General features: G+C 48.2%; 11 protein-coding genes and 2 long non-coding RNA genes across 42 annotated transcripts; 6 read left to right on the top strand and 7 right to left on the bottom strand.

Moving 5' to 3' along the window:
* Positions 1 to 1,031: 1,031 nt before the first annotated feature.
* On the bottom strand, positions 1,032 to 17,257 carry VEGFA (vascular endothelial growth factor A; the record flags this gene model as incomplete). Its single annotated transcript, XM_042987598.1, has 8 exons — positions 1,032 to 2,988; positions 5,432 to 5,563; positions 6,688 to 6,759; positions 8,660 to 8,686; positions 9,013 to 9,089; positions 9,840 to 10,036; positions 13,231 to 13,279; positions 16,361 to 17,257. Coding segments are annotated over 8 exons (1,473 nt in total), but the record flags the coding sequence as incomplete, so codon positions are not given.
* Positions 17,258 to 102,155: 84,898 nt separating this feature from the next.
* MRPS18A (mitochondrial ribosomal protein S18A) lies at positions 102,156 to 118,743 on the top strand. 2 transcript variants are annotated; one of them, XM_007085137.3, is made up of 6 exons: positions 102,156 to 102,303; positions 109,871 to 109,902; positions 112,288 to 112,395; positions 115,060 to 115,183; positions 115,362 to 115,492; positions 118,379 to 118,467. In XM_007085137.3, the coding sequence occupies exons 1-5, from the start codon at positions 102,192 to 102,194 to the stop codon at positions 115,454 to 115,456; spliced, it is 471 nt and encodes a 156-aa protein (XP_007085199.1). In that variant the 5' UTR covers positions 102,156 to 102,191; the 3' UTR covers positions 115,457 to 115,492; positions 118,379 to 118,467. The 2 variants fall into 2 exon arrangements, with proteins under 2 accessions (XP_007085199.1, XP_007085198.1); XM_007085136.3 differs by having other exon boundaries at positions 102,159 to 102,303; positions 115,423 to 115,492; positions 118,379 to 118,743.
* Positions 118,735 to 133,815, bottom strand: RSPH9 (radial spoke head component 9). Of its 9 annotated transcripts, none has more exons than XM_042986441.1 (7): positions 131,456 to 131,511; positions 130,597 to 130,972; positions 128,023 to 128,188; positions 125,610 to 125,739; positions 125,005 to 125,151; positions 119,278 to 119,403; positions 118,735 to 118,896 (listed from the first exon to the last, which is right to left on the bottom strand). In XM_042986441.1, exons 2-7 carry the CDS (start codon positions 130,695 to 130,697, stop codon positions 118,751 to 118,753), a joined length of 816 nt encoding a protein of 271 aa, XP_042842375.1. In that variant the 5' UTR covers positions 130,698 to 130,972; positions 131,456 to 131,511; the 3' UTR covers positions 118,735 to 118,750. The 9 variants fall into 9 exon arrangements, with proteins under 9 accessions (XP_042842375.1, XP_042842377.1, XP_015394406.2 ...); XM_042986443.1 differs by having other exon boundaries at positions 130,597 to 130,896; positions 131,456 to 131,501; XM_015538920.2 differs by having other exon boundaries at positions 130,597 to 131,044; positions 131,456 to 131,488.
* LOC122238642 lies at positions 131,601 to 133,063 on the top strand. Of its 2 annotated transcripts, none has more exons than XR_006217664.1 (2): positions 131,601 to 131,649; positions 132,557 to 133,063. It is a non-coding gene; the product is annotated as an uncharacterized LOC122238642 (long non-coding RNA). The 2 variants fall into 2 exon arrangements; XR_006217663.1 differs by lacking the exon at positions 131,601 to 131,649 and adding an exon at positions 131,906 to 132,001.
* A 545-nt stretch (positions 133,816 to 134,360) lies between the features above and the next one.
* On the bottom strand, positions 134,361 to 140,121 carry LOC102957314 (MAD2L1 binding protein). Of its 2 annotated transcripts, none has more exons than XM_007085146.3 (3): positions 139,528 to 140,121; positions 138,759 to 139,211; positions 134,361 to 135,283 (listed from the first exon to the last, which is right to left on the bottom strand). In XM_007085146.3, exons 2-3 carry the CDS (start codon positions 139,089 to 139,091, stop codon positions 134,771 to 134,773), a joined length of 846 nt encoding a protein of 281 aa, XP_007085208.1. In that variant the 5' UTR covers positions 139,092 to 139,211; positions 139,528 to 140,121; the 3' UTR covers positions 134,361 to 134,770. The 2 variants fall into 2 exon arrangements, with proteins under 2 accessions (XP_007085208.1, XP_007085209.1); XM_007085147.2 differs by having other exon boundaries at positions 138,759 to 139,024.
* A 1,950-nt stretch (positions 140,122 to 142,071) lies between these two features.
* Positions 142,072 to 150,469, top strand: GTPBP2 (GTP binding protein 2). 4 transcript variants are annotated; one of them, XM_007085145.3, is made up of 12 exons: positions 142,072 to 142,120; positions 145,448 to 145,474; positions 145,761 to 145,945; positions 146,299 to 146,407; positions 146,599 to 146,796; positions 147,095 to 147,269; positions 147,430 to 147,649; positions 148,073 to 148,208; positions 148,573 to 148,631; positions 149,235 to 149,406; positions 149,834 to 149,998; positions 150,234 to 150,469. In XM_007085145.3, exons 3-12 carry the CDS (start codon positions 145,812 to 145,814, stop codon positions 150,408 to 150,410), a joined length of 1,545 nt encoding a protein of 514 aa, XP_007085207.2. In that variant the 5' UTR covers positions 142,072 to 142,120; positions 145,448 to 145,474; positions 145,761 to 145,811; the 3' UTR covers positions 150,411 to 150,469. The 4 variants fall into 4 exon arrangements, with proteins under 4 accessions (XP_007085207.2, XP_042842373.1, XP_042842371.1 ...); XM_042986439.1 differs by lacking the exon at positions 142,072 to 142,120 and adding an exon at positions 142,875 to 143,038; XM_042986437.1 differs by lacking the exon at positions 142,072 to 142,120 and adding an exon at positions 143,494 to 143,697.
* On the bottom strand, positions 142,197 to 145,850 carry LOC122238641. The gene is made up of 4 exons (XR_006217662.1): positions 145,751 to 145,850; positions 145,244 to 145,448; positions 144,718 to 144,774; positions 142,197 to 142,402 (listed from the first exon to the last, which is right to left on the bottom strand). It is a non-coding gene; the product is annotated as an uncharacterized LOC122238641 (long non-coding RNA).
* Positions 150,470 to 154,190: 3,721 nt separating the features above from the next.
* POLH (DNA polymerase eta) lies at positions 154,191 to 193,245 on the bottom strand. 3 transcript variants are annotated; one of them, XM_042986436.1, is made up of 12 exons: positions 192,959 to 193,245; positions 187,993 to 188,109; positions 185,832 to 185,972; positions 185,466 to 185,600; positions 179,562 to 179,779; positions 165,803 to 165,972; positions 163,733 to 163,836; positions 162,446 to 162,565; positions 161,564 to 161,687; positions 160,963 to 161,028; positions 157,447 to 157,616; positions 154,191 to 155,735 (listed from the first exon to the last, which is right to left on the bottom strand). In XM_042986436.1, exons 2-12 carry the CDS (start codon positions 188,100 to 188,102, stop codon positions 154,772 to 154,774), a joined length of 2,322 nt encoding a protein of 773 aa, XP_042842370.1. In that variant the 5' UTR covers positions 188,103 to 188,109; positions 192,959 to 193,245; the 3' UTR covers positions 154,191 to 154,771. The 3 variants fall into 3 exon arrangements, with proteins under 3 accessions (XP_042842370.1, XP_015394401.2, XP_015394403.2); XM_015538915.2 differs by lacking the exon at positions 187,993 to 188,109; XM_015538917.2 differs by lacking the exons at positions 179,562 to 179,779; positions 185,832 to 185,972; positions 187,993 to 188,109; positions 192,959 to 193,245 and having other exon boundaries at positions 185,466 to 185,583.
* Positions 193,246 to 193,380: 135 nt separating this feature from the next.
* Positions 193,381 to 241,473, top strand: XPO5 (exportin 5). Of its 2 annotated transcripts, none has more exons than XM_042986435.1 (32): positions 193,381 to 193,633; positions 195,414 to 195,535; positions 196,419 to 196,491; positions 198,186 to 198,323; positions 198,468 to 198,650; positions 202,171 to 202,194; positions 202,586 to 202,771; positions 203,763 to 203,839; positions 207,402 to 207,501; positions 208,689 to 208,772; positions 209,509 to 209,634; positions 210,613 to 210,703; positions 212,101 to 212,229; positions 213,487 to 213,605; positions 217,054 to 217,209; positions 218,376 to 218,417; positions 218,741 to 218,830; positions 219,571 to 219,770; positions 220,645 to 220,744; positions 221,604 to 221,785; positions 231,111 to 231,211; positions 232,990 to 233,086; positions 234,538 to 234,674; positions 235,324 to 235,421; positions 235,978 to 236,024; positions 236,475 to 236,572; positions 237,138 to 237,200; positions 238,340 to 238,422; positions 238,882 to 238,989; positions 239,124 to 239,261; positions 239,443 to 239,607; positions 239,771 to 241,473. In XM_042986435.1, the coding sequence occupies exons 1-32, from the start codon at positions 193,529 to 193,531 to the stop codon at positions 239,906 to 239,908; spliced, it is 3,600 nt and encodes a 1,199-aa protein (XP_042842369.1). In that variant the 5' UTR covers positions 193,381 to 193,528; the 3' UTR covers positions 239,909 to 241,473. The 2 variants fall into 2 exon arrangements, with proteins under 2 accessions (XP_042842369.1, XP_007085371.2); XM_007085309.2 differs by having other exon boundaries at positions 202,168 to 202,194.
* Positions 241,474 to 242,456: 983 nt separating this feature from the next.
* Positions 242,457 to 246,497, bottom strand: POLR1C (RNA polymerase I and III subunit C). 2 transcript variants are annotated; one of them, XM_007085148.3, is made up of 9 exons: positions 246,378 to 246,497; positions 246,192 to 246,263; positions 244,622 to 244,729; positions 244,253 to 244,385; positions 243,845 to 243,964; positions 243,602 to 243,754; positions 243,278 to 243,427; positions 243,048 to 243,164; positions 242,457 to 242,899 (listed from the first exon to the last, which is right to left on the bottom strand). In XM_007085148.3, exons 1-9 carry the CDS (start codon positions 246,444 to 246,446, stop codon positions 242,781 to 242,783), a joined length of 1,041 nt encoding a protein of 346 aa, XP_007085210.1. In that variant the 5' UTR covers positions 246,447 to 246,497; the 3' UTR covers positions 242,457 to 242,780. The 2 variants fall into 2 exon arrangements, with proteins under 2 accessions (XP_007085210.1, XP_015394407.1); XM_015538921.2 differs by having other exon boundaries at positions 242,460 to 242,899; positions 246,192 to 246,284; positions 246,378 to 246,456.
* An 83-nt stretch (positions 246,498 to 246,580) lies between these two features.
* Positions 246,581 to 250,766, top strand: YIPF3 (Yip1 domain family member 3). Of its 3 annotated transcripts, XM_007085150.3 has the most exons (9): positions 246,583 to 246,818; positions 247,430 to 247,627; positions 247,824 to 247,930; positions 249,255 to 249,300; positions 249,440 to 249,532; positions 249,684 to 249,815; positions 250,013 to 250,126; positions 250,325 to 250,448; positions 250,541 to 250,766. In XM_007085150.3, the coding sequence occupies exons 1-9, from the start codon at positions 246,738 to 246,740 to the stop codon at positions 250,687 to 250,689; spliced, it is 1,044 nt and encodes a 347-aa protein (XP_007085212.1). In that variant the 5' UTR covers positions 246,583 to 246,737; the 3' UTR covers positions 250,690 to 250,766.
* Positions 250,767 to 252,585: 1,819 nt separating this feature from the next.
* On the top strand, positions 252,586 to 256,041 carry LRRC73 (leucine rich repeat containing 73). The gene is made up of 6 exons (XM_007085310.3): positions 252,586 to 253,447; positions 254,076 to 254,236; positions 254,579 to 254,701; positions 255,092 to 255,192; positions 255,340 to 255,562; positions 255,711 to 256,041. Exons 1-6 carry the CDS (start codon positions 253,176 to 253,178, stop codon positions 255,779 to 255,781), a joined length of 951 nt encoding a protein of 316 aa, XP_007085372.2. The 5' UTR covers positions 252,586 to 253,175; the 3' UTR covers positions 255,782 to 256,041.
* A 451-nt stretch (positions 256,042 to 256,492) lies between these two features.
* TJAP1 (tight junction associated protein 1) lies at positions 256,493 to 280,467 on the bottom strand. Of its 10 annotated transcripts, none has more exons than XM_042986429.1 (13): positions 280,407 to 280,467; positions 279,799 to 279,894; positions 273,806 to 273,861; positions 270,664 to 270,792; positions 263,928 to 264,025; positions 263,066 to 263,191; positions 261,434 to 261,462; positions 260,532 to 260,693; positions 260,251 to 260,317; positions 259,987 to 260,016; positions 259,159 to 259,266; positions 258,974 to 259,057; positions 256,493 to 258,216 (listed from the first exon to the last, which is right to left on the bottom strand). In XM_042986429.1, exons 6-13 carry the CDS (start codon positions 263,162 to 263,164, stop codon positions 257,119 to 257,121), a joined length of 1,677 nt encoding a protein of 558 aa, XP_042842363.1. In that variant the 5' UTR covers positions 263,165 to 263,191; positions 263,928 to 264,025; positions 270,664 to 270,792; positions 273,806 to 273,861; positions 279,799 to 279,894; positions 280,407 to 280,467; the 3' UTR covers positions 256,493 to 257,118. The 10 variants fall into 10 exon arrangements, with proteins under 10 accessions (XP_042842363.1, XP_007085216.2, XP_007085215.2 ...); XM_007085154.3 differs by lacking the exon at positions 273,806 to 273,861 and adding an exon at positions 270,885 to 270,995; XM_007085153.3 differs by lacking the exon at positions 273,806 to 273,861.
* Positions 280,468 to 280,820: the final 353 nt, after the last annotated feature.

Raw genomic sequence — 280,820 nt, 5'->3', positions numbered from 1 at the left:
ATATCCCTCACCCCTATGCACCTGAGTCCCCCCTAACACCTTTGCTCATACCATCCCTTCCGCCTGGACCATCTACTTCAACCTCCCCCCCCTCCCTGTTCTGTCTTCTCCTGCCCATTCTTTATGGGGCTACCAAGAGGTCAGGTCAAGAGAAGACCCCAGATTCAGCTAAGCTGGATCAGATGCCCCCTCACGTTTTATGTATCTTTCCACTGACAGATTTATAGACTGTTTCTGTGACTCCTCGCCCACCCACCCTCACCAGATCGTCGAGGAGCGGAATCATCTTATTTATAACAGCATCCGTGCCCCTAGCGTGGTAGCTGGCCCAGTAAATACGATTTGAAGGAATAAAAGAGAGGCAGGAGGAAATGGATTTGGTAGCATTGCTCATAAACGCCAAAGACCCAGACAGCTTCTGCCCTGGCCAGGACCGCAGGAGAGAAGGGCCTATGCAGCAAGACGGGGTGGGGAGTCCTCTCAGGAACAACCAGGGCTGTGAGTCCATTTTCCAAGGGCTCAAGGAACTCCCAGACCCTCTATGTAAAACTTAACAACACCGTGGGGTCACAGGCCCCCGTGAGCACCCCCTTACCACTCCCTAGCCTACTGCAGCCAAGGCCACATAGCCAAACTCAGCCCTCTCCTGTCCCCTGGGGCAGTAAGCTCAGACACATGGCCGGTTCCTTCCTCAATCAAAGGACCGGGCCTGGATCATGTGATTCCTGAAGGCAGCACTGCTCCCGGTAGGCCCTTGCTCCTGTCTAAGGTGCTGTCTCTCCGTCCCCCCATTTCAGAGCCCATCCCCCACATCATGGCAGAGGGTGAACGGGGTCCCCCAGGACCAGCTCAGCCAGAATGGAAGCACCCTGGCCCCCAGCACAACAAGATGGGCCACGCCATCGCCTAACTACCTGGGACCCTTTTCCCAGACCTAAGACAAAATGGCACTTTCCCCAAGGGAGGAGGGAAAGGGGGCAGGAGGGAGTCCAGAACAAGGACCCAATGGAGAAGGAGAAACCAGGAGGAGCTTTGAGATCAGAATTAAATTCTTTAATACAAAATGCTTTTTTTAAGATATATCTGTATTTCTTTGTTGTTGTTTAAAAATAAATATGTACTACGGAATATCTCGAAAAACTGTACTAGAGACAAAGATGTGATGTTAATATCTTTTTCCCACAATTATTACGGATAAACAGTAGCACCAATAAATAAATGATAACAAATATTAAAATTAAAAAAGGAGAGAGATTTAGTATGTAGAATTCTCTATTTTTTCTTGTTTTGTTTTTACATATAAAAAACAGAATAGCCATGTCTATTTTATCAGAATCACATATATACATAAACATATATATATATATATATATATATACACAAAAACGCAAGTTGCCAAATATATATATAGTATGTAGATGTATATTGAAACCTTATTTCAAAGGAATGTGTGGTGGGGAACCAGGGAAAAGGGGAGGGCAGAGCTGAGTGTTAGCAAAATTAAATATCTGTTCAGGACAAGCTAGTGACTGTCACCGATCAGGGAACGAGAGATTGGAAACATGAATTTTATACACAAAGACCAGTACAAATAAGAGTGCAAGAGAGAGCAAGAAGAGATACATCTCATAAATAGTCGAAATTAAATATTAACCAAGAATACTGAAAAAAACCCTACTCTTTAATTAAATTAACTGTTTTAATTTCTAATTAAAAAGGGGTATTAAATAAGTATCATATATAAAACACTTTCTCTTTTCTCTGCCTCCACGGTGGGCACGTGGATCCTGCCCTGTCTCTCTGTGCCGCGGGAAGGGTCGGGTCTGGGGACAGAGGAAGGTTAACCACTCACACACACACAGCCAGGTCTCCTGGGGGGGGACAGAACTAGTGGTTTCAATGGTCTGAGGACATCAGGCCCTCCTGGGCTGCACCCGGGAAGGGGAGCTGGGAGAAGGCCAAGGCAGGAGGCCCTTCCCTTGGAGGACAAGCTGTCACCAGGCGGCCCTTCCTCCATCAATGTCTCTCTTCTCTTCGCCAAGACATCTGTCAGCAGCCTCCTGGGCATCTCAGGAGCAAGTGAAGACGAGGTGAAGGCTGCCCAGTCTCCTGAATCTTGCAGGCAGTGCCCCTGGGGGCAAGATGCCCGTGCAGCATGTGGAGAGGACCCCCAAAGTACAGCAGTGTCCTGAGGCTCCCCAAACTCCTGGTCAGAGCCAGCGTCCTCGTCCCTGTACCTGTCGTCTGTCCATGTGACTCGGGGTAGAGGCTTAGGGCCAGGGCTGGGTTTGTCGGCGTTCCCAAAAGCAGGCCAAATTTGCCCCCATGCCCTGGCCATGCACGCTTCTGGGCAGGGGAGGGGACCCTGGCCTTCCCGAAAGGGACCAAAAGATCATGCCAGAGTCTCTCCTCCCATCCTCTTCCCTGTTGGGATCTGGGTGGGGACATTCTCCTCCCAACTCAAGTCCACAGCAGTCAAATACATCCAGTGAAGACACCAATAACATTAGCAATGTTAATTTAAAAAAAGAATATATATATTTTATATATATATAAAATATATATATTTATTTTTATATATATAATATATATATATATAAATGTATGTATGTGGGTGGGTGTGTCTACAGGAATCCCAGAAATAAAACTCTCTAATCTTCCGGGCTTGGTGATTTAGCAGCAAGAAAAATAAAATGGCGATCCAATTCCAAGAGGGACCGTGCTTGGTCACCTGCCCGGGAATGCTTCTGCCGGAGTCTTGCCCTCCGGACCCAAAGTGCTCTGCGCAGAGTCTCCTCTTCCTTCATTTCAGGTTTCTGGATTAAGGATTGTTCTGTTGACGATGATGGCGGTGTGGTGGTGGTCGTGGCGGCGGCGTGGTCTGTGTCAGTCGTTCTGTATCAGTCTTTCCTGGTGAGAGGTCTGGTTCCCGAAACCCTGAGGGAGGCTCCTTCTTCCAGCCCGGCTCACCGCCTGGGCTTGTCACATCTGCGGGAGATGGGAAACAGAGGCCGGGGGTTAGGGCCAGGCGAGGGGATGCGGCGGTGAGGCAGGCAGCCTCCCCTTCCTGGGAGCCCGAGTCCCTGCAGCAGAGAGGAAGGTGAAAGCATCGTTCTGCCCGGAGGAGCCCAGCGTGAGGGGAGAGCCAGCCCCTGCCCACGGAGGCCCCGCTGGAGCAGTAGCTATGTCCAGACTCCCATCTGCCCTCCAGAGCTTACAGTCTAGTCGAGACAAGACAAGGACGAGGGGACATTTCATCACAGGCAACAAATGAGCACGAACTAAAGAACAGTCCCTACTTGACATTTCAGAGCTAGTGGTGACCAAAGTTGGACCGAGTTAGTCAACAAAGAGTCCCCACAGAAAGAGGGGTTTCAGCTCTGCCTCTATGGGGCTGGTTTGGACAACAGAGTGGGGAGAGGACCCCAAGCAAGGGGTGGGGCTGCCCCCAGGAAAGTGAGGCTCCCACGGGAGCGGGAGCCAGAGAGGCAGGGAGGGACACATCTCCCATCACCACGCCCTCCCCTCCAGGCTCCGGCTACAGGCCCCATCTCTCTTGAGCATGTTGGCAGCAGCAGGCCTCAGGTACCGGGGTGCCCCTCCTTTCCCATATGCTGTGTAATTGATGGTGGGGGAGAGACAATCATCAACTGTGAAAGCTCCTGTCTAAGCAGAGGGGACGCCAAGAACTTTCTCGTCATGCCCCTGGCTCCTGGGCTGATTATCTTTTACCTTCTCTACTATGAGAGATCACAACTTGCCCTGCCCTTCTGAGAGCCTGGGAATGAGGATCCTAAGCCTCCAATTTGGGGTACTGAAGCTCCCCCTTACAGGGGAGGGCTCTAGAGGTTGGGGTGACTTCTGTCAGCCCCCAGGTCACTTCAGACACCCCATCCCAGACATCTCTCTGCAGAATCATCACCACAGAAATCCTAAAATGACAAGTCCCTTATCTACCCTGAGGCCCCTGGGGCATGTGAAGACCCCTCATCAGACCCTGGAGGTGGGCAGAGCCCAAGCCCAGCACTCATATACACTTCCTGTCTTCACATGCTACCAAGACAGACAGAAGTCTGCACAAACACCCCAGGGCCTCATCTCCAGCGCCCCCAGAACATCCACAAGCCACACGAACATGGGGGTGGGGGAGGCCAGCACATTCTAAGAACTTTGATAATGGAACATCTAGACTAGCTGGGGGTACCCTGACCCTGCCCAGGAGTCCCCATAAGCCCCCCACTAGGTGAAGTTTACACTGCCCAGAGGGCTCCCAGCCTTTGTGCCCAGGCCGGACTGGTATAAGCTCCATTCAAGGCATCAAGATTGCCAGCCAAACTGTCAGGGCTCTTTGCTCCTGACCTTCCCGCCTGAACTCAGTCATACATTCACTTGCACACTTGCCACTTTCTAGGTCCTCACTGTGGTCAAAGGACAGTGGTACAGAGGCCTGGAGGGTTACACAGGTGAATAAAAGCCAGGCCCTGCTGTGAGGAGTTCACAATCTAATGTCAGGAAAGTGGGCACGCCAGGGCGCCTGGGTGGCTCAGTCGGTTAAAGCGTCCAACTTTGGCTCAGGTCATGATCTCATGGCTCACGAGTTCGAGCCCTGCCTCGGGCTCTGTGCTGACAGCTCGGAGCCTGGAGCCTGCTTCCGTTTCTGCGTCTCCCTCTCTCTCTCTGCCCCTCCCCCGCTTGCACTCTCTCTTTCTCAGAAATAAATAAAAAAACATAAAAAAAAAAAAAAAAAGGAAAGTGGGCACGTCCCACCCCCACCCCATCCTGGGGGCATCTGGAAATATGTGGGTTGTTTGAGGCTGTCACCATGACTACTGGAGTATTAAAGGTATCTAGTGTCCCCAAATGTTAAATATCTTAACCACCCTAAACCAACAGCCAGAGCCTGTGCCCTCTGGGACCCCAGTCTAGGAGGGACTCAGACCTGCCCCTATGAGAGACACCGAGGGGATGAGATGCCCAGCGGTGCGGACTCCAGAGGGTGGTGGCAAGGCCCCCGAGAGTGTTTGCGCTTGGTAGACGGCAGCGTCCCCCACACCAGGAAGGGCCCTCGATACTAGCGGCAAAGGTAGTACTAACGACATCAGGACCAACAGCCACCACAGGACACCTCAGGACCACAGGACACAACACTCAGCCTGCGTCCACACCATCACATTAAGCCACAGCAGCCTGCCCCCTCAGGCAACCAGGGCCACCTCTGAACAGGCCCTTCCAGGCCAGGCCAGCACCTGCTGCCCACCACAGGGGCCTTGCGAGCAGAGAAGGCAGAGGTCAGTCACCAGGCAGGCAGCTAGAAGCCGAGCAAGCAGCTGGCCCCTCTCAGATGCGCCCGTGCGCACTCTCTCTCTCTTCCTCTCTCTCCCGGTCTCTGTGTGAAGCCCCTCTCTGACTCGCTCCCCCTCTGGGAACCAACCTGCAAGTACGTTCGTTTAACTCAAGCTGCCTCGCCTTGCAACGCGAGTCTGTGTTTTTGCAGGAACATTTACACGTCTGCGGATCTTGTACAAACAAATGCTTTCTCCGCTCTGAGCAAGGCCCACAGGGACTGCAAAAAGGCAAAAGGAAAGACATCTAAGCTAGAGCATCAGCAGAGAGAGAGAGAGAAAAAAAAAAAAAAAACCATGCAACACCCCCTAACAGTCTGCAGCTACGCCCCCACCCAGCTTGTTGGCCCCCATACCCTTCCATGCCCTGGAAGGATCCAAGTGCTGCAGCAGAAGACAGAGAGAGCGGCGGAAAGAGGCAGCACTGGCTAGGAAGCCTGCCTGCAGGAAGAGGCAGACATAGATGGGCAGAGAGTGCAAGGAGAGGGCCACCATAAGGGGACTGCTGTCCCCTGGGGACAAGTACAAGTCTTGAGCCACAGGGCCCCCAACAGCCACCACCCCAGAAGGAGCACACATTGACTCTCCACCTGCTGGCGACAGCAATCTGAGCCGCCTTCTCCCCGTGCAAGGATTCACACCCAGGCCCCTCCACCAAAGGTGGGCCAAAGTGGGATATGTCGGCAGGCCAAGCCCGGAGGCAGTGCCCACGGCCAGGCCACTGGTGACCAAAGGGCCCACCACAGCCTCCGACCCAGAGGAAGAGCCTCCAAACCGACGGGGAGGTTTCTGTGGGTGCCGTGGGTTCGACCAGAATAGGGGGCTCCCCTCCAGAGGCCCCGAATCCACGAGAAGGGGCTGCCATATGGTGCCTGATCCCACCCTCAGATGACAATACACTGCCTCACGTCATTCGCGCCCCTTCCTCGTGCCACGTCTGCCCTCCCCACCACCCTCAGCTTCCAGACAAGTGCAGAAGCCTGGAGCAGTGGAAACCAGTTGGGTGAGCAGGCACCAGTGCCTGGCACCCATGCCAACGTGGGCCCGCCACCAGTGCCCAGTGGGTGAGAGAAAGGTGGTGCCCAGCCAAGCCGGTGTCCCCTCCTTGAATCCTCCAGGCCCGCTCTGCCCACCTGCCCACCCCGACCCCGGACCAGCAACACCACCACCAGGTCTAGCCACTGGTGCCAATTAGTGGAGCGAGAGTGAGAGAGAGACACTGGGGGGAGAGGAGGAGGAAAGCCGGGAGAGGAAGGCAGGGGCAGGGTTAGGGGGTCCTGCAGGCGGGACTTTGATTGGGGGCCAGGGAGGCTCCAGGCAATGAGACAGCGGAGGCACCACGTACACGCTCCAGGATTTATACCGGGATTTCTTGCGCTTTCTTTTTTGCCCCTTTCCCTTTCCTCGAACTGATTTTCTGGAAAATAAAAAAACAGAGACAGACAAAGAGAGAGCGAGGGGGAAGGGGAGAGGAAAAGAAGCAGTGAGGAGGGCACACTTCCCGGAACGAGGCATCAGGAGGCTAGGGGACTCCAGGAAAGAGCTTGCGCACAAACACACATGCACAGGCTGGGGTAGCAGACACTCAATGGCTCCTTCTTCTCATTTTGGCCACCCTAGGGTGGCCAACCCAGCCTCCGTCAATGCTTGGATGGGAAGCAGAGGCTGGGTGGAGGGCACAGGACCCAAAGGCCTGCATGCTCCTGGCACCTCCTGGCAGGGGACAAAGCCCCCTGGGCAGGATCTTTGTCCAGAACCCTGTGCAAGTGTGACCCTGAAGGTCGGGGACTGTAAAAGGTAGGCCAGAATTTGGGGAGGGCAGAGACTTGATGTGATGGGAGCAGGGGTGGGGGGTGGCAGGCTGTGCTTCAGGCACCTGCCTTCATTTCCCAGTGCAACAGTAAAGGGGTCCCTCCAGGGGCCCCGCCTCTGCAAATCCCAGCGTGGGGCCGGGGCGGGGGGGGGAGCTACATTGGGAGCTGGCACAAGACCAAGGGCGGCACATGAAAGGCGCCAGCCTGCCCAGCCATACCCTGGGCCGAGAGGCGGGGACGGGTGCCCTCAGAGCCCCAGGCAGGCGGTAGGGTGGGGTGGGAGTTAGGGAGGCATGGGAGGAGGAGCCTGGGCGTTACTTGGCAGGGAGTTCTCTCCCCAGCCTGTCAAAGCCTGCTACACCATCTCACCAGACTCTCTTCCGAGCCCAGGCGAGCCCCCCACTCTCCCTGTGGGCAAAGCAGGCATTTGGGAAACCGGCAAGGGGGGCAGGCTGAAGCCTGTCCCCCTCAAGGGAACCAGCACTCTCCACACCTGCCAGGCCAGAGGATGCCCAGAATGTCTGCCACATGGGGAAGAAATGAGGGGAAGGCACTGAGAAGAAGGGCCAGACTATTCCCTCTAGGAGAAAGCACTGGGAAAGGGGAAGGTCTACACACACACACAAACTCACTCTCTCTCGCTCTCTCTCTCTGAGCCTGCTCTCCCAAACCACTGCTCTGGTAGCCACAGCAATTCTGGAAGTTGGGGACTTAGGGAAGAGGTAAGGGGCTGGGGCCTAGGAGTTTCTATGTCCCTAGAGCTTTGGGGGCAGACGGGATGGTGAGGTGGGGGAGGGAAGGGCACAGGTGCTCTCTCTCATTCTCTTTCCCTGCAGGCCTGCCCCCTTGCCAGTTGCTCACCCAGTTTTGAAGCCTCACTGCCCCCAGACTATGCCCCCTGCTCCATCCTGACCCAACCCTCCACACTGAGCAACTGGAAGCCTCAGAAAATGACCAACATTCAACTCACTTCTCCCTGGCCAGGAGGGCTGAGTGTCTCTGGCCTGCCTCACTGCTACAGGAGGGCATCACCAAGGAAACATCTCAGCCGGACCCAAGTCCAACTGCGCCACCACAGCAGCCGCCGTAAGAGGCCGTTTCCCCTGGCACACAAAATGTCTCTCTGTCACCTACTCCCTCTCCCTGCGGTGGGTGATGGGAGACTAGAGCAAGCCAGGGAGCCAGTGTCCACACTGCCCCCTGACACACCAAAACTTCAAGTCCCGGCCAGGAATGACCCGGAGACCTGGAATGCATTGTCTCTTCCAAAGGAAGCTCCAGGCTCCAGGCTGGGTTTTGTCCCTAATTCTAGAGACATAATCTTCGAGTCTGCTCAATCCCACTACTACCACCACAAGTCCTCATGAGACCAACTCCCTGACCCAGTGAAGCCATCAGAACCACCCCCCCCCACCGCCCCCCGCCCGACAGAGGAAGCCAAGAACCCCAAACCAAGATAACGGGCCAAGGAGAGGGAGAGAAGCTAAAGTCATGGCTACTTACTTTTCTTTCGCTCTATCTTTCTTTGGTCTGCAGCGGGCAGAGAAAAAGAGAAGAACAAAACAGAGAAGGGTTGAGATGGTGATGAGACCAACAAGAAGAGTCACATACTACTGTGACATATCAACGCAGTTTTAATCTCTTGACGCAAACTAACGCATTTAATCCTTCTAACGATGCTATGGGGTACCTAGCGTTATTATGCCCGTTTCCAGATGTAGACACTGAGGCACAGTGAGGTAAAATTAAAGTCGCCCAAGATGCCACAGTGGGAAGGTGGACATGGGCCAACACGTGGCATGTGCTCAACCCTGCCGCCACATGCTGAACGAATGAGCCCGTGACCCCATCCTCACCTGCATTCACATTTGCTATGCTGTAGGAAGCTCATCTCCCCTATGTGCTGGCCTTGATGAGGTTTGATCCGCATAATCTAGAGGGAAAGGAAGCAGATCACAGAGGTTAGTGACCCAGCCAGCCATACCCAGATGGGACACCCCATGGCTCTTGCCACTCAGCACCCAGGGGTTCTACAGAGCAGGGGTGGGGGGCAGAGGTAGGAGGGACCAGGGGCTCCGCCAGAAAGAGCCCCAGGCCCACCCCAACGTCCCCAACCCTGCTGATCTCAAGGAGCCCCTGTTCTTCTTGAGGGCAGACATGGCTGCACGGGTTGGCCAGGCTGGGAATTCAGGTCCTGGGTTCTCACCGGTCCCAATCCCTCCCCTCCTTTTATTTCCTCTAGGCTTTACCCTCATCCCTGGTAGCTACCCAAGAGCCACCCTCCCTGGGGTCTCAGAGCTCCCTCCCACCCTGTTCAAGCTGAGATGTGCCCTGTCGCTGCGAAGCACCACACAGCTGGCTTTTAAAACTCTCCATGGACCAGGCTCATCCAGCTTCCCAGATAGAGCCCCCAAAGAGGAAGGGCCCTCTTCCTCCAAGAGAGGAAGAGAAGGCCTCCTGTCACAGGCGTCAGCCCCTGTGGGACTGGGGAATGTAGGCATCTTTTTCTCCAAAGAAAGCAAGACTCCCCCACACATCCCTGCGACGGACTCAGGGGCAGGAGCGGAGCAAGTCAAGTCTGGCTCCTCCTCTCAAGAGCTGCCCAGCAAAGGGCCTGGGACCACCTGTTCCCCAAGTCTAACCGCCCCCCTCCCACCCCCACTCCCTGCCGATGCCCACCTACCTGCATGGTGATGTTGAACTCCTCCGTGGGCACACACTCCAAGCCCTCGTCATTGCAACAGCCCCCGCATCGCATCAGGGGCACGCAGGATGGCTTGAAGATATACTCGATCTCATCAGGGTACTCCTGGAAGATGTCCACCAGGGTCTCAATGGGACGGCAGTAGCTGCGCTGGTAGACATCCATGAACTTCACCACTGCGTGGGATGGGGTGACACGTGAGCCCAGCAGGTCACACGAGAGATGGCCGGCTCCTAACTCCGCCCAGCTTGGGAAGGCCGCCCCTCAGAGTTCCTGTGAGAGGTACCCACTTTCGGGCCGGTCCTTCCAAAACTCTAACCTAAGTCCCTCCGGCTGTGGTTGGCATCCTTCCCTAAGCTTTCCACCATCAGCACTGATGAAGGCCTGGTTTTATTCCAAAGATCACACCAGGCTGTCAGGTTCTGCCAGAGATAACCTGCCACATGTGATCCCGCTGCCTCGCCATGACAGCCGAGCGCATTCTTGGGTCAGCCTCGATGCCAGGACATAGTTCGAGCACGAGTTTACTTGCTGAGGGGTGATCTAAGTTGCCCGTGAAAGGAGCAACAGCCAGCTTGGCAAACCTACTCCCCGTTTTCCTACAACCTCTGCCACACCACCCTCCACCCCAACAGCCAATTAATGAGCACTTATTATATGCTGAGCAAGGTGTGCAGTAGCCCATAGTTTTCATGGCCAACAATTCTCCCCGCACGACACCATCAGGTTCCAGTAGGAGGCCCATTTTACCAAGAGGGAACTGGAGGTTCAGAGAGGCTGAGTAACTCGCCCCAAGGCCACATTTCACTAAGTGTTAGAGTTCAAATCAGTTCTGCCATGGAAGCCTTCCCAAGGCAAGCGACATCGTGTGAAAACAGACGGGAAGCACCGCAGGGGGCGCTGTGCCACCTGCCAGACCCCTCCCCAGACGCAGGGTGGGAAAGCGGTAAGCATCAGCACAGGGCCTGGGCCGGCCGGGAATCAGCAGGTGGCAGTGGGTGGGCACACTATGCAGGCCCTGCCAGCCACCGATAACCCCGCCCAAGAGGGCAAACTGCTTGCATCATGGAAAAAACGGTGCTGCCATTGCAGCCACGGAGCGTTTCTAGAAGCTGATCTGGAGGGAGAGCAGGGTAAAGACAGCTTCCCAGGCCGGCCGTGGAGCCTGGGGTGCACTGGAGCATGAAGGGGTAATTCTAGGCCACAGGGGCGGGGTCCTTGAGAATAGATGCAATCAGGACCTGGACTGAGGACTCCAAATTGTGGCCCAGACTGCCACTCTCCCTCTCTCCCTTTCTCTCTGACACACACACACACACACACACACACAACCCCCACACAGTAATCCTGTCCCTGAAATGTATTTCCCCTGCACAGGAAGAAGGAGCAGCACCCAGGCCATGAAGTAGTCCAAGCTCAGGCCATGACTTGGTGTAACCTTGGGCCAGTTCCTTCCTCCCTCTCTGGGCCTCAGACTGCACATCTGTGTAAATGGGTTGGGAGGGGGCATGTTTAAAGACACTGAGAGCGAGGCTGAAATGTGGGGTTTTGTTTTCCCTTTCCAGCCCTGTGAATAAGCATTCTTTCTCAGCCCAGGTAACAGTCTGGAACCTCACCAAGGCATGTGAAGGGCCACCCCCTAGCCTGCCTCTCCCAGAAACAAGCTGAGCCTCCTCCTCCCTCCAGAGGGTAAAGGAAGATGAGCCCCGGGGAGCAGGGTTGGGGGGCATATACACAATAGGTGGGTTGAAATTTGGGAGCTGAGGGGAAAGCCACAGTTGTGACAACAGCAGGATAGTCCCTGGCCTTGCCTGAGATCTACTTCCCCTATGCAGACAACAGGCATAGAATTCTCTCCTCCACCCTCAGAGGGGTTAAGGCAAAGCACCTTCAAAAAGAATGAAGCCCAGGGATCTGAAGAAGCCCTTTTCTAATCCAAGTCTATATCGAAGATGACTGAAGAATTCTTGACCTGACACTGTGTTATGGCTGGGGACACAGGTGGCCAGGTTTGGGGCCCCACCCAAGACAGGAAAGCAGAAAGGTCTGGCCTGGGCCGTGGCCGTGGGTTGCTGAAGCTAAAAAGACACAGGCGAGGAATTCCTTGGAAAAGCTCCCTGGAATCCCTAAGGGCCGTGCGGCGGAGGAAGGTAGAGGGGAGAACCTCACCCAAACCCTTCACACCCCAGCCACTGCCTCTAAGGAAAACCGTCCCACTTCTGCACAGGCCATAGACATACGTCTACTCCAACATCAAGCTGTCTTGCTTTTCCTTATTTCTTGAAGACAATCTTTTCCCCAAGCAAACAAAGACCATTTGCTTGCCTCTCCCAGACCACAGAGACCACCGAGAGACCGATGGCGGGTAGGCACACACTGGGAGCCAGGAGCTGTGAGTGGCACAAGCTGTGGAGTGGCTGGGAAGCCAGGCCCCGGGCCAAGGAAAGAGCTCCTGAGGGAAGGAGGCAGAACCGGCTGGGCATCACCACCGGCCCAGGGAGTGCAAACACCGCCCCTGGCCACTACCCTGGGCCACGCTGGATTTGGGTCAGAAAACGAGCCCCAAGGAAGACCCCAGGGCCTTCTCTCCTCAGGGGTGGGGAGCTGGGGGAGTGGTATCAGGCATTCCTCCCCCAGGCTGAAGCAGAGGCCGCATTCAGTGTTGGGGGAGAGCCAGGGCTTCCCTGGAGAAATGGGAGGGTCCCTGCTCCAAACCACAGAGGAACAAAAGGCAGGCGGACTCTAGTTGGGCAGGGGGCGGGGCACCTGGGAGCTACAGCCAGCCCTCTGCTGGCCCAGGAGGGAAGTTCACAGCACCTAAACCTATCCCACCCAGAGGGCAGAGGAGATTGTAGGGCCTTCTCTCCACCCGCTAAGGAATGCAGACTGTGGGGAGAGGTCCCACGAGGTGGGGCCCCCCTGCACCTCCAGCTCACGCACAGCTAGTTCACTGGACAGCAAGGGTCACAGCCCCCTCCACAGAGGCCCCACAGGTGTGATGCAGCTGGGTTGGATGTGACAGAGAATACCCATCCTCCCCTGAGGGCAGGTAGGACAAGGGACACCTCCCTTGACACCGGGGATCTTTGAACACTGCCTTCCTGGTCTGTGTTCACAGCTGCCTCTCCAAGTAAAATTTTACTGGAAAGAGCAGAAGGAAAAGGCAACACATCCTATTTGTAGCAGAGGCCTGACTAGGAAAGAGAGTCCTCCAGAACAAAGGGTTACTCTCATGGTACTCCCCTCTTCCTTTCTTGATCCCCATCCCTGCACCCCTTCCTGCCCCCATAGCCCTGAAAGAAAGGAATTGGTCCTCCCCACCCATCCCCTGGGGAGACAGGTACCCCACCCAAGAGCCAGGGGGACTCACCTTCGTGGGGTTTGTGCTCTCCATCTGCCATGGGTGCAGCCTGGGACCACTGAGGACAAAACAAAGAGCAAGACATGGGCATGAGCAGGATGCAAAGGCCCAGCCACCTGCCCAGGCAGCAGCCTCTGGCTTCTCCAAGGCTGCTGAGTGGAACAAGGCACCTGCAGGACTCCCCACAGCACAGAGCATGCCCTCCACCCCTGCACTGCTCTAATTCTGAAGGAAGAAAGAAACTAAGCAGATATTGGGGGGTAGGAAACTAAAAATACAGGAGAAAAACACCAGAATGCTGTGCTGTCCAGGTCCCCGCCCCTTCCCCACATTACCTCCCTCCCAACTCCCCCCCCACTCCCCATCCCCCGCCCACACGCACCCCTGGCCACAACGGTCCATTGCTGAGTTAAGTTAATTTTCTCAGACCCCTGACTCCCTGGTCCAAAGCCATGGTAAGTATTAAGGTCAAATAGGAGGACAAATTTGGACTGAGGCAGGAAGGAAAGACTGGGGGCGAGAAAAACAACATGGTGACCTTCTCTTGCTGACATGACAAATACCAGGGTGAGCTGGTGCTGGGGAGGGAGGGGGGGTGCAGAGGAACGAAGGGCGCCAACCACCCTCCCCCATCCAAACTCCTCCTTCCTCGGGAACATTCAGCAGATATCCTCAGGTATATTCAGCAAACCCACAGGTTGTCTAGATGGTAAAACCAGGGAGGAAACCCTGGAGGAGGGGAGAGCCCATTTCTCCCAGCACACAAATCTCCCCAGAGCCTGAATGTATCTCCAGAGCCCCAAGCCTCACACTCCCACCTCACTCTCTGGTTTCTTCTCCCTCCCAGACTGAGGGGGTCCCAAGCCCCTCTCACCTGGCTGTGCACTCTCCTCAAAGGCAAGCAGGAAAGCCTTCTATGCCTTAGCACTGCCCAGCCCCTAGGGGGCCCCCTACACCTCCTAGGCCTGAGGCTTCCCCTATCCTCCCCATCCCTCCCCACCCCCACAAGATCATTCCTCCCCTCCCCACAAGCTGTGAAGGTCAACAAGCCCAACCATGTGGACCTGACAGCTAGGAGCAGGCAAAGGCTTCTCCCAGCCCTTCAAGGAGGCCTTTGGTTCTCACCAGCTGGCCACCTCACTTGCCCTTCTTTGGGGGCAGATCCCCAGCAGCAGAACTGTACTCCAGCCCACAGAACTGCAGACCCCCCTGACAGAGTCTCACTGTCTGTCTGACTGTCTGTCTCCTTCCCACACATCCCCAGGGCACCCCAGATCCCCCAGCCTTGTCCCTAGGGCCAAGGTCAGGTAACAGTTTCCAGGATCCCAGCTGGATAGACTTCCATTGCAGCTCTCCCTCAGGGACCCCCTGGAGTCTCCACTTTGCTTCTCACCCATCCCAACGATACCCTCTGGTTTCCTTCTGCCAATGTTCTATGTCCTCCGCTCCTCTTGGGCCCCAATGAGGAAAGGGGACAGAAACTTCTTAACCCCTTCCAAGGCCAGGGGGCACTGGGAGGGGTGGCTCTAGGCAGGGAGAGGCCAGGTGCCCTTCTCTGGGGGCCTCTGAAGGTCACAGTGTGGCCAGGCTGCCATTCCTCCCCCTCCCCCCCCCCCTTGGAGGCCTGGAGCCAAGGCCTTTGTGCCAGGGTCTGAGGAACTCAGAGTGGCAGCAAGGACCCCAGCCCATTTCCTTCCTTCTGCCTCTCTCCAAGGGGACTCTGGCTGAGAGAAGGTACAAGAGAAGAGCATAAAAGGACCCCTTAGGTGACTCTGAGAAGCAAGTTGGGTGGGCAAGTTTGGAGTTCCAAAAAACCACCTGCTCCTGCTCCAACACCCCCCATTTCACCAGGACAAAGTGTGTTTGCAAGGCTGGCAGGAGCTCCTTCCAAAGGTGCGGGGAAAGCTGGTCCCACACTATCCATATCACAGCAAAATTTAAGCCATTTTTCCAAAAAGTGTAAAGTAAACTGGAATAATGACACTATTTAATTCCTCTCTTAGCCCATCCCCATAAAAGCTAAAGGCACAGCTCGGAAGTGTGGGGGAGGGGAGCAAAGCAGACTGTCACCGAGTCCGGACTTTAGGTAGTCTGACAAAGCACCAGGGTGGGCCCTTGCACCCCGACCTCTGACAGTGATCGTCTTTTCCCTGGCCTCTGGGGTCAGAGGCGGGTTACACGGGTCTTCTCATCAGAGGGTAGTGAAAAGTAGAAAGGTGGCAGGGGCTTCTCTCCACTTTAGGGAAGAAATGGGGAAGGGGTGTCAAGAAATTTCCTCCTAGCACAGGAGAGGGCTAGGGGCTGGGGACGGTGGGGGGGGGGGGGTTCTCCAGATCCTCTGGCTAGGGATACCTCGAGAGGTCACCTTCCCGTGGAGGGCCGGCGGGGGAGGGGCGCCGCTCGCCGCCCGGGGCTCCCCGCTCGGGCCGCCGAGGCTCCGGGAACACGCGGCCGGCCAGGCCCGGGCTGATGTAATCGGCTCCGCGCCGCGCGCGCCCGGCCGGGCGGGGGAGGGCGGGCACCGAGCGGGACGCGAGCGGGGACGGGCGGGGGTGCCTTGGCGCAGGTGGCCCGGCGGAGACCGGGGGTCCCCTCGGCAATCCACCCCGAAACTTTTCTCAAACTCGTGGCGAGGGCCGAAGAGATCGAGCTGCAGTGACAGCAAGCCCCCTCTCTCGCCCGCGCCCTGCCCCCTCCACGCTCTCAGCCCTCCCTCGGTCCAAGGTCTGGGCACCCCCCTGCCCGTTGGGATCCAGCTCCCGCCCCCGCTGCCCGGACTTCCAGTTCGTCGGGGACCAGCGGCCAGGAGCAAACTTCAGCCGCCGGCGGCAGCGCAAGCCCAGCCCCCTCGGCCTCCTCCTCCGGCTCCCGCCCTCCGCTGGTCGGCCCAGATCGTACGTGCTGTGACTCTGGTGGGTGGGCAGGGCCCGCGTGGGCGGTGAGATTCTATCCTGGTGCCCTCCCACCTAGCGCGCGCCCCCTCCCCCTACACGTACGAGGATTGAAGGGGTAGCCGCGCGCCCGGTGCCCAAGGACCCTCGTGGGGTACGGAGCCCCCACGCGCGCGCTCGCACGCACGTCCCCAGCGGGGAGAGGCGCTCGAAGCGGCCCGCGACGCCTGGTGGGCACGGCCGCTTACCTTGGCATGGTGGAGGTAGAGCAGCAAGGCAAGGCTCCAATGCACCCAAGAGAGCAGAAAGTTCATGGTTTCGGAGGCCCGGCCGGGGCCGGCGCGGCTAGCGCTCCCTCTCCGGCTCGGGCTGCGGGGCGGCCCGCTCTCCTCGGCGCCTAGGCGGGCTCCTCTTCCTCCCGGAGCCGAGGCCCGGGCCAGGGCCTGGGTCGCGCGCGCGGCTGGGGCACTGTCTGCGCACACAGCCGCCTCACCCGTCCATGAGCCCGGCTTCCGAGCTCCGAGTCGCCACCGCGGCCCCCTCTCCTCTTCCTTCTCTTCTTCCTCCTCCCCCTCCTCCGACTGCGGCTCCTCCCGGCCCGGGCTAGCACTTCTCCCGGTTCCGCTCGGCTCGGCTGCCCCGGCGCGGACCACGGCTCCTCCGGAGCGAGAACAACCCAGAAGTTGGACGAAAAGTTTCACTGCAATGCCGCGAGCCCCGACCCCCTCCACCCCGCCTCCAGGCGCGGGCTCCGGCTCTTGCCCGCGGCTCGCCGCCGCGTCCACCCTCGGCCGCCGGCCGGGGAGGAGGTGGGCGCTGGGGCGGGGGGCGGTGTCTGTCTGTCTGTCCGTCAGCGCTGCTGGTCCGATGCAGGATCCCAAGGGGGAGGGCTCACGCCGCGCTCTGGCGGTCACCCCCAAAAGCAGGTCACTCACTTTGCCCCTGTCCCTGTCGTTGCTCGCTCGCTCGCCTGCGCGCGCTCTCTGACCCCGTCTCTCTCTCTTCCTCGACTTCTCTCTGGAGCTCTTGCTACCTCTTTCTTCTCTCTGCTGGTTTCCAAAATCCGAAGTGATTTGGAGAAGTAAAGGAGCAATCTCCCCAAACGGTCGGCCCGATTTAAGCGGGGAATGGAAAGCAAAAATAAATTAAAACGGGAAAAAATGTGGATATTTAAAATTGCTTAAGAAAAAAAAGAGGAGGGTAAACCCTGGATAAATGAATATCAAATTCCAGTGCGGAGACCTCTGGCTAGTGACCCCGCCGGTTCGTCCGCCTCGCCGCTGCGCCTCCCGACCCAGCGCCGCTGCCGCCGGCTCCACTCGCCCCCCGCGCCGCGGCCTCCTCGCAGCCCGGCTGCCCCAAGCCTCTGCGCTCCTCACCACTAGCGGCCGCTTAAAAATCAGACCCGGCTTGTCCCCGCCTGGACCCCGCCCTTGGAACGCCCTGGGGGCGGGGACAGGCCCAGTCTCGGCGCCTCTCCCGCTGCCCCGCGTGCCCCTCGGGCCTTCCCCTGGGACGTGTAGCAAAGCCTGCCCCCCCTACCCGTAAAGGGGAAGCTCGACCCCCACCTAGGTTCACAGCCCGAAAATCACCCATCCGCCCCCCTTTGCCCAGACACACACACGCCCGCGTGGTATTGGGGGGAAGGGAACAGGAAAGTGAGGTTATGTGCGGACAGGGCTCGAGAGCTATTCCTTCTTTGCTGGGAATATTGGAGGGAGGGGCGTCGGGGCGGGCAGGGCGTCGGATAGGGACGGGTGGGGAGAAGGACATACAGATCTATTGGAATCCTGGGGTGACCCCTGGCCTTCTTCCCACTCCAGCACTCTCAGCCCGCCCCCCCCCCCCACACACACACACACTCACACTGACACACGCGTCCTCACTCACACGCAGACGCTGCTCTCCCAAGTTCACCAGCTTCCCTGTGGTGGCCGAGCGCCCCCTAGTGACTACTGCCTGCACACCCCAGCTCTGGCTTAAGAGGGAATGGGCTTCAGAAAGAGGGTGGAGGGATACTACCCCTGACCCCCTTGTTTCTGACCTCCCTAACAGAGGCATGTTTGGGACTCGAATGGACCCGTGTGCAGCGAGCCCAATGCTGGGCACAGGAGACGTGATGTACCCATGTGGACAATGTGCCCATCTGGAGACCTCATCTGGCCTGCTGACATCAGAGTGAGCTACAGCCAACAGACTGGGGTGACTGGGGTCCTTTGGGAAGTGTCCAGGGAGACTTTCCTGGGGAAAATTATTTGGCACTAAGTTTGTGGGGCTGAAAATGGGAAGCCGTGTGGTTCTGGGGTTAGTCAGTGGCCCAGAGGAAAGAGGACCTGTTGGAGCCCACGTATGCACTGTGGAGTCTGGCAGAGCCCAAAGGGAGAGGCAGCCGGGCAGACAGAAGCCCTTGTTCCTGCTCTCCCCCCCAACCCCAGATGTTGCCAGGGAACTGAGGCCAGGGGGCTGGTGGGGGCGGATGGAGGCCAGGGCCTAAGTGATGATTCAAACCTACTCACCAATGCTAAGGAACGTCTGTAGGCCAGCTGCCCGGAGCTCCCACCAGGCTGGGGGCCAAGCCTTCTATCTGCCCCAGCCCAGGCTCTTAGCTCATCTTCTGAACAGAATTGGGGTTTCTCCTTGGTACCCTTAGACCCCCAGGGTCCCTTGCCTACTTCTCCCAGCTGGCGGCCTCTCTCCTCTTTCCCCCAGTCCCCCCCTTCCTTCAAAGCTCCCTTCTCCCCCAACTCCCCTGGTCTTCCCTGAGTGCTCCCGAGGCCCCCCACCCCACCCTTGCATATAGGAACCAGCCTGGAAAAATTCCTGGTTGGGCTTTGACCCAATAGCTCCCAGGTTCCCCCCAGGGAACAAAGAGGGGGTTCTGATACCTGAGGGAAGAGAGGGACCAACCAGTCTCATTATGAATCCAGATCAGTGCCAGGTCCAGGGCTGATGTAGCCTCTGTGAGTGCCAGGGCTGAGAACTGGACTGTGACGGCATCCCCCAAATTGACCAAACGATCCAGGGAGGTTACTCAGCCAACCCCCTGCCTCAGCACATGGTGCTAGGTTACCTTTTTAGTAGCCCAATTCCACACGAGTGGTGTCCTGATGCCCCTATGAGCAGAAGGGCTGCCCACCCCCATCCCATCCTACCCTTTCCATCATTCATGCCTCCAGTCCTGCCTGAACCACCTGGCAGGCTCCCCAGCACAGGGACGAGGTCTCCTTCCAGTTAGGAAATGTTTATTTGCTGGCTCAGGGCCCCCCTCCTTACCTAGGCTCCATGCTCCAAGCTGCTGTATGGAAGATAGAAGCGAAGCCCTTAAACATCCTCCTTCCAACCTGGTCCACCTCTAGTGCAGCCAGAGCACAAGATGTGTGGGGGCTTTGGCAGAGATCCCCTCCCTCACCCCTGCAGAACAAAGGAGCAGGCAGAGCCCAGGACGGAGTCTCCCAGCAGCACGAGCAGGGGCTCACCCTGGTCCCCTCCACGGCATCCTTCTCACCTCAGCCTTCCCTGGCCCCTAAGGGGCCAGAAGAAGGGGTCATACTAAAAGACCCTGAATTTGAGAGGAGAATGGAGGGGTTCCAAGGTGGAGGTGGGTATCATTGTCATAATAATCCCAGGGCTCTCCCCAAACTGACCCAAACATCCCCCTTGGTGGTATTCAGCAAGGTGTGTTTCAGCTACCTATGTGAGATTCCCTCTGTGGGCTTGGCCCAGGGAACCAAGGGAATGAGGGGGCCGAACTGCACCCTGACCTGAGGAGCTTTTGAGCAGGCTTCATTGGGGTGGGGAGGGGTCTCCCAGCCCCGCCCTTCATTTCAGAGACACAGCCTGGTGGTGACTCAGAGGAGGGTCAACTCTGGATGCTATCCCCCAGGGCGGTGTCACCAGCTTTCCCGACAATACACTGTAATGATGTACGATACCCGGCCAGTGCCCACGTGAGCATCGAATTGAGAGCCCGACACACCTGGGTCGTCAAAAAAGGGGACGAAGCACACAGAATCAGGAATGCAAATCAACAATCGGTAGACCACATCGTGTCTCTCCAGCACCATCTCCTCTGACAGACTTAATCCCCCCAACATGCTCCCTCCACAGGTCGCTGAAGGGCTGGAGTCCCAGGACACACTGAACCCCCAGAGAATCCCAAGCACACAGAAGGACCCAAGGTCACCTAACAACATGGGGGGGTGAGGCACGGAGCAGAGAGCAGCCCAGACAGAGGTCGTGCTGGGTCCCCTCCAAGGGCATCCTCTGCCCCACTCAGAGGGCCCCACCTCAGGACCAGGGCAGTCTCAGCTTATGGCTCTGAAACAGTTCAAAAGGAGCCAAAGAGGAAGGGGAAGGTGTTCCAGGTGAGGGGGAAGTGAGGAGAGGGGTGGGGGTGGGGGTAGAGAAGAGCGTAAAAGGTGGCCAGGAGCCAACAGTGGCCCCAGACAAAAGAAGTAGTGATGAGGCCCAAGGCACAATAGTTGTACTTTGTCCTAACGTCCTGTTACTCTGATGTTCAGGGAAGCTCTTGCCTGTGTGGGTGTGGGCGATTAACCTCCAAACCCTCGGATGAAGGGACAGAGCCCCTCCGAAGTGAGGAAAGAAGGAGAGGAGAGAGTTGCTAATTCTTGCTGTTGCCTAAACATTTCTCCAGGTGGTTCCGCTGGGATGGAAGAAAGGTCTCCTCCCTCACACCATCCCCTGACTCCCAGACACCTAACCGGACACCGATCGGATCCACTGGAAGGGCAGGAATACCAACGTGTTGGATTGAAGGAGAGAGAATTGGAGTGGTTCCCTTCAATTCCCTCTCTCCGTCGGTAAGTCAATCTCTCTGTCTCTGTCTCTTTCTCCCCCCACCCCTCTCCTCTCTCTATCACTAGGTCTTTCTCTACCACTATGTCTTTGCAACAAAGCAATGGAAAGACAAAGCAAAAGCAAGGAAGAAGGGCCCCTTTCTCTCCCAACTTCGCGCCCCAATCTGGAGCTGGAGGTTTGACGTGGGGTCATGATAGGCAAGGATGCTGACTGGTAACGAGATTGGAGCAGAGAAAGCCCAAGAGGGTAACTCCCCCAGAGAAGTCAGTCTGAAAAGGGGGAGGGAAGAGGGATGGCGAGCAAGCAGGAGAAGGGGCAGAGTCGCGGGGCAGGGTCACCGGCCGGGGGGAGCACGCCGGCCCACGCCAGTCCTCGTCCCTATCAGCCAAGTCTATGCCTGTCCTTTACAGGCCTCAGTTTCACAGCCCCTGGATTGCTTCTCCCTGCCAGCCCCAGACATGTTCACTTCCTGACACCCAGTCTTTGCTACCCCTCAAAATCTGGCCCCCATCCTGCCCATTGCAGCTCCTGTTCATACACCCCCGCTCAGTCTTGGAGGGGGTCCCTCTGCTGGGAAGAGTGGTGGCAAGAGTTGGGCACTAAGGTCATAAAGCTGTACTCTCCCTTGAGACCTGGGCCCTGCCTGGGAGCGGAGCCTTGTCTCACCGTGGCTCTTTCCCAAGGCCGACCAGGCATCAGACACCGTGCTGACTATAGGAGATACAGGGACACCGGAGTAGGCAGTGGAAAGTGCAGGGCCTTTGGATCCAAATGGACACAAGTGGCACTCCTGGCTGCCATTCTTTAGCTGAGTGACCTTAGGCAAGTTACTCAGCCTCTCTGACCCACGGTTCCCCTCGCCTGTAAGACAGGAGTGCAAATGCCTGCCTTGGAGAGTCGCTGTATGCAGACAGGTATCCACACAGCTATACTGGCAAGTGGATTAGGAAAGAGGCCCTAAGAGAGAGGCACAAGGTGCTATGAAGGCAGAGTTGGCTGGGCCCTGGGGCTACAACAATGTGGAAGGGGCTTTCTGTCTGGAAGAACCACAGGGTAAACTGAAAATAAAAACTCTCTGAGGGGGCCACTGTAACTGCTGGGAGTAGGAGAAGGCTTCCTGGAGGAGGGGACACTTGAGTGTAGATAGAAGAGCAGAGTTTGGCCCGCTGAGTGGACAGGGATAAAGAGCAGGCAGGGGAAGTGAGGTCTGGAGGATTCTGATGGCTCACAAGGCTCTCCCAGTACTCCTCTGGGGGTGATAGAGACTTTGAGGCTAGGTAGGGCAGGGGATTAGGGCTTCTTCAGAAACATTCCCAGCCAAAGCCCACAGGGACAATGCAGCTCCCTCAGGGGGTGAGCCCCACACTGATTTCCCCGCCCTCTGGGACAGGATGTCTCTGCCAGAGAATTTAAACAAACAAGGAGACACTAGAGGTAGGTCCAGCTTGCACATTTAGCACTGCTGTCGTTTGCCCAGGAGTGAGAGGAAGAGGGCAGAGGACACCAGCCCATGACAAGCACAGGGCCACTCAGCTGGGGCAGGGCACAAAGCAGAAAGAGGTTTTCTCCAGCTTTGTCCCCTCCCTACCCCCCAACAGGTGCCCAGAGGTCTCCTGTCTGCCTGTCACAGACATGCAGAGACCTGGAAACAGCACCAGGAGAAGTCAAGTCTGCTGCATGCCATGTGACCTTGGCCAAGTCAGTCCCTTTTTGGACCTCAAGATCCTCCTAGGTAAAAGCATGAGGTTATACTCCCTAAGCTTTAAGGCTCTGTTACAGCTCCATCAAAGACTCCAACTGAGATCACTTATATAAAATGTCACATCTTCCAGGGGGCTGTGTATTTTGAAAGGCTCCCCTTGGAGAGGACAATGCTTAATTCAAAGATGGGTGAAATCTGGGGCACAGTACCAAGTGGTGGAGAGGAGATGTGGTTCCAGGGAACGTCTCCAATCCCAGCAGGTAGGGAACTGCTTCCTCTCCTACCTGGGACGCTAGAACCTCTGTCCTTTTTGAAAAGACACTGGCTTGGTGAATCCTCACTGTGAAAAGCCCCCACCAGCTACCCTGCCCCACCCCTACACCCCCATGGCATGTAATGGAAAAAGCCACACAGGCTGGACTCAATCTTGGTTCACCCATCCAAGCCTGGAGACTTTGAACAAGTCACATCATCTGCCTGAGCCTTGGTTTCCTCATCTGTGAAATGGGAGTTGTGGTGCTGTACCTCCCAGGGTAGTAAGAACATAAATGGAGACTGTGAATATAAGCAAAGCTCCTGGTCTAAAGTAAGTATCACATACATGTTACTTCCCTTCCCTTTCTCTGTCCCTACCCCCATGAGTGAGCAAACTCAGAGAACACAAACTCACTATCATCTGACTAAAGTCAAACAGAAAAAATTAGGGAAATGGGTTTATCCCATCTCCCTGTAAAGAAGAAGAAAGGGCGCCTGGGTGGCTCAGTCAGTTAAGCATCTGACTCTTGATTTCAGCTCCGATCATGATCTCACAGTTCATGGGTTCAAGTCCTGCATCGGGCTCTGTGCTGACAGTGTGGAGCCTGCTTGGGATTCTTTCTACCACTCCTCTTGTGCTCTCTTTCTCTGTCTCAAAAAAATAAATAAATAAACTTAAAAAAAAAAAGAAGGAGGAGGAGAAGGAGAAGAAGGAGGCAGAGAGAGAAGGAAGGAAGGAAGGAAGGAAGGAAGGAAGGAAGGAAGAGAGAGGAAGGAAGGAAAAGGAAGGAAGGAAGGAAGGAAGGAAGCAAGGAAGGAAGGAAGGAAGGAAAGGAAGGAAGGAAAAGGAAGAAAGAAGGAAAAGAACAAAGAGAAAGGAAGGAAGGAAGGAAGGAAGGAAGGAAGGAAGATCCCAGAGATGACTAGGGGTGAGGGATATGTCGGCTTCGTTCCTTCTTTAGCCTTTCTTCAGAGCAACTGTGTCACAACCTCTTCAGAGCAACTGTGTCACCAGGTTGTCACTGAATTGGCTACACTGTGGGTTCCTCAGGAAAATCCTAGGGGGGGGGGGGTGGGGAAAGAGGCAGGTATCCCGCCTCTTAACAGGAAGGGTCCCTTCCCTCCTCTCCCAGTGATCCCTTCGGCCTGGGCCAGAAGCTTGGCCCATGACCCAGGCCACCCCCAGGATGGTTCACAAAGATAAAGTCAGTTAATGATTGGCCCCATGACAGAAGGCACTCCCACCATCCTGCCTGCCTTCCCAGACCCAGAAGTGCAGGGCAGGCCACAGAGAGTGGGGGAGACCTCCTCTCAGCTTCCAGTAGCAGCCTGGCCTAATATCCTCAAGATAACCGGTGAAGCAGACAATTGATCAAGAGGTATCCATGTCAGGAGAACATCAGACCAGGTTCCTGGGAGCCTCGGGAGGTCCTAAGAGACGGGGCGGTGGGGGGGGGGGGAAGGCTGCGGGAATGGGCAGACACAGCACACCCAGTTTTATATGCCTTATTTATTGGAGTTTCACTTGAGATTTCATTGGAAGAAAAGGCTCCACTACTGAAGAAGTTTGAAAATCCCTTCGCCAACCAGATGAACAAAGTGAGGTCCAGAGTGGTCCAAAGCCATACAGCTACAGAGAGGCAAGACCTGAGCTCGGATTTCTTGACTCACAGCTTGGTGCCCTTTTTATTTCTCCAAGGACTACTTACTCACTTCATCAGGGCAAAGCCCTGAGCCAGGCACCTCTAGGGGAAGTGGGGCTTCAGCCCCCAAGAGCTGACCGGCTAAATGGGGAGCCAGGCAGTGCCAGGGAGGGGTCCTATGCATGTGGTCAGCTGCTCGGCCCAGGGTTTGGTTGTTTGCTTCTCTTTCCCACATGAAGGGGCTCCCTCATTCCAGGCAGCGCCCTGCAGAGGGCACAGCTGGTGTGAACCATGCTCCCCTGGGGGCCCCTGGAGAGATGGTCCTGCCTACATCGCCCTGGATGTCAACCCACTCAGACCCACATCCTTCTGAAACACAGCTGGAAGTGTCAGGAGAGGTGAGGTAGGGCACACTCCAGGCTGCTGTCTGCTGCTAGCTTCCCCAAGTCCCAGGACCTGGCCCTGCTCAACTCCACGAGGACCAGTCCCCACACCCCAGCTGAGAGTGGTGGCCAAAATATTTAACCACCCTTTATGGCTCAGGCACCAGTTCACATAGAGCTGGGGGCAGAGGCCGGGCCACATGTAACACCCCAGGGTTCTAGACTGTGGGGAGGTCCAGGGGACCCAGGAAGGGACTGGGGTAACCAGAGAGGCACCCAGAAGGGTGGGGAGTAGGGGGGACCAGCTGCTGGAACATCAGCTATTGAGACCAGACGGCCTTACTGGGGCACACCAGCCGAATGTCCTGCCCCAGTCCACTCTCCGCTCCAGGCTGGAATGTACCGTTCCCAGCCGAGCACGAGGCCTGTCTGGGGCCCTGGTCTACCTGCCTCCATGTCTCCTCCACTCCTGGGAAGACCAGGCCAGGGCTCCCCACCTTTCTGTACATAAATATAGTCCACACCCAACATAGCAGGGATGTCACCGCTCGTGGGTTCCAGCCACTGTTGAAAAAATGGCAGGGGCGCCTGGGTGGTGCAGTCGGTTGAGCGTCCGACTTCAGCTCAGGTCACGATCTCACGGTCCGTGAGTTCGAGCCCCGCGTCGGGCTCTGGGCTGACGGCTCAGAGCCTGGAGCCTGCTTCCGATTCTGTGTCTCCTTCTCTCTCTGCCCCTCCCCCCTTCATGCTCTGTCTCTCTCTGTCTCAAAAATAAATAAACGTCAAAAAAAAAAATTAAAAAAAAAAAAAAATGGCAGACACAGCCAGCCCTAGCCTTCGGCTGGAATCCCAACCCCAAGTGCCCAGATCACCGACAGCTATAATTACTCAGAACATTTTCCTTTTCTTCCTCTCTCTCTCTTTCTTTGGATATCTCCATTCCTCTCCTGTCCTCCCTCCATCCTTTCTGCCTGTCCCCACTGTCCCACGGAACATCTCGGACCGTCCTGTTGGCTGAGTGTTCCTGTATGCCTGTCTAAAGCCTCAGCTTCTCAGAGGCCCCTGCGAGGTTACTGCTCCCTAGCCCCCATCCACTGCTGGGGGATGGGGGGCAGGTTGGGCAATGGGGGACAAGGTAGGAAGATAGGCAGTCTTCACATCTCCCCAATTCCCACTGGGCCTCCAGGGACTAAGGGAGAGCCTGCAAAAGGGAGATTTCTGAGGAGATGGGACACCCATCTGGGTGGCACGGGTGCCAGCAGAGCTGGTGCGGCAACTTGAGAGAGCCACAAGTACAGTGAGGGGCGCCAAACCCCTTCCCCTAAGCCCCCCCCCCACCCCCGGCATGACCTGCGGCTTGAAAGAGGACAGAGGTAAGTACAGTGAATCTTACATTGGGGGGAGGGGGAAACTGCTCCTCCCCCACTGTGTGACCCTCGTCCCCACCACTTACCCACCAAAACCTCTTCCTTTCTGTAGCTCCTCAGTTCTCCAAGCTGAAGGCCACAAGAACTAATAAGCCACACACATATGCGCGCGCACACACACGCGCGCACACACACACACACACACACCACCTCCACCCCCAACTCCGCCCCCACCACTGCTACTACCACCCGAGACAGGGCCCCACAGAGAAGAGAGGAGAGTTCCCAGAAACCCAGCTGTTCCAGGCAAGCTGACCTGGGTCATGGCGCCCTCCCCACCCAGAGCTACAGAGGCTGGGTCCCCCCTGAAAACTCTCTCCCAAAACCACCACAAGAGTCACCTTGAGAGCCCCTCGTAACAAATCACGTCTCTGAAGCCCTGCCATTAAACACCGCTGCTCCTTGAGCGGCTCCTTGGATATGTATCCATGCTCGGGGCTGTGGCCAGGGGTCGCAGCACCTGAGTTCAAAACCAGGAAGTGTCACTGCCGTGCGGTGTGACCTGAAGTAAGGCACTGCCCATCTCTGGCCTCAGAGTCCTCTCTTTAGAGTGAAGGGGTGACTGATTTCTGAAGCCCTTGTCGGGCTCCCAGCCCATGGCCATAGGGGATGGGGAGGAAGCAGTAAGGCTGAGTGAGAGCTGTGGACTCGGCCTGTGGCCTCTGGGACTGAAAGGTACAGAGAGAGGACTAGGGAGGACCAGAGAGCACCGTTTGGGACCACCTTTTAGGGATGTTTATAAAGATTACTGGAACAGAGGTGAACAGGGAGACAGAGAACAAACTCTTCGGTCCGTTGTCTGACCAACAGCCCAGGTTTGCCGATCGCCATCAACCACAACAGCTGGGATTGCAACAAGAAGGATTTCAGTTACATAAGCAGAGGCCCACCAAACTCATCTTCTCTGGGGGATGTATGGCATGATAGCCGTGGTATGTTTATCTAGAGACTTCTAGACCCATTCCTGGCCTGGATGAACTGTCAGGGAGTGGGAGAGGAAGCAGGAGAGGGCGAGACAGGGTGTCAGCTCCCAGGCACCCCCCTTTGCGAGATGGGTGGGGTACCCATGCCTCCAATCTGAGAGCTGAAGTGGGGGAAGGAATTTGTCAGGGGTGTGGTGGGGCCGAGAGCAGGGCAGCAAGGGAATGGAATGAGAAGGCTGTCGAGTGGCAAAGCAAGTGTTTGTGGGAAATGGAGGGAAAGACCCTTCCTGGTGGGAGGGGATGAGAGGGAGCCTCAGCCCAGGACTCCGTGCCGTGGGCACCCCCAGCCCCGCTCCGGGCACAACACAACCTCATTGGGGCAGGTCCTGCACTGCCACTGTGACATCAGCTTAGGTAGAGGAGCAAAGAGCCACAGTTTGAGAAGTAGAGATGACACCCACTGAGCCTGGACCAGGCATTAGGGAGATAAGGCTGGGGGCATGTCCACAGGACAGACTGTGAGGACAAGGGCCCTTCCTTCCCCCGAGAGTGCTGGGGTGCTCAGGCCAGACCTGCTTTTTCTCTGGGTGTCATCCCACCTCTCACCTGGGGGCAGCTGGTAGACCATGAAAGTGTCTTCCCTTGCTCTTTACTTGGGCAGATCGGACAATTCTGTGACTCATGCCTCCTCCTCTGTCCTCACCGAGGAATCTCAGGGAACGGATGCTGAAAAACCACCCAGGAAGGAAAGCCCTCCCTCTTTACTGCAGTGAGGACCGGGGAAGGGGAAGGATGAGCAAGAGGGTAGGGCCAAGCCCCCCCGGATACCTCAACCAAATAATGGACAATTTGAGGTGAGGCCGGGGTACCTTGATGTGAGGAGATGTGCTGTGCTGCCGATGATTTATGCCTGTGTATTACAAGGAAGCTGGGTTGGCCCTGCCCAGTCCCCTCTGGAGGCCCGGGTCCCCAGCACCCAGTCTTCCAGGCTGGAAAGGCCCCCATCCTCCCTGGCTCTCCCCACATCACCACTCTCCTCCTTCTCTGTCCGTCCTACCAGACCAGGAGTTGAAGACTTCTCCCCCCCATCTTCCCACACTCTGTCCTCACCAAGCCACCTTGGACACACTCCTCACCCCTCTGCCCCTCCTGGCCTAATGCTCCTCAGGGGACGCCTGGCTATCTGAGGAGTTGTCTCCACGCCTCCCCAGGGATGGCAGGGGGAAGCCTCCCGCCTTTTTAAGGCTGCGCAAGGGGAAGGTGAAAATGGAGAGGGGTCATCCTGCTGGGCTGGCTGGGTACAGGCTAGGGAGCTCCTTCTCTGGCGTATAGGAGGAAGGACCCTCCACACACAGACAGAGGTGGGAGGCCTTGAACCTCTTTCTCCTGAGCTGAGAGCACAGACTTGCTGGGCGTCTTCCAGCAGTGGGCTTCAAATAAAGCTGCGTCTGATTGTGGACACCTTCCAGACATTCTTAGAGGCCCAGGGCCCCCTCCTCAACCAGGACCCCTCCTAGGTACCTCACCCAGTGCCACCCCAAGCCTCTAGAGGGCGCGGGAGAGCAGTGCTGGACTCCCGGCCCCTGGGGCATACCCATGGTGGCTCTCTGAACAGACCCCTGGGACCAACCATCTGCCCTCTCACCCACTGCCCCAAGGGAAGGCAATGCCCCGCTGGAGACTGCAACCTGGCACTAGAGAGTATGGGCCAGGCCTGAGAGGACTGATGCTTAGAGGATGCAGAAACCAGCTGGGCCTGGGGCACGCTGAACAAGGATGGGTTTGAACAGTGGAAAGATTATCTGAGACCAATCTGAGATTATCCTGCTGCTCATTTGGGGACAGAAAGGAGAGCAGTGGCCTGGGCCCTGGGAATTCCCACCTGCCCTTGGAATAAGGAGGGGCTTCTTGGCCCACACAGCAAAGCTGCAAAGCCCGCCACCCCCTTGCAGTGTCAAAACTAGGGTAAGGCTAGTGAGGCAACTAGGACACAAAGTTCAATGTTGGCCCTGACAGCGGGCACCTTCTTAAATACTTCATCCTGTCACCTCGCTCCCTCATCTCAGTCCCAGCCCTGCCCTTTGAACGGCCTGTCCTGGGGACTAAAACCACAGGAATATTTGAGGCAGAGGTAGCATAGTTGAGCAGAGGGGTTACTTTGTCACACAGGACCCCTCAAAGGGAAGAACTAGCCCTTAACTCAGCTAGAGGGGAGGGGAGCAAAGAATGAAAAGAGAGACAACTGTCTGTTGCCTGAGCCTGGGCCCCTGTGTGGGTCTGTCTGTGTCAGTGTCTGTGTGTATTTGTGCATTCAGATCCCATGTGGGTCTGCCAATTTCCAGCTATGTGTCTTTGGGCAAGTTAGCCAACCTCTCTGAGCCTCAGTTTTCTTGAAAACTTGTGATAATAGTACCTACACCTATCATAATACCTAACGAGGTCGGAGTGAGCATCAAATGAGGGCATATATGCAAAGGGTGTAGCATAAGCATCTGGTCTGCACTAAATAAATGTTGCTAGCTATTCCCAGTGTTATTAGTAATATAATACGGTGTAGCCCCAGTTTACTTTACAACCTTCTCCCCATTGCCTACACACACACACACACACACACACACACTTCCCACTCTAGTCAGACAGGTCTTCTGACAGCCCCAAACGCACATTGCTTATTTCTTCATCCCGGTCTCGCCAGCCATGAAATCTCACCTCTTAAAATAAGACTTTCTGGAACATTTCCACCTTATATTTTTTCTCGTGAATCCCCACGTTAACCTTGTAAAATTACAGCTTAGAATTTAAGTAACTCGCCTAAAATCATCCAGCAAATAAACAAGAAAGCTGGGATTTAAACTCAAGTCTATCTGGTTCCAGAGCCTACACTCTTAACCACTGTGGTTTAAAGAGAAGAATGAACCAAAAGCCAGAATTTCCTTTTTGTGATCAAAGATGGAAATAACAATAAAACAAGGCGGTACTAGAACTTCAGTCGAATGCTTTCAGGATTTCAAATCAGAGTCCCCTGGGGTCAGGTCCCATCACACATTGTTCAGAGTGAGGCCAGAGAGCCTCAGTCATCAAAGAAAGAGGTACCAATAGGGTTAAAACAATATTCATCCCGGAGTGAGTCAGAAAAATCACTTACCTTGATTGATTGATCAATCACCAGAATGTTCCGGTTGATCCTAGCTCTATTTCAACTGTCTATAGGAGAAACTTTTATTTTTTTTCTCTTTGTTGGTCAACAATTAAGCATATTTTTGATAATTAAATGGACAACATTTAATTATCAATATTTGCTGGTCAGTCGGCAAAGATAACATGGAGTAACCACCGGAAGACCACCCACCGGCTGATTTTCACATATGCTTCATCAATCCCCAGTTTTTTGTGATTTTTTTTTTAATTTTAATGTTTATTTATTTTAGAGAAAGACAGAGTGAGAGCAGGGGAGGGGCAGAGAGAGAGAGAGACAGAATCCAAAGCAGGCTCCAGGCTCTGAGCTGTCAGCACAGAGCCTGATGTTGGGCTCAAACTCACGAACCATGAGTTCATGACCTGAGCTGAAGTCCGACGCTTAACCGACTGAGCCACCCAGGTGCCCCATTCCCCAGTTGTTATAATAAAATCTGGCCATGGGGAATATATTCCCTTCAGGTATCCATCCTCCTTTGCCATCTCCCTCTAGTCATTCTGGGCCTCAGTTGACTTGGAATGTCTACACCATATTCTTCTCCCTGTGACTTAACTTCCTTACCTGGAAAATGGGGATTTATTTTAAAAAATTTTTTAAACATTTATTTATTTTTGAGACAGAGAGAGACAGAGTATGAACGGAGGAGGGTCCGAGAGAGAGAGGGAAACACAGAATCTGAAACAGGCTCCAGGCTCTGAGCTGTCAGCACAGAGCCCGAAGCGGGGCTCAAACTTACGGACAGCAAGATCATCACCTGAGCCGAAGTCAGACGCTTAACCGACTGTGCCACCCAGGAGCCCTGAAAATGGGGATTTAATAAGACCACCAACCCCGTAGGACTATGCCAAGGACCTAATGAGGCAACATGTGTAGGGCTCAATGGCTGGCATGGAGTGAGTGAATGATACACATTTGGAGCTGTTAGTGTTGTCATTTCAAGCTGGGTAGAGGTGGCCAGATTCTGAACCCCACTTTGGCTTCAGAGAAGCAGCATCTCCCAACAACCCTTCCCTCTTGCCTACCAGGATGCACGTCCCAGAGAATCAGAATTCAGCCCTCTTTTGCCCCTCCAATCACACCTCAGCCCCCAGAGACGTAGAATCATCAAACCCCATGGCCAAGAAGGTAGTAATAGCTCATCTGGTTCAACTTTATTTCTTCTGAAAGGGAAGGCAGAATCTTTGGCAGCTCAAATGGCTTGCCCTAAAATCATGTAACATTTACTTCCTTTAGTGAATTGACCTCAGATTTCATTGTACACCAAACAAGGAAATCAATCTCGTAACTTGGTGCCACACCCTGTTTTGGACCCAAAAAAAGGTGTTGCTATTACCTGCTTACTTTGCTCACTCCCCTAGTTCACGCATCTTGGCACTAAACAACTTTTGGTTATTTCCACATACTATTCCGTTCCCCAAGATGAAGTCTTGACATCATTGAGGAAATTTTTCAGTGCAATAAAGGTTCTGAAGGCAGCTCATTTGTTTATTTGTTGATTCATAAATTTGGTAAATATTTATTGATATCTTCTTACATACCAGGCCCTGCTCAAGGGAACGAAACGCCACAGTAAAGCAAACTCACACGGTTCCTGCCCTCTTGGAAAGTATAGGTTAGCACCTGAGCAGAGCACACCTGGTCTGTTCTTTTAGTATGATTACATGGAATTGGCAATAATTAAAGCCTCTAATAATGGATTAAGGGACTTCCAGGAAAAGATAGCCTCCTGAACACTTGTGTCCACTTCGCTCTCTCCTGAAATGCCACTAAAGCAAAGTTAAAGGCTCTCTACATTTTTCTTTTCACTTGATTTTGCTTTTTAAGGCATACACCCACAGGGATGGGAAGAATGGGAGAGAAGATAACAGCAACAAAATTTTGGAAGCTAGAAAGCAGGTGGTGGGGAATACCATAACCACCTAGTCTACACCCTAGAATTTCTAGAAGGCTCAGGAAATAGTGATGGCAGTTACCTCTGGAAGTGGGAGTTGAATTGAGTAAATAAAGAGGACTGTTCAAAAGTGGTTTTAAAAAGCAGTCAGATCTTCAGATTCTTTCCCTACCTCACACAGCCAGGCAAAGGGCTATAGGTTTATTCCCTGGTGAGGGGAAAATGGAAGGTCTTTGGACAAGGAACCCCAGGACACTGAGAGCAGATATATCTTACTGAAAATGTTCACATGGTGGATGCTGAGACCCAGGCCCCCTGGAATACCAGAAAACTGGCCTTTGTCTTCCAGGCAGGAAACTGGAGGGTGCATTTCTGTGGAATCTGACTAACCTGAAAGGAAGAAAAGACCCAAGATACTAACATAAGAGGCTTCAAAATGAAATATGCAGTCAGATCACCCTAGTGTGAGGCTCACAGATGACAAACTAAACACACACACACACACACACACACACACACTTAGAGCTCCCAACCAGCTTTTCAGACCTCAATACAGCATATTGGTGTACTATATGCTAACTAATTTGGATGCAAATTTTTTAAAAATTAAATTTAAAGAAGTCAAAAAAAATAAAAATAAAAAATAAAAATATGAATGAATATACAATAAAATGAGAGGACCAGTTCAGGCAATAATATCCAAATAGTAGAAGAAACAGAAAAACTAAGGGAAAGATATCATTAATGACATAATATAAGAAAATTTCCCAGAACTGAAGAACTGAGATCCAAGGGCAATAGGTAATCACTTTTAAAAGTATTATTTTTAGGGACACCTGGATGACTCAGTCAGTTGAGCATCCAACTCTTGATTTTGGCTCAGGTCATGACTGTGTTGTGGTGGGATTGAGTCCTGCATCAGGCTCTGCACTGGGCATGGAGCCTGCTTAAGATTCTCTCTCTCTCCCTCTGCACCTCTCTCTCTTTCTCTCAAAAAAATAAAATAATAATAATAAAGTATTTTTTAATTTTAGTGTCAAATTGTTCATTACTAATATGAACACAATTGATTTTTGTATATCTATCTTGTATCTTGTAACCTTACTAAATCCATTTCTTAGTTTTAGTAGCTTCATTGTATATTCCATCAGATTTTCTACACAGTTGGTCATGTCATCAGCAAATAATGACAGTATTACTTCTTCCTTTCCTATATGAATACCTTGTATTTCTTTTTCTTGCCTTACTGTACTGGTTAGAATTTCTGGTACACTGTTAAAAAGACACAGTAAGAGTGGACAACCCTGTCTTATTACTGATCTTAGAGGGGAAACATTCAGTCTCTCGCCATTATAGGTTTTCTTTTGCAGAGGTTCATTATCAGGTGTGGAAGATCCTTTCTATTCCTGACTTGCTGAAATTCTTTTATGAGGGAATGCATATTGAATTTTGTCAAATGTTTTTCCTCCATCTATTAAGATGATCATTTGTTTTCTTTTTAAATATGATGAATTACATTGCTTGATTTTTTTAATGGTACTAACCTTGCATTCCTAAGATAAATCCCAGTTAGTCATGATGTATTATCATAGAAGGCGGGAAAGAGTGAGATTCAATTTCCAAATATTTTGTTGAGAGTTTTTGCATCAATCCTCATGAGAGATATTGATCTATGGCTTTCTTTTCTTGTAGTATCTTTGTCTAGTTTGGGTATCAGAGTAATGTTGGCCTCATAGGATGAATTGGAAGTATTCCCTCCTCTATAATTTTCTAAAAAAGTTTGTGTAGAATTGGTATTATTTCCTCATTAGACGTTTGGCAATGCTCATCAGTTAAGCCATCTGGGCCTGGAGTTTTCTTGGTGGGAAAGCTTTAACTACAAATCCAGTTTTTAGGAAATAGATATAGGTCTATTCTGGTTATCTATTTCTTCTTGAGTATTTTTAAGGAATTTGTTTATTTTATGTAAGTTATGGAAATAATTGGAGTAAAACAGCTCACAATATTCTTATCTTTTTGGTACCTGTATAATCTATAGTGAAAACACCATTTTCATTCTTGATATTTGTAATTTGTGTGTTCTCTTTTTTTTTCTGATCAATCTGGTTAAAGGTTGATCAATTTTATTGATTATCTTGAAAAAAACAGCTTTTAGTTTCAGAATATTTCTAATGTTTTTCTGCTTCCTACTTAATTTTTCTTTATCTTTCTTCTGCTTACTTTGTGCTTAATTTGCTGTAGTTAAAGTTTTTAAAATTTATTAAAAATTTTAAACGATGAAACAAAAGTAGTGCAAGAAAAATTTTTCATCTATTTTGTGCTGTGGAAGAACCTTTGCATTTCAAAAGCTCCCAGTAGGTATAAAAACACATCCAATTATTCATTCATCAGATATTTATTGAGAACCTACTATGTGTTAGGCACTATTCCAGGCATTAGGTATAGAGTAGTGAAGAAAACAAAATTAATGCCCTCACTGAGCTTACTTCCAGTTGGAGAACACAGGCAATAAATAAGTGGACAGATACATATATAATACATCAGGTGGTGATAAGTGCTGTGCAGAAAAATAAAGCAAGGTGAAAGAACAGAGATTGAGATGGCATCAGCAAAAGGCTGTCTCTGTACAGAAACCTGAAGGAAATAAGGCAGAAGGCCATGGAAATGTCTGAGGAACAGCACCCTAGACTGAGAGAATAAGTGCAAAGTCCCTAGAGTTAGAACATGCTTGTCTTTTGAGGGAAAGTAAGAACATCTAAATGGCCAGGGAGAGAGGTAGCTAGGGGTCACAACATGTGAAGTCTTGTTAGCTGCTGTAGAAACTTCATATTTAATTCTGAGTGTGGAAGGAAGGATTCTAAGATGGCCTCCCAGCAGTCCCCAACCCTGGTGAACCCTATAATCCCTGGATGATGAATCTGATCTCTTGCACTCCTGTGATTAGCTTCTGTTATATGGCACAGTTGACTCCAGAAATGGGAGTTTATCCCAATGGGCCTGACCTAATCACAAGAGCCCTAGAGAGTTTTCTCAACAACAAAAAACAAATAACCCAATTCAAAAATGGACCAAAGACTTGAAGAGACAGCTCTCCAAAGAAAACATACACACGGCCAATAAGCACATGAAAAGACGCTTTACAACACTAATCATTGGGGCCGTGCAAATTAAAGCAACGATGAGATACCACTTCACTTCCATTAGGGTGGCTATTACCAAAAAGAAATTTTTTTGCAACAGAAAATAAATGTTGGCAAGGATGTAGAGAAATTGGAGCCCTTGTGCACTGCTGGAGGGAATGCAAACTGGTGCTGCCACTGTGGAAAACAGTATGGAGGTTCCTCAAAACGTTAAACACAATTAATCGTATGATCCAGCAATCCCACTTCTTGGTATATACCTGAAAGAATTGAAAGCAGCATCTCAAGAAGATATTTGTACACTCGTGTTCATGGCAGCATTATTCATAATAGCTAAAACAAGGAAACAACCCAAGTATCAGTCAATAGATGAATGGGGGCACCAGGGTGGCTCAGTTGGTTCTGCGTCTGACTTCAGCGTAAGTCATGATCTCACAGTTTGTGAGTTCGAGCCCTGTGTCAGGCTCTGTGCTGACAGCTCAGAGCCTGGAGCCTGCTTCAGATTCTGTGTCTCCCTCTCTCTCTCTGCCCCTCCCCCATGCTCTCCCTCTCTTTCTCTCTCTCTCAAAAATAAATAAATATTTAAAAAATTTAAATAACAAAAATGAACTACTGGGACCTCATCAAAATAAAAAGCTTCTGCACAGCAAAGGAAACAATCAGCAAAACTAAAAGGCAACCGACAGAATGGGAGAAGATATTTGCAAATGACATATCAGATAAAGGGTTAGTATACAAAATCTGTAAAGAACTTATCAAACTCAACACCCAAAAAACAAATAATCCAGTGAAGAAATGGGCAAAAGACATGAATAGACACTTCTCCAAAGAAGACGTCTAGAAGGCCAACCGACACATGAAAAAATGCTCCACATCACTCATCATCAGGGAAATACAAATCAAACCACAATGAGATACCACCTCACACCTGTCAGAATGGCAAACGTTAACAATTCAGGAAACAACAGATGTTGGCGAGGATGCAGAGAAAGAGGATCTCTTTTGCATTGCTGGTGGGAATGCAAGCTGGTGCAGCCACTCTGGAAAACAGTATGGAGGTTCCTCCAAAAACTAAAAATAGAACTACCCTACAACCCAGCAATTGCATTACTAGGCATTTATCCAAGGGATACAGGTGTGCTGTTTCAAAGGGACACACGCACCCCATGTTTCTAGCAGCACTATCAACAATAGCCAAAGTATGGAAAGAGCCCAAATGTCCACCGATGGATGAATGGATTAAGAAGATGTGGTATATACATACAATGGAGTATTACTCGGCAATCAAAAAGAATGAAATTTTGCCATTTGCAACTACGCAGATGGAACTGGAGGGTATTATGCTAAGTGAAATTAGTCAGAGAAAGACAAATATCATATGACTTCACTCATATGAGGACTTGAAGAGACAAAACAGATGAACATAAGGGAAGGGAAACAAAAAGAATATAAAAACAGGGAGGGGGACAAAACATAAGAGACTCTTAAGTATGGAGAACAAACAGAGGGTTACTGGAGGTGTTGTGGGAGGGGCGATGGGCTAAATGGGTAAGGGACACTAAGGAATCTACTCCTGAAATCATTGTTGCACTATATGCTAATTTGGATATAAATTTTAAAAAATAAAAAATTAAATTAAAAAAATTTTAAATAAAAAAATAGATGAATGGACAAGCAAATGTCTCTACACAATGGAATACTATTCAGCCTTAAAAAGGGGAAATTCGGGGGCGCCTGGGTGGCTCAGTCGATTAAGCGCCTGACTTTGGCTCAGGTCATGATCTCACGGCACTTGAGTTCAAGCCCCAGGCTTGAACAGGCTCTATGCTGACAACTTGGAGCCTGGAGCCTGCTTCAGATTCTGTGTCTTTCTCTCTGCCCCTTCCCTGCTTGTTCTCTGTCTCTGTCTCTGTCTCTCTCTCTCAAAAATAAATAAACATTAAAAATTTTTTAAATAAATTAAAAAAACATTATAAAAAAGACTTTTTTAAGTTTTCAAAGAGGTGAAATTCTGTAATATGCTACAATATGGATGAAACTTGAAGACATCGTACTAAACAAAATAAGCCAGGGGGCACCTGGGTGGCTCAGTCGGTTAAGCGTCTGACTTCAGCTCGGGTCACGATCTCACAGTTCATGAGTTTGAGCCCCTGTCGGGCTCTGTGCTGACAGCTCAGAGCCTGGAGCCTGCTTCGGATTCTGTGTCTCCCTCTCTCTCTGCCCCTCCCCCTGCTCATGCTCTGTCTCTCTCTCTCTCTCTCCGTCAAAAATAAATAAACATTAAAAAAAATTTTTTTAAACATAAGCCAGGCACAAAAAGATAAATACTGTCTGATTCCACTTATACAAAGTATTTAGAGTAGTCAAAATCATAGAGACAGGAAGTACTATGGTGGTTACCAGGGGTCAGGGAAGGGGAGAATGGAGTGTTAGTGTTTAATGGGGACAGGGTTTCGGCTTTAAAGAATGAAAAGAGTTCTGGGGATGGATGGCGATGATGGTTGCACAATGTTCTGAATGTATTTAATACGGTTGAGCTGTACACGTAAAATGGTTAAGACGGTAAATTTTATGTTATGTATATTTTACCGCAATTAAAAAAAAACTTTAAAAAGACAAAAAAGCAAAGGGTTTTCTTTGGTCAAAGAGCAAGTCAGAGACCTACAGCATGAGAAGTGGTTGACGTGCCATGACTGCTGTAAGACGGAGGGGGCCGTGTGGCAAGGAATTCAGGCAGCCTTCAGGAGCTTCAAGCAGCCCTGGCTGAGAGCCAGCAAGGAAATAAAGTCTCAATTCTCAGTCACAACAAACAGGAATCTGCCAACAATAAGAAGGAGCTTAGAAGTGGATTTTCCCTCTGGAACCTCCAGATAAAAACTCTGTCGAGCCAGCAGCTTGGTTTCAGCCTTCTGATACCGTAAGAAACAGAGAACCCAGCTACGCCATGCCAGACTTGGGACCTTCAGAACTGTGGTCTAATAAATGGATGTTGTTTTGAGGAGAGCTAAGTTTGTGGCCATTTCTTATACAGCAGACAACTAATATACTCAGTATGATGGGAAGCCACAGGTATATGCAGGCCCTTTCATGAGTTTTACTTTCATGTCACCCCGATTAGATGGTAAACTCCCTGAAGGCATAAACCCAACAGTCTACATGTCCTTAACATAAGACTGGGCCAAGTGCCTAGTGGACCCCAGGGAACTAGGCCACAAATGGGTAAAACATTTTGACCAAAGGCGTGCTATTTGGGAAAATTGTCTAGACCCTTGTACTGGCCACTTTGAAGAACCCCTGGTATTTGTAGGAGCTAGTGAAGAAAAAAATTATACTCTGTATATGCATGGTTTGCCTTCAGTCTTGCCCTCTTCTGGGGCGGGGGGTGGGAGAGGGAATGACATCTTCAAATGCACTAGGCTGAAATAGAACACACCTTCTACCCAAACACAGCTCCAACAGACTTTCCCTTTCACTGCCAGTAACACCACCATCACCCAGGTGCTCAAGCTCTGGACCCTGGACTCACACCCAATTCCTTCCTCTCCCATCTTCCCCATAGCTGGAGTCCCGGAGATTCACTTTCCAAAATGCCTCTCCCAATGGCATTTTACGCCCAAGCCATTGGTCCCACCACTATCAGCCTAACTAGGCCTCTTCAGCTCTCCCTTGAACCATCTCCTCTTCCCTGCCTCAAATCCTCCTTGTTACCTGTCTAATCTCCCTAAGAGAATCCTCGGCACATGTAAGCCCTTTCTCTGAAACCTCCACAGGCTCCTCACTGGTCACTCAGGTGAGCTGAGTGTGCCACACCAGGCTGTGAGCATCTTGAGAGCAAGGGTCACGTGTCAGGCATCTTTGTAGCATCACTGGTGTTCCGTGCGTGTGGAGGGCTATCAGTGATAAGGGTCATGACCATGAGAATGTGGAGGCTTCCTTTTTTTTTCAGGTCAGAGAGGAGTTGTCATTCTCCGCCACTCTAAAGACTTACTCAGAAGCAAGGGGAAGCTGTGAAGCACATCTATCCTTTTCTCTAAACCTACTGTCCCAACCCCTCGTCACCAGAGAATCCTGAAGAACCGGGGCCGCCCATCCCAGTTACCCATTTATCAATATCAGCTATCAGACCTTTTAAAGGGGTTCCTTTCCCAAGAGAATTTGCAATTTAACAAGGAGACAGTCTTAAAGAAAGCAAATGTTAATTGGTGGAGTTTCAAGTATCAGCTGGTGGGTGGAGGGAGATGTTTTTATAGGGAATATAGAGCTTTGTTCCTGCATCCAAAAACACACCCCCGCCCATGCGGTAGGACTGATGTTAATAAAAGAATGGCATCGGACACGTGTACCTCCCCCTACAGCTAGGAACAGAGCAAGAATCCACAAAACGGACAGGATCCAGAGTGGGGGGCCGGAAGGAATCCCCAGTGAGATGACAGGAAATGTGTGGGACGCCCCATGCCCTGGACAACTTGACAGAATAAAAGAAAAGCTTCTCTCCCTGTCTTCCCCACCTGAGGCCCCTTCTCCTGCACCCCTACGTGTCAGGCTGGCTTGGGGTGGGAGGGTGTCACTCAGTCTGGAAGCACAGGGAAGGCTACTATGGCTTGGTCGTTTTTTAGGCCCGCAACCTCAATACCAGCCCCAAAGAGGGTGGGCCCCTTTCCGCAAGTCCAGCCCACCCCCTACTGAATGATGGAGAGGGTATCTTCCAGATCTAGCAGCCTCTCCCTACTTTGCCCGATTCCTACTACTGAAGCCCAGAGGAGGGGCCCCCTTCGCAATGCTTTCCTCCCCACAATTGTAGCCCACAGTTTCCCCAGCCCAGAGAAGGGAAGCCTGTGTGCGTGCGTGCGTGCGTGCATGCGTGCGCGCGCGCGCGCGCACGTGTGTGGGCAAGTGGGGAAGGGCGGGGGTAATGGAAAAGGAGGAAGGGAGGAAGATGTGCGCAGCTGGGGGGCTGGCCTTCTGGCATCCTGGGGGAGTCTTCCTCCTTAATTGCTTGAGTTCTACAGCTGTCATCGCTAACGAGAAATTAAAATGCACCCTGACCCCTGCCTCCACCCCCGCCCCCACACCCCACAAGTGCTCTCTCAGCACGTTGCTCTCAGAGGGTTGCTCTCAGAGAAGCACCCAGTGGAGGATGCTGTAGAAATGTGGGACGCCTAGGGTGACCACCTCCAGCCCCCTGATCCTGTGCAGCCGGCATCTGGCCATCTGAGCTGGGACACACAGAGGCAAAAAAGAAGCCCAGACCATAGGAGGGTTCTGTTTGCAGGGTACAGACTAGGTCCTAAGGGAGGCAGGAGGCCACAGCAGGGAAGGAAGGTGGGAGGGGGTCCCAGCTTCTCTACTGTGTTCTACTTTGGGCTCTGGTTTTCTGGATGGCCCTGACTATCTTATATATCCCGCTTCAGAATCCCCGCAGCTCTTGTGGGACTTGTCAGACCTCAGGCCCAGATCTGGGGTTTGGAACTGCAGATTGAAGATCTACACTCAGCTGCCCTGGGCACGGTGAGCAATTATATATAATGGAGAGAAACGAAAACGGGATGGTCAGAAACTACAGCAAAAGGGATCTCAGTTAGCACAGGGAAGAATTTCCCAGCTGTCTCTCACATGGGCACCCAGGAAGGCACTCTCCTCTCTAAGGATAAGGAGCCTGGGCTCAGCATCAGCACAGGAGTCTGCAGGATCTAGCCCCTGCCTGCCTCTCTCTCTCCACACCTACCCCCCCCCCCCGCCCCGGGTCTTGAGACCAGACACTAACACACTTGGACTTCCCAACACCTACACACTCGAGACCTCAGCACAGCTCCGCCACCCACCCTCCCCTCCTCCCCCAAGGACCACTGAATTTTCATGAGCAAAATGCTGTGTTCTAGTGTCTTGCCTTCCCACTTCTCACCTGCCCCCCATGGTTCTGCACAGGACAGCTAAATGCGACATCATGGACCCAGCTTATGGACGATTTCCCCCAATGGATCCTAGTCCTTCCACTTTAAATAACAACAGGAACATCTTTGTTCACAAAGTGGAATGAATACTATCCCTCAATGCCTTTGCTATTGTTGTTCAAACTTGTGTCGATTCTATGGAGACCAATGGCACGCCAATTCACTCAGATTATTCCTCTGACCCCACCATAGCTTGCTGCCTTCACAGACTTTCTCAGATGATGGACACCTGTCATCTGAGTTCGGCGATATTTTGGAGTTCGGTGACATTTTGACGCTTTTTATTCATTTATTTATTTTAATTTTTTAATGTTTATTTTTGAGGGGCGCCTGGGTGGCTCAGTCGGTTAAGCGTCCGACTTCAGCTCAGGTCACGATCTCGCGGTCCGCGGGTTTGAGCCCCGCGTCGGGCTCTGGGCTGATGGCTCAGAGCCTGGAGCTTGCTTCCGATTCTGTGTCTCCCTCTCTCTGCCCCTCCCCCGTTCATGCTGTGTCTCTCTCTGTCTCAAAAATAAATAAACGTTTAAAAAAAATTTTTTTTAAAACGTTTATTTTTGAGACAGAGAGAGACAGAGCACAAGAGACAGAAGGGCAGAGAGAGCGAGAGACACAGAATCCGAAGCAGGCTCCAGGCTCCGAGCTGTCAGCGCAGAGCCAGAAGCAGGGCTCGAACTCATGAACCGTGAGATCATGACTTGAGCTGAAGTCGGACGCTTAACCGACTGAGCCACCCAGGCGCTCCATAAAGCTTTTTAGTGTTAACATAGGGTTTTCCAGCTACAGATACAGCAGGGATCTGGACATGAAAACCGACCCCTGCTGTACCCGTGCAGTGCCCAAATCAGGTCAGTGTTCCATTCTGGCAGATCTTATGTAAGTCTGTTTTTATATCAGTCAGAATCCTTTCAAATCAGGAGATAAATGAAGCAGGTATCTGCTTGGCAGCAATGTAAACATGGTGGGGTGGGGGACAGAAACCCGTCTAGTGAGGGTGCCCGTGAACAAGGGTTGCTAGGGAGTGAAGGAGCAAGGAGCGTGATACGCGAGTCTACACCCTGTCAGCCAGTGCTCTCGGTCACCAAGGCCGCTGGAAAAGCTTGACTCAGGCTGAGTTTACATAAGTCAGCCTTGCATAAGCGTATAACCTACGAAGACATTGGAAGGTACCAGAAGAAATGTAAATAGCTGGGATTATGGGCGTGAGTTTAATTTGGGGTACCTGCTATTGCAAGACCGCTTTAAAAATAATGTAAGCGTACTCAAAACCTGCCTTGGGCAGAACGCCCACTATGCACCCAGCCCTGTGGAGGGGTGTCAGATAATTAAGAGAAGTTATGAGACAGCCCCGGGCCTTAACCAAGCTTATGTTCACGTTGGGGAAGGGAGCGCCTGATTTGCTAAAGCAAGCTTCCATTTACCTCCCTTTCAGCTGGGCCCAGGGTCCAGGCCACCATCTTTCATGTTTAATGCCCCTCCCCCTCTCCCACACCACTCCTTAGCCAAACCCTTCCCTCATACTGTCCCCTGCCTTGTCCCCACAGAGGAGTAATCCTCTCCATTTGGGAAGAGGGCTATTCATTCCTTGGCTGATAGTCACAGCTATGACAACATCTATGACAAGGTCAAAAGACACACACACACACACACACACACACACCCAGAGCCCCCTCCCTCAACTTCCTTCTTTGCCTCTCCAGTATCTTTGGGGGCACACCAGTGTTTCTGACCTCTGTCCCCAGCCTCCTCCCCAAACGCAGCCGGGCAGATTCAGATCAGGGATTGGGGGAGGGAGGGACAGACAGGCCTCCACCGTCTGCATGTTCTCAGCAATCAGTCCTCCCCAACGCCCATCCCTGGGGTGGGGGGGGGGGGCGACTGCTGAGTCAGGATATTCCTCACATTCCCTCCCTTCTCCCCTGCTGGCCCAAATGCCACAAACCCTGCCTCTGAGTGACGGGCCTCAGCTGAGTGGCTGCTCTCCCTCCCCCTGACCCCAGCCCAAGAGCAGCCGTCCTCCCTCACACCCCTGAGGGGGAGGCCCACTCTCCTTTGGGGCCCTGTTAGCAGGAGGAATATGCAGCCACACTGCCTCCTGCTGCCCCTGTTTCCTTCCCTCACCCCTGACTCCATTTCCCCCAACCAACCTCATTCACAGGATCTGCTGCCCCTGATCAGGAAAGGACAGAGAAGGTGGCAGACAGCCAGGAGCAGCACCCCCCAACACACACAGCCACCTGGGTATCAACAGAAGGGCACAGTCACCCCCTTAGTGCAACATCAGAAGGATCTCGGCTTGGCAAGCAGAGGAGAGCCTAGAGGGAGGCCCAGAACTGCCAACCCCAGGGAGCCCCCAGTTCAAACGAAGGGCCTGCCTTGTCCTCAGAGAGCTCCTAGTCTGAGGAGGGAGACCTGGAGAGGCTGGTGGGCACGGGAGGAAGGAGGCTGTTCTCTCTCATTAACATAGACTAACATATAAAGAGAGAAGTTCAAGCGTAGAGCTGTGTGTATGAGCCTGGAAGGGGTAAGAAGCATGGGAATAATCAGCAGGTAAAACTGCTCTAAACAGGAAAGAAAGGCTCCTTGAAGAAGGAGATTGTGAGGGACAGAGAGCATTTCAGGAGGCTCAGAAGCAAGCAAGGAGGGCAGGAGGAAGAAGGTCTTCCGAGGGCAGTGGGGCCCAGGGACGAGCACTGGACAGGGAGCAGGAGTCCCAGGCTCCATTCCGGGGTGCCAGTGGCCAAGACCCTGCCTCTCTCAGGCCACAGACCCCTCCTTGGGACAATGTGGGGCTTGGCCACAGGAGTCCTAGGGTGTCTCCAGCAGGACGTGTGTGATCGGCCCCCATGCTCAGCGTAATGTTCTGCTGTTGAACGAGAGACCTGCATTTTCATTTTGCACCGGGCCCACTGGGGCCAGTTTCACCCCACAGCTAGGAAGGTCTATTTTTCTTCCTGTCTTCTCCTCTGGAGAAGCCCTAGTGGGGAGGAAAGTAGGAGGGAGGCCTGAGGGACTTGGCTCCCCACTCCCCAAAGCTCCCTGCTCCTAGAGGCTGATGCAGGGAGGAGATGGGCCCTCCCTAAGGCTGAGGCCTGAGCCCTGGCTCCCACAGGACCCCAGCCTGACCCTTGGCAGCCTGTAATGGCCCACTCAGCCCACAAATGGCCTCATCTCTTGGAGAGCCCAGCAGGATCATTTCACAACTATATGCACTCAATGGAGCCTGTTCTTGGAAAGCTAAGGACAGGACAGCTCAGTCCTGGGTGTGAGAAAGGCTTTGGCCCCTAGGGTCTGCACTTGAACAACAAACAACGGAGGGCCTGCTTGCGTAGAAGAGAGGGGACAGAGTTTAGGAAGCGCTCTGTGGCTGGCTGGGGGGAGTCAAGGGTCTCTTGAAGAGCTTAGCATATACAGCCTCTCTCCCTCAACAAGAATACCCCAATCTGATGGGGGACATAGGATGGGTCCCCACTGGAGGAGGTGGGGATCCGAGGAGTGTGTTGTGACAGAGGAGAATATCACAGCCCCGTAGGCTGAGAAGGCTCTGAGGGCAGGGCCACCCCTGCCTGTCACAGTGTCTGGTTCCCAGGAGTCCACCCGAGGGGTTTGGGAGATAAAAACTCAGAATAAAGTCAGGAGGGAAGTATCCCAATGCCAGGTCACCTATCCTGTGTGGCCATCTGAACCATCTGATGGTTCATCTGAACCACCCGGCCATCTGAACTGGGACACAGAGGCAAAAAAGCCCAGACCACAGGAGGGTTCAGTTTGCAGGGTACAGACTAGGTCCCGAGGGCACTAAGAAATAGCTGACTGGGGGCCAGGCATTCTCAGAGAAGCTTCCTGGAGAAAAGGCTTAAAGCCCTCTTTGTAACAAAGGGGACTGAGGCTTTACACAGAACGGGGCTGAGGGTGTCCTGGCAGAGAGGAGGACAGCATCTGCAAAGGCCTAGGAGTGTCTGGGAAATGAAGATGCCCTCCCCTGTTGTGGGTGAGATTAGGGATGGCGAGAGGGGAGGAGCTGCCCTTCTTGGCTGATCCATGGAAAAAAAAGCCCCTAATGAGGAGTCAGGGCCATTCTGCCTTTGATGTGCCAGTTCAAATAGCTGAGGCCTGGATTGTCCTAACAGGCAGAGGCCAGGCTGGGGCCACATGGGAGGTGCTGGAGGAGGGGATTTAGCAGTGCCTGTGAAGGCACAGGTGCTCAATAAATGTCTTAATGAATGAGTTGACCCAATGACTGATTGATTGATAGGGGTAATGAGTCGGGATGGCGCTTCTCTGAGAGGCTGGCAAAAGGGGTCTTTGGGCTCAGCCCCCTTCCGATGCCTCCTTGGGGATTACACCGTAACCCCCTAGGTACACTGTATATTTCACCCATGGAATAGTGCCCCCTCCAAGCTGCCTCCTTGGCTCTCCTGACGCCTCTGCCTTTAGCCACTTGTGTTCTCAGAGACCTTGGCCTCTGAACAGTACAAAATTAGCAAAAAGGACTTCCATGTCCATGTAATAGCCGTAGCAATGATGGAGAGCGTTTCGTGACCGTTGACTATGTGCCAGGCACCGTGCTGATTTACATGCTTAATCTCATAAACCTCAGAACAACCCTTCTAAGTAAATGCTGGGAGAAGCGGGGGAAAATGTGTGTCCAAGAGAAATGTTTTTAGCTTTTATTTTTGTTCTCTGACACACATTTTTGACATTTTAACATCACTGAAATCAGGATGCGCCTTGCAATCAATAACAAGAAGGCACTGGGTCATAGTTTAATTAGCAGTGTTCTTCCTTTTTGGCGGTACGTTACTTAACCATGTGTCTTGCTGCTGATGAGATACAGTTGATTATGTCCATGGTCTAATGACTAACCACCTGCCCCTTTGAGTCAATAGTGGATGACACACGGGGCACGTTTCTGTTTGCAGGCCTGTGTCTCAGCCCATCAGTCTGGAAGCTGCCTAAGGATGGGTTGTCTTCTCTCCCCGGGGACCCCAGCAATCCCTGGCCCAGCACCCCCAGCCAGCACCCAGTAGACCTGGGGGATGGGTCGGCCCCGAGAACCTTGGGCCTCCCGAAGAAGCCCACTTTAGGCATTATTCAAAGAAGAGCCCTAGGAAGCTGCTGTCGGCAATCCAGGGGGAAAGGAGGTAAAAGGGAAGGAGCAGGATTACTCCACATCCACAAGGAAGCTCTAGGCCAATGGGAACGTTGCCGGCCTGGCCCAGGAGCCAGTTGTGAATGCTGGCCCCAGCCTCCTCCAGCACTTGCTATGCTTACCTGCTAGAGTGTGTGTTCCCCTTGGCCTTTGGAGGCCCCAGGAGGGGAGGCAAGAGCAAGGGAGGAAGTGATCAGCCCTATTGGAGAAACCCAAGGAAAATGAGGGTGCCCTGGGTGCCCACGCTTGCCCTATAGGCATCCCTCAGTGGGGGATCTCCAGGGTGGCAAGGGGCGAGGGAAAGGGAGAAGTGTCGCTTGCCAGGGACTCTCCCACTTGGTCAGAACATTGCCATCACCTCCTCCTCTTTTCCCTCTTTGCTTAGGATTCCTCCCCTCAGAGGCCTGTCTTCTCCCTCCTCTACTTCCCAGAAGCTCTACCCTGGGTTCTGGGGGCCCTCAGATGCCCGTTGACGAGTCAGTCAGGTGCCCAAGCCCAGTCTTATGGGTGGGGGTGGGGGAAGGGCCAGTGAAACCATGGTTGTTTGTCCCCTTCCCGCTAGACCTGGGGGTAGAGGCCTCTGAATCTGCAGCCGGCAGACGGAGGATTAGGGTCTTTAATGAGGACCAGGGACTTAGAGGGTTAGTAAAAAGAGCTTGCATTCTGGCCTGGGTGGGGGAGGGGAGCCCACTGTCAGCACAGCCACCCCTCTCGCCTGTCTTTGGAAGCCTGCTGAGGTACAAGTGGGAGGCCACCTATACATAATGGCGGCCCCTCCTGTCCATGGCCCACCAGGACTCAGGCAGGGTCTCCCAGAGCCACACACTCAGATCCCCACTTACAGCTGTGGCCCTTAAAGACAAAGCTGTCCCTCCTGCCCATCTCATGCTTCATACCCCTGCAGGTGAGTTCAGAAGTACCTTCCCTTCTCTCCTTGCCCCCTGGCTGTGGGCCTGGCAAAGGGGTAGGAGGGTGAGGTGTGCAGGCACAGGGACCCAACTGCTTCCCCGGGTGACATTGAGCTTTGTCCCATGTGCAAATGGAGGCAGAGAAAGAGGAGTTCGGGGTTCAGGCCACGGACTGGGAACTCAAGTCCCAAGACTGAAGCTGGAACTGGAGAATTGGGGCTGGGACCCCTCAGACATGAGTGAAACGACCCCCCTTTGTCAGGGAGAAGTTGGTCCCTATGAATAGGGAGGGCAGACCCCACTTACAGAGGCTGGACCCCAGGGAGAGAATCTTAAGATCAGAGGCTCTCAGAGGCCTCTGAGAGCATACCACTCCTGATCTTACAGCCTGGGAGACTCAGGCCCACACAGCGAAAAGGGCTTGTCTGAGGTCCCAACGGGCATTGGGAGTGGGCCAGGGATCAACCTGGGGCTCCTAACTCCCAACCTAGTGCAGCTAACCCATAATAATGCAAAGAACTATAGAGGTATTAACTCGCATAATTCCTCCTGTGATGAAATGGAGGCCCAGGGAGGCCAAGGATCTCGCTAAAGTCACACTCAGGAGCCTGCTCTAGAGCTTGTACACATCTGATTCACAATTGTCTGTCCAGCTTGTATCATGGGTATACGTAGTGAATCCTAACGTAAAAGCTGGGGATGCGGGAGTGCAGGAAGTGGGGGCTGACCCAGAAGTTGGGGGGTTTCCACCCAGCTCAGTCACTGGACCTGTCAGCACCATCTCAGTCCTCACCCAGAGGATCTGAGGCACCCCATGTCCAACCTGTTCACTGCTCCCTGACTGCCAGCTCGACCTTGCTCTCCTAGCACAGAAGGCCACGCTGGGGTAGAGCAGCCCCTCGGCGGTCAGCTGAGCCTAGGCTTTGCTGGGCCCTGACCTTCCAGCCCATTCCAGCCCACTTCCAGTGATGCAAGGAGACACTAGGTAGCAGAAGGAGGTGTCTGCAAACAATAACCTAGACACAGAGCCAAGTGCTATGAGGGACGTATCTTTCACCGGCTTATCTCCAGCCCCCTGGCACGGTGCCTGGCTTTTGAAGGCACTCAGTAACTGCCGCATGAATGACTGAGAAAACCAAAGATCAGTGAGGCATAGCCCCACCCTCCAAGAGGTGACAGTCTGATGGAAGAGTTAGTAATACAGACTGTTAATTATAACACAAGGCAAAGTACAGTAGGAACCCGAAGGAGGAAGGGATTAATTCCGACTGCAGGACTGGGGAAGGCTTCGTGGAGGAGGGCAGCATGGGAGCTTTGTAATAACAAGAGTGATGACCAGATGTGTCTGGTACACTTCTCAGTGCTTCTCATGCATTAGCACGTTTATTCTTCAGACGATCATCAGATGTACATACTATTAACATACCCATCTTACAAATGAGGAAATTAAGCCTCCAAGTGACTTGCCCTAAGTCACCCAGCTATAGTAAATAGGCAGAGCCATGACTTGAGCCCAATTCTGGCTTAAAGGGGTTGCAGGGCATTGGGGGAGGGGGACGCGGTTACATTTGCCCGGTTGACGTTCATTCAACAATTCTTTATTGAACGCTGCCCTGGGCCAGGCAGTCAGAGGTTACCTGACCACAGAACCAACCCCGACAGGTGATTCAACAGGAATATAAACAACCTTAACGTAAGGCAGGAAGTGCGAGGCAAGGGTGATAGAGGCTTCATGGGGAAGGTGGCCTGTGAGCTGAACTCTGAAGGATGGATGGGATTCGGATGCCCAGAGATGGCAGAGGGCATTCCAGGCCAAGGGAACAGCTTAAGCAAAGGCACAGAGGCAGGAGTGGGAGGGGCATATACACGAAACAGGAAAGGTGCAATTTGGCCAGATGGGAGGTTGCAAACTGGCACCCGTGGACCACATCCGGGCCCTCAGACGTGTTCTGTCTGGCCCACCCGCACTGGCCTGCAGGGCGTCCTTGAAAAAGGCGCAGTCCATCTCCAGAGCCAGAAGGTAAACAATGAGGCTGGGGGTGGGGGAGGACGGGCTTTGGAATCTTAAATTCCAGAAATGCAACAACCATTGAGAAGCTGAGTAGCACACCTCCCCCTTCAGTCCAGTCCACTTCCCTTGTCCCCAGTTACCTGTCTGGCCCCTGGAAGGCATCTGAGTTTGAGGACCTGGACAGGAGCCCAGGGCACCGAAAGGAGCAGCAGGGGATAACCATGGGAAGGTGCCTTGAGGTCTGAACACAAAGGGCCTTGAACATCAGGCTAGAGAATATGGGCTTTATGTTGGCAACAGCTCTGTAATTACACCCCCTCCACCACCAGCAATTGGGTGAGAAGGGCATGCACGCACGCACGCACACACACACGGGGTTTGGGGACAGTCTAAATTGGTGTCAGCTGAACCAGAGTGGCCTCAATGTGCCTTTATACACATTGTGTTGGCCTCAGCCTCAGATTTCACGTCTCTGCTGCCCCCATACCGAGCCCCACCGCTCCCCAGCTGTGCCCACACCAGCCCTCCTTAAGCGAGCCACTCTTTTCTTGATGCAGAAGGGAGTCCCATAGGTGTGCCCTGGCCCCAGTAGTTCCCCAACCCCCAGTGCAGAGCTGGCTGGCCAGGGTGAGAATTCCGGACAGGATTTAGGACTGGAATTTCCCTCTATGGGCGGGGCAATCAGGTGAGCCATGTTACAGGGCTGGGGGCTGAGTGGAAAAGTTTGGTCTGTCCCATCCCCTTGCCCCAGTGACTCAGGGCCCCAGTGGTGGTGAGGCTGGGGAGGGGACAAGACAGAACCCACAGAAAAATTTTCCCTTGTCTCTCTGGCTCGGCCACTGCCCAGTTCCCCTCCCCCATTCCACACACACCCTGCCTTGCCACTCACACAGCCACTGTCTGTACCTGCAGTAACAGCCACGGAGCCAGCACAGGGCCTTCTCAGGCTGGCTGGGAGCAGGACGGCCAGCCCACTGGAAGCTGGGCCTTCCCCATTTGCAGGCAGCCTTGGGGAGACAGGTGTCCCTGACAAAGGCCATGGTGGGTGTGGGGATAGGATTGCCAGGTTTAGCAAATAAAAAACACGGGACACCTATTGTCCCATGCAATATTTGAGATGTGCTAAAACTTATTTGTTATTGGGGCGCCTGGGTGGCTCAGTCAGTTGAGCGTCTGACTTCCGGCTCAGGTCATGATCTCGCGGTGTGTGGGTTCGAGCCCCGCTTCAGGCTCTGTGCTGATAGCTCGGAGCCTGGAACCTGCTTCAGATTCTGTGTCTCCCTCTCTCTGCTCTTCCCCTGCTCTCTCTCTCTCTCTCTCTCTCTCAAAAATAAATAAACATTTCAAAAAAGTTTTTAAATTATTTATTTATTCTCTCCTCCTTTATGCAGAAAGGGGTCCCAGAGCCAAGGACTCTGAAATTCAGATTTAACTGGGAACCCTGAATTTTGTCTGGCAACTTTTTGTGAGGGGCAGGAGTGAGAATAGGGAATACCCAAGTCACCCCCCATCACTCAGGCCCACCCATGTCCAAGATCTCCGGACCCCCGCCCCCTCATATGCACCCCTGCCAGACCTAACTATGCTTCTTTGACCTCAAGATCTCTCTTAGAGGTCTTACTTAGAAGTAAGTCCCCAGGCACCAGGCTCTTTCTCCCAAAGACAGAGTCCTGGGACCACAACCCCCATGCCAGACAGGGAGCCAGCAAGGATGTGGGTCGTAGTTTCCTGGGAGTAACCGTTTACATCTGAGGAGTCGCCACCCTCACAGAATTCAGCTTCCAGCTAGAAGAATTGCGGGAAGGAGGAGAAGGGTCCACAGCTCCAGTGGATCTCTTAGGGGATCCAACACCCCACCTTCAACCTTCTTCTGAGTTTCTACCCCATCTCCTCCTCTGGATGAAACAATGTTTCTCTTACCCTCTCTTCCTCTGGATCCTACATGGCTCCCAAAACACACTTGCCCGTGACCTCGTAATATTCCCCTTTACTGAAATATCGGAGCCCCAGCCAGAGGCTGTGTCCAGGGTACAGGAAAGCAGGCAGGGGTCAGGTTCCACCAGCCATCCCTGCCTGCACCAAATGAGCATGTCTCATGGCAGACGTTGTGCTCGACCCCAGGACAGCAGCGGCCGGTGCTCACAGCCTGCTGGGAGACAGAGGACGTTCCCCTGCCCGTGAGGGAGAGGCAGAGAGAGATGAGAGAAGGACAAAGGACACGGCTGCCTTTGGGGCTGGTCCGGGAAGGCCTTCTGTGGTTTTACAAGGCAGGTGTATCTGGCCAGCCATGTGTCCAGACTGTAGCCATGGGGGCTCCTCTTTCCCCTCCTCCTCAGGTCTAAATTGGGCCTCTGTCTGCCCCAGCCTGTACCTGCTGGCTGGGTATGACAGTAAACTCTCCGAGGGCAGGGCCACAGCCTGCCCGCTGCTGTGTCAGATGTTCTCTGGAGATGGAGGTGTTCTGACTCAGGACTGGTTGACAATTGTCTCTTTGGAGGCAGCTGCCTCAGGCTTTGGGGTGAGGGGTGGGTAAGTGCCGAAGGACCATCTTGTCCCAGAGACCCACCCTCTCCTTCCTAGAGATTTCCACACCCACCTGTGGTCGAGAGAGGGCAGGGCAGAGACCCATTGTCCAGATGGAGAGAACAAGTCCCAGTGACTCACCTAAAGTCATACAGCCTGGGGTGGGGGAGAAGGGGGGTATGGAGCCCAAAGAAGAGCCCCAGGAACCCAGAGCACACCCCAAGACTCCCACAGCTTCCCTCCCCCAGCTCGCTGATAGCTGTGTTTGGTGATGCTGGCCAGAAGGGAAGACATTGGCTATTACTGTAGTGAGGCCCTTGCACTCCTTCAAGCAGGAAACAGAAGTCAGAGGGGGAAGAGAGGCATTTCCCTGAGGACTAAGGGACCCCTCTGCACTCCAGCCTAGGTCCTGATCCTCAGAGGGGGCTGGGCCAGGGCAACACCGCAGTCTGGACCGCCAGATACCTGATTCTGAGTTTGATTCAGCCAGCCCTCCCCTACCTGGAATCCTGACTTCTGACCCTCATGGGTCCTTCCCAGGTCATTGCCTCCATAGCTGTACACACCCTCCCCACACCTTGGGGTTGCCTTAAACAATCGTATTCTGGCAGAAGTCAAATATATCAGGCATCTGTCAGACTCCAGGCTGGATTATCCAATGGGCAGACCACTGAGCTGTGAACCCAGCAAAACCAATCTGGCCACTGCCCAAACCGGGCACTCCCCACAAAACTGCCTCTGGACTCTTAGTCCACAGGGGGCTCTTGTTGAAAACAGAGGCTAAACCTGGTGGAAGTTTCCTTTTCCTTCACCCGACCCCCAGCCACCTCCACCAGCAAGCCTAGGCACCTCCGCAGGGGAAAATAAACTGGGAGGGAGGAGAGATTCTGAGCAGGCCCCCAATATCAGAGCTAGAGGGGAAGCAGGAGACTCCTTGGCAATCCTTCAATACACAGGGAAATGAAGGCTGCAGGGTAAGGAAAGGAGAGTAGTATCTGAAGTTCTGGGTTCTAGCATTAGCTTAGCTACTGTGTGACCCTGAACAAATGCCTTCTGCACCCGTGCTCTGGGGTCTCCCCACCACCTTGCTGTGCCAGGGTTCTAGTTAAAGCATGTAAGGAGCTCAGGCCTGACTGCTGCAGTCAGTCGCTTGTGGACTCCTCTCCTGACCACCCCTCCAGCTCCTACCCCCACCCCAGGTCCTGGGGACTTAGGGCAGGTGGGGTGGGGGGAGGGAGGATGTGGTGTCACCCCAGGGAGGGGCAGCAGGGAAGGGAAACTGAGTGTGTCCCTAGCTTGCCCCAGCCTGTCCCCTGCATCCGGGGAAGGGTAAGAGTGACTGTCAGCTGGGGAAGGGGGGCAAGAGGGGCAGGCTGGGAGGGGCAGGGAACCCCCGTCTGGACTTGCCGGGACAGCCGGGTGCAGCTGTTTCCGGCTGATGAAAGGGCCCTGATTGATATGGCAGCAGTGACTGACGCTAACCCCCAAATCTGAGCCCTTCCCATCCTCCCCAACCTGGGCATGCCCAGGGGCCCCCTTTAAGCCAGGGAGAAAAGAAGAATGGGGCTCCTGCTGCCACTAGGTACCATCCTCCAAAGACGGGGGGGGGGGGGGGGGGGGGGGGGGGGGGGGCTTGTCTCATCTTCCCTGCCCTAGCCCCTAGCCCAGCAGGGGCAGGGAGGCTGGGGCTGGGCCAGGGTCTGGGAGGACAGGGCCAGGGAAGAGGGGCAAAGGGCTTGCTCCCTCCTCTCCCCACCCTGCAGTGCATCCACACACGTTTGAACATTCACATGCATATCCGTCTAGCCTCTGGGGATGGCTGAGAGGAGAACAAAGCTTGTTACCGAGCATTCGTTTTACAATCTAGCCATCTGTGTTTTGCTAAACAATAGCTAACGTATATATTGAACAGGTCGTGCGTGCCTGGTATCCTGCTAAGACCTTTAGGTACACAGCCTTATGAGGTAAGTGCTCTTCTCACCATTTTATAGATGAAGATGTAGAGGCCCAGAGTGGTTAAGGAATTTGCCAGTGGTCACACAGCAGTCAGAGGCAGAGTGAAGATGTGCACTCAGTCTCCAGGGCCTGAGGCCCTAACCACTGTGCTATACTGCCTTCAGAGGCAACTTGTAACCAGCTTATAAACAAATAATGACCTTATAATTGGGATTTCTTTTTTTAGAATTTGTTTAAGTTTATTTTGAGAGAGAGCAAGAGAGGGAGGGGCAGAGAGAGGCAGGGACAGAGGATCTAAAGTGGGCTCCGTGCCGACAGCAGAGAACCTGATGTGGGGCTTGAACCCCACATGGAGAGATCATGACCTGAGCTGAAGTCAGATGCTTAACTTAACTTTCCCAGGCACCCCCGGGAAAGGTTTTAAATAGAGATGTACAAGGTACAATGAGTCCTCAGAGGAGAGGCACTGTGGATGGGGATGGGGGGAAAGGGAGAGGAGAGGTTTCTAGGACAGTAAACATTTGAAATGGAATTGAAGGGTTTCCCTAGTTTAGTTATTTTTTTAACTTTTTTTATAGTAAAATATACAAAACATAAAATTTAGCATTTTAAGCATATAATTCAGTGGTGGTTTTTAATTTTGATGGAGTCCAATTAATCTTTTTTCTTTTGTTGCCTGTGTTTTGGGCATCATACTAAAGAAATCATTGCCAAATCCAAGGTCTTAAATTTTTTCCGTAGGTTTTCTTCTAAGAGTTTCAAAGTTTTAGCACTTAAATTTGGGTGACTAATCCATTTTGAGGTAATTTTTAATGTTTATTTACTTTTGAGAGACACAGACAGAGTGTGAGTGGGGGAGGGGCGGAGAGAGAGGGACACAGAATCCAAAGCAGGCTCCAGGCTCTGAGCAGTCAGCACAGAGCCCAAAGTAGGACTTGAACTCAAGAGCCATGAGATCATGACCTAAGCCGCAGTCGGAGGTTTAACCAACTGACCCAGCCAGGAACCCTTTGAGGTAATTTTTATATATAGTAAGGTAGAGTCATCTGCAAACAGATAATTTTATTTCTTCCATTCCAATTAAATGTCTTTTCTTTCTTTTTCTTGCCTAATTACTCTAGCTGGAATTTCCATTACTGTGTAGAAGCAACAAAAAGCAGGCATCTTCATTTTGTTTTGGATTGCAGGGGAAAAGCTTTCTGTCTTTCACCATTGAACGACATTAGGTGGGTGGTTTTCATATATGGCTTCTGTTGTGTTGAGAAATTTTCCTTCTATTCCTAGTTTATTGAGTGTTTTTTACATTTATTTTAGGTATGTATGTATGTATGTATATTCAGAGAAAGTGATCAAGCAGGGGAGAAGGGCAGAGAGAGAGAGAGAGAGAGAGAGAGAGAGAATCTTAAGCATGCTCCACACCCAGTACAGAGCCTGATGAGGGGCTTGATCTCACTACTGTGAGATCATGACCTGAGCCAAAATAAAGAGTTGGATGTTGGACGCTTAACTGACTGAGCCACCCAGATAGCCCATTGAGTGTTTTTAATCATGAATTTGTTTGTATCTTTGTCAAATGCATTTTTATGCACTAATTGAGATGATCATGTGTCTTTTTTCCTTTTGTTCTATTAATGTGGTGTATTGCATTGACCGATTTTTTTTTTTTTTTTATTGAGCCATCCTTGCATTTTAGGGGTAAGTCCCAGTTAATTAAGATGTATAATTCTTTGAATATGCTGCTGAATTTGGTTTGCTAGTATTTTGTTTAGGATTTTTACATCTATATGCATAAGTAATATTGGCCTGTAATTTTCTTTTTTTGTATTGTTTTTGTCTGGTTTTGGTATCAGGGTAATGCTGACCTCATAGAACAAGTTGGAAATGTTCCCTCCTCTTTAATATTTTAGAAGAGTTTGAGAAGGATTGGTGTTAATCCTTTACATGGTTAGTAGATTTCACCAGTAAAGCCATCAGGTCCTGGACTTTTCTTTGTTGGGTTGTTTGGTTATTGATTCACCCTTTTTAATTGTTATACTGTCTATTTCTGTTTAAGTCAATTTTGGATGTTTACTTGTTTCTAGGAATTTGTCCATTTCATCTAGGTTATCCAATTTGTGGCATAAAACTGTTCATAGTATTCTCTCTTTTTTTAACTCTTAAAAAGTTGTTATTTATTTAAATAATTTCTACACCCAACATGGAGCTTGAATTCATGACCCCAAGATCAAGAGCCGCATGTTCCTCAAACTGAGCCAGCCAGGCACCCCCATCATACTCTCTCATAATCCTTTATGTTTCTGTAAGGTCAGTAGTAATGTCCCCACTTTCATTTCTGATTTTAGTAATTTGAGTGTTCTCTCTTCTATCTTAGTCAATCTAGTTAAACATGTGTCAATTTTGTTGATGTTTAGTTTTTGGTTTTATTTTCCATATCGCTTTTCTATTCTCTATTTCACTTATCTCTACTCTAATATTCATTAGTTCCTTCCTCTATTAGCTTTAAGTTTACTTTGCTCTTCTTTTTCTAATTCCTTAAGGTGTACACTTACATTATTGATTTGAGATCTTTCTTTTTTTTTTAATGTAGGCATTTACAACTATAAATTTCTCTCTGAGCACTGCTTTCTCTGAATCCCATAAGTTTGGATATGTTGTCTTTTCATTTTTGTTCATTTCAATGTTTTTCTTTTTTTTACTGTTTTATTTCTTTACTTTTGAGAGAGAGAACACAAACAGGGGAGGGGCAAAGAGAAAGGGAGACACAGAATCTGAAACAGGCACAGAGCCTGACACAGAGCTCAAATTCATGCACTATGAGTCATGACCTGAGCCCAAGTCAGATGCTTAACTGATGAGCCACCCAGGTGCCCCTCAATGTATTTTCTAGTTTTCGTTGATATTTCTTCTTTGACCCATTGGTTGTTCAAAAGTGTATTGTTTGATTTCCACATATTTGTGGATTTTTCAATTTTCTTTCTGTTACTAGTTTCTAGTTTCATCTCATTGTGATCAGAAGAGATACTTTGCATGATTTCAATCTTTTAAAATTTGTTAAGGTTTGTTTTGTGGCTAACATATGATCCATCCTACAGATAGTTCCATGTGCACTTGAGACGAATGTGTATTCTGCTATTATCAGATGGAGTGTTCTATATATGTCTGTTGGGCCTAATTGGTTCATAGTGTTGTTCAAGACCACTACTATTTCTTTACTGACTTTCTGTCCAATTGTTCTACTTGCTATTGAAGGTGGGGTATTGAAGTCTTCACCTATTGTTGTAGAATTGTCCATTTCTCCCTTCAATCGTGTCAATTTTTGCTTCATATATTTTGGGGGTCTGTTTTTAGGTGTATAGAGGTTTAGAAATGTTATATCCCCTTGCTGATAAGAAACTTTTATTAATATATAATGTCCTTCTCTCTCTCTTATAATGTTTTTTGACTGACAGTCTATTTTGTATGACAATATTTATAGCCACTCCAACTCTCTTTTGGCTACTATTTGCATGGGATATCTTTTTCCATCCTTTTACTTCCTATCTCTTCATGCCCTTGTATCTAAAATGAACTTCTTATAGACAATGTATGGTTTTTCAAATCTAATCTCTACCTTTTCATAAGAAAGTTTAATTCGGGGCACCTGATGGTTCAATTGGTTGAGCATTTGACTTCAGCTCAGGTCATGAACTCATGGGTTCCTGAGTTTGAGCCCTGCATTGGGCTCATTGCTGGCAATGCAGAGCCCACTCAGGATCCTCTGTCTCCCTCTCTCTCTGCCCCTCCCACATTCAAGCTCTCTGTCTGTCCCTCCCCACTTGTGCTCTCCCTCTCTCTCAAAAATAAAACATTTTTTTAAAAAGGAGAGTCTAATTCATCTGTATTTACTGTGAATACTGATAAAGAGTGATTTAATTTTGCCATTTAGCTGTTTTCTGTATGTTTTTTTCCCCAAGTCCTTTATTACTGCCTTTTTTTCCCACTTGGTTGATTTTTTTGTAGTATACTATTTTGATACCCTTCTTTTTCCTTTTTTGTGTATTTTTTATTATTTACATAGTGGTTACATTAGAATTACAATTAACATCTTAAATTTATAACAACTTGGTTTTAATAATATCAGCTTAGGGGGCACTGGATGGTTCAGTCAATTAAGCATCCGACTTCGGCTCAGGTCATGATCTCATGCTTCGTGGGTTCGAACCCCACATTGGGCTCTATGCTGACAGCTCAGAGCCTGGAGTCTGCTTCAGATTCTGTGTCTCCCTCTCTGTCTGCACCTCCCCCACTCACTCACTTGTCTCTCTCTTTCTCTCTCTCTCTCAAAAATAAACATTAAAAAAATTTTAAAAATACCAGTTTAGTTTCAATATACAAATACTCTGCTCCTTTACACCTCCATCTCTCCCCCTTTATATTATTGTCACAGATGATATCTTTATATGTCGTGTGCCCATTAACACAGATTTATAAATATTGTTTCACGCATTTTCCTTTTATATCAAATGATGACCTACAAGTGGGAAAGGTTTCAAAGAAAGAGATACAAGGTGCGATGAGTCCTTGCAGGAGGGACCCTGTGGGTGGGGGCTGGAGGAGAAGGAGAGAGCCAAGAGATCCTTCCAAGACAGTAAACATCTGAACTGAAATCGAGTTATGAAAAAAAAAATTACTATGTAAAAATGCTTATTCACAGGAAAAGATATCCAAAATATTTCATTTTGGTAGCTTACCAAATAGCACAAATGATCTCATTTTTGTAAGTATGTGTGTATATACATGTATTTAAAGACATATCTATCTACAGAAAAAACTCATGATTATACTCATAGTACTTGAATAGTGATTATCTCCAATTGTTGGAACTGTGGAAAGAGGAAACACTTCCTTTTTTTTCCCAAATGTATTCCATATTGTTTATTTCCAATAAACATGCATCACTTTTATAATCAGAAAAGGCAATGATGCTTTTTTTGTTCTGAAGGGTAAAATGAATGAGTGGGCATTCACTGTAGAGATAAAGTCAGAAAAGACCTGCCAGGCAGAGGGAACAGCATAAGCAAAGGCAAATAGGGATGAAAATCCTGCTTTATTACGGGAACGGTCAACATATGGCATGGCTGGAGGGCACCGGGTGGCCTGGAAATGAAGTGTTTCCAGGGCCCACATAACCAAAGGCTTAATGTTTCATAAAAAAAAAAAAGTTTAGTCAGTTCTTGGCATGAGGGCAGGAGAGTGACAAGTTTTGATTTACATATTAAGCAAATTAGTTAATAGAGGTGAGAAAGAGTCCAGAGGTTGAGAGGCCCGTTGGGGAGACTGTTGTAATAATTGAGGAAAGAGAAGATGGGGTGGGAACTGAGTCAAGGCTTAGAGAGTAGAGAATAAAAATGAAAATGGGAGAGAAGTGGAGGCCAAATCAGACAGTAATTATCTATGAATGGGAAGTGGATTTATCTGTCTCCAGGGTTGCTGGCATATGAATGGCAGGAGACCAGTTGTAAAGATGATCCTGATCATGATCATGATCAAGATAATGGTGACTCAGGAGGAGGAAGTGGAAAATCCCATTAGAAGAGCCCCGTAGCCCTTTACAGTTTGCAAAGTCCTCTGACTTCGGTCTCCAAACACATCACGATGTGTGTTCCCATTCTACAGATGAAGAAACTGAGGCCTGGAAAGGTGACACAGCCAAAGCAAGACGCAGAGAACATCATTTACTGGCCACACGGATGGGCAGCCACTGCTTTTCCCAGCAGAGCCTGAGCAATGACCATGTGACACTTTTTAGTCAGATGACCTTGTGCAATTTACATAACCTCTCTTGTGCCTCAGTTTCCTCTTCTATAAAATGGAGAAAATAATGCAACTTACTTCATGTGTTGCTGAAAGGATTAAGCTACTTAACGCATGTAAAGAGCTTAGAGCCTGGCACATAGTTAGTGCTCAGTAAACATTCAGTCATTTTTTTGTATTAGTATCTACACACTACCCCAGATAGATCACCTGGAAAGAACGAATAAGCGGAAGCCATGCTCCTGGCATTGCACCTTCCTTACTTCTCAGACCCTAACTCCTGTGGAAAAGACACAGAGGCTAGAATTTGCATCCTTGGTCTAGTTCGTTAGGGCTTTAAGGCTCTTTGCAAGACCCATCTTTTCTAATCATTTCCATACATCTTGGTACCAACTTGTTCATTCATTCATTCATTCATTCATTCAGCAAACACATATCAAGCCCTGATGTGGGTCTATGCTTGGGGGCTAAGGTCACCAAGAAAATGAGCCTGTCTTCGAGGAGTTCACTATGTAGTTGGCTCAACTCACTCCCTTACTCACTCACTCGTGTGTTCATCACTTACGACGACGAGCCTCCTCTGGGCCACACACATACGCTCTGTTTATATCTCCTGCCTTTGGACACGAAGCAATTAGATCTTTTCCCAGCGGTTGTTATGTTTCCAATCTCCTACTCATACTTTGCCCCCCTGTACCCACTCTGTGCCCACACACAAAATCACACAGGGAAACCAAAACAGAGACCCAAGAAGGATAAATTCTTCCCCCATATTTCCTGTGGCTGAACATCTCTCACTAGTTCCTAGAGTCTGAAGGGGACACCAGCAACAACTGAATTCTCTGGACCCTTTTACATTCTTTGACTCATTTAGCAAACTGCTTCCCGGGCACCATGCTAGACCAGGGCCTGTGCTGGGCAGCACGGGAGTAACAGAGTGAACCACGGAACATACCCTCAAGGAGTCTCCACTGAGTGGCTCAGCACCTCGTTCTCCCCGCAAATATTTACTGAGTATCTACCATCCACCAGGCACCAGGACAGACTCTGGAATGTGAATAAGAAAGACAAAGTCCCTGGCCTCATGGAGCTTGCTGTGTAGACAGAGAGACGAACAACGAGTAAGCAAACACATGAACACAAGACAACTATCTATGATCAAGGTTCTGAAGAAAATAAAACAGGGTGATACGATAGTGATTGAAATTAGACAGCACAGGTTATTTGAATCTGAGCAGGACACGCTTCTCTGAGCATCAGCTTCCTCACAGATAGTGTTTGTACATACCTCTGCTGGGAGGAGGAAATGAGTTAATATATGCGGAGCCTAGCACCCAGCAAACACTGTATGCTATTATTACTTTTATTTTAAATGTCTATTTATTTTTGAGACAGTGCAAGCAGGGGAGGAGCAGAGAGAGGGGGACAGAGGATCCGAAGCAAGCTCCTCGCTGACAGCAGCGAGCTCCACGTGGGGCTTGGACTCACAAACCGCGAGATCACGACCTGTGCCGAAATCAGACGCTCAACCGACTGAGCCACAGACAGGCGCCCCTATCATTACTTTTATTTTTTTTTTTTTAATTTTTTTTTCAACGTTTTTTATTTATTTTTGGGACCGAGAGAGACAGAGCATGAACGGGGGAGGGGCAGAGAGAGAGGGAGACACAGAATCGGAAGCAGGCTCCAGGCTCGGAGCCATCAGCCCAGAGCCTGACGCGGGGCTCGAACTCACAAAGTGCGAGATCGTGACCTGGCTGAAGTCGGACGCTTAACCGACTGCGCCACCCAGGCGCCCCCCTATCATTACTTTTAAATAGATGCATAAACAGATTATCAACCACGAGGGAGTTGGTGCAGGATAAAGTGATACAGACACAAGGCATTCTGGGGGCGCTGAGGAGGAGCCCCACAGGGGGCCTGTGCAGCCTGGCCAGGGAGAGAGGTGAGGACACTGGACACAGATGCCCTTCTTCCCCTTCCCTGGCCCTGCAACCCACCGGCTACCCTAAAGAATGCTGCCTCTCTGAGAGACTGGAGCGGGTGGAACGGGACAGAAAAAACAAACATACCTCACCTCCCTCAAGGACAAGAGTGGAGGGAGGGCTCCCAGGTGGCCGCTGAGATCCTCGCCAGGCACAGGGCAGGCAGGACAGTGCCTGCTTTTCCTGTTCATCCCCTTCTAGGCCCCCTGGCCCTTTTAAAGTGCCCGTTGCCCCATCTGATGCTGAAGATGCTGTAAGTGAGGGTGCCCAGATGCTCAATCCATGTGGGATTGAATGAAAGGGCAACGCTCATTCGTAAGACCCCTTCCTAGATATCCTAGCGTCCCTTCCAACAGCTCTGTGGCAGAAGCCTCATGGCCCCATCTCTCAGACGAGCACATGGAGGCTGAGGAAGAACAAGGATCCTTCTCACTCATTCTGTTCGGAAACAGCAGTGGGCAGTTGGAATCTAGCCTGGCTGCAATACGGCTGCTTTTTCTCCTCCCCCATTCTGCTTCTCCTCAACGGGGGAATATGCAGGAAAGACCACGGTTCGGGGGTTTGGGGGTTCAGGAAGGTAGAAGGAGTGAAAGACAGATATTGCTGTCCAGAATGAACTGGAACTGAGGTGAGGGCTCCAGGAAAGGGGGGGGGGGGAGGGGTCAGTTTTCCAACCGGGAAAAGATGAAACAGACGGAACCACAGAGAGGAGGCCACTTGCCCCCACCCCCATCACAATAGGCATCTAGGCAAACAGGATGAGGATGGGACGAGCCCCCCTCTCTGCACCAACACCCTCCTCCAGCATCAGCCGGCCAGGCAGCCCCATTTCAAGCCCTGTGCCCACGGGGACCAGGATGTGGGCACCCAGGAATGGACAAGCCCTGACGTAGACAACTCTGCGACCCCCGTGCCTGGCCTCCACAGCTACAAGCCAAATACTCCTTGTGGTTTGGGCCCCAGCCAAGCGCCCACACCCCAGCTCACGGGACCGCAACTTCCCTGTTGCATCAGGTTTCTAAGCGCGTGCACACACCCCAGAGCTTGTTACACAACCGTAGTGCGCGTACCCAGCACCCACACAGCCCGGGTGGCCTGACGGTCCCACAGAGGAAACTGCAGCCTTGCTCGGAGGGCACAGGCCCCTCTCTACAGCCTGCTGGCTTCAAGAGCTGGAGGAGAGGTGCGGAGGGCACCTGGCCAGGACCCAGGATTCTGCCGGCTCTACTGCTGGCTCGTTGTGAAACCCCAGTAAGCCACGTCCCCTCTCAGGGCCTGTTCCCCCACCTAGAAAGGAAGATCTCCTTCTACCCTGATGATCTGGGTACCCACTTCTCCTCCATGCCACTCAACACCCGCTAAACCACCACCAACATCCTCTGTCCCCCTAGGGATGTCCGCAAGAAAGGGAGGCAAGAATTGCACAGCATGGAGACAGAGGATTGGATAAGACAACCCCTAAACAGGGCTCTCTTCTGCTGGGGAGAAGCCCAGAAGTACACCACCAGTGGGTGTACCTCGAGGGGAAACCCCACGGTCACCTCCTGCTCCCTAGAAAGAGGGAGGACAGTGGCCAGAGCTTTCTGAGGTAGCTCTAAGGAGCAACAGCTGGGGTAAGCAATTTTCCTCTTTGCACTTTTGGTTTTTTCCTTTTCTCCACAACAAGCATGTGTTACACATTACTTTACAACAAAAGGTGGGGGAGGGGAGGGGCTGGACACACTCACCTCCTAGGGCATGCTCCCTCTGCCCAGGACGATCCCTTAAATCAGTATTTCCCTAAGCATGTTGTGAAAGCATTCCCATAAGCCCAGGAAACCAGGGCCAAACAAAACCTGACAGGTTTTTTTGCCTGCAGGACTCCTCTGAGCCTCCAACACGCTAATCTGGGCAACGGCCCTCTGAGGGGAGGAATGAGACAAGGAAACTCGTTTGGTCTCAGAGCTCTTTATAGGGAAGCATCTCAAGAGACACTTGCAAGGTACGGCCAGAACTCAGGGTCCAACGAGGGGGAAATTCAGGCACACACCCAACATAAGGGCCTCCATCAAAGAGAGACAGCTCAAGCCCTAGAGGGCACTGAAGGCAGCCATCCTCGGCAACCACCTCCAACTGCATGAGCCAAACCCCAAACCCACTGCCCAAAACTGGCCTGAGCCCCACATCCCGGCGATGACAGTTACTGAGGCAGGTAGTAGTGTGAGAGGGCCCTTGGGTGGCCTGCAGCCTCCCTGAAGTTATTTAGATCTGCAGTGACCCCTGCTGGCTCTGCCCAAAATCACCCCTCCCCTTAGTCCTCACCCTCCTGGCCTCTCTCACCCTCCTCTCCAGTCCCTGGCCTTCCAGCATCTTCTCACTAGCCTCGACCCAGCCCTACTGTGATCCACCCTGACCACACCCTCCCACCAGGCCCCCACTCTTTTCCCCATCCCTGGGTTTGGAATATGGCTGGACTTTGATAGAGCCCACTAGTGAGTTCTGAGGTCTGAACTGGGGAACTCAGATGGGGTGAGGAATGGGGGGCTCTGAAGACTGCCTGCTCCCCTACCGAGGGCGTGAAAAAAAAACCCAGGGCCACTGTAATAACAGCAAATATTCTGGGGCACCCATCTGGCCCAGTCAGTGGAGGAGGTGGCTCTCGATCTTGGGGTTGTGGGTTTGAGACTCACAGTGGGTGTAGAGATTACTTAAAAAATTTTTTTTAATAGCAAACATTCACTGAACACTTACTATCTTCTAAGAACACGGCTAAACCCTTGAGGTAGATTATTCCCTTTAATTCTCATAAGAATTTTAAGAAGTAGGCACTATTCCTGTATGAACCCAATTTTCAGATCAGAAACTGAGACTCAGAAGTAAAAGGGTAAATGGCAAATCCAGGTGGACTCAAGTGGAGTTTCTGACGTTGGAGTCCATCCGCTTAACAACTACACTCTTTTACTGTCCTTACATTTGCCCCCCACCGAAACTACCTGCTCATGCAAGTCTCTGCCTAGTACTCACTGCCTTGAGGAAGTATGCCTCAGTAGCCTTGCCCCATGCCCTCAGGTATGACTCTGTGACCCAAACCTGGCCATCTGTAACCTTCCCCCTGGTAAATTAGACTGCCAATTTGGTTGCCAAGCCCAGGACCCATCCCTTCTTCCGATGATTGTGTCTAGATTTATTTTTGGGCAACACCGAGGACCTCAGTAAAAGGGGCTTAGATGAAGATCCCTCCCCCCGCCCAACCATCTCCAGGGGGAGCCGTGTGATTCAGGCCTGGCCACTCAAGCACCAAAATATCTTGGCTTCAGTGATTGGCTCAAGAAGGACAGATGACCCAAACGAGGCCAACAGGGCTAATCCCCGGAGTTCACTGGAGTCACCAGTTTTCTGCTCTGGAATTACTAGTGGGTGCCTGTCTGGCAGGATCTGCCAGGAGTGCTGCCTAAGGAGGTGATGCCTGAGGAGGGAGCTGACACAGGAGAGCAGACCTGATGACATTGTTCGAACTGTGCCAAAGACAGGTCCACCCCTGGACTTTTCAGTGATCATGAGCCAATAAATTACTTTTGTGTTGTTCTTGTCTTAAGCAAGTATGAGTTGGGTTCCTTCCTTTGAAACGGAGATCTAGCAAAGCCTCCCCACCATTCTTAATCATTATTAACAACTGTGTCTCCTTCTTGCCTTTTCCTGCTATGCTTATTTAGACATACTGGACATTTTTTAAATAAAAATTGACACCGCTGGCTACTCCTTCCTTTGAGATATACTGTTTTGCTTATTTTTGTGAAACCTCACTCTCTTAGTTTCTCTCGGGCCCCTCTGAAGTCCTGTTCGGTTCATTTTCCTTTTGCTGGCTTCTCTTCATTTGCAAGTAACAGAAACCAACCCTGGCATTTATAAGCCAAAAATTAGGGGAAAAAAAAAGAATTAATCGGAAAAATATTGAGGAACTAGCTAGGGAATGAACTAGAAGGCTAGAATACCTCGCTTGGAAATGGAACAGAAATTACTTGGCTGAACTCCAAAGGCCTCTTCCATGCTAGCGTCAGGTGCTCACGATGCCCAGTCCCGAGAGAGAATCTGTCCAGCTGAGCTTAGGTCACATGGCCGCCTAGACTCTGGACCATCCCATGGAGGTGAGAGGGAGGGCCTGGTGGTACATGTCTCTAGGGATCCTTCCAAACTATGGAATGGGAAAGCAAATCATCTGATATATCATACCACAAAATGGTGGAAAGATAATGCTTCCAAAGGGAACCAGAGACCAGGAGGCCACAAAATGAGGGTGAACATCTTCCTTGGGTTCTTGGGGCCGTGCCCTAGGTGTTTTCTCTACACTGCTCCCTGGGCCTTCTCATTCCCTCCCATAATGGATGAAGTTGCCACTGACAATGCCACTACAATTCCCAATATAGACCTGTCTCCTGAGCCCAGACCCTGTATCCATGAGCTTCCCTACATGGATGGCTCACAGGCCCTTCAACTCAATGGGTCCAATACTGAACTTGTCCCGATCACCAAACCTGCTCCTTCTGCAAGGTCCCTTAGCTCAATAGATGCAGTCACCAATCACTCAGCTGATCACACTAGAAACAGGGAGTCAAGGAGTCATTCTCAAGGCCCTACCTGCTTAAGGGGCTTCAAACATGGCAATCCCTCTATCTTGACACTCTCGTCTTTATCAACCCCAGCTTTCACCCAGCTAATTCCTTGTGGCATAGACTTCTATCCATCACCTCCTCTTCTTCTTTAGAAATAAAACTGCTGATCTGTAGCTAGATCCATGCTGCCCAGAATAAAGACAAATTCCCAAGGCTCCTTTGTAGCTAAGTATACAGCAACCTCTACACAGTGGTATATAAGTAGAAATGATGTGTGCTACCGACAAAGATGTGTCCTTAAAGGAAGGGCATGCCCTTCTCCCTCTTCTTTTCTCCTTCCCACTGACTGGACTGTGGGCATAATTGTTGGAGTTCAGCAGCCATTTAGGACCATGAGATGGAAGCTGTGTATTTGACAATGGTAGCATGACATCATTAGATAGAAGGCTGGATCCTCGATGGTTATGGGGATGCCCTACCAGCCCTGAATGACCTAGCTCTGAGTTTCATTTATGTCAGAGAAAACTAAACTTGTATCTTGTTTACACCACCATTATTTGTGGAATTTTTCTGTCACTCATGGCTGAACCTGACCCTAACACACTATTCTCATCCTATAAGTCTCAGCTGAAATGTCATTTCAATATAATTTCCTCAGAGAAGTCTTCCCCAATCACACAGACCCAGAGAGGCTCTTTCCCTTAAAGTTCTGGGATCATCTACTCACCACAGCCAAGTTGGCCCTAACAGGTCTCAGGATTCCAGCTCAGCAAACAGGCTACTGTCTTGCTAGAAGTCTCTAGCAAGGAGGAAGATGGCACCCACCATCCTCCTCCCACTCAAACACTGGCCCAGGCAGATGTCAAAAGGGTTCCAGGGCCAGGTGCATCTGTTGTGGGGCCTACTGTCTCCAGATCCCACTCTTGCTTCTTGCTCTGGTGCCCCCAGATCTACTCTGATCTCCAGACCCCAGAGAATCCCTCTCTCCACCTCTGTCCCCTACCTTTAGGGATCCTCCAAAGGCATGAGGGTGTGGCTAAGTGATAACGTATGGAGAGTAAGGAATGAGGGACTGGTTTGGGCTCCTCAGGGCAGGAATCAAGCTTTATCCCCAAGCTTTACCTTCTTGTGCCTGGTGTGGCACCTGGCACATAGTGGGCACTTAGCAAATCTACTGGATAAATAGAAAGGCTCTCCAGGGTGTGGTTTGGAGGGGAAGAAAGGGCTTAGTGCGCAAGGAGGATAATTTGAGATGCTGCCCACTGGGTGTTCTGAGGAACACCAAGGGTCTGACCCTATCCCTACCACTGCCTTTGTGGAGGTGAGCACAGTCAGAGGAGGCTGGTGGGAATCAGATGCCAGCAGACCCTCTTCCTGCCCCCACCGCACACCCAGATGGGGGTCTGGGTAAGTGAGCAAATTTGGCCAATGTCTCTGATCTGTGACACTGCTGCTCCTCTTGATAGAAAAGAATTAAAGAGGCAGCCACCACAGGGACACACAAGAGCTGTCCAGACACATAGGTCTTTCAGGCCATTGTCTTCTCCTCAACTCCCAGCTGTTCCCAGGGGGCCAGGATGATCCCAGGGAGGCCCGACAAACAGGAGTTCCAAGCTAGGGGGGCACAATTCTAGGTGGCACCTGCAAGGTCCTTCAGGAAGCAGCAGGTTCAGTGCAAGGCCCGCACAGGGCAGATAAGGAAACTGAGGCCAGAGAACAAGGACTGGCCCACAGCCACATAGCATGCTAGAGGTACAAGACCCCAAGGCTCCTGGCTCCCAATTCTGTGCTGTTTGCCACACCAGGTGGGACACTGGGGAAGAGGCAGGGGTCTGCAGGTTTAGAGTAGGGACTCAGGACTTCACAGGACATCTACCCCCACCCCAACATGGAGCAGAGAAGAGCATGAGCTCTGGAGTTCAGATGGAATGAGCCAAATCCTAGGCTCACTTCTCATCAACACTATAACCTTCAGCAAACATCAGAACATATCTGTGCCTCAGTTTCCTCAACTGTAAAATATAGATAACACTAATGGTATTAATCTTACAGAGATACCGGGGCGGGGGGTGGGTGGGGATTAAATGAGTTGCTATGCCCTTGGAATGGCACTGCTATATAGTAAGTGCCCAATAAACACCTGCTGTCGCTATTGTGTGGTCATCAAAAGGTCCTCGTGACCTGCCAAAGTCTTTCCTGACTTAGCAAAAGGCCTTCCCCTGAGGAGTGATTTGCAGTGGCGAGTGGGAGGTGGCTCGGCCACACCCATTTCTCAGGGTCCGGGGCAAGCCGAGGCCCCTCCCCAGTGCTTACTGACCGAGACCTCCAGTCTCTGGGACTCAGTGGCCCCTCAGCCCCCCTCCAGTCGCCAGCCTGTCTGCCGGGCTTTCACGCCTGATGCAGAGATAAACACATCCCACGATAGCATTGTTCCTCACTTCCCGAAGTTCTCAAGTACGATCCTAGAGGGTGGGATTAGCTTGGCATTTGGGTAGCTCAAGGGTTTGGAAGGATTGAGAGAGGCTGTTCCCAGAGCCATCCAGTCCCATCCTTAAAGGTGGTGGAGGTGGCTGGGCATACAGGGAAGGGGCAAGGGAAGCAGCTGTGGCTTGAGCTTCTGGAAATTCTGCCACACCCTCATCACACACGTGAGCATTCACGCACACGCACGTGCGCCCGCGCGTACCCACACTTGGCTTAAGGTAGAAGGAGGGGTTGCGCACCTGAGTAGAGAAATGAGACACCTGTCTCCCATAGTCAATTCTCTCTCTGCCCCCATATCAGAGCTGTCTGGTCCCTGCACTCCCTCAGGTGGCTGAACTGAATAGCCAGGTATCTCTGGGAGAGAGTAACTCAGAGCCCACAACACTGCAGAGCTTATGAGGAGCCAGGCAGGCAGAGGGGAGGGGAGTCGGGGGGGGGGGGGGGGGATGGAGCATCAAAATGTGCTTACTTCATCATTTTGGGTAGAGTCAGCCTGGGGAGAGAGGCCTCCTTCCTCTCCCAGCCAGGGCGGGCCCCTTCCTCCTGTCCCCACTCCCCAGTGCTCCCAGTACAACCACTCGCATGACCTCACTGCCACGGCCAGGCCAGGCTGATGGCCAGGAGCCAGGGCCCCGCCAAAATCCACATCCCCAGAGACCAGCACGAGCCAGGCAGGGCCTGAATATGTCACTCAAGCAACCTCCACCCGCTGAACCCACGCCTGTGAAGACAGCCTGTCCCACTAAGTGTTTACTCCGGCCAGGCAGGCTCACCTCCTCTCTCAACAAGGCTGAACTCAGAGCAGTCTTCTACCCCTGATGGCGTCTGTCAGCCAGACCCATCCTGACTCTGACTTCTCCCCTGCTAAATCCCGCTCAGCTGCCCCATCACAGGACAGCCCCCCTGAGTCCCCTGGCCCACCTCTGGCCTCTCCGTTGTCTCCCGAAGCCAAGGCAGCGGTGGCAGGGGTCGAGCAGAAGGGATGGGGGTGGCTCCCGGGACGTGGCAGTGCGGCTCTGACAGTGGCTCCAGCAGTTTCAGTGGCACTGATGGTGGTCATGGTACCAGCGATTACGGTGGGGGAGGATTGTTGGTGACAGTGGGGCTGGTGATGGTGATGGCAGTGGAGGCAGTGCGGCTGGTTGGAGCGGTGAGAATTCGGCAAGTAGGGGTGTGTCCCTCCCCTCCCTGAGGCTTAGGGACGTGAACAGACCATCACAAGGGTCCCTGAGGGCTACAGGAACAGGGGTGAGTAAGACGATCCGGTCACAGAAGGCCCCCGGAACAATGGGGTAATGACCCCTGGCCCCGTTCTGCAGTGAGGCCTAATATGTTCCCCCTCCTGGACCTCTAGAGACCCTCCCCGCCACCCCAACCTGAAGCACATATCATCTGACCTAGAAGCCCCCAGAGCTCCCCTGGAGAGAAAGTGGGAAGAGGCCAGGCTTGGGAGACAGAGGATGCAATACTGGAATCCCAACTATTAGAAAACAAACTTGGGCCTGAACTTCACCAAAGAATGGGAATCATAATTCTTACTGGCAGGATCATTGTAAGAACTGAGATAAGTATCTCTAAAAGTGCCTGGCACAGAATAGTAGCACAATAAATAATAAATCTTTTTCATTCTATTTTCCAGGCCCTGTTCCCACATGCCTCCTTATACCAGTTTTCTGGAGGCGCTGTAGCAAACTGCCACAAACCCGGTGGCAACAGAAAAGTATTCTCTTGTAGTTCTGGAAGCCAGAAGTCTGCAACCAAGGTTTCAGCAGGGTCGTGCTCCCTCCAGGCGCCCGAGGGGAGAATCCTCCCTCGTCTTGTCCAGCTTCCGAGCAAGGCGTACCCTGGCTTGGAGCTCCAGCCTCGGCTTCTGTCTTCATGCGGATCTTCTTCACATGGCCTTCTCCCTTGGGTTTCTGTATGTTCTTTCCTGTTTCTTACAAGGATTCTTTCACGAGATTTAGGGCCCACCCTGATCCAGCACGATCTCGTCTCAATCCTTACCTTAATTACACCTGCAAAGACCCTAGTTCCAACTAAGATCACACTCAGGGGTTTCAGGTGGATATAAATTTGGGGGGGGGGACTATTCAACCCGCTACACCCCCTCCTCAACCTCTGAGTGAGCCGAACCTAATTCCCCAACCACCCCCCCCCCGCCACATGGCACAGTCACGGCCCCCGGCCCTCTATCCCTCCCCAAGCCTGATCCTGGACACCCCTATGCCACCCCGACCCCCATAGCATCCCAGGTCCTCAGACCCTGTGCCCCGGGCTCCCTGGTGCCATGCGTGCATGTCTGTATGCATGTGTACAGATTCTCTTTTTCACTTGGCCATGATAAAGGGGGATTCTAGGCTTGAGTCGGAGTCCACAGGGGCCTCTCTGCTCGGAAATGCTTCTTCCTCTCCCCCTGGCAGCTGTTTGGCTTGGCGGGGGCCCAGCTGGCAGGCTCTGCAGCCAAGGAGCCCTGGGGGGCAGGGGGAGGGAATGGTGGGGGGCAGGCAGCTCCCTCCTCAGGCCCAGGCCCTGGAAGCTGGGCCAATCGCAGGCCTCCGTGCTGGCCAGCTCCAGCCCCCCTCACTCTTGGTTTTCCTCCTCCCTGCTCTCCTGTACTCCCCATATGACAAAGGGGAATTCTGGAGACCCTCCACTACCCCGCCCCAGCCAAGGGGAAGACGTGCAGAAAAGGAGCAGCCACTGGCAATGCTAGAAACACACACTGAGAGGAAGATCAGTCAGCGGACCCTGGCACTTTGCTCAGGGGGGCTCTGGGTACTCTTTGAGGCCACCCCGGGACAGTCTGGACTCCTTCCAGCCTCTGGATACCCTGTCCTCTGCCCCTTCCACGGTTCTGAAATCTCCTGTTCTTAGTACCCTGTTCTAGGGCACCTGCCTTTTCCTTCCGGGGCCCCCTCTGTACCCCCAAACTGTTGCCAGTTTTTCTGAATCAGTCTTCTCTTCAGATAAGCGGAGATTATGTCCTCCGCTTATCTGAATTGCCTCCCAGTCCTCAGCAGGTCCTACAGCTTTTTACCACTGATGGAAAAATAGTAAAGAGGGGCGCCTGGGTGGCTCAGTCGGTTAAGCCCCCGACTCTTGATTTCGGCTCAGGTGATGATCTCACGGTTTGTGTTTGTGCGTTCAAGCCCCGCGTCAGGCTCTGCACTGACAGCTCAGAGCCTGCTTGGGATTCTCACTTCCTCCCTCTCTCTGTGCCCCTCCTCTGCTCACGTGCTCTCTCTCTTTCTCTTTTTAATAGTAGAGAAACACAGGGAGGGACACAGGATCCTGAGCCCAGGTTTTAAGGTCTAACTGGCCTGGCTTTATGTCAAAGCCCTGCCACTTAACACGTGTGTGACCCCGGACAGATAATTTACCTCTCTGAGCCTTGATTTCCTCTCATAAAAATGGGGGTACTCATAGGTAACTTCCAGGTTGCAAGGATAAAATGACAAAGCTTCTGAAACAAGGAAGGTGTCCTCTAAACGGTACTAACTTACCACATGCCAGGCACTGCGTTTAAGTGCTTTGCGTAGATTATCACATTTAGCCCTAAGAATAACTTCAAGAAGTAGAAACCGTTTCATGGCTAAGGGAGCTGGGCACTTTACCTTGAGTGTCGGAGCTGGAGAGCGGCTGAGCGGGGGGCCCTGAGCTCTAAGCCACCGTGCTCTGTGCCTCCACCCCTGGCGGGATGGCCAAGGTGGACAGTGTTACTATTAATATTGTTGGGGAAAACGTGTGTTTTATGTACGTTTTGGAAGGAATCTGTGAGAAGAGCATGATTTTACCCTTATTTTGGCTTCATTTTAAAACTTCTGGGGCACCTGGGTGACTCCGTCGGTTACACGGCTGACTCTTGACTTCGGCTCAGGTCATGATCTCACAGTGAGTTCGAGCCCCTCATCAGGCTCTGTGCCGTCAGCACCAAGGCCTGCTTCAGGTCCTGTCTCCCTCTCTCTGCCCCTCCCCCCACCTCTCAACAATAAATGTTTGAAGACAATTAAAACTTTTTTTTAACCCGGTTACGTCACTTGGTTTGCTAGCCTCGGAGAAGAGGTCTGAATTTTTGACGGGGGGCTAAAGGTTCGGTGTTGCCATGGCTTGTGCCGGCCCACGGTGCCACAGTCCCGTCGGAGATGAACCGTGGCCCCAGCGCGCATTCTTCCTTGTCAGTCCTGAACCCAAGATGTCACCAATCCTAGTTATTCGTCCCCGCGTAATTGGTGTTGATTGGCAACTTTCCCTGAAATGGGGCAGAACTGCTTGGTTGTCTCTTCCAGGCAGCTTAAGTGTAGTAATATAAATAAAACAATAGTTGAATGTTAAAAACAGAAAACAAAAAAACAAAAGCAGACCACGGAAAGCAGCTGGGCTACAGGGGTTTTCCCACAGGCCCCTGCAGGTGCAACACGAAGGTCTCCTTCACTCTGCACACATGGATTTGCATGCAGTTTTCGAGTAGGGGATCTGCCCAGCTGCCTTGGCAATTCTGAAGTCCTGGTCGCGGGGCCCAGCCCATCCCAGCCTCCCAGCCACGGCAGGAGACCATGGGGCTGGAGGCTCCCTTGGCTCTCATGCCCTGGCACATCTGGAAGCTGTTAGCTTCCATCCCTTCTCTCACTTCCCCCTCCCTTCTCCAGCTGTTCCTGGTGGCTAATTCTGGGAAGTACCCCTCAGTTGTGGACGCTTGCAGAGGACGGGGTGGGGGAGGGGGGTCCTCACCGCTGTGTTGGTGGGTGGGAGGGAGGTGGGCAGGCTGTAGAGGGTTCATGTGAGTCACTCAGAAGAGTTGGTCTCCTCCTCCCCTGGCCCTGCGGACAGCTGGTAGGGTTACTAGGGGTTGAGTAACGAGGAGGGGAAGACAGGGAGGAGGCAGGGGTGCGTGTGGAGAGAGACCAGGGAGCAGAGACCGAGAGAATGTTTCTGCCGGAAGAGATGGCCAAAGGGTCATCTGATAGTGTCCATTCCCCTGCTGCCTGGGGGTCACGACGACCGCGTAGTGGACAGAAGGCAGCCTTTGTGGTTGAACAGAGCTGGGTCACGATCCTGGCCGCATCGCTGTCGGTCTACGTGATCTTGAGCAAAGCCCTTATGCTCTCCAGGCCTGAGCAGCCTCCTCGGCGCAATGGATGGACGGCACCTCCCTGGCAGGCGGGTTCCGTGGCCCGGCCCACACTCAGTGCTTACTCAGTCCCTCCTAAGAACTGCCGGAAGTTGCACCAGCCACCTTCCCCACTCTCTAGTGCCTCCAGCCCACACCTGGACCCGCTCTGAAAGCCGCACCCTCCCCAGATGGAGTCTCACTCCCCCTCCGCTCGGCTCAGCTCTGCCCTCCTCACTTCCCAAACTTGTGGAAGATGCCTTCCCGAGGGAGACTGCCCCCGAATCTCCCTCATGGCCTTGGGGAAGCTACTGAACACCTCTCTGAGACCCGATTATCCCAGAGGTTAAACGTCATCACTGCTGCAAAGATGTCTCCCTATGTGCTTTCGCGTGCCATCTTCCCAGCCATTCTGGGACACGGATTTCTCAGCCGCCCTCTTGGACATGTGGAGGGAAGGACGGATGCTAGCATTCACTGAAGGCTTGCTATATACCAGGCCATGTGCCGGGCCTGAATGAAATCCTAGATTGTCCCCTTAGACCACATGTGCTTTCAAAAGCCAAGGACTGGTTAACAGCTCCTACGGGTATTACTGCAAAGGGGCAGTGCCCCCAGGTGACCAGACAGCCTGCCGTTCATCATCCTGGCTGGGACACTCAGAGAACGGTCACTCGGTCCCAACCCAAGGAGCTGGTCTCTATACTCCGTTAGGTGTTAGGTGCCCTCTATACTCCGTTCCAGAGCGGCTCCCCTTGCTGCTGTCCCACAAGCTCCAGTCCCCTGGAACGATGAAGTCACACCACCCTGCTCCAGCCTCATTCTTGGCCCTTTCTCTCCTAGCCCTTCCTGGTCCACACCCCTTCCACCCATCCGAAGATTGACCTGCAGGAGTCAATCCACGTTGGTTCCTTGTTATATCGTCACGACCGTTCAAGTGCTTCTTTTGTGCCAGGCACTGTGCTAAATGCTTCACGGCTACTGTGTCATTCAATTCCCCACAACAACCCCCAAAATGAGTATTATTGAACAAATCTTGCCAAAAATGAAACCGAGCCTTAGAAATAGGGCCACCCAGGGCACCTGCATGGCTCAGTCAGTTGAGTGTCCGACTCTCGATTTCAGCTCAGGTCATGATCTCATGGTTCGTGACTTTGAGCCCCGTGTTGGGCTCTGTGCTGATAGTGTGGAGCCTGCTTGGGATTCTCTCTCTCCCTCTCTTTCTCTCTGTCTCTGTCTCTGTCTCTCTCTCTGCCTCTCTCTCTCTCATAACAAACAAATAAACTCTTAAAAATGTGAAAAAGAAAAGAAAAGAAAAGAAAACAGGGCCACCCCATATGCCGTGCAGTCTCAGTCTATGGGAACAGCACCCTCTGTGCCCAACAGCAGCCCTGCACAGGTGTTCAAGAGCAAACTCAAGTCCACGCATAGCAAAGGATTCTAGGCCTGAATAATTAACTGCCTATGCATCAGTGTCACCAGGTCCCCACTAGACTGCTCAAGTTCAACATGTCCAAAACCAAACCCCTGATCTTTCCCTCTAGATGTACTTCACTCACAGCTTCCCCATTGCTGCTAATAGCAACTCCATCCTTCCAACTCCCAGGGCCAGAAATCTTGGAGCCTCCATTGACACACGTCCCCAAGATCTCACCTCCAAACATCTGAAAGCCTTGTTGGCTCTACCTTCAAAATATGTTCAGAACCCACTACTCCCAATCACTGCTTGCACCACCTGCCCCCTGCTCTCACCGGACGACTTCAATGCCCTCTTATAGCTCTCACTTCTTCTGCCATTGGGCCCTACTGTCTACACAGTAACCAGAGTTAGAGTTGACCTTTTAAGCCAACCCATCCCTCTGCTCAACACCTTCCAGTGTTACTTCCCACTCAGAGTAAAAGCCAGGGTCTCACAATGGCCTCCAGGACCCAGACCATCTGACCTCTGCCCTCTCCCCGCCCAACTCTGCCCTCTGTTCCAGCCTTGCTGGCCTCAAACACTCCAGGATACACTCCTGCCTCAGGACGTTTTCTTCAGCTGTTTTCCTTGCCTTGAATGCCCTTCTCCCAAATATCTACGTGACTCACTCCTTCACCTCCCTCAGTTTTCAATCCTAACTCTCATCTCTCAATTAGGTCTACTCTGACCAAGCCATTTTTTTCTGTAACTATCTCTCCCTCAATACTCTCAATCTTCTTCCCTTATCCTGTTCAACTTGATTTCCAAAGCCCTTATGGGTTTCAAATATACCTATGATTTACCTATTTTTCTTTTTAAAATTTTTCTAACATTTATTTATTTTGAGAGAAAGAGAGAGAGAAAGAGACAGAGAGAGAGAGAAAGCACACATACACACAAGCAGAGGAGAGGCAGAGAGCGGGAGAGAGAGAATCCCAAGCAGGCTCTGTGCTGTCAGCGCAGAGCTCTACGTGGGGCTGAGATCATGACCCGAGCTGAAATCAAGAGCTGGATGCTTAACTGACTGAGCCACCCAGGTGCCCCTATGATTTACTTATTTTTGTTTTCTTCTTTATGATGTCTCTTGCCCACTGGAATTTCAGCTCCACGTGGGCAGGCAAATCTGTTTTGTTCACTGCTGCATCCCAAGTACCTAGAATTATGACTGGTGCATAGTAGGTGCTTAATATTTCTTGAATGAATGAGGCCACTGAGCTGCTATATATCCTCAAGTCACCTTTGGGACAGCACATCTTGGGGGATTCAGGTAAATCCATTCTTTTGGTCAACACTTTTGGAGGGCAGCCATGTGTCAGGTCCTGTGCTAAGTCCAGGAAAGTGATCAGGGACAGATGTAGTCCCTGCTTTGGAGACTCTTTATCCAGAAGAGGATACAAATACCACTTCCATTATCTCTAACAATGGGGTGTTGCAGGGGGAGGGCGGCCATTCAACTTAATGCAAACAGTAATCGTTGAGCACACAGCATACATAAGGCTTCTTGCTTAGACATCAGTTTTACTTTGCCCTTAAAATGCATTTCACAATTGAAAACACCTTCGTATCCATATCTCTTGGGATCCTCACTATCACTACCACTGTATCACCCCCCACATTCTTCCTTCCATCCTGTCTTCCTTCCTTCCTTCCTTCTTTCTTTCCTTTCTTCCAGAACACTTCCCGAGCACCTGCTCCTTCCACAACACAGCAAGGTGCGGGTTGTAGGCTACCAATGTGGTTCCAGAGCCTAGGAGATTTAGAACTTCGCCCACAACAATTTCAGTAACAAGACTAAGCTGTTAGATGAGGAACAAGAGAAGCTGTAGCCCTCAAGAGAAAGTAGGCTTGATCAAAGATACAGGAAGTTCTGGTGGAGAAAATCCATCTGAGGCAGATCTTTTAAAAAAGGATTTTCAGATATTCCAGTGTTGAAAGGAGGAAGGAAAAGGATGTCAGGTGAAAGGCAGAGCTTGAACAAAGGTTTGGAGAAAAGAATAAGCCTAGCATGGAGGGCAATAGTCTGGTTGCCACAGCAAAGTCATCTGAGGGGTGGTGGGATTCAAGGAGCACTTTGCCCAAATGATGAATGGGAAGGCCAGCAGGTTAGCTGGATTTGCAGCAGGGATGGTATGCAGACCTGGGTTCAAATCCTGACCATGTCAAGTGGCTTTCTCTCTGTCTTGGATTTCTTGCCTCTAAAATAGAGATGATAATTCCCTGCTCACACAGTATTTATGAGGATTAAATGAGATGATATATATGAAAACCTCTGGCATGGCGCTTTGTAGATGCTTTTTTTTTTAATGTTTACTTAATTTTGGAGAGAGAGAGTGCAATTAGGGGAGGGGCGGAGGGTACAGAGGATCCAAAGTGGGCTCCACGCTGACAGCAGCAAGCCCAACGAGGGGCTCGAACTCACAAACGGTGAGATCATGACCTGAGCTGAAGTCAGACGCTCAACCAACTGAGCCACCCAGGCGCCCCTGTAGATGCTTTTTTTTTTTTTAATGTTTTTGAATCTGAGAAAATTAAGGCAGTGGGTGTGAACCCTCATTCAAGAAGTTTAGTCACGAAAAGAGGGAAACATATTGCACAATGGCCACAGAGTGCAGAGCACGGTCAAGTGAAGCTTTTTTTTTTTCTTTTCTTTTTTTTTTTAAGTTGAGGAAGACCTGCGGGTGTTGGGAAGCTGAGGAGGGTGGGTGCTGCCAAAAGACGGGCTGGTGATGAAAATGCTCTAAAACTGATTGTGGTGACGGTTGCACAATTCTGCCACTAGACTAAAAACCACTGGATTGTCACTTTCGGTGGGTGAATTGTATGGCATGTGATTTACATCTCAATAGACCTTTAAAGAAAAGGCGGGCTGGATAGAACCACAAGCTCCTTTGGGACTCAGGAAGGGGGGGGTGGGGGGGGTACTCAGCAGGGGCCAGACTTAGAGAACAGAGGGGGGGATGCAGCATTCCTCGGAGACGCAGTGGCAGGCTGGTGGACTCACTAGTCACTTCCGTGGGCTTTAATGAGTGCCTACGAAGTGCCAGGCACCGTGGCAGGGGCTGGGAGGACTCAGATGCCCTCAAGTTGCTCACAGTGCTTGGGCGAATCCGACATAAGCAGAGCTGTGAAAGGGCACTTGGAGTGTGCTGGGAGCAGGAGGATCAGGTGGGAGCAGAGCGAGGATGGCTTTCCTACCCCAGGTCACAGTCTTCACCCATCGGAATGGGCTTGATCTCTCAATCACAGATAGACTTGCAGGTGGGCTCAGAGCTGCAGCAGACAGACGGATGCTTGGGCCGTGACTGGGGAGCAGGGACCAGTAAGGCGGGGAGCTCCATAGCCTAACTGGGAGAGTTGTTGGAAGTGCCCCAATCTGAAGAGGTCAGACAGTTCTGAAGCCATCATCTCCAATTCCCAAGTCACTTCCATTAGCCCTTTTAAGGAGGAGGGCGGGGGGGCCTGAGAACATTTAGGAGTGCTCATGATGTATACAGTTCTAACCTGCATGTGTTTTCTTCGTTTCCTTGAATAAAGGCTGCCCCCCCACCAAAATCGCCTTGGGGTCTGCTTATGTGGTAAAGCGATTCCACTGATGATAGGTGGGTAGAGAGGGACCTGGTGGGTTTGGGAACAGGGCAAGGAGCCCGTTTGGGCCACAGAGAATCCACCAAGTGGACAAACTACGGTTGGGAGAGCACCGAGAGTCAGATATATCTCTTGAACCAACAGCAAGGGTCTTTGGGACACACCCCAGACCAACCTGTAATGTTCAGCATGACCCCAAGCACCAGGATGTCCCCATGATCACCACCCAGAACTAATCACAGCCTTTCTCTTCATCCTCACAGACCCGCACCCTTGTTGGCCCTTTCCCTACAGTTCATCAGGCAAACTGAGGCAGTGTGCTGGAGAGAGGTGGTTCCCAAAAGGGATCCTGGATTCTAGACCCCCTGGCTCTGCCCTCAGCTTGCTGTGTGGCGTCCCCCCTGGGCGCCGTCTCCTCACCCGTGTAAGAGGTAGAATGCGGAGAGGTTCAGAGCCTGGGTTCCGCACCAGACTCCCGGGTTTGGATTTCCAGCTCTTCGCTTACTAGCTTTGTGAACTTCAGAATGTGACGTATCCTCTTTGTATCTCATTTTCTTTATCTAAAATGGGGATAGTAGCCACCTCAAAGATTAGTGTGAGGATTAAATGGGTTAATCAATATAAAGCACTTGGAATGCTGACTGGCGCAGAGAAAAGTCTCAATACCTGTTAGGTATTTGTGTTATTATGACCGTGAGGGAAGAGTGCTCAGTGTTCTCCAAGGATCCTTCTAGCTCTGGCATTCTATGACCTTGAGATTCTGCCTGTACGTTCATATTTGTCCACATTTCTAATTCTGTTGTCATTATTTGAGTAACCCGGGCATCTCGAACCTGACTGATTACTTGACCTTGGGCTTCCTTGACTTACCTTTTCCTATAAACATCCCCTAGGATGCCTTGGGCCCCCATCCACATGCTGTGGGAAGTCAGAGCCTTTCCCTGAACCCCTGAGGGCTGGGATTGGGGTGTTCTCCGAAACCTTTCCTCGTGAAGGCCTCAGCTGTGTGGTGATCTGCTCCTCAGCCTCACCAGGCCCACATCTGTGGGGCAGACTTTCCTCAAGGTCCAAGTGTACAGTGGGAAGTTACAGCACAGAGCAGGAAGCAACTTGAACGTCAAGGGGAGGCCATAGGAATCTGGGTGAATAAACCTCGCTGTGCAAACACAGTAGAACACCATGCAGCTGTCAAAAAGTGAGAAAACTCTGCTGCTCGTGGACTAATCAGTAAGCAAACACTAAGCTAAACAAATGCTGAGTAAATACAAAGCTAGGTGCAGGATACGGTGAAAGACGTATTTGCGAAAGAAAGGTGGAGAAGGGGGAAGGAAAATATGTTTATGTACATTTGCCCTATATACATAGAATATCTCTGGGAAGCCACATAAGAAACTGGGGGAACCTTAGTGGCCAGGGGCAGGGGGAGAAGGAGACTTTTCATTATAGGCATACACCTCTGTGCTCTGAAATTTTTGAAATACGTAAATATATTATCTACTAACAAAAAATAATTTTTTTAAAAAAATCAAGACGAGACTTACTTCTACCTAGAGATTTCTTCACTGGTCCTCACCCACTGGCCCTCTTTCGAGGGCCCTACCCACAGCCCTCTCTGCCCAGCTGCCTCAGACTTGTCAGTTTCCTGACCGCTTCAGGTTATGCAAAACTTTCATTCTGCCTGAACCTTCATCTTCACCCACTGAGGCCATGCCTTTCTCACCCAAAGGGCCCATCGCTGTGTTTTCCCCACAAAAGAACCACTTCCCCAAGATGAAACATACTGCATTCCTAGAAAGCACAAAGAACGGCAGTCACTCCCGCGTTAGACGGCCCTTTAGTTTCTCTGCCGGATCCATTTCCATGCCAGCCTCCCGTCTGGACTGTGAGTTTCTTTTTTTTTTTAATGTTTGTTTATTTTTGAGACAGAGAGAGACAGAGCATGAGCATGAGAGGGGCAGAGAGAAAGAGGGAGACACAGAATCCGAAGCAGGCTCCAGGCTCTGAGCTGTCCGCACAGAGCCCGATGGGGGGCTCGAACCCACGAACCACGAGATCATGACCTGAGCCGAAGTCGGACGCTCAACCGACTGAGCCACCCAGGTGCCCCTGGACTGTGAGTTTCTTGAGGGCAGAAACCTGTCCTGTTCACCCCCTATCGCCAGCATCACAAGTGCTTGCATGCAGACCACGTCAGGTCTCCGGGAAGACAGTTGCCATGGAATAAGAACAGCTCACACTTATCGAGCTTTTTACTCCGAACTGGGTACTCCTCTACATGCCTTTTGCGCATTAACTCCTTCGGTCTTCAGAACAACCCTAACATCAGCCCTATTATCATCTCCCTTGTATAGATAAGAAAACTGAGACACAGAAGATTAAGGAACTTACCCAACATCACCGCTAATAAGTGGCAGAGCTGGGATTTGAACCCAGTCTGGGCCCAGAATATATGTTCCCGATTCCTCAGATCATCTCACGTGACCACAGTATGAGCCACATGCTACCCAGAGAGGCTCTCCTGGCCGGGCCACCACACAGATGAGTCCCAGCCAGAGCCTAAGACTGAGAAGTGGGAAAAAGGTCTCATGGAGTCTCCTTCTCCAGAGACTTTTGAAGGGAAGGGCGGACCCCTCTCAGTCTCATCCTGCCTGGAGGCAGAAAACTGGACAAGATCCCCTTCCAAGGTTTTCAGCATCTTCTGATTCTCACCTACGCTGAAGGCCCTAAGAGACGCCTGTGTGCAGCGTCCGTCACTGGGTACCACATGGAGCGGCCACCAATGCCAGAGGTTAAAGGTAGGGAGCAACACAGCTCCTGAGAAAAGACAAATGTTGGTCTGGTCCCAAACCTGTGCTTAGCAGTCAGAGACCCCAATGAGGCTACCAGGAAGCAGGCAGGGGGCAGAAAAAGGCTGGCCTTCCAGCTCCCAAACTGCCAACCCCTAAGTGGCCCGACCCCCTTCCCCAATGCCCACACTCCCAAGTGTGTGCTCACAGAGGTCCCGGCCCAAGCAGATGTGCCCCACATCCCCTGAGGGTGCAACACCCCTCAGCTTTGACATGTACCAGTGAGTACATGGGCCAAGAAATCCATGCCTCCATCCATGCTTCATTTCACAAGTTTCCGCTGGGCTCGCGAGGGCACAAGCCCCACAGAAGGCACCAGGGATGCGGGCCCACATAGAGGTCACCTGTCTAGTGGAGAAAAGCAGCACCTGAACAAGGAAGCAGACTAAAGGTCCCCATTGGCTGGACGGCTAGAAAGGGAATAGGTGAGCCCAGTTGATGCAGGAGCCCACAAAGGCTTCTTTTTTTTTTTTTTTTTAACATTTATTTATTATTGAGAGACAGAAAGAGAGAGAGCATGAGTATAGGAGGAGCAGACACAGAATCCGAAGCAGGCTCCAGGCTGTCAGCACAGAGCCCGGCACGGGGCTCGAACTTACAAACAGTGAGATCATGACCTGAGCATAAAGCGAGAGTCAGATGCTTAACCGACTGAGCCACCCAGGCGCCCCCGCACAAAGGCTTCTTAAAGGAAGCAACGTTTGTGCTGAGCCTTAAAAGAAAAGTGAATGAGGGCAGGGGAGCAGGGGGGGGGATGAGCTTTCCAGCAGCAGCTGGAGCCCATCTCTGTCTGGACGGAATATGCTTCATATTGTGGGAGACTGAGGGCCAGCTGGGGAGGGTAGATCATCTGGGGCGACGGGCACGTGGAGCCCAAGAGTAACAGCCACACACAAGATGGAGAGGGGAGGGAAACAGAAGGCTGGGAGCCACACAGGCCCTACAGGGTCCTGGGCTTATGCTGCAAGAAACAGTGAACTGTGGAGGGGCGGTAAGCAAGGGGGTGACATGGTCTTCTTTCTGGCTTAGAAAGACCGTTCTGGCAGGGCAAACAAGGATATGAAGGGGGAGAACTCTGGGCCTTATGAGTCAGCCTCACGGTCTACAGGCCCCTCCTGCCCTTCACACCAAGCAGGACTCTGTCCACATGTGTGTGAGCCATGTTTTCATCCACAAGCGTGTTAAGGGAAAGGAAGATGGCCCCATACATGGCTGGTCTGGGCACTGTCTTGGGCCCCAGAAGTGTGCAATGCTGGATCCAGTTGGTCTCCACCAGCAGCTGTAACCCCAGCAGGGGCTCAGAGGAGAGCAAGAGTGAGCCTTTCATGGGGGAGGTGGGGCTGGAAAGGGTTAGAGGTTTAAGACAGCAGCAAACACTTACTGAGTGCTCAGCATGTATTAGGCACTGTCTCAAGACTTTATACATATTAATCCTATGAAGTAGGTTCAATTACCGTCCCCATGTTGCAGAACAAAGCAAGTAAAGCACAGAAAGGGCCCGCACTGTCTCCCGTGGGGATTCAAACCCAGAGTTTGGCTCCTTTGGTTTAGTCAGTAAATACTTACTGAGCATCTACTATGTGCCAGGCACTGTCTAAGCCCTTAGAACACAATGGTGGATACATAGTGAATTTCCGAACGGGCCACACAATCAACAACTCTGCTGTGCTACCTCCCTGGGGTGTCATGAACAGCAGTGAGGGTCAGTCCTCATGGTCGACGAGACTGCTCAGTACCCCAGGGCATTATTGGCCCAGTTACCAATGAAAAAGAGTAACCGCTCTACTGAGAGGCTGGTGGTCTCCGGGGTTCACGACCCTGTCTGCTAGCTAGGCTACTAGACAGAGGACCCAGGGCTTGGGCCCTGTGGCACCCTCACCACTGGAAAGAGTGCCCCTCCGACCGTCTCTTGGGGCCGTACCCAGGCTCTTGGAGGCCACCAGGGAGAGTCAGGGAGTGAGACAGGCAAAGAGCAGTTTGTTAGACTTCCTAGAGGAAACAGGGGTGACTCAGTTTCTCGCTCCCCCAGTCTGCTCCTGACCCTATAATTCAGGGGGCCTCTCTCAAGGTTGGGGACCAGAGCAAGTAGGCAGGGGGAAATGGCAGGACACTGGGGCAACTGGGCTGCTCTCCTGCCTGGGTGGTCGGTAGCTACCTCTGCAACGGTCATGAGTGGCTGGCTGCTGAAGGAGGCACACGGGAGACAGGGCTTCAGTGTTGCAATCTTGCGCCAGCTGCTCCAGGCAGGTGGGCTGTGGGCCAAGTCAGCCTCAATTATTCAGCAATCTGAATTTCTTGACTTCATAAGCCAAGGGCAAGAAAGACATTGTCCGAGTTTGTATTCCTGCCGCAGGCTCGAGAGAGCCCCCGCCCATGCCCTTCTCCCAACCAGTTCCTTTCTTCCCTCCCTGTGCCCGAGAACCTCCCTGAAATGCTGCCTCCTCCAAGAAGCCTTCCTGAACTGACAGGAGTTAATGCTTCTCCTTGCCTCTGATCCATGTGCTGATGCGTAGCCTGACTCAGGGCTTCTCCAGTGTTTTGCTCAAACTGTCAGGAAGTATGACCCACTGTCCATGCGTGGGCCCATGCCTCCTGACACGATGGCCACACTGTGACATCTGATCTTTTTTTACCTTCCAATATATGTGAGCTTTGCATTCTACTCCGGGATATAGCCATATCTCTTATCAGATTTTCAAAACTACCTTAGGTTACTTAAGATGTGAATCATGATTTTTCTCCTAAAATCTTCCAAGAAATTGATGCTCCAAGACGATGTCCCCTGTCCAACCTGTAACTTTGTAAACCACCTGGGACTTCAGCAGGACCATCACATATGCCTCAGCTGGAGGACGAGTGAGGCAATAAACAGCCGGAAGGACATAAGGGTGTCTTGCTGGTACAGAGACCCTTAAGCCCCACGGTTCTCAGGGGCAGCTGGGGCCCCCTCTGTTGTCACCTCTGTTGACAGGGCTGTCCAAATACAGTCTCGTTCTAGGGGTGCCATGACGTGGCTGCGGTCAGGAAGCAGTTCTCGAGAACACTGCTTCTCCAACTTGACTGTAAATTCGAATCACCTGAGGATCCTCTAAATGCACCCCCCCCCCCACACCCCCTCCCCGCCCCTGATGCTCAGGCCACAGCCTCTACCAATTAAATCGGCATCTCTGAGGATGAAAACAAGAGTAGTTTTTAAAGCTCTCCAAAGGATTGCAATGTGCGGCTGAGTTTGAGAACCAGCGATCTGAGCCAACCCCTTTATAATGCAGATGAGCTGCTGTGACCCAGGGAGGAGAATTGCCCAAGGTAACACAGCATGGCAGTGACTAAACTGTCTTCCAGTGCCCAGGGCAGGCCTCCTTCTGCCATGCCCCCGCCCCCGACCCTGCATGTTGCCCTGGGAACTGAGCCGACCTACAGCAACTCCCACACGGACCTGACCTGACCGTGGAGTGTTTGGCTCAAGTCTAGCTCAGAGGAAGGAATCCAGGAGAGGCTGACAGAGCCCCCTCACCCCAGTGTGCTCTCCTTCAAGCAGTCCCGAGGCTGGTTACCTTAGGGCAGAGCCCAGCTTGGAAATTCTCCAAGCCTTGACACCAACCTGGATTTAAGGGGCCATCAGGGAGACTGGAGGATAGGGGAGGAGGGGCGGGAACGGGTGGGACTTGGGGCAGGGACACCAAAGAGAGATGGGCTATGACCACAGGCAAAAGCTGGGGGTGGGAATGGATGATGACTTCACTGACCCCACCCTGTGGGGCCCTACTACTCCCCACTCCCCACCCTCTTAATGGCGTCCTGACCCCTGCCCTCCACCTCACTACCTTCACCCCCCGTTTGGGGAGGTGACCAAAATGCCGGCAGCCTAAAGGCTGTCAACTGTTTTCATTCCAAGGTTTGGCTGGGCTTGGCAGGTCCATCCAGGGCCCCACAGCCCCCTGTGTCTAGGCTGCGGGGCACACACCCACGAAATAGAACCCCTGGAAACAGAGGAGGAGGCATTCCGGGGGTTCTGGGCCACTGGACTTGGGGCATCCATGACCCTCGGGGAGGGGTGGATTTGCAGGGGAAAATAAAGACCTTCTGACCCCTTCCTCTCTTGTCTGCTAACCCTGTGATTCTCAACCCTGACAACACAGAGAAGCACCTGAGGAAATTTTTTAAATGCGGGTGTCTGGGTTCCAGCCCCAAGGGAGTTCAGTTTAACTGCTGAACTCAACTCTGGGGAGAAGCTGGGGCATCTTCTGCTTTTAAAGCTCTGCACGTGAGGGGGCACCTGGGTGGCTCAGTTGGTTAAGCGTCGGACTTCGGCTCAGGTCATGATCCCACAGTTCGTGAGTTCGAGCCCCGCCTCAGACTCTATGCTGAAAGCTAGCTCAGAGCCTGGAGTCTGTCTACTGATTCTGTGTCTCTCTCTCTGACCCTCCCTCACTCATGCTTTGTCTCTCTGTCTCGTCTCATCTCTCTCTCTCTCTCTCTCTCTAATATATATAAAACATTAAACAACATTAAAAAAAGAAATCAGTGCTCTTTAAAAACCACAGAATTTTTTTTTTAACGTTTATTTATTTTTGGGACAGAGAGAGACCGAGCATGAACAGGGGAGGGGCAGAGAGAGAGGAAGACACAGAATCTGAAACAGGCTCCAGGCTCTGAGCCATCAGCCCAGAGCCCGACGCGGGGCTCGAACTCATAGACTGCGAGATCGTGACCTGAGCTGAAGTCGGACGCTTAACCGACTGAGCCACCCAGGCGCCCCTAAAAACCACAGAATTAACTTAAAAAAAAATTTAAAGCTCTGCAGGTGATTCTAATGTGCAGCCAGGAGCAAGAACCCCCGCCTGATGGAACCATGATGGAACCATGATGGAACCATGCAGACAGGAGGATGGATGCTCTCACTGGGCAGAGGGTCAAGGAAACAGTCTGCTCTTTCTGGGACTGCAGGGCAGGTAATAGACCCTGAGACTCCTTCTTCAAGTCCATTGTAAGAGGTTGGGCCTAGAGCATGGGCAGGTGCTGGTCCTTGCTCCCCCCTGCCTTGCCTTGGGCAATCTGTCTTCTCGGGACCTCAATTTCTTCATCCGTAAAACAGAAGAGTTGCCACCTGGCAGGTACTTGTGATAATGAAGTGATTAAGCCTACACACTCCTGAGCATATAGTAAGCACCAATAAAAGGTAGGCTTTGATTATAAAAAAATAAAAGCCGATGTGCACACCGGTGTTCACAGCAGCTTTCGTCACATTAGCTAAAGCATGGAAGCAACCCAAACGTCCATGACAGATGAGTGGATGAGCAAAAGGTGGTATATATATACCCCAGAATATCAGTCAGCCCTAAAAAGGAAGGAAATCCTAACTTCCACGGCACCACGGATGAGCACTGAGGACATTATGCTAAGTGAAATAAGCCGGTCACAAAAAAAGACAAATATTACTGTGTGATTCCACTTCCACGAGCTACTTGGAGTAGTCAAATCAGAGAGGCGGAGAGTAGAATGCGGTTACCAGGGGTGGGGACGAGAGTCAAATGGGGAATTCGTATTTATGGGGACAGAGTTTCAGTTTTACAAGACGAGAAGATCTCTGGAGATGGACGGTGGCAATGCTTGCACAACACGAGGAGTGTATGGAGCACAGCTGGGCTTCACGCTTCAAAATGGGTCCGACGTTGAAGTTTCTATTATGCGTGCTTTACCACCGTGAAACAAAACGTGGCGAAGAAAGAAAATCGAAGCCAGAATCGGCGATACAGCTGACCACTGGTCTGAGTGCGAGTGAGGCTGTTCCCCGGGAAGAGCAGACACATAGCCCTGCCTTCAGGCCTCCCCTTCTGAGATAGATGGAGCAGGACAGATGCGCAACGAACGAACCCAGGATTTACACCACGAATAAACAGGAACTAATACGTGGGTTTAAATATTTACACGGCACGCAGCCTTCTGGGCAAGGACATTCTCGGGGAGGGCAGAGAAGAAGAGGGGGAGGAAGGGGCAGGAGATAGAAGAATGGAAGGCCTCGGGAAAAAGTGGGGGTTGAAGCTGCCCAAACGCGTTTCCAGTGCACCCGGGAAAAGAGGGACAGCTACAGGAGGGGGAAACCCCTGTCCAGACCCAGGGGAGTATGACAGAAGCCTGGGCCATGCTGTTCCTTCCTTCTGTGGAGATCCTTGTTTACCCTGAGAGGCTGCAAGAGAATGTAATCAAATTATGACTCGTTATTCTAAATTACTGTCTCCAGTGGGAAGGCAGGCAGGCAGGAAGCCTGGAAAGGGGAGAGAAGTTGTTTTCTAGGACATTGTTTGTTTGCTCATTCTCTGGCTCCCTCTGTCCCCAAGCCCTTTCCCTCCCTTTCTGCCTTCCCCCATCCTGGCCTCTCCCTCCCTCCTTCCTGAGCTCTGCTCCCTACCCCACCCCCACCCCCAGCTCTGGGGCTGACTCAGGGTGGGGGGTGGGCAGAGCAGACACTCGTTAGTCTCAGCAAGTGACCCTGGGTAGGACCACAGGAATATCCTGTCCCCCAGGACTACAGGACCAGCCAAACAGAATTTTTCCAGTCTCCCCCACCTCCCAACCAAGGAGAACAAATACCGAATCTCTCTTTCTAGATGGGCAGGTCAGTTGGTTGACCAGGACTCTGTCTAATTTGCTGTGTCACCATAGGCAAGTCATTTGTCCTCTCTGGAGCTGAGAGGTCATTCCAGAAAGGGGACCACCCTCTCTGCCTGCCACTTCTTGCCTTCCAGGACCCGTGTAAGACAGGGGGTGACTCCCTCACCCGGAGACCCTGGGAGCCTGGAAGACTCAGGCAGATGACATGCGCAGGTCTTCAGGGACAGGGACAGCTGGGGTCATAGAATAGCCTGTGCCCTGGCCCCCACAGAGATGCCAGGACCAAGCTCCCCTGGAAGCCACGAGCTCGATGCCCCTTGTAGGGAGCACCCCGCCTATCTCCTTGCCTCCACTCAGGCCTGCAGGCAGATTCTCAGAGAGGGGGTAGCAGGACAGATGTCCCACTGAGAGGTCAGATGGCCTAGAAAGGGGAAAGGAGAGAAAGCACTCCCCTCTCCCTCTGCTCACTGCCTTCCGGTCACTGGGATTCTGTGTCTCCCTCTCTCTCTCTCTGCCTCCCCCACTCGTGCTCTGACTCTCTCTCTCTCTCTCTCTCTCTCAAAAGCAAATAAACATTTAAAAAAAATTAATAAATAAATAAAATAAATTCACCCTGAAACTATCAGATCCAACGGTCACCCAGAAGTTGCCACGAGCCAAGAAGGATGATGTTGAGGGAGTCTCCTCACCTCCCCCATCTCCCTCCACCCCCAACCCCACCCACACCCACCCCCTTCCAAAGCCTGTCTCCTGGGGTGCCCGAAAAGGCCTCTGCAGGAACAGCAGGGCCAGCATGAAGGAAAAGAGAAGGAAGCTTACTCCCCTGCTCCCAGCCTCTCCCTTCAGCCCATCCTAACCCCAGCAGCAGAAGAGCAAAGGAAGGACTTTAGCTCTAGAGTGATCGAGCCACAAAGTGAGAGATGAGCTCAGAGACTTCCTACCCGACCTCACTCTTCGGGGGAGGTCACAGGAGTCCAGAGCAGTCCAGGGACACACCCCTGGTCACATGGCCAGTCAGGGGCAGGCCCGTCACCCAGACCCAGGTCTCCTGACTCTACTCTTCAACAGTGCCTCCCAGGTATTCTTCAGCTGCGCCCTTCCTCGCCTCCTACCACCACTGCCCTCGTCAGCCCCGCCTGCTGCCTTACAGCTTCACACACAGACATTCATTTCTCACAGTTCTGAAGCCTGGGAAGCCCAAGATCAAGGTGCCAACAGATTCGGCTCTTGGTGAGGGTATGCTTCTTGGCTTGTGGATGGCCCCTTTCTCGCCAGGTCCCCACAAGGCAGAGAGAGAAAGCCCTGGTGCCTCTTCTTCTGATGAGGGTGCTAATCTCACCATTGGGGATCCACCTTCATGACTCATGGAATCCTACTCAGCTCCCAAAGGCCTCGCCTCCTAATACCATCACACTGAGGGTGAGTGCTCCAACATATGAAATTGGGGGGGGGGGAGGGGGCACAAATATTCAGTCCTTGACAACCACTCTGTGACTTTTGTCCCCCACCAGGCCTGTCTAGGACTCTGAGGAAAACCATTCCAAACAGTAGAGCTCCCAGGGGCCCTTGCCGGCCGGTCCCTCAGGCTGCCCCCCTCTCACCTAGGTGCCCACCCCTGGCCTGGGACCCTAGTGACCTCCGGGCCCTCTGATAACTCCCACAGTAAACCAGATAAAGCTGGAGATCATGGGAGGGTGTGGGAGTCACCTGCAGACTCAGAGCAGGTCGTTTAGCAGAGCTCCTACCACAGCTGGATCATGGCCCACGCTCAGCCCATCCCACCTGGTGACTCCCCCAACATCATTCTTTTTTTTATTTTTTTTTTTTAATTTTTTTTTTAACTTTTATTTATTTTTGAGACAGAGAGAGACAGAGCATGAACGGGGGAGGGTCACAGAGAGAGGGAGACACAGAATCCGAAACAGGCTCCAGGCTCCGAGCTGTCAGCACAGAGCCCGACGCGGGGCTCGAACTCACAGACGGCAAGATCGTGACCTGAGCCGAAGTCGGAGGCTTAACCGACTGAGCCACCCAGGCGCCCCCCGACATCATTCTTTATGGGAAGAGAATCTGAGCCTCTGTAAAGTGAAAGGACTGGTCCAGGCTCACCCAGCAGAGCCCCCAGGTCTTCCACTCTGTGGTAGACGCCGTGATGCATTGTTCGGACCCCATGTTAGGAACAAAGGACCTATTTTTCCAGCTGCTTAGAGTGCTGTAGGCAGAAACCCCTGAGCCGCCAATTCCTATCTAGCTGAAGAGGGACCCACACCGATGGCTGATCATCATCAGGACAGGAAGACCTGGCCATCTTGTCCCTACTTGAGACAATCCTGAAGGATCATCTCGGCTTCAGGGCTCCCTGTGGGAGACTGGGACATTTCACTGAGACCGCACTGCAGCTTGACCCCTCCCTACGTCCAGTCCTCCTTCCTTCCCTCCCTTTAGGGCATACATCGGTCCTAAGAGCACTCCTTAAAAAAAAAAAAAAAATGCCATGCTCTCCAATTGAGAGAAGGTTGGATAAAACAAAGTGGTGGATCATCTATAGCTTTCCAAACCTATCTGTCTTGACACCAGTTCTGTTAATTTGATTACGTCATCATTTCTTAGAGTCTTTGTTAGACAAACAAAAATATTTTCTTTGGTAAACAAACAAACATTGCACGCTAACCTCCGTCTCAGAGGCCACTTCTAAGGACCCAAATCTGCAACATACTCTGAAGCCAGGGTGTTTTCCACTGCTCCGAGAGGCCCCATGCCTTACTTAGGGAAATAAGCTTACCCAAAGGAAGACAAAAAATAAACAGCTCCAGGGGGGACATGGAAGATGGCTCCTGACCTGGCAGAAGTCAGAAGGAAAAGCAAATCTACCAGCTGACAATCAAGGCATTAAGGGAAGGCTCCACAAGAGCAAGACGGCAACTGGCATAGACACTTGTAAAGACCAACTGTGGGGTCAGCCTGCCGGAGGAGCAGGGTACAGAGTGTGAGCATCATGGCACCATGATGACCACAAGAGGGTAAGTGTGAGGACAGCCAGCCAGCAACAAGCCCATCAGACACGAGATAGCACCTTCTCTGTCAATCTTGGGCACGTTGACGGATGTAGCATGTTGAGATGGGGCTTTACCAAAAGCCCAATTACATCCTCTACAGGTCACACGACATCTGGGACACGGGGACCAGCTTAAGGATTCACATTTTTAAGGAAGATACTGACCACTTTTTTAAAAAAAGAAAAAAAAAAGGGGGGGCCAGGGGAGGCACCTGGGTGGCTCAGTTGGTTAAGCGTCCAAGTTCAGCTCAGGTCATGATCTCCCGATTCATGAGTTCAAGCCCTGCATCGGGCTCTGCTGTCAGCACAGAGCCCACTTTGGATCTCTGTCCTCTCTCTCTCTCTGCCCCTCTCCCACTTGCTCGCTCGCTCGCTTGCTCACTCTCTCAAAATAAATAAACTTAAAAAGAAGAAAGAAAGAAAGAAAGAAAGAAAGAAAGAAAGAAAGAAAGAAAGAAAAAAAAATACTGACCAGCCTCAGCTGCACACCAGGGTACTGAGGTCTGGAACTTACAAGAGAAAAACAGAAGATAAGGATAATTGGAGCAAAACTTCCTTGGGTGCCAGTGCTGTCTTCTAAAAATTTAAAGGCCATAGTGTGGAAAAGAGTTAGAGGGCAGAGCAAGGACCAGCAGGTAGAAGTCAGAGCAGGGCAGATTTGAACTGTCCAAAAAATGGAGCAAGTCGCCTTGCATAGCAGTGTGTTCCCCGTCAGCTGGAAATGCACCCTCAAAGCACGTCATGGATTATGGTCATGGCACAGGCTCCTAATTGTCCAACGCCCATTCCATCCTTCTTCCTCAGCGCGTGACAGCACCTCTGTTTTTTAGCCATGCGTATGGCTGCCCAGAATTAAGGCATTTCTCAGAAGCCCTTACTGCCAGGTATAGTTATATGTCTAAGTTCTGGCAATATGAGGGCTAGAAGCTGCAATGTGTACAATTTCCAGAAGGCGTCTTAAAGGATGGCAGGTCAGGCCATCCTTCGTGTATTTCTCCCGTCCTCTCCCTAGACTGTATGGGCAGAGTGGCTGGTGTTCAGGCAGTCTTCTAGAACTATGGCAGAGCAACAAGCTAGAGGGAGCCTCTCTCCCCAGAGCCTCCTTTGCATCTTATTTAAGTCACTGTTCTTTGGGGTTTCCTGTCATGCATGGCTGACCCGACTCCTAACTAGCACAGTTAGCGTGACAAGTAAGGTGATCGTTGGTTAATTTTTCTGTCCAGCATTTTTCCTTTTTTTCTCATTTTTTTTTTATTTTGAGGGGGGGCGGACAGAGGATCTGAGGCGGGCTCTGTGCTGACAGCAGCGAGCCCAATGTGGGGCTTGAACTCACGAACTGCAAGGTCATAACCTGAGCCCAAATCAGACGCTTTAACCGACTGAGCCACCCAGGGGCCCTCTTTTTCCCCTTTTTCTTGAAACAGAACTTCCCCTTCTTTGGGGAAATGTCCCCTCTTTTGCCTTTCCTGCAGTTTTTCCATACAGTTCCCCCGGGGCCTGCCAATCTTAATATCTCCACCCCTATGTCAAGGCTAGGAACCTCTGGCAGCCTTATGGAGAAAGAATGAGTGAATAAAGCCACAAAGCAGAGAGAAACAGAGACCAGAGAAGGAGGCGATGGGCCTGGTGTTTCTGAGTTTCTGGCTCCAGTTGCCCCAAGGCCCCATGGAACCGTGTCCATCCTGGGTCGGTTATAAGAGGTAGCACGTGTCCTCCTGCAGGCTTGATGACCGTCATGTACAACCCAGAGAGTCCTGGCTCATGTGGAATAGCGTGTAATCGAGTAGCCAGAGGTAGGAGCAGGCCAGCACTAGAGTGGCCGGTAGGCAAGGGAGAACACACAGACAGAAAGATCAAATGCAGGAAGTCCTGACAAAGGAGGGGAGAAGTGGGCTGGGCCTTGAAAGCAGGGGAGGCACCCCTGAAGAGGAACATGGTTGAGTTCAGGGTGGGGGTGGGGGAGGAAAATGGGCACAGGGTGGGCTTTGAGGATCCATGCGGGAGAAGGGGGAGGAAGTGGGGAAGGTGGCAGGGCCACACTGCAGAAGGAAGGCCCCATATGTCAAGTTGCAGAGTTGGCCTTATAGTTCTCAGACTTTAGTATCCCAGGACTTCTTTAAAAAGGCAGATTCGGGGGCACCTGGGTGGCTCAGTCGGTTAAGCGTCCAACTTTGGCTCAGGTCAGATCTCGCGGTTCGTGAGTTCGAGCCCCGTGTCAGGCTCTGTGCTGACAGCTCGCAGCCTGGAGCCTGCTTGGAATTCAGTGTCTCCTTCTCTCTCTGACCTTCCCCCGCTCGCACTCTGTCTCACTCTCTCTCTCTCTCAAAAATAAATAAACATTTAAAATTAAAAAAAAAAAAGCACACAGATTCAGAGGCCAGCTGTGGACAATAAGATGCCATCAAGCAGAGAAGTGGCCAAGCGTGTTTGGGAAAATTAGACGGGGACAGTCGAGTAGACTGAAAAGGGGGAAACTGAGGGCAATAGGCAAACAGGGGTTTTGGAAAATGACAGATATGGAGATGGTGAAGGAGGGGAAATCAGAGTGTAACTGTGAGATTTGCGAAACGAATGAAAACATTGGAAACTGGATGGGAGCAGTAGATGGTGACTGTGCGAGTGACAGGGAGACTTCGAGCATTGCTGGCATTTATCAGGAAGACGGCGGTGGCCCTACTTAGGCACAGCGCACGCTTAAGCTCTTCCAGAAGAACCAAATAGAAATTTCTATAGACAGTTGGAGATGGAGGCTGGGGCTCAGAAGAGCATGGCTGTGGATTTGGGGCTGACCAGCATGGAGGGGGACACTAGGGTGAAAGTGAGGTCTCTGAAGGGGAGCAGAGTGGGGAGGGGAAAGCTGAGGACTGGACTCCCTGCTCTGTGTCTTTATGGAATCAGAATCCTAGAACCAGGCAGGACTCCTGAGGGGGAAACTGAGGCCCAAACACATAAGTGGCTTAAGGTGGCCAATGGGGAGAGCAGAGGTTCACTTTCAGTCTGCAGCTCTTCCCCTTCCGTATGTGTCCCCATGTGTGAGCAGGGGACAGCATCTGCCTAGGGTGCCATTTTGTACCTAGTAGAAACAATGTGCCAACAATTCCAAAGTGCTCTGAAAGGTAAAAATCTCCTTACGCAAGAATTGAATTCAGGCACCAAGAAAAAGAAATCTGATGAGTTCCTCAGTGTGACAGGGACACGAAGACCCTTTCAAAAGGGGCATCCGGCCCTCTGCAGAAATGTCCAGCCACACAGCCAGGATTGCTTGTGGTCCAGCCTAGAAATGAATTGATTTTGCCTTACGATGAATCTGTTATATGGGACATTTACGTTTTATGTGCTTTTGCTTTTGCTGTTTTTTAAGCTTTTTAAAAATGTTTATTTCTTTTTGAGAGAATGCGGGGGGGGGGGGGGGTAGTGGCGCAGAAGGAGAGGGAGACAAAGGATGCCAAACAGGCTCTGTGCCGACAGCAGAGAGCCCGAAGCGGGGCTTGAACTCTCAAACCACAAGATCATGACCTGAGCCAAAGTTGGACGCTTAAGCGACTGAGCTACCCAGGCGCCCAAGCTTTTTTTCTTTTAAGTTTATTTATTTATTTAAGTAATCTCTACCCCCAACGTGGGACTCGAACTCACGACCCCAGATCAAGAGTCGCGTGCTCTTCCAACTGAACCAGCCAGGTACCTCTTATGTGCTTTTTCTGAGCATATTTTATTTTCAAGAAAAAAAAAATGGTTTTTAAAAAGTGGGGGAGGGGGAGAAAAAGCAAAGAGATTCCAGGGCAATCATCTAGAAACAAAATAGTTCTTTGTCAGACAAGAGCTTTCACCTCAGGAGAGTATCCCCTGGTGCATGTAATCATTTGTTTACAAAAGGCACATAGTAGCTCCTCAATTGATACTTGCCGGCCAGATGAATCAATGAAATAAACGAGGGGATCCGGTGACTAACTTGGACAGACTGAGCGTCCCAGTGAGGAAGAGAAACAACTCTGAAAAACGGATAGGCAACACTGAATTACCCAGGACTCTACACATAGCCTAGTAGTTCCTGGGCCCATTGAGTCAAACAGGGGACACCTGTGGAGAGGCTCCCACCAAGCCAAGGGGTTTTCTGTCCAAGGTCTCCTCGCCCACCCTTTTTCTACCTGTGGAGGCAGCAGCCCAGACAAGCAAGAAACTGCCCTTTTTTAAAGGTCATGGGAAACGGGTGAGCAGCCAAGGGAGCCCAAAGCAAGCAGCCCCTGGCTGTCCCCCCAACCTCTCATGCTCTCCATTGAGGTGCCGTCCCTTTCCCTCATCTGCACAAAGCCAGTTGGGGAGGAGGGGCAGTGACTACAAATGAAACCAAACCTTTCCTGGGAGGCTCACAGCCTCAGCTCCTGGCCTGCGCAGGCCAGGCCATGTGTTGTTATGGTTGAGTCAACCAGCTGGGAATCAGCAGGGGTTTGTGAGGAAACCACGTTAATTAAGAGAAAGCAAACAGGACAGTCATTCACTCTGTCAGGCCTCTCTTCTGACTTCTCTTGCAGCCCCCTCCCACCTTGGTCTCTATCAGCTCAGCTCTCTCCACCTTCCCATGCCTTTTCCCTGCCTCTGTCATTGTCATTCACAGGGAACATCTGTGTGGCTCTTGGCTCTGACCCACTCTTCCTGGGCGAGGTGGGAGGAAGGCTGAAAGAGCATCTTCATCCACAGCTGGGACCAGAACTTCCTCAGCCCCGAAGCCATAGACAGGCTGACCCACCCGTGGCTTCCCAGCTTTTGCCTTTGCTCTGGCCTCAGCTGGTTGGCCTGGTGCCTGGCAGCAAGTCTTTAAACCAGATCATTTCTGCCGTGAGTTTAAGTTTCTCTTGGCAAAATGAGCTTTTCTGGGCTCATCCCTCGTGAATGTTTCCCCAAACATCTTCATTAGGACAGTTTTCTCGGGACTTGAGTTATCTCCAGATTTTAGATATAGGGTCCAGAACAAGTAATGGACAAAAGAAGGAAGATATCCCTGGCAAATGGGGTAGAATTGAGGGGGCTGGGCTCCTCAGAAGAAGGGGTGGGGGGGCGCCTGGCTGGCTCCGTCCCTTAAGCGTCTGACTTTGGCTCAGATCATGATCTCACGGTCTGTGCATTGGAGCCTGCGTCGGGCTCTGTGCAGACAGTTCAGAGCCTGGAGCCTGCTTCAGGTTCTGTGCCTCCTTCTCTCTCTGCCCCTCCCCCTTCTCAAAACTAAATAAACATTTAAAAAAAAGAGGGGGTGGATAGGAAATTTTGTCAGGATGAGGAGAGGTTCGTCAGTCTTCCTTCTCTCATGTATGTGCATACGAGGTCACTGCTGCTCTTCGAGTTCCAGGATTGCAAGCGCAGCTGGAAACAGTTCACCCCATGCAGGAGAATGACTCTGCCAACAGCCCAGAAACTCTGGCTCTTGAAAAGACCCTTCCTTTGCATAGTAGCTACCATTCTACAGCCCCAGAGAAGGGCCCTCACTCCCTCTTATTCCACAGCACAGTTTTACTTAAAAAAAAAAAAAAAAATCCACAACATACTGAGGGATATGTAAGACTCACCGATGAAATAGAAGATGCTATTTTTGAAGTAGGGAGATCAGTCTTAGAAAATACGTTTAAATTAAAAGCAACCTAAATGTCTAGCAATTGGGGATTGGTTGAGTAAGTTATGACACTTCCAGACAATGAAATAGTATACAGCTATTTAAAATAATGTTAAAGATGGGGCACCTGGGTGGCTCAGTTGGTGGAGCTTGTGACTCTTGATCTCAGGGTTGTAAGTTAGAGCCCCACATTGAGTGCAGAGATTACTTAAAAATAAAATCTTAAGGGGCGCCTGGGTGGCTCAGTCGGTTAAGTGTCTGACTCTTGATTTCAGCTCAGTCATGATCTCAAGGTTCTTGAGATTGAGCTTTCCATTGGGATTCCCCACTGACAGCCTTGTGTGGGGCTCTCTGCTGACAGCACGGAGCCTGCTTGGGATTCTCTCTCTCTCTCTCTCTCTCTCTCTCTCTCTGCCCCTCCCCTGCATGTGTGCATGTATGTTCTCCTTCTCTCTCTCAAAATGAATACATTAAAAACTAAAAAAATAACATTTTAATTAATTAATTAACTAATTAATATAATGCTAAGGGATAGAAAAAGAGATCAAAAGAGATCAAAGAGAAATTCCAGGAACAGATCTACACCAGATAAAATGCAATGGAGGAATATATGATGCTTTTAATAAATGATGCCCAGTCAGTTAAATATTGCTATGAGGGAAAAAAAATGAATCTTAATCCCAATCTCAGATCATATAATAAAATAATTCCAGGTGAGTTTTGATCCAATGTAAAAGGTAAAACAATAAAGTTTTTAGAAGAAAACATAAAAGAACATCTTCATGATTTTGAAGAGGACAAATTTTTAAATAAGGAGGGGTAGGAAAAAAAAGGGGGAGGACACCTGGGTGGCTCCGCCCGTTAAGCATCTGACTTTGGCTCAGGTCATGATCCCATAGTTCGTGAGTTCAAGCCCTGCATTGGGCTCTGTGCTGACAGCTCAGAGCCTGGAGCCTGCTTCAGATTCTGTGTCTCCCTCTCTCTCTGCCCCTCCCCTGTTCGCACTCTGTCTCTATCTCTCTCAAAAATAAATAAACGTTAACAAATTTTTTTTTAAAAAAGAAGAAGGGGTAGGGGGCCTCGCTGGCTCAGTTGGTAGAGTGTGCAACTCTTGATCTCAGAGTCATGAGTTCAAACCCCCACGTTGGGCATGGAACCTACTTAAAATACCAAAAATGCCAACTACAAAAGAAAAAAACTGATAAATTACACTGTATTAAAAAATTTTTTAATGTTTATTTATTTTTGACAGAGAGAGAGAGAGACAGAGCATGAGCAGGGGAGGGACAGAGAGAGAGGGAGACACAGAATCTGAAGCAGGCTCCAAGCTGTCAGCACAGAGCCTGACGCGGGGCTCGAACTCACGGACCGCAAGATCATGACCTGAGCCGAAGCCGGACGCTCAACTGACTGAGCCACCCAGGCACCCCTGTATTAAAAAAATTTTAATATTGCTTATCAGAAAAATATACTATAGAAGGCAACTCAGAAAGGAAGATGACATTTGCAGTGCTTATATCCAACAAAAAACAAGCATCCAGAATATATAAAGAACTTCTACAAACCAAGAAGGAAAAGACAGGCAACCTAATGCAAAATGGGCCAAAGACTTGAACAGACATTTTACAAAAGAAAATATCTAAATGGCTTACAAACATATGAAAAGTGACTCGTCTTCATTAGGCATAAGGGAAATGTAAATTAAATGCCCAGTGAAATCCTATGACATACTCACCAGAATGGCCAAGGTGAAAAGTACAAAAAAATATCAAATGTTGATAAGGAAGTGGAACAATTAGAACTCTTATACACAAGTGGTACCAGAATAAAGTGTTTGGTAGTATCCACTATCTAGTATCTAAGTATATACACACCCTATGACCCAACAGTTCCACTGCTAGATATATTCCTGAGAGAAGTTTGTTCTTGTGTTCAGCAACAATCATACAGAAGAATGTTCATCACAGCACATTTTGCAGTAGTCCCAACTGGAAAATATCCAAATTCTATTAACAAAAGAAAGGATAAATAAAGTACAGTATAAACACAGTAGAACATTATATAGCAATGAGAATGAACAGATGACAAGTATACATAACACTCTGGATGAATCTCACAAATATGCTGTTGGTGAGTAGATGAAAGCAGACACAAAAGCGTACATGTTACGTAAGCTTCTGTTCATACAAAGTTCAAGTGCAGGAAAAAGTAGTTTATGATGCCAAAAGTTAGGGTAATGATTACCCTTGAAGAGGGGATAGTGTCTGGAAGGGGACACCAGGGAGTCTTCTGAACTGCTATTAATGTTCTTTTTTTTTTTTTTTTTTTTTTTAGTTTATTTATTTTGAGAGAGAGAGCACGCGTGAGCCGAGGAGGGGCAGAGAGAGAGGGAGAGAGAGAGAATCCCAAGCAGGCTCTGTGCCATCAGTGCAGAGCCCAGCGTGGGGCTCAAACTCATGAAACTGTGAGATCATGACCTGAGCATAAACCGAGAGTCAGACGCTGAACCGACTGAGCCCCCCAGGTGCTCCATGAACTGCTGTTAATGTTCTACTTGTTGGTGTGGGTAGGGTATTCCCTTTGTGAAAATTCATCAAGCTGCACACTGATAATTTGTGTACTTTCTCATATAGGTTATTGTTTAATTAAAAAAAATTTTTAAGCTAGTCTCCTGAGCAAAATAGGGTCTCAAAGAATTTTTTTCATGTAGCAACTAATAACAAATGGATTCAGAAAAGTATATATATTACAAAAAAAAGTATTATTTCATTTTGCTAAATGTACATAATGTTTATCTCTGGATTATGAGTGATATGTATTTCCTTTTTACCTTACTGTTTTATTTTTTCTGTAATAATCACATTACTCAGCATTATATAAAATACAATTTGTTTTTTAAATATTTATTTTGATAGAGATAGAGAGTGTGAGTGGGGGAGGGGGGAGGGAGAGAATCCTAAGCAGGCTTTCACCGTCAGCACAGAGCCTGATGCAGGGCTTGAACTCATGAACCATGAGATCATGTTCCAAGTCAAATTCAGATGCTTAACCAACTGAGCCATCCAGGTGTCCCACAAGTTGTTTTTTAAAATAAAATTTGATTATAAGAAGTCAGGATAAGATAATGAGGAGAGGGTTGGCACTCAAATACTTTAGCTCACTGTGCCCCAAAGACAGGGCTGTCTCACTGCCCTGGTTGTGACTGGATCCCCAGAAGCTGGAGACTTGTAAAGAAATGGGAAACGGGGGTGCCTGGGTGGCTCAGTCGGTTAAGTGTCCAACATCAGCTCAGGTCATGATCTCTCAGTCCATGAGTTCGAGCCCTGCGTTGGGCTCTGTGCTGACAGCTCGGAGCCTGGAGCCTGCTTCAGATTCTGTGTCTCCCTCTCTCTCTCTGTTCCTCCCCCACTTGTATTCTGTCTCTCTCTCTCTCTCTCTCTCTCTCTCTCTCTCAAAAATAAATAACGATTCAAAGAAAAAAAGAAAAGAAAAGAAATGGGAAACGGTACAAGCAGGAAGGGCTCAAGGTCAACATACAGAAGAAATGTGGAAGCTATAGGGAGAGGCCAAGGCTTTCCTGATCCTGGCCAGGACATTTCGACATACACCCCACCAAAACCTTCTCCTCCACTCCTAATCCATGTGTCTGTCTCACTCACTCTTACGTACCTTTCTCTCCAGGATCTGCCTTTGCCGGACGCAATGTTTCATGGTAACCCAATGCCACATTTCTACTGTTCTTGTCCATGGTGGTATCACTCAAGCTCCCCATGGAGCAGTTGTTCTGCATCTCCCTAGTCCACCAGGGGTGACAGTCCCAACTGAAAGATGGATTCCTTCCCTCCCCTTTGTCAGGAAACATGCTCTGCCATTTAATGAGCTTGGTTCTCCCATTTATGAGTCAGAGTAGGAAAACTATAAAATCCCCCTTTCAGGTTAATTATGGAGAGTGGAAGAGGAATATCCTAGCCATCAAGTGGAAGAATTGAGCTGTGTGTGTTTCTTATGTAGCTCTAGGGGAGCATATTATTTATCCTGCAAATCCAAAAGAGAGAAAACCAGGCCGTTGTGGTCTAAGTACTGCAACCTTGCTCATTATGCAAGTACATCAAACTTATGTAAAGTACCTAGCACGTGGGCCATCTCAGTAACTGCCTTATAGTTAGCTTCTGTTTATTGAGCACTTAGGTCTTATCTAATCTTTGCAACCCTCTAAAATAGATTCTACTCATTCATTATTCAACAACTATACATTGCATTTATTATGTGTCAGCACTGCGCTAATTGCTGGAGATAGAAGTCAAAACAACAACAACAACAACAACAACAACAACAACAAAACAATATCCCTGCCTTCGTGGAGCTTACAGTTTGGTGGAGAAACAATATTATACAAATAGATGTAAAACCGCAACTGTGCCAAGTACTAAAATGGAGTTATCTAGCGCTGAGAGCCAGTAACCCCCGTTAAGGAAGACTAATGTGGAAGTGAATTTTGAGCAGGAGAAATAAGCAGGAGTTTTACCAGGTGGCCAAAGAGCAGGCAGAAGAAATAGCTATACGAAGGCTCTGAGGCCAAAGGGAAGTGTTAAATATAGGAGAATGAAAGGCAAGTGTGTATTGGGGTTGGAGGAGAGATTGATGGAGAAGGGAGGAATTAATTCTATGCCAGATCTACCTGATACCTGATGTTCCAGAACCGGAGTCCTAACCATTTCAACCTCTATTGTACAGGCCTACCCCCACCCACAAGAAGCAAAAAATCCGCATATGAATTTTAAAAGCTTTAAGGAAATAGGTGTAGTGTATGTGATTTTACAAAGAAAACCTGTCAGGGAACGAAAGAGACCTTGAGACTTCGAGGACTGGCATATGAGAACTAGAACACCTGCCCAGGACCCTCGGAATCACTCAGACTTCACACAGGGCTCCAGGCTTAGCCCCAAGCCGGAGAGGCGAGGAAGCTGGAAATTCAAGGCGACCGGGGCGAGACTCCCACAGCTGCACACTTCCTGCTCACCATTGCGGCTGCGCGCGCGCCGTTCCGGAAGCGGAAGTGCACTAGCGGTCACCGTTAATTTTCAAGATGGCGGCTCTCAATGTGCTGGTGTATCCTTGTGGACGGCTGCTCCGAGGGCTCCTGGCTGCTCCAGTCGCGACCTGCTGGGCTCGGCCTCCAGCTCGCGGGTTCAGGGAAGGTGAGTCCTGGGTCCCGGCTACCTTCTAACGTTGAGGGAAAGAGCGGGGGAGGTTGCTTCCCTCAGCCTCCATACGCCCCTCCCTCCCTTTCCTTAGCGCGGTTCTGAAACGCGGGAGATGCAGGCGCTCTGGGGGTGCTTGGAAGCACTTTCCAGACCCTGAAGCTATTATCTTGACTTCCCACTGCTCGCAAGTGTTCTCACTAGTAGGGGAGGACGGGGGGGAGGACGGAAAGAAAGGCCTGCTTGGTTAGCAGGGCAGGAAGAAACCTGTCCCGGGGTTCAGAAAAGTTTTCGGTAAACGTCTGCATGTTAGTTTTGATTTCCGTATTCTCCCAGCTGCTACCTCCCTCGTTTAAAAAAAAAAAAAAAAATCCCTGAACCATGAGCGAAGGACATGTGGCTACCCTCCCCAGTTTCTCATCCGAAAATGCTGTGTTCTGATGGCGACTTTTTCCGCCCTGGCCGCTAGTCTCCCAGAGAAGTGGAAGCTAAGGTGGAAAAGCCACCGAACAGCTGAGGCAGGCACATGCTAGATGGTGCTTCTCCTTTTCTATAATCGTTAAGTCTGGAAAGGCAGCCTGCTTCCAGAATTGAACTGAGAGCTTACAGAAGGCCAAGTACTGGACTTCAAATTGTCAAGGAATTCTGTCTGGAAAAAGAAAAGATACAGCCCCTTTCCTGAGAAGTTAGGTTCTAATGAGATGATATGTATATGCTCCAACAAATGCAAGTTTTTACATGACTAAATATAGGGAGATTTGGTTACTAGAAACAGAAACCCAATTGGAAGTTTTACTGAGGGGAATGTGTCTTGAACAGGCTTTGTAAAAAAAGGATGGACTGGCAGAGAGTGAAAAGGTCTTTTGGGACATAGCCTTCCTTTGTGCATTGCTGGAAGCAGGAAAGGATGAGTGGTGTGCAAAAGTGATACTGGTTTTTGTTTTTGTTTTTTAAGATTCTGGCATAGTATTGGCCAACGTATCCTTCAAAGCTGAAAGATATCCAGAGGGAAAGGGTAATCCTTATTGTCAGAGGGAACAGAAAAGTCCAAAAAGAAGAACCAAATGAAGCATCCATTGGATTTGTCTCAGAAAGGGTCTCTTTTTAGCTTTCAGACAGCAGTGGCAGACCGGGCTCCTGGTAGGCCTGGCCCCAACTAACTGGGCTTGGCCTCCAGCTCGCAGATTCAGGGGAGGTGAGGGGGGTCCCAGTTTGGGGAAATCAAAGAGAGATCTCATGAAGAAACAGAAATAGGTATGTTAGAAGAACTTAGCTGTGAAGGGAAAATGGAACATTTACTAGAAAGAACGACATAATTCAGATACTGCCTGGTTAACATTAGATAAACTAATCCATTAATAAAGAAAGGTACCAAAGAGATCATGCTGATGACAGAAGGACTTAGTAAGATGTTTCATCTCTACACATGCTGCACAATAAGCATATACCCATAAGATTTTTGAGGGTGTCTACCAAGCATCAGGCTCTAACACCTGCTGTTTACATATCCATTGTGAAATTGAAAGTTGAAAACAGTTTTTTGCCGTGTTTCCAGAGAATGTACGAGAGGAATCAGGGTTTGTTTGTTTGTTTACAAAAGAGTATTTGAGATTCAAATTTTTTCAGCTGGAGATTTTGTGAAATGATGGACTCTATAATCAGATTGGTCTTTCAACTCTTTCTCTCCGTAAATATCTGGGTTGGTAACTCTTTGGTGTTACTCGCCGTCAGACCTAAAAGCTAAATCATTGAATCAATGTGACCTTACATAAAGGCATTACCATATTCTTTATTCTGCTTGAGAACCACCTGTCTTCAAAGCCTTTAAATGAAACCACTTTGTCTTGATACACTATTTAAAGTTGTGGGGAGGAAGCTGGGTGTTTTGCTGAAAATACTCATCCTACTTTTTAGAGTATCAGACAGTACTCCCTAATTATAGGCAGAGTTCATGAACACCCAACACTTGCCTGTAGTGACTCTCAGGCTAAAGCAGTGGTTCTCAACCGGGGGCAGTTTTGTCCCCCAGGGAACATTTGGCAATGTCTAGAAACACTTTTGGTTGTCACAACTGGTAGTCCTGGCATTTGGTGGGTAGAGGCCAGGGATGCTGCAAAACATCCAGTGCACAGGATGGCATCCCCAGCAAAGGACAGCCTGGGCTGAAGTGTCAGTTGTGCTGCTGGTTTAAGGTTGATAAGAGGGACACAAAAAAAGCAAAAAAGATCCTGGAAAAAGCAAAAGTGAAGGAAGATAAGAATGGAAATTGTGGTTTAGTATGCACCCTGCTGCAAGCACTGTGCTAGGTTTTCCACATACATTTATTCAGCCTTCTCAATTTTTTTTTTAATGTTTATTCTTGAGAGAGACAGAGACAGAGTGCAAGAAGGAAGAAGCAGAGAGAGACAGAGACACAGAATCCAAAGCAAGCTCCAGGCTCTGACCGTCAGCACAGAGACGGTCATGAGATCATGACCTGAGCCGAAGTCGGACACTCAACCGACTGAGCCACCCAGGCACCCCCTTCTCAACAGTTCTTACAAGTGGATATTACTGACATTTTTACAATGAGAAAATCTGGCCCAGAGGAGTTCAGTAGCTGCCCAAGATCACACAGCTAGTAAGTGATGGCCTCGAAGTAGAGCCAGCACTCTTCCCTCTCCACCATTAATATCACTGGGCTACTCGACAGAAGGGCTTCCCTGTGGTTCTCCCCCAGTGAAAACTCTCATCACTTAACTCGCCGAGGACCATTAGTACTTTTTATGGGAAAGATTGTGTTAGATCTCATTCCTGCCTTATCACTCTTGGGAAGGAAATGTATTTAAATTTTTTTTTATTTTAAGTTTATTTTTGAGAGAAAGAGCGAGTGGGGGAGAGGCAGAGAGAGAGGGTGAGAGAGAATCCCAAGCAGCCTCCGCACTGTCAGCATGGAGCCCAATGCAGGGCTCGAACCCCACAAACCGTGATATCATGACCTGAGCTGAAACCAAGAGTTGGGCACTCAACTGACTGAGCCACCCAGGCGCCCCGTGGGAAGGAAATGTATTTAAAACAAGAAAAATAAACAGACGTGACTATCTGAATGAATAATAATCATCTATCAGAAACCAGTGCAGAGTATGTTGAAATGAGTAAAGGCTGAGGGAATTTTCTTCATCTTTTCCAGTTAGCTAAGGGGTTTTCTGGAGGACTTAGCAATTCAGACAAGGATGTGCATGTCAAGTGGACATCTCTATAGCTAAAAGCTTTAAGAGACGAGTGTGTGAGTTGGGGGCTTTCCAGACTTGAAGGGACATAGTCCAGAGTAGCCTGCTAGTGGAAAAAGCATAGGAAAGTGTAATACAGAGGGACATTCCCATCGGAGGTCCAAGGGAAAAGAACGGGCTAGGTGATTAGGGAATCAGAAAACTTTGGTAACGGGCGCCTGGGTGGCTCAGTCGGGTTAAGCATCCGACTTCGGCTCAGGTCACGATCTCGCAGTCTGTGGGTTCGAGCCCCGCGTCGGGCTCTGGGCTGATGGCTCAGAGCCTGGAGCCTGCTTCCGATTCTGTGTCTCCCTCTCTCTCTGCCCCTGCCCCTGCCCCGTTCATGCTTTCTCTCTGTCTCAAAAATAAATAAAACGTTTAAAAAAAAATCTATAAATAAAAAAGAAAAAAAAAAAAGAAAACTTTGGTAACAGAACTAAAGATGAACAAAAGGGAGTGGGGAAGGAGTTTGAGAAAAGTAGTCAATAGCCAGAAGTGCTGCCACACATCCCAAACCCCCACTCGACTCCCTGGCCCTGCCCTAAGACTTGTAAGTGCCGCCTGTTGGCCATCAGTGACTCCGTTCTGGAATCTTGTGCTTGGGACTTGGTTTCCATGGATCCTGTCCAAGAAGGACTTGGTCTCTGGGCACTTGCTGTGGCAGCGCCCTCCACATCATTCATGGGTCCTCCTTCCAACTTTACTAAACAGTTGAGTCTTTATACTGCCGCAGTTCACTGTGTCTGTGTTTATGTGGCCATCAAGGTCTTTCTGCGTTCACTGCAATCTCACCACAGCGCTGTTTGCTCTCGACTGTTATAATTCAGTTGTCTTGGATTCCATCCTAGGCGAGTATTTATTGAAGTACTCAAAGGACCTCTTTACAAGGCATGGACTTTTATTGTAGTGAAGTTCCCATACTTGGTTTCATTCCTTTTTCTCCTCTAGGCCAAAGACTGTCTTCCTGTTCTGTTCTAATTCTCCACAGTAGGTAGAGCAGGGCTGTACCCTCCACAGGTGCTCAGCAACTTGTGTTGTCTCACATGGGACGGATGATTTGATGTGTATGAGAAGTGCCTATCTTAGAAGATTCGACCCCTAATTCCAGTTTAGAAAACTGCTTCATGTCTTTCCTTAGTTTACTTGATAATAGCCACACCTCAGAGCACAAGGGTGATTCCATCTTTTTCTAAACAAGTTTTCTGTTAGTACCTAAACCTCTTAGTCCAGCTTTTCATGGCCATCCCCATCTTGAACGGAGAGGAGGTCAGGGACAAAATGGATCTCAGGGTTTGTTTGGTTTTGACTTGTTTTTGTATGCACACTGAAAATCAATACTATTTTGATTCCTATCTCCTGTTTTCAGAGGCTCAAAATCTGCTAGGGGCCTCTTCAGGCTCCAGCCAGGCCTCCTGCCCCTGCACTGAGACACAGCCCTGATCACTCTCAATCCTGCGAGAGTTCTCGGGTCATTCCTTCTGGTTTGACAAGTTGTCTGCATAAGATAAGCATCTGCCTATTGTTTTACCCACTGGATTGTAGTAAGATGATTCACTGGCTCAGGGTTGCTGTGTGGGGAGCTAGTGAACAGCCGAGCTGGCCACAGGCTTTTGATCTCTCTTCCAGGGGCCAATGAGATGACTTCAGGGTTTGGTTCTTTGCCGGGAGTGATGTGTGTTCTGTTAGATTTGTTTACCTCATGGTTAGGACCCAAGTGCCTCCACAGAGAGGGGAACCACATGTTTATCCGCTTCATGTTTCAAGACATCGTTCTCCTGCTGGCTTGAGTGTACCAGAATGTGTCTCTCCTTTTGTTTCCTACCGGGATTATTAAAAACTTGCCCCTCACCTGTTGCTGCTTAGATTTGGTTGCTCTCTGCCCCTCTCCCAAGTTGGTTTTTGCAAAGTTTCCGGGGTGCCTGGAAGCCCTGCTGAGCTGGGGCTGAGTCCTTTTTCTGCTCCCCCTGCGTTTGTACATTGACACGTTCCAGTGACCGTCTCCCTGCAGCTGTGCTGGCCTCCTGACTGAGCATCAGTCTGAGTCTCACCCACATCCCACTCAGGCTGGTCTCTGTTCTGAACAAGTAGATCCGTGTGTGGGGTGACGCATTTTCTTTTACAGGGAGAAAACTAGTTTGTCTTTGAATGGATTAGTAACTACAGTGTTCTGGAGGAAGCCTCAGGGCCCTTCTGGCCATCATTACTCCTTTGTGTATCTGGAGTGGGAACATTGAGGGGCTCTCAGGTTGGTTGTTTTGGAGTAATGAGTCTTTCTGAATGGTCTTGCCCAAAAAACAAATGGGGGACAATTCCAGACAGTCTGTGTCCAATTAGGTGTTGGTCACAGAACTCAGTGATCACAGATGCTGCCCTGGGCCTCCAGTTGAGTTAGAATTGCCTCATTTTTTTCTTAGACATTCTCTTTCTCTCTTTTTCTTGTTTATTATTTATTGCAAAAGCAGTACATGTTTATTTTAGAAACTTTAGAAAATATGGACAGGCATAAAGAGAATAAATTCACGTACTGCCACCACTGAATGAAAACAGCATTACCATTTGGGTACACAGCTTCAGGGGTCTGAGCCTCCTGAAGTCTACGTCTGATTGTATGCTCATCAGCGTGTTTCCAGGAAAAGATCCGTAATTTTCACTAGATTTTTTTTAATGTTTATTTATTTTTGAGAGAGACAGAGTAGGAGTGGGGGAGGGGGAGAGAGAGAGGGAGACACAGAACCTGAAGCAGGCTCCAGGATCTGAGCTGTCAGCATAGAGCCTGGTGTCGGGCTCGAACCCGCCAACCGCAAGATCATGACCTGAGCCGAAGTCGGACACTTAACCGACTGAGCCACCCAAGCGACCCTTCACTAGATTCTTAACATGAAGAACAACCTTAGGCTCTCTCTAATCCACACTACTCCTTGCCTTGGCTGAAGCTGAGTAAAACTCATTATGGTAGCCAAGCTGCGGTTAAAGTCCAGTTTTAGTATTTAGGGAGACAATTTGCAGTCTAGCTAAGTGGACCTAAGTTTTCAGTGACAGTAATTAGCAGCCAGAAGGGAACCATGACAAGTACTTCGTGGTCTTGATGCTAGCTAGCATTTATTGAGCATGTGCTGTGTACCAGTTCCTATGCTAATGGCAATGGTTTCTCTCTTTCTGAAGAAACTGGGAGAACAAGGAAGAATCTCCAAGAACTTTTTTTTTTTTTTTAATGTTTGTTTATTTTTGAGAGAGAGACAGTGTGAGCAGGGAAGGGGCAGAGAGAGGGAGACACAGAATCCAAAGCAGGCTCCAGGCTCCGACCTGTCAGCACAGAGCCCGATGCGGGGCTTGAACTCCTGAACCACGAGATCATGACCTGAGCCGAAGAAGTCGGAGGCTTAACCGACTGAGCCACCCAGGCGCCCCTCCAAGAACTTTGTTTGATGTTTGCCGAACCTGCACCATGGGCTTGGTTCTTCTTTGAATATTGTTGAAGTTGTCATTCTGCATCCTGGTTGAATACACCAGGAGTAAATACATACAGCCTGATGGATGTGTGTGTGACTTACCGTCTTGCCCTCGAGTTTTCTTCTGACTGCCTCAGACCTTAACAGGTGGAGAGCTCTGTCTGGAATTGCAGTGCTCTCCTGAAAACTCAGCCTGGACCAGCGTCTGCAGGGCCCTCTCCCCCACCACCCTCTCCAGTGTACATACAGCAAAGGTGCAACCCTGCAGGAGAGGAGTGGAGAAGGACAGAGGAGTTAAGTCACACCGCTGCCTCATACAGCTGTAACCTGTCTTCCCAGGCTGAGTTCTGGGAGTGCCATCCGCTTGTCTGCTGTGGGGCCGCTGGCACAGCATTAGTTCAGTCCTGTGTCTGAAACGTCAGGGTCAGAAGCCATGTTTGTCTGATTCTTGTCATGAAAGGACACATGCAGTAGGTACTTTTGAAAACCTTTTAGATGCTTCTGTCCCCACCCCCACCTCACCTCTGAGGTCACATCGCTAGGCATGGGAGGGTAGGATCTTGCCAATTCCCCTGGTTTAGAACCAAGATGAATTTTGGCTCAGAACAACAAAAACAATGTGGAGACCCTTAATCCCAGAGAGATGATATTACTTGGGGATCTAGGCTTGCCCCCACCTAGCCTCAAGGGCATAGAGCCTTGGCACTTGGAGGTGAACCCTGTACCCTTTTCTCTTCCAGGTGGGGATAGTGGGAGAGTGCAGACTGAAAGCTCCGTTTTTCTGCATGTGTAGAATTTGAGCTATTATTTGAAACTCACTGTTCCTTATTAAATGGCTGACCTAATTTTTCCCCTTTATCTCTGTAGTGGTGGAGATCCAAGAAGGGAAGACAACTATAGTAAGTATCATTGAGCTGGCCACTACAGCCTCTTTAATGCTTGTAGCTGCCTGGGAGGGACAGATGGACGGAGGCCCAAACTGGACTCCTGGCTTCAGGAGCAGCTCCCTCTGTCATCATAAATCCCACAGTCTACCATTTTTCAAGCTGTGCACTGTAGTGGTTGAATCAGAGACGGTCACTGTGCCTGGACTGAGGCCTCTGTTATTTGATTAAAGTGGCATTTTGTATGACAAGGTCTCAGAGGTCTTTGTTGATACATTCTTTGGTGGGTGATTAATCAGTTTTCTAAAGGGGAAACTAAGGCAGTGGTGAGACTGGAAAGCCCAAGTAAGCTGACTCATGGTGGGGAGCCTGGATCTCAGTCCCTTTCTTTCCTGCCTAGAATGACCAAGCTACTTCTTAAGTGACACAGTTAAACGGTGACACTGTCTGGGCCCTGGGCTCTCTAGCTAGTGCGCTGGCTTGTCTGTTGGTTAAGTAGTTAGAATGATTCTTCATCCACCTACTCCCCCCTTTCCCTCAGTGGGCCCATCTCACCTCCCTTCCTCGGGGAGTCATGGGGCCTAGATTATCCTATAATCCCTAAAAGACAACGTTGTTTTCACATGGCCTGCCATGCTTCCAAGAAACCCTCAACTACTCCACAGAGCTCCCAGAAGCCTCTAACTTCCATGTCAACCAGGGATTTAACCCTTCTGGCAGCCAGCCACGCTTGATCCTCCTCAAGGCAGTCTTATCCCCAGGACAAGCCCTCTTTGGGTTCCCTCTTTGGGTCTTCCCCAGAATACTTCCTCCTGCTTTTCACTGGTTAACCTCAAAACAGTTCTTTTTAGGGGGCTCCCATCCCTCTGGGCACCTCTTTTGGCTCCCTTATTCAAAGCCAAAACAAGCATTCACCCTAGAAACTCCATGCTGGTGGAGAAAAATATATCTGACCTTTGAATATGGAGTGTTTTTCCATATGGAGCGTGAATTTGCTATTTGCAAAATAAACGTGGAGACATTGTGGCACTGTGAGACCCCTGGCTGACTTTGGGTACTGCTCACTTTCTGGATCTCACTGTCTTCATCTATAAAATAAGATTATGATGCTTCCCTCACTAGGTCATAGGGGTGAAATGGGGTGATACATGTGAACCATTATTAGCACAGAGCCAGGCATACAATGGGGAGTCAATAAATGTTAGCTCTCTCCCCCGTCAGGTCCGCCTTAACTTCCTCCCAAGACCTACCATGCGTCTCCACGTTTTCCCCAATGCACTTCTCCACTTCTGGCATGGCTGTGGTAGCCTTGGTAGAAAGTTAGGTAGCAGTGCCCGCACAGCCTTGCATTGCATCCAACCCCCTTTCCCTTTTGCCACTTCTCCCCCAGGAGACAGTATTGCTTTCCTCCCAGAGCCCAGCCTCGCTCTCATGATCCATGGCCTCAATCAGCAAGGCTTTCTAAACTCCCCCTCTTGTAATCAGAGCTGCCTCCCAGATCATTGGCTTATTAATTCCAAGGCTGTGTCACAGGATACAGCAGCAATGGTGGAGGTCATTGCACACGTGGCCTCAGCAGGATTTGAAAGGTGGCATCCAAAATGATGAAAGCAAGGAGGAAGGCGGGGGAGTGTATCTTCCCACGTGTGTTTTAAAAAGAAAAAGCAGGAGGGTACACGATACCTGCTTGTAGAGGCATAGATCAGGCTTTCTCAGCCTCAGTGCTGTTGGCATTTGGGGCTGGCTAAATCTGTTGTGGGGGCTGTTCTGTGCCTTGAAGCATTAGCAGCTTCCCAGCTAGATGCCAGTAGCACCCCATCCCCCAGCTGTGGCAATCTAAAATGTCTCAGACATTGTCCCACATCCCCTGGGGGGCAAAATCCTGCCTGGTGGAGAACCACTGGCATAGACTTACCTCTGTAAGATGAAGCTGGAAATGGCACTTTCCTCTGAGAAGGATATGTGGGACGGGAGGGAGACTTCCTTTTAACTGTGTATCCCTGCACAGTTTGAAACTTCTTAGCATATGCATTTATTACTTTTTCCCAAAGCACGAAACATGATGTTCTGGTGTTTTGTTTTGCTTTGTTTTGTTTTGTTTTGTTTGAGGAAGGGAAGATAGTGTTCAGCTGATAAAACAAACCCCTCCCTCTTGCCATCAACATTAAGTCTAATTGCCACTACTCTTACATGCCACCGTGTGTCTCTGGCCACCCCTAAGGCCCAGTATACAAAAGCTGCAGAACCACCAGCACAGTTCGGGTGGAGAGACCTATCAGCCACTCCCACAGGTCCCCAGAGATGAACTTTCCCCAGCATCTCACCATTTTGGGGGTTGCTCAAGGATCTGAAGCCCCACGTGGCCTTCTCCCTCACTGGCTCTCTTTCTCTGCCTCCTAGATTGAAGGCCGGATGACAGAGACTCCCAAGGAAAGTCCAAACCCCCCTAACCCCACTGGCCAGTGCCCCATCTGCCGGTGGAACCTGAAACACAAGTATGGCTATGAGGTGAGTCTACTCAGACACTCGGTTCTGCATGTCATGGAGGTCATGGTCCCTGGTTCACTTAAGCAGCATCCCCACTCCCCAACCCCAACCCCACCCGCCAGCCACTGCATCTCATGGAGCCACCAAAGACAGGAGCATTTTGTTCAATGGCTCTCAACCCTGGCTGTGCCAGGGAGCTTAAAAAAAAAAAAAACCAGCCCCGCCCCAGACACTGATTCCATTGGTCTGGGGTGGAGCCTGGCCATCATGATTTTTTAAAGCTCCCAGGGTGATCCTAATGTGTAGTCAGGGTTGAGAGTCACTAACTTAGATCATGGTCTGGTTGCATGCAGTTCAGACCACCAGGGCCCTGTAACCCAGTCTTGCAGGGCGTGTTCCCAAGGGGATGAAATCAGGATCTAGATTTGGCTTTTTGCCTTTTCTTAGGAGGGTATATTTGGAGAGTCCTCACTATGCTCTGGGGACACATTACTGTCTCTTTCCATACGAAGTTATAAAGGCTCCTGTTCGCTCCAGCTCTTCTAGAGCTGTTGTCTCCACGGAAAGGTGATAATGATGAATAACAACAAGACGTAACCCGCACTGAGTGCAGGCTCCATGTCAGGCACTGTTGTAAGCATTTACATGTCTTAATTCACTTAGCTTTCACAATATCCCTGTGAAATAGGTATTTTTTTCACCCTTGTTTTCTAGATGAGGAAATTCGAGGCATGGAAAAGCTGATGAATTTGCCTCAGTTCACCCAGCTAGTATCAGAGCCAGGATATAAACTCTAGGGATACAAAACCCAGGCAGAGCCTACTATCCTGACTGCTGTTCGCCATCCTCTCTAGAAACAGGGAGGCCTTGGGGGAAGGGACGCAGCCCTAGAAAAATCCATACTTGTCCTTCAGAGTTCTATTGGTGACATTAAGCACCCTATTTTTAGGTTTCAGGTGATTCAGGCTCTGGGCCAATTTGACCTGCAAGTTGTCCCTGTGCCCCTCTGTGGAATGGGATGACTAAGGGCAGAGATCCCGGTCAGGTGGTAAGAGCAGGAGAGGCCACATGCCCATGGGATCTGAACAGAATGACCCGACTAATCTCCTGGGCCGGGAGCCTTGGCTCTGGGCCACCCAGCAAGGAGGGGGGCTCCTTTCACTCTGCCCTGGGCCCTTCTGCTCATAACTGCCTGAAGTAATCGGAAGCCTGCAGGTCACGGAGCAGTGTTGACAGCTTCTTGTGACATGAAGTTAGTGGGGTTGTGTCCATACTTAGAATCCCAGCTGAAAATGGGGAAGTGAAGCCCACACCTGCCTAACCACCATGGGGCACTCTTTCTACCAGCCGTTTCCAGGAAATGGATTTGGCTGTGTTTATCCAGCAGAAGAAATCCAATCCCCTCCGAGGTAAAGGCTAAAGTTGTTTTCCTTTTACCCCTTTCCACTCAGGACAATGTTAGCCTGAGCTGCACAAAGCTGTCGGCTTGCTTGGCAGCCTGCAGTGGGGGGCTGGGGCTGTGGGCCCAGTTTATTAGTCCTGGATAATCTAATCCAAGTTCTTTTCACCAGATTCTAAAGATTACAGGGGTGGGAATTGGGGGCTCGGGTCCCTGAGGAGCTGTCCAGTGATTAAAACAAATCTGCGGTTATACAGCGAGGCGCCTGCCAGGGCAGCAAGTCAGTTTGTGGAACATGACTGCTGAGACTGGCATGCCAGGCCCCTCAGGTGGGCGGGGCTGCCATCTCCATTGGGAAGTAATAGCTTTTATTTAACCCCCTCAGCCACCCTGTGAAAGTTGGAAGGGGAACTCAACTCTGGTCTTGATTTTGGCTCTGTTTGTCCTTGTTTCCTTCACTTGTCCAAAGCGGTCTCACGGTCCAAAGGAAGCCTGAGGATCCATTCACATCTGCTCACGGGGGGCTTAAGAAGATGTGGCATTCAACTTCACAACCCTGGTCCCCTCCCACTCGGCTCATATGCTGCCTCGCACTTCCAAGGGAAGAGCATAGGTTGGAGGGGTGGTCTGTGTATTCTGGCCCCATGGCATGTAGGCTTTGGGGTAGAAATGGTACCCGTTTTCCCACTTTCCCTCTTGTGTGGAAATCTGTGACGTGCCCCCTATCTCACCCAAGGAGAATAACAGACGTTTCATTACCAGAAAAGATGCTGCTGGCGCTTGAAAAATTAATGCACTTTTTTTTTTTTTTTTTTTTTTTAAGAGCAAGCAGGGGAGGGCAGAGGGAGAGAGAAAATCTTAAGCAGGCTCCACGCTCAGCACAGAACCCAACATGGGGCTCAGTCTCACGAACCGTAAGATCATGACCTGAGCTGAATCCAGAGTCCAATGCCCAACAAATTGAGCCACCCAGGTGCCCCAAGATTAACCCTTCTTGAAGAGTTTGTTTTCTAATCTATCAAAGATTCTTATGGAGGAGCTGAGAGCCTTTGGAGTTGGTTATGGGTTGGAAAATCTTATCAAGTTGGGATTTAACTTTTGTTAGGGTAAAGGTGGAACAGTGTGCAAAGCTCTATATAGAAGGTGTGGTATCAGGTTGGTTCCTGAGGGAGACATCAACCCCCTGGAGTGCTGGGGTGGGACGGCCTCCCCTGTAGGCCACAAGGCCTGGTTCCCTACATCAAACACCTACCAGCTGAGTGTCTGCAGTTTTCCCTTTCCACTAGGATGTTCTGCTGCTCAGTCAGTTCATCCGGCCTTGCGGGGGCATGCTGCCTCGAAGGATCACAGGCTTGTGCCAGGAAGAGCACCGCAAGATTGAGGAGTGTGTGAAGATGGCACACCGGGCAGGTAGAATGCCCTCTCGGGGCTAAGAGGGGCAGAGGGCTATAGGTGCCATCCCCCCGATCCCACCCCTCGCTGGCCACCCCATGTTCCGGCCCCTCCTGGAAGAGAAATGGACATCCAGAGTCTTCATTATACCCGCCACCTGGTGCCAACTTCCTGCCCCCCTGGGCTTTCCCTCTAGCACCCAAGAGCTGCAAAGGGAGCTACAAGACCATCCCACATGTGCTCTTGCTTCCACTCAGGTCTGTTCCCAAATCACAGGCCTCGGCTTCCTGAAGGATTTGTTCCGAAGAGCAAACCCCAGCTCAATCGGTAAGCAAACCTGGGTGTCAGCACCAGGATCATTTGGCAGGCCCTCGGCTCTCACTGTATTCCACTGGGGAAGCCATTTACTGGAGCTCGTCCCACAGCTCTGAAAGCTAGAGGGCTCCTTGGCTGTCCGTTCCATCCCTCCCAGCATGAGCACCCATCGCCGCTGCGGTGGGTGTGCCGTGCACACTTCTGTGAGCCTCCCCTGCTGGCCTCAGCCTCTCTCCTCTTCCCTCCCCAGCTGGGCACTTAGCATAGGGGCAAAGAGGGTAAGAAGGTCTGCTGGTTGGGCATTAGAATGTGCTAATCCCCTGTTTATGACATCATACTGAGTTGCTATGGGAATGTCAGAGCACTTCTACAAACTTCGGTATCCCAGCACTAGGGTTACTAAAGGGCAAAATGAGGCCTTAGAAATGGGAGGGCTCTTTGGGGTAGGGCCACTGTGCACGTCCTACACTACAGAGTTTTAGCGTCCACATAGACCAGATTGCAAATGGCGCTCCCTAGAGTCCTGCAGTTAACCTGCAAGGCTGTTCATGGCAGCCTGGGAGGTCCTGAGCTTATGTAGAGGAGAGGAAGGCCCCTAGATCCTGGAATCAATCAGTCTGCCTTTCAGCCTAAGCAGGGTGGCCCCCTCTGGTATAGAAACACATTCCTGTCTCACACTCCCAGACAGCTCCTTTACCATACTCATGGTCTTCCTAGATCTGTGATACCCCCTTGTTGAGAGTAGATCTGGGCCCCTGCCCTCCGCAGTCTGTCCAGCTGCTACTATAACTGCTGTCTGTAGGGGACCAAAGATGGTTGAAGCAGAGCAAGACACCGCACCCACAGCGAACCTCTAAGGCTGAGCCCCAACAAAATGGCAGACACAGAGGGTGGGAGGCCAGGCAGCGGACTGGGGGTGCAGGGCCAGAGCTGGGTCTTCACTGACACCTCACCAGCACCCTGGCCCCATGCCCATCTCCACCTGTACCTCCCACGTTGCTAGCTGTGTCATTTGCCCGCAGCCCTGGGGGAGCAGATCATATTAACCTCTTCCTGCCTTTCCTGGACCATTTGGGGGTTGAGCCTACCCTCCCTTCTGACTTGTAAAGAGACAGCAGCCGGCCTGAGGACACAATCCATCCTGCCCTCAGGCCTTTGAAGCAAGGCCAGGCTCCCTCCCATATATCCGGTGTCCTTTAACGTGACACGGGATTGATGATGTGTGGGGGCTCTTGAGTTGCAAAAGGCCACTCTGGGGCGGGGGGGGGGGGCGGGGGGGGAGGGGAAGTCCTGACTACGAGGAAGTTTGACTCTCTTGCAAGGGACTTTATGATTCCATCCAGAGGTCCTTGAGCTGTCATATACTGGCCCAGGCTCTGCTGGGCCCTGGGGAGCTACACTTCCCTCTTCCCTGGCCCCTTCAGGAGAGATAGAAAGGAGCCTCAGTTCTTCCTAGAGCTGGAGTGTTCCCCAGAGAGCTAACCAGAGGCCACCTAGGCACTCCCCCCTGCCAGCTGGCTGTTCCATGTGGCACAGGCATCAGGCCCAGGGCTAGCCAAAGCCCGGCTTCCCGCTGGTCTCTCCAGGGCAGGGGGAAAACGGCCTTAGGGTAGCAGCTCTGAAGAACCTGGTCAGCCTCAAGATTTTCTGGGGTCCTTGATCCCAATGAGCATTCCTTTTGGGGAGCCTGTTCCCATACTACATCTCTTCACCCCTTCTGAAAATTGGGAGATGGCAGCTCGGGGACCTGCCGGGTGTTCCCCTCCCTTTACCTTTACTCTTCTGCTGTCCCAGCACCACCAGCCATAGACAGGCCATCCCTGGGCCCCACCTACTACACAAAAGTCTCCCTGATGGGGGCACTGACATTGACAGTATACTGGAGAGCCCTTCCCTCCCTGCCCATACTTGGAGTGTAGGCCAGCACTTCCCACAGCTTTTTACTTCCTCTCAGAGCTGATCCCTTTGCACGAGGCTAAGAGCAGGAAACCAAGGTCCGGGGGAGTTCAGCTGAAATGTATAAATCAGCAATCTTTTCTTTTTTTTTTTTTCCAATTTTATCCAAAAATTTTCAACCAAGGTGATTAATTTTTTTTAATGAAAAAGTTTCTCATATGAGGGTCTCTAGAGGTGGCTGGGTTGAGCCCCAGCCTCGAGTGGAGGCAGGGGAGGAGCCTGGCTTTGCCATAGCTGAGCTTTCAGGACGAAGGGTGGGCCTCTCTGGACAAGATCCAGGTTTCATTCTGGATGGAGTAAACCCCAGTCCCAGCCGGCATGAGCCACTTTTCCGGGAACTGTCAGGGCCCTGGCCATCCCCAAAGGAGGCCAAAGGACTGTGGGCGGCAGCCATCTTCCCCCACCCCCCTCCTGCTTACAGGAACCTTCCTGGGCTAGGTCTGTGCCACAGGCCCTCACCCTTGGCTCCCATCATGGGTTGGGTGAGGGGCAAGGGTCCTACACCAGTATGGCTGCCCAGGGGATGCTCCCGGAAGGCTGGGTTGGCAGAGGGAGCCAAGTGGGGAAGAGGGAAGGATTCCTCCAGGCCTTACATCAGCCTCTCCTCTCCCCATGACTGAGGCCAGAGAGGAATGATCTGCTCTCTGGGCAACCTCTTCCCCCGCCTCCTCCCCCAGCAAGTATACACACAAACACTGACAACTCATAAAGATCAAGGGAGCGCGTGGCCCTGGGCTGCCTGACCCTGGCCACACACACTTGAGGCAGCAAGAGCCCAGCCCATCTGTTTACAGCACACTCAGTCATTGCTCCCAGGAAAAGCCCCTGCTCCTCAAGAAGAGAAACTGGTGAAAGGCTCTGGCCTGAGGAGACAGTACCCACTCTCCCAGCTCTAGCATGGGCCACTGCCCTCACAGCCACCTCCCTACCCTCCCTCCACAGGTACCTGACCCGCTGGTCCCCCCGCTCCGTCAAGCCCATCTATAATAAAGGCCGCCGCTGGAACAAAGTGCGCATGGCTGTGGGGTCACCCCTCCTGAAAGACAACATCTCCTACTCAAGAAAGCCTTTGGTGCTGTATCACTGACGGGGCAGAGCTTCCTGAGAACGTGATCAGAGCTCCTGTACTCTGGCCCAGCTCCTCCAATGGGGACGGCAGGCACAGGAGGCAATGGACCAACTTCAGTGCCCTCACCCTGCCTGGTGACAGCACTGGGAAGGTGGCGGGGTCCCTGAGCAGCAGTTGTGGTCCTATAACTGGCAGTTCTCCCAAAAAAGAATATCATAAACCAGGCTCATGGACTCCACCACTGGTTATGTGTGCTCACTGCCTGGGAAGTGCAAGGGCCTTGAGCCCATTTCTAGCCAGTTACTGAACGTCGAGTCACTAATCCCTTGTGATAGGCCAAGATGTTTCCCTAGCCCTGTGTTGACCGCCTTCAGCTCTTCACCCTGCAGGGCTTAGAGGAAATAAGTTGAGCTGCCTTCCTTGGAAGGCTCCTGGCTGTCCCCTCCCCTCCCCGACTCCCAGCAGTTTCCACCCACCATCATCTCTCCATCTCTCTCTCCTCTCCTCTCTTTCTCTCTCCCCCTCCCCCTCCCTCGTTAGCACATTCCAGCCCTCTGCCATTTGCTCCAGAGCTGGGTCTCCCAGCGCAGTGGCCTCAGAGCCTGGCCACCAGATGAAGGTGGAGGTGTGGAGAAGCAGCAAAACAGAACAGACAGAGCAAATCCACTGCAATTTATGAAAATAATGTTCAGACTCTACATAAACCCTCCAGGCTGACACCCCTGCCCCCCCCCCCCCTAGAGCATGAAGGGGAGGTCTATGTTCTTCTCACCGGTACCCACGTAGATGTAGCCACAGTTCTTGGTGCGGGGAGCATGGAAGAAGGTGAGGCCTGGCCAGAGCAGGCTGCGCAGCACCACCAGTGCGTTGCCCCTCTCCATCTGGATGCTCCAGGACCCTGGGAAGAAGCGGGCAGGAGGGGAGACCTTGGATGCCATGGAGCCAGAGCCCTACCCTGTGTGCAAAGGCCCTCAGTTCCTAGGCAGCCTGGCCTGGGTGCTAAGGCTCCGCTGGGAAAAGGGAAGACAATTTAATTATCTGGCGCTTTCCTCCTCCTGATTGCCTTTTAGCCATTTTGCTGCTCATTAAAACCACTTCCAGAGGGAGGGCAAAGGAAATGAAAAGAGGTGAAGCACACCCTAGTCCATTTTGTTCCTGTCAGCAAGTCTAGTTAAAGGTTGAGTGGGGGAGGAAGTGGAGTCTGCAGGCCGGGGAGATGGGGCCCAGCTCGGGGAGGCTTTCCCAGGCTTCCTCGCCCTATTTGAGAGGTAGTCACCAGTGGCCTGCAGTCCTGGTGCAGTCTGTCCTCTTAGCCACTTTGCTTTCTCTTCCACAGCCCCAGAAGCCTCTGCTCCGGGACGGATTAGACCTGACCGGGGACGCACAGAAATTGGGCTGTTTCGGGCCTCCCAGCTCAATAGCCCTTCCTGGCAGCTGGGAGCCTGAGAGCCATGCTTGGCAGGAGGGGACTTGGGCTGCAGCTGATGAGCCTTTGTGTGTGCTGGGTTCTGCCCTGGATTTTTGCTCCCCAGACAGAAGTGGCCCAGCCCGGGGCTGAGTTGTGCAGCCATGAGGACTTGGCGGGAAGGGCCTGATCCAGCTCCAGAACCAAGGGAGGGAGCCCCTGTGTGGGAGGAAGGAGCCTGGGAAAATCGCCTCTGGATGCAGATCTGGAGCTTCTATTCCCCTGCGCACTGAGGCCTCTCCCCGGCCCAGCCACAGCTCTGCTCCGGGCCCTGCCAGAAAGGCAAATGCTTTGAAGGTTTTGGTGTTGGACCAGCCAGTGATGCACTGAGAGCTGCGCTGAGGCCTTCATCGGCTGCCAGCTCAGCCCGGCTGCTTGGCTCCCACCACCCCAGCTTCCCACAGGCCTCCTCCAGCCACGGCCCACCCTGGTCACTCCACACCCAACAGCCTCACGGCTCAGTCCGCACCCACCAGGGGCCACCCTGCGTCTGAGAGACCTGGCCACCGGGAGCCCCTGGGCCCAATGGCGGCTCAACCCTGCTCAGGGGGCCATCACCTTCCCCGGGTCAAAGCCAGAGCTTTCCCCGGGTGCATGTAGGTCAGCTGGCACAGGCCTGCTCAGGAGAGGCCGCCGGCTCAGAGCCCAGCTGAGCACTGCAGCAGCCTGCGCTAGGTGCCACCGCCCCTTCAGGAGAAGGTGAAGTAGGAGCCACAGTGTGGGCTTCACTCCACTCCCCCAAGCCCACACGGTGCTGGCCAGCGGTGTCGAGAAGGAAGAGGGCCCCTGGGTTACCAGCCCCGACTGGGGCACTGGCTGGCCAGAAAAGGGGGTAGAAGTTCCCGTAGCTCCTACAACTTTCCTGTCTGGGCACCTGAGGTTCTCTGCCTCCCAGACCTGCCCTCAGAGTTCAAGAGGCCCTAGCCTGCTGCTTTCCCAGTCACTCATTACAGAAAACAGGTTGCCTGAGGGTAATGAGAGCAAGGGTGTGACAGAACAAAGTGTCCCAGTGCACCGTATTCAGCTTTTGGCCAGAAGCACAGACCCCAGGAAGGTACGTTCCCTAACCAACCCCCCCACACACACACACACCCAATCCAGTCACACACAGTACCCAGAGCATCATCTGGGGACAGTCCCTGCCCTTGGAGCCCGCAGTCCCACAGCTTTCTTGAACTGAAAAGGGTCAGGCTCTGCCTCACTTGTCTCTGCCCACCCAGGAGGGCAGCTTACAGCCTGCCTGAGCCAAATGCCCTGGAGAAATGAAATCCTGGAGTCCCCCAGCCTAGACTGCTCTCAGTTCACAGTTGCCAGCCCTTTAACACACCCTGGCAGGGGCCGGCTCCTGACCTTCCCTTGCATAAGGCTGCCCACCTACAGTTTGGCCCCTTCCTCCTGCTCCCCAGTAGATGAAGGGGCCCCACCCCCGCCAAGAGCAAGGGGAAAGATGGCAGGGATGCTAGAGAAATGCAGTGCCCCCACTGGGGTAGGGGGCAGTGCCAAGCAGGCTGCAGGGTGCTGATGGAGAACGGAAGTGGCGTGTGAGGGCCCGGCCAGCCAACAGCACTGCCTCCCTCCCTCCCTTGCATTCCTGTCACACTCCTGTCCTCCTTGTCCCTGGCTCAGCTGGTCGCCCAGGAAACACAGACTCCCAACGTGCCAGGAGTCACGTAGCGTCTACCTGGAGAGCCAGGCACTTGCTGTCACCTTCACCCACTTTTACTGCAAAGGCTGGAAAGGCTGGACACCCAGCCACTGCCACCATGTCCTCTCAGACTCCAGAGGAAGCAGCCTCCTATGGTCCTGGTCTCTCCCAAGTCCCCAAAACGCCCGTCCTTCTCCCTGGCAGCCAGCCAGTCCTCTACAAGCTGTTTTTTGAGGATGTGTTGGGGGGCAAGTTAGTAAATCAGGAATGGAGCCTCTTGGCAGGAAGTCCTCCTGGGTTGCCCCAGGGTCAGGGGTCTCACTTTGCTAGTGGAAGCCTCAGTCTAGGGTATGTGTCATAATTACATTCTCCTGCCCTCCTGGAAAAAAGGGTAGCAAAGCTCTGAGATTACATTTGAGGGGGCGAGTGGGCCAGACTAGGGAACAGGGCTCTCCAGCCACAGCAGATGGTTTTAAACTTTCTCCTCAAATCAGCCCCACACTTCTCACACACACAGAAATAGCCATGGTCCCTTTTCTCAGAGCAGCCGCTCCCCCCACACCAGGGCCACAAGTTATGGGCAAGCCCCCTGGTCCAGAAGCACCCGTCAGCCAGGCTTCCAAGGGACTGGGTGGAAGGAGCCACCTGCACACACACCCCCAAGAGAAAGCTGATCTGGGCACTGTGTTCCTCACCTGTCTGCAGCATTCCTGACTCCTGTCCCCTGCCTCCTCCCCAACCAAGGCCACATTTGAAAGGTAGTTCTCCTGGCAGGCAGGCATCTTGCTGCCCTCTGCTGCCTGAACTGGGCGTTGCTGCCTGGCTCACAAGTGCTGGAGCCCAAGAGGTCCGGCACCTGGCAGTTTCCTGAGATCTGTGGGCTCCAGCCTTCAAGTGGGGTAAGGAGAGGAGCCCTGCTCCCCAGGGGACCGGTGACCTTTTGTGTGAGGCACCTTCTATTTTACATTTTCACTACCCATCCAGTTTCATTTGATCTTTCAAAACTCTGTGAGGCAAAGACGGTGTCCGTCTTGGGCACGACGGCATCCTGCAGCCTGGCACACGGCACCTGCTCAGTGGCTATCTGCTCAGTGAAAGGTTAAGGAGCACTGAACGGCAGAGTGCTGCCGAGAAGTCTGGCCTGACCTGGTGCTCCATCTGTCCCACCTGACTGCAGCCCAAGTTCCGAGAACTCTCGGCTGCTGCCCTTCATGCACAAGGAGGAAGGCTGCCCCCAAAGCTATCCACTCCCACAAAACTCTGCAGACCCCAGGGCACAGCAGGACAGCCGGGGAGGGTAGTGGTGGCACCAGGCAATGTCCCTCCCCATCCTCTCTTCAGCCAGGGCTTGCCCAGGAACAAGCTGCTGAGCTGGCCCTACCTCCACAGGCACAGAGAGCCGGAGTCCTGGGGACAGGCCCAACCTAAACCATACCTGCTAATGGGTGACAGAGTCCCCTAAACAGTCACTTCAGTCCCAGAAAGGAAACTGATCCTACCTGGGCAGAAAGCGACTGCCCAAATCCATTCCTCCAGCCAGTGCTGACGTCCCAGGGAAGAACTCCTGGGCCCCACTTAGCAGCCAGACCCCTGTGGCCACTATCTGCTTTGCAGACAGCCAACCAGCACCCTCTCCTCCTTCCCTGGCAGGTAAGGGAGTCCGGGAGCAAAATCAGAGTGTCTGCTTTTCCCCTGACCACCCACACTTCCACCCCCCACACCATGGGCCCCTTTCTAAGCTCCGGGAGGTTTGACTCGGGTACCCCCATGTGGCAGTGGCCAGAGTGGCCATTCCTTGCTGGCAGCCCTTACCCACTTGGGACCATCACTGGCCCCTGGGGTGCTTCAGTAGCCATGAAATGGCCTCCAGATCCTTGTGTGGCCCTATTTCATCCCTCCATGCACCAGTGCCTTATTGTCACAGACCTGTTCACGAGCCGCTGGCAGCTCCTGCCGCCTTGCCCTAGGCCTCCTACCCCTTGGCCTTCTCGATCCTCCCTGGCCTGCCCCAACTCCCCTTTAAGGCCTTTTTGCTGCTCAAAATAGCACTAATAGAATTACTGATTTTCATTTGAGTCCCTACTATGTGTGAGGCACTGCTATAAGCATTTTGTGTGCACACTCAGTTCTCACGACAACCCAATGAGGTAGAAAAGGTCAGTATTCCCTTGGGGGAATGAGGAAATGGAGGCACGGGGAGAGTGAGGAGCTTGCCCGAGGTTACACAGCGAGTAAGTGGCAGATTCGGAATCCCAGCCCAGAGCCCTTGCCTCTGCCATCCCACTCTCACCCTGACTGGGAGTGGCCGTGGCTCCTCAGAAGTGTTTCCCCTGTGTGGTGGGCGTGGGTGCTGTCCTGCTGTTCCCACTACCCGCTTAGAAGGAAACACTAATCTACTTGATGCCACAGTTCATGCCAGAGGCCTGGAGTCTAAGGCCCTAACATTTGCTGTGTCGTGGACTTTAGCCCTGTTTCTTCACCTGTAAAATGGGGATAACAACGGTCTCTACCTCCCAGGTTGGCTGTGACGATAAGGGATGGAGAGAGCTGAGCACACAAGTAGTGCCATTGCTTTTATGCGTCGTCATTACTATCCTTATCGCTGTCCCTAGCGTTGCCATCATCAACAGCAGGTCCCTCCGGTTGGAGAAACACCAAACACGGGGAGGAAAAGAGGCAGGGGTGCTGCATCAGCACCTTGAGTCTGGCCCCCGGTTGCCCAGAGCCTGGCAACTGTCTTGGGCTAGGGCATCCGAGCAAGAGCGTCTTCCCAGGGCTTGCGAAGCTCAGAGGAAGGAAATGGGGTCTCTGTGACCCCATCCCCCAAACTCTGGGTGTGTGCCTGGGCCAGGTGGGCCCTGAAGAACGGGAAGACCGCGGAGGCTGCACGTCTTAAGATTAAAAAGTACCACACACATAGCAGGAAGCAAATGTACAGAACTCATTTCCTTAGCAGGTGGTTGGCCCTTCGGTCGGTCAGCAGCCACTCACAGAGCACCAGCTATGTGACAAGCACCAGATCTAACCGCAGAACTTACAACGGAGATGGATGTGTGGCTGGTATTTTCAGGGATCTTTTCAGAGATGGTTGGGGGAGGATTCTCAACCTGCCTCCTTCAAGACCAATAATGGAAATCAGAAGAGGCACCGAGGGACTTCCTTTCTGTGGAAGACAGTACTTCCTTTTGTCTGCAGACACGTACCGTCTGTTTATTATGAGGTGGGCCTGTATTGGGCCTTGGGGAAGCCCCCACCCTCAAGGACCTCCAGTGAGCCACCCGTTCCCACTCGGGCCCTTGGTTCCAATCTCAGAGGAGAATGGCAGATAGCATGGCCCACTGCACTGACCTGGGGGCAGACCCAATGTCCTCAAGGTAATGGGCTATTACCTTTGGGGATGTCATGCTCTAAGGAGTCCATGAAGTCCAGGGAGGGATCCAGGTCAGCCTTCTCAAGCAAGGTCTTGTTCTTCAGCTGAACAGGCTCCCTGAAGTGGAAGTAGGAACTGAGCTTCTTGGCTTCAGACAAAGAGAGTCCTAAAAGAAGGTGGTATGGTCAGCCCCAAACCACACAGCACCCCCTTTCTCCACGCACAGGGACCACATGGAGGGGCCTGCAAACGACTCAGTCAGAGACTGACCGAGAACTAAAGGGAGAAAAAGGAGTAGTGTTCTGTCAGCCAAAGCTTGGCCCAGGCCCTGCAATGAGGAGAGATCAAGGAGGAAGAAGGTGGGAAATGCAGGGAGCCCAGACCCACGCAAAGCCTGGGACCCAGGTAGGAGAACCCTCAGGCAGAAAAGAGTGGGGTCCAGTGACTGGGCAGCCCATGCCAACCACCGATGCCAGGCCATTGGGCACATCTTTCCAAGTGATATGGCCACGGCTGTTCTTTCTCTGAGGAAGTGAACAGTTTCCCCAGAATTCTCAGAATGTATCCGACTATGCTTGGAAAGAGACGCTTTCCTGCCCTTGAGAGGGGCCCTGGAGAACTCACCTTCAAAAGTCCGATTGACATGGACAGGTCCAAAAGGGGTCTTAAAAAGGGCTCCTCGGGGGATGATAGCCACAGCCTTGTCAATCTGGTCAATGATAGACACCAAGCGGGTCTCTTCCTTGATCTGGACCTAAGGAGACGGGATGAGCCATCCTGCCAGAGTACTGTGCCCACTCACCACTGGTGCAAAGGCCCTCTGTATGACCATCTGACCTGGGTCACCACAGTGTAATGCCAGCTCCATGGAAAATCATGCTGGGCAAGCCCTCGCCTTCCCTCCGCTCAAGATTTTCTTCCGTTCTTCCTTCCTTCCCTCCCTCCCTCTTTTTTAAATTGTTAATACAGACTGATCGTGCAATATTTAAAACTACTATAAAAAAGTAGTCTCTCTTGCCCCATCCCTAGCCCCCCAACTGCCTTCACTGGAGACAACCACCATTAACAACTTCTTATATTCTCTTCCAGAAACATATCATATTTAAATGTTCTTATTTTGCCTTTTTAAAATACAAAAGCAATCATGCTTGTTGTAGAATATTAGGTAATATGGAAATCATTTATCAAATACTTAAAGGAGGGGTGCCTGACTGGCTCAGTCATTAACCAGCCAACTCTTGGTTTCTTTTGGCTCAGTTCACGATCTTGTGGTTCATGAGTTCAAGCCCCACATCAGACTCTGGGCTGATGGTGCAGAGCCTGCTTGGGATTCTCTCTCTCCCTCTCTTTGTGTCCCTCCCAACTCTCTCTCTTCTCTCTCTCAAAATAATAAACTTTAAAAAATAAATAAAATACTTGAATTAAAACCACTTAAAATCCCACCTCCTAAAGAGAATCACTAATAACATATTGGTATATTTCCTTCCATATATAAATATATATATCTCAGAGGAGATATGGCAGATAGCATGATATATATAGATAGATAGCAGATATAGATATAGATATAGATATAGATATATTTAAAACAAAATTAGAGTCACAGTTCATATTGTTTCAGATCCTGCTCTTTAACATTATTTCTCAAGCATCACCTCATATTATAACATTTTTATGCAGATGAAATTTGGTTACAATCAATATCAAGGGCCACCCTGAATAAAAGGACTTCATAGAGGTGTCTGTGGGAAAAGCAGCCCTTGACAGGGAAAATGTGTCACCAGGGACCCTGAGAGTCACTCAGCCACCTATTTCCCATGAGTGGCCAACAAGAAATTTTATAAATTAGATAGAAACTAAGACTCAGTATGTGGCCAGGCCAGGGGCTTCAATTGTGTCACCTCATGTAATATGCACAAGCCTACAAAGTAGTTATAATTATCCCAATTTTATAGGAATAAGACTCAGGGGGGTTAAGTTTGTCAGGGGGAGAGGGGAAGAGGAGTGGGGATGCCAGGTGAGGCATCACAGGCCTAGACCTAGACTTTTGGTATCATCCAGGTTCAAGGGCAAAGACTGTGTTTTGAATTCCACGTTTGTCAAGTTTCAAGATGTTGAGCTCCTTATGTTTTGACCTAGCAATTCCATTTGTAGGAATTGAACCTTCAGACAGCGTGCACATAAAATGGAAATGACATTATATACAAGGTCATTCACTGTGCCCCTGCTTGTCAGAGCTAAAATTTGGAGACCTGCATTTCATGAATTAAGACTCGTGAAATTTGGTACATTCATGCAATGGTAAAAAGAATGGGGAGGCTCTTTAGAGCACTGACATAGAAAGACCCCCAAAATATATTAGGTAAAAAAAAAAGCAAGGTGCAGAGCTGTGTGCATAACATGCTGCCACTTGTTTTGTCTTAAGATAAACAGAGAATATGTAGAGGTAAGGTATTTGCCGAGGCTTGCATTTGCATAAAGTGCCTCGGAAGTTGAGCTTCTGAAACTTTAATGTGTATTCGAATCCCCTTGGAATGTGTTAAAATTCAGATCCTGATCCCAGCCCAAGATTGTACATTCCTAACTCGCAGGGCATGGTGATGCTTCTGATCCAGACTGCAATTTGTGTAGCAAGATTTGGACACGCGTGCACATACACATAAAATGGTTACATTGATGCCCCCCCCCTCCCAGAAAGTGGGCCTGGGTGACCGGCAGACAGGGATGAGAGGGACATTTTCGCTAAATTCCTTTTTGTGTCTTTGAATTTCGAACCATGTGGATATATTATCTAGAAAAATAAAAACATATAAAAAGATACAAGAGGCTGTGCACATCCCAGTGCCCCGGAGCGCAACACAGACCCCCCTCTCCCCGCCCCTGCCCAGAGCCAGGTTGCTGACAGAGTGGCTCATCCACTCTCCCCCGTGTCGCTCAGGAGCTGAGTGGGGTTATGTTGATGCCCCCACAATTTCTATTGGGCTGGGTTTTGGATAGCCCAGGCTTTCTTTGTCCTCCTCCTCTTGTCTTCACTTACCACCACTTCCTCTTCAAAGACCTTTCCGCCCTCCTTTATCTTCTGCAGCTCAGTGTGTTCATACTCATGTGAGGGGTCCCCCATGAAGCGGCCCTTCACCACAGACGTCTGTGCCATCATCTCCTCCGTGGCAGGGGGCAAGAGGCTCCACTCCATGCAGTTCAGGCTGCCAACAACATCCCCACGGGCCTGGTTCCCAACTACCCCTCTCACTCAGGCTTCCTGCCACTGCTCCTTCTCTTGAGGGATGAAGCTCAAGAAAAGAGTCAGTCACAGCTCTCCCCTTGGAAGGTGTACCCCACCCCCACATGTGATGCAAATTCCATTTTATTTTGTAAAAGTTCACAAAAGCTTCATGTATGCCAAAATTCCAAGAACTTCTTCCTAGATATCTGCACTGTGAGATTCCTGATGAGTTTCTAGAACCTCAATTACAGGCAACTCCGCTCTGCTGAACCCCAAATTCATGCTCAGCCTGCCTACTGAACCAACAGCATGGCCCTCTTCCCGCATTTCTCAGGGAAGCCAGCTCAGGCCGCAGGGCCCATCCTCTGAGGTCTCCAGCGCTGACCGGCCAGATGCTTCTTTCCCCTCCCACCAGGAGAGGGCATCCTCCCCTCCACTCTAACCCACTTGGCCTATGTCGCAGGCTGCTCATCTTTCTGCCCTTCCCTCTCTGCTGGCTCCTTTCTCAACATCAAAACTTCTCAGCTTCCCAAATCAACACCCCCCAAGTCCATGGCCTGCTAAAAAATATCCTCTTCCTGTCCCCCTCTCCTCTCTCTCCAGCTCTGAATAATAATCTCAGAACAGGGGTGCCTGGCTGGCTCAGTCCGTAGAGTATATGCCACTTGATGTCAGAGTCATGAGTTCAAGCCCCACGTTGGATGGGAGGCCTACTTAAAAACAAACAAACAAACAAACAAACAAAAAACACCTCAGGGGCGTGTTGGTGGCTCAGCCGGTTGAGCATCTGACTCCTATTTTTGGCTGAGGTCATGATCCTAGGGTTGTGGGATTAAGTCTACTTGGGATTCTTTCTCTCTCCCTCTGCCCCTCTCCCCCATGCTCGCTCTCTAAATAAATATCCCAAAACAACTTGCTCTGTGAAAGCCTTTCTTCCCCTCCCCTTCACTCTGCCCACTACATGGTCATTTCTGCCCCCACCATCCCCAAAAAATGGCTTAGGAGGTCATTCATGGGACCTAAAAACCAACAAATGCATTCCATTTCTGTTTCCTTTGACATCTCCCTTCTTCCTCCTTCACTGCCCTAAATATTCCCAGGGATCTATTCTTGCCCCTCTTTTTCTCTCTGCAGGCTGGCCCACCTGACTCTTAAGAGACTTAGGTACTGTCTAGTTGGTATCCAGAATCCAACCACCTCTTACCACTCCACTGTTCCCCACTGATCCAAGTCCCTATCTACTCTTACCTAGATATTACAGTAGCCTCCTAACTGGTCTCCCCAATTCCATACCTGCTCCCCTTTCAGTCTCATTCCCACCCAACTGCTAGATCATGTCTCTGTGCACAAGCTTCCCACACTTCCCATGAAGCCCACTCCTTGCAATGCCCACAAAGCCCTGCAAGATTGTCCTCGGTCCCTTACCTCTCTGACCTCATGTCTTACAATGCTCCTGCTCACTTACTCCTCTCCAGCCGCACTAGCTTCTATGGGGTTCCACCAACACTAAACACACATCTGCCTTGAGCCCTTTTCACTTGCCTGGAATTCTCTTCCTTCAGATAAACACATAGCTCACTTTCTCAGTTGCTTCAGGCCTCTTCACAAATGTTACCTTATCAGAGAGACTGTCTCTGACCGCCCTATTTAAAACAGTACCCCATGCTGTATTCTCTATCCCTCTCGGCACTGCGCACCAGCAGACATGCAATGTATGTGTGTTTATATATTGTTTCACACACACACACACGTTATAATGTAAACTCTATAAAGGCAAGGACTTTGTCTCATTTACTACTGAATTCCTGGTGCCTAGATCAATGCCTGGCACATAGTAGGTGCTTAAGAGATAAAATCTTATGGAACAAAATGAGTCCCCAGTCTCTATCTTCAGTCCAGATTTTTTTTATCTGGACTTCAGATTTGTACTTTAATGTGCCTCCTATGACCCTGCTCCCCAGTCACCTCATATCAAGTTCACTGGGGCTTCCCTAGTCCTACTTCCGGATTTCTGTCCCTGTGGGTGGCACCAGCACTTACCCAACTGCCTTAGCTGGAAGGAGGGTCAACCTTGACCTCTTCTTCACCTGCCCCATTCAGGCCCAAGTCCTGACAGTGCTACCGTCTACACCTTTCCCACCCATCTCCTCCCCTATTCCCTCAGCTACCTCTTCCTTTCAGTCTCCTTCATCTTGACACTGCAACACACTCCTGAATGCTCACCCACTTCCAGGCTGGCATGCCCACTCAGATATAAACAGGCTCTTGTTGCTTAAGGCCCCTCAATGGCTCCCCATAGCCTGCCTACAAAGTTCAACCACCCCCTCCCCGAGCCTCTCCATCCAGTCTGCATAAACACCCTTGCCCGCCACTATCATGTTTACCTACCTGCTGTTCTCCCAAACGCTCCAAGTCCATTGCAGCCAAGATTGCAGAACCATTCCCTCTAACTGGCATGCCTTTCCCTCACACCTTCCTGAGGAACTCATCAGCTTTCAGATCTCAACAGATCTCTTACTCCCTTAGCAGTCTTATTTAATTGCTCTCTAGAAGGCCTTGGTCCCCCTTTGTACACATTTCTGTTCAGGTGTTAACACACTTTGCTGTAATCGCAGGGTTATGTGTCGGTCTTCCTTCCTAGGATGTGAGTAACTTGGAGACTGGTGAGACTTGGCCATCTTTGTAACCCTGTCTACACAGAACGCATCCAATCAATGTTGCATTGATGCACGACAGATACATGAAGTCTCCAACTCCCTGCGGCCTGAAAGGGTTGTTTTGTAAGGTGGTGAGCTTCCCAGCATCGCTGCGGGTAGTCAAGACTGGCAGGATGGCCCTGTATGGTAGCGTCCAGTGAATTTTCCCCAGTTTGATATCCCTCTTCTACTATTCTGCATTGGTTCTCTACTTCCTAGACTGCCTCCTTTTGTGAGCCAACTCCTACTCCACCAAAGATGCTCCTGCATCCCCTTCTAAACAGCACCTCATTACCCTCCAGGGCTTCTAACCCTTTCCAAACTGCCCTCAATACCAGGACGTACCTAGCGTCCACTCCAGGTCTCCATTGTCCAGGAACTTTCACCTTGCTCTGCCTACGTTCTTAGCCCGGCCTCTGTTATAAACCCACCAGCCTCCAAATTGTTCTCCTCCCCCTGTCCCGCCCCTGCTCTGCGCTGTTCTCATGTCCCCCACCCCCACCCCACCTTGCCCTATAGGCCTCCCTCCTTTCGATTCCATCCACACCCACCCCATCCCAGCCTCCTAGTGGCGCCCCCTTCAGTAGCCCGGGGCCTCTGCCTCCACCTGTAGAGGGTCTTGCGTGGTGCGAGCTGGTCCTCACTCAGGCCCTGCGCGATGTAATAATCGGCGACAAGGCCGAGGATGCGGCCCCAGAAGAGGACCCGATCATAGCGGTAGTCGCGTTTCACCAACAGAAGAGAGGTAAGTAGAGAGGCCCGACGGTCCGGGCTGAGGCCCTGCCCACTGCCGGACGCCAGCTCCAGCGACAGCAGGAGGCTCTCTGCGTCCATCATGCCCAAGGCTCGGCTCAACGCCTGCCAGGTTGCTAGGAGAAGCTGTCTCCATGGAGACCAAAGCCCTGCCCTCCGTAGGGCAGTAAGGATTCCACTCACCGCCTGTGGGCCCCGCCCTCTTAGAGCCTCAGGCCAGCCCTGCTCCCCACCCAGCCCTTCAGAAAAGCTGGGTCGCACACTAGCTCCCATACTTTCCTTCTTGCGTTGGGGACCTCATGTGTTCAGCTGTGACAGTAATGGCGTAGTTTCCCCTAACATAGGTAGGCTACAGTGTGGGATTGAAGGTCCCCAGTTCCATAGATATTTTTGCCTTTCCCTGAGCCCTTCAAATAGTTGACATTTATTGAGTCCTCATTCTATATGGAATGGGGGCTTGGGAAGAAAACAGAACAGTGACATTAGCTGTATTATTTCACCCCAGTTGTGTCCCTTCTTAGCCTCAGAATTGTGTAAAGAATTTGTGATCCTCCTGGCTCTAAAAGTCTAAGAATCTGGAGCACCTACATGGCTCAGTGGGTTAAGCACCCAACTCTTGATTTCCACTCAGGTCATGATCTCACAGTTTGTGAGTTCAAGCCCCCCATTCCGCTCAGTGCTCACAGCGCAGAGCCTATTTCGGATCCTCTGTCTCCCGCTTTCTGCCCCTCCCCTGTGCATGCTCTCTCCCTCAAAAATAAACAAACATTGAAATAATAAAAAAGTCTAGGGATCTAAGATAATTAATCCCCCTGCCCCCACCCCCAAGTCCTACAGAATGGGGTCCATCGTTCCATTCTCTTCAGTCTTCATGAGATGTCTATTTACTCCTTCCATAGGACTATTCCACCCAAGTGACAAATGGAAACCTAGGCACTGGGGCAAGGTACGGAGCTACACCTTGGGAAAACAGGATGTGAAGAGAAATACAAAAAGGATGACATTTACAAAAAGGATGACATCACTTGCCACCTACATTTAGCTATCTCGGGCACCACAACAGTTGCCTTTAGGCCCAAATAGTAGCAACACATGAAAGGCCAGAACCCCACTGCAGCTGGGGCTCTTCACTCCCTGGGCTAGACTACTTCACACCCACCTCTAGAGTCCCCAGCCAAGGTCAAACAAATGAACAGATGCCTACAGCAAGCTTGTTGTCAGGGAAGGAGATTGGACTTGTTAATATTAACTGATCTCATTCCTGGATTCATTTGGAGAGGACTCATGGAATTAGAATGACCTGAGCCCCAGTGCCAAGCCAAGAGAGAAATACGTGTCTAAATTACCCAGATAATTACTTTGTTTTGATTATCTGGGCATTGTTTATAAAGACTTTTAAAATTTGAGGGAGCTGACGGTCTAATGTGTCTTCCATCTCAAAAAACAATTTGTAACTCCCCTGTTGAAAACTCTCCCTCTGCTCAGACCCTTTGGTCTATCCATTCCCAAGTGGGAGGTAAGGCCCTGTTCCTTTTGTAAGGCAACATCCTCAGATAGAAAACTAGCAGAAATTCTAACTGGTGAAATAGGCTTCAATTGGTCATAGCCCTGAGAGTAACTCAGACCTTTTGTTCTCATTGATTCCAGATTTACTTACCACTTATTAATGGCAGGTGCCTTGTCAGGAACCATTGTGAAGCCAGAAAAGGAAGTCCTGAGGCCTTCCAATGCTACCACTTTTGGCAGACTGAATCAGGTTAACTATTTCAGAGTAAGACCACACAGTACTAAGCCTCTGGAGCCAAGTGGACTGGGTTAGAATCCAGGTTTCACCATGTAGGCAAGTTGTTCAATTTCCCCAAGCCTCATCTATAAACTGGGAACAATACGTACTATGGAAGGTTGTTACATGAGATAATGTATGTAAAGTGCTTAAAATGTAATATACAATATAAACTATTTTTTTCTTAAAAGACAAAAACATTCTTCTTAAAAATAAAAAATAGTAAATATTTATATTGTCCCCATTTACACACACACACACACACACACACACACACACACACACACACACACCTACCTACCTATCTCCAACACCAGCAAGGTAAGGATTCTGTCTTCAGTTCACTTCCAAGAAATAAGCAGGTGTTCTCAGGAGCTAAGAGCATCAATGCTTAGCAGTCAGGACACCATAAAGCCAGAGGGAACAGCAAGGATCAGGAGGGCCAATTCAGAGGTGCAGCTGAGGAGGAACTGCCACAGGCAGGAGAGCGGGGTTTGCCTAAGGACAATACTGCCAATAGTAACTGCCAGCGGTGACCACAGCTGCAATGGAGACAGGCTAGGCAGAATCCCCAAAAGGCCATTTGGCCTCAGGAGCAGATCCCACAGGCTTTACAAAGACCCTCTTTCTTAGCCCAGTCTCTCAGCCCCCTTCCCCTGTGTGACCTGGGGCACACATACTTTAATGATCACAAATACCAGTATGTGACAAGGAAAAAATGCCAGGCTAGGAGTCAGCTGATGAGGACTCTAGTCCCAACTCTGACATCAAAGTGTTATAGAACTTTGGCCAAGTCACTTAACTTCCCAGATCGGCCTGGGGCTGATAAAGAGAAAGAACTGCAGTCGAAAAAATCCTAGAAGCCCTGGAGCATAAGAGACCAAGGAGAAAGATAAAATATTCCATCTGAACCCTGGAAATCTTTAAAACAAGAGTCTCAGATAATTTAATATGGATCCATTCATTTTTACATTTAAGTTCATTATGTCCCTGGTAAAAATTCTGAAAGGCCACAGCAAAAAGCCACTTCCATAAGAGTGTCTGTCTATGGACTCATACTTGTTTTCCATCCCTGAACAGAAATGCCTCACCCAGCACCTTCTGGGAAAATCAACCTTTGATTCAAAGAGATGTTGTTCAATGATAATTATGACAGCCACAGCCAATCAGCCCACCAGGAAGTCTGAGGAAGGGAGGCAGGCAGCCGGAAGAACAGAACATTCCTCTCACCAGGAAGCAACTCTAGCTCTAAACAAAAGATGGGTGACCTGGTGCCAGAGGGGGAAAGATAACTGAAGCCATTGTGTTCATGATTAAGAAGCACCCCCATTCACTCATGGAAGCCTTTAAGTGTCACTGGTGCCTGGAACCAAACGTAATCCTCCCAGGCTGTGGTTGGGATAGAGGGCCTGCCACAGGACAGGGTCACAGTCAGTTTGTGACCCCGGGTAGGCACTCGGTAGTTGAGCTTGGGTTGAAACCAATCTTCTCCACAGTCACGGTGCCCCTGTGCCATGACAATGGTGCCCATGAGTGGAGGAGCCTGTAGCTCACTGAAGGCATCAGCCATGAAAATGGCTCGGAAGAGACGGCGCAAACAAGCTGCTGTGCTCAGGCTCTGGTCCATGCTGTTGGGGGCCAACCGGGACAAGTCAAGCTCGTAGAACTCCTTGGGATTTAGGGCACTGCCGCCAAGGAGGATTAGCACTCGGGGTACTAGTGTCCGGGCAAAGAGACCCTCTAGGTGGCTGAGGACACTCTCCAGTTCTGCCAAGGATTGTTGGCATTTCCTGCTGCTCACCTCAACAGTGGCCCGAGGTTTCTTCTTCATCACCTCTTCTGCCTGTGAGGACAAAGAATGGTGAAAGGGAAGGACAAGATGGGGGAAGCCATTGCCCTCTGAAGATACCTGTTGGGATGCAGTAGACTTCTGGGACTGGGCTTCCACGGCGAAGACGCTGGATTTTATCAGAGGGCAATATATCAAAAAGGAAAATGTATTCTTTGTACAAAACCATATTTTTTCCCACGTTTAGAACAGAAAGACAGGTGGGAATACAAACTGGTGCAGCCACCCTGGAAAACAATATGGAGGTTCCTCAAAAAATTAAAAATAGAACTACCCTATGACTCACCAATTGCACTACTAGGTATTTATCCAAACGATACAGGTGTGCTGTTTTGAAGTGACACATGCACCCCAATGTTTACAGCACCACTATCAACAATAGCCAAAGTATGGAAAGAGCCCAAATGTCCATCGACAGATGAATACAGAAGATGTGGTATATAAATACAATGGAGTATTACTCAGCAATCAAAAAGAATGAAATCTTGCCATTCGCAACTACGTGGATAGAACTAGAGGGTATTATGCTAAGCAAAATTAGTCAGAGAAAGACAAATATCATATGACTTCACTCATATGAGGACTTTTAAGACACAAAACAGATGAGCATAAGGGAAGGGAAGCAAAAATAATATAAAAACAGGGAGGGAGAGGGGCGCCTGGGTGGCTCAGTTGGTTAAGCATCCGACTTCAGCTCAGGTCATGATCTCGTGGTCCTTGAGTTCGAGCCCCGCGTTGGGCTCTGTGCTGACAGCTCAGAGCCTGGAGCCTGCTTCTGATTCTGTGTCTCCCTCTCTCTCTGACCCTTCCCCATTCACGCTCTGTCTCTGTCTCAGGGTAAACATTAAAAAAAAACCAAAACAACAACAACAACAACAACAAAAAACCAGGGAGGGAAACAAAAACATAAGAGACTCAAATATGGAGAACAAACAGAGGGTTCCTGTAGGGGTTGTGGGCTACACGGGTAAGGGGGCATTAAGGAATCTACTCCTGAAATCATTGTTGCACTATATGCTAACTTGGATGTAAATTAAAAAAATAAATAAAAATAAATAAAAAGAACAGAAAGACAGTACTCTGAAGCAGGAGAGCATCCAGAAATAAGCAACTAAAATAGTCAAGGAGATCTGGTGGCATGGCAAGTAGCAAATTTTGCTGTGCCATGAGTGACAACAGGAAATGGGGATAATCTGGCTTGAGAAAGGTGATTCTGCAGTTGGTCTTCCAGTTAAACATGAAAAATTGAACACATGCTTATTTGTGGTCCCATCTGAAATACTACTAAATGAGGGGAAAAGGAAGGGGAAAAAGGAAGGGAGGGAGAGGGGAAAGAAAGAATTCCCAAGGGCAAAGAGAACTGGGAAACAGACAAAAGCAACAACAAATTTTTGGAAAACAGAAGGCACACGGAAGAGTTCAAGGGAGCTTATTACCAAGCGCTAACAGAGGGAAGTCCCATGAAAGCAAAATGATTCATACTGCAGAACCCCAGAAAGGCTTAGGAACTGGCAATTCAGGCATCACAGAAGAATGAAAAGAGGGGGACTGCATGAAAACCTCTGTGAGGACCCTTAGATCACCTGCCAATTTCCTCCACCCAGTCTTCTCCAGAGAGAAGACTTTCCAATACTGATGTTTTAGAGTCCTCCAAAGAGACCACAAGATTCCTACCCAGTATCCTTGAAGTGAAGTCTATCAGCTCACAAGGCCCAGCCAGGCATACAGAGCTTTCACCGATTTATGGGTTTTTTTTAAAAATTTATTTAGGGGCACCTGGGTGGCTCAGTCGGTTAAGTGTCCGACTTCAACTTAGGTCATGATCTCACAGTCCGTGAGTTTGAGCTCCGCGTTGGGCTCTGTGCTAACAGCTTGGAGCCTGGAGCCTGCTTCAGATTCTGTGTTTCCCTCTCTCTCTCTGCCCCTCCCCTGCTCATGCTCTGTCTCTGTCTCAAAAATAAATTTAAAAAAACATTTAAAAAAATTGTTTTAAATAAAAAATGTTTGTTTATTTTTGAGAGAGAGAGAGAGAGAGAGAGAAAGAGAGAGAAAGGGGCAGAGAGGGAGACACAGAATCTGAAGCAGGCTCCAGGCTCTGAGCTGTCGGCACAGAGCCCAATGTAGGGCTGGAACCCATGAACATGAGATCATCACTTGAGCCAGTCGGACATTCAACTGACTGAGCCATCCAGGTATCCCTCACCAGAGACAGAATAAAAGCCTCTAACATGACAGAGACCAAAACAAACAGGAAAATGAATCTAAAAGAAACTGAAAGGAACAGAGGAAAACTTCAAAAATACAGCAATTAATATTCTCAAGTAAAAGAAAATCATAGAGATGTGAAACAACAGGATGCTATTTAAAAAAGAAACATGATGGGGCACCTGGGTGGCTCAGTCGGTTAAGCCTCCAACTTCAGCTCAGGTCATGATCTCACAGTCTGTGAGTTCAAGCCCCGCGTCAGGCTCTGTGCTGACAGCTCAGAGCCTGGAGCCTGTTTCAGATTCTGTGTCTCCCTCTTTCTCTCTCCTCCCCCGCTCATGCTCTGTCTCTCTCTTCTCAAAAATAAATAAATGTTAAAAAAAATTTTTTTTTTTTTTTAAGAAACATGAGAGGCATCTGGGTGCCTCAGTTGGTTAAGCATCCAACTCTTGATTTCCACTCAGGTCATGACCTCACAGTTTGTGTGTTTGAGCCCCGTGTCAGTCTCTGTGCTGGCAGCATGGAGCCTGCTTGGGATTCTCTCCCCCTCTATCTCTGCCCCTACCCCGCTTGTGCGCGCATGCTCTCTCGCTCTCTCAAAATAAATAAATAAGCTTAAAAAAAAAAAAGAAGAAGAAACATGAAAAAGAACTCTTAAGACTATGATTGCCAAAAAAGAAAAAAATTATAGAAGTGTTAGAATATCAAGTCAAGGAAGTCCCCTATAAAGTAAAACATAAAAACAAAGAGATGAAAATTTGGGGAGATGGGTGCCTGGGCGGCTCAGTCAGTTAAGTGTCTGACTTGATTTCCGCTGGGGTCATGATCTCACAGTTTGGGAGTTCCAGCCCCAAGTCAGGCTCTGTACTGACCCTGCCAAGCCTGCTTCCCTCTTTCTCTCTCTCTGCCTCTCCCCTGCTTGCACGCTCTCTCTCTCATAATAAATAAATAAACTCAAAAATATAGTAAAAAAAAAAAAAAAAAAAAAACTGGGGGAGAAAAAACACTAAAATTACAGGGTCAGTTCATGAAGCCAAAATGCAACACAATAGCAGTTTTCCAAAAAAGAAAATGAGAAAATGCGAGAGGGGTTAGGCTATCAAAGACTGGGGTGAGGAGAAACTGACTAAAGTCCTGGGGCTGAAACACATTCCTTACAGCTGCTTAGGCTGACAGGACCTGAAGACTCTTCAGAACCCCTTTACAGCTGTCTACGGTCTAATCACAGTCTCCCCACCAGCTTTCTCCCAAAGCCTGTGCCTACCTGGGGAGAAGGTTTTCGGTAGAAGTGCTTAAGCTGTTCATAGGGCAGAGGCAGTTGTTGGCGTTGGTACATGATATGCTTTAGAAGTTCACAAGTAAACCGACAGCAGCCTTCCTGGCTCACAGGCCCGGGAAACACCACTGGCACCATGCAGTCTCTGGGGCGAAAGGGCTCCGAAAGGTTGGAAGGTTCTTGAGCGGAGGCAGTCTCAAGTAGTTCTATCTGGGGGGCGTGGGTTTCCTCTGACTTCTCATACCATTCCAATTCTAGTAGGTGCGCAGAGGAACAAGGCAGACACTTGAAAAACTTAAAAGCCAAAGTCAGTCTTCTCATTCCCTTGTACTGCGGAGGGAACAGCCCGACACATTCCCTCCGCAAACTCCTGTGTGGGTGGCGGCTAGGAGACTCCCGACCCCAGACGCTTACGGGGATTTAAGTGACGCCGGATGGAAGCTGGGGGAAAGGAGAATTTCAGACACCGTGACCAGGCCTCCGCTCAGAAAGTGGAATCCCTGATCTGGGGAAATTAGTTTACTGTAACTGTAATCAAGCGGGGTCCAGAGTGCCGCCCAGAGGAAGACAACAGTGGGGACGAACCAATGGGATCCAGGACCGAGGGGGCGATGGAGTCCGTGGCGCCGGGCGGGAGCCAGGAAATGGGGACAAGGAAGAAGGGCCAGAGAAAGGGTCATGGGCTAAAAGACTGGAGAGCGGTGTAGAGAAGAAACAGGTCCCCAAGGCTCCCCGAGCTCCGGACCCCAGTCCTTACCAGGTACTGTGGTCGGACACAGCACTTCCGGCTCCGGAGCCGCCATCACTACCTCCTCCCTCTTCTCCGTGCGGTTTGAACAGGCGCCCCGCGAGGTATCATGGGAAGCCCACGCCTCCACTTCCGCTTCGGCGGTGGAGGGGCGGGGGCACTGCACCGCCGCAGTAATGGAGGCTGGGCCGAGCTAGGTTTTGATCCCTGTGCTCCCTAGCAACACTCCCTCACAGGTACACCGAGCCCTAACTGTACAGAGAACCCACGCTATCTCAGACACTAAGTTCTGCCTTCCAGAGGACCCTCGCCCTCACGCATTCTCTCCTGCGTTCACTATTCGCTGGGCACCTACTTCATGCCAGGCCCTGTCCTAGGTGCTGGAGACTGTGGCAAACAAACAGGAGGCAGTCGCTGTCCTCAAGGGGTTTGCCACCTATAAATACGATACCACGTGATGAATTATATACAGTGAGGTGTGCACGGGCTGTGGATGCGAAGAACCGAGTGCCTAACCTAGCTGATGTGGAAGAGAGGGGTGGTCCCAGAGGAAATGTGCCCAAGAAACTGTGACCTATAGGATGAGTAAAGGTAAAGAGGAGGACCTACCTATCCTGGAGACCTTGAGAGACAAGAGCATCCTTCATCCAAGGAATGAAACGGGTTCACATTATAAAGAGTTAAGGCTGTGGTAGACAAACAGGATCCAGATTATGGCAAAGCTTTATAAGCCATGTTAAAAAGTTTAAACTTGATCCTGTAGGGGGATGAGGAAGCTTTGAAAGCTTTAAGTAGGGGAGTGACATGATTAAATTTATAAATTTAATCTCTACACTGGCTGCAATGGATAGATTATATTACAGGGAGGATGAGAGAGGAAGCAGGAATACCAATTAAAGCTAGTGACTGCGGTTACCCAAGTGCATTGATAAAAGAGGCCTGAACTATGGCAGTCACGGTAGGGTGGAGAGAATTGGGTGAACCCTAGAGATATTTAGGATGTCCAATGACCATGACTTGGTGGTTGTCCCCAGGAAGAGAAGGGATAGAGACTACTAAGACAAGCAGGTTTTTTAAGATGGCCAGTTGTGCCATTCAATGAAGGGAGAACACTAAAGGAAGACCAGGTTTACTGGTGTGTAGGTATGGAGAAAAGATGAGTTCCATTTTTTATATAGTGAGTTTCCTGTTCCATTGGACAGTAAAGAGACATTTAGGAACACCATTGATAATAGAGATGTGTTTGAGAGTCATCAGTATAGGTGTGTATAAGATCACCCAGGGAAGGCAAGTAGAATAAGGATGAGCTAGGATCCTGAAGACACTAATATTTAGGGGATGAGCAGAGAGAGAAGAGACTGTGGAGGGGAGTAAGGAGTAGCCAGAGAGGTATAATGAAGAATAAACAAGTGTGTCATGGAGGCCAGGAGGGGTGTGTCTCAGGAAGTAAGGAGCGGAAATCAAAACATACTATAAAAGTACAATGATTAAAATGCTGTGGTGTTGGATCAGGAATAAACGAACAATAAAACAGGAGAGAGTCCAGAATCAGATCCATGCGTATGTAGATCTTAGTGTATGATGAGGGTGACTTTTTAAAGCAAGTAACTTGAGACAGCTCCCTATCCGTTTAGAAGGGAAAAAAATCAAATTAGTTCATACATAAGGATAAATTCCACATGGATTAAAGATCTAAACATAAAAATTAACCTCGGGGCTCCTGGGGGGCTCAGTCAGTTAAGCATCTGACTCTTGATTTAGGCCCAGGTCATGATCTCACAGTTTCTGAGTTTGAGCCTCACATCAGCTCTGTGCTGGTGGTGCAGAGCCTGCTTGGGATTCTCTCTGTCTCTCCCTCTCTCTCTGCCCCTCCCCTGCTCGTGTGCTCTCTAAATAAATAAATAAATAAATAAATAAATAAATAGCTTAATTAAAAAATTGGGATGGAGGAAGTGAAATTGTGTGTTGGGTGGCTGAAAGACCCAGAGCCTGCTTGGGATTCTCTCTGTCTCTCCCTCTCTCTCTGCCCCTCCCCTGCTCGTGTGCTCTCTAAATAAATAAATAAATAAATAAATAAATAAATAAATAAATAGCTTAATTAAAAAATTGGGATGGAGGAAGTGAAATTGTGTGTTGGGTGGCTGAAAGACCCAGGAAGATGAGAGGACAAGTGTTATCAGGTGAGTGCAGCAGGCCCTGGTTATCAAGAGAGCCCAGAGCTGGTGGTGGTGAGAATGTTGGGGGAATGGACTTGGCTCTCCCAACCCCCATCCTTCTTGAGATCTCTTCCTGAGTTCCTCAGTCTCAGCCTCTATTAGCAGTTTCCCTGGAGGGGTTGTGCCACTGCCTGGAGTTGACCTCTGCAGTATAACCTTCCTTCAGTGGAACAGAGTCGAGAAGAGAGAAGTCATGTGTGCTTTCAACCACTGAAGACCACAAAATTGGCTGGATCTGCTAGGCCCTTTTACAGATTTTGGTCCTTCTACTCCCACTGCTTTGGGGAGTTATGCCACGTGGACAGCAACCACCCTGCCTCCCTCCTTGTGGTGGAGGGGAAGCCAAGGACTCCACCAGGTCTGAACTCCTGAAAGCATCACCAGAGGTGAGCCACTGCTGCTGCTGCTGCTTCTAGTTTTCCAGGGAAAACTGAGATCTGGAGGGAAGGACCTTTTTACTTCTTGGCTGTGTGAGAGCATCTCGATGTTTGTGAAAGAGGGGAAGTGGGCACAGGGTGAATGGTGAATCATGAGACAGCCATGGGGCTAGGAATTGAACCTTGGCGTCCTGACTCCCAGCGCAGCAACATGCTTCTCCACTTTGCCTTTCTCGTGTCTTGTACACTGGTTTCTGTCGCTGTGTTTCCTCTTTGCCGACTGCAAGAGCCCTAAAAAGCAAGAGAGATAGCTTGGCAGGAAAGTCAAAAGTCAATAATCCCCTGGGCCCTTGGCCAAGTTTCTATTACCTGCTACTTCCCCCCAGCCACAACCTTAGCAGTGGCTGACGTAACCGGAGCCCCAGCCCCGCCCCAAGTGGGGGCCAGGCCCCTCCCACAGCCCTGGTTATTTTAAAACTAAACTCGCTGTGCCGGGATTGGTTCTACTTCAAAACAAAGGGGAGGGGTAATTCTCGCTGTGGGCATCCTTGTAGCCTTCAGGCTGCAAGGCTGGTTTACGGGTTTGGGCCTCGTGTCGATGGCACCGCGGTGTCTCGGGTTGCTAAAACCAGCCCCCGGAGGGTGCCAGCCTGGTAATAAAGCAGTGACTACTGTGTAAAGGTGGCATAATCATCGCAACAATAACAGCCGTAATTAGGCTAACCACCATCTGCCTCCGCCCTGGCATTCGCCCTGACTCACCCCGACGGCACGCCAGCAGTCGGGGAAGAAATTGAGGCGGGGTGGAGCCAGCCGGCTGGAGGGATCAGTCTCCGTGAATTTTGCAGCTCTTCAGGTCCAAAACCTGTTGTCTGGGATCTCGCTAAGGGCCCAAACCCTGGAGCGCCCACAAAGCTCGATTCTGATGTAAGCCCTCGGTTTCGGGTGACTGTCCCACCTCCAGGCCTCCGGGCTCCTAAACTTCCCCTTAAAGAGGCCCTAAGAAAAGACCCACTCACAGCACCGAGATTGAGAACCAGACTACAGCTCCCCTAGGCCTTTGCGCGCAAAGGCTCGCTCCTTGCCTACGCCCCAATGCCGCCCCACGGCCCCTTGAGCCGCAATGCCTCCTGGGAGCTGTAGGGCAGCAGGCAGCTCATTTAATGGAGATCCCAGACTTGAGGACTCTATCTCCCGTGGTGCCCCGCGGCTGTTTCTGACGCGACCCGGGGCCAGAGAAGGGTGGGGGCGTGGCCTGCGCAGGGCCCCACCCCGCTCTCCTCTGGCTGGCCGGACGCGGCGGTGGCAGTAGGGGCGGCGGCGGCAGCAGCGGCGGCGGCGGCGGTGGTGGCGGGGGGGGGAGGGGCCGGGGCCGGGCGGGGGGCTGGCGGCAGCGGCGGATGGACTCGCGGGTATCGGAGCTGTTCGGCGGCTGCTGCCGGCCCGGAGGAGGCCCGGCCGTGGGCGGAACCCTTAAGGCTAGGGGGGCCGGCGGCAGCAGCGGCTGCGGGGGCCCGAAGGGGAAAAAGAAGAACGGAAGGAACAGAGGAGGCAAAGCCAACAACCCTCCGTACCTGCCCCCCGAGGTGAGCTCCATAAGAAGTGGCGGGTGAGAGGAAACCACTCTTTCCGGTCCCGGTACTCCAGGGAGGCGGGACAGAGGGAATTGATACCCCCTTCCGGTGTCAGAACACGGAGGGGAGAGGAGAACCCTTCCTTCCGGTCCTAAGACCCCAGGGAGTACCTTCCCTCTGGTCAGACAGACCCCAGCGAGGAAGAGTGGGGAGGGAGGATCCCTCCCATTCTGGTCCAGTAACCTCAGGAAGAGTAGTGGGGAAAGATGATCCCACTTTCATCCCCTTGGAAAGAGCAGAGTAGAATACCCGCGCTTCATCCTTGTGACGGGAGGGAGATTCAATCCTGGGATGAGGAGAGAGTTTTCTAAACTTGTTCCACAGGGGAGTACTGGGGAAAAGAGCAATATGTTCCGTCTGTATCGTTGAGTACACAGTATAAAAACACAACAGTCAGGCTTAGGTCTTCCCGCCCTTTGTCCTATGAGGAAATAGGGACAGCTTCCACATTCTTGCTCCATCTATCCCTAAGGCAGAGAGTAACTGCTATTTCGTCCCTCTTAGGAAAGGAGGACTGAGGGGAAGAGCTGAGCCAGTGGTTATCAAACTTTAGCATGTATCAGAATCTCCTGGATTGCTGCCTCACCCCTGGAGTTTCTGATTCAGTAGGTCAGAGGTGGGCCTGATACTCTGCATTTCTTACAAGTTCCCAGGCAGTGCTAATGCTACCTGGTCCTGGGACCACACTTTGAGAACTATTGGCCTAGACCGTCATCCTTCTACCTCTATTCTGCAGCCACCCATCCTAATTTTTCATTTTTAGCAAGATGATAAAAAGGAAGGTCTTTGCTAATGGGAAAAGATCTCCCTTATATTCCATGAAGTAGAGATTATGGGTGAAGACCTGTGAGAGCCTAGGAGTCAGAAGGCATTGGAGAGATGGAATGATGACAGGAAGGAAAAAAGAAAAAGAAATGGCCAGGGAGGAGCAGTGCCAAAATGCAGGACAGGCAGAACAAGCAAATCTCTTACCCCGTTGCTCCCTAGAGGGGAAGGCTCAGGCAACAGGTTGCTTCTCTGGTGGGTCACCTGATAGAGGGAAGAGGTAGAGGAAATTATGTGGGTGGATTCGGATTTCATCATCAGGCATGTGAGTCTGGTTGGTGGAGTCTGTCCCCTTTATTGCATTTTCTGAGTTTCTTCTCTTCATCTCAGCCCCAGCTTTGGAGCCCTGCCCCTCATTTTACCTGGGTCATCAGGCTTATAGTGACCAGTACTGAGCTCACCCTTTGGCCCTGATCCAGAACCTCTTGCAGCCTCTTACTCTTGAGGACATCAGCAGGGAGGGGTGGGCAGGAAGGAAATGGTGTCTTCCAGACCAGTAGCAAAGAAGGGCCTCAGCAGCCTGAACACGGAGGAGATCTAGACTTCTGGGGACAAAAGTTTGAGGCCCCAGGGGAAAGGAGGGGGTGAACTTGTGTCTAGGAAGAATGTACTACCAGTGATCAAAGAAAGGAGGGGCTAAGGGTTCGGTTTCTGGCTTAGATGGGTGACTCACAGTATTCCTAGAGGCCTTTCCTTCAGAGAGGTCCACTGGGGCTGAGTAGAGGGTTTGTCTGCCAATGACCTTCCTGAGAGGCTCCAGAGGTGCCACTGAGCTTCCTGCTCTCTCAAGTTAGCTGCCTGGGCCCCAGCAAGAATCAAAGGGAAGCAGAAGTTGGGTCAGGACAACGTGTGGTAACTGTTCTCTGTTTCTTTTCAGGCTGAAGATGGAAACATCGAATATAAAGTGAGTCTTAGGCTCGGGTGTTTGGCGGGGGGGGGGGCGTGATTTTTCTGAGATCCTTTCAATTTCATTATCTATAGCAGTTTAGGAATATGATTCAGGATAAGGGCTCTGCACCTCATTCTGATGGAGGGGGACTGACTGTTAGAGGAGGCCAGGGATGGGGGGCGGGGGGCAGTTAAGGAGGAAGGGAAGGTCTTGGTCCTTGGAGCAGGACAGGTGGGAAGCATGTGGGTTTAGGAGGAGTATCTCTGACCTTATTTTCTTACAATACCTCACCTGTCCTAAGCTGAAGCTGGTGAATCCATCCCAGTACCGCTTTGAGCACCTGGTGACACAGATGAAGTGGCGGCTCCAGGAGGGCCGCGGTGAGGCTGTCTACCAGATTGGGGTAGAGGACAATGGGCTGCTGGTGGGGCTGGCCGAGGAGGAGATGCGGGCATCCCTCAAGACCCTACACCGGATGGCAGAGAAGTATGCTTCCCATTCTCCCTCGGTTCTCCTCACCTGCCTCTGGAGAAGACCTGTGAATACCCAGTTATCTTGGGCCCGAGGGGCCAAGGAGGGACTTTCCCTCTGCTGCCTACTCTTGACAAAAGGCTAAAGTAGGGAAGGCTAGTGTTCCGGGCTCCTCCGTGTTGGACCTAGGCTTTTTTGCTCCTTGATTTAAGATTTGTTTCTTTCAAAGGATGTAGGATAGATTGAAGGGTGATAAGAAGTGAAGTAGGGTGTTTGGGAGGTGTGGGAAGGCCATTTGGTCCAGAGGGCGGAAGGTGGGGGGCAGGAGAATAAAGTTGAGGTGTGGCAGTATGGCTTTGTGATGACAGGGTCGGGGCAGACATCACTGTTCTCCGGGAGCGAGAAGTGGATTATGACAGCGACATGCCCCGGAAGATTACCGAGGTGCTGGTACGAAAGGTCCCTGACAACCAACAGGTGAGCACACACCCTTCCCTATCTCTCACGCCCACGCTCCCAGGAGGGCCTCTGGTGGCAGGTTGTTCACTGGCCCGGGAACCTGGGGGTGTCCAGGTCATTATTTGGTCCCCAGGGAGTGTCACTGCCCTTAACCATCCATGGAGTGATGTAAGGGATTGGAGCCCTTACCTCTGGCAATTCATCCACAGTTCCTAGACCTCCGTGTGGCCGTCCTGGGCAATGTGGACTCAGGGAAGTCGACTCTGCTTGGAGTCCTGACCCAGGGAGAGCTGGACAATGGGCGGGGCCGGGCTCGACTCAACCTTTTCCGCCACCTGCATGAGATTCAGTCTGGCCGAACCTCCAGCATCAGCTTCGAGATCCTGGGCTTTAACAGCAAGGGAGAGGTGCATGAAATCAGCGGGACCCAGTGGGGCCAGACTCTGAGGATGGGATGGTAGTGGTGAAGGACAGAGTCCGAGGGCAGAGTGTGGAGACTTGTCGGAGTAGTGTAGAAGACGACCCTGAGGGCACTGAACAAGCTCTGTCTCCTTAGAAAACAAATGGGGAATCAGCTGAATCAAATCAGATATGGGGCTCAGGGTTACGAGGCAGGGTCACCCAGTGACCGGTTTAGGTCCTGGCAACTCTTAAAGGGTTGGGGAGGCTGGCAGGGGGCACTGAGAGCCCTGGGCTCTGGGCCAGGTGGTGAATTACAGTGACTCACGGACGGCAGAAGAGATCTGTGAAAGCAGCTCCAAGATGATCACCTTCATCGACCTGGCAGGCCACCACAAGTACCTACACACCACCATCTTTGGCCTCACCTCATACTGCCCTGACTGCGCCCTGCTCCTCGTCAGTGCTAACACTGGGATTGGTACGAGGCATCGGGGCAGGGACGGGGCTGGAGGGGGGTGCTGACTCTCCTACCCTGGGCCTCCTCAAATCTGGGAGCCAGACAAACTCTCCTGTTCCCTCTGCTCCCTCCCATGTTCTCACCCTTTTCTCCTACTGCCTGCCTTCCTTCTCTGAGGCAGCTGGCACCACAAGGGAACATCTGGGGCTAGCCCTGGCCCTGAAAGTGCCCTTCTTCATCGTGGTCAGCAAGGTGGACCTGTGTGCCAAGACCACAGTGGAGAGGACGGTACGACAGCTAGAGCGGGTCCTCAAGCAGCCTGGCTGCCACAAGGTCCCCATGCTGGTCACCTCCGAGGATGATGCGGTCACGGCTGCCCAACAGTTTGCCCAGTCACCCAAGTAAGCCTTTCTCACCCCGGAGCCCTGATCCACAGGGAAGGCTGCCGTGGGGCCCCAGAGTGTGGTGTCCCACCCCAGGTCCAGACCAGTTCTGGCTCAGTTCTGTGGTTTTTCTGGTTGGCATTGTGGGAGGGAGTCTGTGGTAGCCAGCCTGGAGCTTTGCTAGTGCCTGGAACCCAGGAGACAAAATGCTATGCCAGGCATTCGCTGTCTCCCTTGGTCCCTGAGATAAGCCTCATGAGCCACACTCCTTGGCTGGCTCACAAAGAGAGGACTCAGCTCCTGAAAAGGTGAGCAGATAGGAGAGAGGTACCCCTGCCCCCCACCCCTGCCCCAGAAGCTCACTTTTGCACGCATGGAGCCCTAGCCTCTGCTTCCTGTTAGAAGTTTCCTTATCTGTCCATTCGCTGCCTTCCTTTACAGTGTCACTCCTATCTTCACACTGTCCAGCGTGTCTGGAGAGAGTCTGGACCTGCTCAAAGTCTTTCTGAATATCTTGCCACCACTTACCAACAGCAAGGAGCAGGAGGAACTCATGCAGCAGCTGACAGAGTTTCAGGTAATTGGCCACCTGAATGGGCAGTGAGCTGAGGAAAGGGGCGGGGGGGGACTGTTTCTTTCTTTTTCTTTTTTTTTTTTAATGTTTCTTTTTTTATTTTTGAGAAAGCATGCATGTGAGGAGGGGAGGGGCAGAGGGAGTGGGGGAGGACAGAGGATCTAAAGCAGGCTCTGTGCTGACAGCAGAGACCCTGATGTGGGGCTTGAACTCATGAACAGTGAAATCATGACCCAAGCGGAGGTCAGACGCTCAACTGACTGAGCCACCCAGGCGCCCCTGGGAGGGACTATTTCTGACTGAGCCCTGAGCCTGTTTTGAGATTTTGGGCTTGGCTGGCCGTTGATAGCATTTTCTTTGGCTTCAGGTAGATGAAATCTACACAGTACCAGAGGTGGGGACTGTTGTTGGAGGAACACTTTCCAGGTGAATTGCTTTGATTTGCTTGCTGCCTACCCCATTCAGCCCTTACATACCCATATGCTGGGTCATGGCCTTAAGGACCCTGGAGTTGAAGAGAGCCCTTCAAACTATGTGCTTGTTTCTGGATTGGGCTGTCACAATGAGAAGAGCTAGAAAAAGCTAGTCTGTTGGCTCACGAGGGAACAAGCAGTATTGCTGCTCACTGGGCATCTCCCGGCCCCTGAGGGAGAAATGTGGGTCTTGAGCCCCAGATGTATTCAAATGACTTCATTTGCATGTAGGGAAATAAAAGATCCCTTAAGACTCTTTTCAAAGCAGAGAGTGAAACCCAAGGGAATAATTTGCTCTTTCAGGGACCAGGTACTCAGTGTCAAAGCAGCAGGTATCTCTCTAGCCATCACTACTGGCCTTTCCAGGTATTAGCCTTCAGAGTCTGAACCTTGAACTGGGCCTCTCTGCTGCCTACATGCCGGAGTTTAGGGTCTTTCCCCCCCCACCTGAGGGAGTCAGCCTTAGAAGGGAAAGAATGTTCTGGGTGACCCTCACAGAGAAGCAGGTTGTGGGGGGCCTAGGCTGATGCTGTGCCACCTGCCCTCTGGGCTACAGTGGGATTTGCCGTGAGGGAGACCAGCTGGTAGTGGGCCCCACGGACGATGGCTGCTTCCTGGAGCTGAGAGTATGCAGCATCCAACGCAACCGCTCTGCCTGTCGTGTGCTGCGAGCTGGTCAGGCTGCTACGTTGGCCCTCGGGGACTTTGACCGTGCACTTCTTCGCAAGGTGAGGTGGGAGGATGGGTTGCAGAGGGAACACAGAGAAGTGCCTGGGACACTGGCTGCTTGAATGAGAAGCACCTAAGATGCTTCAGAGGAACTCAAAGGAAACACAGTCTCTAACCCAAGAAGCTGGTTCCACAGACTGTTTGAAAAAGGCTTAGAATACTCAGGATACTTAAATATGGATCGTTGTCGTGCAACCTGAATATCCAGGACCTTACAAATACTAAACATTAGCAGAAGGATTAGAGGACGTGGGAGGGATAAGGAAGGGTTTTAAGTGGAGAGTTTTGAATATTGTCTGTTGAGGTCTTTGTGTTTGAAGTCCTAGAGGAAGAGGAAATTCAGGAGCTGGAAAGGGTGTGAGGGTGGTGGAGGAGGGAGAGACTAATGCAAGGTCTGCCCTTGGTCTGGGGGCTGTGCCTCCCCAGGGCATGGTGATGGTGAGCCCCGAGATGAATCCCACCATCTGCTCAGTGTTCGAGGCAGAGATAGTTCTACTGTTCCATGCCACCACGTTCCGGCGAGGCTTCCAGGTGACAGTACATGTGGGCAACGTACGTCAGACAGCAGTGGTGGAAAAGATCCATGCCAAGGTGAGAGGGACCCAGCCATGCTGTTTTTCCAGGGGAAAGTCATAATTCTTCTGCCTCCAGCAAGGAAGGAGGCCTGGCCCCAGACTCCTAGAGAATTCCCTGATCCCGTAAAGGGGACAAAGCCCCACTCTGGGTGGGTAGAAGCCTGATAGGCCCCTGAGGGTGGAGAGCCAAGGCCGGTAGAGAATGGGATGGGAGGTACTGCCCAGGACCCGTGACGGCATATCTGCTGCAGGACAAGCTGCGGACAGGGGAGAAGGCAGTGGTACGTTTCCGCTTCCTGAAACACCCAGAGTACCTGAAGGTGGGCGCCAAGCTGCTGTTCCGGGAGGGTGTCACCAAGGGCATCGGCCATGTCACTGATGTGCAAGCCATTGCAGCAGGAGAGGCCCAGGCCAACATGGGCTTCTGACTCCTCCAGGCAGGCACAGCTCTACTGCCATCCCCACAATATATAAGGTGACTTTTGGCCATGCTGCCCCCCCTGTTGGCGGCTCTGTGTGTTAATAGGCTAGGGAGAGACCGGTGCTCTCTGCCCCTTGCTCCCTGCCACCTTTCTGGAGAGGTGCCAAGCTTGTTGTGGCCAGGGAGGGGCAGTCCTGAGGTTCTCAAGAAGACAGGAGAATTCAGGGCAGTGCTCAGCAGCTTTGTGTCCACCTGGTTGGCTCATCAACCCTGGGAACTCCACGACCTGTCTACCGGAGGGAGCCGACCACCACCACCTTGGCCCCACTGTCTGGAATGGGCATGATCCGCCGGTGTGGTCCCTGCACTTCAGGAATTGTCACAACAACTGGGGGTGGTCCTCGAAAGCACTCCTTTTTGTATACCTCTTCTCAAGGCCATGTAAGTTGCCCATCTCTACTTGACTGTGGACAAAAGACAGCTGCTCCCGGGTCTGAAGCTGGCCCAGCTGGCCCAGCTGGCCCAGAGTCTGAAGAAATGGCACAGGGGCAGTGCTCCCACCTTGTGCTGAGACATGAGGTCTTGGCCCAGAGTCTGAAGAAATGGCACAGGGGCAGTGCTCCCACCTTGTGCTGCGACATGAGGTCTTGGCCCAGAGTCTGAAGAAATGGCACAGGGGCACTGTTCCCACCTTGTGCTGAGACATGAGGTCTGTTCCTCAGCTTTGTCTCCCTTCCCTTCACTCAAGGGCCATTCTCCATTTTTCTGCTCATAGGCCCCACAGGTGCTATTTGTTGTGCTGGCCCAGGAGTGGGGCTGCCGAGCTGAGGCTTGGCATACCGAAGGTCAGCTGCATGTCAATCAGTCTCGTCCCTTCCTCTGCAGTGATTTGTTGGTTTTAATGCTGGATCAAACAGTGTTTTAGTTTCCCAGAGTAGTGACTGGGGACCTGACCCACAGCTCCCCATCCTGCCATCCTTTACCCCCTCCACCCTTCCTGCTCCCATGTTAAATCCTCCCTCTGTTGCAGGGAGCCTGGGGGAAAGGGAAAGATGTTGCCATATTTCCTACACTTTAGGGCATGGACTCCTTCCTTTCCCTTTGTTAATGTCCTGGGTTCCCCGGACTCAGGGATTTGTTGGTTCAGGTTTCTCTGCATATACATATATATATATAAATATAAATATAAATATATACATACATATATATATTTAAATACACACATATATATTGTACAGAATAAAAATGTTTTATTGAATACACTGTGCTTATGCTTAAGATACGGGCTCAGCTTCCAGAGCTAGATGCCTCTTCAGGATTAGAGACAAGTGAAACCCTAGCACCACTGAGCCCTGGATGGAGAAAAGAGCCCATCTGGTATCATTTACCATTCTCCCTTTCCTGTCCCTCCCATGCGATCAGCGTTCCAGTACTGTGACCTGGGTGTTCTGGCTTATTTGCATTGCTCTTGAGCAAGCAGAATAGAAAGTGAAACCACTGCCTTTTCAGCTGAGACAGGTGACCAGCCCGCACTTGAGGAGTTGGCCACTTGGTATGGTCACAGTGATGAGGAGCCCACTTCTGTGCCATGTCAGAGATGTGGAGATTAGTGTGTGAGCTACTTAATGAAAAGTGGAATTTAAGAGTCACGTTAATCTGGCCCTCAAGCTCTCCCTAGCAATGCAGAAAAGCTCAAAGTGAGGTTTACATAGCCTAAATTGGCTTCTTGGAACCACCTGGCCACACCTTAGTCGTTTCTTTGTGTTTCTGTGTTCAGAGTACCTGACGGTCATGTTTTATGGGACTGCGTTTTGAGCAGTGATCCTTGCAAAAGAAATTTAATGATAAATGTGGCCCAATGTCCAGCGAGGCATTCCGTCTCCAGGGTATTAAAGTAAAAGCTTCCTTAACTATTCAAGCTCTGCTGCTTTTAAAAATACCACTGGCTTGACTGGCTACTATAAGTAGCCTGTGGTTGAAGAACTTCCTCCTGTGTTGGGGACTAAGAGCGGTTCGTTTCCGTCTGTACAGTTGCTGATAAACGGCTATGAGAAAAGCTTGTGTTCAGCAAAAAGGCACTATAGCTTTCAACCAACACTGACCTTTGCATGTTCGTCTGCTCGTACCTCCATGGGCTTATTGCCACTATGCTGGGGCAGGGTTGGCATTTCCAAGAAAATAGGTGTGCTGCTTGTTGTTACTGGTTACTCACTACTCCCGCCCATCTTGGCCTCTTATAAGTCCAGTGAAACTAAAGTTTCTACTCACAATTTCTCTTTCCAATCAAGCAAAGTGTTAAAAATTTGTTTCACTTGATCTGTACAGTACCCAAAGGAGAGTATTGCTTCTTTAGGCTTTAAAAAACAAAACAAAACAAACAAACTTTTCACTGGATTAAGAAAGGAAATTTTAGAAAATGATCTCAGTATTTAATGAGATATCTTCAGGAACCACTGAGCTATACCTTGCTACATCAATGGAATGTTTAGGAAGATAAAAAGATGTGTAAGGCAGCCCCTCACCCCCATCAGCTGTATGTACATTTTTACTGTTCCAGTTCTGGTAATCATCTAAAATTGTTTACTTCATATGTTTCATCCAATGAATATCAAGTACCTATTATGTGCAAGAATTCTTGCCTTCAGGAAACTATAAATCTAGCAGGGAAAGGGCCGTGGTACACATCATTCAACTACCTCAAAAGAGGAAGATAGTTTTGAAGAGAGTTTCCTGCTAGACTCAGGGTTTTCAAATGCCCCCCACTTTCTTCAAACTAAATACAGACCCCTAATTTATAAACAAGCTTTAAAAGCAGTTGGTGTTTGTGTACATATGAGAGATGGGATGTGTACACCATTCTTCCTACCCACTTCCCCCAACACACCACCTAATTCAGCTCATCTTCGGTTGGGTTCTCTGTGTAACTCAAGGTTTCCTATATCAAAAAAGCTGACTTCCCACATATAGGAACAGAGATTAAGAATACAGTACTGTAAGGGCACCTGGGTGGCTCAGTTGGCTGAGCGTCTGACTCTTGATTTCGACTCAGGTCATGATACCAGGGTCGTGGGATTGAGTCCTGCGACAGGCTCCGTGCTGAGCATAAAGCCTGCTTAAGATATTCTCTCTCCCTCTATCCCCCCACCTCTACCCTGCTCGCGCACTCTCTAAAACCAAGAAAAAGAAAAGAAAATGGAACTATCAGCACGGACAAGTGCAGAAAGCTACGATAAACCCTAAGCTAAATATTCAAACATCAAAAGGAAAAAGATGAACATGCCAGTGACCCTGAAAGCCAAGCACTACCTCACATTTGTACTTTAGGGTTTAAGGAAATGTCATGGCCCTCTACAAACCTGGCTTGCCACTGGCATCTTCTAGATCAGTAGTCCTCAAACACCTTGGAGAATCTTTAATATACAGATTCTGGGTCAGTACGGGTGAAGGTGAGGCTAAGACAATTTCTTAGAAGTTCCCTGATAATGCTGATGCTCCTGCTCCTCAAAATCACACTCAGACCAGCAAGATTATTATTTTTTTTAAGATTTTAGTTTTAAGTAATCTCTACACCCAACATGGGCTCAAACTCACAACCCTGAGATCAGGAGTCACCAGCTGAGCCACCTAGGTGCCCTAAGTAGCAAGATCCCAGAGAGGATCTAGTTCTGATCATGACTTACCCAATCTAAACAGAGTTCCTGAACTAGTCCACGAACACTCTCATTCTACATTAGACCAAACACAAGAGATAGAAGGGCCAGTGGCTAAAATTGTGGTCATAATAGGGTTTCCTTGTATGAAATTCAGTATTTATTGAGTAGCTTCTGTGTATAGAGCCCTGCCCTAAACTAGTTACCACTTTAGGGTTTCAGGTCTTTACCTCACGTTCTCAAACCTCACATTTGGTCAAAGCGTTATCTAAACTGCCCCTGTCACAGAGCTTGAGGAAAAATCTTTTTAAAACGTTTTTTCTCCATTACTTTTCTGTTCCAATCTTTAAGCTACAGACTTTAAGTATCTTGTCTTTGATTTCCAATCATCAGTAAGGTATATCAGTTTTACAGATGAAAAAGAAAGTGCCTCTCGTGGGCTTCAAGGCCCACACATTTTTACCGACACTGTGTCCCTAAACTTTAATGATTAAAAACTCCGAGCAGTTGTATCTCTGCAAGATAAGTCAGTTTTTACATCTCTGTCAGCAATGGAATTAGAATCCATGCCTGTGAAGAGATGGGGGTCTTAACTCAGCATCTAACTGGATTATTTTTCTTGTATAAAAGTTACAGGTTTCCTTGAGAAGTAAAAACATTTCCATCTCCTAGTTTACAGGTAAAATATTAAAACCCTGCAGCAAGCCTGAGGGCAGCACTATTGTGTTAACGGCTTGAAAAATGATTCCAATGTCTGCATGCCCTCAGGCCTAGGGCGTTTATTACTGGAGGCTGAAGGGCTCTTGGGATTTCTTTTGCCCTGAGGAGAACTGGCAGGAACAACCTGTGAGTTTGAGGAGTGGGACTGCATAAAGGATTTCTGTAACTCCAATGCAAAATGATAGTCTGCAACCTGTGAGTCTGAGGAGTGGGACTGCGTAAAGGATTTCTGTAACTCCAATGCAAAATGATAGTCCGTATGTTCTGGCATTTCCCATACAGGCACCAGAGAGCCACACTTCTCACAGGGCACTTGGTCCTCAGCTGCCACAGGACTTGGGGTAGTAGTTGACTTCTGAGCCACCTCCGGAGCAGACTTGGAAATTACAGAAGCAAGACTGCTTGGGCTATTCTGGGCCAAATCCATCCCTGCAGGAGTTGTTTTAGAGGATCCCACCTTCAATACTGCTTGACAGACGGGGGTGCAATCTGGATATTCTGTTGGAAAAGAGTTTGTTAACTTTTTAGGGCTGGACTGTGGATTTTGTGGAGGGAAGACAACTGAAGGATTACTAAGCTGTTTCTGCTTTAGAAGTAGACTCTTCTGCTTAAAGAAGGGCTCGGTTCCTGTAGCATGACTGGTTTGGAAAGGTAACGAGGGCTTGGATGGTGAATTGCTCGTGGGGGCCTGGGTAGTGTCAGTAAGAGATGACACTGAAGCTTCTTTGACTTTCTGCTTTTCTGCAGCTTTTTGGAAGAATGATTCCAGAGAAGTGGCTACTTTCTTAGTGGCTGTCCCTGCCAGGCCACATTCCTGGGTCTTAGCTTCTGAACTGGTAGCTGGCACCTTTGGCAGAGAACTTGGGTCACTGCTCAAGAAGGTGGTGATGTCTGTGCAAGATGAAGGGGCAGAGGCAGAGAATTTGGTAGCACAGAGGAAAAGCATTGTGAGGGGAGGAGACCTGTATAGAAAGTAAAGGAACAAGATTAGCACCAGGTCACAGATTCAGTTTGTAAATGACTGGGATTATGGTTCTAGGATTTATGGTTGTTAAATATTAGGGTATCAGATTAATACTGATTCAGTAGACCTGGGATAGGCACTCTTCACAAGTTCCTGGGTGATGCGGATATTGCTGGCCTACGACCACATCTTGAGAACTGCTGATTTGGTGAACATCCAACCAGGTCAGACATAGAAACTGGATCCCCTGACTGCTAGGTATTCATAAGGTATGTCATAACATATGTAAAAACAGCTATAATCCTGGGTTGAGGCAAGAAATTTTACTCAGGGCAACAAAAAAGCTTTAGAGTATTCAGACTGGAAAGTCTCTTGAAAAAATCCTCTTAGCCATTCCATTCTGTTTTTAAAGAGGACACCATCTAACCCTAATTTTGACAGACTTTCAACTCAAATTTCTAGAGCATGAAATCCCACAACTGGGATTACCTATCTTAGTCTCAGAAACATTTCAAGAAATTCCTGTCACAAAGTTACTCATTTTGTTTACTCAAGTACATTTTCACATGAGTTGAATTTCAGAAGATAAAATGTGCTTTTATAAACAGATTAATCCCTCGACGAGGTAAGGAGTAAGTGCTGTTTTAAAATTATTATAACAGTATATCACTATCCTCTGGTTTCATGCTCTGGACAGTCTTACAATCAGATCATTTTGATGCTTCCCTGTCAATAGGTTTCACACTCCTGGTAAGTGTTAGAGTCTGTTAATTTATAAGGTTTCATATGAGCATAGTATCATAATTTATCATTTGGTTCAGTGAAACTGTTCAATATTTGAAAATAAACATATATATAAGGAAGTATAAGTTAAATAAATTATTCCAAGTAAAGAACAAAGGACTCCAGCTTTAGAGACCCCATCGTATTGTAGGTCTGCACAAACAACAGTAGTATCCACATGTTTAGATAAGCAATAACTTAGGTGTTCAATGAAACCTTTTTTTCTTTTCTTTCCTTTATTATTTTTTACAGTCTCTAGTATAGATCTATAAGTAAACAACCAATTTATGTTTCCCACAAAATTATATTTCCGTTGTGAATTAGGAATACTTTTCTCAATGTAATAGGCTATGTTATATAAATAGAGGATCCCAATACTGAAAATCATTAATATCTGAACAATAAATGAACATGTTCCAATCATATATTTGGTTATTTTTCATGACCAAATGAAGTGAAATGTAATACGACATTTGGTTTTATACCAGCGGAGCTTGTAACTGAGTTGGGATGTTAGATTGAGATTATCAATGAACATAGGTCGCTTGCATTGTCAAGGAAGATGTTTTTAAGATAGAACAATTAAGTGCTGAAATTCCCAAGTTCAAGATCCTTGAAACTTGAGTTTCTATACTCCCACGTGCCATTGCTTGTTCCTCCTGACTGCAGCAAAGGCGGGGATAGTACTGGATTATTCTCCCTCTGGAACCCACCCCTGAACTGAAATGCACCAAAGGCAGGCAAAGAAGCTGTAGGCAAGCTGCCTTTTTTCTGGTGTGCTGTTTTCTTCCATTCCTCTCTGTGATAGGTCCCACTAGCCAGAGTCACCAAGAACCTACCCCAGCTGGAAAGCTATATACCCACTAATTTTAGAGAAAGACAGGGTACAAGTGTCTTCTGAGAAGACAAGCTGGAATTAAACTCACCAGCAAGTTTGGATGCCTGAAGTGTTACAGTTCCTGATGACAGCAAATGCGTCACGGCTCATCTTGTGAGCATCGTAGTGGGTAAGGGCACAGCAGCGGCGTAGGCTGCTGAGACGTCTGTCTCCTTGTACACGAATGCTCACAGCCAACTGTGTGGCCACCCTGTCATTCTGTGGGTATAAAAGGATTGAGACCAGAAAGTTACTGTGAGCATCTGGGTTCTATATATTGAATTGTTTAGAGGAAATTAAAAGAACCAGGGTGACGAAATGGTTTGGAAATAGTCATGTTTAATTTTTAATATTTTATGCTTGTTTCTTAGTGCAAGAAGTAATTGGAGCAGACAGAATTGAAGGATGAAATATTAGAATATCTAGAATATTTTGACAGGTGATGGGAACAGGACAGAATAAATGAAAATGGGAACTCTTTCCCTGAATGTTTTTTTGTGCTGTCTATGCAGGAAGATTATAACAAATACTTATTCTATTTTGTGACTGAGGGAAGGATTCATTTAAGTAATTGTCTGAGAGGAAGATCCAAGCTAGGATGTCAAGATTGAGTAGTAGGTCTATTATTTAATCTGCTGGTGATGCTCTTATACTTAAGCACAGAAGTTTCCATTAGCACCTCCTCCTTATACCCTGTCTATAGAAGATACAGTGTAGTGAGCTTGCCTCTAGAAAGCAAGATCATTGACCCAATTTTCAGTGAAGTCTAGACATCCAAATGAACACTATTGATGCAAGGCAAACTAAGAAATAAAGGTCAAGGGGCAGAAATATAAGAAGGTGAAAAGTCTACATAGGGATCCTCCAGAATCAGGAGATGGTGGTGAGAAGAAATACCCCTAAGGCAAACAAGCCAACAGCAGCAAATATTTTGTTGGGTAAAAATGTATTTTGTATTTTTGTACGTTTTGTAAATACAGTTCATAAGAATTTATCTTCAGAGAATAGAAATAGGCAATTGACTAAAACCATGTATCAGCTACACCAAAGAGACATAGGAGAGAACAAAATAAAGTTCAGGCCCTCATGGGTCTTGTCTTGTAATAGGAACTGCAGAAAATAAACAAGTAGGCATGTAATAGAAATAAGAAATTTCTATTTTCTTTTTTTTTTTTTTTTAAGTTTATTTATTTTGAGAGAGAGACAGAGTGAGTACAAGCGGGAGAGGGGCAGAGACAGAGGGGGAGAGAGCGAGAATCCCAAGCAGCCTCTGCACCGTCAGCACAGAGCCCACCGTGGGGCTTGAACTCACGAACTGTTGAGATCGTGACCTGAGCCGAAACCAAGAGTTGGATGCTGAGCCACCCAACGACTGAGCCACCCAACGCCCCTGTATTTCTATGAGAAAAAGCAGAGTAAGGAAGAGAGTGACGAAAGCTGCTGATGTGATAGGGTAGTTGGGAAGGCCTCTTGAAGAAGGTGACCTTTGAGACTTGAATAAAGCAAGAGAGGAAATTTTAAGAATATATGAGGAAAGATTCTCCAGGCTGAAGGAATGGCAAGAACAAAACTGCTAACGTGGGAGTTTGGTGTGTTAAATAAAAGGGAAGGCTGCCAGTGGGGTAGAGGCTACAGCAGAGAAGGAAGGGGGACAGGACAGGAGATAAGGCCAGAGAAGTAGCCAGGGACCAAATCATTTTGGTCATGACAAAATAAAAATACAAAATTAAGTCTACATATGACTTAAGTATGAAGGGAAACCACTAGAATACTTTAAACAGTGAAGTGACAAGGATCTTCTATGTCCAGAATTACTTTTGACATAAAATCCTTTTAAGCTTAAAGAGATTTTCAGGGGTCCCCACTGTGTTGCATGAAGGCTTATAAAGAGAAATGAGAACGGAGCGACACCTAGTGGGCAAAGGCAAATTGGCCCATAACACAACTGGGATTGCCCACCCAAGAACAAACATTCACCACCACAAGGGGCAAACGGGTAGTTTGGGATGATTTCTGACAGTATACAGTTGACCTGTAGGACCCCTAGATGCTGAAACATGAGAGAACACATCGAACAATACCATCAGGAAAGTGAAAAAACCCACAGAATGGGAGAAAATATTTGCAAAATAAATATCTGACAAGGGACTTACATAGAGTATAATATATATAGAGAGAGAATATATATATAATATATACATAGAGAATTTTTAAAACTCAATAATGAAGAGACAACCACTTCGAAAATGGGCAAAGGATCTTGATAAATGTCTCCAAAGAAGATAAGAAAATGGCCAATAAGCACCTGAAAACCACAGTGAGATACCACTTCACACCCACTAGTATGGCTAAAATAAAAAGACAGTAACAAAGATAGTAAAATTAATTTTACACTGCTAGGAGTGTAAGTCTGATAGCTCCTCAAAATGCTAAACATAGTTACCATGTGAACCAGCAATTCTAATCCTAGGCATTTACCCAAGAGAAATGAAACATGTCTACCCAAAAATCTATACATGCATGTTCATAGCAACATTGTTCATAACAGCCAAGAAGTAGGAACAACTCAAATATTCACTCACTGATGAATGGATAAACAAAATATATCCATATAATAGAATATTGTTCATTCATAAACATTCATGTTACAGTATGAGTGAACCTTGAAAATATGTTAACCAAAAGATTTCAAGCAAGTCAAAAGGCCACATACTGCATTCTTCCACTTATATAAAATGTCCCAAAGAAGTGTATGAAGATAAAGCACAACAGCAGTTTCCTAGGGCTAAGTAACTGCTAATGGGTATAGATCTCTTTTCTGGGTGATGACATGTTCTCAAATTGATTGTGGAATAGCTGAACAATTCTGGAATATCCTAAAACCACTGAGCTGTGTACTGTAAATGGGTGAATTTTATGGTATGTAAAATATCAATAAAGCTATTTTATTTAAAGGAGGGGATAAAGAAACTAATCAGATGTCAAGTCTTTGACTTCATGCGCTGTCTCTAAAACTGCCAGCACTACTTTGTCACATGGACTGCAAGTTCCAATAATTTACAGTCTAATCCCTGAGTGTCTTATTTAATGGCTTTGTACTCTGATGAAGATCCACTGTATATTCAGGATTGTAGGAGGGGTTAAATAAGGAATATACAAAAGAGTAGAGGCAAATGGCAACGAAGGAGATGGGATACTCAGATCCTATGCTGAATTTTATGAAAGAAAAAAGATTTTTTTTAATTTTTTTTTATTTTTGAGAGAGAGAGACAGAGCAGGAGCAGGGCAGAGAGAGAGAGAGGGAGACACAGAATCTGAAGCAGGCTCCAGGCTCTGAGCTGTCAGCACAGAGCCTGATGCAGGGCTCAAACTCACAAACTGTGAGATCATGACCTGAGCTGAAGGCGGACGCTCACCCAACTGAGCCACACAGGAGCCCCAAAAGATTTCTTAAAACTTCCTAGTCTGGTATCTTTTTGTATCTTTGTTTCTACTCCTTAAGATACACAACAACTGGTATTTAAATCCCCAAACTCACCCCAAGAATAAAGAAAGAAAGTCTTACATCATTTCGGTCCTTGGTTAGTCTCTCCTCTAGTTCCTGGGCTAATTGCAAAAGCCACCACTGTACCTAAAAAAGTGTTGAGACTTTAATCTTTCATTTAAAAATTCTAGGTTTATTATAGTACAAGATGGAGGATTTGTTCAATTCTCCCACAAATGTAAGTGTGCAATAATGTCTCCCCTATAACCAAGAGATCACCAGATCATAGAAATCTTCAGTACTCTGACCTGCCTTAGCTCAAGATTCTCATTTTCTTTTCCTGCTGGAATGCCGTCAGGTGAACTTCAGGCATGTTCCAGCTCTGAGAAAAAAAACAACACACAAGCTTGAGGCATAATATCCCAGGCCTTCCAAGTTATCATCTACCAAAAAAATGAGTAATTCCATTTCAAATTTCAGTCAGTTTCATCTTGTTTCTTTTTGGATAGAAAAAATAATCATGGAAAAAATAATAAGTTTAGTCCATTTTCAACACAAAAAAAGAACTTCATACTTTACAACAGAATGGCCCCGTCTAACTTACTAAACGTTCTGCAGTTACCCAAACCTACCGACTAACCCCCTCAAAAGAGGCAATGTTCTCTCAAGAATGCTTGCCTACCTGTTCCCGAGTAGCCAGAGCTGTCTTTCCTGGGAAGTTCTTGCCGCAGCCAACGGTTTTAGGTATTTTTCTGGGTCTAACTGGATCATGTTCAACCCCACGACACATGGCATATAGCCAAGATCTAATAAAAGCAGGAAAAAAAAGTTTAAGGTGAAAGCAAATGATAATTCTTGTTAAAATAAAATACCTACATTGCACTACCTTTTTGTCTCCTTCATAGAAATGGAAAAATTTGTCCAGAATTAAGTATACTTCACCTCTGACAGAATCCCTGCCCTTCCCAATGAATGCTAGTGGAATATATTGCCAAGGAGAGGGATACTGGTTGTGCTTTTTAAAGCCAACTCATCATTTGTAGTTTTGGAAAAGTGCTGAGCAAGCCACTGATTCATATCCCCAAGTTTTTTGGTATAAGTCTAAATACAAAGATTTTAAGGGAGGGGTGCCTGGGTGGCTCAGGTGGTTAAGCGTCTGACTTCCGCTTAGGCCGTGATCTTCCAGTTCATGGGTTTGAGCCCCACATTGGGCTCGCTGCTGTCAGTGCAGAGCCTGCCTTGGATCCTCTGTCTCCTTCTCTCTCTGCCCCTCCTCCCACACCTCAAGATAAACATTTAAAAAAAGGTTTTAAAGGAATTACCAGCATTTCAGCACACGAAAATGCTCTAAATATCCAAGCCTATCAACCTACTTAGGTAAATGAAAAACTACTCTAGAATGACAGGCCACAGTGACCTAACATTTCAAAGCAAAAGAACCAAAGAAATTATCTCGAGAAACAAATGTTAAAGATAGGTCTAAATTTTACTGGATGCTTTTGTCTGTGTTTGACTTTAGCATCTCCATACAGGTCATGATTGAAAAACATTAGGAATCACTTACCCATTCTTCTTCCCAAAATGACTCTGGAGCTGGGATTCAGTGAACTGGGTCAGTTCACCCATGTATTCCACCCCCAGGATTTCAATGACAGAGGCCCCTAGCTTTCCTCCAAGATTACGGCTAACAAGACAAAGAATTTATAGGTCACATCATAAATATCTGGTTATCAGCAGACATAAGAAATTTTGCTTCTGTAAGTAGCTCTCCACAGGGTTCAGGGACAATGAGAGCACGTACTGCTCCTGTAAACTATTAATTTCCTAGTATAAGACTAGATGATTCAAATACTCTGGGAGTTAGGACCTGGGAAGATTAACAATAGCATAAACAAAAGGTTAAAGTCATTGATTAGTTATCAAAGTCAACTGTGTAAAAATTTTTCAATTTTACAGGATCTACTGTCCCATTTAGGGATTAAAATTCCAACCCCAAGACAAATCTTTTTCATGACTAAAACCTTTTATATTTAAGAATATAATAAAAATTCTTAAGCTTTGCCTGTAAAGCTTCCTATAATATGTCTTCAACCTACCTTTTCAGTCCTATTTCTATCACTTATCTTCTCCAACATGGTCCAGTTAACCTGGTTTATGTCCCAGCTCACCACAAATACCTTATACTTTCCCCCCTTTCTGTTCAAAACATTATCAAAATCAGAATTGCTCTTCAGTTATCATCTGGCAAAATCTCATGCAGTTTTCATAAATGTTTCTCAGATTTCTCTTCTCTGAACTCTGATAACTACCTGTATAACTCATTTAGCAAATATTCATGTACAGTCTTAATAGCACCTTCACTGTTCCTTTGAACTGTCTTGTCCCTTCATCCTGTCCCTTCAACAATAGTGTAAGCCCTTATCAAGGACACACAGTTGGTATGCACAGCCTAGTTATTCGTTTATTTGGATTTTTCTCTCATACCTACTTTGGGAGCAGTTTGGTAGCCCTGAACACCTCGGGATGATATTAGAAGAAAAAAAAGAAGTAAAATTCCTATTGGTTTTGTTATTTAGTAACAGACTTGAACAAAAAGGCTAGAAGGAAATTAAAGACACAGCTAAAAATCAGTTCATTTTTTAAAATTCAGGATCAAGTAACTTCCATAGATAATCCAGAATTGAAGCCTCATTAGGAAAAAAGTCTGTGTTTTTCAAAATTTTGTGTGCTCTCTCTTCTACCTTCCTGGTTACCTACATTTTCTTGCTCCAATCTCTCATAAGGGACAGGAGAAACCAGAGTGCTTTCACAAGTATATGAGTGACACTGAAGGTACTCCCTGAATACTTACATTTTGTAGATAGGCATTTGACTGAAGAGCTGTGGGACTGACCCATGTGAGACCAGGGTCTGGCGGTTGGGCTTGTTAAGTCCACAGGCCAGTTTTGCCAGGACCTGGAGCATGGAAAGCATAAAAACTTCGTAACTGTCAACCTCACCCACACAGAGAGCTGGTGAATATTAACATACACATAAAAACACAGGCACAGCTTAAGGGCTGTTACTAATGGTTTCCACATTAAAAACAAAAACAAAACCAGAAACTCAAGACATCTCTAAACCTTGGTGTCCCACAACATCCTCAGTGGAAACTATGACCCACTATCATCATCCTCATTGTTCTTTCCACATCTATTCTCGGTTTCTCTTTGGTCGTTTTTTTTTTTTTTTCCATTCCCATCAATTCCTTAAGGTTCTCCCACTTCAAGAGGGGAAAAAGCCCAGAGAAGCTGCAGAGGACACTTACATAAGGTGCATTTCTAGGCATGTGCATATGAAAATGCTGAAACAAACCTGTTTTACCCTACCACATTGATCTACATTTCTTTTAAAAAAAGTTTTTTTTTAATGTTTATTTATTTTTGAGAGAGAGACAGACAGAGACAGAGACAGAGCACAAGTGGGCGAGGGGCAGAGGGAGAGGGAGACAGAGAATCCGAAGCAGGCTCCAGGCTCCAAGCTGTAGCACAGAGCCAGATGCAGGGCTCAAACCCACAAACCATGAGATCATGACCTGAGCCGAAGTCGGACGCTTAACCGACTGAGCCACCCATGTGCCCCTGATTTACATTTCTTGATTAATGGTTAATCCATTTTGAGTCCTAGATTTAACACAGATTACCATAATTCAAGTATCTCTGATAGAGATCTCAAAATCATCCTCCAATAGCAAACATCTTCTACTAGAAACAAGGCTTCAAAATGGGGGGGAAAAAAAAACAAAACAAAAAAACCCAAACCTTAGGTCCTTGAGAACTCTTTTGAAAGAATAAGGTGCTTCAGTGGTATCAGTTCACAAATTATAATTGGTAGGAAAAGTATAAAATCATCCTTTAAATTCACTGGAGAGATTCTCTAGAACTTCTACTAGGCAACATTTAGACTTGTTCAAATTACTACAATGGGACTTTTGTTTCCCCTCCCTTCACTCAACCAGAAGAAACCTCTAAAACTCTGTGGGATAGTTTGGCAACTTTCCTCTTCTTGGAGGAAGGGGGAAAAGGTAGTAACCAGGGATAATCAGCCACTGCCCAATTATTGAGCCTTGTCAGAAGGGGACAAAGATTCCAGACCCTCACAGCACTTTAAAAAGAAAACCAGTTATTCTGCCCCTATATTATTGACAATTGTCTATTCTCTAAATCAAAATAGGGGTCCAAACTAATAAAATTTTACTATTCCATCTCTCTTATTGCTCTCATTAGAGAGGAGGAAATAGGCAAAAGCAGAAAATACTCAGGCAATTCCACAAAGGAAATGAGATAATTCAGGGATATTCAGCAAGTGAAAAGAAATAGTTCACATATAAAATTCAAAGACTAACCTCCTCCTTTCCACAGACAGTTCAGTCATTAAGGAAGTCTTTTGGATACAACTGTATAAGCATTTTCTGCAAACTTTTCAGCCTGCTTCTTAGGAAAGCGCATGTTTAATGACATTTCCCTTGTTAAGGAATTGCTAACGCATTTATTTGGTCCTCAAAATGAATTTTATTTTTTTTCAACTTTTTTTTTTTCAACTTTTTTTTTTGTATTTATTTTTGGGACAGAGAGAGACAGAGCATGAACGGGGGAGGGGCAGAGAGAGAGGGAGACACAGAATCGGAAACAGGCTCCAGGCTCCGAGCCATCAGCCCAGAGCCCGACGCGGGGCTCGAACTCACGGACTGCGAGATCGTGACCTGGCCGAAGTCGGACGCTTAACCGACTGCGCCACCCAGGCGCCCCTCAAAATGAATTTTAAATAGAAGCCCATTTCAAAGTGTACATGTAATGATTTAAATGTCCCAGTCATATCCATCCTTGCTGTATTTAACTGCAGATATCTATGTTTCGCCTTGAAACCTATAATTAGCCTTCACCTTATTGTGTGAAATTCCAGCTGAACACTGAAAGCCCGTCTCCCTCTCTATGGCTGCTCTCATTTCCTCCACAATCACTGCTCCAACAGTGAGCTGCAGGTCCGGAGAGGTGGTGTTACCAGTCTGAAGAGAATCAAGCCATTGAAATAAGCCTTGTTTTCGCATCTCCTCTGAAAAATTGAAAGGTTGTATTTAGACATTTTTTTTTAGAGTCAGGATTTTATTTGTGTTATCTAATAGAAAAATGCTTCAATTTCAGGGTACTTTAAGAATGTACATTTTCACACACACACACACACACACAAAATGGCAGTCATTTACAAGATTTCTCAGTACTTAAGAGATCAATTTCTCCTTCCTATCAATTCCAGCAGACTTAGCTTCAGCATAGGCTGAACCTTATAGTTCTAATATGCAACACATATTGTATATTCATATTGTCTTTCATGATCATTGATTTAAAAGTACATCTGTTTTCTCTCTCTGGTTTTCTGGAATTTTCTTCCTCCAACTTTCCCTTGCACACCCCCGAGAATCCTGTTATTTAATTAGAAAATATTCAGAATTAACTCACACTTTAAAATAAATGTATTTATATATTTTTGGGGACTGGTTCTCCTGATGAGTAGCTAAAATCCAATCAGAAACACTAGTTTTATTCTTCTGATAAGCTATTGAAATTAGATATAGCTTTGGACTCAGGGCCTTGAAAATATCTTACTATCCAATTTTGAACTAGTCAGTTTTGAGAAAAGCCTAAAAAATGATTATATATAGCAAGGGAGGTAGGTATATAGAAAATGCAGACATGCTGGTTTATTTATTTACTTATTTAAAAAATTGTTTTAAATGTTTATCATTTTTGAGAGACAGAGCATGACTGGGGGAGGGGCAGAGAGAGAGGGAGACACAGAATCTGAAGCAGGCTCCAGGCTTCCGTGCTGTCAGCACAGAGCCCCACATGGGGCTCAAACCCACAAATCGCGAGATCATGACCTTAACCAAAGTTGGATACTTAACCAAGTCACCCAGGCACTCCTAAATATTTCATTTTTTTAAAAAGTTTATTTTGAGAGTAAGTGGGGGAGGGGCAGAAAGAGAGAGAGAGAGAGAGAGGGATAGAGAGAGAGAGAGAGAGAGAGAGAGAGAGAGAGAGAGAGAGAATCCAAGCAGGCTCCATGCTGTCAGCACAGAGCCTGACACAGGGCTCCATCCCACAAACGATGAGATCATGACCTAAGCCAAAACCAAGAGTTGGACCCTTAACCAAAAGAGCCACCCGGGTGCCCTAGGAATGCTGCTTTAAAGAGACAGTAATGAGGGGTGCCTGGGTGGCTCAGTCATTTAAGCATTCGACTTCGACTCACATCATGGTCTCATGGTTCATGAGTTGAGGCCCCACACTGGGCTCTGTGCTGTTAGCACAGAGCCCACTTCAGATCCTCTGTCTCTCTCTCTCTCTTTTCCCCTCCCCCATTTGCACTCTTTCTCTCTTAAAAATAAATAAAATATTATAAAAAGTAGAGCATAATTAGGTATGAACAAGGCAAGAAAATACACTCAAATAACTATGGGGAGGTATAGTGAAGGTTCATGTATATAGAGGAGGAAGATGAGCACATAGAAGGAAGTATTTTCCAACTCTTGATAACTGCTGCTTCTCTCCTTTGCAGGCTTGTCTTCTTCCTCTAACACCCTGGTAGATACTGAGCAACATTCTCCTCCTCCTCCTCTCTGTATATATGCTTTTTTCTTTTGGTGAACTGCTACAGGCTTATGTTTCAATTTGCTTATGCTGAGTACATGCAAATCCTAATCTCTATCCCCAAACTCCTAAACTCTAATTCTTATCTCCACCCCCCTACAGAATAACTCTTCTTGAACTTTTCATAATAGTTTCAAACTATAGTTCACTAAATTTTCTAAAAATAACTAAAATCAACCTTTATTATATCTTCCTTCTCAAGATTCCCTTTCCCAAACAACTCCCTTTTTTAAATAACCATATTTTTAATTTTGTTAACGTTTATTTATTTTGGAGAGAGACAGAGAGTGAGTAGGGGAGGGACAGAGAGAGAGGAAGACACAGGATCCAAAGCAGGCTCCAGGCTCTGAGCTGCCAGCACAGAGCCTGACGTGGGGCTCGAACTCACGAACCTCAAGATCATGACCCAAGCTGAAGTTAGATGCTTAACCGACTGAGCCACCCAGGCGCCCCAACAACTCCCTATTTCTATTAAAGGTTTGAAGGTTAAATAATATTGGCTTCCTTTTGCTTTCATTCCCCATTTAGTCAACAAAACCCACTTTAAAACATTTCGCATATCCACCCACCCTATTTTATTCAGGTTTTCTTCATTCTTGCCCAGACCACCTTAACTCCTAAACCACCCTCTCCCTAAATGCATTTTACACAATACCCATGAATGAAATGTTCTCAAATACCAATGTTATCCATCTTATCCCCTGTTGAAAACTGTTAGCTCTCTCATACCTACAGAATAAAGTACCAACTCTAAAAACTGGCATTGAAGACCATCTGGCCTTTTCAATTCATCTTCCACTAATCCCAAATTTATTATATCCTTACAATTTCCTGAATATCCAATGTTTATTCTATTTCCCTGTTCTCACTTCTTAACTCTGTTCTCCCCTTTGCTTAAATAAATCTTATCTATACTTGAGGGCTTATTCAAGTCTCATGTATCATGTGGTCTTCTCCAGCTATTCTAGCTAACTTTGGGGTGCCCCACTAACGTCCTTTAGAACTTTTAAAAAATGCTTATTTTTTTTTGAGACGGGGGAGGGGCAGAGAGGTGGGAGACAGAGAATCCGAAGTGGGCTCCGCGCTGTCAGCACAAAGCCTGATGGGGGCTTGAACCCATGAACCATGAGATCATGGCCTGGATCAAAGTCAGATGCTCAAGCAACTGTACCACCCAGGCACCCCTAAAGTGTTTTAGCTCTTATCTGTAACACATATAGCATAATTGTTAAAAGAATATTTTGCAGTCAGGCAGTGTTCAAATATTGGCTTTTGAACTTACTATGGGACGTTGAGCAAGTTCTATAATTTTCTAAGATCCAGTTTTGTTGTCTATGATATGAACATAGTACTGTACCTCATAGGATTGTGAGGTTTTATATACATATATATGTATATATATGTACACATATAGATGTGTACATATATATAATCTTTAATCCTTTAAGAATTAAATTTTAATGTTTTGTTCATTTTTGAGAGAGAGAGAGACAGAGCAACGAGCCAGGGAGGGGCAGAGAGAGAGGGAGACACAGAATCCAAAGCAGGCTCCAGGCTCTGAGCTGTCAGCACAGAGCCCCATGCAGGGTTCACACCCATGAACCATGAAATCATGACCTGAGCTAAAGTTGGAGGCTTAACTGATGGAGCCACCTAGGTGCCCCAAATCTAATCCTTCTTTTAAAACCACCTATTATAGGGGTGCCTGGGCGGCTCCGTCGGTTAAGCATCCGACTTTGGCTCAGGTTATGATCCCACAATTTGTGAACTCAAGCCCCATGTCGGGCTCTGTGCTGACAGCTCAGAGCCTGGAATCTGCTTCCAATTCTGTGTCTCCCTCTCTTTCTGCCCCTCCTTGGCTCACATTCTGTCTCTCTCAAAAATAAACATTAAAAATGTTAACAAAAAATAAAAAATAAAACCACTTATTATAGGGGCACCTGGGTGGCTCAGTCAGTTGAGGGTCTGACTTCTACCCAGGTCACGATCTCACAGTTGGTGGATTCGAGTCCCGATCGGGCTCTCTGTTGTCAGCATGGAGCTCACTTCAGATCCTCTGTCTCCCTCTCTCTGCCTCTCTCCTGCTTATATGAGCTTTCTCTCTCTTTCTCTCTCAAAAATAAACATTAAAAATAAATAAACTGCCTATTATTGTTTGGGAAACAAAAAATATGAATTTATTGAAATTGTGAGATTTTCTGGACTCATTTCTCAACTAGTAGAGCTAAATTTTCTCTGCTTTAGATTTCATTATTGCTCTCCCAGATTAAGTAATGTTACAATCCTGTCACTCTACCTCCATGTCAGTTGAACAGGGCGACAGAAGATAAGCAGCATTTGTTTCCTTCTCTAGTTGGTAAAAATCTATACAACTTTAGTTTTTCTCTGATACACTAAAGTGGACTAGGGGGAAAAGATTCAGGCAGTTTTTGGTATAAAATGCCCACTAGAACTGAAAGACTTTCCTTTCCTATTGAATTATCTGGGTAGCTTTGTGGAAACCAACTGACCAAAACTGTAGGGATCTGTTTGCACACTTCCTGTTCTGTACCATTGATCTGTCTCCTCTTACACCAATACTACACTGCCCTAGTTACTATAAGGTTATAATTAAATATTTTTTAAGTTTATTTATTTTGAGAGAGAGAGAGAAAAAAAAAAAAAAAACCACAAGTGGGGAAGGGGCAGAGAGCAAGAATCCCAAGCAGGCTCCGTGCTGTCAGTGCACAGCCTGACCCAGGGCTCAGTCCCATGAACTGTGAGATCATGAGCCAAAATCAAGAGTCGGATGCTTAACCGACTGAGCCACCCAGGTGCCCCTAATAATTTTTAAAACCAGGTAGTGTTTAAGTCTTCCAACTTAGTTCTTTTTCAAAGTTGTTTGGCTATCCCCACATCCTTTGCATTTTCATACAGATTTTCAAATCAGTTTGTCAATTTCTACAAAATCCTGCTGAGATTCTAGAAGGGAAAACAATGAATCTCTAGGTCAATCTGGGGAGACTCAAGCTCTACTATTTAGTCTTTTGATCCATGAGCATGGTATGTCTCTCCATTGATTTCATCTTTTTTACTTTCTCAGGAATGTTTTGTAGTTTTCACTGAACTAGTTTTTCATATATATGTATATACATATATGTGTGTATATATATATATTATATATATATATATATATATATACACATCTCACAGTACATATTCATATACATATATATATTTTTTTTTTTAAGTATTTATTTTTGAGAGAGAGTGCATGAGAGGTGGAAGAGCAGAGAGAGGGAGACACAGAATCTGAAGCAGGCTCCAGGCTGTTCCAGCCTGACACAGGGCTCAAACTCACGAACCGTGAGATCATGACCTGAGCTGAAGTCAGACGTTTAACTAAATGAGCCACTCAGGCGTCCCTTCACATATGTATTTCTAATAATTTCGTAATTGTAATGCTATTGCAAATAACATTGCTTTTAAATTTCAAATTCCCATCTAAAATTTTAGTGTATAGAATTGCTATTGATTTTTGCATACTGACTTTGTCACCTGCAACCTTGCTAATCTCACTTACTGTATTTTTTTAGGGCGGGGTGTAGATCCCTTAGGATTTTCTACAAACACGGTCATGACACCTGCAAACAAAGTTTACCTCTTCCTTCACATCTGAATTAGCTTTTATTCCCTCTTCTGTTCTGATTACACCATCTTGTACCTCCAGTGCAATGATGAACAGAAGACTGAGCACTGATGACTTGTGCCAAAACTTGGGGTTAAACTGATAAACCTCTACCTAGACTCCACAACTCCAGAAATCAAAACTACAAAAGAGAAGTTCCTGTACTGATACTAAGTATGCCCTCCTCTGTGCTATGAGCTGATTGGTGTCTTCCAAGCTCCCTCTGGTTGTTGGTAGAATTTGGTTTCCATTTTCTTTCTGGCTGTCAGCAGTGGGCCAATATCAGAGCCTAGCCATGAGGGCCTTCTCCAAAGGCCCTCTCACAACATGGCAGCTTACTTCTTCAAAGCCAGCAGGGGGTCCCACCAACCCCTTCAACTCTCATCATTAAAAAGGGTTTATATTTTTTTTAATTTATTTTTATTTTAGAGAGTGTATGCAAGTAAGGGAGAGGGGCAGAGAGAGAGAGACAGAGAGAGAGAGAGAGAGAGAGTGAGAGAGAGCGAGAGAGAGCGAGAGAGCGAGAAAGAGAGAGAATCTTAAGCAGGCTCCACGCTCAGCATGGAGCTGTTACAGGGCTCACTCCCACGACCCTGGGATGATGACCTGAGCCAAAATCAAGAGTTGGATGCTCAACCGAGCCACCCAGGCACACCAAGGTTTATGATTTCTTGTACTATTACCCAACTGCTTCATGTCCTGGGCATTCAAAAGATGTTCAATATATGCTTTAAATGAAATATATTAAGACCAAAGGAGAAAACTAAGGCATTCCTTAGCTAATACAAACTAGTTCCAAAATGGCCCTGAAGGGAAAGTTTTCACTCTGGCAGTTTTTGAGTATTATCTTTAAGTAATCCTACCCCTTAAACTTTCCATGCATGTAACTATTTCAGAAACAGAAAATACAAAGTTGCAAACACAGTATGGCTGAGCAGGACTGCTAGCTTTGAATTAAGGGGCAGGATGGGAGAGTTGAACAGAAACTTCAGTTATCAAAATATCACAAACGCCTGGCTTCTTTTCCTAGGTTTGAAATATGCCACATCCATGAAAAACAATTTCTGGAAGATTATATGCACTTAGATAAGCTAATTTCTGTTACCAGTTTTTTGGTTGCACACATCATATGAAGACTCAGGAATACAATATGAAATATAAACCATTTACTAGACATTATACTGTTCTGAGCACTATAAATAAAAAAAAATGGTATCACTCCATCTGGAAACTAAATATTTAAACTGGACACACTAAGGCAACAGATACATAAGACATACAGAAATAAACATTGGCATTTTTAATAAAAATGTACATAGATAAGAAAGATGGGTATAGAAGAAAGAGGAACATGTCCATTTGAGTTGAAGTAAACATTTTCCACCAGTGAAGGTATACACCATCATCTTCAGTCGGAGAGCTCTTTAACAATGAGTTGCAGCCAAAAATACCAATATAATGTGTAATAACACGTCTTATTCTGAGGTATGCGGGTTTCAGAGGGTCTGTGAATCTCCTGAAAACTGCACACACAATTGTCTTATGTGTAGATATGCATTTTTCTGAGGCATGCAAGGGCCAACAAGCTTTCAAAAAATTTTCAAAAGGGGATACAGCCCTCAAAAAACCCTTAAAGACTTAATGACTTAAACCATTATAAACCAATTCCAAGTGTTTTAAAGCATTAGACACACAGCAAGATGTAGTACACAAAGTTAAGACCAAAGAAAAACCTTCCTTATTATGACCGTTAAATTTCTGACTCGGGTCCCAAAATAATAAAGAAAATCAGGACATATTTCATCGAATGTTTATGTACCATAACTCTGCCTCCTTTAAGTGGCACAATTTTTATTGTCCATGTATTGCCCTGAAAGAACTGAAGGATTTGCAGCCTCCAGCTTATAAACTCTGCTATAATTCCTTAATGGTCTTTCTCACAAGCTTCCCTAGTAGAACAAGTAGTTCTACTACTGCCCTTCAATACAACATATTAAAGGCATATCCTACAACTGTTCAACAGCAAAAGGAAACTTTACATCTTATGTCTCATTTTAAAACATGGAACCCGTGGGAAATTCACCACTTTAACCAGAAGTAAGCTAAACTCTCTTGGACCTTTTTCTGGGAAAATCTGTATTGTTTCTACAAGTAATCACAGACTGCCTTAATGTCCTCCCCCCCCCTCCCCCGCAGAAGCTAACTTGCTATAATATGCTATAATATGGAAAAGACAGTTTCCTTTTGGTTAATGGCCAGCATTCAAAATGTTTTACTGAAAGAGCACTTACAAGAATAATGTTACAAAATAATAGTTGTAAAAGTACCAATGTTCATGTTACAAATGAAGGGGAGACCCACTATTTTGAAGAGAGCTATTATGAAAAGTATTAGAAAATGTCTAGGAAAAACTGTGAATACCCTGTTCAAAAAGCCTCTAAATGCCAATTGTTTTGTTCTGTAAGATCCAGCTGAATTCAAGTTTCATAATATCTGATTTAAAACATTTAAGACCCAGGGGTGCCTCGGTGGCTCAGTTGGTTAAGTGTCCAACTTCAGCTCAGGTTATGACCTGATGGTTTCATAAATTTGAGCCCCATGTCAGGCTCTGTGCACTGACTGTGTGGAGTCTGCTTGGGTTTCTCTCTCTCCCTCTCTCTCTCTCTCTGCAACTTTCCCGCTTGCACTCTCTCTCAAAAAAAAAAAAAAAAAAAAAAAAAAAAAAAAAAAAATTTAAGACCCAGATCCTCTTAGATCTGGTATCTAGAAATATTACAATCCAATATTACCACAAAAGCAAATTTTCATTGCCTTAATTTTATTTTTTAATTTAAGAGCATCTTTTTAAATGTTTATTTTTGAGAGAGCGAGTGTGTGCATGTGTGTGCATGCGTGTGTGCAAGCAGGGGAGAAGCAGAGAGAGGAAGACAGAGAATCCGAAGCAGGCTCCATGCTGTCAGCGGAAAAGCCCTTCGTGGGGCCAGAACCCTTGAACCATGAGATCATGACCTCAGCAGAAGTTGGACACTCAACTAACTGAGCCACTCAGGTGCCCTGCCTTAATTTTATTTTATTTAAGAAAGTATTTTTAACCATTGAATACATTTTACTTATCAAAAGCATTTTCATGCAGATTACAGGCATACCTTGTTTTATTGTATCTTGCTTCAATGTGCTTTATAGACACTGCATTTTTTAAAAAACTGAGTACTTGTATCAACCCTGTCAAGTAAATCTATTGGCACCATTTTCCAAACAGCATTTGCTCACTTTGTGTCTCTATATCACTTTTTGGTAATTCTCACAATTATCTCAAACTTTTTCATTATTGTTTTATTTGTTATGGTGATCTGGAATCAGTGATTGTAACTTCCTGAAAGCTCAGATGGTTATTAGCATTTCTTAGCAATAAAGCTTTTTAAAATTAAGGTATGTGCTTCTTAAAGATCTAATGGTATTGTACACTCAATAGATTACAGTATAGTAAACAAAACTTCCCTATGCACTAGGAAACCAAAAAATTAATTTGACTCAATTTACTGAGATACTTGCTTTATTGTGGATGGTCTGTAACCAAACACAAAATATCTCTGACATATGCCTATATATCAAAAGTTTTTGTCAGATAGGTAAATGAAGCTGAATTTAAAAAAACAAAAATCACTTATCACTCCCCTACACATCAACCAAGTATAAAATAAAGAAAAAAGTAAAACAATAGCAATAAAAAATTAAAGCATTTATGAACATAACAAATGAATGCACAAGACCTTTATAAAAAACATAAAGCTTTAATAAAGATATAATTGGATACTCACATAATAAAAGGAATTTGATCCCTATCTCTCTCACACACACAATGGATTATAAATGAAAAGCAGAGTAAAGCTTCTAGAAAAGACAACAGAATTGCTTCATAACCTTGAGGTAGGTAAGTATTTCTTAAACAGGACATAAAAAATATTGTCCATAAAGAAGAAAAAAAACACATGGACCAAATTAAAATCAAGAACCTTTCTGTTTCATCAAAAGCCACCAGTGATAGAGTGAAAAACAAGTCACTGACCAGAAGGTATTTGCAATATATTTATATGCACTATAATAATACATCATAATATATGCAATTAAATATGCAATATATTTAATAAAGGATTCATTTCAGATTATATAAAGAAGTCCTATAGATGGAGATAAGACAATCCAACAAAAAAAATGAGCAAATGATTTAAAGAGGTACTTAATGAAAGAAGATATCTAAATGGTCAATACATTTAAAGGTGGTCAACTTCATTAAGACCAATTAAGACCAGGGACATACAAACTAAAACCACTGATATCACTACACACCCATCAAAATGGCTAAAATGCAAAAGAGAAAAAAAAAAAAAAAAGCATGTGCTGAAAAGCATGTGAAACAACTGGAATTTTCATATATGCTACTAGTGAGATTATAAATTGGTACAACCAGGGACACCTGGGTGGCTCAGTTGGTTGAGCATCTGACTCTTGGTTTCAGCTCAGGTCATGATCTCAGGGTTTGTGGGCTTGAGCCCTGCATTCGGCTCTGTGCTGGCAGCGTGGAGCCTGCTTGAGATTCCCTCTCTCTCTCTCTCTCTCTCTCTCTCTCTCTCTCTCTCTGCCCATCCCCCACTCTCAAACAAATAAACTTTAACATTTACTCGTTTTTTTGAGAGACAGAGACAGAGCACGAGTGGAGGACAGGCACAGAGAGAGGGAGACAGAATCTGAAGGAGGCCCCAGGTTCTGAGCTGCTGGCACAGAGCCCGATATGGGGCTCGAACCCACGAACTGTGAGATCATGACCTGAGCCAAAGTTGGATGCTTAAGCAACCAAACCACCCAGGTGCCCCTCAAACAAATAAACTTAAAAAATAAGTAAATAAATTGGTACAACCATTTTGGGTAACTGTTTGGCAGTAAGTACCTACTAAAGCTGACTATAAGCAAACTAAAGCTGATTTTAGGTAAATCCTACAATTAAACACTTCTAGTCCTATACCCAACAGAAATCATACATTTGTTCACCAAAAGACATTTACAAGAATATTCATAGCATCACTATTCTTAGTAGCCCCCAAATGGAAACAACCCAAATATCCATCAATTATAGAATGGATAATTTGTGATATACTCATGTAATTCAATACTACACAGCAATGAAAGTAAACAAACTCAACTACATACAACAGAACGGATGAATCTCACAATGTTGACCAAATGAGGCCAGACTCAAGTATATATTGCATGATTTCAATTTTATAAAGTTCAAAAATAAGCTAAATAGAAATAAGGACAATGGTTACTGTAGGAAGGGGAGAGGAATGGATAGTGTCTGGAAGTGTAGGCAGGTGTGCCTTTTAGGATTCTGGTTTTGGTTTTGATTTGGATGCTACTTACAAATGGGGGTTTACTTTGTGAAAATTAGCCAAGGTGCACTTACAATTTGTGCACTTGATGTGTATTACATCAATTAAAAGTGTAGATGAGAAAAAAAAGAGAAAATATACTGGATTCCAGATCTGAGAGGAAGTAAAAATATTATAACAGATAAAATAAATAATTTTAACTTAAAAAAAAATAATTAAAAGGGACACAATTGAAGACCTAAAAAAATCAGTGATATGTTTACGGATGGCAAAAGTTAACATTAACATAACTATTCTCTCTAAATATATAAATTCAATGTAATCCTATCAAGATTTTTTGAGGAATTCAACTATTGTATTCTAAAATGCACAGTGAATAACAAAGGTACATGTATAGGTAAGACAATTTTGGAAAGCAAAAGCAGAGGGACATCCTTATCAAATAGAACATACTACAAAGAGTAAAAAAACAAACAAACAAACAAACAAAAACACAACAATGTGTTTCTGGAGCAGGAGCAGAGAGACAAATGGGATACTACAGAAACTGACCAACTTCTACATGGGAAGTGGAGAAAGAATGGATTATTTAATAAGTAATTGTCGGGAAATTATTATAATAATAATAAAAAATAGGGGCACCTGGGGTGGTGGCTCAGTCGATTAAGCGTCTGACTTCAGCTCAGGACATGATCTCACAGTTCAGGAGTTCAAGCCCCACATCAGGTGAGCTTGAGCCCCGCTTCGGGTGAATTTGAGTCCTGCTCCAGGTGAGCTTGAGCCCCACTCTGGGCTCCACACTCTCTCTCCCTCTCTCTCTGCACCTCGTGGGATTCTTTCTCTCTCTCTCTGCCCCTCATTCACTTGTGCTCTCTCTCAAAAAAAAAAAATTTTTTTTTTTTTTTTTTTTTTTAAAGAACTTTTTTTTAACGTTTATTTATTTTTGAGACAGAGAGAGACAGAGCATGAACGGGGGAGGGTCAGAGAGAGGGAGACACAGAATCTGAAACAGGCTCCAGGCTCTGAGCTGTCAGCACAGAGCCCGACGCGGGACTTGAACTCATGGACCGCGAGATCATGACCTGAGCTGAAGTCGGCCGCTTAACCGACTGAGCCACCCAGGCGCCCCAAAAAAAAAATTTTTAAATAATATAAATAAGATTTTTATAAAATCAAATAAAAAGGTTGAACTCCATATGGCCAAAAGACCTAAAAAAAATTACAAGGCAAACAGAAGTGTAGAAAAGACCTCTGTGAACTTCTAGTAGAAATGGATATCTAAAACAAGATTCAAAATGCACAAAAGATAAGGTGAAAAAAATGATGGACTAAAAGAATCGTGTTCAACAAAGTACAGCATAAACAAAGTTCATGGATGACAGATTTGGGAGAAGATATTTGCAGTGTCAAAAATAGACAAGACACTAATAACTGCAATATATGAGGAACTCTTGCAAAAAAAAAGGCAGGAAATCCAATGATAAATTGGGTAAAGATTATAAATAAGCAATTCACAAAGGTATAAACTAGCAATATAGGAAGAAATGCTCAACCTCAACTAGTAAATAGAGAAATATAAATTTAAACAAACTGAAAACATGAAATAAAATTTCATATTTTTACTTTTCTACTTATCCCAAATCTGTCATCCATTAACTTTGTTTATGCTACACTTTGTTGAACCACTTTGCTGTTTAAAGGCTTTTTTTTTTAAGTTTATTTATTTATTTTTAGTAATCTCTACACCCAATGTGGGGCTTGAACTCACAACCCCGAGATCAATCGTCACATCACATGCTCTTCCAACTGAGCCAGCCAGGAGCTCCTTATGAAATACTACTTTATTATAGCCATCATATTGGTGAGTACTTTTAACCATTCAAAAATACCAGCTGCTGGCAAGAATATGAGGGCAACAGGAATTCTTGTGTACTACAGGCATGGGGTAACCATTGATAGCCATTCTGGGGAATGATTTGGCAGTATTTAGTGAAACAATGTATGTGTATGCCTTATGGCCTAGCAGTCCACTCGTGACAACATTTTCAGAAAAACCTCTGCATAGGTCCAAAAGAGGATGAATGAGGACATTTATCAAATAAATATTAAAAAAAATTAGAAGTAACAAATGAATTAATAGCTAGGAGAATTGTCTGTAACTACCATAGATCCATACCATGGATTATGCTGTAATTAAAAGCAATCAATTACACATAAATACAACTACATGGAAAGACCTATAAAATCACCACTAAAGGAAAATTAAGAAAAGGAATGGAATCTACACTATATGTTAATGATACTGGAATTAAAATTAAAATATTAGTAAAGTAAGAATGAAATCTATAAGATAATACTATCTTTTAATTAAAGAGCACAAATTTTAAAAGCACACACATAAAGCAACACTGTGTAATTTATAAAGACATACAAATTTAAGAAGATATACCAAATACATCAGTGGGTGCCAGAGGGAGAGTTAGATAGGGAGGGGGAAATCACTATGAAAGTGAAAGTAAGGAAAATAAAATGAGACCCTGAAGAGTCCACTGATATTTTTCACTCTAAATTGATCAGAAATTCTGAGTGACTCAACTCCCCATCCTTGAGGTCCCCCTTAAAAAACTTAGATGATGAAAAAACCAAGTTACAACACTGTAAGTTAACCTACAAATGACAGAAGGGCTCAGTCTACTGATAACTCTAACCTGCTCTAGTGATATCTAAAGAGAAACTTGATTTCATACAGATTTCACAGCTTCTCAACATCCATATACCTGAAAAGATAAAAGAATTTGTATATCCTTCCTTGTCAGTCCTTGTGATTCATTCAGGTTGTAGTGTAAGTTTCCTTTCAATCAATCCAAGAAGGATCAGCATGACCAAGCAAAGCAGGTTCCAAAGGCAGGAAGCAGAAGCAATACGATGCTATGGAAGTACCTTTCTGATCAGTCCCTTCTGCTGTTGTAGGGCCTTGGGGCAACCCTTCAATGTAGGTGGTTGGCAACAAGTCGGCCGAGATAGGTTGACCTTGTAGCTTTTGTAGTCTCTCATGTACAGCACTGGTCAGGTCTATATAAGCCTCATCGATGCTGCCACGTTCAATCACGGAAAAATGAGACATTACCCCCATCACTTCCACACTGGCTTCCCGGTACCTAAAAAGTATAAGGATTTTTATATATGTAGGCAATAAATGAACACAACAATTGAGATAGCCAGCCCCATCCCCTCCATCTCATAATGGAATCATCATATACATAACCAATGTAAGATCTCCTTTTTTTTTTTAATGTTTATTTATTTATCTTCATTTTTGAGACAGAGAGAGACAGAGCATGAGCAGGGGAGAGAGAGAGAGAGAGGGAGACACAGAATCGGAAGCACGCTCCAGGCTCCGGAGCTGTCAGCACAGAGCCTGATGCGGGGCTCAAACTTGTCAACTTCGAGATCATGACCCAAGGCAAAGTTGGACGCTCAACCGACTGAGCCACCCAGGTGCCCCTGTAAGATCTCCTTAAAGAGAGGAATGGCTTGGCAGATGAAGTGGTCAATGCGCAGGCAGATGGTCAGTAACAGAAGCAAGGAAAAAGAAGCAGCACAGAGGCAAACATTTTTAGTGTGACTCTAGCACTATGAAGGTGGAAAGTGTCCAGACCATGAATGTGTTTATGTGACAAGGATCTCTCCAAAGGTGAAAGAAATGCTTCAAACTTGTTTAACTACATTTTACTAAGATCACTTACTCTTTCTGTTATTTTCATATAACTACCATGTAGTATTCTGCTTCAACTTTTGTCTTCAAATATGAGATTTACAGGAAACACTGCCCTGATCCCTTAACCCAAGTATTTCATCTTCCTCAAGATAGCATTTCTCAATATACACATGTGTGTATACATATATATATGTATATATGTATATATATATATATGTATACACACATACACACATATATATGTATATGTATATATATATGTATACACACATACATATATATGTATATATATATGTATACACACACATATATATTTGTATACACACATATATACACACATACATGTTAATATGTTTTTTGAGAGGGAGAGAGAAAGAGAGAGGGGTCATAAGTGAGGGGCAAAGAGAGAGAAAATCCTTTAAGGAGCAGGGGGGTGGAGGGAGGGAGGAGGGGGAGGGAGGGAGGAAGGGGAGGGAGGGAGGAAGGGGAGAGAGGGGGAGAGAGGGGGAGAGAGGGAGAGAGAGGGAGGTGAGGGGGAGAGAGAGGGAGGTGAGGGGGAGAGAGAGGGAGGGAGGGGGAGAGAGAGGGAGGGAGGGGGAGAGGGAGGGAGGGAGGGGGAGAGGGAGGGAGGGAGGGAGGGGGAGAGGGAGGGAGGGAGGGGGAGAGGGAGGGAGGGGGAGAGAGAGAAGGAGAGAGGGAGAGAGAGAGAGGGAGGGAGGGGGGAGAGAGAGGGAGAGAGAGAGGAAGGGAAGGAGGTGGGAAAGAGAGAGAGGAAGGGAGAGAGAGGAAGGGAGAGAGAGGAAGGGAGAGAGAGGCAGGGAGAGAGAGAGAGGGAGGGAGAGAGAGAGAGAGAGGGAGGGAGAGAGAGGGAGGGAGAGAGAGGGAGGGAGAGGGAGGGAGAGGGAGGGAGGGGGAGGGAGAGGGAGGGAGGGGGAGGGAGGGAGGGGGAGGGAGGGAGAGGGAGAGAGAGGGAGAGAGAGAGAGAGAGAGGGAGAGAGAGAGGGAGAGAGAGAGGGAAAGAGGGAGGGAGGGAGAAAGAGGGAGAGAGGGAGGGAGGGAGAAAGAGGGAGAGAGGGAGGGAGGGAGAAAGAGGGAGAGAGGGAGGGAGGGAGAAAGAGGGAGGGAGGGAGGGAGGGAGAAAGAGGGAGGGAGAGAGAGAGAGAGAGAGAGAGAGAAAGTGGGGCTCACCCGAAGCAGGGCACGAGCTCATCTGATGTGGGACTCAAACTCACTAACTGTGAGATCATGACCTGAGCCGAAATCAGATACTTAACGACTGAGCCACCCAGGTGCCCACACTATATATTTTCAAGTTTTATTTATTTTAAATAATCTCTACACCCAATGCAGGGCTCGAATTCACGACCCCAAGATCAAAAGTCTTCTGACTGAGCCAGCCAGGAGCCCCAGTGTTTCTCACTATAAATTAACAATGTGACATTGAAGACTTTAAGACACAGAACAGATGAACACAAGGGAAGGGAAGCAAAAATAATATAAAAACAGGGAGGGGGACAAAACATAAGAGACTCTTAAATATGGAGAACAAACACAGGGTTACTGGAGGGGCTGTGGGAGGGGGGATGGGCTAAATGGGTAAGCGGCATTAAGGAATCTACTCCTGAAATCACTGTTGCACTATATGCTAACTTGGATGTAAATTTAAAAAATTAAATTAAAAAAAATTTTTTTTAAAAAGTGACATATTAGATTTTATACCTAGTCAACAGTAAGTCTGACCAACATGTGAGCTGGTCCTTGCTACATATATACACACATACATATACATGCACATGCGCGCGCGCGCGCACACACACACACACACACACACACACACACACACACACATATCTAACCAACCAACCAAGTCCAATCACTTCTGGGTATACTAACATTCAAATTATCAAGCTGAAGATAAGTGCCTAGAATGTGGTGACAGCCTTCCCTAGCGGATACCCGTTTCACCATACACCTTCTATTTAAACCCTAACAAGCAGCTCTTCTGGCTGTAGATAGCTAGTTTCCTATGGCAACATGTATATATTTTCTTTGCTCTGAACCTGCTATGGAATTTAAAGTAAGTACTGTATTCCTATTGAATCTATCATAAAAATGAAATATTTGCACCATTTCACAAAGATATCTATAAAACACCCGTATAATTATTGCTGTAAAACATTCTCAAAAGAATTGGAGAAAAGACTTGGCTTTTTTTCTTTTAATCATTATTTGTGTTGGAAAGAGGACAGTCAGACCTCAAAGGAAAAAAAAGTACAAGCACGTGCAGGAGCATGAGGGCACGATACAGTCACACACAGAGTGAGAAGAGGATACTCTTGCGATAGTTGGTGTTCCTTCACAGCCTCTTGAGCAAATTACTCCAAACCATTTTAAGAATATTTGATAGGGGCACCTGGGTGGCTCAGTCGGTTAAGCGTCCGACTTCAGCTCAGGTCATGATCGCACAGTTCGTGGGTTTGAGCCCCGCATCGGACTCCATGCTGACAGCTCAGAGCCTGGAGCCTGCTTCTGATTCTGTGTCTCCCTCTCTCTCTGCCCCTCCCCTGCTCATGCTGTCTCTCTCTGTCTCTCAAAAATAAATAAATGTTAAAAAAAAGAGTATCTGATAAACTTCAATATGCATACATTTCTGCAAATCGTATTTTATAACCTGGTTTTGCAAGTTATCAAAACAGTAATTTTACATCTCTAGGTCTTAGTAACTCTTCATCTATAAACTCCTAAATTTGATAAAACTGGCTTTGCTCATCATTTGATGAAGACTTTAAGAGTAAGATAAATGATCCAGTTTAAAGTTGGTGGCATGTGGCCTTTCAAAATTACATTGTGATGTCAACCATTATTTCTGGAAAGTTACACTGTCTTTACCAGCATAAAATTCCCTTCAATGCAATGTAGTATATGTCCATTAGCTGACTTTAATTCTACTTTAGGGTTAAGGTATTAATCTTCAGTCAAATCTGTCTTCTTTTCTGGCAATAACTCCAGTGTGAAGTTGGTTACGGCATGTCACTTTTAGACTTAAAATTTATGTCTCTTTTTTTTTTAAAGTTTATTTTTGTTTATTTTGAGAGAGAGATAGAGAGCAAGTGGGGGAGGGGCAGAGAGAGGGAGACAGAATCCCAAGCAGGCTCTGCACTGTTAGTGCAGAGGCTGATGAAGGGCTTGAACTCATGAACCATGAGATCATGACCTGAGTCAAAATCATGAGTCTGATGCTTAACTGACTGAGCCACCCAGGTGCCCCTGGAATATCTCAACTCTTAAGTCAAACCATAATCCCTACACACCACACTACATGGCAGAATGTACTGTGAGAATGTGGATACTGAAATCCAAAAACCCCCCCCGAATCCTTAGTCTACTTCTTAGCTGTGTGAACGTACACTATTTAACTTGTTTAAGCTTGCTTCTTCATGGAGGTGGGGGGGGGGGGGAGAATACTAGAACCTACCTTATAATAACGTGAAATTTTTAAGAGATGTTGCCTGTGGAGAGCTTAACACAGGCTGGCATGGGATATATGCTCAATACATATTCTCTATTAGGATTATTATAGTGGCTAGAGCTTGTACCTACCTCTAACTTGGTTATACCCGGACATACCTCTATTCTAAGGCTAAGACTCTAAAATCTGGGGAGCAACAGTGCACTTTAAACACAGAGAAGGTAGTCTCCTTTGAGACTGTTCAGTTCTGGCAAGTAATTCTATTTTTTTAAATAATTTTTTTAGTGTTTATTTATTTTTGAGAGAGAGAGAGCACACACACATGTGCAAGTAGGGGAGGGGCAGAGAGAGAGGGAGACAATAGAATCCGAAGCAGGCTGCAGGCTCTGAGCTGTCAGCACAGAGCCCAACGCAAGGCTCAAACCTGCAAACTGTGAGATCATGACCTCAGCCAAAGTCAGACGCTTAACTGAGCCATGCAGGCGCCCCTGGTTCTGGCAAATAATTCTAGATACTGCACTATAATGTCAGTTTAACTTAGCCTTCTCTGGAAAAACTTAGTTTCAGTCAATTTAATTACTTCAAACATTTCAGAATTTTGGCTTGAGAACATGGGAATTGGTATTAAGTTTTTCTTTTTTAAAGTTTATTTATTTTGAGAGAGAGGGAGGGAGGGAGAGGGAAAGATATGCAGTGAGGGAGGGGCAGAGAGAGAGAGGGAGAGAGGAGGAGAGGGGAAGAGAGAAGAGAGGACGGGGGGAGGGGGAGAGAGAGAGAGAGGGAGAGAGAGAGAGACAGAGAGGGGGAGGGGGAGGGGGAGGGGGAGGGGGAGGGGGAGGGGGAGGGGGAGGGAGAGGGAGAGGGAGAGGGAGAGGGGGAGGGAGAGGGAGAGGGAGAGGGAGAGGGAATCCCAAGTAGGCTCTGTGCTATCAGCATGAAGCCTGATGCAGGGCTTGAACTCACAAACCGTGAGATCATGACCTGAGTCGAAGTTGGACACTTAACCGATAGAGCCACACAGGCACCTCTAAGTTTTAATTATAATACCAATTTTTTTAAATTTTTAATATAACTTATTGACAAATTGATTTCCAGACAACACCCAGTGTTCATGTCTTTTAAATTATCAGAATTGAATAATAAATATTCATTCTACTAAGGTTTACTGAAGGTCAAATTAGCTCATGTTATCTGTGTTCCAATTTGTTAACAAAAGGATAACTTAAGGTAGTGGTTAACTTTGTCTATCTCATACTTTTCGTGGGTAATTGTTTATTTTTTTATTTTTTTTTCAATATATGAAGTTTATTGTCAAATTGGTTTCCATACAAACCCAGTGCTCATCCCAAAAGGTGCCCTCCTCAATACCCATCACCCACCCTCCCCTCCCTCCCACCCCCCATAATACCAATTTTTAAATAATTAAGGAACTGAAAGGGTGTTAAGGGCACCAATTGTTACAGGTTGTAACGACTCTGAACTGTTCCTGAAACATGGTATCAAATCTATTTTCATTTCACAGAGAAAAGCTGGCTGTCGAAAGGGAACTTTTTCAGACATTATTTACACCAAACAAATTTGAAACCTCAGTTCCTCAGCGGCTCATATTATATTATTTCCAATTCTTCCATTCCCTTAAACAATCTTTTCTTCTTACTTGGTAAGGTCAGCTTTCCCACGAGACTCACGAACTTGTGCCAGTAGAAGATCTGGACATAACTTCTTAGCATCATTTGCCCACATGTTCCTAGCGACCCCAAATGCACGAGCTTCATAACTCACTGAAACTATTCTAAGGTTAGGAAAAAAAAGAAAACAGAAAAGTGTTAAATGATCACAAGCAAAAATAACTAAAATTTAACATCAAGGCTATATAAACATAATAGTAGAAACTTTTTGGTCACAGATGCCACTATTACATCTCAAACACAGCAGCTGAGAAATCTCAAAACAGGACCTAGCATACTGCCATGTATTCTTATAGATTAAAATAGTCGATAGTTATAATAAGTATGATACATACCCACCACCCTTCCATGATTTGTACTGTACAACTGCACAAGGTTTATTCTTCAAATGAGGATTTTCCCGCTGTTCCACTTGAACAAAAAAACAGTCCATGTCCACTAGAGCAACTACCCGGTCCTGTCCAGTAGCCATTTTTCTGTAAGACGATATTTTATGATCAGAAAAGACATCTAATCCAAAGCACCATAGAAAGCTGTATTTCCATACTTCTATTGTTGAGTTATCCTGAACATGAACAGTAACAAGAATGAAATAGCCATTTTCATATGATGCTGGTAAGAGAATAATAAATTGTTATAATTTTAGGAAGGCAGTATATATCAAAAGCTTTAAAAAATCCCCACCTCTCAAAGGAACTGAACACACAAAAAAGATATACATATAGTCAGTAAGCACATGAAAATGGGCTCAACATCATTAGTTACAGGGAAATGCAAATTAAAACTATAATGTACATTGGGGCACCTAAGTGGCTCGGTCAGTTGAGTGTCTGCGTTTGGCTCAGGTCATGATCTTGCAGTTTGTGGGTTTGAGCCCTGCATCGGGCTCACTGCTGTCAGCACAGAGCCCACTTCCAATCCTGTCTCCCCATCTCTCTGCCCCTTCCCTGCTTGTGCAGTCTTTAAAAACAATAAACATTAAAAAAAAAAAAAAACTATAATGTACATCAACAGAGGGATGAAGTCAATAGTTACTCTAGTTGATAACAAATCTAGAGTATAATTTCAGGGAAAAGAGAAACAGGAAATGACATATAACATGATAGCATTCATGTGAATTTTTTTAACTTTTTATTTTGAAATAATTTCAGACTTAAAGTTGCAAAAATGGTAGGATTCTCTGAAATCCAGCTTCCTCTGTTAACATTTTATAAAGCACAATTATCAAAACTAAAAAATGAATGAACATTGGTATAATGTTCAACTATACACTTTACTTGAATTTCACCAGTTATTACACTAATAATCTTTTTTTCCCCCCCCAGGATCCAATGTTAGTCATCATGTCTCCTTGGTCTTCTCCAATCTGTGACATTTCCTCAATCTTCCCTTATTTTTCATGACACTTTTGAAGAGAACTAGTCAGCTACTTCAAGAATGCCTCTCAATTTAGGTTTGTCTAATGCTTTCTCTTGATTAGATTAAGGTTATACGTTTTTGGTATTTCTTTTTCTTTTTTTTTTTTAAGTTTACTTATTTTGAGAGAAAGAGAGAGACAGAGAGAGAGAACTGACACAATGCAAGCTGGGAAGGGGCAGAGAGAGAGGGAGAGAAAATCCCAAGCAGGCTCCTCACAGTCAGTGCAGAGCCCAATGCGGGGGCTCAAACCCACTAACCCTGAGATCATGACCCAGGCTGAAATCAAGAGACAAATGCTTAACCGACTGAGCCACCCAGACGCCTCAAGGCTATATATTTTTGGCAAGAATATTATGGAAGTGAAGTGTTCTTCTCAGTGTATCATACGGAGAGATACATGATAACAAGTCTTATTACTGGTGAAGTTAACCATGGTCGTTTAGTTGTGATAGTATTTGTCAGGTTTCTTGTTATAAAGTTACTATTTTTCCTTTTGTAACTATTATCTTAGGGGGAAATCTTTGAGACAATGCAAATATCCTGGTTCTCCTAAAACTTTCAACCACTAAGCACCTATCACTGGATCTTGCCTGTAACACTTACTTGATAACGGTCTGATGGTGATTTTCTATCCATTTATGTAAACTTTTGAAGACAAAAGAAAACAATACTACATACTATTCACAGATAGACATACATAAAGGTATGGATGGTAGACTGGAAGAACAAACCTTATGTACTTGACAGTGGATACAGACTAATGTTATCATTTAACATTGTTAGAAATCTGGAAGAAATACAAACTAAAGTAGTGGCTCCCAAACTTTGCTGCAGATTAGCCAGGGGCATTTTTTTTAAGCTCTATGCCCAACATGGGGTTTGAACTCATGACACCAAGATCAAGAGTCCTCTACTGACTGAGCCAACCAGGGTCCCCCAACTTAGGAATATTTAAATAATACTGATATCTGGCTTCTCTCACCCGACATCCTAATTTAATTGGTATGGGTGTGTTTTGTGCTAGCTCAGCTATCAGCTGAGAAATGCTATCAGCTAGAAATGGCTAGGGTCACTCACCTGGGCTCCAGTGACCTTCCCACAGACATCTCTTTCCAAAAGAAAAAATACAACTGACCAACCCTTGTGATTCTTATTGTGATTGCAAGATGCTCTTCAGCAATAACCATCAGCAAACTGAAAAAATAAAGGTTTAGTACTTACAGGACTGAAAAGTACATAGCATACCTGGGGCCACACAATGACACCATAGGTAGATAAAAAGAGAATACCTTATGTAATCAAGCTGGCTAAAAGTGAATTATCATAAAGAGTTTTTTAAAAATAAGTTTTAATATCAAGGGGTGCCTGGGTGGCTCAGTCTCTTAAGCATCCAACTCTAGATCTTCTAAATTCAAGCCCTGCCTTGGGCTCTGAGATGACCACACAGAGCCTGCTTAGGATTCTCTCTCTCCCTCTGCCCCCCCCCCTCCCCTCACGCTGTCTGTCTGTATGTGTAGCTCTCTCTCCCCGTCTCTCTCAAAATAAATAAACTTTTTTAAAAAAGCTTTAATGGGGCGCCTGGGTGGCTCAGTCGGTTGGGTGACCACATTCAGCTCAGGTCATGATCTCACTATTCTTGGGTTCGGGCCTCACGTTGGGCTCTGTGCTGACAGCTCAGAGCTTTAAGCCTGTTTCAGATTCTGTGTCTCCCTCTCTCTGTCTCTCTGCCCTACCCCCACTTGCTCGCTCTCGCTCTCAAAAACAAACATTAAAAAAAAAAAAAAAAAAGAATTCCATAGGACTGAATGAACTGATGAGGAGGATTATAATTCTTATGACTTTTCATTAGAAACACTGTTGGTTCTTTAATGTTGTTTCTTCCAGATTTAAGGAAACCTCTTCTCTTAACCTATCTCCAACTTACAGCAATTTGGTAAAATATACTTTTGAGAACAAACTTTTTCTCCTTACCTGATCCCTCCAGAATTAGAAAACTCTCAGTGAATATTCTTATTTTTATGGCAATGTAATTATCTGTATAAGTTCAATAAGGATCTTTCTCCTTCTAACAGGACACGATTGGAAACATTGGTTATACTACCAAACTTTGACTAGAATGATGTATTTAAGACATACATATGTAGATATAATAGTTAAGAAACTAAGGTTAACTTTGTGGAATCAATAAAGCCCCATGGAAAAATCAGTCTGGCGCCCTGCTTACCAAGTTCCCAACAGCCTTACCAGGTGAGTAAGGAAGGTCTCTTCCTGGCAGGCCTAGGAACCTCAGGGTATTTTAGGAACCTCAAGAAGAGAGGAATTCACCCAAATCTATACATATTGCAGGCAAAGCCTAATGGCAAGTTTCTTGATTGGCTTCATAGTCTCAAAAGGCTTTTAAAAGTTCAATCTGAGATTCCTTATGAAAAGTTCCAGGAAAGCAGATTTAAATGTCTATATGGTCAATCACTATTCTTGCTGTACTTAGGTTAATAACCAGGCCTACTTTAATGAGACTATACTTATTTTTTTTTTAATTAGCCTTATTTTGATTATCTCTGAAAGAAATGGGGGTGATTGTGAGAGAATGACTGTTTCAGTATTATAACTTTGTGGATATCACAAAGTTAATGGTCTTTGAGGTTTTATTTTTCTACCTCTAAACTGGACTGGATCCTGAATTCTTCTAGTTTCCTCCAATATTTGGCTATAACTCTCTAAACTAACATTTCCAAATGTTCTCCCACCCTTCTGACTTGGAAACACTGAGAACTAAAACTGCCCTTTCCCAAAGTCATGCAAGCTAACGTGGAACAACTTGACATAAACTTCAAAGAAATCACACAACAGCTCATGCATAGACAATTTTGGTGCCAGTTGCTGCGTGGGTCACTCAGAAAAGATCACCAGAGACATTCAAACTGCAAACCAGGAAAATCTAACAGATTGCCACTGTCTGCCCTCACTCTATCTGAAGATGCTTTGAGTCTGACATCTAGAAATCTTCTTAACTGACTGCCTTCAGAACTCACAAACTGGGATTATAATCTTAATCTGTCAGTCTGGAATTTCCTGGTCAGCACTATCTGCCTGATAGACCTCTGCCTTCCCCCAAAGGAAGGTGATCTTGCTTGAAACAATCTACTCTTTGACAGTAACTTCCTTCTCATGCCCCCTTCTGCCTTGCCTTTCACTTTGTACAACTCTTAGGAGCTCCTTTTTATTTGTTAGAGGAGATGCTGCCCAATTCATAACCATGAATAAAGCCAGTGTAGATCTTTAAATTTACTCAGTTTTTTTTTTTTTTTTAACAGGCCTAACTTGAGGAACCCACCTGCACAACCACTTCCTGAAATAAGACACAACACTTTAATTAAATTGAGTTATTCTCAGGACCAAGAGATTGGTTCCACTGAATATGAAACAATCTACCAACACAGGACAGGCTCAAACCTACTTATACCATGGGGCACCTGGATGGCTCAGTCAGTTTAGTACCCAACTCTTGATTTTGGCTCAGGTCATGATTTCAGGGGTCATGAGATGGAGACCCACATCAGGCTATGCTGACAGCTCAGAGCCTGCTTGGGATTCATTCTCTCTCTCTCTCTCTCTCTCTCTCTCTCTCTCCCCCTCTCTCTGCCCCTCCCCTATTCATTCTCTGTCTGTCTCTCTCTGTCCCTCCCTCTCAAAATAAACTTAAAAAAAAAAAAAAAGCAGACTACTTATTACCCAAATCCGTGAACAGATTTCCAGGGCTAGCCTTCAAAGATCACTGACCCACTTTCATGGCTGGACTCTTTCAAGTTTGGGACAATGGCTACAGACTGGATTTCAAACTATTGCCTGTATAATTATTTAACCCTGACTTTTAACATACCAACTATCAGGGCAGTTAACGTCCTCATCATTGACTCTGGCATCACAGGGTAGATTGTCGTGTAAACCCTGACAGTGGCTCCCGCCACCCCTTTCTCATAATGCAGGTGGCTGATTTAAGCCGGGATTGCTGAGGCATCCACTTACTTTAAAGATGACTATCTTGAATAAACACATAGGCAGCCAAATGACTAGATAAAGTGTCAGGCCACGTTCCCTAACTGAGACTCCTTTGTTTTAGAGTTCTTGGTTGATTTCAATAACTGGCCATTTTGGAACACTTGGTTTTTTGTTTTCCCTTTTCTCTCTTCTGGTACTTTAAATTCCCGCTCTTATTTTTTAAATTCACCCGTGAAACCCTTGATCCCCACCCTCAAGCAGAACTCCAGACCTGTCCTAGCTTGCTCCCTCTCTACCTGTAACCTTGCTGTGTGCTCACTGGTGTCTTGTGAGCTTCAGGGCTTATAAGGAATAAATTGTTTTTCTTTCAAAAAGTTTCCTGAGGGTCACTGCTAAAGGGTGTCCTGCAATCATATTAAGAACCATAAGAACATTGGTTTCGAAAACGGGACAGGTCTGTGGGAAGCTCACAGGAGCCCAGGTGAGTGTCCTGAAGCATTTCTAACCACAGCATTACCACCAATAGGCTGAGATAGCACAAAACACGTATATACCAATTACATTAGGATGTCTGGTATTAGAAGCCAAATATCAATGTTACTTAGATATCATTTTATTTAAACTTATTATTTTAAAACATTACTATTAGGCTGAGATGGCACAAAATGGGGTGTGACTTGAGCACTGCGATTTTTAAAAGCTCTCCAGGCAGTTCTTCTTTTTTTTTTTTTTTTAATGTTTATTTATTTTTGAGACAGAGAGAGACAGAGCATGAATGGGGGAGGGGCAGAGAGAGAGGGAGACACAGAATCGGAAGCAGGCTCCAGGCTCTGAGCCATCAGCCCAGAGCCCGACTCGGGGCTCCAACTCACGAATCATGAGATCGTGACCTGAGCTGAAGTCGGACGCTCAACCGACTGAGCCACCCAGGCGCCCCTCTCCAGGCAGTTCTAATATGTAGCAGAAATTGGAAACAACTGACCTAAATAAGATACTTATGGAAACACCAGTAATTCATGATTTAAATATGAAAGAAAAGGTTATACAGTTGAGTAAACACTCAACTGTTTTCTAAAAAAAAAAAAAATCAAAAATTAACATTGACGTTGACAAGTGGCATGGAACTAACAATGACAGAAGATTAGTGGAAAGAAACATGAATTAAAAAGTCTGAGTAGTCAAGGCATTAATTCTTTATAAAAATTCCTTATAAATTCCACTCACTGAAACTTGGCATAAAGTGTTAAGTTTAAACACTTAAAAGTTAAAACCATAATATGTCAGAAATTACCTTACCTTGAGGCGACTTTTGCGTAGTGCTGGAACAGATAATGCCAGAATAAAAATAGTAAACACATTTTAACACACACACACACACACACACACACACACACACACACACACAATCACCAGGGAAGTACCATGCTAGATACAAATAAAAATAGAGTAAGAATAAGAAGCAGTGATTTAAGTCCAGCAAACATTTTACTGCGAAAAAAACACAAAACCCAATATGCAAACTTTAACCGCTGCTGAAGTTTTCAGTTTATGCATTAGGCTGGAGAAAGCAAGAACTTTTCAAAGATGGGAAATGAAAACACACTCGCTGCCAAAAACTCCCCTTTCCGAATAAGGATCCCACTATTCTGAAGTCTTATATGTCGCACTTTAAAAGATCCAAACTGCAAAAGCCTTCAATAATTGCAATTACTGGTCTTCAAGGGTCTCGATTTAATCAGGATCTTTAAGTTTGGTGCCGATCAGGCGATAACACATCTAAGGAAGATGAACACAAGTGAAGAAGGAGATTGAAGACATAGCGAAGATACTATTATTCCACAAAAAAAAAAAAAAAAAAAAAAAAAAAAAAAAAAAAAATCCTCTTAGAAGACCGTACCAGGGCCTTTACATCTCAGTGAGTATGCATTTCTGTTTCACGGAGTCTCGGTCCAACGTCCTCACCAGCTACTACTATAGCATAAAATTAACAGCCAAAGCATGAAATGTCTGAAAACGGCGATACCGAACGGTTCTCAATTCTTACCAATGTGGCAAGCACCTGGAAGAACTGCCGATCACGGACGCCGAAGATGCCGGGCTCGCCGTCCACTGGAAGGAAGATGAAGGAGTCCTGAATACCCCCTCTCCGGAAGCGGACCAGTCGGTTTCGAGAGATTTATTGCCGGTGATGACGGAGAAACGGACCACGGGTCTGCCCAAGGGAGTAGCCACCGCACTGCCGGGCGGACCTAGCCAGGATTTGAGCGCTCAGCAGCCAGACCTTGAAAAGCAGATCAGACAGCGCGCGCGCAGCTAAACAGCCGTTGACGCGTCTGCGCACTGTACCCCTTCCGTCCCCCGCTCCGCCCACCGAGGAGCTACAGTCACACGGGAGCCGCCACTTCCGCGGGCGCGTGCGCAGTGGCGGGTCGGGCGCGTGCGCAGCCCCCGCTCCTTCCAGGCTGGAGCTTCTGCAGCTCACGCTCCTCCTCCCGCTCCCCACCCCCCAGCTCGCCGCGGCCCGGTACCAGCGTGTGGTCCCGTGAAGGGAGCCGTCGGTGCCTCGTGCTCCCGGGACGGCCGTGGTGCGCGCTTGCGGCGCGTAGCACTAGCCATGGCGATGGATCAAGTGAACGCGCTTTGCGAGCAGCTGGTGAAAGCGGTGACGGTCATGATGGACCCCAGCTCCACCCAGCGCTACCGCCTGGAAGCCCTCAAGGTAGACAGGGTCTGGCGCCCCGGGCCTGCCCCAAGTCCCTGCCCCAGCTCCAGCGGTCCCCGCGCGGCCCCAAACCCTGCTCGTTCCCCGCCCACGCGGCCCCTGGACCTCCCATCACAACCGCGGGGGGCCTTTGCCTTCCCCCTCCCCGCCCTCCGCGCCTCTTCCCTTGGCTTTCTCTGCTAGCCTCGCCTGCCCTTCTCTCGGGACCCTCCGGTTCCTTGCTGATTCTCATCTCACCACCACTTTCCACTGCCCTCTCCTCTCCTTTCCCTACTTCTCTTCACTCCTGCCCGCACCAAAGCCGGATGCTTCTATTTTATTATTGCCCTAAACTCCACACACCGTAGCCTTCCCGTGGAGCACGTGCCCGTCTCGTCCCCAACACCAGCTACATTCTTTACGGTCTCCTCTGCATTAAACATTTCCTTGCACCCTCCTGACCCATCCTAGCTGAGCTTCAGTCCCTCTAGGGCCACTTTACTTGCATTCGTACTCCTCTTACTAATCCTCTTCTGTGTCTTGGGGATTTCTGGGCTAATTCTCACACACCTTCCACCCATGTTTTTTCAGTGTGTTCTATTCTCGGGTAATTTTGCGCAAAGATGAACTTCTACCACTTACTTTGCATTTTTAACAAGGGCGCTTTGGTTTCCTGAAAGTAGTTTTTCTTGAATCCGGATGCTCAGGTCCTGGGACTTATTCCTGTGTTGCAGTTCAGGAATGCTAATATAAATTGGGATGCTAATAAATTGCAGACTTATTCGCGCATCACACCATGTTATATGGGATGTGAGAAAACACTTGTGCCGTGTATATATTTTTTCTTAAGTTTTTATTAATTTCAGTTAAGTGCTGTGTATATTTTAAATGATGTGACTTTATAGAGTGAACATCACTTGAGAAAAACCTTACTTTTTAAAAAACATATAGATGTATGCCACAGGATTTAGAATCAAACAATTGAGTTCTATTTATTTGCTATGAAATATCAAAAATAGACACAAAAGTAAAGGGAATAATACTGCAATGATCTTGTATATACCTCTCACCTAAATTCAAGAGTTGTAAAGAGTTTGTCGCATTGCTTTATTCCTTCCCCCAAAGTTTTTATTAATCTTTAAAAAAAATTTAAATGTTTTTAATGTTTATTTTTGAGAGAGAGAGAGTGCGTGTGCGCGAGCGGGGGAGGGGTAGAGAGAGAGGGAGACACTGAATCCGAAGCAGGCTCCAGGCTCTGAGCTGTCAGCACAGAGCCCCATGCAGGGCTTGAACTCACCAGCTGTGAGATCATGACCTGAGCAGAAGTTCCCGCATCCGGCTCTGTGCCGACAACGGGAAACCTGTTAGGGATTCTCTCTCTCTCTCTCTCTCTCTCTCTCTCTCTCTTTCTCTCTCTCTCTCCCCCCCCCACCCCCACCCCCTCCCCTTCTCCACCCCTGTGGGTGTTTTCGGTCTCTCAAAATAAATAAGCATAAAAAAGAGAAACTTTATTTTAAAAAAAATTTTTTTAAAGTTTGAGAGAGAGAGAGTGCATGAGCAGAGGAGGGGAAGAGAGAAAGGGAGAAACAGAATCCCAAGCAGGCTCCGAGCTGGCAGCACAGAACCCAGTGCCGGGCTTGAACTCGGGAACTGTGAGATCATGACCCGAGCTGAAATTAAGAGTTGGATGCTTAACCAACTGAGCCACCCCAGCACCCTTAAAATTTAAGATGAAATTTTTTTTTTAATCCCACTTTCTCTTGGCTCCTAAGGGAAATACTAACTTTTCTTGTTTCAGTTCTGTGAAGAGTTTAAAGAAAAGTGCCCTATCTGTGTCCCCTGTGGCTTGAGGTTGGCTGAGAAAACACAGATTGCCATCGTCAGACATTTTGGCCTTCAGATCCTGGAACACGTTGTCAAGTAAGGAGCTTTTAGAGGGTACCACCAAACTCTTGAGAGAACATATCTTTATTTCTTATGGTAACTCATAGAGCTAATCTTTAGGTGAGTAGAAAAGAACAATCACCATGAAGAAAGGAATGTTCTCCAAGAGATTATCACAGCCTCATGAGAGCTCTCATTCAGGACTTAACTTTCCTCTTCCTCAGTTCTTTCATCCACGTAAAATACATGGTACATACTAAGCATTCTACAAATGTTAACTGGTTCTGCCAGCATTTATTGAGCTCCTGTTGTGTTCCAACAGACTTCAAGGTCTTTTTTGGAAAAATACAGTGTATAAGTATAATTACATCTCTGATTAGGCATTGTGCTTTTAATTTTTTTTTTAAGTTTGAGTGTGTTCCTTCTCTGAATGGCAAATCCAAAGGAGGATTTATATCACAAAAACTGAAAACCCTTCCTAACTTGAGTTTCCTATCCCCACCGCGTCTATCATAAGAATCACCTTTCAAGACTTTGCCACAGTTTTTGTGGGATTGTACTATTACTTCATAAGCCAGCACCAAAAAAAAAAGGAGTTAGTGGTATCAACATTGTATTTTCTGAAAAGCAACTACATTTGTTGCAATTGTCCCAAGTGTATATTTGCTTTTGGCCTGTCACCCAAATCTGTGCACAAACCTTGTGTGAATTTCAATTAGTGAACCACTGCCTATTTCCCAAGGCATTTTTCTGTTAGCATTTTGGTCGGATATGGACTGTTATTGTCCATTCTTTGAAGGGTACAAAATCAAAAGTATAGTTTCTTAGTGAAATTGCCAGCATAATATAACACAAAATCAGAGCTATTAGAGAAAACTTCTAATGTGATTCTCTTGACTTTATGCATTTTGGTGGCCAGGTTTCGGTGGAACAGCATGTCTCGATTGGAGAAGGTCTATCTGAAGAACAGTGTCATGGAGCTGATTGCAAATGTAAGGAATGAATGGTTGGTTGGAAGACTTGTGTTTCAAAGGTAGTTTAGACTAAGTGTAACTTCTTTAATGTAGCATTTATGTAAAAATTCACTAGTTCTACATAGGTCAAACAGCATGCTTGACAGGGCAGAACAGATTAAACATTTTCAACAAATGAACATGATTCTTAGTTCTAAATTAGATTGCACTTTGCTGTTTGTTTCCTTTCATTCCAAACTGGACTACCGTATGGTTCTGCCAATATGAAATATGCAGAATGAATTTGTGTCAGGAGTTAGAATATGATTTTAAACATGGTTAAAATCCATAGCTTTTTTTTTTTTTTTTTTTTTTTAAACACACATGGCATGAAAAGTTGAATTCCCGTTATTTCATCTCCAAAATCAGTGCCTTTATTCCTGGGGTGCCTGGCTGGCTCAGTTGGTAGAGCATGTGACTCTTGATATTCAGGTTGTGAATTCGAGTCCCATGTTGGGTATAGAGGTTACTTTAAATTCTTAAAAAAAAAAAATTCTCTTCAGGGCACCTGGGTGGCTTAGTTGGTTGAGTATCCAACTCTTGATTTTGGCGCAAGGCATAATCACAGGTTAGTGGGTGGGATGGAGCTCTGCATCAGGCTCTGCACTGAGCATGGAGCCTGCTTAAGGTTCTCTCTCCCTCTCCCTCCCTCCCCCCCACCACCCACCCACCCTCTCCCTCTCTCCCTCCCTCCCCCCTACCCACCCTCTCCCCCTGTCTCTCCCTCCCTCCCCCCACCCACCCTCTCCCTCTCTCTCCCCCTTCTCCCCTTCCCACCCTCTCCCTCTCCCCCTCCCCCTCCACCCCCTCCCACATCCACATGTGCTTGCTTTCCTCTCTAATAAAATATGAAAGTTTTTAAAATCGTTTCAGAATTATTAATCAACTTAGGATTTATATTTTGCTAGTTTTGGGGAAACTTGATAGGAATCCTAATTCATTAATTTTGATATCAAACTTTATTTTTGTATTTAGAGAGAGAGAAAAAGTGCACATAGGTGCATGCAGGGGAGGGGCAGAGGGAGAGAATCTTTTTTTTTTTTTTTGTTTATTTATTTTTGAGACAGACAGAATGTGAGTGGGTTGGGGCAGAGAGAGAGGAAGACACAGAATCCGAAGCAGGCTCCAGGCTCCGAACTGTCAGCACAGAGCCTGATGCGGGGCTCGAATTCACAAGCTGTGAGATCATGACCTGAGCCGAAGTCGGATGCTCAACCGACTGAGCCATGCAGGTGCCCCATTCCTGGGAATAGTTTTTCTGTGTCGTATAATGCTAGAACTATCAGTCACATGTTCAGTTGCTTCTCCTAATTCTCCCATTTTATCAGCTGCTTATTGTCCTCATTTTTGTACTCTTCATGTTGGCGCTCTTACAAAATGAAAGTCAATATGAGAGCCTTTTCACTTGGTAAAGGAGAACAATAATGTCTTCCTTGCTCTGTATGACAGTCATTTTTTTAGCTGATGCAACCCTCACTTAAGCTTTAAGTGGGGAAAATGATTCGTGAGAATGCAGGGCAGGTGACTCAGACCTGGAGAGCAGGTTTTATTCTGTTTAGTTTAAAAGGAAGCCTGCTGAAGTTCTGTATACTTTCACAGCCCAGGTGGTTGGTTTTTTTGTGTTTTTTAAATTCAGTCTTAAAGATCTCTTACTATCTCTTTTTGTTTTTCAGGGAACACTGGACATTTTGGAAGAGGAGAACCATATTAAAGATGTTTTGTCTCGAATTGTAGTAGAAATGATCAAGCGGGAGTGGCCACAGCACTGGCCTGATATGCTAATAGAATTGGATACTCTTTCTAAACAAGGGGTATGAAATATAGCTGTATCAATTCAGTTGATTTTGGAAGGGCTCTTTTGGAGTTCATTTTGTCAACAGAAAAGAGTCTTTGGGCTCACCCGCAGTGAAAATGATGTTTCTATTTAATTTAATTACTTTATTTCTTTGATCTAGGAAACACAGACAGAATTAGTGATGTTCATCCTTTTACGACTGGCAGAGGATGTAGTGACCTTTCAAACCCTACCCCCTCAAAGAAGAAGGGATATCCAACAAACGTTAACCCAGAACATGGAAAGAATATTTAGTTTTCTACTTAACACTCTTCAAGAAAATGTAAACAAGTACCGACAAGTGGTAAGAGATACCTCACCTCCCAAAAGTTCTATTTTCTTTTAAATGTTTATTTACTTTTAGAGAGAGAGAGAGAAAGGGTGTGAATGGGGAAGGGGCAGAGAGAGAGGGAGAGAGAGAATCCAAACAGGCTCCGTGCTGTCAGCACAGAGTCCTGACATAGGGCTTATTCTCAAAAACTATGAGATCATGACCTGAGCCAAAACCAAGAGTCAGACACTTAACCAACTGAGCCACCCAGGCACCCAAACTTCTTTTTTCTAATATGAGTGGGATTTTGTTTGTTTTTCTAAGTTAAAAGTTCATCGAAAGAAAACCATCAAAAGAGAAACAGATGACAGGAAAAACTGGAACTAATTTTCCAAGAAACTCAAGTCAATGAGTTTCCATATCTATTTTAAAAACAATAATAAAATTCTTAAATCAGTATAAAAATGATTAATTCTTAGCATTTAAAATATTTAAAGCCCGGATTTCTGGTAGGTCAGATGCCCTGTTTAGTTCTGGTCCCTTTTGCAGTGGAAACTGCTGGGTTTTATTCCTCTTGACTATATGATTTTCGGTACAGGTTTACCTCACTACCTGAAAGAAGTTCCTTTGAAACCTGTTGAAAGCCCAAATGGCATAGTATGAAGAAATTACCATTAATTTATGTGGAAAATTTTTTGAGCATTCCCATGCCAAAAGAAAACACCTCTCGTTGGCTTTTCTGACATCTTAGGACACGTCTTGCTAACAGATGCACAAAATAATCACAGTAAAGCACAGATGCCCACAGACAGTCTAAAGCTGTAGCTGCTTGACTGAAATGCTGACTGCCATTCTTGGGGAAGGAACTTAGTGGTGCCTCTATAAGGGCTTGCTCTAACAAGGCTGAAAGTTATTCTCACTTTGTAAAAGCAAATAATCCTCTTCAGATTTCTTTCAGTTAGAGAAAACAGGTACTAATGCGGGTCATTAAAAACAAGGTGGCATAACACAAAATTTTGAAAAGTGGGAAATACCTGTGTTCTATTCTTCCTGATAAGGTATCTCTTCTGCAGAAAAGGGCAAGCCAAATACTATCTTTCCAACCATTGTCTTTTTTTAGTAGAGAGCTTTCAGAAGAATGTCATGTAAAAGTTAATGTAGTACAGTAGTTCTCAGCAAAGGATGGTTTTGCCCCCCACATTGTCACAAGTAGGGGTTGCTACTGGCATCTAGTGGGTAGAGGCCAAGAATACTGCTAAACATTTTATAATACACAGAATTGTCCCTCACAATAAAGACTTATCCTACACAAAATGCCAAAGTATTGTGGTAAAACCCTGATCTAGAATTCTTGTATGTGTTTATTTCACAAAATAGGATTAATTAAAATTATTTTTTACCCTGATTTCCTTCTTTTTTTTTTTTTTTTTTTTTTTTTAAACATTTTATTTTTGAGAGAGAGAGACCAGGACAGAGTGTAAGCGGGGGAGTAGAGGCAGTGAGAGAGGGAGACACAGAATCCAAAGCAGGCTCTAGGCTCTGAGCTGTCAGCACAGAACCCCACTTGGGGCTTGAACCCACAGAGTACAAGATTATGACCCGAGTCAAAGTTTGACACTTAACCAACTGAGCCACCCAGGCACCCCGCATTCTTTTGTTTTGTTTTGTTTTTTAAGTTTTATTTATTTATTTTGAGAGGGAGAATGCACACAGGGGAGGGGCAGAGAAAGAGAGAGAATCCAAGCAGGTTCTATGCTGTGAGCACAGAGCCCAGTGTAGGGCTCCATCCCACAACCCCAGGGATTGTATCCTGAGCTGAAACCAAAAGTTAGATGCTTAACCGCCTGAGCAACCCAGGTGCCCCTTCGTTGTATTTTTAGAGAAATGGTAGATACTAACACAAATGAGAAGGTACTATGAGCTGTTGGGGTGGGGAGGAACTCAGTAAGTACCTAATATATGCTATATACTTGTTTGCACTCTATGGGTTATTTAATCTTCAAAACAACCCTGAAAGTATAGTCTCCATTTTATAGATGAAGGTACAGAGAATAATTATTGAAGATTCCCTAATGTTTGTGGTGGAAGTCAAGTCCCGTTCTTTACACTAGAATGGCCCATTTCCCCCAAAATATCTCCCCAAGATTTTTCAAAAGATACCAGGAAAATATTTGCATTTAGAAACTTATTTATATTGAGAGTGAAGGAGGTATTGTTTTCATTTTCCCCTAGGAGATCTGATCTGTAGGAGAAAGGGAACACATTATGACCCCTTAGATGCTCTAGCAGTCTAGCCAACATGCCCGAGCTGAGACATTAGAAACATACACTGGTGTTTTTCTTTAGCCTCAGTTTCAGTTCCCTCCATCTACCAGGCTGCCACTTGTGTCCAAGACCAGAGCACAGCCAAGAGCCATCTTTTGTCCTGGAACAACTTCTTTTGCTCGAGAAGTTGCGTCCCTTCTTCCGTCTCTTCTCTCTGTCCATCCCTTCACCTTCCCAATTAGGCAGTTGGTTGAATGTTAACAATGATCAGATGAGTAAGCTCACTCTCCCTGGCCCATGACCTGGCCCCTGAACTGGTCTGAGGGGAGCATAAAGGGTCAGAGTGGGAGTGAAAAATTGTTGGAGAGGAAAGACTAGACTTGGCTATTGTTGCTTGGATTCCTTTTCCTTCTTGGGCAGCATCAGTAGATGCTGGTAAGAGGGTTCTACCCGTCTCCACCCATTAACACCTCTACTCAGTCACTGTTGACGAAGGTTTAATACTTGTCCTTTATTAACAAGGGCATTTTTAAAAGTTGAGATGAGGAATTGTGAAACAAATCCTTTATAATCCTAAAGGCAGTGAGTTTTCAGGTACTTCACAAGTTGTTATTCCTGCTTCTCTTCCCCTTCAGCTCCCCTTCAGAAGTTTTTTTGGAAAATAATTTTGTGCACGTAAATCATTAGCATTGTGTAATATTTGTAGAATTGGACATGGAAGGGTAAAAATCAGTTATAATTGTACATCTACTGAACAGATGTTATTTTTGTCTAGCATGTATTATTTGTGTGTGATTTGTAATATCCATATATACATGGTCATAACTTGTATTTAATTTTGTTTCTTGTTTTTTCTCCATTTACATTATTTCAGTATACTTTTGCTAGGTATAATTTGTTTTTATTTGAATGTGGAAAAAATGCTCATGCTTTGTTTTAAGCTAGATTTCTTTCATCACTAGCACTGTTGATCCTTATTATGTTCATCTGTTATATTTCTTTGTAAACCATGTGTTTTGAAACTATCTTTGTGGACTTAATGTTGTAACATCTGTGTAAGCTCTTTAAATACTAACTTTGTGTCATACTGCTAAAATAACCTTTCTTTCTTAGCGGGAACATCAGCTATATGTTCTTAGTAAAGTTGTATTTTTTCTGAAGGTTAAAAGTTAAGTCTGTATTTTAAAAAGTCATTATTCAAGGGACTTCATTAAGTGGGTGGAAAGTTATTACATAGCTTTTTGCTCATTAAAAACATTGGATTCTTATACTTCTTTTCTTTCAGAAGACAGATAATTCTCAGGAATCAAAGGTAAGAACTCTTGTGGAGTTGGAAGGAGACTTCTTTGAGGCTTTCAGGTACAGAGATGCATACACCTAGTGGAGGGTGACCTCAGCCTTGGTTTGTGTGATCGTTGAGTTATGGTAGAAGGGAGTTAAAATTATAATATTTTCAGTTTATCAGAGGAGACGAAATGGCCACATGTGCCATATGGTCTTATTGACAGACATTGAGAGTGCTGTTGTTTGAGAAGTGGTTGTGTGTCAGACCTTCGAGTTCCTGTCAGTTGCTGTTACATGAGTACATTTTTTAAAATCATTTTCTTTTTAGAATTAGAAAATAGAAGGAGCTCAGGTATGATCATAGCCTCTTTGTCTGTTAGTGAGGACTTAATGATCAAAAGTTACTTCTTTTCACGCAGGCCCAAGCGAACTGTCGAGTAGGAATTGCAGCACTGAATACTCTAGCGGGCTACATTGACTGGGTGTCCATGAGCCATATTACTGCTGAAAACTGTAAGCTCTTAGAGATGCTCTGCCTGCTTCTGAATGAACAGGAACTTCAGTTGGGAGCAGCTGAGTGTCTTCTCATTGCAGTCAGCAGAAAAGTAAGTTACCACTTCAAACTGACTTATCCTCAGAGCCTCTGCTGGGGGTGGGGGGTGTTTAATTGTATGTTGTAGCAAAAAGACATTGAAAAGTTTGGGATTTATCTGACATCAACTTAGCTACTTGTGTCCAACCCCTTTGGATAAGAGTATGCTGATATTATAGGGATCCATTGGCAGCATGTAGAGATTTGTCAGGCTACTTAGTTCTTGAAACAGCTATGAATCTTGGCACTTTGCACTTAAGAAACATGATAAAAGTAATGTTAAAATTTAAAACTCAGCGTTACGTCAAAAAATCTCAGATGGTGGCAGCATTGGCTTTATATTGGTCTAGGCTAACAAATGGGACTATGACAGCTTTTCTCCACAGGAATGTTGCTTTCAGATGTAATTTACTTTGTTTTCATATGAGCATTATTGCCTGACACATTTATTTTTTTTAAATGTTTATTTATTTTTGAGAGAGAGAGAGCGAGCAGGGGAGAGGCAGAGAGGGAGGGAGATAGAATCCCAATCAGGCTCTTTGCCATCAGCACAGAGCCCAATATGGGGCTTGAACCCATGAACCATGAGATCATGACCTGAACCAAAACCAAGAGTTGGATGCTTAACCAACTGAGCCACCCAGGTGCCACATGACACATTTAAAAATAGAAATCTTACAGGGGTTCCTGGGTGGCTTGGTCAGTTAAGCATCTGACTCTTGATCTCAGCTCAGGTCTTGATCTCAGGGTCGTGGGTTCAGGCCCCACATTGGGCTCCATGCTGGGTGTGAAGCCTACTTAAAAAAAAACAAAAGAAAAAAGATAGAGGTGTTATCCAGATTTTATTTTAAAGAATTGGCCTTTTCTCTAGTGTTCAGTTAGCCCTGGGATTGAGAAATTGTGAAATCAGTGTATTTGATTATATAGGTATAGAAGATGTTAGTACTTGGAGACTTTTAGTAATAGAGTTTGTATTACCTGTGTTTCCCTAAAATTGGTTCTAGGGCAAGCTGGAAGACCGGAAGCCCTTGATGGTCTTATTTGGGGATGTTGCTATGCATTATATACTCTCTGCTGCACAGTGAGTATCTGCTTTTCTATGTGTTTTCTAATTTCTTTGCCATTTACATATATTATGTAGATAAATCTGAAGTCCTACCTGAATGTTGGCAGTCAGTTGACAGTGTTCTTAATAAAGAAGTCAGGTAGTCTTAAAGGGACTTTTTAATCTTTTTAAAGACCTTATTCTGCAAGTAAGTTGTGGCCATTGACTCTGCACCCAGCCGCTTCCACAGTTTTTCCCATTCTTCCCAGATAGCTCATCTTGATTCTGTCTGCTTCTGGTGATCCCCAAGCCTCCTACCAGCATTGGTGCCTAGGCCTGAGAATGCTCTGATCTTCTGTACTAGAGTCTGCCCCAGGCCTGCCTTGACTGCAGAACTCCAGATGCTCCTCCTTCCTTTCCTGCTCAAAGTACTCAATGCCTGAAGTGCTGAGGCTCTTGGAAACAGCGGGAACAGTGTGTTTGATGAGAAATGTATGCATGGGACCTTGTAAACACATTATCTGTCTTAAAATAATGGCTTCTACTTACTTTCTTTTAATTGCTCTGGAAAATATTTGAGCATTTACTGATACATGTTTCTTACCCAGGAAGGCAGATAGAACTGTATTACAAGGACAGTTGAACCTGTCACAACATCCTTTTTTTTTTTTAATGTTTATTTATTTATTTTAATGTTTTTTATTTATTTTTGAGAGAGAGAGAAAACAAGCATGAGCTCACGGGGGAAGGACAGAGAGAGATGGAGACACAGAATCTGAAGCAGGCTCCTGGCTCTGAGCTGTCAGCACAGAGCCTGACATGGGGCTCAAACCCATAGACCGCAAGATTATGACCTGAGCTGAAGTCAGATGCTTAACTGACTTAGCCAGCCAAGTGCCCCCTGTTTTTTTGTTTTTCTTTTTTTTGTTTGTTTTTTTGATATTCTTAGTACTAGGGACAAATGAAAAGATATGAGACAGACACATACGTATTACTTAAAATCTCTTATTATCTGTTTATTTTCTTTTTTAATGTTTATTTTTGAGGGAGAGAGAAACAGTACAAGGAGGGGAGGACAGAGAGAGAGGGGGACAGAGGATCTGTAGTGGGCTCCACACTGGACAGCAACAAGCCCCATGTAGGGCTCAAACTCATGAACTGCAAGATCATGATCTGAGTTGAAGTTGGATGCTCAACCCACTGAGCCACCCAGGTGCCCCTCTTCCTGTCCATTTCAACACGGCTTTTATGATGGCTTTCTTTCCTGTAAAGACTAGCTTTGTTTTTAAGGGGTTCTCTTCATTAAATTCATAACATGTCTTTTGGATGGCCACTGTAGTTACTGTTTCCAAGGCCCATTTCTTTTTTTTTTTTTTTTTTAATGTTTATTTTACTTTTGAGAGAGAGAGAGAGAGAGCGCGCGCAAGTGGGGAAGGGGCAGAGAGGGAGACACAGAATCTGAAGCAGGCTCCAGGCCCTGAGCTGTCAGCATAGAACCCGACGTGGGGCTCAAACCCATGAACTGTGAGATCATGCCTGAGCTGAAGTCAGATGCTCAACCGACTGAGCTACCTAGGCGCCCCTCCAGGGCCCATTTCTTAGTTCTGTAGAGACCATGACATTCACACTGAGGTGTCCCATCTCCATTTGTGTTACTTACTGATACCTGTGAGTAAAGGTATGATTCAAACCCAGGCGGTCAGACTCAAGAGCCTGCACTGGAAACCATAATGCCATATTGCCCTTCAACATCACTAGAGCCTAGGTCTTGCTTACCTCGAGGCCCATGCTTTTTACATTATGCTCTGCTGGCTCCAGAACACAGCTGACATGGCTGCTGTCCACACTAGTTCTTACTCTCATTAGTGTGAATATCCCTGCATCATTTCAGGTTAGGTTTTGCCACCAAGTAAGTTATTTTTTTTTAAAGAGCTATCTTGATTCTGAAACAGTAGATAAAGGATTATAGATCTGAACTAAATTACTTGGAGAAATGACACACAAGGTTATGTTTTTATTGCTTTTAAAAAAAGAAACTTACATTGTTCAGAGCAACTTCAGGTTCACAGCAAAATTCAGTGAAGGTACAGAGATTTCCCGTATATGCCATGCCCCCACACACGCATAGCCTCCCCCATTACCAACATCCCCAACCAGAGTGGTCCATTTGTTAGAATTGATGAACCTACACTGACACATTATAATCATCCAGCCATAGTTTTAGGGTTCACTCTTGGGTGTTGTATATTCCATGGGTACATTCTGTGGGTTTCAGCAAATTTGTAAAAACATGTATGTATCATACAGACTATTTTCAGTACCCAAAAAATCCTCTGTGCTCTGCCTGTTCATCTCTCCTCCCCCATCCCAACCTCTGGTAACAATTGATCTTTTTACTTTCTCCATAATTTTACCTTTTCTAGAATGTCACATCATTGGAATCATATAGTATATAGCCTTTTCCGATGGATTTCTTTCAGTTAGTAACATGCTATTTAGGGTTTTTCCATGTGTTTTCATGGCTTGAAAGTTCATTGCTTGTTAGCAGTGAATAATACCCCATTGTCTGGATGTACCAGTTTATTCATTCACCTACCAAAAGACATTTGGGTTGCTTCCAAATTTTGACAGTTAAGAACAAATCTGTAAACATCCAGGCTTCACATGTTATAAACATGCAAGTTTTTGTGTAAACATGTTTTCAGTTTCTTTGGGTAAATACTAAGAAGTGTGATTGCTGGACTATATGTTAACAGTATGCTTAATTTTGTAAGAAACTCAAATTGTCTTCAAAGTGTCTATACCATTTTGCATTCTCACCAGCAATGAATGAGAGTTCCTGTTCCACATCCTTGGCAGCATTTGGTGTTGTCAGTGGTCTGGATTTTGGCCATTCGAATAGGTGTGTAGTGGTATCTTGTTTGAATTTGCAATTTCCTGATGACATATGATGTGGAGCATCTTTTCATATGTTTGTCATTTGTATATCTTTGGTGAGGTGTCTGTTAAGCCCTTTGGTCTATTTTTTTAATCAGGTTGTTTTCTTATTGTGGAGTTTTAAGAGTTCATCGTATATGTTAGATAACAGTCCTTTATTAGATGTGTCTTTTGCAAATATTTTCTCCCAGTCTGTGGCTTGTCTTTTCATTTTCTTGATTATAGTCCTTTTATTTTTGTCAGCGGTATAAGGAATTGTGACCTGCTTTGCCTAGGGATCTCTTGTTAAGTCCTCCCTGGGTATCAACAAATGTCTTTTTGTGCAGCTTTTCATGCCTATAAGTGTATGTATGCATTTTGTATGCAGTCGTGTTCAGAGTTTATCTTATTTAACCCAGAATACTCAAAGACCATATAATGTGCAAAATTAGAGTGCTTCTTTGAGGGATAAGATTGCATTGAACCTTATTGCTCATTGATCTTTCAGTGTTTGGTTGGAGGTTTTTTGTTTTTTTGTTTTGTTTTTTTTTTTTAGTTTTTTAACTTTAATAATCAGCAGAAATTTGAATGTTGAAGCACAGACCACATACAGCTGCATTTGGTGGGAATCCTTTTGGTTCTCTTGATGTACACCTAATCACACTATTTTCTCATCTTACAGGACTGCTGATGGAGGAGGCTTGGTAGAAAAACACTATGTCTTCCTGAAGAGACTCTGTCAGGTCTTATGTGCTCTGGGCAATCAGCTCTGTGCATTGCTGGTGAGCACTTTCTAGCAAGTTTCAGGACCATTTGAGTAGAACGTTTAGAAAGTTACATTTGTATAGTGAGTGAAACATGCCATTGATTTTAGCCTTGTGGAAATTGCCCTACAGGTTATTTCATACGATTTTATAGATTAAATTCTTGTAATAGGGTTTGAATGATGTAAATTTCTCTTAACAAGTCAGTTATCGATGTCAACAGGAAACATCCACATCTATTACTCCATAAAGTCAACGTTGCCATTCTTGTGAATTTTGGTACCTGTAGAATATCAGTTTGCTGAATGCATTACCCTTTGAGGTCTATTAGATTATGAAATATTATGCATTCAAATAAAGAACTCTTTTCCCAAATTTAAAGAATATTATTGGTCATAAAAGAAAACTTTAGTCTGATTGACTTAGAAATACCTGTCTTTAGGGAAATACTTAAGAATTCAAGTCTTACAAGTTGAGAGGACAATTGGTATAGACGTTTGCATCTGATGTTACATCTTTTTGTGGTGGTTTGAATGGTTAGAGAGGACAGATCTTCAGACGTGAGATGTATACCATCAAGTGGTTGTTTAATAGATTTGGTCACAGAGATCTGAATAGACCAGGTCTGAAGCAGTAATACAGATTTTTTTCTTTCTGTGTTTTGTGAAATGAATGCTCTTTTTTATTTTCGTATTTGACCACAGAATGAGTTTTAGTGATAACGATTAAGGAGGGAAATCCTTGAGTTGATGCCTTAGGTCACAAGGAAGTATATGGTCCTTTTAAAACTGAACTTTGTGGGGGTTTAAGTTCTGTACAGTTGCCCCATGAACAACAAGGTTTGAGCTGCATGGGTCCATTTATGCTCAGGTATTTTTTGACAAATATAGTGCAGTTCTGTAGATATATTTTCTCTTTCTTATGATTTTCTTAACATTTTTTTTTCTTTAGGTTCCTTTATTATAAGAACACAATATATAATATATATACATGTATGTATTAATCGTTTATTTTATCAGTAAGGCCCCTGGTCTATAGGAGGCTGTTAGCAGTTAAGTTTTGGGGAAATCAGAAGTTATATGTGGGTTTTTTACCCCTAACCCCTGTGTTCAAGGGTCAGCTGTATTTGTTACTCTTCTTGCTGTCCTCTTCCACCCCATCCCCGCCATCAGTGTCATTAATGTAGTGGTCTTTTTGTCCCTCAGGGTGTGGATTCTGATGTAGAAACACCAGCAAACTTTGGAAAATACCTGGAATCTTTTCTTGCTTTCACAACCCATCCAAGTCAGGTAAACTTTATATAGGCAACATCTCAAAATTTTAGTTAAGTAAGCCAAAATGAAGCACTATGACCTGAAGTAATTAGGAGCTTGTGTATAAAATATGACTCTTAAGACCCTAGGAAGTAACTATAGTGTCATTTCATTAAAGAATTATTGAGTCTTCTTCCTGAGCCAAGCATTGCATCATGTAGGTCAACAGCTTTTCCCTTCAGGTAATATTCTGCTAGTGTTCTATCAGATGTGAGCTATATCCCAGGTGATTTGCTCCTAAAGGTATTTTAAGTGCAAAAGTCTAATTGATTGTGTTATAAAATTAATTTCTCACCTTTAAGGTTTTCCTTGTAATACCACCCTGAGATTCCTGTATCCTTTTTTGCCATTAAAGAAAGTGGTAGAGGGGCACGTGACTGGCTCAGTTAGTAGAGCATATGACTCTTGATGTCTGGGTTGTTCGAGCCTCACATTGGGCGTAGAGCTTACCTAAAATAAAACAAGAAGAAAAAGTGGTAAAGCTCAGTTCACACTCCAGGAATTGCACCTGACCCATGGTCTGTCTCATTAGTATGTGGTCTGTAACGGGCCGTCATTACTGATGCAGTACAGCATGGCCAGTTTCAAAATATTACAGAGATTTATTTCCATGAAAAAATACTGTTGATAATTGCTGGGCTAAGTCATAATCTTGGTTATATAAAATGCAGACCCTTAAACTGAGGTTTCTCTTTTTTTTCTTTCCCTTTAGTTTCTGCGCTCTTCAACTCAAATGACTTGGGGGGCACTTTTCCGTCATGAGATCCTATCCCGTGACCCTTTGCTGTTAGCAATAATACCAAAATATCTTCGTGCTTCTATGACTAACTTGGTCAAGGTATGCATTGGGAATCAAAATGTGCAGTGTGAATTACACACAGTAAGACTTAGATTGGCATCCAAGTGACAGCCCGGTCTTGGTCACTAAGATCTCTTCCTTGGACATGTCATTCTCTTATTCACCAAGAAGAAAGCAGCCCAAACTGGTCATTATAATCTACTTTTTCATATTTTGGAGCACTTTTATAGTAAGTATTGGGCTAGGTGCTAGGAAGAAGTAGGACAAGAGCAATGACCATGACCATGCAACGGGATAATGCTTTTCAGAGATTGAAAGCAGGCAGGGTAGAGTCAAGATTTTAAGAGGAGGTAATATGTGATTGTTTCTGAAGGTCCAGGAGAGTATGAGGGTGACTGAGAAGGGAGGAGGGCTAGTGGAAGCAAATTGCTCACTACCTCTGTAAAGTTGCTTGTGAATTCCTTGAGATCAGCTAAGTGCTCTTGCAGCTGACAGATGCTTAATCTTGATTTGTAAAATCAGAGAATGGGACCTATTTAAGTGTCCTCTTATTTCTTCAAGGAATATGCTAGCAGATGGCACACCCTGCTCTAATTCTTTGCCATGGTCTTCATTACCGTTTAAGTGAAACATACAAAGTTCCATGCTTGTTCCCCGGGGGTCAGCATTTAAGGAGACACATAGTTCTAGATTCTTTTTTGCTTATTGCCTACCGTATTAGCACATTGTGTTGAGACAGCCTTATACTCAGGCACCCTAAGCAAACTCTAGAATTTAATTCTCCCTGAGGAATCTAGAGGAGAGTGTCAAATGAGTGTTCTCTTTTCTACTGCTGTCAGGATTATTGGAACTAGGAGAAAATGGTGGACTTGGGGTAGACCAGAAGCAGTTACTTATTTAAAAAGATCTTACGCAGACCCTTAATTCTTCTTTAAAAACTGCTTCAGCTCCTAGAGTTTAAGACTCTTTTGATAGGTCTGTTTTCATCCCCTACCCCAATTATCTTTCTCTTTGCAGATGGGCTTTCCTTCTAAAACAGACAGCCCTAGCTGTGAATATTCTCGATTTGATTTTGATAGTGATGAGGACTTCAATGCTTTCTTCAACTGTAAGTGATAGTGGCCTGGAATTTCTCCCAGTAGTCTAAGAATGGCATCTAATATTATGAATCATAGTGCATGACCCTTGGGGTTCTATATTAAAGGCCCAAAATCTGGACAGCAGCCTGTTTAATCTCTAGTCTCATATTGCAGAGGGTACTGGGATTGCACTCATTCTAGGTATAGTAGTCTCTCTTGCACACGCATTACATGCACACACACACGCATGTGCACATACACAACCTTTGGACTTTGATGTTTAGGTAGTAACAGTGTGTTAGGCACTTGAATTTTTTTTTATACTTGGGATTAAATACCATCTTACTTTGCTGGTCCTCTAAAAAATACAGGCTATCTTATAGCCTAGTTGTGTTCTGGGTTTTCTGTAGCCTGGCTGGTTCCACACCATTCTTTTATTTTTTTAAATAACAGCCTTATGAGATATAATTTGTTTACCATACATTTCACCCATTTATAGTATACAATTCAGTGTTTTTTTATATATTTAGAGGTGTGCAACTATTGCCACAATTTTAGGACATTTTCATGACCCCCAGAAACCCTGTGCCCGTTAGCAATCAATCATTCCCAGTTCCCCCATCCCCCCACCAGCACCAGGCAACCAGTAATCCTCTATTTCTATATTTCATATAGAACAGATTATACAATATATGATCTTTTGTGACTGCCTCCTTTCATGTACGGTTATGTTTTTAAAATTCACTCATGTTATGGTGTAATCAATACTTTGTTTCTTTTTATCACCAATATTTAATTGTATGAGCATACCACATAAGTTGATGGATATTTGAGTCATTTCCACCTCTTGGCTGTTAAGAATAATGCTGCTATTAGGGTGTCTGGCTGGCTCAGTTAGTAGAGCATATGACTCTTGATCTCGGGGTTGTGAGTTCAAGCCCTACATTGGGCCTAGAACTTACTTAAAAAAAGTAATAATAATGCTGCTATACCATGTGTGTACATGTTCTTGAGTGGACAGACACGTTTTTTATTTCTCTTGGGTGTATGCCTAGAAAGGGAATTATTTGATCATATAGTAATTTTATGTTTAATGTTTTGAGGAACTGCCAGGCTGTTTTTCACAGCAGCCACATTGTTTTACATCTGTACCAATCTAATCTTTTAATTCCAACAGAAATGGGAGATCACTTTTAGTTTGCCTCTTTGAGGATTGAATGGTAGGGCAATCCCTAAAATTTGAAATTTGAAATCCCTAAAATTGAAAATTTCTGGATCTGTTCATCTTTATTGAACATTTGTTTACATTCAAAGCACAAATCTGCAGAACAGAGTCTCTGAACATTCTTCTCCTGGGATGGATAAATGAATGAACATTAAGCACCTATTACATGCTGCTCATTGATTTACATCTTTCTCTTGGCAGCCTCCCGGGCCCAGCAAGGAGAGGTAATGAGGTTAGCGTGTCGTCTGGATCCAAAGACTAGCTTCCAGATGGCTGGGGAGTGGCTGAAGTATCAGCTGTCAATTTCTGTTGATCCTGGATCCATGAACTGTAAGATGTTTTTATTTCTAAACATTAGTGAAGTATTGTATCAAATATACATAGGAAATAAACCTTCTGAGCCATACTTAGAACAACATGCTAATAGTGTTCAAAAATAAATTAGGGTAAAACCATGCTCCTGTCAGTTTTGTCTTCACATTTGTTTTCTAACAGAGTCAGCCAATTGCACATTGTTGATAATATTACTTCACTTTGGGCACCATCTTAACAAATTGCATGTCTAGACTTAATTTTTAAAGCTTTTCTACCAAGTTCTTGCATAGAACCATTCCTAAACTCAAAAGAATGTCTTGTTAGGCATAATAGGAGCAGTACGGGGACTTTCCATATCACTCAGCCACCTTATAGCCTTTGGAAATGTCACTTTATATAAAATCCTAATAGCTCTGTACCCAAATGCATAAGCCAGGTAACTTCTCTGTACTCTATATCATCTGTTGTCTTGTTAATGCATGCTGTGTGTGACAAGATTTAATAAAACAGGAAAAGCTAGAAGCTACTCCTTTAAAAAGGCTCCATATTTACGGTCACTTACCAACCACGCTAGTTAGTTGACATTCACAGGATTTAACATTCTGTTTTGCATATTCACAGTTGACTCTAAAGGTCTTGGTATCTAGTAAGTTGAATGTTTGTGGAGGCCAAATGTGTTGCACCAAGAGAAAGCTAGTAAATGGAAGCACTATATGGAAACAAGAAAAGTAATTTGTAAATCTTTTTGCCTGTGCCGTTCTGTTTGAGTGATATGCTTTAATGTGAAATTGGAGGGTGGCGCAGTTCTCTAGATAATAGCCCTTGCAGTTATCATGAGGCTACTGGATGTGAAGCAGCATTTTGTGTATTAGTTGTTTATTTGGAAGGACTCTTTGTGGTCTCAAGTATCTTAATTAATTCTATAGGTTTTCAAAGACAAGTTATAAAGGGCAAGGAAAGGAGAGATTGGTTGATATATTTCAGTCGCCTGTGATTGACTAGGCACTGTTCTTGATGCTTTCAAAGTGGTTTTATAGATATGACTCACAGAGGTGAATTCACACAGCTCATTGTTAGAGGTGGAGGCAGAATAGAACTTCTCTCTACTTTTAGTTCTTTTTTTCTCTAGGCTGAGAGGGGTTAGATTACCCTGTTCCTTCAACTGTGAAATTAAGTGGTCTTAGTCTAAGACCCCATTGCCTGTCTTCTGTGATCCTGTGGCAGTAGTGGTGGTGGTGGTGGTGTTTGTGTTAAAACCCTGTTCTCTTACAGCTGGAACTGGCGAAGGCAGCCTCTGCTCCATCTTCTCGTCTTCATTTGTGCAGTGGGAAGCCATGACCTTTTTTTTGGAAAGTGTGATCAACCAGATGTTTCGGACACTAGATAAAGACGTAAGTAACTGTTTCCTGTGCCGATGGCATAATGATTTTGATCTCTTTAAAAGTGACAGAGGGATTCGAAAATCTGCGGATGTGCATCCTACAGAAGAGGAAATGGAGAGTCAGGTTAAATAACATACTCAAGTTCAAATAGCTAGTAAACAGCAGAGCTGAGCCTCAAATGCAAGTCTCTGTCTCTAAGTGTACAGTGTTCAGTCTTTATTTTAAGGAGATAATAAGACAAACCCTGTTAGTACAGTGAACAACAGGTGTTGCAGGGAGGACAGTAATGGTAATCTTGAATTGGAAAATCTTCAGAGATGTTTGCCATTTAGCATCCTTCTCCGTTTACGGCAGGTAGACCAGAATATTCATGTTAGCTTATCAGTGTCCTCTTTCCTGAATATGAATAAATTGGTCTTGTTTCTGTGTGTTTCATATGAACTATATCATTCTTCTCTTATCTACCTTGGATGCAGCTATAATTAAGTAGGTGATAGTATATACTGTATTAACTAGGTTTATTAGGTTAAAATCATTGGATTTCTCATTTTAAAGTGATTATGTCTTAGTATGTTCCAGGTTAGTTGTAGGAAGAATCTAAATCCTTTGAAGATAAGTGAGATATATAGTGCTTTTTCTTACAAATGGCATATTAACAAATTAGGTTTTAGAGTCATTAACGTCATCTGCTTTTCCATTGATTCATTTCAGTTTGAAATGATGGTATTCAGAGTTTGTTCCAAAATTTAGGTGGGAAATTGTACTTAGATTCTGCATTTTTACTAAATGCGCCCTTTTTCAGATTTAGATGGAACTGTCAAGAAAGCCCTTTTTTCACTGAATCAAGGGAAATGGTTGTGGGGTTTCCTTTCCTGGTATTTTTAATTAGACACCTTGATGGAGCCAAATATGTGGGTATGACCCTGTTGGAAAGCAGGAGAATGAAGTGGTCACGGTTTGTCAGGTACTTGTCTTTAAAATATATGAAAGGACTGGCAGTATCAGGGGAAGGATGCCTCGTAGGTTGTAGCCTGGATTGTATGCTAAGTCATTTAATATGCTGGTATTTGGTCAAAATGCCAAATTTTAGTTGGTCAAAAGGTACAAAACGTTGGATTGTGTATAAGGGAAAGATGGGGACTGGAAACAAAGCAAAGGTAACAATTAGAAATTGAGTAGGTGCTCACTTTGGCAGCACATACACTAAAACTGGAACAGAGAAGGTCAGCATGGCCCCTGTGCAAGAAATTGAGTAAGAGTCTGAACAGTTAGTGGGGAGAAGAACAATAGAACGAAATTCTTTTTTCCTGAGGAGATTCCTAGGTAGTAGTATTTAGGTTTGTTAGTGACAAACCTCTGACTCTAAAACCTTTTTTTCTTCACCAAAATAAAATGGGTCAGAATGAAGCATTCCTAAAGTGTTTGGTGAATTGTATATGATGAAATTATTCACCAACTTATTAACAAAGCTGTAACACGTTCTATGTCCCAGAAGTGTGCAAATGACGGATCTCAGCCTGTTACATTCCCACTTGCTGCTACCAGTTTCTGACTCTGCGTAGTATTGCCTAATCCAGTGGTTTTACAAACTGCTCACATTGTGCTCTTGGTCCCCACCCTCACCCAGGGTCCATCAGAGCAGCTCAGCTTTTATCCCGTGAGAGAATTTGACCAAGAGGTTCTTTGGCTAGAAAGGATTTTTGAAAAGCTACTTCTCGTTTATAGTGGCATTAGCTGAGCTTATATGTCCAGAGGACTTATTTTAGCAATGGATTAAGGTATGGAATAGCTTTGGAGGGGGAGGAAATCACATTTTGAAAACGAGGATTGATTTGCCTCAGACAGTAAAATATAAAGCTACATTATTTTAAAGCAGTGTGGTACTCACATTAGATACGGCTCATTGGAACAAAATAGACCAGAAACAACCTGGAGCTTGTATAAGCATCCCAAAGAAATTGAGAGGGATTGGGTCATTTAATAAACAGTATTGGGGAAAATTAGCTGTTTGAGGAAAGGTCCCTAAGTTGAAAAACAGTGAAAGTAATGACAAAAAAGTGAATTGAATGACTATACGTATTTTTTTCTTAACTTGCAAACTGTAAAAGGCAAACTTGGAGCAATATTTGGAGTAAATACCGGTGGGATTAATATCTTTACTATAAAAACTTACATCTCTTAAACAATTGGTATCACAGCTTTGGAGAATAATTTGGCAGTGTCTAGTGGAGATGCCTCGCCTTATAACCCAGCAACTTCACTGCCAAGTCTGTACTCTGAAGAAACCCTGCATGTGCATCAAGCCCCAATATTGAAGAGGATCCTTGTGTGTTGAGCCAAGGAAAAAACTTACTATCCCCCAATAGACTGTACAGAATAGAAGATAACATATTTATAGAGCAGTAAAAAAGAACTAGGGTATACTTTGAATAAGGATGATTTTCAGAGCACCTGGGTGGCTCGGTCGGTTTGGCATCCAACTCTTGATTTCAGCTCAAGTCATTAATTATCTCAGGGTTCTTGGGATCGAGTCCTGCATCAGGCTCCATGCTAGTGCAGAGCCTTCTTGGGATTCTCTCTCCCTCTCTCTCTACCCCTTCCCAGCTTGTGCACGTGCATGCTCTCTCTCTCAAAATAAATAAACTAAAAAAAAAAAAAAAAAAAAAAGGGTGATTTCTCATGAACATAATGTGGACCCCCAACAGCAAGCTACAAAAGTAGGCATACAATTCTGTGTAACTGTGAATGTGTATATTTGTGGAAAAATATACAGAAATGAGGGAATCCTTGAAACTGTGAACATCAAATTCAGAATAGTGGCTACCTCTAGGGTATGCACACAAAACAACCACTCTGTCAGTAACATTGTACTTCTCAAAGTGGTCATATGGAGAGCTATTAAAGTATTGCTTACACCTTTTTAAAGGCCTGGAATATTTCACAACTGAAGAAATGCAAATTTATATAAACTCCTTGTTTTACTGCAAAGGTTTTAGGGAATAAACTCAAACTGCTGCTGAGAACATGGTAAGAAGGGCATATGGGTGGGTAGAGAATCAATTGATGCAGCTTGTAAAGAAGAAAAATATTAATTCAGAAATACCCATACCTCTTGATTAAGTAATTCCAGTCATCCCCAAAAATCTCTTCTTCAAATGATATAACTGAAAATGTAGCCAAAATCTTTTTGCAGAGATATTTGTTAGCACTGTTTTTAGTAGTAAAGAACTAGCAACATTCTCAATGTCTAGTAGTAGGAAAAGCTACATCTTTACGAAAGCACATAGTAGCATCATTTAGGAAAAGTTTTAATAACATGGGGTACTGCTTATAAAAAGCAGTATATAAAACCATATGTGGTGAACCATATTATGTATTTATAAACCAAAACCTAAAGGTTAATTTACCACAAGTGCTTATTAGCCCTGCCAACCTCCTTTTCATGTCTGTATTATAGGCACTTCCTGTTAATGATGGAATAGAGCTGTTGCAAATGGTCCTGAACTTTGACACCAAGGATCCTCTCATCCTGTCCTGTGTCCTCACTAATGTCTCTGCACTCTTTCCATTTGTCACCTACAGACCAGAGTTCCTGCCCCAGGTCTTCTCTAAGGTAAATGCCATCTCCTTTATAAACTTTGTTTTGGCATTTTTGAGCCAATTATTGTTTTTTGTAACTATTTTTGAGAGTCTTTGAGACAAGCTAATAAAGAGTCATTTATTCATTCATCAAATATGCAGTACTTACTGTGGATCAGGTACCATGTTAGTAGAAAAGGCTTACTTATCCTTTAGATGCTCTGTTTGGAAATAAAATCACATAAACGGTTGTTGTGCCCATGTGGCATTGCAGTTAATAGCCAGGTATACTGAAAAGTGGAAAAGAATACCTAAAGAAGGATATCAAAGTGTGCTATCAGATTATTAGGAGGGGATTTGTGAGAGGAATGGTCAGTGCGGATGGTTTTTGGGTTTCCTGTTTAGGTGAGTAAGTGGAGCACCATCTGAGTGAGAATACTGGATTTGGTAAGAGTAAGGAAGAGGAGTAAGTTCAGTTTGGGGATACTACATTTGAAGTATATGTACAACATCTAGGAGGCACCTCACAATACTATTTGAGGTTAAAGGTCTGGACTCTAGAAAATTATAATATTAAGGTGGCATCATCATAGAAGTGCCTACAGTAGAGGTGAAGCTATAGGAAAGAGGGTGATATGTATGTAGAGATGGACATGTAGCTCAAGCAGGGAACCCAGGGGATCGTCACTGGGGGAGGAAGGCAAAGAACGAGAAGCCCCCAAAGAAGAAAAAAGAAATGAGAACGTGCGTTACAAAGTTCAGTAGAACTTCAAAAAGGTGGACTCATTTGTTGCAACAGAAATACTCTATGAATTGGGGAATATCCATGGGGTTTCTTGATTAGACCTTTGTTAGAGTATAATTCTGTCCTAGTGACTAGGGCAGTAGTCATGCTGTATTAGGTTAAAGAGTCGAGAAGTTACACCATGGTGAGGGAATCACCATAGTTGAGTGTTTGGCTGTTGGCTTGGATTATTCGGGGTTTCTGGGACCTTCACCTTTGTGAAATGTTTGATAGTAAAGTTGTGAGTCTCAAGCCTTTTGTAGAGTTATCTGAGAAAAAGTCTGAAATTTCGTAACACTGATTGAAAACCCTTTTGTTACACTTTGGGGATTTTGTTGGAAACCTAGATCTAAGTATTATTTTTAAATACTTTATGCATTTGGTACTGATGAGTGGCTTTTTTTTCTTACCCTTAGCTATTTTCATCTGTCACTTTTGAAACTGTTGAAGAAAGTAAGGTAAGGCCATTAATTCAACAAATCCTAACTTCTGGAGAGCAAAAGTATGAATGCCTAACCCATAAGTCTAGATTTTTTTTATAAGTAGAAGGGGTTATTAGTAAAGGCAGGACATAGTCCTATGGTATGGTGTTTATAGTAGAGATACTCTAAGGCAAAATCAGTGAACATGTGTATTCATGGTGACTATAAATGTCACTCCATTAAACTCCCACAGTGTGAAAATTGTGAATTTGTCTCTGAAGGAGGTATTTTATGTGATTCTGTGCAGCATCTGTAAATTACATTAAAAGTGGCCCCAAGTTTGTTGAATGTCTTTCCAGGCCCCCAGAACCCGGGCAGTGAGGAATGTGAGGAGACATGCTTGTTCTTCCATCATCAAGACATGTCGTGACTACCCCCAGCTCGTACTGGTAAGCCCCTGGACTCTGACCAGTAGCCACTGAGACCTGTTGAGTTTAGTTACACTGTTCTGTAAATCCAGCCCTAAGTATACCTCATATAAAGAGAAAGCTAGGAACTGTATGTAGCTTTGCTTCAAGTAAGTATCCCTGAGTCGAGGGCCTTCTTCCTCTCCTACTTAGTAATGGAGTTAAAAATGCAAATTATTCCCTCAAAATGTGTGGTTCTTTTCCATATAGATGACCAAGTTTTCCCTGTCAGTGTACACGTTTTTACCGTACTAGGTGGTATTCTTTACTACTGCCAAATGGTGTGCCTAATCTTGAGAGAAGCCAGATGCAAATCCCAGCCTGTTTTGGAGGGTTGCTAGAGGAAATTTTGTACTATTCCAGATTACAAATTAACCAGAAATTTCTTCTCAATACTGGCAGTTATGTGTCTTCGTAACGTGTATAAACAAACTGATCTTTGTAAATATACTATAAAAGTTGATATAGAAAAAAAGACATTGTTTTCACAGTTGTACTGTGGGGAAGTACAGTTACCCAAATGAGACAAGAACCACCTTCTGCCTGAATTGCCTTGCTTGTTCAGGCAAAAGAACGCTATAACTAAATTACTAAGTGACAGTCTTATAGGCCTGACCTTCCTAGGAATGCCTTGATCCTCTTTCCACCTTCCTTGAGTGACCCACCTCTCCTTGAAAATCAGACCTTCATCACCTTTGGGTATTTTTCTTTGTAATCTGCAGCCCAATTTTGACATGCTTTATAACCATGTGAAGCAACTCCTCTCCAATGAGTTACTCTTGACACAAATGGAGAAGTGTGCCCTCATGGAAGCCCTGGTTCTCATTAGCAACCAATTCAAGAACTACGAGCGTCAGAAGGTGTTCCTAGAGGAGCTGATGGCACCAGTGGCCAGCATCTGGCTTTCTGAAGACATGCACAGGTAGAGGAGATCCTTTGCCCCTGACCCTCACTGCACTGGAGCACCCTTCTATTTTAAGAGCTATTCCCAGGGTGGGAGTATGAGGATATCAAGGCGTGATGACCCCATTGGTGATATTTGAAGTTCAAAAGCAGTCTTTAATTCTCATGGTTGAAAATGTCACCTTCAGTACAGAGGCATAAGGAGAGAGAAGAAATTAGTAAAAGTAGGTAGTATGGTCAGGAGGCCACAGAGTCAGAATTGCTATGGTGTCAACATTGCAGCATGAACCAATGTAGAGAAATGAGAACAGCCAATAGAGGCTGTATAGTAGGCATCGCGTAGACACTTACGTGTGCCCATGGAGCATTCTAAAGCTCACATTCTTTTTGCTAATGACATCTAGAAGTGGGAAGACAAGTAGGCGCCCAGGTGGTTCAATCAGGTCAAGCGTCCAACTCTTGATTTCAGCTCAGGGTTCCCAAGGTTCGTGAGATCAAGCCCTGCGTTGGGCTCTGTGCTGACAGCATGGATCCTGCTTGGGATTCCCCCTCTCCCTCCCCCTCTCCCTCCCCCTCCCCCTCCCCCTCCCCCTCCCCCTCCCCCTCTCCCTCCCCCTCTCCCTCCCCCTCTCTCTCCCCTTCTCTCTCCCCAACTTGAGCATGTGTGCACTCGCTCTCACTCTCTCTCTCTCTCAAAGTAAATATTAAAAAAAAAAAGAAGTGGGAGGAGAAATTTAAACCTTCAAATGACAGCTAACAATATGATTAGGTTCCTTTCACTTTCTAACAACTGCTCTTTGGAGCTAAATAATCATAGCTTATTAGCTTTTGTGGAAGAAATTCACTTTGCTTAAAATCATGGTATAACTTGTCTTTGCCACTGCAACCTTCAGAGTGCTGTCAGATGTTGATGCTTTTATTGCCTATGTGGGAGCTGATCGCAAGAGCTGTGACCCAGGCCTGGAGGATCCCTGTGGCTTAAACCGTGCACGAGTGAGTAAACGGCTGGGAATGGGAAGCTGCATTGGCCCCAGGTGGGAATAGGGTGTTGTCATTTGTTGAGTTTCTTAAAGATGTTTGTTTTTTTTTAATGTGCATGAGAAATCTGGGAGTCTCCACTTCCCTAAGCTTCTCCTTTCTTTTCTTCTTTACTCTTGAATTCTTGTGTTAGTTCCTACAGCAAAGCAGATGGTCTTTTCTTTGAACTCGTTATTTTGACTTTAAGGATCTCTAAATAGCTCTGAAGAGTGAAGTGTAATGAGGAATTAGGTCAGAATTTGGTGGGCAGTATGAGTCCTCCCTGCCACTGCTGTCTGGGAAGTAGAGTCTTAAATGATGATCTAACTTGCAAACCTGAGAGTTTTTAGTTCTTTGCTATTCAAATAAACATTGTTCCTGGTTCCAATATGGCAGAATTCTACTTAACCTGGCAAGTAGTAGGTTGGTTGAGAGTGCCATGAGTGAGGATTAGAGCAAAAGCTGTGAGGGCCCAAGATGGAGGGTGGGTGGGGTGCAAGGTCAGCCAAAACAAGACGAAATGTTGGCAGTCTAAACACTTGGTTGTGAAGCATGTCCGGGCCACCTTCTAATTGGGATCCTACAAGAGCCTCTGGAAGGACAACCTCATGTAAAGGAAACTTCTAGAGCCTACCACTGGTCCTAAAGATGGCAATGAAAGGATCCCTCTTAGATTGACCTTAAAAGAAGGGACAGGAATTTATTTAAATAAATGGGGCTCCTTTCCTTCTCTCCGGCTTCTGTATCACGTTTGCCATAACATTGCATACGGATAATAACACTTGTGGTTTTTCTTGCTCTTTATGGGTATCTTTTGTTTTATGTTTTTCTATAGATGAGCTTTTGTGTATATAGTATTCTGGGTGTTGTGAAGCGAACTTGCTGGCCCACTGACCTAGAAGAGGCCAAAGCTGGGGGATTCGTCGTGGGTTATACACCCAGTGGCAATCCAATCTTCCGTAACCCTTGCACAGAACAGATTCTGAAACTTCTGGACAATTTGCTTGCCCTTATAAGGTGAGTTGGAATAATAGTTTTTCTGTTGTTGGTGGGTTTCTTTTACCTTAAGAATCTCAGAAGTGTAATCTCCTTACATTTCTTCAGATCATGGTGGTAGTAAATGGGGGATTAGGTCTTCTTTCTCTCTAGATTGGGGTCTCTTTTTAAAAATAATTCTAGCTCTCGCTTGCTTAAGTGTTGCTGTCCAAGTGAACACATGGAACCTAATCCCAAAATGGCTTTTCTCATTTTGAGCCTTTCTTCTGTGTTCCTCTATTCCTTTATACTTTTTAAAAAAAAAATTTTTTTAATGTTTATTATTTTTGAGAGAGAGACAGAGTGCAAGCAGGGGAGGGGCAGAGAGAGTGAGGGAGACACAGAATCTGAAGCAGGCTCCAGGCTCTGAGCTGTCAGTACAAAGCCCAGTGCACAGGGCTCGAACTCATTAACTATGAGATTATGACCTGAGCCGAAGTTGGACGCTTAACCGACTGAGCCACCCAGGCGCCCCTTTAATTTTTTTTTAATGTTTATTTATTTTTAAGAGAGAGAGAACGTGAGCAGTGGGGGAGGGGGTTCAGAGAGAGAGAGGGAAACACAGACTCTGAAACAGGCTCCAGGCTCTGAACCGTCAGCACAGAGCTGGACATGGGGCCTGAACTCCGGAACGGCGAGATCATGACCTGAGCCAAAGTCGGACGCTTAACCTACTGAGCCACCCAGGCACCCCGACTTCTTTATGCTTTATCCCTGCTTTTTACTTTAGGTTTTATTTGTCCAGATTTTTGTCACTAAACAAATTGTTGGAAGCAGGACAGTTGCTTTCTCTAGTAGTCCTTCTGGGTGGTATTCAAATGAGCTCATCTGAATTTATGAATAATGACTCTCAAATGGACCAAACATGCAGTGGCTAAACGTGGCAGAGGAAAGCATGATGCATGTTCCTCCTCAGACCAGCAGCATTAGTGTCACCTGAGAACTTGTCTGAAATACAGAATTGGGGCCCCACTCTAGTATTAAATCTGAATCTGTTTTTTAACAAGATCCCCAGGTGGTTTGTGCATACACTAAAGGTTCAGAGTCACTGTTACAAATCATAGGAGCCTAGTGTAAAGTGGAAGTAGGCCAAGCCTAGGCTTGTTGGTTACCTGAGGTATATTTGATGATTCAGGGACATTCGACAGTGAAAAGTAGGTTATAGCTAGAATTTAGTTCTTACTGGCCAAGGCAAAGTTTGATTCCTTTTTTATATTTTATAGTATTTCTGAGTTATATGTAGGTTAGAGCTCCGTTCCAGTGCTTTTGGCCTCTTACTCGGTGGGAAGAGCAGCATCTCAACTGGGCGAGCCAAATTACTCATGTCTTTGGGACGCTGCCCTAGAAGCATACTCCCTAGATCATCAGCTTAAGAATCAAAGGTCTTAATGTTGACCAAATTGGAGAGCTGGAGTATCTGAAAGAGTGGTCACTGGGGATATGTCTGTGGAAATAGGCAGTATTTTGTTCTGATTTCAAAAAGAAGAAAGATTTCAATAAAGAAGTGGGCATGCATACTGAGAATGTAGTAAAATACTTAATCAAAGAAAGTTTTTTTTCCCATATTGATGTTTTTAAAACCAAAAGGTTCTTCTGTAGCTTGGAGAAAACTGAAAGTGATGAGGCCGGGTAGCAACACACACATCAACTGGGCCTTTCTAGGCTTGTGGCTGGAGGCCATGTGGTAAGAACCCAGACTTGGAAAGATGGTTCGTTTCTGTTTTGGCGAGACCTCAATAGTATGGTTGTCCCTATACTTTTCTAAGAGTTCAGTGTTTTTGAAAAATCCCAAAGTCAATCAAAAGAGATTTTGAGAAGTGTTTACCATGGTTATGGAGCAGTTCCATTCTTTTAAGTCATGTACATCTGGAGCTATTAGAGTTTTGTCTTGTTTTTTCAGTAAATTTTATCTTGAAGTATATAAGGGCACAAACAGATATAAGAAAAGGATAGGAATTATGGGTGCATGTAGATGAATTTTCACAAAGCGGACACATCCGTGTGATCAGCATCCAGATCAACAAACAACATTAGCAAACGGTCATTAACCCATTCCTCAAGGGTAACCACTATTCTTACCTTTCAACATTTTGCCTGGTTTTCTGAGCTTTATTAGTCAGAAGCATGCATGCCTTCTTGTCCGGCTTCTCTTGCTCAGTAACATGTTTGTGAGAGTCATCCAAGTTACTGCATGTAGTTGTGGTTTGTTCATTCTCGTTGCAGGTGTGGTAGTCTATCATGTAATTATGCTGTCACTTAGTCATTTAGCATTGACTTTTCAGTAGTTTCCAGCATTTCATTATGACAAACAGTGCAGTGGTGCTGCAGTTTGTATTCTAGTAAATGTGTTTGGTGTACACATAATTTCTGTTGGGTTGGGACGGAATCCTACATGTAGGAGTGGAGTTCTTAGTTTATAAGATATGCATATTTTCGGTTTTATAGACGTCTAGAACCAGATAGTTTTCTAAAGGGATGTACTCATTTACATTCTCTCCAGTTGTGTATTGGAGCTTTGAGTTTTAACTCCTTGTCAAATAGTCTTATAACACAAGACTGGCTCTTGAGCACTTGAAATGTGATTAATCTGAATTGAGGTAAGGTTTAAGTATAAAATACACACCAGATTTCGAAAACTTAGTACAAAGAAGGAATGTGATATATCTTGTTAATAATTTTTTGTATTGATGTTGAAATGATGGGTTTTTTGTTTTTTGTTTGTTTTTGATTTTTTTTTTTTTTTTTTTTTTTTTTTGGTGCATTGGGTTAATTAAAATATAATTAATGTAACTTGTTTTTGCTTTTTTAAGTTTGCCTGGCTAGAAAATTTTAATTGGCTTATGTGGCTTACATCATATTTCTGTTGGACAGTGTCATTCCTAGTGGGTCAGATGGAGACCACTGAGCAGTACAAAACATTCCTGAAATTAAAGATGATCTAAATAAATGGAAAGGAATCCCATAATCATGAATTGGAAGATTTACTTTTGTTAAGATAGAAAACTACACAAAGCAAACTACAGATTCAATGCAATCCTTGTTAAAATTCCAATGGCCTTTTTTGCAGAAATAGAAAAGTTGGGATCTTCAGATTAATATGGAATTGCAAGGGGCCCCAGAAAGCTAAAACAATCTTGAAAAAGAAGAACAAAGTTAGGGGACTCAAACTTCTCAGTTTCAAACTCCTCAGTCTCAATTCACTATAAAGTTAATTCTCAAAATAATTCGGTGCTGCCATAAGACCTGTAGAATGATGACCCAATCAGAAAATGGGCAAAAGAGGGGCACCTGGGTGGCTCAGTCAGTTAAGCGTCTGACTTCGGCTCAGGTCATGATCTCACGGTTTGTGAGTTCAAGCCCTGCGTCAGTATCTGTGCTGACAGCCTGGAGCCTGCTTTGGATTCTCCCTCTCCCCCTCTCCCCCTCTCCCCCTCTCCCCCTCTCCCCCTCCTCTCCCCCTCCTCTCCCTCTCCTCCTCTCCTCCTCTCCCTCCGCCCCTCCCCCGTTCATGCTCTGTCTCTCAAAAATAAAAATAAACATTAAAACGTTAAAAAAATGGGCAAAAACCAGACATTGTTCCAAAGAAGTTATCAAATGGCCAACAAGCCCATGAAAATATGCTCATCATCATTAGACATTAGGAAAATGCAAATCAAAACTATGAGCTACCATTCCACATTCAGTAGGATGGTTGTAATAAAAAGTAATAATTTTTTAATTAAAAAAATGTTTTTTTCATGTTTATTTTTGAGAGAGAATGTGAGTGGGGGAGAAGCAGAGAGAGAGGGGGGGACACAATCTGAAGCAGGCTCCAGGCTCTGAGCTGTTAGCACGAAGCCCATCGCAGGGCTCAGACCCACAAACTGTGTGATCATGACCTGAACTGAAGTTGGAGGCTTAACCAACTGAGCCACCCAGGTGCCCCAAAAAGTAATAATTAAAAAAAAAAACAAAATTCTACGTGTTGACAAGGATGAGGAGAAACCCTTGTTCATTGCCTATGGGAACATAAAATGGTTCAACTACTATGGAAAATACTTTGGCAACTTTTCAGAAAATTAAATATAGAATTACACGACTTAGCATTTCCACTCACATGTATGTACCCAAAAGAATTGCCAGTAAGTACACAAACGAACACTTGTTGACGCAGACAAATACTTGCTGACAATTGTTCTTCCAGCACTGTATCACGGTAGCCATTTGGTGGAAACAACTCAAATGTCCTTCCGTGGTTGAATGGATGAACAAAACATTGTATGTGCACATAATGGGATTTTGTTCAGCCATAAGAAGGAATGAAGTACTGTTAGCATTTTATAATGTAGCTGAATCTTGAAAACATTATGCTAAGTGAAAGAAGCCAGACACAGAAGACCGCTATTGTGTAATTCCCTTTGTGTGAAATATCTAGAATAGGTAAATCTATAGAAACAGTAAATTGGTGGTTGCCAGAAGTTGCGGGAAGGGAGAAATGGAGATAACCTGCTACTACTTAACTGTTCCTACATTTTTAGTGCAAGTGTGCAGGGGAAGGCAGAGGGAGAAAGAATCCCAAGCAGGCTTCACACTGACAGCACTGAGCCTGATGTAGGGCTCCATCTCACAAACCGTGAGATCATAACCTGAGCCAAGATCAAGAGTAGGATGCTTAACCAACTGAGCCACCCAGGCCCCCTGTAACTATTCTACTTAATGGTTATGGGGGAAGAATGTGATCTGTCCTTGGCCCCTACAGTTCCTTGGCCCCTATAGTTCCCTGGTGTGAAACCTTTAAAAGTTGAGCTGGTGATTGCACAACATTGTGAATGTCATAAATACCACTGAATTGTATACATTTGAAAATGATTAATTTTCAGGGCGCCTGGCTGGCTCCTTTGGTGGAGCATGTGATTCCTGATCTTGAGGTTGTGAGTTCAAGCTCCACATTGGGTGTAGAGATTACTTAAAAATAAAATCTTTAAAAGGAAAAATGTAGTCTTTTGTGTTACTCTTCATTCCAGGAAATGAGCACAAACTTGGGGCACAACTGCATTTAGCAGCAATTCCAACAATTGGCTATTAGTGTATCCATGCCCATGGCTTAGTGACTCTAGGCCACAGCCAGGCTCAGAAAGCTCAGATAAATTAAAGAATGACCACAAGGCCACAACTTAGGATGCAGTTTCTTCTACCCCTGCCTTGGTACAGGAGGAGGGCTATGAGACTAGTGTGTAATATATGCGTATCAGCCCCCACCTTGTTTCTAAGTGTGCCATCCTCTTACTCACCTTTGCTCATGCTGTTCCCCCTCACCTTTCCTCTTCTTTGCCTCAAATGCCTATTAAGTCATCAGGCTTTAACTCCAATGTTACCTGACCCTTCATTCTCTCCATGAGAGTTAACTGCTCCTTTCTGAATGCTCCTGAAGCCTTTTTAATGTGGCTGTCAAAGATTTGCCTGCTCCGTGAATGATTTCTTAAACAAGATGCAAGAAAAACCACGGTAAAGGTCAGTACGTTTGTGTTAAAACAAAAGCCCAGGAGGGGGCGCCTGGGTGGCTCAGTTGGTTAAACCTCCAGTTCTTGATTTCAGCTCAGGTCAATGATCTCACGGTTTCGTGAGTTCAAGCCCTGTGTCGGACTCTGCGCTGGCAGCACGGAGCCTGCTTGGGATTCTCTCTCCCTCTTTCTGCCCCTCCCCCACTCGTGTTCTCACTTTCTCTCTCTCAAAATAAATAAATCAACAACAGCAACAAAAAAACTAAAGCCCAGGAAGATGACAGAGTAGGAAGCACCAGGAATCTGTCACCCCATCTAGAGAACAGTTGTATTGGCAGAATCTGTGTTGATTTTGGAACTCTGGAATCTTGAAGGCTTGCACCTTCTAGGGGAAGATTTGAACAGTAAATTGTGGTAATTTCAATCAATATCAGCTCCTAGCACAGTAGCAGCTACCCAGACCCCAGCCCTTTGACAGGCAGCTGGTGTTTCTGGAACAGTTTGTACACAGCTTGCAGAGCCAGGGTGAGCAAAATGGATCTAGCTCCCTAAATATTAGAGATCTGTGCTCTGATCACTGATTGCTACTTCTGATCACAGAGGTGCAGATACAGAAGTTGGCAGTGGTTATTGTACCTTTTCCCATTGTTGTAAGCCTCTTCCCTTCCTACTGAAGTAACATTGAGGAGATTTAAAGGGCCAGTCCCTCCCCCCCTTCATTTTTTGCCTTTCCTTTTTGTGAGCCACACTTTAAAGATTAGGGCATTCTAAACTGCATATATGGGGAAAATTAAAAAGTGGTCATGCATGACCAGGGAAAGGCTCAGAAAAGACCTGAAAAACCATTAAGTTAATACCTCAGTGGATCTTTGGCACAGAGATAGCCTACAACAATCAAACAACAGGATGGGGAAGGAGAAGAATATGATTTTCAGAATTAACCACAACATTAGACCCAAATGTCTGGTGTTCAGCCAAAAATCAGAAGGCATGCAAAGAAACAGGAAAATATGACCCATTCAGAGGAGAAAATAAATTAACAGAATCCGTCTCTGAAGAAGATCTAATGGGAGATCTACTGGACAAAGACTTTAAAACAGCTGTCTTGGGGCGCCTGGGTGGCTTGGTCGGTTGAGTGTCCGACTTCGGCTCAGGTCATGATCTCATAGTTCATGGGTTCGAGCCCCACGTTGGGCTCTTTGCTGACAGCTCAGAGCCTGGTGCCTGCTTCAGATTCTGCGTCTCCTTCCCCCTTCCCCATTTATGCTCTCTCTCTCTCTCTCTCTCTCTTTCGAAAATAAATAAAGATTAAAAAAAAATTTAATTAAGAAAATAAAACAGCTGTCTTAAAGATGCTCAAAGAATTAGAGAAAGATGTGGAGAAAGAAATAATGTGTGAACAAAATGGTAATATCAATAAAGAAACAAAACCTAAAAGGAACCAAAAAAATGCTAGAGCTGAGAAGTACAGTAACTGAAATGAAAAATTCACTAGAGAGATTCAAAGGCGGATTTCAACAGCAGAGTGCAGGGCTGCCTGGCTGGCTCAGTCAGAGGAGCATGTGACTATTGACCTCAGGGTCATGAGTTCAAGTCCCATATTGGGTGTAGAGATTACTAAAATAATTTTTTTAAAGAAGTGCAGATAGGACAATGGAAATTAATGAGGCTGAAAATGAAAAAAAAGATTAAGGGAAAAGGAACAACCTAAAGAACCTGTGGTCACTCAAAGTAATATGAATCGTGGGAGTACAGCGTTGGTGGGTATATAAAATGGTACAGCTGCTGCAGAAAAGAGTTGAACAGTTCCTCAAAAAAAAAGAAAAAAAAATGCTATATGATCCAACAATTCCATTTGTGAGTTTTCAAAAGAATTGAAAGCAGGGTCTCAAAGAGGTATTTATATACTCAAATTCATAGCAGGACTATTCACTCTAGCTAAAACGTGGAAGCAGGAGTGCCCCGGCTGGCTCAGTCAGTAGAGCATGTGACTCTTGATATCGGGGTTGTAAGTTCGAGCCCCACATTGGGTGTAGAGATTACTTAAAAATAAAATCTTTTTTAAAAAATGTGGAAGCAACCCAAGTGTCCATCAGAGGATGAATGTGATAGATTAGGTGCCATAGAGTATCATTCAGCTTTTAAACGGAAGGAAATTCTTCAATATGCTACAACATTAATGAACCTTGAGGACATTGTGCTAAGTGAAATAAACCAGTCACAAAAGGACAGATCCTATATGGTTCCAGTTATACAAGATGCTTAGTATGGTCAGAATCATAAAGACAGTATAGTGGTTGCCAGGAGCTGGGGGAGAGAGGAATGGGGAGATATTGTTTAGTAGGTACAGAGTTTCAGTTTTATAAGCCAAAAATGGGGGGAGGGGGATGGTGAAGGTTGCACAACAGTATGAGTGTATGTAGCACCACTGAACTGTATGCTTAAAAATGATAAATTTGGGGGTGCCTGACTGACTCAGTTGGTAGAGCATGCAACTCTTAATCTCAGGGTTCTAAATTCAAGCCCCACGTTGAGTGTAGAGATTACTTAAAAATAAAAATGTTTTTTAAAAATGCTCAATTTTATATGTATTTTACCAAAATGGGAAAAACAGGGGGCATAAAGCCTACTGGAAATATCAATGTAAGCAAATCAGCCACAGACCGGGAGAAGGTATCTGCAACCCATGAGTTGCAAAGCACCAGTATCCAGTGATTCTACCTGTCTGTGTCCACCATAGAGACATAACAGACTCTCGCACACGTACCCAAGGATACCTCTGCAGAAAAGCTCATTGCTAGAAATGGAGACAAACTTACTAGCTCTGAGGGGAGACATACTGGAATTAATTGGTATTCTAAAAGTTTAAATGATTGTACTGAGTGTAAATGATTAGATGTACAATGTTGAGGGTACCTGGCTGGCTCAGAAGAGCATGCGACTCTTGATCTCAGGGTCATGAGTTTGAGCCCCATGTTGGCTGCAGAGGTTACTTAAATAAAACTGGAAAAGAAAACAGTGCTGAGCATTTTTTTAACTTAAATAAGCATGGTCTAAAATGATCTGGTCGGTGTGCTGCTTAAATATTTAATCCTGATGGTGTCTCTTATGTAATTTTCTCTCTGTTTGAAATGTTTTTATAATTAACTTTTAGAAGAAAAATAAGTAGATATGCTCTCCGGCTGTAGATGGTTCCGTGGTGCCGTTGGTTATGGGCAAGAGGGCTGACATCTGTGGATGGCAGGTAGCTCGGGCCTATGGTCATTGCTCCCTAGCCATGCACAGCCAGTGAGTGCTCCGGTGAGTCATTTTGGTCTCATGTTGGGAACTGTGACTCTTCTTTGAGGAGGCAGAAACAACTATCAGAGCATTCTAGGGTCCATGCTCTTAGAGTGAGACCCAAATATCTGAAAAGTAGGGGCATTTTATTACCTTCTCTGTGTTCCTGCCTATAAAAACACAGTGCCTCTGACATTTCATCCTATGTCACCTGCAGTCTGCAAATTGGGAGTGTTTAGGCAATTGTCTCAGGATTAAAAGAATTTCCCTTTCTGGCTTTAGACTGTGATGCCATCCAGCTGTCTGTAGGATTTGCTTCTCGTCTTGATTGCTTCTAGGTGTTGAATACTATACAACCAAATACTCTATTCCTGTTTCCAGGGAAACATTTAAATGTTTATACCCTATTTTCTTTTCCCTGCAGGGAGCAGTGTTGACAGGGAGATCTTGTCTATGTAAAGTATTTCACCTGAATTACAAGGTGAAACTCATTCTTTCCTTCTGCAGCAGACTAGGAAAAGTTCACATAGTATCCTTGTTTCTTGCAGAACTCACAATACTTTATATGCACCAGAAATGCTAGCCAAGATGGCAGAGCCTTTCACAAAGGCTCTGGATATGCTTGAAGCGGAAAAATCTGCTATTTTGGGTAAGAAATCTAACTTTTTTTTTCTTGTCTTGAAGTTTGCCTTATCTCTCACGGACTCCTCAGGCAGCTTCAGTGTGCTGTGTGTCATCACCTCCTTCTCACCTAGCACTACTTGACTGTTTTTGTCATGGAGTTCCTACAGGGTCTCTAGGAACAAGTGCGTTTACTTCATTATCTTAGGGTAGAGAGGTCTTTGGAGGCTGTTTCTCCCCTGTGTTAACCCTGTGTAGTGGCATGTGTCAGAGTCTTTAGATTATAAATAAACCACGGTTTTCTGCCATGAAGGATATTAGCATACTTTCCTGCTTTCATATGTGAAGAAAAAAGGCGTTAAAATGGTTAAGTTCAAATTGCTTTAATTAGCAAAATATTATATGTGTTACCAAAAATTTCAAAGGAATAGATCCTAAACCATGTTTCCCATTTGTTACCTTGATTCGAATGTTGCTTTAACTCATTCTTCCCATTAGCAGATAACTGTGCAATCGTGTGACATGTGCTGTAAAGGAAAGTGGCCATGTGTTTATTGGGAGACCTCACCCAGTGTTGGAGAGGAATCAGAAGACTACCTCCTAGTGGAGACTTGAAGGAGGAGTAGGAAAGATCTCATCAGGCTGGGGGGCAAGAGAAGATGTTGAGCATTGTGGGCAAGCAGAATGGCAGGTAGAAGATCCTGAGGCATGTAGGAAAGAGCTTGGTATGTCTAGGGAATAGAGAATGGTGACTCATGTGGCTGGAATAGAGAGCAAGGCAGTGGTTAGAAGTTAGAGCCAGAGACATCCAGAGTTGTCTAAATAAACCGTGTGCCCATTTCTAAAGCTTCATGCTGGCTCACCATCACAGTCCCCACGGTATCTCTTCATTCCCAACCATAACCTCTGCCTGGGCCTAGTTGTGATTAAGCAGTGAGCATTCCCCAGCTGTGACATTCATGAAAGGAAGGGTGTTAGTTTGCCTTTCCGGAACTTGTGTCTGCCTCGGCCTACATGGTCCTGGACCATTTCCTGTAGCACCACTGCATTAAGGTCCACATTACAGGGGGAAAAAAAGGAGAAGAACTTCCAAGAAATATCTTGCAATCAATTTAAAAAGTAGCTGTCGCTTTACCACCCATTACCCTCGCCTCCATTCAGCCATTCAAACTAAGCCAGGAATTCCTGTTGTAGAAATAGATGGTGACCCAAAACATACTAGAATGGACAAACAGTTCCCCTCTAGCAGCTTCCAGCCATGAGCAAGACTTGAAATATAAAACTGTCTCTGATGGGATGTATAGATCTTTTGGATCTTATAGAACTCTTAAATTATACTATGATTAGTTTTCATTTTGGGTTTCATTAGTTTCATGATCAGATCATTTTGATCTGCTATATATCTTGGGCTTTTGCTTAAAATGTTGCTTGAAAAAGAGGTTCCACAACTGAAAAAGGGAAGAGGGCATTCCCAGTGCTTTTGGAGAGATCATTTTGAGCTGTCATTGTGTGTTTTGGTATAAGTCCCATCTGGAGAAACCCCCCAGCAAAAGTTGGAGTGCCCAGGTCTAGTCTGAAGTCCTGCATACTTAAATAGTTTCCACCTTTCCCCACCAAAACAGTGTTGTAACAGTCACTTTGAGGGAAGCTCTTAGCACCTCCAGCTGGTAGAAGACTCGGCCAGCTGTTTTGCGTTTACAGCACTTCTCACCCCCACTTCCAAACCATATCTGCCTGCTGTAGGGTGTTGGCAGGTAAGACCCTTGGCAGCAGAACAGCATGTTCCTGACCCATCTTTCTCCATAGGATTACCTCAGCCCCTCTTGGAACTGAATGACTCTCCTGTCTACAAAACGGTCTTGGAAAGAATGCAGCGTTTCTTCTGCACCCTCTATGAAAACTGGTAAGGAACTGACGCTATCTCCCCATATTTTCTTTTTATTTCTTTTTAAAATTTTTAATGTTTATTTTTGAGAGAGAGAGAGAGACAGAGTGTGAGAGGGGGAGGGGCAGAGAGAGAAGGTGACAAGAATCCAAAGCAGGCTCTAGGCTCCGAGCTGTCAGCACAGAGCCCGATGCGGGGCCCAAATTCACAAACAAGTGAGATCATTACCTGAGCCGAAGTTGGACACTTAACCAACCGAGCCACCCAGGCGCCCCTCCATATTTTCTGTTTAGACATGCATAGTAAAGGAATGTCATGGATAGGACTTTCGATGTAGAATTCTAGTGTACAGGTAAGATGAAGCAAGAATTTGACAGGAGACCAGTGATTGTAGTGCCACACCAAAATGAACTGGCTGGCTTTCATGTGTATGCTTTTTTATAATTGTCATAGTGCCTCAGTCCTAGCCATGACTTGAGTGAGATTTTATGCCTAACTTGTCTGCTTCCAGTGCCTAAAATGATGAGACCACAGTATAAGATACAGTGAGTGGTGATGCATTTTCTCAGAGCCCTCACTACTCATAGCTGCTTTTTTTTGTGAGAGCATGAGCAGGGGAGGGACAGAGAGAGGGAGAGAACCCCAAGGAGGTTCCACACTATAAGTGCAGAGCCCAGCTCAGGGCTCGATCTCAAAAACGGTGAGATCATGATCTGAGCTGAAATCAAGACTCGGACACTTGACTGACTGTGCCACCCAGGCTGCCTCTGGAGGCAGCTAGCCGGACTTTGTCTTTGGGTCCTGGTTGTAGGATGGGGAGGTAACTTGCCCTCCTGTAGCACACCACACTCCAGGCATTGTCCTTAGTCACCCACCGCTCCAATCAGCCAAGCTAACAAAAAGAGAATCTTCATTGACAATCCATATTGCTTATGAAGTAATGATTGCTATTGTTGCTCTTGGGTGCCAACATCTGTCTTTAAAAAGATGCTACATCGGGGCACCTGGCTGGCTCAGTCAGTTGAGCATCCAACTCTTGGTTTCAGTTCAGGTCATCATCTCATGGTTCATGGGATCGAGCCCCATGTCAGGCTCTGCACTGACAGCACAGAGCCTGCTTGGGATTTTCTTTCTCTCTTTCTCTTTCTCTTTCTCTTTCTCTTTCTCTCTCTCTTTCTCTTTCTCTCTTTCTCTCTCTCTCTCCCTCCCTCCCTCCCTCCCTCCGTCCTTCCCCCTGCCCCTCCCCCACTCACACATGCTCTCGTGCTCTCTCTCAAAATAAATAAACATCTATCAAGTGTCTAAGCTTAAAGGTGGGTGAGGGGTGTGTTACTGATTAAGCTTAAGTTCTCTTAAGGAGTAAATGCAGTTTCTTTTCTAGCTGAGAAGTGTAGACTAGAAATTCCTGGGGCATTCAGAACTAATAATAACAAATGTGGGATGTAAATGCTGTGGTTCTTCCCTTACAGTTTCCATATCCTAGGGAAGGCAGGTCCTTCCATGCAGCAGGACTTTTACACCGTGGAGCACCTTGCTACTCAGCTCCTCAGCTCGGCCTTTGTCAACTTGAACAATATTCCCGACTACCGACTCAGACCCATGCTTCATATCCTTTCCAAAGTCCCTAGATAACCCAGAGGGCCAGAAGATTGAAGACAGGAACAGCTGTCAGACACCGGAGGAGGCAGAGCTGAGCAGTGTGGAATAGATGGAATCCTTTATCTATGTGTGTGATAACCCCATTAAACAGAAAAAAAGATTCATATAAATGGCAGGAAAAATATGGAGGCAGTCCAGGGGTCTTGAAAGTGTTCTCCTGAGGGGTAGATCTTGCCCATCCCACTTCTTGGAAATGTGAAAGATAAAAGCTTTTATCTCTTTTCTGTATCCTGTCAGGTGCCTCCTCATACTTCATTCTCATTTGGACTCTTTTCTGTTTTCGAGAGTATCTCTCTTCCCAGAAGTTACAAGGAGAATGGTAAAAGAGAGTTTATTATGAAGGTGTCCCTCTTCTTTTTTCCTTCCAGGCAAATAAGTGCCCATAATGGGCAGCCTGGGATTTCTGGAAAAGAGCTTGAAGAGTTTTGCCTGTTAAGACAGAATGTCCATGGCATCTTGCAGGTCCTTTGGGGGTTGACTCTGCCCGAGGGCATAGCCTGCTGCCTGGCAGGTTTCCAGCCTGGCAGGTGAGGGGATGCCTTGGAATGGGAGGGGTATGTGCTCATGTTCTAAAACTTCTTAACCTGCCGCGGCATGGGTCTTTGTGAAGCCTCTGGTGCTCTTCTGTCCCCCAGAGCACTATGAAGCCCTGGTGTCTCCAATCCTTGGACCTCTTTTCACCTACCTCCACATGGTAAGAGATCGGTCAGAAAGGATAGCAAAGAGCCCTCTTGGGCAGGTTGGCCTCTCATGAGTCTTGCAAGTCAGGAGTTCCTGAAAGTATTTCCTGGCTCTGTCCAGATAGCCACACAGCTGTCCCACTCCAGCAGACTTTTCCTTGCTGCAGTGGATTGAGCACCCCCGAGAACTAAACTGGTTTGGTTGCCCTTGAAGACCTGCAGACTCCACTTCTGCTCCTGACCTCCTATTAACTGAGGAGAGGTGGTCAGGGGAGTGCTTCCCCTGGGTCTGTTTCCCTGATGGTGGAATTAAGCAGGAGGACCAGCTGGGTGGAGAACAGATGTGTCCAGAGAGACCTGGGAATTCTATAGTATTGTTGATCCTTTTGAAGCAAAGAAGTGTTTCGTACACTGTCCTCATCACTTTGTTTACCTTATGGGGTCTCCCAGGGCTCTGTCATTGAGATCTAGGATCATCCTTGGCTAATTCTGATCATGAAGTGGACTTAGATATTGTGTGTTCCAACCTCCTCACCACTACTGCCATTTATTTCCCTTTTGTTTTCCCAGAGGCTTTCCCAGAAATGGCACGTCATCAACCAGAGGAGCCTGCTGTGGTAAGGAACATCTCTCCTCCTGTGGAAGTACTGGCAGCCAGCTTTGGGGTGGGAGATGAGAGACAGTGGGAAGGGGAAGTTCTGCCATTCAAGGCTAGAAAGCACTAGGTTATGGTCATCCTCAGCCTGGATGGTAGATGGCTTGTCTGTGACCATTAGGCATACTCAGGTCAAGTCTTCATAGGGGGCATCTTCAGCTGCCTTAGGAGGATACTGAGACATCCTTATCCACTTTGGATTTTGATCCAGGACCTCTATCCAACTGGATATTGTCAAATAATAACGTCTTCCTCAGTGGATCATTGCTGTCCGTTCCCAACATTTGTGTGAAATGTAGACCAAAGGGAGCCAGGAGAAGGAAATGAGCACAGAGGGTCTGGTTAAGGTCACTGTTTTCCTTGACCTTCCCTTTTGCACTCCCATGGAACTTGGCCCCCTGCTTTTCTGCAGTGGAGAAGATGAGACCGCAGATGAAAACCCAGAGTCTCAAGAGATGTTAGAGGAACAACTGGTGAGGATGTTAACCCGAGAAGTCATGGACCTAATCAGTAAGTGGCATGTGGGAATTAGGGGTAGTAGAGAAGACTTTTTCTAGAAGAAGAACTGGTCACTCACCCACCTCCCTTAAGGCATGTTTACAGCAATACTGACAGATTAATTAAGAAATAATTAACTAGATAGAAACCAGGTAGTCAAATCAACTTAAGGACATCCTACGAATTGCAAAGCAAGAGGAATTTCGATCAATGGTAGTTGTAACTTCCTAGTTTTGTCAGAATATGGAGAATTCTTAATTCTTAGACGACATGAAGACGCCCAATTTTCTTTGTTGGTCATTTCATTTGTTTGGGATCCAAAATAGACCAAGGATGTATCAGGCTTCCTCTTTTGGTTACTTACTCTCCGAGAATCCTATAATTTCTCTCTAGTTAGCTGAACTTAAAGAGGGACCAGAGCAGTCTGGTCAAACACCTCTGTTTCTCCTGGTAAAAGTGATTTTGTGCCTAGACAGTGTCCCACTTTCCCCCATCTTCACCTGCCTGAAGACCGTTTGGAATTCATTGGCCTGAGGTGGCTATTGTTCAGTCCAGTAACCCCACTTTCTTGCTTTAGCGGTATGCTGTGTTTCAAAGAAAGGTGCTGACCATGGTACTGCTCCCCCTACAGATGGAGATGGTAAGTGAGCTTGTTGTTTGGCCCTCAGAGGTCTGCCCTTAGACTCCTAAATATTGTCCCTTTTGTAGCCAGGTCAGTTCCTGTAGAACTAGCAGTTTGGGGTGGGTGAGATGTACATCTAGCTTTTCTCTCTGTTGGCTCTTTTGCTGTGTTCCTCCGGCATACTCCCACCTCAGAGCTTTTGCACTTGCTATTTCCTCTATTAGGATAATTTTCCTCCCAACTGTATACGTGGCCTGTTCCCCTGCTTCATTCAGATACTCTGCTCAGTTGTCACCTCTGAGAGGTGTTCCATGATCAACCTATAAAAACTAGTGGGGGGCCTGGGTGGCTCAGTCAGTTGAGCATCCGACTTCAGCTCAGGTCATGATCTTGTCATTTGTGAGTTCGAGCTCTGTGTTGGGCTCGCTGCTGTCAGCCTGTCCACGCAGAACCCACTTCAGATCCTCTGTCCCTCTTTCTGCCCCTCCCCCACCCATTCTCCCTCTCTCCCCCTCTGTCTCTCAAAAAATAAATAAAACATAAAAAACAACCCAGCCACGCTTATTCTTCCTTTGCTTTATTTTTCTTCATAGCACTTATCACTGCCTGACATTGTTTTATTTCACTTGTTCATTTGTCACCTGTCTTCCTCATTAGAATGTAAACTATCAGGGAAGGGACTTTTTCCTATTCCTGTTACATCCCCAGTAACTAAGTGTCTGCTACAGTGGGGTCCTCATTTTTAAGTAACTGTCCAGAGTTTCCCACTATTTTCTCTTTTTGTTTTTGTTTATTTTTTTAAGAGAGACAGAGTGTGAGTGGGGGAGGGGCAGAGAGAGAGGGAGGCACAGAATCTGAAGCAGGCTCCAGGCTCCGAGCTGTCAGCACAGAGCCTGACACAGGGCTCAAACTCATGAACCGTGAGATCATGACCTGAGTGGAAGTTGGATGCGTAACTGACTGCAGCCAGATGTGTCTCTAGACCTGCCATGAGCTGGGCTTCTACACCCTTCCATGAAGTTGGGGGGCTGTCCAGGACTACTTACTTACCAGTCAGCCCAGGTTACTCAGGTTTCCTTTACTTGGTGGACTTCTATCAGAACAGGATCCTCTTCTCTGTTCTGAAAGGATGAAGCTTAATATCTCTTTGCTTACAGATGAAGAGATGATGGCCACAGAGGTAGCCCCCTCAGCCATGGCGGAGCTTACAGACCTGGGCAAATGTCTAATGAAGCATGAGGTGTGTGGAGGGGACAGGTGATGTTTTTCTCCTTTCCTGGTATGGCACCAGTTTCCACTTTTCTCAATCTGTGATGCCATCAAAGAATTTTGGGGGGCTAATGCTGCTTTATTAACTTCCTGGTTCCTAAAGCCTCCAGAAAGCAGTAGAAAAGGTCAAGGTGTCTCCCATGCTAGCATGGGCAGAGGCTTTCAGAAAAACACACGGGCACACTGTGGCGTTCAGCCTCCCCCAGGCCTGAGCTTGGTCTCCTTGCACATTGGTTTTCACTTCTATATTGGTGGTTTTTTCTTCTTTTTGACTGCTAGATATACATAGAGAGGAGGGAAGTTTGTCCTCAGTTGCTATTTTTGTCATGTTCCTCCTCACCTGTTAAAATCCCAGCTCCTCATGTATAGGAATACTCAGAAAATTAATGTGTAAATTTTCTCATTGTAATCCTTCATCCTTTTCTGCTAGGATGTTTGTACGGCGCTATTAATTACAGCCTTCAATTCCCTTGCTTGGAAGGATACTCTGTCCTGTCAGAGGACGACCACACAGCTCTGCTGGCCTCTGCTCAAACAAGTATGGTTATTCACCCCTTCTCACTCCTTATGAAAGGCTGGGGTCATGAGGATTGACTGAATCAGTTGGAAGAATCGGGTTGCTGGGGCTTTCAGAGAGTAATCCTTTGGCCCTGAGCACAGCTGTGTCCCCAGGTGCTGTCGGGGACACTGCTCGCAGATGCTGTTACATGGCTTTTCACCAGCGTGCTGAAGGGCTTACAGACGCACGGGCAGCACGACGGCTGCATGGCTTCCCTGGTCCACCTGGCCTTCCAGATATACGAGGCACTGGTGAGTGCAGAAAGCACAGAGGCAGGGCTGGCTGCAGCTTCATCTTGAGGGGCATGCTCCCAGGCAGTTGGGCCTTCATAAAAGTAGACAGCTGCCCGAAGAGGTGGGTGTGGTGGGGTCATAGGAAAGGTGGCAAGGCCCAACCTACCCCATTGAGTGGTTTTATATCCCCACTCCACAGCGTCCCAGGTACCTGGAGATAAGAGCTGTGATGGAGCAGATCCCTGACATACAGAAGGACTCTCTGGACCAGTTTGACTGCAAGCTGTTGAACCCCTCTCTGCAGAAAGTGGCGGACAAGCGCCGGAAGGACCAATTCAAACGCCTCATTGCTGGCTGCATCGGGGTAGGTCATGTGCCTTCCCTGGTGCTCCCAACCAGCTTGACCTACCCTAGTGGTCTTCTTAGACCATGTGTACAGGCAGACCGGACGCCAGCTGTAGTCATAATCTTTGAAACAACCCACTACTCAGGGCCCAGCATCAATTCTTTTCCTTTGTTTTCCACAGAAACCCTTAGGAGAACAGTTCCGCAAAGAAGTCCACATTAAGAATCTTCCCTCACTTTTCAAAAAAACAAAGCCAATGCTGGAGACGGAGGTGCTGGACAACGAGGAGGGCGGCCTGGCCACCATCTTTGAACCCTGAATCAAACTTTTGGGCATTCTTCCTTGGCCTTTATTGTCATCTCTTCTTCCCCTTCATAGCTAATCTCTAGGCCCCTCTCCACCGCCACTTCACTTTCCACCATTGTCAGCCTGGAGAGAAATCCAGGTCTGGAGCTGGAGAGAGTGGGCTCTGTGCAAGGCACAAGTAATGATACCTAAGGTATCAAGAAAGGGAGTTTGCGCTCACACCATTCTGTCTAGATCTCCCATCATTCTACTTGGAGTTTCACCTTTTCTAAGAAAGAAAAGCTAGAGCAGACTGGCCCTACTCCCCAAGCCCTCCCATCCCCATGTAGCCATACACCTGTGTAGAGGGGTCACTAGGGGTGCTACACCCAACACTGAGACTAGCGGGGCTTGCACAAGGGCTTGGTCCCGCACTGCTTACGCCAGAGTTTTGCCTGGGCCACTGCAAGTCCCACGGAGTCCCTTTGCTGCTGGGCTGGTGGAAAACCTTCCCCATCCCTCAGGGGCATGTCTGGGTCAGGTGCTGAGTGCTGAACTGAATCTGGCCAGTTTCCTTTCTGTTTTGAGCAAGAATCTGGTCACCTGATGGGATCCATGGTACAGACTACTGCTAGGCTCTGAATGCAGTGTCAAGTGTGGTACCATCAGGGACCAGGGCTGGGCCACTCTCTGGAGTACTTTCTGGCATCCCATTATAGAGCTCATACATATTCCATGCACAGTCCCTCAGTGTGGGTTCCCCAGCCCCAGGGTCCACTCAGGCATAAGAGCCACAGTACCCTATCTAGTGTCACGTGATGCCATTGGCATCTGAGGATAATGCACACCAGCTAGGCTATGTCTGTGACAAGCAGCTGGCAAAGCCACTGGTCTTCTCTCCTAGGACTAGTTGAGTCCAGGTGCCTTCAAAAATCTCCTGGTCTTTTGGGTCCCTGGTCACTTCTCTCATGGACCATTTCCAGAAGAAAAAATATGCCTTCCTGTCACAACCTGTATTGTGAGGCTCCACTCTGTTCTCAAGGTCACTAGATGGCCCTGTAAGCAGAGGGGATGTGAATGCAAGACCCTAGCCTTGAGGTCACTACTGGCCATATACAGGCTTCATTTATACAGAAACCATATAGAGTATGTCTGCATTCTGTACAGAGACCTGTCCTCAATCCAGTCCACTGATGACAGTTTTGGTAAGGACTGTGCAGAACAGCCTGGGCTCAAGCTCCACCTGTGAGCTGGTGGTCCCTGGGCAGGGTCGGAAAGAGGCCAACCTGGGGAAATGGGACTTGGAAGTTCTATGTAGCTGTTTCTATGGCACAGGTTTGCCCCATGCCCTCTTTCCGGGTGGTGCTTTGGGCTGCTTCCTGTTGACTATGAAGGCCATCTCAAAGCATGTTTCCCTCCAAACTTGATGGCTGCCTACTCCTCTCTATGGTTGGGGCTGTGGAGGGCACAGTTGTATTTATTGTGCTGTAGTATTTTTAACATCCTGTGACTTCATGCTAGAAGTTTTCTATTGTTTATAGAACCTTTTTGTAGAAACATTAACTCTAAAGCACATCTGCATGTCAGTAAAAATCTCAGTTTCATACAGAAAGGTCCCCATCTGCCTTTTTCAAACCAGTGACCTACTCTAGGGTCATAGCTCCGGAGCATCCTGCTAAAGGGACTGGACAGGAAGAACTGTGACCATGAACCTGCTGTCAAGCTTTCTCAAATAGCATGCCAGCCAGAAAAAGACATCTATTCCTGACAAACCTAGACCAAGCAGCCCATACCACTCTCCCAGTGTTTTCTGTGGCCACTAGACTGGACTCTGAGGGACTGTCCAAATGGAACTGCTGCTGTTCCTTGTGTCACTTTTTTCAAAAGATTTTTTTTTTTTTTTTAATGTTCTATTTATTTCTGAGAGAGAGGGAGACACAGAATCCAAAGCAGCTCCAGGCTCTGAGCTGTCATCACAGAGCCTGATGCGGGGCTTGAACTCACAAACTGTGAGATCACGACCTGAGTGGAAGTCAGATGCTTAACCAACTGAACCACCCAGGCGCCCCTAAAAGATTTTATTTTTAAGTAGCCTCTACACCCAACATGGGGCATGAACTTACAATCCTGAAAACTAGAGTGGCATGCTCTACCAACTGAGGCAGCTAGGTACCCATCCCTCCTTGTGTAACACCTGATAGTCATGTGACTTGATGGGTACAGACCACCCCTTTTCCTCAGAAACTTGTAGTAATCTAGGAAATGGATTAAGTGGCGCACACAATTTTCTGTGGTCTGGCTGAGCCCCCAAAGACCACCTCAATTTGGTAGGTTTTTTTGTTTTGTTTTACCTGAGCGTGTGAGCAGGTGAGAAGGGCGGAGGAGGGGAGACAATCTTAACCTGGCTCCACCCTCAGCACAGAGCTCAACGCGGGGCATGCTCCCACAACCCTGGCATCAGGACCTGAACCAAAACCAAGAATCAGACATTCAACTGAGCCTCCCAGACAGCCCTGGTATCTCTGATGAGGCTTCAGAGGACTTGGCCCTGACCTGCAGTAACACCCAAACCCTGTGTTCCTAAGTGCCAAATAATGCCAAACCTCTTCTAAGGTGAGGCCCCACATATTGGGGCTAAAACTCCGGAAGTAGTCTCTGGCAAAAGTTTTTTATTTGGATGTGAGTTTATTTACATTAAGGCCTTACAAAGGCAGGAAGTCACATTTTGTGGCACATTTAACAAAATGTATTGACTGAAAATAAGGCTGGGATTGTCCCAGAAAACCCAGGACCTGCAGTCACACTGGACTCTAGCAGTCCTGTGACCAGCAAGTCAGGACCCAAAATCTTCAGCTAGGATACTTGAGTATCCAAGCACAGCCATGCCGGTAAGTCCCATGCAAACCTCAGTCCATCTGAACTGCATCTAGTTCATCCAAGAACCGTTGGCACTTCCCCATCAGTACCTTGATGGCTTCACTCACTAGCACCTCTGGTGGCAACACCCCTGTTGACTCGACAGAAACTGGAAACCAAAGAGACACTTCAGCTCAGGCAGGGCTCGCAAAAGCTCCCGTATTAAGCTACGCAGATTCTACATCTGGACTCTACAAAGAAGCGGCAGCACCAAAGACCTGCCCCACTTCACAATACGCCCCCAACCTGACACTCACAGATATAGTGGTCCCGAACTCGAGCAAGTCGTACAACCTTCTTTAGCTTCTCGTTCCGGAACACTTCTCTGCTGAAGGTATCTAGCCGGGGATTGGCAACTCTGGCCACCTTTTTACCTAGTGAAAACAAACCGTGTTCTAAATACACGAGCCCAGAGCTTTCATTTATGCTACCTTCACAGGAAATATACTTTAGGTCCTGACCTGAACGGGTAACCCAAATGTCATACCTTGGACTTCCTGCACCTCAATAACACCAGGCGAGAAGCACCGCCTCAGCTCCTCCGCTGCATCCCCTTCCACAGGCTCAAGCAGGGTGATGTCTGGCAGAAGCCTGTAACTGGCTGTTGCCACAGGTGAAAACTTGGCATGATCCTTGCCTGGAGGGAAGAGAGTAAAACAGCCTGGGGGGAAACCTTCACATTATACAAACCCCTAATGGCGGAGGCCCACCAGCTTGCTCCTTGTCAGGACATCTCAGCTGAGCCCTTCAGTCACACCTCACTCCACTGTAATCAAACCACTCTGCCCAGGACAGCCAACAAAGTTCTTACCAATGCCCTTGACACAGTGCATGAGTAAGTCAATCTCCTGGCCAGGCCGTAGCTGAGCGATGAGAATATCATCATGCACTGGTCTGATCGTGCCCTCTGGGAAGAGGTCAGCCTGATTCCCCAGGGGCACCCATGTCATGTGCCTGGTGTACACTGGAGAAAGAAGCACATCAGAAAAGCCTCACTCCTTAAAACCAGCACCTACCAAGAAGTGGGCCTCTTGCTCGCCCTACCACTACTTACCTTTATGGTTCACATAGAGTTCATTGGGGTCAGAGGAATCTTTAGCAGCGTGGGGGTTCCGAGTGCACCTGACCTGAAGCCGAAACTGTAGAGTATCTATCTCTGTACCTTCTTCGTCTCCTGCACAAAGGGAGAGAGTAGAAGCTGTTAAAGAACTACTGAACATTTGGGTGCTAGGCACTATGCTGAGTGCATTAACTTAAATTTATCATTTAGTCTTCCGGACAAGTTACAGTAGGCAAAGGCAAGTGTTCACACAGATAAGAACAGATACACACCAAAAGATCACTAACTTGCTCGAGGTCATACAGTAATCAATCCAGGATTTGAACACAGGCAGTATGACTCCAGAATCTACTTCAGAAGAGAGCTGCTCCCATTTTCCCAAAATTTCATTTTCTCTCTCACCTTGGTTCCGATATTCAAAAAGACGGGGATCAGCATGAATGGGAATGAGCCCCAAGCGATGAGCAAGGATCTCATCCTGGACAATGGACGTGTTGTTGTACACCAGGACCTTTTCCACAGCCATGGTTGGCACCTGCCCAAGAAAACAGAATCGTTCTCCAACAAAGACCCTACAGATTCCCCATTTACTCCCACTTCCTGACAGGGGGACCTCTTCCTAAAAGAAGAATTGCTTAGTAAAAAGTTTATGAGGAATGCTCAGCAAAACTGCAAGAAAACTAAAGGAAAGGGGCACCTTGAGACAATTCTACAAGTATGGTGATGGCACAGTTTCCCACGCAACTCCACCTTTGTCACCAAAATAAATACCTCAGCTAATAAAATGCGCCGAAAAGCATTGGCAATGGCTGCATCAATTCCCACCATGTCAAACTCCAATGAGTTTTCATCCAAGTGCACTACATCCACACGGAAATTCTGTGGGGACAGAAAAAGCACTAAATGAAGCCTGCTCTCTGGAGTCAACACCTTCCCCCCTGGACATTCCTCCCAGAGTATTAACATTCACACTCACCCAAGAACCTCCCTTTGACCAGGTGTCCCTGATAAATGTTCCTTTCTCCCCCAATCCCTTATTAGGCTCTTGAAAAGTTTCCCTGTTTTCGTCCTCTACTTATGTAAAATTCTCTGTAATGTGGCTTCCAGCCCAACTATCCTCAGAAACTATTCTACTAGAGAATAGGCTTCCATACTGCTTAATGGAGTTGACATTACTCAATCCTTATCCTACCAGACTTCTCTGCTGCATTCAGCATTGATAGAATCCCTTCATTTTCGAACTCTGCCTTGACTTCTGAGTACCAATCTTCTGGTTCTCTTCCTCCTTCTCTGAGGAATCCTTCTAAATTCACTTTCTTCTACCCACTTCACCAATGTCACTATTTCCCAGGTTTTTCTGTCTCTCTCCAAGATGACCTCAATCACACTCATGGTTTTAGCAACCACACATACTAAAAAACCCCAAATTATATCTCACTTCTGATCTCATTTCAAACACACCTAGTACTAGCCTCCTAAACTTCTCCATATACAGGAAACTTAAATGCAGCATCATTCCCTTCCCCTAGATCTATTTCTCATCAGTAAATGACACCACCAGCCATCAAAGCAGCTCCTCAAATTAGGTCCTTTTATATTTCCTCCTCAAAGCCCACACCAAAGCAATTATCAAATTTACCTTCTATATCCCTTTTGCTCTATTTTCCTGATTACAATCTTAGTTCATGCTTTCAACCTCAGTTCCTCTATGCAATTCTGTCACAAATCTGACTGCTCTATTGGATCTTCAATTCGTTCTGTCCCAATCATTTAGGCTGCAGATCATGTCCACTTCAGAGCTCTTCAAAAACTCCCTATTACCTACAGGGTCTAAGATGCACTTCAATCTTGCCTACCACTCATGCTCCCCATTTTACATTCTAGCAATAATAAACTGCTTGGACGTTCCTGGAACACAGTTCACAAAACCTTTATAATTTCGTTTCTAGTCTTAGTCCCTCCTCACCCTTCCCTGTTCTCAGATTCTACTCATCAGGGCTCAATCCAGATGTCATCTTCTTCAGGAAGTAAATCTTCCATACCGCTGCCCCCAACCCCATCCCCCTTCTAGATTAAGTGCCTTTGTGGCATCACCCCATCCCCGGTTGTCCTTATCTCTATCAACCGCCTTTACCGCATTACACTGGAATCACTTACGTACGTTCTTCTCCCACAAGACTAAACATCTTGCTCCTCGAACAGGGCAGAAACCGTGTACACGAAGCGCCTTAGCACATTGCTCAAACGTTTTAGGAACGGAGCACACCACAAGGGCTGCTTCTGAGGCACAGGCTGCCCAGATACACGGTCGGTTCCTAACACCCTCTCCAAATCCACGTACCTTCTCGAAGCGGTCTTGGTCCCAGGCATCATCATAACCCGAATAGTTACCAGGAAAGTCAGTTGTATGAACCTAGAGCAAAAAGACGGGAGTCTGCGAAAGGGCAGGTAGGGCAAGCCCGCCCAACCCCACCCCATCCCTGTCCCACTCTCATTTTCCTTCCCGAGTTCAAGGCCATAGGCTTACATTGCGAACCCCGAACTCCCCTAGAACCACGCGGGTCCGCATTTCTTCCACCGCCTGAGCAGCCGCCATCTTCAACCCCTCCACGTGACTAGGGCAGCAAACTGGCGCGTGCGTCCCCCACCTCCGTCTCCGTGGCAACGCACCCGGGATCTAAGTATCGCGAGACTCTGCCCGGACTCCGTCCACGTCCCCAGCTTCCGGAAGTTTTGGCCAAACATCCGGGTTTCTCCTTTTTGCGTTCCGGTTGAACCCTCCTCTCTTTCTCGCCCCTGGACATCTCCCTCCTTCAGGCCCGCGTCTCTCCCACTCGTCCGCGCGCTGGACTAGCGCGGGCTTCAGTGACGGGAGCCCTCGAGGGACATGGCAACTACAGCGGCGCCGGCCGGCGGCGCCCGAAGCGGGGCTGGTCCGGAATGGGGAGGGTTCGAAGAAAACATCCAGGTAATCGCCCCAAGGCTCCGGCTGCAACCAGCCCCGGGGCTGGCAGTCGCCCTGAGGTGTCGTGGAGACTCCCTCGGAGCTTGGAAATCTGTTCCATTTGCAACACTTGTTCCCTCCTTTGGATCTTGGTATACACGAAAGTCTGTGGGACTAGTGCCGACCTGAAAGGTCCAGCCAGAGGGCCTCAGATCTCTGCGCCCCCCTGCTCTTGCTTTCCAGACAAGTTTGTGTTGGCCGATCGGGGTCAGGCATGGCGAGGGAGCGGGCGGTATTCACTGGCACTGGCTAAAACCATGCTGTGTGCACAGCCTGGTTTGGGGGTTGGAAAAGACAAACGAAATGGGTACTTTTGCAGCCCTCTGAGAATTTAACTGGGAAAGTAGAAGAAAGACATATATGCAAGACAGGGAATGGGTTTCCCAGGCTAGAAAAGAGAACCAGACAACCAAGCGTTCTGAGAGCAAATGAGGGAAAGAGAGGGGCCTGATCTATGGCGATTCCAAGCCATATCCCCAGCAGTGGACTAACAAAGTCCCAAACCCTGCGACCAATAGGAGGACGTACAGGTGGAGCAGAAAGATCTTGCACTCTACAAGCCACTGTCTTCACAGGGTGGAGGCTCAGCTGTGATTGACATGGAGAACATGGATGATACCTCAGGCTCCAGCTTCGAGGACATGGGTGAGTTGCATCAGCGCCTGCGCGAGGAAGAAGTAGATGCCGATGCAGCTGCTGCGGAAGAGGAGGATGGGGAGTTCCTGGGCATGAAGGGCTTCAAGGGACAGCTGAGCCGGCAGGTGGCTGATCAGGTAAGCAAGACTGGATCCCTAGCGGGTGGAAAAGTATGCCTAGGCAGGCCGCAAGTTCTGAAGTTGTGTTGAAGCTCACCCCACGTTGTCTGACCCCATAGAACCATGTAGAAATCTAATGGAAAATAAGCAACGGGGACTATAGTCTAGGGTCTCACAATCCCAACCCACCCCACTTCTGTCTTCCTTACTTCAGATGTGGCAGGCAGGGAAGAGACAAGCCTCCAGGGCCTTCAGCTTGTACGCCAACATCGACATCCTGAGACCCTACTTTGATGTGGAGCCTGCCCAGGTGCGAAGCAGGTGAGGATCCTTCTCCTGATAGAAGCTGCCCTCCTAACACCTAATCCTTCATCCAAACTACAACCAGATACCAAGCCCTTAGGCTCCCCTCTTCATGGCCCCACCAGCCCTCATCATTGCACCTGTACCCCAGCTACACTGTATGTCTTACCAGTCACAGAACAGGACATGGTGATAACACATTGCCTTCCTCCTCTTCCTTGTGTAGCAAACTACTCTTCTTCCCTCAACACCTAGCTCAGTTGTCACCTCTGTCCCCCATTCCTCAACCCCATTCCCAGTTTGTCCTCTCCTGGTGTTCCTACAGAACTCTGTGCTTTCCTCTAACAGGTGATATTTGGGCGATGCTGATTCCGGGTCAGTCTCCCCAGAGACCTCAGAAACAAGCTCAGTTTTATTTTATTTATTTTTTTTATTCCCACCACCAGAACAGTCTCTGAACCACAATATCAGCACATAGTTTTGAATGACTTTTCAAGAAGTGGATCTAATTTTGGTTTGGATCTTTTGTTCATCCTTTAAGCAATATTTATCAAATACCCAGTACCACTTAGCAGCCATTTATTAAGCATTTGCTCTGTGCTGGGCCCTGTAATACTTAGGTCTCATTGAAGACAGAGGGCGAAGATAGCTGGGAGCCTTGCCTTCGAGTGCAGTTACAATAGAGCATTTATTTGCTCTGATGGAACACACAGAAGGGACACCTGACCCAGAGTAGGTAGAGGGTGGGACAGGATAGGTTTTCCAAAGGAAGTGAAATGAAGCCACAATCCAAGGTATTATTAAAAGTTGGCCACCTAAGAAGTGGGCAGAAGTGACTTGTACTTTTATTCCTCCTGTGTGGAGCTTTCATACCAGTTCACATGTACTTTCCGAGACGATGTTCAGTGGTGCCTGGAGAAATTGGTAAGCAGGAAGATGTAGGAGACACACTGGTTCCCTCCAGTAAACCTTTCCTTCTAAACCGCTCCCAGGGCTTCATCATCACAGCCCTGAATTCTTGGCATTCTCTGCTGAGGTTTGCCTGTCTTTAAAGGGGAGCAGGTCAAATAGGTAAATCGCCAAGCCCTCTCACAAGGCCCAGGTGGGCTTTCTGAGTTCTCCATATTGCTTCTGCATGTTAGCACAGTATCCGAAGGATGTCCTTCCTGGAAGCATTTTTAGGGACAAGGAAGTTATTTTCTCATTCCTTGTCTGTCTTTACTACCCTCTTTTCCCTTTGCCATCCAGCATGTTCTCTGGAGTTAGAGATGTAATAAGATTCAGGCCCTCCAGAACTTCATAGCCTAGGGCTACTCATCTCTCCTCTCCCCTCTTCTCCCAGGCTCCTGGAGTCCATGATCCCTATCAAGATGGTCAACTTCCCCCAGGTGAATACCCAAGGTAGCATGTCTGGAAGAGCTGGGGGAGGCACGAGGGCAGAGGGTGGGGCCACCAGGCAAAGCCAAGGAAGACATAAACAGAAGAGCCATTGTACTCTCCAGCCTGAATGAGTTGGTATATTGACAGAAAATCGCAGGTGAACTCTATGGACCTCTCATGCTGGTCTTCACGCTGGTTGCCATCCTCCTCCATGGGATGAAGACATCTGACACCATTATTGTAAGCAGGACAAAGGACTTTGGGGGGTGGCTGAACTAAGTTGAAAGCTGCCCACGATGGTGGAGTGAGGTAGAAGCAGCCCCTGAGGAAAGCCCTAGGTGAGGCTGAGTCCAGAGGCCTCCCAGGACTAAGCAGAGCCTTCACCCCACAGCGGGAGGGCACCCTGATGGGTACAGCCATTGGCACCTGCTTCGGCTACTGGCTGGGTGTCTCGTCTTTCATTTACTTCCTCGCCTACCTGTGCAACGCCCAGATCACCATGCTCCAGATGCTGGCATTGCTGGTAAGGAGTCCAGCATGGTGGTGGGCAAGGGTGGTCTTAAAAAGAGCAGCCAGGCCTCGCTCTGCATCTGTCCTCGGGCCCCAGGGCCTGGAATGGGATGAGCTGGCCAGTGGATCGTTTATTTCTCAGAGTCTCCATGAGAGCTCAGAGGCCAGCCCGGCCTGAGTGATTTTCCTCCCCACCATTTTCTTTCCTAGGGCTATGGCCTCTTTGGGCACTGCATTGTCCTGTTCATCACCTATAACATCCACCTCCATGCCCTCTTCTACCTCTTCTGGTTGCTGGTGGGTGGACTGTCTACTCTACGCATGGTAAGCTGGGCAAGAGGTTGCCAAGGGTGGGCTAACCTCCCAGGGAGTTAGGGAAAACCGCCCAGACCTTGGGCTGAACCCCACAAAGGGCTCCAAATGGCTAAGAGCCCAAAAGTGGTTCCGCTCTGGGTAGGAGTGTCTTCTCCACACTGCTCACTTTGGAGCTAGGCCCTCTGAGCTGTATTCCTGTGGCCCTAGGTGGCAGTGTTGGTGTCACGGACTGTGGGCCCCACACAGCGGCTGCTCCTCTGTGGCACCCTGGCCGCCCTACACATGCTTTTCCTGCTCTATCTGCATTTTGCCTACCACAAGGTGGTAGAGGGTAAGTGACAGGAGGGCCTGAATGTGGGGGAAGGGAACAGCTTCCTCAGGCAGGGTCGAGCCAACTCTCACCTTCCATTTTCCTCCTTTCAGGGATCCTGGACACGCTGGAAGGCCCCAACATCCCGCCTATGCAGAGGGTCCCCAGAGACATCCCTGCCGCGCTCCCTGCTGCTAGGCTTCCTGCCACCGTGCTCAATGCCACAGCCAAGGCTGTTATGGTGACCCTGCAGTCACACTGACCCCACCTGAAACCCTTGGCCGGCCCCCTCTCCCCCCATCTTCGGAGCAGAGGAAGATTAAAGAACAGTATTGATGACATGTGTCTTTTTGATGGGGTCTGCAGCTGCCTCAGAGCTGTAGCCACTTAAGCAACTCCCTGATGCCTCTTGGGGCTTCTGAAGGGCACAAGGCCAGGAACCCCTGGCCAGGACTGCAGGGCTCTGCAGCCAGTGCAGAAAGTGGGTCAGCTCCTCTGAGGCCCTCTCTCCACCTACTCCTTCCTTCCTCTTTAACTCTCCCACGGTGTCTTGCTAAATATAGACTTGGTAATTAAAATATTGATTGAAGTTTGGAACTGCAGCTGCCATTCCAGTGGTCCTCCCTGCCACCCTACTTCCTATACACTTTGCTATTTTTCTGTCACTGGTGGTAATGGCACGTGTTCTCTCTTTTATACCCTCATCCAGGCAGGATGATGGTGGGACAGCCCAGACTACAATGAAAGCAGTGACTGAACCTGGAACCTGCCCCTGAGGGCAGGGGACACCTGACCCATGGAGCAGCAGGGAGGCCTCAGACACAGGAACCATTAAGTCTGATGGAGGAGTGCACCCAGCTTGAGTGGGCTCAGCCTCACTCGGGACACCAATGGAGCAGTGACAATTGGTCAAAAACTTCAATTCAACCCCATGTAATTACAAGGCTCTTATGTACCTGGCCCATTGCCTAGGGATAATTTTCCTGTGGGAGCTCACATTTGAAGCCAAACTTGGCTTTGTGCTGGTTATACTGGGGCCAGAGGAACAAAGCCATCGGTTTCTTCTGCCCTTTTCAGGAGTGCTATTCGTTCCTAAAAACCACCAGCACCCCAAGCATAGCACCATCCACCCCACCATCCATTTAATCGGCTCTACTTAACGAGTTAAATCAGGTGGTTAATGAAATAGAATTGTCGACCTCCCTTCACTATGCTTATACTTTTTTTTTTTTTTTTATCTTTACCCGAGTTAATCTGAGTCAGCATCTTTCCCTCCTAGTAAAAGGCAAGAAAGATGTGCCCTTCATTTGCCCTATGTGGCCCCACGTTGGGGGCACTTTGTCCACTTGGTGATGGTGTGGATCAGGTAACATGGGGCCTCAGGTAACTCAGGTGACATGCCTCTATGTGGACAGAGTGCGAACAGAACAGCACTGTGCACACTCTGCAGTGTACTCTTCCTGAAAGTTCCAGCCCACTTAACAGCCGTCACCACTCCAGGTCGCCGAATCTAGCACGCCCTTTAATTGGGCTACCCCAATGTCACAGGTACGGAGAGCCTCGGTCACTGACGTCAGCATCTGCGGAAGGGGTGGCACCAGCACCCTGCACCTACTTGAGGCTCACCTGGCCCAGGGGCCCTTCAGGGTGCCCGTGTGCCTGGCAGCTACGACCACCTCTGCCCGTGGCCCCCGAGGCCGCCGCTGCGGGGCAGCCATCTTGGCGAGGGGAAGTGCTCACCTGCCGCGCCCCCCTCCTCAGCGTGCGCGGCGCCGCTCGTCAAGGAGGGCGGGGCGAGGCCCGGATTACAGGGTCGTGGGGGCCTCCAAACTGGATGGGAGGGCGTGCACAAGACGCAGGCGAAGACACCGAGGGTCTGGCCCTTAGGGAGAAGGAACGACGGCGGAATGGGCAGAAGCAGCTGGTAACAGTCCCAAATGCCACCTCCACGTGACGTGACTGCCTTCTCCCTGCCACACCCCCTGCTCCTCCCAGGCCTCAACCCTACTACCTACTTTCCGAGCGTTGTTCGGGCCCACGCCCAGGGGAAGAGCGGCCCCACCGCTCCAGAGCTCCGGGTGTGCGCAAACCCGGGGCCGCGTGGCCTAGGCCGGGCAGGGGGCGGGGCGAGCGGCGGTGACGCGACCGTTGCCATGGGAACCCACCGCCCGCTCAGGCGCAGGAGCCGCAGCCGCAGCCCCAGCCGGTGCTGCCGCCCGCCGCCGGCTGCCCGCTGCCCGCCCGCCCGCCTCGGGCTCTCCCAGCGGGGCGGTAGGGGAGCCGGGCTGCAGGAAGGAAGAGAGCAGATGCGGCCTCCGAGCCGAAGCGGGTCCCGCATGACCTGAACCGAGGCCCCTAAGCCGCCGCAGCGACCGCGAGGAACGAGGACAAGCGCGAAGCAGCGCCCGCCTGGCCCCGGACCGCGCGCTCCGGCCCGTCTCCCAGACACGGACGGCACGGTCCGCCCCGACCCCAGCGCCGCGCGGTCTCAGCCCGGCCGGCGACCTCAGCGCCTCCGCAACCTCCGCGGGCCCCGAAGCTCTTTGCCTGCGCCTTCGCCGCCGCCGCCGCCGCCGCCCCCGCCCCCGCCGCAGCCGCCGCAGCCGCCTGCGCCTCTGCCACCGCCTCTGCCCCCGCTCCGTCCGCGACCCAAGCCCAGGCCCCGACCCCAGCCCCGACCCCGCCCTCGGCCCCGCCAACCTCGGCCGCGGCCCGCGCCCCGGCCCCGGAGGCCCAGCCGTGGGTACAATGCTGCCCAGCTCCATCCAGATTTCGGGGGAACCGCTGTCAGGCGCCGAGGTGCGGGACATCTGCCGCGGCCTGCGCGACAACGCCGTGCGCCTGCTCTCACTGCGCGGCTGCCGCCTCTGCGACCGCGACTTCGGCCGCATCTGCCGGGCCCTGGCCGGGGCCACGTCCCTGGCGCAGCTCAACCTTAACCTAGGCGTCGTGTCCAGTCCCAGCCGCATCAAGCAGCTGGCAGAGGCGCTGCGGACCAACCGCTCCATCCAGTCCCTCTTGTGAGTGCGCTCCCTCGCAAGGGGGTCCCGGGCACTGCATCCCTCTTCACACGCCCCCTGCCACCGCCTGTTCCTCCACACACCTTCCTGTAGCTGTCTCTGCACCAGCCTGTCTTCTCACCCCTGTACACCACCTCCCCATCCCTCTGCCCATGCCTCCAAGACCCCCTCCTAGCACATCCCTTACCTCCGGGCTTTGCACCCGCAGCCCCACCCCAAACGAGATGGGATACCCACCCCTTTCTGGCAGGGCACGTGTACCTCCCCACCTAATCACTGGCCTTGACTTCTTGGGAGCAGCTCCTCAGGTCTCAAGAAGGAAGTCTCCTGGGGATTAGACCCCTGCCCCTACATTTGCCCACTGAAGAATCCCAACCCACCAACCCACCACACTCCTCTGTGCTCTGTCCTGGATCTCAATCCCTAACCTAGAAAAGAAGCCAAATTCCCCTTCTACCTGTATTCCTTTAGAATCTAGAATTTTCTTTCTCCCTCCCCAGGGCCTCTCCCAAGTGCTATGACAGGTATCCTTCTCACCTTTAGGGCTCACATAAGGGAAGGGGATCCTTCCCTTACAGATAGGGCTGATGACTGCAGTGACCTTTGCTCTCTGGTCTCACCCCCTTAGCCTACATGGGAGTCCCCTGACAGATGCAGGGCTGGCCTTGCTGAACCCAGCCCTGGCCCTCCACCCTGCCCTTGTGGCTCTGGACCTGGGGGACTGCATGCTGGGTGATGAAGCCATCAACCTCATCTGTGGCCTCCTCCCCCCAGATGGAGCCAAGTCAGGTGAGAGAGAGGCCCTGCTGAGGGCATGGGCTGGTATGGCCTTGATGAAAAAACCAGGTGCAGAGAGCAGGGGGTGTGGTCCAAAGCTGAGGGCTCTGAATGTGGGTGAGAATGTGTTTTAAATCCTCTCAGGAAGGAGATGGATTGGGGCCTCAGCAGAACAGAGACTCAGGCATCCAGGCTGCAGTGGGCAAGGAAGGCATGGGTCTCGGATGGCCCTGGAGCTCTGTGGTGGGGGTAGGGTGGCTCTCTGCCACCAGGGAAACCCCAGAGATCCAGGGCAGGGGAGGGGCTTGAAGAGGAACAGACTCCATCCTGGTTTCTCCCTTCGATTCTGCCCAGGCTTGAAGGAGCTAACGCTGAGTGCCAACCCTGGCATCACCCCTAAGGGCTGGAGCCGCCTCGCGATTGCTGTGGCCCACAGCTCCCAGGTCCGCGTCCTCAATCTGGACTACAACCCCCTGGGTGAGGCTCAAGGAAGCCCCCTGCGAGTCTCACCACCCCATCCCCATCCAAGAGCTCCAGTTCAGGACCCTTTGGTTGCTTGCCATGGTAACCCCACCACGGTGGGGGGGGTGGGAAGGAAAGGGGGATCTGGAAGATAGCAGAGAAGCCGCTTATGTGGAGGACCAAATGACCAACAGGTGCATCAAAGTATCCATCACCACCCCTGGGCCTGGCTTGCTTCATCGGTTCACTGGCCACAGTGCCCCCCTATTGGCCACCTACCGTCAGCATTTGCTGGCGCGGGGGTGGGATCTAGGGTTGTTAGGACACTGGGGAGGCTGTGGGGAGGAAGGGTTAGCAGGCCCGCTCACGACTGCAGGTGACTGTGCATGTGTGCTGCCTCCCCAGGTGACCATGTGGCAGGGATGCTGGCTGTAGCTGTGGCCTCCAGCCGCACCTTAGAGGTCCTAGACTTGGAGGGCACAGGGCTCACCAACCAGTCAGCTCAGGTGAGAAGTTTTCATGTCTGGGTAGGGGCTAGAGGTGGGGGTGCAGGGGAGCTCACGTGTCTGTGGACATACTGAAGGGGTGGCAGGCTGGAGTGTGAAGCCGCCTTAACTGTGTTCCTCCTCTTCCGCATTCTTCCCCCACCTCAGACCCTGCTGGACATGGTAGAAAATTACCCCACGGCCTTGCGGAGCCTGGTGTTGGCTGAGAACAGCATTAGCCCAGAGCTGCAGCAACAGATCTGTGACCTCCTCTCAGAGGGAGAGGAGGAGGAGGAGGTGGCGGGAGGGGCTGGCGACACCCAGGAACGAGAGAGAGGGCGGGAGCCTGCTGCCCACCAGAGGAGCAGCAGCTCCTGGATGTGCCCCAGTGGTAAGAGCCCCGAGGGTTGATCAAAGCCAGATCTGGAAGAGGCCCGGGACCAGGGAGAGTGGGTGTGGGAAACCTAGGCTGTCTCTCACCAGATTTGTGTCCCTGGGGGAATGAATGGTGGTCTGAACACCCCTCTGCCCTTCCACAGATCCCAGCTCTCAGATGGTGCTCATGACTTCAGGACTCGGTGACAGTCTGTTGGCTGAGACCGAGATGTGACTCTCCACTTGGGCTTCTGCACATCATTACATTTTGTCTATGTCCCCAGCACCTTGTCCCAAATATCAGGGTCAGGCCCTGGGGCCTGGGAGGGAGGGAGGGGGGTGGCTGGGGCTCTGGTAGCTCCCGGCAGTGGTGGGAAGCTCTGGAAGCTGACTGAGCAACAGCCTCGGGGGCACTTGAACCCAAGGCAACGCCTCTGGACTTGTTGGCAGCTCTGGCTGCAACCCGCTGGCTCGGAAGAGATTTTATTAACTCTACAACCTGGTGTGTGGCTGTGGTCCCTGGGGGGCTGGCAGTAGGGGAGGAATTGGAACTATTAGACACTAGGGGGCAGTGCCACCCCACAGCCCAAGTTCCAGGCAGCATCCACTGGCCCCAAATATCTAACAGGTCAGGCTCAGGTCTCGGACTTCTAGGACCTGGGGTCCTGGGGCGACACCTTACACAGGCCCCCGTAAGAATCAGAACTGAGGTAAAGAGCCCGCTTCCACAGGTGGGCTGGACCCTACCTACCTCAAGGGGAGACTCAGGGGCCCTGCCAAGGTCACTTGAGGTGCACCTTCTCTCACTGCCTGACGCTCTGTGGCCACGGACATCCCAAGCAGAGAAGGGCAGGGGAGACTCACTAGCAAAGAGCAGAATTTGACTAGAACTGGGAAGGCTCAAGAATGGCACCAGGAAAATCATTAAGAGACAAATTGGGCCATATCAGTAAAATAGTTTTAATTTTAAAATAGTCATCGATGTGAAAACTTCCCAAAGCTGGGAGTAACAGTCTAGAGCCAAGGTCGGGAGGGGGCCAGGCCTCACCTAGAGCCCAGCTTGAGGCCCCTGAATCCCTCCCTCTCCTCCCTTCCAGAGGGAGGATGGACACAGCTGAGGCGAGCCCTGAGTGAGTCCTCTCCCTCATCCCCCAAGGGCCCCTTGAAGGCAACAGCTCGTGCAGAGGACTTGAGGGGAGAGGAAAACAGGCAGAAAATAGAAATTAGAGGTTAATCGTCCCCGACGACGTCCCCCTCCCGACCCCGGGGGGGGGTGGGGTGGGGGAACCACAAAAAATAAAACTTGCGGGTATGAAAGGGGGATGGAAGATGAACACTGATACGATAGACCCCTCCGCGGCCCAGGACAGCCCAACTTGGGCCAACCGGAAGAAAGGTCTTGGGCCCCAGCTGCATGTTACCCTTGGGGAATAAATATTCCAAGAAAAGGGAAAAGCCATGAGACAAGCTGGTGCCAGTCACAGGCAGCGCAGCTACAAGGCCTGGCGTGGCCCACCTGACACCACCGCACAGGGAGCAGAGCAGCAGGGGCAGGAGGGCGACGGGGGGGCCCTAGTTGAGCAGGTTGCCCTGCTCTTGGGCCTGGGTCAGGCTGTCCTTGCGGTGAAGGTGGTGCACCCCCATCCTCTTGGGGCTGCGCTGGGGACGGCTGGAGCTGGGGAGTGCCCAGGCCCTGCCGTCAGTGTGGGAAGTGACAGGCCCCTGATCTGTGCCATTATCACCGGGCAGCAGACTCTGGCGTTCTTCCTCAGGGCTGATGGGCAGGTTCAGCTCTTCTTCCTCCTCCCTGGGAAGGCCAGAATCAGCTTCTGTTGGCAGCAAAAGCCCACTCTCACCAGGTGGGGAAGAAGGCGCCAGAACCTCCTCATCTCTGTCAGCGGGGCTAAGAGCAAAGTGGCGCTGCAGGTCAGGGAGGGCATCACGTCCAAAGGCTGTGCGCTGGGCCACAGCGGCCGGGGGTGGAGTGCGGTCCACAAATGCCCGCTGCCAGCTGGCTAGCAGGTCCTCCTCAGAGCTGGCAGAGCTGGCCGGGGCACTGAGTGCTGGGGGGACAGGGCTGGGCTCGTGGCGGGGGGAGGTCTGGGCTGAGGCAGGGCTACTGGGCACTGGGCTGGGGCGGGCCCGCTCACCGCCCTCCTCCACCAGGCTCAGGGAAATGGCCTGGCGGGTGGCGTAAGTGCAGTTGGGCAGGGGGCTGTTGCGGGGGATTCGCACCTTATCCTCAGAGAACTCGATTACCTTGCGGCCAGGATACAGCGGGTGTGGTGGAGATGGGGTGGGGTAGGGGCTCAGCTTCTCAAAGGCTGGCAGGGGCAACTCCTCCTCTGGGGAGCCCCCAGCAGTGCCCAGGGAGCGACATTCCCCATTGGGTTGTGAGGTGGGGCTGCCAGGGGCTGGGGGACTGGCTGGGTCACCCGGGCCCCCCCCACTCATGTCCACGTGCACAAAGACATCCTCGGCCAAGGGGCGCCCGGCACTGCCTGACTGGGCTGAGTTGAGCAGTAGAGACTCTGGCTTCTCTAATACCCGGGCAATGACCGAGGTGGGTACCACAGCCCCTGGCATCGGGCTAGGGGCAGGGCCCGGGCTGGCAGCCTCTTGACCACTGTGCAGATGTTTCCGAACCATGTCCTGTAGCTCACAGGGCAGCTGGGGAAAAAGAGTGGGAGAAGGGAAGAGAGACATGAACGATCCCAACCTCAGAGCAAAAATAACGACCGGCACGTATAAGCACCACTGCGTGCTCAGCACTGTGATCTTCCGGCCCCCCGGCATGCCAGGGTATAGCCTCATTTCACAAATAAACTGAGGCTCCGCAGGGGTGAAGTAACTTGCAGCTTTTGATGAACACAGCCAGCATCTGATCCCAGAACTGGTGCTAAGGCCCACATGCCCTCAAACGTCCATCTCCCTGCATCTCAGCAGTGGCTTCTGCCCAAACCAGACAAGTTTGAGGACCTGTACTGGCCAGCAGCCTCATGAGTCCCTCCACTCCTTCTACAGACCCTATCAACCTTGGGCCTGAAGCTCTGGAGTCTAGAGCTTGCCCCTTGGGGTAAAGGGATCAGCTGGGCCTCATCGTCTCTCAATATTCTTATGACTGATACCCTGGCCAATCCCACCTTCCCGCATGGGATCCCAAAATTGAGTGCCTCTCTCCCTGCCTCTGTTCCAGAAATACCAGCAGGGCCAGCCCCCAGTCCCAGTGACTATCTCTTGACAGCACACGGAACACCGACCAGTGGCAGAGTTGACTGGCTTGAGAGGAGCCATGCAGGCAAGGGCAGGGCAAAGCAGAAAGGAGGAGTCAAGGCAGGAGGATAGAGGGAGGTGTGAAAACTCAAGTCAGAGGAGTCCTGAGAAGGCAGGACTAGCACTGGCAGGGGGGTGGGGGGGTTCTGCTCACATCGGCGAACTTGTGGTTGCGGAAGTGGGACTTGTTGCACTTGAGGAGCTGCACAGCCAGGTTGCAGTCCAGCCGGTACCGCTCCTACAGGTACAGGCAAGGGTCAGAGGCCGGCCCCGCCCCAGGCAAGCAGGGCCTAGGCCAGGGCAAAGCCAGGGACACGGGAGGGGTTCCCCCCGCCATACATTGAGCTCCTCCAGCTTGTTGATGGTGTTCTTGGCGTCCAGCAGCTTGTTGGTCAGCTCCACGATCTCCCAGTCCAGTGTCTTCCTGTCCATCTCCGCTTTCTTGATCTGAGGCACAAAACGTGTGTGAACCCCGCCCTCACCCCAGCCGGCCTTCCTCCCCTCCACTTCCTCCCGGCCCAGAGACACAGGAAGCCACAGGTGCTGGGGCAGCCAAGGCGGACGAAGTAGACAGACGATGGACAGACAGAAGAAGACCAGCCACCTCTCCTGTTCTCCGGGCTGGCTGTGGGGTAGGGGCTTTCTGGATATAACCTGCTGCCACCTGGGCCCAGGACAGAGGCAAGAGCTGCCCCTCAAGGGGCTCTACACAGGAGGCAAAGCAGCTGGACTAGAGAAGTAAGTGTGCAAACCCAGGGACTGAAGCCTACGTGTGGAGCTGCTTCCAGGCTCAGGCCAGGAAGAGGGAGGGGTGGGGCTGGGAGGCAGCTGGGGGCGCCTGTGAGATTATCTAGTTGAGCCAGGAGGGAGCGGCAGGCTCAGCAGCGGCCTTCTGATCTTCAGTTCAGGGACTGGCTCTACGGCCCTCCCTCCCCCCTCAATGGCTTGGGCTTGTTGCCACTGCAGCGGAGAAGCTGTGAGTGTTCAGTGGTGACATCAACCGGTTCCACTGCCAGAGCCAAGCAGGGAGGCACTGTACCGAATGGGCCTCACGTAAGGGAGAGGAAAGCAGTGGGCAGAGGGACAGGGAAGGGGCCCCGGCAACCCCAGAGCTCATCTGAGGAGAAGGCCAGGGCAAGGGAGAAAACACACAAACTCAGACGCAACTGCAAAGATCCAGCTGTGGCTAAGAGAGGCCTGACAGGAGAGGGCGGCGGCGGCGGCGGCAGCATGAGGGGAAGACGGGAGAGAAGAGAAACAGTGTGAGCACTAAGACAGTCCTGACGCGCACAGCACACTGCGGTCCCCTCCCCGCCGCCGCCCCAGCCCCTTCCCCAAGCCCCAGTGGCATTCCCCCAGCAAGTCCCAGCCCCCTGCTCTGCTATGAGCACAGTGCCAGCGAAACCGCACCCCCAACCCCGGACAGATTACCAGTGTGTGCAGCTTGTCCTCCAACTCCTGGTTGGTCCTCTGGGAAGCCGTGTAGCTGTTCTGAAGCCTGTGGAGGAACACGAGGCAGACCCCTGGGTCAAGATCTGCTCTTCAGACCCTGCTCGCTCAGCCCCTCCTTGATAGGGGACCTTGGGCAGGCTGTTCTCCCCGAACCGCAGTTTCCCCATCAGAATCAGATGATCTCAGAGGCCTCTTCCAGCTAAAATCCTATGAATGGTGGGGGCTGCATGCAGGTGTGTCCTGGCCCCTCCTTTCCACACCTGCGGAACTTGTCCTTAAATTTGTCCAGCTCCTCGCGGCTCTGGCCCAGCTCCAGCTCCAAGCAGTCCTGCCCGATCTCCAGCTCGCGCTCCAGGGCCTCGGTGCGCCTGGTGGCTGAGGCCAGGCGCCGGCGGAGCTCCTCGTTCTCCTGCTGCAACAGCCTGGCGGGGTGAGGGGGCAAGGGCAGAGGAGCATCAGAGGTAGACGGACCAGCCCTGGAACCCCAGCCTGGACTCAGGAAGGAAGGAGTAGGGATGACATGAGCACAGGCAACTGGGGACAGGGGACTCCTTGAGACTGAGCCTGAGTCTGGGGCAGCATATCCCATAGGCCTGCTGGCCCTGAGAACACAGCCTGGCTTGGGGGCAGGGGCGGGAAGCAGAGGGGATGGTAGAATCCACTCCCACCCGGAAGAAGAATGAGAAGACAGAATTGGTGTGAGGCGTGAAAGTTCCCAGTCTGTCTCTGGTTACAGCCCAAGCCAGCCGGCCACCAAGCCCTCCAGCTCCAGTTTCCCCACTGCACAATCAGGCTACTTCATTATTAATCTCCTGGAAATCCAGCCCAGCACTGCCCTCCTCTCCAAAGGCCTCACGTGGCTGACAGAAAAGGCTGCAGGGAGGCAGCTGGCACAAGAGAGCCAGGAGCTGGGGAAAGGCTCTTTGGCAAGAGCAGGCCCCCAGAGCACCTTGGTTCCAGGTTCTCTTGGAGCCATGGAACAAAAACTCTTTCCGGAAGGAATATCCATATCCAGCCTCCTCTCAGAGCCCATAAAGGCTCCACAACAACCTTTTCTTCTACCTAATCCAGTGAAACCCCGACTATACCAACAGCCTTGCCTGGCGCTAAGAGGGAAGTGCTGAAGCAAAGCAGGGCAGGCTCTCAGGCAGCAGATACTCACTTCATCCTCTCTGCATCGGTCAGGGGCTCCTGTGCACAAAAGAACAGAAGCCTGAGGCTCAGCCCTAGACCACTGACCCACCCTGCTTGCCCATCCTCCAAAGAGACCTGGAAAGGGCCATGTCTAAAGCCCAAACAATCTCACAAAGTGGGCCCTGTAGAGATGGAGGCAATCCGGTATCACCTGGATGAGCCTAGACTACTCTCTGCCATGCCAATGAGAAGGTTCAAGAACCCCTTCTGACCTTCACCCTTACCCACACCACTTCCAACCCCCCTCATAACTTTAGAGCAGGCTGCAAATGAGTCCTGGTACCCACGCCACATCTCCCAGGGATAAAGAGAGCCTCTCAACTGTTCACTGGGCTCCCCGTGGGCCCTACAGGCATGGCAGAGACATTCCAGAGAAGTGAAGAAGTCAGGCAAGCTACACTAGGGTTCTGAGCTCTAACAAAGCCCTCTTGGCCCTGGAGGAAGTGGGGGCAGAATCAGGCCCTTACAGAGGCCCCAGAGGAACAAGTACATAGATGAAGGACAGCCTTTGGGCCAAGCCTGACTGAGAGGAGTAAAGAGTCTCATCCTTATCCGGCTTTTTACCTCCTGCCCCATCCTCCCCAAGCCCCCACACTGGTTACGGCCCAAGAGCCAGAGCTCAGCCAGCCACAGAGCAGGGAAATGTCAAGCAGCCCACTCTAAATGGAGCTGACTGCCGCAGAATGCCAGTCCCAGGCAGGAAAATGAGGGGGTGGCCCAGACCATGGACTTTGAAGCTAATGACACCTGGATCTGATCCTATTCTGCCACACTCTGCTTACATTAGCCTTGCTGAGCCTCAACGTCCTCATCCACAAAACCAAGGGAATGCCCACTGGGTGGCATCTAGCACAATACGTGGCCTTTTTATTTAATGTTCCCTGAACTGAAAACAGGCAAGTCACAGCATTCCTGACCTGAATCTGACCAAAGCGGGCCATGGTACGCCTGATGTATGCATGTGTGATGATCTCTCAAGTTCTGTGAATGTGCTCAACATGCTGCAACAGGGTAGAAACACAGTAGCAAGGGACCTACACTGCAAGCTCCTTTCCTCCTGAGAGTAAGCTGAATGAGGGAGGCCTATTTGGACAATGTTTTACAGTTGCCTGAAGAAGGCCTCCTAAGAACCTAACAACAGTTCCTGGCTGGGAGCATGTATTTAACAAATGTTGGCCAAACAAGGCAAAGCTGGAGGAAGGGCCAGGACTTCCGGGGGCAGCAAAGAACAGCTGGTCTGTGGGGAAGAAGCCGGAGCACGACCTCCTCCACAGAGACCCAGCCTCCAGCAAGTTAGGACCCCTCAGTCCCGTGGGCTGCCTCTTGCAGGAAGAATGATACTGGCTGGGATCATTTCTCTTGAGCCATGAAGACTCTGGGTTCCCTGACATGTGGACATGTACTCACAGCTGTCCCCTATAAGCCTACATTGCCCCCACCAGCAGTGCTGCAGCTAGGAGACCCCAAACATGTATCAGCAATGCCACACCCACACCCCAACTTGGGGGACTAGAATCTCCTCAGGTGGGAGAAGTCAATCAGACACCCAGCCTCAAGGGCCTGCATCTGGCAGCCAGGGCAGGAGTACCAGTCTTCTGACCTCCTGCTCCAGCCGGGATCCAGGAACCTCCAGCCGCAACTCCCGATGCTCAGGTGGGGCCTTACGGTACGGTTTCTTAGCAGGGGCTGCACTGGTCATCCTGGGAGGTGAGGGCTCCTCAACCTGCTGAGGGGAAGCAAGGGAGGGGAAGGCTCAGAGACATGGGCAAGAGGCCCCCAGACTGAGGAAAAAAGGACAGTAAAAGGGACATGTGTAGGAGCCACCAGGCAGGCAGGCAGACAGGCCTGGGCCATTGCCAGGATCATTAGAAACCTGGACTTTGGTATCTCAATGCCCAAGGGTCAGGGGAGTGCTGGAGGCAACAAGGGCCCAATGCACCAGGTGGGTGTGAAAGGCAGGGCCTAGGTTCTGGGCACCAGGAAGAGCGGATTATGGTCTAGGAGTGGGACAGTATATCTAAGAATGGCCCACCACTCACCTTTGTGGGCTTATAAAAAAATGCCTCAGAGGGAAAAACTGTTCCCTATGAATCGGTTTCCCCAACTATAAACTGGGGATGAGGAGAGCACCAATTTCATAGACCTTCTGTGAAGATTACATAAACCACTAACCTTTTTTACAGTTACCTGGCATTTAGGAAACATTCGTGTTAGCTCAAAAAAACCAAACCAAAACACACCAGTAACCAGAAACTGAGGGTTTGAGGGTGCTCCTCCAACCCAGTTTCCTCGGTGGGGTCTCTAAGCTTGTAAGCCCTGAAGGCCAATCCTCTCTGGCCTCCACCGTTCTCTTTTCACCAGCCCCCACCAAGAGAGGCCACCTGCCTGCCCCCTTACCTGCCAGCCTCCCGGAAAGGGAGCCCTGAGGGTGGGGGTGGGGAGCAGGTCTCACAGGGACATACCGTCTGATCGTCGGCAGCTCTCTCTGTTCCGCTGTCCCAGAGTTAGCCCTCGGCTCTCTGCATCCCACGGCCCCTCCACTTCCTCTAGCCAACAGCTCCTGAAACCGGAGAAGAGAAGAAAGTGGAAACCAGGTGTCAGCTGCGTGTCTGTCAGGGCCACGGACTGACCTACCCAGTCCAGGACTTGGAAGGCCCCCCAGGAAGAGCCAGGCAGAAAAGTCATGGACCAGGGGTTCTGGAAAAAGGAGAGGAAGCGGGAGAGGACTGGAAGCACTGGGGTCCTTTCCCCGTGAAAGCGCTGTCACAGGCCCACACAAGACACATGTGTGTCTTGTATGTGCTCATGGTCTCTGCTGACCATATGCCTGATTTGGGAATAGGTCTGGCCCTGTTCTGTCCCTATCCTACCCCACACCTGTCCTGTTCATCTCTCAGGCTTCTCAGAGTCTGGAAACTAAGAGATTTGGGGAGCATGGCTTGCAGAAGAGAACACCAGGAAAAAGCCTAGCAGAGACCAAGAAGATGTGGGGAAAACTTCCTAGCAATGTTCCCAGGAGCCCAAAGACTGCTTCTGTGTGTAACGGTGGTAAACAGACTTTGCAACTAGGGAGGGGAGGTCGAGGAGAAAAACTTCTGAAAAAGCAGCAGAGCAATGATTGAGCGATCTCAACGGGGGAGATTTTGGTGTCCCACACCCCCTCTCACGTGCCCCCTCCCCCTCCCAGATACCTGGCAATGTCTGAATGGCTGTCACAACGGTGGGGGTGCTAATGGCATCTAGTGGGTAGAGGCCAGGGATGCTGCTAAACATCCGGTAACACAAAGAACAACCCCCCATGATGAAGAATTCTCAGCACACAGGGTTGACAGTGCCCAGGCTGAGAAGCTCTGGGGCAGAAAGCCCAACTCTGGGGAGCTGAGACACAGGGCTCCAGGCTATGCTGCTTCTGACACACTGTGTGGCCCCAGCTAAGTCCCTCACTGGTTTCTCTTCCACACAGAGGTGGCTAGACTGAGTGACCCGTGAGGTCCTGTCCAGGTTCGTGGGAGCGTTGAGCTGAGCCCTGCGCCTACCTGTAATAAGCGGGGCCACAGCACGGGGGCAGCAGCCACCACAGGGACCAACGGAGGCAGTAACCTCAGGTGGCCTTCTGGGCATAAACAATCTTCCCGCCACCATTCACATAAATAGAGCTGGGGGCTGAGGGAAGCCTTGCGGGCTAAAGCATGTGTTCCTGCTGTCGGGACATGCCCTGGCCCCAACTCCTGTCACATTCCAACAGAGCCCGAGGCAGGAAGAACAGTGGGGGTAGGGAGGGCGGGGAAGCAGGAGTGGCCTCCCTCCTCTGTCTGGGCAGCCTGGTCTCTCCCTTGGGGTTCTGGGGGGAGCTGGGGCATGGCAGCAGGCACGAGCCGCCAACCTCCACCCCTTTGATGGTGAGGCGGACATGTCCCCACAGGGCACAAGCAGCGTGCTGTGTCGGGCTGACTCCCTGCACAGGAATCCAGGCGGGCCCAAAAGGACAGCACATTCCTGGGGTGTGGGGGAGCAAACAAGACACCCCCGCAGGTTCCCTGGGGCCCCTCCTGAGGGCCCCAGGGTGGGAGCTCCTATGGCCTGAGGGAGAGGCCCAGAAAGTCGCAAGCCATCCTGGATACCTGGGTGCTGATACTCAGGGAGCGTAAGTGTGGGGGACATGAGTTAGAAAAGGACAGCCAGAAACACAGAGTAAGAGATACAGTAGCCAAGAACCTCTGCAAAATCCAGGGAGGGAGACTCTAGAGTTGGGCCTGCTCCCTTCCTCATCTGCATCCCCATCAGCTGCAGGCCACGTTGTGGGCCCCCTCGATTCTCAGCCTCTTCTTTTCTTCCTTAGCCCTATTCATACCAATACCCACACTGGCCTCTAGGCACCAGGACACCTGACTGGGTGGCAGGCGGGCAGGCAGGAAGCAAACTGACGCACTCATGTATCTGGGGATCTTCCCTGGACGGAGGGAGGCCTTCACTCCACAGCCCACAAGCCCTAGCTCTACTTGTCACACATCCTGCCTCATCTTGACCTCAAGTCCCCACTCCGGGGCCCCACAGCACATACTCCCAGGGCTTTCCCAGCTGGATAACCTGGCTTGCTGAGGGAACAGACAGTGTGGAAGTGGCTGGCAGGGAGACAGGGAGCACCGCAATCACCCATGCTCCAGGATGAGTGGTGCCAGCGATGGCAGGCAGTTCTCTCTCCCGGCCAGAGCCTGCTCTCTCCATACACAGCAGAGCCACAAGAAAGGGAGCCACTCCCAACTGGGGAAGCAGAAGGCAATGCCCACCAGGGAAACAGTCTGCTAGGGAGCCTGCAGTGTCCCAAACACAAGCCCATGAAGGAGAGTCTGTCTCACTCCCTGCCCCATGTCCATAAATACCAGTACGTGTTGGGGCCCACAGCAGCAGGGGGTAGGGGTGGGGGTGGGACGATTCCATCACTGAACAGGAACGCAACAGGGCTGACAGGCCACTGTCCTTGACTGAAGTGTGGCAGGGAAGGACAGACCCTAGAGTGAGAGCAACGCCAGGTGCACTGGAGAACAAAGCAAGAAGCAGCTGGACACCAGGCTCACAGCCAGGGGAAGATAAAAGGTGGGCTGCAAGACAGCAGGGCAGTCCCACCAGGAAGACCCAGCTACCGGTCTCGGCCTCCAGTGGTCACATCTCCTTCACCCAAAGATTCCCATCATGCCTTGGAGTGTTTTAGCCCAAACAGGATTTCCCAATCCCACGTCAAGAAGAGGAAGTCCCCAGGGAAAGTAGCCAGATAACTCAGAATGAGATATGGGCCACCATAAGCAAGCAAGCAAGCAGCCTTTGGGGTCTCTTGGCCTCTGGCTGCTGGGCTGGTTCCAGGGCACCTCCAAGAAAATGGTCTTTTGGAAAGTCTAGAAACTGACTGAGAAGAATCCCACTCCCAACCCTCACCCCAAACCACCTGAGCTTCAAAGAACTGGGGGCAGAGGACTCAGGACGTAGGGCTACCAGGTCATGGGCTGGGTTTGCACTACAAGAACAGCTGTGCACCAGGAGAAAGGCTGAGGCCTAGGTTAAAACCTCTGGCTGACCCAGTGTGGTCTGGGGCTCCTCTGGCACTGCTGAGGGAGACACCCACAGCAGCAGTGGGAAGGGAAAGCTGCTCTCCTCATACCCCGGCTCCGCCTAGCCCTGCCTAGCCCCGCCTCCCCCTTCCTCCTCTGCATAGCATTCATTCTTCACTCACTCAACTCAGTTCAGATAGACTCAGCCTGGCTCTGCTGGGGTGGAAAGGGGGGTGGATAGCTTCCTAATTGCCATGTTGCAATCTGCCAGTCAGTGCGGCCGCCTGTTGCCGCCTGCCCTGTGTTAAATACCTTCTCCCTGATTACAGCCCATGGGGCACGATTAGCTGCCTCCTGAGAACAAAGTCTACTTTCATTAGAAATGGGACTCAGCACGCACAGCAAACCTGCACTGTGAACCCACTGAACAGCTGAGCAGAGAGCGTAGTCAGGGGCAGATATAAGGAGAAACGTGTGCCAGACTCTGGCTGAGCGGTATCCTTTAATCCAAGGACAAAAAAATCTGCCAAGCATCACTCTTTAAGTCAGGAGATGGGACTCACACCTGTGCCCTTTCATGGGTAAGTGCCCATATGTGACCTGGGCTTCCACCATGGTTAGGAGTCACCGCTGCTGGAGATGGGAGTAGGATAAGGAAAAACCTTTAGCATCCTGATTTTCTCCAAACCATATCCTTACTCCACTCTCTGCCAACACCCAGAGTAGGCAACAGCAAGAAGGTTGAAGCCCAAGAGCCAAAGACGCCCTCTCACTTCCTTCCGCCATCCTTTCTGCGGGTCTGCCCAGGGCAAAGTCAAAGGTGCAGGAGAGGAAGGGAGGTCCGAGCACCCAGCTTTCTCCCTACTGAGGGAGACGGGAGTGAAACCAAAATGGGTGGGGCTCTTTGGCTTTTCAAACTTGAGCCTGCCCCCATGGACATCTCATCCAGCTCCCCCAAGTTCTGCACTGCTACCTCCCTCCACCCTCAGTTCACTTGCCCTGCCCTTGAGAGACCAACCGCCTCCCCTGCTCCCCACATCACCCACACTCTCTGTAAGAAATTATGGCCCCAACAGTTTATCTGGGCTCAGACCATTTCCTAACCTACTGATACTCCTTTCTACTCACAGCTGTCACTGACTCAAGCAAATGAGGGACCATCAGAGAGAGGCCACACAACACCACTAAAAACATTAAAATTCTTCTTCATAATTCACCTGAAGAAGTCAAACAGAATCACTCATTAGCAATCACTACTGCTTTTAGAATAAAAGGAAACTGGCCCTTTTCCAGAACACTCAGCTGTGTTCTATACTGCCTTAATTCCCATGGAACCCAGCAGGATACAAATAAGTAATAAAAATAAACACAGGACCTTCCTAAAGCCCCTCATCAATGGCTACAACATGAATGTCTGATCACACAGGGACTAGTGTCTCCTCCGTAGGAATCGCCCTCAGCTATAAGCCCTGGATATAGAGTCTCTGAACTCTGTAGGCCTGGAGGAAACTGCACCTCTGGGGGCAGGACACACTCCAGCCATACAAGTCTGGCTGCTTCTCGAGCCTCTGAAATTCAGGGTCTGCATCCAACTGAGGCCCAAGAAACACAAACCCCCACCTGCAAGGGTCAGCCCTGTAGCCAGGTGACTGAGCAGAGGCCCTGGGGATTGCTCGCAAGGGCTCTCCCACCCCATTAACACAGCCCCTCCCGACTTTGGCTGTCAGTCCCTCAGATCCTACCAAAGCTGGCTGGGTTCAGCCCTCTCCACATTGACCCCTGGGTGCCCCTCCTGCTTGCTACCAGCCCCCAGTTTCCGGCATGCAGCTGTTCCTGAGGTACATGAGCAAAGCCCTCAGCAATCCTGGGCGCGTGGCAGGCAAGCAGCCAGCAGAGCATGGGGTGGGGCCTGGGCAGGCTCCGCTCTGGGCCGATGACTAGGCTGGGAGATGCCAGTCTGTGCCCAGACCAGCCCTGCTGCCCCTCCAACAGCCATGCCTGCCACCTTTCTGGGCAAGTACAACCTCACCCTCTTGGGACAAGCTGCCTGCAGCCCTGACCTGGCCCTCTGCCTGCTCTAAGCAGAATCGACAGACAGGTTTTTAAAAACCAAAATGGGTGGGAATTATTCTGCCCCAGAGTAATCCTGAGGACTCCAAACTACGGCCGGGGACCTGTAAAGAGCTCACCTGGCTCCCACCTGAGTAAATACCTCAAGTCTATCCAGCTGGTCTCTCATTCAAGCAAACACCTGACAGAACAAAGGGGCTGAAGACAACAGTTGATGATGATCCAAGCAACCTCCCCTAAATAAAGGGAGGGCCAAAAAGTCCCCAAGATCAACCAGCACTTGACAGCAGTCCCCAAGCCCTCACCTCAGGAAAGGCAATGTAAGGGGTGGTCCTGAACCAGCCTTCCGCTCCAGGCCCCTTTTGTTTTCCCGGTCAGCCCAGCCACCAGGCACCCCTCCAGCTTGCTCCTCCCTACTCAGGGTCCCTACACATCTGTGCAACACCTATACCCTCTCCCGTTTACACATTCCCACCTCATACTCACAGGAAGCTCCCTGCTTCTCCCTCCTGAGCCAAGGGAAACAGAACCTAACCAGAGGGCCTTCGGATCCCAAGTTCCCCCACCCAGTTTACCCCGTACTGCTCTGCCTCCAGAGGCTGCAGCCAGAGAGCCCATCTAAGGAGCTACCTGTGCAGAACACCAGAGACCCCCGAGCACTCAGTCTTCCTGCTATCCCCAGAGCCCCCTTCTTTCCAAACCTGGAAGGCAATCTGGTGGGAACTTCCCCATGGCAAGCTGTTCACCAGTCTCCCAGCCTGAGGCCAAGGCTTCTCCCAGGCCCACTGTGGAGTCCAAAGCCAGGTCCCGCCCGTCGTGGCTAAGGCGCCCTTCCAGCCCTTCTTGGCTAAAGTCCACCTGAAGTTCCACATGTGAAAGGCAGTGGGGAGCCTGACTCCACCCACTCTACCTGCCGGAGCAACGGACACCACGAGCTACATCTCAGGTGGGTACCTGGTTCTGGGCTCCAGCTTTTAGTCCTAAGTAGCTTCACTCAAGGCCCCAGGAATTTCCCACAGCCAGACCGCGGTTTTCCTCAACAACAACCTTAAGGAGAACCTTGCAACTGACCCTAAATTATTATCCCGGGGTGAGACTAATGGGGACACCATTCAATCTTCCCCTTTTGACAAAGGGAAGCAACTATCCAGTCGAGAAGAAAATCCCCCTCCCACTCTAGCTCCATCTATCTCTGAGGTGTGAAACAGAGCATGGTAACTGCGCAATGTTCTCAAACTCCATAACGCTTAAAGCAGATTGAACAGAAACTCCAACCAATTCTGTTTTAAGGGGGAACCGGGCAATGCAGTGCTGAGGGGATCATGAGGTGGGCAGAGGCCAGCAGGCTGGCTGGCAGGTGTCTATGCATAGGAAAGCCCCCTCCTCTGGCCTTAGAGGGAGCATGTCCCCACCCACAGCAAGGAGACTGGGAAGATGGAGGGAACCCAGCAGTAAGGACAAGAGAGCAGAGGAGGTGGCATGAGGCAAGCCAAGGGGAGGAGGCAGCCAGGCTAGGGGGAGGAGGGGTGAGAGGCACTGCTGGTGGTACCTCCAGGGCAGGTTAGCTGGCCCAGGTCAGACTCACAGGGTTAGTGTCTTCTCCCCAACCAGCCAGCTCTCCTGGTTAGCACGGTTAGCGACAGACTCATGGCAGACGCCCTCCAGGCACTCCATATAAACAGACAGCTTGGTTGAGAGCAGCCCAACTCTGGAGCTGCAAAGAGAGAGCAGAAGGAATGCCAAGCTGCGAGATGCCCGAGGGTACACACTGCGCTCTTCCGACAGGGGAAGCTCCTGCAGACTTACCACTAGAGCCTCGGGGGCTTTCTCCCATCTGAAAACCATGCCAGGTGGAAGTGCAGCATGCCCCCTGCCAACCAGGGAGTCCAGCTTGCTGACCCCAGGTAACAGGGCTCTCTGGTTGGTCAACGAAAAGAGAGGAGAGCTGTGGTGGAAGGGGGCACTGCTGCGGGAGTGGGGGTGGGGAGCTCCCCCGTCTTGCCTTTTCCCTGGACACGGCTGCCAGGCTGCACCACAGCTCTGAAAGCTGGGGTGTCAGAACAAAGCCAGCCCCAGCTGCAGCTGCCGCCCATCCCCTGCCTGTGCCAGCAGAGTCCACCCCACCACCTCCCACAGGCTCTGAGGAATGGGGCCGAGAGGGAACCGGCCCAGGGATCAGAGGCTGCAACAAGAACTGCATCGAAGGCACAATACAATGGGGCAGTGTATGACCCAGCCCGGAGCTGGGCCAGCCAGGGAAGGGGTGGCACACTGCCACCTTTCAGTTTCCGAAAGGGCCGGGGGGATGGCGCTTCCCAGGAAGCTGGCCCCAGAGGAACCCACAGAGCAAGGATACAGGCTATGCTGCAGCCAGGCTCCTCGGACTCCAACAGCGACTATTCCACCTGCTCGGAACGAGCAATGCCAGAGAGGCTAATGTTCCCATCACAGAAAGCCCAGGAAACAGCAGAAAACACCTTTCCTGAAGCCTCCAATACCATCCTAGGGGAAGGGACACACCCTGGCTTAGAGATCTCAAGGAAGATGGAGCCACAGGAGTGGAGTCCCCAAACCCCCACAAGATGTGACCCATGGAGCAGCAGGAGAGGAAAACTACAGCAAATGTATCAGCAAACACTGCCTGTGCTTATGGAGAAGGGCAGCATGTTGGCGAGAAAAAGCAGAAGGATTCCCCTTCTGTCTGGAAAGCCCCGCAGATGATGAGATGGCTCAGGGTAGAGGAGAACAGTGACCACCCTGGCGCTACTTATGGGCCTGGCCCTTCTCCCAAGCCCAAGTTAATCATTCCGAACTGCCTACTCCTCGGGCTCCCAGTATTACTCTGACAATAGCCCCGGAGCTCCAAAGGCCAAGGCCTTACCACAGAGGGGGAGATAACCATCTAGAAGAGAAGACAACTCTTCCTGTGGGCTCTGACCTCTTCCCTAGACCAGGAAGAATGCATGGCCATTGACAGGCTACCTTCAGAATCCTCACCCACAAATAAGACCAAAAAACATCAGCTGGGTCTGGCTTGATTTCAAAACACAGAGCAGCAAAACACCTAGGAAACCCAAAGGTCCAGAAATCAGTGACGCTCTCTGCATTGAAACAGAGGTTGAGAAATCAGGTAAGTTTACTCTCTTCCCGGCCACAGATAACACAAGAGCAAAGGGGAGAAACACACGGGAGACGGAAACACACGGGAGACGGAAGTGGTGAGGCCCATGCCGTGTTTACAACCATCCCGATTCCCACTCAAGGGCACTCCTGCCAGACTACTTCACCTCAGAATAAAAAACAACCCCTCAGATAACCAGGGTACCTGCTGTGGGGAGAACCCCTAGGAAAGATTCTCTACCCCTTCCAAGGAGCCAGCCTCAGAGGAAGGCCCAATGCTGGGAAGGAGGCTCCAACACGGGGCTGCTCAACGTGGAGGGGGCACCCTCCTCCTGAACTTGTTAGGTGAACAGAGCAAGCTGAAGAACAGAGCATGTACCACTATTGAGTCTTGTTTATTTTACAAAAGATACATGATGAGGAATGTCCAGAAGCACACAAAAATGATCAGAAGGATACATGATAGTTCCCCGTCTCTGGGAAAGGGAGAGAGGGTCCTTTTACTTTTTCTTTTGTATATTTGTCCATATGGTTGGTGTTTTCTACAAGGACATATATTATGCTTATGGTGAAAACACAGAATTCCTAGACAAACAGGACAAACCCCTCCATCTGCCATGTGTTTTTACTATCCTGAAAACGCTTCCCCTTCCATTATATGTCCTTTGATCCTCGTGGCCTACTGAGGCCCACAGAACAAGTGGCATTCTCCTATTCTGAAGGGAAAGGACAAGTGACTTGCCCAAGACCACAGACAGAACTGGACGAGAACCCTCTGTGTCCAATCCCAGGGCAAAGATGCCTCCTCTAGGGAGCCATAGGAAAGCCATGACAATTCTGCCCTGATGGAAACACCCTCAAAGGCTTCCGAGACTGAAGTCCCCATGGGCTTACCTGTGAAGGTGCAAAGAGGTTGAGTACCCAAAATGGTCAGCCCAGCGTTCTATCCTACCGTCAGCCGAGCGAAGTGAACCACAAGGCTAGCACCATCTAGACTGCCTCCCGCCAGGCGGCCCCGGCCCTCAGGGAGTCCCCTCTCCCACAGTTCACTGGGAAAGCACAGAAGCTCTTCACAAATAGAGTGCATGTCCTTTACAGATTCCAAGTGTTACCTCACAGACAGCCCGCACCTATGAGAGAGTACTAACAAAGAAGAGGTCCCACTCTTCCACTCATGGCCAGTCCAGGAGACTCAGCCTCTTTGAAACCGAAAAGTGCACAGCACAAGCCAGTCCTGCTGGCTCGCCCAATCTCCTCTCAAATCTGCCGAACATACGATGCAGCTTACCGGCCCTGCCAAGAAATGCCACACTGCAGTGTGCACTCCCACACGGAGCGACAAGGAGTTGAGCCCAAGGAAAACCCCATCCATCCCTCCACTTTCAGCTACTGGTCTCATTCTTTTGATTTGTCTCGGCATTAACAAGGTCGTAGTAGGTCCTGGCTGTGAGCGTGGAGCATACCTGGACAGAATGAGCAATACAGCCAGAAAAGCCAGCAACTTATGGGGCATGAAAAGGAGCTTAATGAACAACAAAAAAGATGCCAGCAGCCAGACTTTTTAGAAGATAGTGATTAGCAAGAAAATATACGGGAGCATACTTCACCTCGGCTTTTAACCTCTTCTGCTGGCTTAGGGATGTGTTATTAGACGATAAGAAGGCTAAAAAAAAAAAAAAAAAAAAAGAATATAGGGCTGAAAAGGGAGGCAGCTGAAGCCAAGCACCTGGATGATCATTTAACCACCTTAACTCTAGAAAATAATTAGTAATGCTATTGCTAATACTATCACCTTTTGCTTATGCAGGACCTTCCTTCCTAAGAGTTCAAAGGATTTTGCCAATCGGATCCTATCTGCTTTCTGTTTCAAGAAGGAAGAACGGGTTTGGGTCACACAATAACCAAGATTGCTCAGCACCTACTGCATAGGGCCCCAAGAAAGGTCTTAGCCCAAGTGGAGGAGAGACAGGTTAACAGCCATTTGGATTACAGTTTGGTATGTGCTTGGAGAGCCAGAGGAGAGACTCCTGGCTGGGGCAGGGGTTCAAGGACCAGACAAGAAGGCTGCCCTCCGAAAAACTCAAACCCATCTTCCTCTTCTGGACTGTAAACTCACACTGGAGCACCACCTGGCATTACACAGTGAAGAGGTCTAGACTTCTGGAAACACATTCCTTTGGTGTTTGTTGGGAACTGGTGCCCTAAGAACTACCCCCATTAACTACACTAAAAACAAAAAGGCAAAACGAATGGACAGTGAACTCCCAGCTACCAGCCCTATTTCTGGGGAACATCTAAGTTAAGCCTGTTCGGTGACACAAGATCATCAAAGCCCTAAGAAAACTAGGGCCAAGAAGTCTAGCTTCCTGAATGCCTAGATGTGTTCTATCAGCTTCACCCAATATTTTTCAATCCATAAAACACCAGGGAACATGAATCCTTAAACATCCCATCCAGTCACCCACAGACTTAACTACATTACAAATCTACCACCTACCCACCCCCACCTATATCCACTAAGGTCACTACCAATCTCACATAAACGTGATCCATCAAAGGAATCATTACAACACAAAAAATGGGGAGAAATATCAACAGTTTTGCACAGGTTTCTCATTGATGATGTCCCCAACCTCACCTTTTATTATTGCTTCATCACAAGAAAAGAGACTCTCTCAATTTTACTCCCACCTCAAAATGCTCCTGGCTACCTGGCAGAAATCAAAAGGCTGATTCTAGCTTGAATAAAACAAAGCCTTTTCTTATCCACTGTGTTTTCCAAAATGGCATTCATTTATTCAACAAATATTGAGTATCCTTCACATGACAGGCACCATGCTACATGCTCAATACTCCTACAAAAAAGATAATGTCACCCTCATTTTATACGGGACGAGACAAAGAATCCTACCAGTTAAGCAACTTGCCTGAAGTCACACAGCTGGTAAGTGCCAGAATCAAGATTTAAACCAGGTCTGCCTCCCTCCAAAATTAGACTCCTTCACACCCCTCACCCTCACCCCACAATCAGGGAGGGACCCTCCTCTACAGAGGGTCAGCTCAGTGAAAGAGGCCAACAAGCACCAGAGAAATCACCACACAACATGAGAAATGCCAGAACTGAGGCCTCTCACACAAAGTGCTGCTGGGGGTCAAGAGGAAGAAAGGAAAGCAGGAAGTCTTCTCACTGGAGGTTACACAGGAGCTGGTCTTGGGGGATGAGCAGAGTTTTAGAGACAGCATTACAGAGAGAGCAAAATGCACAAGCAAATAAGAATAAAGTAAACGGATGGCCATGACAGGTCCAGGAGCAGTGGGAAATTTAGGAGCAATGAAGCACAGAAGTAGAGGTGACAGCATCTCAAGCCAGAAGCTGGAGTCTGGGCCAGAGTATAAACAACCTTCCCGCATGCTGAGCTAGAGTGTGGACTTTATCCTAAACAAGGCAGAAACCATGGCATTTTTAAGGGAACAGAACATTGTTTTTCACAGGAAAATAATTCTCACAGCAGCTTGGAAGCTACAGGAGTGGAGAGAGTCTGCCCACCACATTTCATTCATTGTCTAAGCCCCACCGCATGGTAAAGCGCCTAGTAAGCACCACACACTATTCTAAATGGTAGAATACAATAATGAATAAGACCTAGTACCTGTGGACAGGACACTCACAGCCCTGTAAGAGTCAGACAAGTAAACAGACAATCACAATGCAGCCTAAGTGTTAAAACACAAGCACAGAGGAAAGGCAGAAGGAGTGAGGATCCCCACACAAAGTGACACTTGTCTACAGGACAAAGAGGTAGGTAAAGGGTGGAGGGGGAGCGCATCCCAGAAAGGCCAGCATGTGCAAAGGCCCAGAAGCTAGAGAGAACAAGTTCAGAGAGCTGTTAGGAGGCTGAATCCAGGTGAGAAACAAAGACCTGGTTTACCCAGACATCCTCAGCACTCAAAATATGGAGGTGAGAAAAAGGTGGTGAAGGGATTAGATGCAAAGATTACACATGATTAAGGGGTGTGAAGAAAGTGGCTTTAAGAATGACAGAACCAGAACAGTAAAGGCAGAGAACTGGCTCCAAATCTATCAGCCTTCACACCACAGTTCATTCATTTGCGAAAATGAGACCTGAATCCTGAAAGTCTGAGGACTTCTACCAAAACACAAAGGTGTAGGGGCACCTGGGTGGCTCAGTCAGGTAAGCGTCCCACTCTTGGTTTTGACTCAGGTCATGGTCTCGTGGTTTCGTAAGTTCAAGGCGCATGTCAGACTCTGTGATGGCAGCACAGAGCCTGCTTGGGATTTTCTCTCTCTCCCTTGATCTCTGCCCCCGCCAACTTGCGCTCTCTAGGTCTCTCTCAACATAAATAAACTTAAAACACACACACACAAAGCTGTACTCTATGGAGATTACACGTTTCAGCATGCTGATTGCATCACAAATTGAGATAAAGTACATTCTTCTGAGATATATGCCCCCTCAGGTAATGGTGGAGGGCAACAGACACAGACAGATACTAATTCCAAACTTCATGTGCCATAACAATAGAAAAAGGTCATCTGAGGGCTGGGTCAGAATTCCCAGAAAAAGCCCTAAGTCCTGAGCCCCCAATTACCCTGAAATCTGGTCAGACTTCAGACGCGTGCCTAGTCTGATGGCAAGTTGGAGAGTCATTTACTAAAGAAAAAGATGGGCCCTGAGGGTGTGTTAAATAGACAGGACATGACTCAGAAGGAGGGGAAGAGTGAGTCTTAAGTGCAGGGCAAAGGAAAAGCCAGTCAATCAAACCTTGGGCACACCTCTGCCCCAAGGCTACACACCAGCCTCCCGCTTGGCCAAAAGGAAAGAGAGAAGCACTAGGCCAGGACCTTCCAGAACAACACAAGTTTCAGCAGAAGCACATCTGTTTTCCATTTCCCCTCAAGCTGGGGGGGAGGAGGGTGAGTATTTAAAATGCCACCTATTTTTTTTCCTCTGTAGTTTGCTACCTGCTATTTTTAAAACAAAGATGACATCCAGATTGTCTATGAATTTAACACTATGGTTACTTCAACTATTCATGTCAGTAATCAAAGTCAGAAATGAGCCTTAATGTCCACACTAATACACACACACACCCCTTTAAGGTATGCTAAGAGTGGATCCTTAGGTCAGTCTGCTCACCCAACCCAGGCCCACGGTTTTCCAAAGGACAGTCACCAAAGCCAAATCATGAAGAGGGAGTCCAGATTTGGCTACCATGGCAAAGGGCTCCCTCACCACAGTCCCTGCACCAGTTTTTATCTCTGGGGAGAGAGCTGTGGTGAAGAGCTCAGCATCTACAACATTTTTTAAATAACTGAAAAAAGTCTACTACAATCTAATAATCGTGACAAACAAAAGATACAGATTACCACTGGGCATATTTAATAAATAGTTAACTTCATACCAACCCCCCCCCGCCCCCCTCAAAAGTTCAATTGCTGAAGCCAGACAGTCAAATCCTAGCTCTGCCCCTTACTAGCTGAGTGACCTTGAACAAATTAACCACTCTTCACCTCTATTTATTCATCTGTAAAATGGGGATAATGAAAGTATTTGCTTCATAAGGTTATAAAAATTAAATTAGTTAATACATTTAAAGCACTTCCAACAGTGCCAGACACACAGAAAGTGCTCAGTAAGCACCACTATTATTACTGTTCAAATGCAAAGATAATCCTAAAGCCTCACAACTTCAAACAGGAAATCATGGGCATTTTTAAAATTTTTTTTTTTAACGTTTTATTTATTTTTGAGACAGGGAGAGACAGAGCATGAACAGGGGAGGGTCAGAGAGAGGGAGACACAGAATCTGAAACAGGCTCCAGGCTCTGAGCTGTCAGCCCACAGCCCGACGCGGGGCTGGAACTCACGGACCGTGAGATCATGACCTGAGCCGAAGTCGGCCGCTTAACCGACGGAGCCACCCAGGCGCCCCAAATCATGGGCATTTTAATGTCACTTTAAATAGTTTGATGAAGATGCTCTCACTACATCCAAAAGCTAAGCCCCATTTCTCTAACATCAAGACACCAGCCCAAACCAGTACGGGGCCTCCAAAGAGAGATACTAGGTTCAATCATAAAGCAGAAGTTAGTACTGAGATCTGACCAGCATAACAACAACAAATACGTATAGAGAGTCAGTCACTGTTCTAAATATATTAATGCATTTAGGTTAAGGTTGTTACCTTATGAGATGGGTACTCTTACTATCTCCATTTGATTGATGAGAAAGCTGAGGCATAGAGAACTATGCAATTTCTAAAGGTCACAGAGCTACAAGTGGCAAAGCCAGAATTTGAACTCGGCATTTTGGCTCCGGAGTCAGTGCTCTTAACCCCTAAGTGTGCTCACTACACTGTCCTTGCTGTTCAGTTTCCAAGGGGGCATCCATAAATTGTCCTCAGAGAAAGTTCCCAACCTTCTAGAGTCACAGCTAAATAACACCAGTTCGTCAGATACCTGAAGGTATTGAAGCTGACCTAGGGACAGTGATTTGGGTTGGTCTGTCTGTAGCAAGCCTCTTTTTTTGGGGGGGGGGGGCAGGGAGGGAGCAGGAGATGGTCAGTGAGGACCAAATCCTGGATCAAATGAGATCTGCTAATCTAATCATGCAGCAGATACCAGTCATGAAACAAGCTTCAGTAAGCTGTCCCCAATTCCGGCTTGGGCATACCCACAGGGCATGGAAGGGAGGACCATATTCACTGCACTTTGTGGCTCCAGACCCCTTCTTCCCTTTTCTCCAACCCCAAATCCACCATCTCTTAAGCCATGCTTAGTTTGGTTAGTGAAACTGATTTTTTTTTTCTTATGTGGTTTGACAGGGAGACTACAAAGGAAGAGAAGAAAGCTACCCGAAAAGTTCTACAATCCTTTCCTTACATCACCACACTGACCCGCTCTGTAAAGCAGCTCTCGAATATCAGGGATCTCAGGGACAGAGATTGATACAATAAATATTCCCAGAGCCTTACACCAGTCAGTTTGACCCCTTACCATAAACTAATCTGGGTTTCTTCTCCCTAATCGCAACCTGATTTTCCTTCTCCACTGACCCCACCTACCCATCAAATCCACATCCCCAAAGGAACACTAATGAGCCCTTCTTACAAAAAGAAAGATCAAAAGAAGCAGACCTGCAGCAAGAATGAATTCATGAGTTGGTGACAGACCGCAATCACACTTTTTCTCATGACTCCCCCTGCCCCCAATCTGTCACCACAAATCTCTATTTCAGGTAGGATGACAAAGTGAAGATGTGATGGGGAGACTGAAAAAGACACAGGGAGCATGTAGGAAACTGCTTGTGACAGGGATGTGTTCAAGTACTTTCAGCCTGATCTCTAGGCCCCTGACCGTGTTCATTTGCACAGGTGACAGCACCCAAGGCTCAAATCTACACCCAATTCTCAAAAATCACCATACAATCTAAACAGAACACTAACTTACAGACCACAGGCAAAAGGTAACCTCTATAGAAGAGAGCCCTTTTCAGATTAAATGATTCTCAGTATCACTTTGAACTCATGCATCCTCCTTGCAGGGAGCATGCCAGCCTGTCACTGGAGGCCACCTTACCCGCTCTGGGGTTGAGCTGGGGCAAGTCGCTACCTCTTCTTCTTTCCAAGCAGGCACTGTGATTTCTTCCAGTCCCTGGGGCCCCTGAGTCTTCAGCTGAAATTGGGGCAGATGCTATAGGAACTCTGGAAAGGCTTATCTAAGTCTGGAGAAGGATCATCTGACTGGGTTTAGTTCCCTCCTTACCAAACCTGCCCAACATCCTCCAGGTCTCTCTTCTCCCCTTCCCCACTATCCTCCTCCACGGGAAAGACCTCTCTCCTACCGGCCGGGTACAGTCGGGCCTCGGCCACAAGCTCCAGGCTTCTTTCTTAACTCTTGGTTAAGAAATTCCCCTCCAATTCGTGACTGCTTCTTCAGGGCCTGCACACCTACTTCTTGTTCCCCGGCGCTAGACCGCTCCCCCAGGGCCGCCACTGGATCCTAGGCCCCCTCCCCTCCGCCCCTGTCTCCCTCTTTATTTCTCTCCGCCTCCAACCTTCCCCCATTCCATTTCCTCTTCTTAACCCCGGAGCTAGTGCCTCCTCCGCCCCTACTCCGCGCTAGTGTCCCTACGATCCCCCCCCACTCTAGCCTCCCGGCCCAACTACTGCAACCCCACAACAAACTTTCTGCCGCTGCCCGCCGCCTTCACGCCGCCATCTTGCCGCGGGGCAGGCCGGGTAGCGGCCAAGGCCGCGGGAATCCCCACGCACTGGGCGCGGAGCGTCATCGGGGGGTGTGGCTAGGGGCGTAGCTTCGGGATGGGGAATTAGGGCACCAGGTGAAGAGGAAAGATGGGATCTCCGGAGAGTAGGGTTTGGAGGCCAGGCGGGTGGAGAAGGAAGGAGGTGTCAAGGGTAGGGCAATAGCGGGAAGGGTGAGGAAAGATTCTGATACTAAAGAAAAAAAGAGAGAAAGAGAAAAAACACAAAAATATGGTGGAATAGTGTTAGCACTGGTTCCCCATCATCCAAAGAATGAAAGCAGCTTCTCAGTTTGCCACGCAGAGGTCCGTGTGACCCACCCTCTTCCACCTTCAC

This window comes from Panthera tigris, chromosome B2 (genome assembly GCF_018350195.1).
Source record: "Panthera tigris isolate Pti1 chromosome B2, P.tigris_Pti1_mat1.1, whole genome shotgun sequence".
Classification (NCBI taxonomy): Eukaryota; Metazoa; Chordata; class Mammalia; order Carnivora; family Felidae; genus Panthera; species Panthera tigris.
The sequence above is the reverse complement of the archived record's forward strand: the minus strand, read 5'-3'. Positions and strand labels throughout refer to the sequence as shown.

Coding starts and splice junctions, on each gene's coding strand:
- MRPS18A (XM_007085136.3), top strand. CDS start 102,192: ATGGCGGCTCTCAATGTGCTGGTGTATCCTTGTGGACGGCTGCTCCGA. Junction 102,304..109,870: donor AGCTCGCGGGTTCAGGGAAG/GTGAGTCCTGGG, acceptor TTATCTCTGTAG/TGGTGGAGATCCAAGAAGGG. Junction 115,184..115,422: donor GAAGATGGCACACCGGGCAG/GTAGAATGCCCT, acceptor GCTTCCACTCAG/GTCTGTTCCCAAATCACAGG.
- RSPH9 (XM_042986440.1), bottom strand. CDS start 131,741: ATGATGGACGCAGAGAGCCTCCTGCTGTCGCTGGAGCTGGCGTCCGGC. Junction 125,740..128,022: donor TCTTTGAAGAGGAAGTGGTG/GTAAGTGAAGAC, acceptor CCGTCTCCTTAG/GTCCAGATCAAGGAAGAGAC. Junction 125,152..125,609: donor TGTCAATCGGACTTTTGAAG/GTGAGTTCTCCA, acceptor ACCTTCTTTTAG/GACTCTCTTTGTCTGAAGCC.
- LOC102957314 (XM_007085146.3), bottom strand. CDS start 139,091: ATGAGAAGACTGACTTTGGCTTTTAAGTTTTTCAAGTGTCTGCCTTGT. Junction 135,284..138,758: donor ACCGAAAACCTTCTCCCCAG/GTAGGCACAGGC, acceptor TTGTCCTCACAG/GCAGAAGAGGTGATGAAGAA.
- GTPBP2 (XM_042986437.1), top strand. CDS start 143,512: ATGGACTCGCGGGTATCGGAGCTGTTCGGCGGCTGCTGCCGGCCCGGA. Junction 145,946..146,298: donor CTACACCGGATGGCAGAGAA/GTATGCTTCCCA, acceptor TTGTGATGACAG/GGTCGGGGCAGACATCACTG. Junction 147,270..147,429: donor CAGTGCTAACACTGGGATTG/GTACGAGGCATC, acceptor TCTCTGAGGCAG/CTGGCACCACAAGGGAACAT.
- POLH (XM_042986436.1), bottom strand. CDS start 188,102: ATGGTTATTGCTGAAGAGCATCTTGCAATCACAATAAGAATCACAAGG. Junction 165,973..179,561: donor AGAAGGGACTGATCAGAAAG/GTACTTCCATAG, acceptor TCAATTTTTCAG/AGGAGATGCGAAAACAAGGC. Junction 157,617..160,962: donor TAACCAAGGACCGAAATGAT/GTAAGACTTTCT, acceptor TTATACCCACAG/AATGACAGGGTGGCCACACA.
- XPO5 (XM_007085309.2), top strand. CDS start 193,529: ATGGCGATGGATCAAGTGAACGCGCTTTGCGAGCAGCTGGTGAAAGCG. Junction 217,210..218,375: donor TGCCCCAGGTCTTCTCTAAG/GTAAATGCCATC, acceptor TCTTACCCTTAG/CTATTTTCATCTGTCACTTT. Junction 238,423..238,881: donor AATGTCTAATGAAGCATGAG/GTGTGTGGAGGG, acceptor CTTTTCTGCTAG/GATGTTTGTACGGCGCTATT.
- POLR1C (XM_007085148.3), bottom strand. CDS start 246,446: ATGGCGGCTGCTCAGGCGGTGGAAGAAATGCGGACCCGCGTGGTTCTA. Junction 243,755..243,844: donor ACTCTATGTGAACCATAAAG/GTAAGTAGTGGT, acceptor TTCTTTCTCCAG/TGTACACCAGGCACATGACA. Junction 242,900..243,047: donor AGTTCGGGACCACTATATCT/GTGAGTGTCAGG, acceptor TTTGGTTTCCAG/TTTCTGTCGAGTCAACAGGG.
- YIPF3 (XM_007085150.3), top strand. CDS start 246,738: ATGGCAACTACAGCGGCGCCGGCCGGCGGCGCCCGAAGCGGGGCTGGT. Junction 247,628..247,823: donor GCCGGCAGGTGGCTGATCAG/GTAAGCAAGACT, acceptor TCCTTACTTCAG/ATGTGGCAGGCAGGGAAGAG. Junction 249,301..249,439: donor AGATGGTCAACTTCCCCCAG/GTGAATACCCAA, acceptor GTATATTGACAG/AAAATCGCAGGTGAACTCTA.
- LRRC73 (XM_007085310.3), top strand. CDS start 253,176: ATGCTGCCCAGCTCCATCCAGATTTCGGGGGAACCGCTGTCAGGCGCC. Junction 253,448..254,075: donor CGCTCCATCCAGTCCCTCTT/GTGAGTGCGCTC, acceptor TCACCCCCTTAG/CCTACATGGGAGTCCCCTGA. Junction 254,237..254,578: donor CCCAGATGGAGCCAAGTCAG/GTGAGAGAGAGG, acceptor GATTCTGCCCAG/GCTTGAAGGAGCTAACGCTG.
- TJAP1 (XM_042986429.1), bottom strand. CDS start 263,164: ATGACCAGTGCAGCCCCTGCTAAGAAACCGTACCGTAAGGCCCCACCT. Junction 260,694..261,433: donor ACCGATGCAGAGAGGATGAA/GTGAGTATCTGC, acceptor TCACCCCGCCAG/GCTGTTGCAGCAGGAGAACG. Junction 260,318..260,531: donor TTTAAGGACAAGTTCCGCAG/GTGTGGAAAGGA, acceptor GTTCCTCCACAG/GCTTCAGAACAGCTACACGG.